General features: G+C 40.0%; 6 protein-coding genes across 30 annotated transcripts; 3 read left to right on the plus strand and 3 right to left on the minus strand.

The window, feature by feature from the left end:
• Positions 1–19,061: 19,061 nt before the first annotated feature.
• On the minus strand, positions 19,062–85,062 carry PARN (poly(A)-specific ribonuclease). Of its 9 annotated transcripts, none has more exons than XM_082311495.1 (24): positions 84,979–85,062; positions 84,508–84,585; positions 83,528–83,607; positions 81,695–81,762; positions 81,519–81,600; positions 80,723–80,783; positions 79,865–80,030; positions 79,587–79,652; positions 78,780–78,818; positions 76,821–76,863; positions 76,088–76,168; positions 73,925–73,981; positions 71,150–71,227; positions 69,928–69,971; positions 69,391–69,433; positions 67,584–67,659; positions 64,696–64,806; positions 64,542–64,611; positions 57,795–57,850; positions 53,019–53,105; positions 45,336–45,410; positions 29,504–29,693; positions 22,353–22,546; positions 19,062–19,892 (listed from the first exon to the last, which is right to left on the minus strand). In XM_082311495.1, exons 1-24 carry the CDS (start codon positions 84,995–84,997, stop codon positions 19,840–19,842), a joined length of 1,917 nt encoding a protein of 638 aa, XP_082167621.1. In that variant the 5' UTR covers positions 84,998–85,062; the 3' UTR covers positions 19,062–19,839. The 9 variants fall into 9 exon arrangements, 8 of the variants coding, with proteins under 8 accessions (XP_082167621.1, XP_082167628.1, XP_082167625.1 ...); XM_082311502.1 differs by having other exon boundaries at positions 84,992–85,042; XM_082311499.1 differs by having other exon boundaries at positions 84,508–84,610; positions 84,979–85,009.
• Positions 85,063–85,156: 94 nt separating this feature from the next.
• On the plus strand, positions 85,157–123,358 carry BFAR (bifunctional apoptosis regulator). Of its 12 annotated transcripts, none has more exons than XR_014228234.1 (16): positions 89,338–89,744; positions 90,834–91,164; positions 92,043–92,244; positions 92,607–92,776; positions 93,418–93,562; positions 93,815–93,985; positions 94,495–94,697; positions 105,860–106,044; positions 106,125–106,418; positions 108,097–108,299; positions 110,085–110,279; positions 114,469–114,557; positions 116,108–116,541; positions 116,893–117,028; positions 122,773–122,865; positions 123,019–123,358. XR_014228234.1 is itself a non-coding variant. In XM_082312389.1 (9 exons), the coding sequence occupies exons 3-9, from the start codon at positions 90,899–90,901 to the stop codon at positions 95,797–95,799; spliced, it is 1,350 nt and encodes a 449-aa protein (XP_082168515.1). In that variant the 5' UTR covers positions 89,229–89,309; positions 89,692–89,744; positions 90,834–90,898; the 3' UTR covers positions 95,800–96,798. The 12 variants fall into 12 exon arrangements, 8 of the variants coding, with proteins under 8 accessions (XP_082168517.1, XP_082168519.1, XP_082168515.1 ...); XR_014228235.1 differs by having other exon boundaries at positions 110,089–110,279; XR_014228236.1 differs by lacking the exons at positions 108,097–108,299; positions 110,085–110,279; positions 114,469–114,557; ... (2 more) ...; positions 122,773–122,865; positions 123,019–123,358 and adding an exon at positions 106,957–106,975.
• PLA2G10 (phospholipase A2 group X) lies at positions 97,922–109,696 on the minus strand (the record flags this gene model as incomplete). Its single annotated transcript, XM_082312395.1, has 4 exons — positions 97,922–98,067; positions 100,640–100,746; positions 103,495–103,660; positions 109,633–109,696. 4 exons carry the CDS (start codon positions 109,694–109,696, stop codon positions 97,922–97,924), a joined length of 483 nt encoding a protein of 160 aa, XP_082168521.1.
• A 7,396-nt stretch (positions 123,359–130,754) lies between the features above and the next one.
• Positions 130,755–161,545, plus strand: ZC3H7A (zinc finger CCCH-type containing 7A). Of its 2 annotated transcripts, XM_082313717.1 has the most exons (23): positions 130,755–131,086; positions 137,590–137,693; positions 138,867–138,906; positions 139,765–139,962; positions 140,521–140,679; positions 142,318–142,398; positions 142,485–142,526; positions 143,348–143,378; positions 143,905–144,185; positions 146,040–146,247; positions 147,538–147,602; positions 148,369–148,561; positions 150,285–150,446; positions 151,085–151,281; positions 151,511–151,608; positions 152,673–152,854; positions 154,889–154,965; positions 155,518–155,651; positions 156,042–156,147; positions 156,659–156,767; positions 157,630–157,763; positions 158,109–158,272; positions 159,612–161,545. In XM_082313717.1, exons 2-23 carry the CDS (start codon positions 137,626–137,628, stop codon positions 159,799–159,801), a joined length of 2,919 nt encoding a protein of 972 aa, XP_082169843.1. In that variant the 5' UTR covers positions 130,755–131,086; positions 137,590–137,625; the 3' UTR covers positions 159,802–161,545. The 2 variants fall into 2 exon arrangements, with proteins under 2 accessions (XP_082169843.1, XP_082169844.1); XM_082313718.1 differs by lacking the exons at positions 158,109–158,272; positions 159,612–161,545 and having other exon boundaries at positions 130,983–131,086; positions 157,614–157,759.
• Positions 161,546–162,037: 492 nt separating this feature from the next.
• On the plus strand, positions 162,038–196,997 carry TXNDC11 (thioredoxin domain containing 11). 2 transcript variants are annotated; one of them, XM_082313517.1, is made up of 12 exons: positions 162,038–162,210; positions 167,106–167,322; positions 168,048–168,145; positions 170,124–170,253; positions 177,862–177,955; positions 179,204–179,316; positions 180,522–180,722; positions 183,274–184,057; positions 186,512–186,657; positions 187,908–188,017; positions 190,007–190,087; positions 196,353–196,997. In XM_082313517.1, the coding sequence occupies exons 1-12, from the start codon at positions 162,065–162,067 to the stop codon at positions 196,978–196,980; spliced, it is 2,748 nt and encodes a 915-aa protein (XP_082169643.1). In that variant the 5' UTR covers positions 162,038–162,064; the 3' UTR covers positions 196,981–196,997. The 2 variants fall into 2 exon arrangements, with proteins under 2 accessions (XP_082169643.1, XP_082169644.1); XM_082313518.1 differs by lacking the exons at positions 162,038–162,210; positions 170,124–170,253 and having other exon boundaries at positions 167,196–167,322.
• An 18-nt stretch (positions 196,998–197,015) lies between these two features.
• SNN (stannin) lies at positions 197,016–207,930 on the minus strand. Of its 4 annotated transcripts, none has more exons than XM_082313519.1 (3): positions 207,865–207,930; positions 206,797–207,069; positions 197,017–199,876 (listed from the first exon to the last, which is right to left on the minus strand). In XM_082313519.1, the coding sequence occupies exon 3, from the start codon at positions 199,768–199,770 to the stop codon at positions 199,507–199,509; it is 264 nt and encodes an 87-aa protein (XP_082169645.1). In that variant the 5' UTR covers positions 199,771–199,876; positions 206,797–207,069; positions 207,865–207,930; the 3' UTR covers positions 197,017–199,506. The 4 variants fall into 4 exon arrangements, with proteins under 4 accessions (XP_082169648.1, XP_082169645.1, XP_082169646.1 ...); XM_082313520.1 differs by having other exon boundaries at positions 206,797–206,925; positions 207,865–207,919; XM_082313522.1 differs by lacking the exon at positions 206,797–207,069 and having other exon boundaries at positions 197,016–199,876; positions 207,865–207,911.
• Between the last annotated feature and the right edge of the window lie 62,322 nt (positions 207,931–270,252).

Here is a 270,252-nt window from a genome sequence, read left to right on the forward strand (position 1 = left end):
AGCTATAGCTAATGACAGCTCTCAAAATAGTTTTCATAGTGACTAATGTGATGACAACGTCTCTGTTGATCTCTGTGGAACCATGAGTGATTACTAAATGCTAATTTTTTTACAGAAAAACAGATAGTAAGAAAAAAAAAGAAAACCAGATAAATAAATAGACCATATATGTAATCTACCCGGTCATCTGTCAGTCCTATTCAAAAACCCGTTTTTATTTAATAAGATTCAAAGTAAGCATTAACCTAATAAACAGCCTTCAGTAGACTGGAGTTTTACAGCTTCAGCTCTTGTCTAGATTAAGAATATAGAAATTTAAAGATCATAAAAATGTAAAAGTAAAGCTGTAACATTTCAAATAAAAGATTTCCTGTATTTCCAGTGGACATATCTGTACGAAATGTGTTTGCTGTTGACAGGAGTTGATGAGAGCCAAATGGATTCAGCATTAATTTACAATTGTTTCAAACATACATAATACGAAATATTATGCCAAAAATCAGATGAGAACAGAAAAGCTCCTTAGAAAATACAGCTATGCTCAACAATTTCCATTAAGTTGTTTTTTGGCACCAGAAAGATTCCTATGACCCAATTTCCACCTGCTTATTGGCTTCATATACCATCCAAAGTAAAGTACCAAATGGGAAACTGCTGAGCAAAAGGTAACAAAACATGAATTTTTTTTTAACAGTTTGCTGTGTGTATGACATTACTTCTCCACTTAACTTATGAAAAAAATATTTATGGGTTAGGAAAGTGATGGAGACTGCGTACATTACAGTTCTTTAGGGAACTCAGAGTTATGAGACCAGCCGATTCTTGTTTTGACAATTTGTAACAACAAACAAACAATCACAAATATTTATTGTAGTTAGTATATAAAGCCCAAGACTTATATATCCCTACTTGTGGGTTTCACATAATTAGGAATACGGGAGTCAGCAATTCAGTAACTGGTAAGGTAGACACAGATATTAAATTCCAAGTGCTAGATCATTTTCAAACAGATGGCTTCCTAGTTTATTTAATTAATTGGTTTATCGAAATAAAATTTTGCTGAAGCTTGTCAGGGGAAGATTGTTTAACTGAAACCCCATTTAATAATTTCTAATTGTGCATGTGCAAAATAGTTCAAGCTAACGCACGGCAAGTTACTACATTTCATGCTGCAAATGTGTCACAATATTGGCAAGTGTAACAACGGCAAAGTTATAACATTTCAAACAGACAATTTCCCCAGGAGGTAAAACTGATGTCTTAAAATTCTGGGGAGACACACACTGGCGACTCGCCCTTGCGCACAGCCTTTCAAAAAGCTTTATCTCAGTCTCTTTCAGCCTCCTAGGGAATGTCAATAATCAAATCCATTCAAGCCACTTAAATTGCACCTGTTTGCACAAGGCTTGAACTCTAACTTGTTGTCTGAAGTTGATTCAGTTTCCAAATATCTCATTAAATGCTGTTACTTATTAACCCAGTCATTTTGAAGATCTATTGGTTTACATAGGCCTGTGCAAAAGTAAAATTAAGCTTAACCCTAAATACATTTGGTTTGGGTGTTTCGTGTATTACTTTTGTCTTTTTATTAAAATGCATTTAATAAAAAGCATTTATTTACTTAGTATATACAAAGTCCACAAAGATGCACTTTAGCATTTCTAAATGGAAGTCAAAGAAATTAAAGTATGCTATTAGGAAAGAAATATTAAAACCAGCATGTGCTTGCAGTAAAAAATCTCAGGAAGGTCAAACCAATGAATCTTTGGAAACCCTGGGCTTAATGTCCTCATTAGGTCATCCTGAAATAAAAAGTAACTTTTTACATCATTTGGCTCTTCTGCAAGGAGGAGGATATTTTCTTAATTCCTATTTATTGATTACATATTTTGATGCTTTAATAGTTGCTAAGAATCAGACTGTCAAGGAAAATTTGCTTTGTATTTAAAAATGATTTAAAATAGATGGTTTAAATACACTTTTCCCACCTGCTCCCTTAAATCAAAGGAAAGCTTGCTATTTAAAATCACTCTGATGTTTTAACTGCACTCACATTTTGATGTATACCTTTATCATAAGGGACGTCATGTCTAACATTCAGAATTCACAGTAGTGAGCTGTCGATCACAAGGTCCAACTCTGTTGCTTACGTCCACCCACAAAATCAGAATGATTTAGTGTTTGCATGGGTCAAAGGTTAGCGTGACGGTTTTTATTGTAATGGGAATAGCTGACCTAAGATGTAGCTATTCCTTTACAGATGAGCAATTCCTACAATACAGTCTGTAGCATCATCTTATTCCCTGATCTTGGAAAGAGTCTTGATCGTATTTATATGATCTACACTAAAGAAACTAACTAAAGATTACTTAAAAAAAAAAAAAAAAAAAGGTATTTCTATGTGTTGTTGCTTTATATTAACAAATCTCGTCTTTGTATATTTAAGGAGAGAGAACCTTGAACTAAAGCAAGCATGTTAGTTGGTGTTTCAGTGCTGCAATTCTATTAGTCTTGCTCAGTCACACTTGTCTTTTCCGTCTCCTGCAAGGCTTCACAAGGTGCTTCCCATCCGCACTCCACTTCCAGCAATGTCTTTTGTCCTGTTGTCACACCAGGGTCTAACAGCCCGGCACTAGGACAAGAAATATTTCTTTAGGAGTTCCTGTGATAGTAAAGTTACGTGCATCTCCATGTACTACTACTTCTGTCAGGTGTCAGTGGGTACGAAGAACAAAACCTGAAACTTGAAGCAACTGAGGCCCTCTGTTCACAGCAACAGTACCAATCATGCTCCTAGACACTCGAGAGTAATCTACGTCAATGCACAGCCTTCTTGCAGGAGCGTGAGCAGATATTGGGGTGGTTGAAGTCCCGCATGAGGACCTGCGCCTGGAAACTTGAGGCTGCTCTTACCTGTCTGCAGAGGGCCTGATCCGCTGGTTCTTCTGGGTCAGGTGGCCAACAGCAGACACCCACTACAATGTCACCTTTATCTGTCCTCTCTTTAATCCTAAACCATAAGCTCTCAGTTGGCTCCTCATCCATCCCCAGGAAGAGCTCCACGCACTCCAGTAGCGCTCTCACATAAAAAACAACTCCCCTGTCTCATCTTCCCATCCTGTCCTTCCTAAAGATCCCGCATCCCTCCACCGCAACACCCCGGTCATGGGAGCCAGCCCGCCATGTCTTTGTGATCCCAACAACATCACAGCCCTGCAACTACGTGCAGATCCCTAACTCATCCTGTTTATTCCCCACACCGTCTGCGGTAGTGTCAAGGCACTCCAGGAACTCAACTCCATCATGTTGAGCTCCCGGAGAGGGTTTGGGGGATTCCTCCGTAATGGTGCCTCGTAGGCACTTCCTTGCTGACCTGCAAGTGTAAGCATGCAAGAGAAGCTCTTCTTCCTCTTTCCAATGTTTTGTTATTCATTCTTTAGAATGAAACAATGACATCTAGAGAAGGCAAAGACGCTTCTTGAAAAATGTAGTATTAACGGTACATGGAAAAAGCAATGCGTAGTTGTCTGTCTTATTTTTCTACCATGTTTTTCTGTAGTTTCACTTATGTTTATGACATTCCTGACTTTCCAAAAGTCTTTCCTTAGCAGACAGGTGATTAAAGTGCCTCTTTGCTTTTATAATCTGTTACAAATTAACTTTCTTTGCATTAATAGTGATTTACAACTGGCTGCAAAATATAAAGGAGGAAGAATCAGCACTATTTACTTTGTTTCCTTATGTTATATTCTTCCCCTGCTACTAGCATAGAAGAGCATATACCATCTGGCTTCTCCCGTACTTTACCAAGAATCAATTGTTATTCAGGTTTTTCACAGTATCTCAGAAGGTACCAAACTTTCCAGACACCCATATGTCTCATTGACATACTATAGATGAAGCAGCACTGCTTCTGAGTCAAAAATTAGTTAATTAATTCAGAGACAGAATTAAAATCCTTGAATGCCACATGCCCCAGACTTGAGCTTTTTACCGCAGCTACCATTTGTGCTTAAGTCCCTTTTGGGCACTTTGGGTAAGATTCCTCTCCAATAAATTGTCATTTAAAGGTAAGATCAGTTTGCTTTGGCCATTGCTTTTGCTCTGCAGCTGACGGGAAAAGAGCTGGGCAGCCCCAAAAGACTATTCATTCTCATCAGCCAAAGCCAGTGCTAGCATGAGATGAACCATCCTCCAGAAGGGTTTGTTCCTATTGAAACTGATGGGTAGCTTCAACGAGATGAAGCTTTACTTAGGTGTTTCAGCAAAATTAATCCTTATCTTTGGAATATGAGTAATTCCGTCTTTTATTTAGGAGTAGATGTTTAAGCGTTTCTTATCCTTAGAAACAGCAGAGAAATGAATGCAGAAAGAAAATGTTCAGCAACTCATTTTGCCAATTTAGAATTTTGAGAGAAATACAAACTTTGCCCATCACAAGGTTTATCCATGCCTAACACCTACTGCAATGGCTCCTGGGGACCTGAGGGAGGGGTCGCAGATTTTGTAACCCCTCCCTCGTTGACATAAATAATAGATGTTGCTTCTGCCTTCAGGACAAGGGAAATGATGTGAAAACTAACAATTGTTCACCTTTAAACTGAGATGACTGTGTACACAAAGATTCTACAAGCTTTTAAACAGAAGCTTTAATTACGTTATTTCTGTCTATAGAGGTGATTTTCTGTTGCAGTAATCGAAGACTGCAATTTGGAAAGAAAAAGTCAGTTGAAAGTCAGGAAACTATAAATACTAAAGTTAGTCTGCACAAAAATCCCTCTCTTACCATACACATTCAATACTTATATCACAGCAAAATATTTTTAAAGTTTACACTGTAAATTAAAAAAAAAAAGTATAAGTGACTTACGTATGTTCAATTTGGCTAAATTAATTATTTTAAGTTCAAGTAATAACTTGCTTGAGGTGCTTCTATTACAGAGTCGAATACTGCACTTTGCAGCCAATGCCTATAATACATGAGGAATTATATCCTGAGTAAATTGAAATTGTTTTTTAGAGTTTGCTACCTTTCTTTCTGAGCCTCAGAGACTTTTTCTCTGGACTCAAAGAACTCTCTCTCTCTGCATAAATAATGTGTTTTATGAGTTTCTATACTGTGTATATATACTTATATATCTGGCTCACCGACAATATTCTTAGTTGGCAGAATGTACGTGACCTTTAAAAAAAAAAAACAAACTTTACTTTTTACTTAGAAGTCCTAATAAGGCCAAACAAAGCACAAGAGAAAACACCTTATTGGAATAAAACAGAACAAAGACTTTGTTGAAACTTTAAAAAAAAATTAATCTTGAAAGTGAAATTGATGTTGAAATTTTCATTAAAAACATAAAACTATATGCAAAGAGAGCCTAAATGGAAGTTGAAATGAAAAAAAATAAATTGAAGCATTGTTTCTTCTTTGGTATACTCTCTGTTCCACACAAACTCAAAAGAAAAAAAAAAAAAGGAGGACAAATTAGATTGTTGCAAGGAGATACTTCAGGAGAGTTCGAGGAAAAAACCAAAAAAACCCAAAAAACCCAACACCAACCCCTCCACCCCCCAAAAGAACCCCAACAAAAAACCAAATTCAACTTATCCCTATTTTTAATGTAATCAGGGCAATACAAATAAGTGGACTGGGCCTTAGGATCTTGGTCTATCCATTTTGGAAGACTGAATGCACTAGATATGAACGGAAAGAAATTAGTACGTCTAACAACACTGACCACATGAAACAGGATAAAGATTTCTCTTTGTGTTTACATGAGGCTTTAAACTGTATCAGGAAAATATTTGAAGAGAACTGTAGCAGATACTAAATGTCACGGGAAAGTATTTTTGCATATTTATTCAAGGAATAAAAAAGTAATGCCTTTTCCTACAAAAACCGAGATGAAAAGGTTATGTTGTCCTACAGACCTCCATTGCTACACAAATACGCACTTAGTATTAACCGAGAAAACCTGGACCACGATTTCAAAGAATAGCTATTCTAATTGTTCTTTTACTTCATTTCCCCGTCTCCTCCCAGCTGGATTACTCCTGCGCAGTATTCAAGTAGCATAGAAAAACAGCTTCTGTGTGGCAGTGTAACTACACAGGTTACATTTACAGTGAATATTTATCTACTTGAACTTAGACATGCTTTCATTGCTTACTCCAGCGAAGATGTTTCAAAAAGTAAGAATTTGTCTTTTTGCCTAAGGCAACTTCCCAGAATGAACTTCTATATCAAATCTCTTACACAGTAATTAACTTCCACATGCACAAGGACTTAGTTCGAACACTGTGTACTAACATTCTCAATGAATTAACAGACATTTCTAACTTCATGCTCTCTGTTGGGAGTTTACAATACCCAGAAAAGCTGCATTATAGGTCTTTTCAGGACAAGAAAAGGGCAGGGGGGAAATCATTCCATAAACTAAGACTCTCTAACATAACGCTATCCCTATACATTTAATTAGAGCAGAGAATAATACAGTTTAGTTGTAATACTGGGGAGACAGAGGGGAGGGAAAGGACCAAGACAGTACAACATGGTATTTCACAGTGAAGACAGATCCTGGAATGACTTCAGAAAGACAAATGAGGCAGAATATCTTTAAGTGTGTATGGTCATAGCTGTCAAATGAAACTGAAGAAAACTGTTGTACCTGATTTTGTCAAACACTTACTAATAGATGGAAAAACAGTTCATTCCCTGTGTATTGCTTTTATGGACAAAGTTCCCAACATCCTGAATAAATACTCATTAAATTCATATAAGTAATGATTCTTTTCGTATGTAATAATGCCTCACATAAAAATACAATATACTCCCGGATCTTAACCGAATTCAGTCTCAGAGTACCCATACCAGACACATGACTATTGCCTCCGTGTTACAGACGGAGAAGCTAGCGACACAGATGGGTTAAAGTGAGTTGCCCAATGTCACAGTAAAAACTGGTGACTAAGCGGACGGTGACAAAAATCAGATTATCCAGTGCTGTCCTACCAGGGAAAAAAAAGAAAAAAGATGTGTCTCATAAATAACAGAGAGCTCAGAAGTGTTTCTCCACTTTGCCAGCATTGTGGATAAATGTTGGCAGTGTAAATGTGTGGAATTTGGCATAGAGCCTCTTTCCTTACAATGTGTCATTCATCCTCATTTTTAGCATTTCAGTGGCTGTTCCTTCTAGGTGGCTATTAAAGGGAAGAAAAACAGAACAGAACAAAGCAATAGACTACACTTATATGACACTAATGAAACATAAAAGTTAAGCAGAGTGTCCTCTTCTAGCTTTGTAGCAGTAAAACAGCTCTACAGTATCAATCAGATTAAGTGCCGGAGTCAGTCCACCGCCAGGACCTATGAAAATCTTAAAACTTTTGTTTTTATTTTGTTGGGAAAACGTGAAGTTCTCTGTGATACGATTTCATGGTAAATGAAAGAAGTGCCAGTAAAATTGCCAGAGCAATTACTCTATATAGAGCTGGCAAAAATAGGAAATACTGTATTGATTCCCCTCATAATGCCATAAATCTTCACAGGTTTACTAAAGAACTATCCTCAACTAGAAACTAGCTAAATACAATTTTAAATTCACATTTACAAAACACTTGAAGCCTATGTAGGTTTGAGTGGCTGAGCTTCACTCTATGCACTGTCCCACCCGACATAAATCAATGCCCTGAGATATACCCCAGAAGTTGTATAAAGAATAAGTTAAAATCAGAAGAATTTTATCTGTCAGGAAGAAAGAACGTCAGAACTCTGTCTGAAATTCACAAAAATTAAGTCTAAACTAATTAGCTTAACTTAAATGAGCTTTGCCACAGCAGCGTGAGGATAAAAATGCAGACTTTTGAGGAGAGAGGTTTTATCCAGCTCATGGCAAAATATAGGTACCCCAGAAAAAATAATCTTGAATCTCTGAGATTGGACCAATTTTTTTAAAATACAAAATAAAACCTCACAACATTTTATCACCACTATGAAAAAAAAAAAATCTCTGTTTAAAGCCACCACTATCTGCACTGATTACACAATTTAGATCTTAATAAATATTATCTACAAGCTACATGCATTTTCAGAAGATATGTACTTTAATAAAGTCTCCCAGCCATAGCTATTTACATATAGTTCCAGTAATCAAAGAAGATTTCTGTCTTTTGAGAATGAGATTGCGTTGTAAGTATTAAAAGCACTGTGAAGGCAAGTGGGGAATCCCTTAAATTGTATCTTATTGCACACTAAGTTTGAAAATTCATTCGTGAACCGTTCAGGAGAAGTTGTATACTGCTGTAAAATCCTCCACAGCGCAGTGGAAATACAAATGAACTAAAGCAGAAGAAAAAGTCATTATTCATATCTGTTACAAAACCTGGTGTAAGTGCACATAAAAACACAGATCAAAATGTTTGCAGATTCCCACTAACCATGCGTTTCAGTGTTAAAATTCAGATAAATATCCCAGGGTGGAATACAGACAAATCACTCTGTGAAGAATTACTATAGTTTCAGATAAATGATTTCTAGCAGCTTTTCAGCTTCCAAGTTTAGGATTCCGTGGGATATAACATTCAGCAGCATGTATTGGATGAGGACCGGGCATTGTACGAGGGAACTTAGGCAGCTGCTTAAACTCTGAGGCTTGCATGTGTAGCTCCCCGCCAGCAGTGTGCTAAAAAAAAGTCTTTCAGAGCATGAAAGGTGCGAGACAGTTGCAGACACGTGAGAGCGAGCTGGATCCCAGAGAAGTGCATGAACTGGCATGTCTGAATGCGATTAAGTGCCAAGCAGTTTTACAGTGATTTAAACAGGGCTCAAACTTCAGGAAATGAAGGGGGAGTGGGAGACTGTGCTTTTGAATGTGGCATCATATTATTTAATCACTAAGCCATTACCTTCTTCTAAAGAAATACAAGTAAAGCACTCAAGATTTTCAACTATGTAAATTCTCCAGTTATTCTTCTGTTTGGATATTTGGAATTTTATAAGGGTTGTTAAGTTCCTGCTTTGGTTTTATTATTAAGCAGATACTGCGTATCTATGATTATGGATGCTTTAACTTATTTACATTACCCATTTTTTCCATTCCAGTTTCCAGTACTAATTTCAGTTACCTAAAAGCCAGCCAGAGCATGCTAAAATGGATCCACCCGCCCAGAGGGATCAGTGGCATAGTTCAGATTTTCTCTTAGGATCATTCACTCCAATTTCTATTCCAGAGAAAAAAGCCCGGAACATGGCAGCACTCTGTCAGCTTGTTATCTACTGTGATAACTCTGTGCTGCTTGCACTACAGGCTTTGAAAACTCAGTGTGATGATTTTTGTTTTATTTTGAATGTGGCTAGATCTTAGTAAGGCTCTTCTAATCTATGGAATAAACATCTATGTCTGTTAGGTTCAGAATATACAGAGCAAGAGCAGCAACGGAAAAAATGTAAAAGCTAATGCAAGAGTCCTGCTAATTTTTCTCATCTACTAAAAGTCCCTGTCTTTACATCTCACGACAGTAAACATTTTTACTTTTTGTTTTTTCTAGGTTAGACTGTATTAAGCTTGGAAAGCAATTCACTTCTCCTTAGACGAAACGTGAAAATCATCTGCCCATTTTGCCAGGCACAGCTCTAAATCTATCCGAAATGCAAATACATTTTAGCATAAAAAAAAAAAAAGACAAAAAACCCGTTTCCTGAACATGAGTTAGCTAGCACTTAAGTTACTCGGAACACTAGATGAGTGTCAGCTTCCTGCTGTTCCTTCCCAGAAATTTCTACAGTTGGACTGCTAGCAAATATAACTTCAGTCAGATTTATAAGCCAAAAAGATCATTTACTCTGTTCTGTTTGCCACAGTATTGAGATGCCAATGCTTGGCCTTTTTCTTCCTGTTCATATCATATACCCATTTGATCGCAGTCATCAAATACTTACATTTAGAGCTAGACAACACAGTTTTGTGTTTTATTTTTAGAATGTGCCTTGCAATACAATCACACCCCCCCATCAAAAAACAGAGCTGAATTGAATATTCTATTCAAAGACTGCTAAGACAAACATGCCTTCTTGTAGCGATGCCTCTCTGTCCAAAATCTGATAACACCCTCAGTAATTATCTTTAAACTGAAAAATGAAGCAGACAACTGAAAAACTTAAGAGTATACATAGAATCTTCCAGCTGTCTCAAAGAAACATACAGATAGTAAACCTAGCAGGAATGCTTGATAAGGAAATATTGCTCGCTTTTACAAATGGAAATTAAATGATTGAGTGAGGTGCCCAGTTTCTTATTAAGAATGTACAAAGAAGCAAGGAAAGGAATTTGTATAATACAAACCATTTGGTTCTTTCGTCTTCCAATGTCTATTTGACTAAATGTTTGCATATTGTTTGTTAGCATAAAAAAAAAAAATGTAGATACTTTGTAAAGATTTGCGATATAAATACCACAGTATTGGCATTTAACAGAAGAGCTATGGGAAATAAGTAGTAACCGTAGAGCTTCTTAGACTTCTACATGCATGTAAACAGTTGCAGATCACGAGTGACTGTGTATTAATTGCCCCCAACAAGGACAAGACACCTAAACAGAAGGTATGATTCTGCTCCTGTGTAGAACATCTGTATCCTGCGGTCCAGCTGAGTACTCGGCACTTACAGCCGGTATTAATATAGTTGCATGTTATACAACAAAACACGAAAACACTTTTATTCTTTGTTTTCTCAATCTAGCGTCACATTTAAATCTCCACTAGTCATTTCCTTGTCAAAGGGCATCACTGAACACTGCCGACATGAGGTCTTACTTGCACACGCCTGTTGAGTTCTATTTAAGAAATATTAAATGTGCAGATGTACTCAAAATTCTAACAACTAATTAACTTCTCATCTTTACTGATATCCTTTGTCTGTTTTCTTTTAGCATGTTTTAGGATTTTTTAATTTTTGGGTTAGCTCTTCAGCCTCCAAGGAAAAAACTCTTCCAGTTTCCTTTAGTTTTTATAATGTTTGACAACGTGCTGTTCTCAGGCTGTTCTGTGAGCAGCTTGCCAGTGCCTCCAGCTTGCAGGAATGGCTTTGCCTCGCTGGTAGCGTGGCTGAACAGCCACACATTGGTTCCACAATCCTTCGCAGTGTGTTAAAGAGTCACCATGCCAGATTATTAATTTTATGTTCCATTTCATGTAAATATTCTGCATGTGGAAGTGGAGTGCTCTATCCATTAATACACTGAGAATACACAGATTGCCTGAGTCATAAAACAGCCTGTGAGAGGTAAAAAGACTGCAATTTCAAAACACAGTGGTAATTTCAGTTCCTGCAGAGGGAAACAAGCTGAAATCTATTTGCCAAAATAAATAATGGAGATCTAAATACTGATTACAGTTCACAAATCTATCTTAGACTGTATGCCTACATTTGAAATTGTACTCTATGTTCAATTCACAGGAGTATTTTTATCCCGATAATTTATTCCTAAATATAAAGGAAATATACACACAAGTAAAACTATACGTAGTGTAAACACGAAACATTTTTCAGAGAGTTCTGAATACAATAGTACAGCTGTGTTTATCTGTGTGTTTGTTTTTCAGGAAAGTATTCAAGGAACAAGAAAGTGTTTGATTTAACATGGGTGAGCATTTTAGCAAATAGAAATAGATGAGAATGTGGTAGCCATAGTTAAATTTGGTGTGCATTGACTTAGACTGTTGAAGTATGCATGGGAAGGAAAGCAGGGAACTGCCTTTATTTAATTCAGAACATATCACAACTCTGTCTCGTCTGAACTCCTGTAGAAGTAAAACACAGAACTTTCCAAATTCCTTATTTAAACTGAGAAAACGTCTACACTAGACTGAAAAGCACCTACTGAGAGAAAATCCTCTGTTCCACTAAAATCCATTGGCCTGAGTGCGTGGTTTGGCAAGAGAGAGGCAGAAAGCCTGCTTTTTGAGATACTGGAACACGTGTATAAAAGCTTCTAGCTCTTGTTCATAACACACATACCCTAAGATTACCTATCATATACACAAAAAGAAACCAGACCAGTTCTTTTCTAAAAACACAGACCTGAGTTTGTGCATTCATCGAGTCTGAAAATTGTCAGGCTATAACTGGGAATCCTCTCGTAACACCGCATCCTTGAAAACTGCATGCCATGAAAAATAGGGCCCTTTCCTCAGGAAAGTGGTACTTGCTACTGTTACTTATTAGACTTATCTTACACATCGGAGCAGTAATTTTAGAAGCAGCTTTTTTACAGATGCCTTCCAAGGTGGAAAAATAGCTCTACCTTGCTAACCTTACAGTGGTACTAGTATGGAAATATATTAAATTGAGCATCATTCTATTTTTTAGTCTGTTTATAAATTCAAACAGTTTCTTAAAGTTTATATAGCTGCTATTGTAAGGTTTTTAAGACCTTAAGCTACATTAGATTTAGATTTTAGTATGAGCTAGTACTCATATTCAATCAGCATATTACTACTTTCATCACAAGTGTTTAAAAATGTCTTTCAGAGTAGTTGTAAGAAAAATAAGTATTTGAAACAGTATTTTAAACTGGCAGTTTTAGCGTATTTAGTTTATATTCAGCATAATTCTTCTAGCTCTTCCATCCAAAAAAAAGCAAGGTCTAAAAAGACTAATGGGTACTACACAAGTGATTCTGCCACAGAATCTCCATTTTATTTTAGGCACATCCTTTATCAGACTTATTATTCAACTAACAATTTGTAAATGCAATGTTCCGTTCTGTACATTTGGCTTTGGTTTTGAACAACTGGACTGTGTTTACACATAGATATAGTTTATAGATTAATAGATTTCTAAGCTGAAGGCCTTTGAATGGGAGCATGACAATAACATTTGGTGCTTTGTATCTGATGTATACACATACACCATATTAGCACAGGCTGGTGAGTTGGTTGGTTGGGGAGGTTTGCCCTATTGCCTGCAGGCAAGGGTCAAAAACCTCCTGGACAGAACTGTTTTGCTGACATGTGAGGAGATGATGCACAGGAAGAAATGGTTATTCTGTTATTCTGTTCAAACCTACTGAGCATTCACCACAAATTTCATGTTAGATACGTATTAGATGATCAATTAGATGTTAAATTCCTGTTCTTGGACGTAATTCAAACTGAAAGTGTGAGTCTCAAACATTCCTCTGTGCATAATTGCAAATATACATTAGAAATTATTATGAAGATGTGATAAGTGCTTTAGAACACCTTAGAGTTGTACCCTCTCAGAAACTGAATGATTTACTTCAGTTAAAAAAACTGATTAAAGTACTGAAAATACATTGATCTGTTTTAGAACAGAATATTAAACATTTCAAGAAACACCTCATTTACCTCCTAAAATTCACCAGTACAAACACTTCCCATTAACTTCTTCACAGACTAATCATTTCATACCACCACAACCATTCCTTAATCTGTTTTAGTAACAACAATTACTTAAAAAACCCAGGCCAGGATGGTACAATCTAGCAGAAAGGGTTATTAGTCTATATGCAAGGGACCCCAGTAACATTGAGGTGAAATTCTCTGGTAAATCATCTCTTTGTAACACTGCATTATTAGTTGAAAACAATATGCTCATCACAGGAGCAGACAATTGAACTATTGTTTCCGCTTTCAGCAGTTCTACACTATTGTAGTAAAAAATTTCTATTGATAACTGGCAGCTTCTCAACAGCACATTAAAAAAATACATAACTGAAATTAAATCCAGCATATGAGAGAATTAAAAGGGAAGGTTGAAGTGTAGACTTTTTCCAAACAAAATGGAGGGCCAATTTTAAATGATTGTGGAATTGTTAGCAAATATATATATGTTATTTATTGCGAATGCAGCAAGTAACTTCCCCTAACGCAAAAATTTTAAATGGCAGACTTACAGACGTGCTTACTGTACATGCTTGGAGCAGACTTATTTTTGAAGAGTAAGAAGCAGCCCACAAGGAAGTCATCTAACTTCTAATTTACAAAAAAAAAAAAAAAAACCAACAACCCACAAACAAACAAAAAAAAAACAAAACCAAAAAAACCATACCAAAAAAACCTGAATATATGCATGAACTAAACATGTTTGGTCTTCCTTGAACATGCTAAGTTTAAAATCACATTTGAAAAAGACAAAGATATTCATGGTAAAAGTTTATATATCTATATCTATATATATATGTATGAACACTTACACTCGTTACTGAGAGAAATTTATTCACCAAGTCTTTAGAATCAAACAAAATCACAGTTCTTACCACAGTGCAAAGTTTTTTAAGGCTTATATAAGAAATTGCTAACTTCAAAGGCTGAATTTGAAATAATCAGCTTTAACAAATGACTGAAAATACAATTGTGATGTGTTGTAAATGGATCATAGGTTAGGATGCAACTGGCTTGGCACAGCCACAACATCCAGATTTTCACGTTCAACTGCACACTAATACCAATCCCATCATATAGGGTCACTCCAGTAATAAACCGGGGAATTGTTTGCAAGAACTTGCCTGGGGGTGCTGGTTGACAGCCGCCTGAACATGAGCCAGCAGTGTGCCCAGGTGGCCAAGAGGGCCAATGGCATCCTGGCTTGTATCAGGAATAGTGTGGCCAGCAGGAGCAGGGAGGTGATGGTGCCCCTGTACTGGGCACTGGTGAGGCCGCACCTCGAATCCTGTGTTCAGTTTTGGGCCCCTCACTCCCAGAAGGACATCGAGGGGCTGGAGCGTGTCCAAAAAAGGGCAACAAAGTTGGTGAAGGGTCTGGAGCACAAGTCTTATGAGGAGCAGCTGAAGGAACTGGGGATGTTTAGTCTGGAGAAGAGGAGGCTAAAGGGAGCCCTCATCGCTCTCTACAACTGCCTGCAAGGAGGTTGTAGTGAGGTGGGGGTCGGTCTCTTCTCCCAAGTAACAAGGGATAGGACGAGAGGGAAAGGTCTCAAGCTGCGCCGGGGCAGGTTTGGGTTGGATATTAGGAAATACTTCTTCACCGAAAGGGCTGTCAGGCCCTGGCCCAGGCTGCCCAGGGAAGTGTTTGAGTTTCCATCCCTGGAGTTGTTTAAAAGAAGGGTAGACCTGGTGCTCGAGGACATGGTTTAGTGGTGGGCTTGGCAGTGATAGGTTAACGGTTGAACTCGATGATCTTAAGGGTCTTTTCCCACCTTAACGATTCTATGATTCTAAATACAAATCAGTCATTTTTAAGAAATAAATATAAGGGCAGGGAAATCTAACTTTTCAGTTTGGCTGAATGTTTTCTATATTGCATTTATGAATAAATGTGTTCCATATGAGTTCGTCTTGAGCTGGGATGGACCCATGATCCGCTATAGTGCTCATGTAAGCACACAGCTGCCAGTAACTATTCTGCTGGAAAAAAATATTTATTAAAGCAGCTTCATGCATACCTATTAAAGCAAAAAGAAAATCTTAATTATGAGTATATTGACCCTATAAATCCCAGCCTAACTCACCATCTATTGCTCCTCATCCAATGGAAGTGTGGCAGGATGTCTGTAAAGCACCCAGGGAATGTTAGTTTAGCATTAGTTTAAACCTACAACAGTACAATACAGACAAGAAAGTGTTTATTAATTTACTAAATGTACCGTGGAGTAACTTGAGGAATCTTCTTCAATGTACGCATCTGGTCAGCTGGCAATAGTCTAAACACTTCAGAAGCCAAGAACTCTTGGTTATCAGGAGTCTTCTTGCGTATGCTCTGAAGCTCAATCGCAGAGGACATTTTTGTCTGCATTACGTTTACCATGATTTAAAGACAGAGAACACATCCAGGGTAACCATACATTTTCTGGGCACCATGACAAACTCAAAGGTTTAAAGAAAGAGAGTTATAACATTCATTTTTTTCCCAGAATCACCAGAAGTTTTAATTTTCTACCTCTCTCTTGGTTTCTCCACTGGATGGATAATTAAATTTAGTCCTCCGTCTAAATCATCTGAAGCCTTTAGCTTTTGCTCCAAACCACAAGCTCAAAACTGAGACCAAGGACAGGCTGCTGCACTCCCAGCAATCTTAATTTTATGTGGGATAGCTCATTCTCCCTTAGTCTTCATTCTCTCTTACCTGACCCTGTTCAAATCCGTGCTACAGGGACACTCAGGGACTGCTCTTCCCTTTTTCTCTACACTACACAATTACCTTTTTCACCGTATTTCTTGTCTACCAGCAACCTCCCATGCCCGGCGCTGTCAGTCCTGTGCATTCTGACACAAGTTAACACTTCTCACTCATAAACGCTTCAGATGAATTTGAAAATTATTACTTCAAATACAGTTTTAACTTCCTTTCTGATGCAAACAATGAAGCGCTCAATCATGGTTGATAAATGATCATTGCCAAGTTTAAGTTTCAGTCAAAGAAACACATTCTTATTCCTCCGAAGAGGCAGGATTTCAGCCCACCTACCTCATTTGCCTCCTGACACAGACTTCCACCATGTTTCTCCACACCGTTTCTTCAGATCGCCTCACAGTCAGGTCTACACTCCCAAGTTCTCATCTTTTCTCCTCAGTAAAATTCCCTCATTTTCTCCAACCCCTAATTCCAGGACTTTTAGGCATTGTTGCTTCTAACAACCTCCGTAGCGTCCCCCCATCCCAACCCCCAGGCAGCTCCCACCTCCCGCCCCTCACAGCCAAGGGTGAGGAACAAGGCCACTTCCAACCTCACCACAAGCAAGGACAACCGGCCACAGGAAAGGCCCTGGCCATTTGCTGAAGAAAATCTTTCACTCCAGTACTACTAACAGCAAGGTAATGCCGACTGTTTTGTACAAGTGGAAGGCAGAAATAAGAACCCCTAAGGCGGCTGCTGCCCCTGGCCCCACAGCATTCACCTTGCCATGGCTCCTCCTGGCCTCCACCTCAGCCCAGCCCGGGAAGGGAGAGGAGGGGGAGGCCGCGCCGCCCCGGCCGCCCCCATCTGCCAACAAAAACCATCGCTGCTCCTCCAAATAGAGCGCAAAAATTGAACAGATCCATGGGTTCCCACCCTGGGAGAAAAAGGGAATGAAGGGTGGCGGGGGGGGGGGGAAGTAATTTGAAAAAGTAATTCAATCAAAGTATTACACAGATGCATCTGACTTTTTACTGGGCCAAAACCCAGCCTCTCAGCACCTTACCAGCTATCCCAGCTCCGTAACGAAGCAGGCGGACCAACGCCCCGCCATACCTCTGGCGTCGAGCAACAGAACATAAAACCCCCCGAGATCAAGACCCAGGAATCTCCGCAGCCACGAAAACTAGTGATGACAGCTTTGTTTTTTTCAGAAACAAATGCTGTAAAGATCTAAATTCTATGCACGTATTTTAAACATACGTTAGGAAACAAATGTGGATCTAATTTAAGAAGCTACATTCTTTCCCTTCTAGAAGTAATGATTTCATTTAAAAGGAAGGGAAGCGCAGCAAACCCCACAGAATAATGAGGTTTGATGCGGCATCAGGGGGGCCAGCGCCTTCTTAGGACACGACCTGTCACCGACCCCTGACGCTTCTCCACCCAAACTTGGTATTAGAAATATTACAGCCCTACATCCAGTAGGGCTACTACATCCCTACATTTTATTAGCTTACCCAGGTGCTAACTGGTAAAATCAAACACATATAAGGACTAGAAAATGGAAGAACACTATTTTCTTAAGAGGTATTAATTACAGGTACAGATAAAAAACATCCTGCTCCTCAAAATGACAAGTCGGGAGGGGAGGAGGGTAGAAATATTGGGAATATCTATTAACCTTTGTAGTTTAGAGAAGGATACACATGGCCTACTCTGAAGAAACAAGATTTTAAGGGATTGTATTGTAATGCAATTAAGACTTACATTCTCCCTGCAGGTGTGCAAGTGTTGCTGTTCCAGAGTAAGTCAGTAGCACCACAAAGATCCCGCTGGCCTCAGGGTACGGGCTCCAGGTGGATTCTCTGCAACAGCTCACGCCTCTACAGCTCTTGAGCAGAGACTTCCTTGCCTCTTAACCTATACTTCAGGCAATCTCTTTAAATGCTTTTGTATCTTTTTGACATCATGACTCTAAGCTCCCTCCCAACTTGTGTTATGCCCGTTCTTTAGGCTATACAGTTAATACCCCCCCCCCCCCCCCAACATTTGGAGAGAACACCATATAAGTTACCTGAGTCACCTCCGTAAGAGATGAATATTTTATACAATTTTTCTCTAAGAGTTGCATATATTCCGAGAACTAAATTTGCAGTTTCTTTGTAGGTTTGGATACTCAAGATAAAAGTGATTTAAGTATTTACTCCTAAGGTCTTGAGTCTCAGAGAAGAAAAGTCTCTGGATCCTTGAGGGCAGACAAGTTCAGTTACTAATTTCCCTTTGCATCACTAATATCGCTCTCTTCTTTCCCACACTTTAGTGTGCGAATGTGATGATATGGCTGCTATTAAAAAACCAACAACTTAATTATACTACTTCTGGTAGTATTCCAAGGTGAGAAATAAAACATTTCACATTTAACATCTTTAAATTATTTTCCTCTTTGCAATGCAAGTTCAAGATAGCTCTCACAATCATTTAAAAACCCACAAATTTTGGCATACCTTCAAACAGGTTATTGCATTGTTTAACTGACAGTGGTTCCCACTCTAATGTAAATATAATCTGATGAAGCCTTCTTAATATTCCACTCTTCCACAGCAATGGTTTTAAACTCAATGATTTGCAGAACTCTCTTCTTTCCACCCCCCCCAAAGGAAACACATAGCAATTTAAATCTTACGACAACAGGCTTGCTTTCCTTGCTTACATCTTGCAAATATCTTGAAAGTAGTGGGTGGACCAAAAAGGTCTGCTAATCACAGGCTGACAAAAAAATTGTTATATCATGAAGAAAAAAGAAGAGTTCACTAAAAACATTTCAGAAGCTAATAAATAAAACCAAACCAGTTCCTAAGAAAATGTCTTTAATTTTCATTTTATGGAAATACATCTTTTGGTTTTATTTCCATGATACAAAAATGTTAAATATCAAACATTTTCTGAAATCTACCAATGCAGATCCTTTCTTAAACAAATAAAGGGCTGGTGCAGTTAGCAGGTTTGTCACAAGTACCAAAAAACATTTTTACAAAAACCCCACAAGCTGGGGAAGAAGGAAGGAAGAAACAGATCAAGACTCAAGAGTGAAAACAGCAATAGATGTGAAAACAAAAAAAGCCTCTACCTCCCACCAGGAAATGAATGTTTGAGAACCTCACAATTTACAGTTTTTTGAAAGGACAAGGTATGTGTAAAGTTGGTATTTAGATGAATACTGGCTGCGCAGGGGGCGGGGGGTAGAGAATGGAAAACTAGAGAAGATTTCTAGATAAAGTAACTGGTAGAAAAGCAATACTTGAAACTGCAGTTCTACCTGTTTCAAGAATGCTGACAGCATACTGATAATGCCTGAAAAAATAGCTAAAGATTAGGAGATTTGTGGTAACTCCCCTCAAGCACAGGAAACAGCCTAGCATGAAATCACAGAGTGCCAGTTCTTTTTGAACATTTCATAGCCAGCATGCCAAAGTAGGTGACCAAAATAGATTTAGTCTTGCTTCTTAAATCTAACATCATTTATGACAGCAAGGATTTCACATGATCAACAACGAGTCATATACTAGTTAATATACACACAAGTAAAATTGACAGTGATTGTTCAATACACAGTTTAAAATAATTAAACTGATTTTCAGGACACATACTGCTTTGTTAACACCACTTTATTTAAATAAAGTATGGCTTCCAAGAGGTGTATTCTCCCAACTGCTTTTAATCAATTCCGCTTGTTAGGGCAGTTGTTTCCTACCATGTTTCAGGGACTTCAAAAATTCCAGTGGAACTAGTTGTGAGGCTTCCTAAAAGACAGAGTCACAGAACAATATATTAAAGTCTTCAATATACAAACACTGAAAGGAAGAAAAATTAGATCAAGAACCTTTTTATTCTTTCAGAGCATACAAGGACATATTTTCTCCTCTCTCAAGGCTCTAGATACATTACTGGCAAGTCAATATTTACAAAGGGAAACCAAGAGACTGTTTATGAGTAGGTACTTAAAAAAGAAGAAGAAAAAAAAAAAGGTTAACGTGAAGTTTTTTAGCCAAATGGTAAATTTTATATTTTGCAATTAATGAATATTTTTAATCCAAGTAACTTTGGTTTTGCAATAAGAGGGATGATAAAGTTAAATACTATTTCCCAAGTGTACTTGCAGTTAGTCCTGTTTAAGGCAGTTAAGACAGCGAAGAGTATTTCCAGCCCAAATTAACTGGAGAAGAAAGATGAATCACACTAATACCGATAATGTATATTTCCATAATGCCAAATACAGACCATGAATTTTATACTTGGAATTACAGTAGATAGTCTCTTCATTTTGCATATGCTTGCATTGCCCAATTGCCCTATTGAACTACAAGAAGAAAGCAATTTCCAAGCACAGCTTTTGAATCAGCTAAGAAAGATTTTACTCTGCCAAATCAGAAGCGATGCTTGAATACAATACCACTTTCCGGATAAAAGTGCCTACAGCAGATATTGAAATGAAGTTTTAACTATTAATATTTGAATCCACTTCAATACAGGCAGTGCTCCAGATGACCAATAATTAAGATGTGACTTAATTTTTTAATATAGTCTAATCCACTTCTGCAAGAAATTACTAACAAAAGTTGAAATAGAATCAACAATAAATAGATCAATAAAAATCAAATCTTTTGAGGGTTAACTTCATGTGACCTAAGGTTAGTTAATTACTTTTTTTTTGTGTACAGGCTGCAATAACTCACACAAGAGAGCAAAACTATCAGGTGAAACACTCATCTGACTGTCACCTGCCTGTGTTTAGTCAGACACACAGTTCAAAGTACTTTGGCTAAAAAATGTAGGTATTAAAGTTTGCAAAAACCCCCTTGCATCAACTCTAGGTGAAAAGTCTTCAACCAAACAAAGAACAATAAAGGCTGTGGTTACAAACACCACACAGAACATAGCATAGACTAACGTATACATCAAAACAGTTTTTAGAAGAAAGAAAAAGATTGTTTGGGTTTAGAATTTGTATTAGAAACACTATTGATTTTTCAAGCATTACATTGTGAGCTCTAAACCAGATAAAAAAGAAAATTTATAAAACACATAAAAGAAGAAAGAAAAAAACTTATCACTCGGGCAAATCTACAATTTGACACTTTTACAACAAAAAACTACTATTTCTTCAACTTTTCGAAATCTGCATCTCCTGAAAGTGAGATTCCTCAAGCTTCAACAACTAGCAGTCCATGAAATGTGAATGATCTGCTCACGGTCCCGTAAGCCTTTCAAATAAGCAAAGGCTTACTCAGAGCATGTGGTAGACTGCAAGAAGTGTTAAGGGTGACTATGATCCACCTATCTAAAATGTTTGGAAGGGATTTTAAACACACTCACTTTTCATCACCGTATTGCCAAGTGTTATCAGAAAAAAAAAAATCCACCGCTAAGTGATTCATAAACGCAAAGCACCCAGAAAGCTAAAGGGCCTGCGTAAGTTTAAGAGCCCAGCAGACCAGCACCCGTCCGGCAGCTTCCTCCTTCACGGACTTGTCTCAGAAAGGCAACACGTTCTCAGGAAACTTTGTAGAGAGGAAAGGGTTTCAGTAGAGTTGCAGCCTAGTTATTTATACCAGGGGATATAAACCAGCAGTCTGACGGGGTCAAACTGCAGGCAACCTAAAACAGAACTGTGGCAAGAGGTGTGCCAGAGGAGCGGTGAGGGGCAGGCAGGTAGGCTGTCAAAGTTTTGGCTTATTTGTAGAGGTAAACGATATTCTGACCAGATTGAGAAATTCCACTGTTTTCTCAACTTACAGAAATAGCTTCTCTCACAAATAACTGTAAATAAGCAATGTTAGTGCAATGTTATTAGGTTGATTAAAACTGGACTCATTTGCAAGCAACAGAGGTTGTCTAATGACACACATCTGGCAGGTCAAGCTACGTACAAGTAAGCAAGCAAGATATCAACTATAACCTGCTTCCTTTGGTTGGTCTCAGGTGGGCTTTTGTTGGTTCGTTTGTGGGGGTTTTTTGAGTTTGATTTTTTTGGTGTTTTTTTGTTGTTGTTTTTGTTTTGTTTTGTTTTTTACAATTTTTGTATGATGCAATCTTCAGTTTAAATAACTTATTGCAAAAATAACTTGTAACAGTGACTTATTGCATTACATTCATGGAAGTCCAGAAAAGTTAAGACAGTCAAGAAAACAACTTCAGTTCTGTTCAGGCCTAGGGTAGTTCCAAACGGAACACAAAACCATCTGCACAAACACTGCACTTACCTGCTGGAACTTGTTCTGTCTTGATCTTTTTGAACTTTTTGGCTCTCTTCTTACCATCTGGAAGGGACTCTGCACAGGAGTCTGTCTGATCATATTCTGGATCTTGGCCTTCTCCCTCTTCCATATCATCGGAACCACTTTCTTCCTGAATAGGACTCATGCGTCTCTTTTCCACTGTACTGGCACCTGTAAAACTGAAATGTAGAAGAAATATGGTTAGGAACAAGTCAAGAATAACTATTACATAGGTACTAGCTGTTGTACATCTAGTAAATGCTTATGAAGGTAGTAGAATAAACTGTGGGAAGTGATGTACCACGAAATCACATTATCTGGAAGATCTGACTATAAAATTCTGTAACTTGGCTACCTAACCCAATCTTATGTAGATTAAGGTATTCACTCTTTGTACTATAGACATCTCAGGCTTAGCTGCTATTCTGATGTGATCACTCAATTCAAATGTAATTATAGCTGTTCTCTATCCCTGCTTAATTTTAATTTTTATTCTCTTAGTTATGAAAGCTCTTGTAAAGCATTCTCAATAGACACTAAGTTATATACAACTGTTAAGCCTCAAACACACATCTTGATATTGAAGGATTCTACATGCTAACTTCATCCTCCTGGAACTATATGCGGTTTTAAAAGCATTTCTATTACATAAAGGTAGAAGAAACCATCAAGCTCCATATAATAAACTTTAAATCAGGCCTTAAAGTGAAGAGTCCTACCATCCGACAGGCTGGTAAAATAAAAAGCACAAAAAATTGCACACTCGTTTCATAGGCAGTGTTTGAATGAAGCCTGACTAATACAGTATGAAGATGAACCGAGAGCTCCATTTCATTCAGCATACATTGAAATAACACTGCATAGATTTTCATTCGACTGGAATGCTATTGTTAAGTTTCCTTGGAAGATAAATGACAATATTAAAATCAAATTAGCACGAGTATAAGAAAGAATACAGTAGCAAAGGGGCTAATTAAAAAATAGTTCCCATTACAAACTTCTAGATATGTGAATATCAGCTACTTAAATGTCTATTTTAACGCTCTTTTAGAAAAACCAATTTAAAAAAGTAGCTTTAGACTTACAAATCTTTAGTTTTTCATTAAGAATGACACAAAATGGCTGTATGCATCTAAGCTACGTTCTATTCTTTTATTTAAATAAAAATTAATACCAAGTTATTGAACAAAGCTTTACAAGCTATTTTATTTTTTCTTTCTCATCAATAATTAGGGAATTATGGTGTTCCAATAAGGTTTCAGCTAAAGGACTGTGAAATTTGGCTGTATAGTTTTGGCTTTGAGATGGAATTTTTTCAGCTGAACATTTTGCAATTTAAAACAGACTCTTTCTGGGATGTCCAAAGGCAATAAACAAACATGAAACATATGATTACGCCTCATGCTCTTACTTCCACTTTAGGAGCACAAACGCCATTTACTTTGATGAATAGCTGCCTTTTCCTCCAAACATTCACACACAGAAGGCCTTCTTGCATGATTTCTTACAAATCATCATTTTGAGTCACACCACAACTACCATCAATAAAAAGACGCAAGCCAAAAAGCTGGATAGAACTGTTTATCCTACATGCACGCTTCGATATTGTAAAACAGGCAAAAAGTAGGTTTAGAAAGATAAAAGGTCTAGTGAAGAAAGAGCATTTAGAAAATGAAAAAACACTATATATTTTTTTAAAAACATTGTTTAGAAAAGTTTCTAAGGATTCTAATTTTGGGAAAGATATTCTGAAAAATACATAAGGAAGAAAACCTCAGGAGCCATAAATTATGATCCCGGGATTTCTTAAGACATGCGATGAGCACTTGGCTCTTAGAAGGGAACTTGTACTCACTGTAGGAAGAAGCTCCTTTTTGAAAGGTCTTATGGCTGAATTTAATTTTTTTCAACTTAGACTCTTGACAAGTTATTGCAAATAAAGAGAAACAAGTTTTTGACCTTCAGTGCACATTTAGCTGTGTACCAAAGTACAAAATAGAAATTAATTTTAGGCCTTATGTTCTTCCTGCAGATACCTTAAGGGGAAAAAAAGCCCCACCAAAAACCAAGCAGCACAAAATCCAAAATATATATATTTTATAATCAAGGACTGTTAGCTTGCTTTCTCCCAAAATATTATTTTTACTCTACATTCATTCACTGATTGCACGGATTCTAGATGGCTACAGGTTGATTTTTTTCCGTCGTCGTCTTCTTGGAGGTAAAATAAGATTCAAGGACTACAGCAATATTATTTATTCGCTTAGCAATAGTAGCAAATCGGTATGGTTACATATACAAGTTAGAGCACAACTCACAGCAAAGTTCAGTTTTCTAATTATACCAGCTGTTTTGGAATATGTCCATATTTCTGTCTCAATTTCCTTACTCTGTTGAGAAACAACTAAACAAAGTGGAAGAACCAACCAAACTAATAACTATCAGTAATTGTCCAATTCAGATATGCTTGTTTAGGATCCTAAACTATTTGGATACCTGAAGCATTTAGAGACAGAGACTTACATCATCCATTAACAAATGTAGCACTAGCTTTCAAAACACACATGCACAAAAGTTATCCAGGCAATAATTTTTCTTCTTTTTTAAAGAATATCTATAAGAAGGTTCTGAAATTTCTTTTGTATATTGGAGATTGTTCTCATTTTTTAAATAAAATTACTAGCCAAGCGTTTTTTTTGGGGGGGAAAAAACCCCAAAACTAAAACCAAAGGAAAAGCCAATCATACATTGCCAGCTGGCAAATCTACTCAGTGAACACAATATAGCTTTCACATCAGTCAGCGATGATGGTAGGTGGGGTTCCAAGCGTCTTCAATGACCGCAGTTTCCATTAGTCCTTGCTCAACCTCTCCCTTCTGTTGACCTATTTGAATGCCAGCCCACAGGCAAACCTGACGAGGATGAATGCCACTGGAGGAAGGTGGTAGAAACAGAAAATCTGAATTCTACTCTCAATTTCTATTCCTATTAAGTACAATCCTAACCAACAAAGAATACAATATTTTTGTTAGATTCCAGCAGTATGACTAGCAACATTAGTACTAGATGAATCAACAGGATGTGAAGGACTTGGATATCACTCTACTGCCAAAAAGAGCACGGACTCCACCTGATTAAACTGTCCATGAACTTTGTAATGTCATTTCAGCTACTAAATAGAAGCAATCCAACTAGTATTATCGTAATGATTTTGAATGAATCAGCAAGTGGAGGCACGGGGCAAAAGGTGGGAAAACAATTATATTGATGTAGCATTAAACATTTTCTGTTTTGGAAAAGCATGTCCTGCTTTTAAAAGGACCACTTACTTCCATCACAAGAGAGCATCCTGAATTGGCCTGGATATATACACACCTCCAACTTCAAGTAAATTTCATTTAAATGAAAATATAAACCCTGTGTTTTCTTGCCACTTTGAAGAACACTGAGGGGGGGAAGTAATTACTGACCCATCATAAAAATCAGTCATTTCAGCTTAAGAAATCTGAAATAACACTAGAATACTGGAATACTATAATAATTTGCTTGCAATATTTATTATCCATATCTTTAATGACTCACTTTTCCCAGTTCTTAGCCTTTATTTGGTAATAAACCAGTATAAACAACCATTTCTGTAAAAAGCAAAAGAATCATCAGCAGAAATACATGAACATTTCAACAATGAGACAAACTATCTTCAGTAAAATAAAGACATCCAAGGAAGTGGTGCTACAAACAGCACCCTGACTTGACAGAAGATGCAGTGCTCCTGGTTTTAGCTAGAAAACTTGTAAGGCAAAATGATGTTATGACTTTCCTGTATTTGATACTAGTGTAAGTCTTTTGCCATTGGCCTTATTTTATTTTACTCCTTCCTAGATGATGATCAGGAAAATTAGAATAAGTAACTAAAAGTAGAGCAGGAGAGCTAGTTTTACATAGAGCATATCCTATTTGATTTTTCATGCTATGGTTTAACACTATTTTGCTAAGGAAGATCTTAAATCCATGCCTTTAACGGTCACGGCAGAGCTGGCAGGCAGTGATTTGCTCAGCACAACACAGCCGGTACCGTAAAACACACAAGAGGCCATGATCCATCCGTTTCCAAAGTGTGTTCTGAATAGTGAGCAGCTTCAGAGACGGGGATCTCATTAACTACTTGAAGTTTTGTCAAATGCATCTCTTTTTCATCTGCTTCTCCATCCGACATTAATAATCAGGCATATTTCTATTAAAATCAATTTTGACATCTAACAGTAGTACTAAGTTATATGCAAGGGGTATATGTTAATTATAAGTGATTTTACCTTGTGACTGCTATTAATACTACTACACTATATTTTCTGAAGAGTAGTTCCTCTATAATATGGGACTATATATATTTGAGTAAGACAGGAATTAAAGAACCTTTGTTACATACTTACCAATCTGTCAATTTAAGACAAAAGCTCCTTACAAGAAATACCCAACAACTTCATTGCTGAATGAAAAAGTAGCCAGGATATATTGTCATCATGGGGAGGAACAGCTATTCTGCAGCTGTGCTCCCTGGCAGAAACTGATGCAGTAAGCTTATTAAATAATAAATAAATAAAGGATGTAGTAACACGAAGCTATTCTAAGAGATCAGCTGCTAGATACATCACAGTATTGAGTGCTCAACTATATCTGATTCAAATTGATCTGGACAAATACACGCACATATATTTGTCCTGATTGCTTCATATATATATATATGAAGCAATATATATATATATTATATATATATACATATATATATACATATATATATGATGTTATATTTATTAATCTATTTATTAATTAATCTAATTTATTAATCTAATTAATTTATTAATATATCATATATATGATGTTATATTTATTAAAAATTCTATAAAAATTGTTATATAAAATATACAAATACAAATAAACATTTTTTAGATATCTTTGTCTGGACAAAAAAGGAAAATGTTCATCCTGAGTGAACCGAAAGACCACAAGGTTTGCAGTTCCATGTTGCACCTAACCACATTACACTTAAGAGGAAACATTTACAAAAGATTAGTTGACAGGAGAACATATTTTAACTAGTAACATAATTTAACTAGAACATAATTTAACTAGTAACAAATAAAAATAAAATTAAGAAAAACATGTCAAAAGACCTGCATGAAAGGGAATTTGGGACAGAACCCAATCACTTTATTTATGGAATAACAAGAGAACAAAAATTCATGTAACATCAATTACAAAAGAAGTTCTATCATCAAAATAAAGGCTGCTATCCAAGGCCATTGATCACCTAAAACCAAGGCTGCTTCTTGTGGAATTTTACAACACTAGGGGGAAAAAAAAAAAAAAAACCAAAAAAACAACAGATTACAAATTCTCAAGGAGATTAAGTGCTCCGGCATACAACTCATTGCAGCGTATCATAATTTTAAGGAAAGAATTCACTGAAAATTTTTTTCAGCAATTTTCCAAATAATACATTTGTAGTAGTCCTCAAACTTCTTTGCGAGATAACAACAGATCAGCTTTCTGCATTTACTGTGTTCCAAAGTATATGTTAAAAGAGTAAGTTGTCTATGGTTCAAACCATAAGCTGCCACTCTTACCATCTGTCTAGAATCTGTGAGATACCAAAAACCAACATTCATTGAGGAGAGATAATTCCTCTTGTAGAAATAAAACCAGGACTTAGTATTTCTTTGCGGTAGACTCAAGATGTGATAAGTATTTTTTGACTATTTAATACAGACTTAATTACAGTCCTAAACCTTAGTCACATGTAAACTAGTGCCGGGACAGTTTTTAGAGCTCCCCATCTCTTCACAGCATGCACTCCTAAGTTTTCCTAAGTACAATAGTTCAATTAAACTAACTTCATTTGATATGGATTTTATCACCAGGTTCCTCCATATGGTTTTTAGGGATCAAACATGTCGCTAATGCATTTAGAATTCCCACCATGACAAAAGCCGTGAAAATTTGACAGCTAGCCAAAATCCACGCCTGCATTTAATTTTGCAAAGTAGGCAAATCATAAGCTCATGTAAGTGAGAAGAACAGAACAAGTTCAGTAGATTTGTTACATGACAGATAACATTTACAGGAAGATATAAGGAGAGCTAGAACTTCTCACAGCATTCCCAAGAAAGATAAAGCAGAAAGACCTCAGTGTTGGTTTTATGACCATCTCCTTTGGTCTGTCTAACCAGGGAGGGGGAAATCCAAACCAAACCAAACCAAACCACACCCAACCAAAACCACCACCTTACATGTAACTTGTGCACTCCACTGAAACTTATTTTTATATAGAATTGACAGAATCTGGAGGCTGGCGGGAAGAATGGCAATAAATTGATAGGTTAATGATATGATTATATTAACACTAAAAGACTCGTCCCATTCACAGCTACACAGATGACATAGAAAGAAGTCTCCTGCTACCATTATATCCAAAACCTGTCATTAATATGACAAGGTAAAAATGGAACAAGAAATACACAGAGCAACATACTGTACCAGAATCAAACCCGGCATCTCCTGACTTAACTTTGTCCTTAAACAATGAACTAAAACCCTTTTCAGGTTTTACTCCAAAAACTTAAAGCCATGCAAGTATCATCATTTGCCTTCCTGTTTCTGAAGCATAAGGACGACTTCATCAGGACTGCTCAAGATGGTAATTTATACCCTTCTCTGTGGCAGTATTATCACCATGGAAAGTCATCCAAAGACCAAGACAGTCTTTACAAGGCTATAAGATGACAGCTGAGTTTCCAGATGACACAAGCCATTCAGAGGTGTCAAATGAATAAAGAAAATAATTCTTTTATTTTGGTTACTAGAAATGGTGCTGCTACATCAAGCTCAGAAGCTGCGATTTGACCTGCCCTCAAGATCCCAGTATTTTAAAAATTTGTCTCATCATGTTTGTGACCAAATTCCCTCTGCTCCTTTACCTATGATCTTGCGACAGCTGATGTACCACTACTGATTTATATGCAAAGAAATATGTACAGAAAAAAAAGTCACCTATTGGTTAAGAACTACCTGAAAATTGCTAGACTTCTAATAAAAATGCAATAAAAATACAAGAGTTGGCAACGCAGGAAAAGTCTTACCTGTTAACACAGTAGTGTCGACTCTGGGAAACATAAGGTGTGCTTTGAGTTTTTAACCGCTTTCTCTCCATCTCCTTCCAACTGTCTTCTGTACATTTTCTCTTTGCCTGTTTTTCTTCGTGTTTTTTCTCAACATATTCTGCATACGTCTGGATCCTGTAACTTTCAGCGTACCTGCTGGTGTTTACAGCTGTGGGGAAGAAGAGTGATGTTATATACATAACACTGTTAAATGACAGCATGCCCTCTCCTCAAATAACTTATTTTGAAAAGCAGAAGGCAGTGAGCTATTTGTTCTGTTCCTATAAACGACTTTTAGTTCCATTGTTAGTGATTAGGAAGGAAGAAAAAAAAAAAAAAGGCAAGCCATACTCTCCTAAATTCGCATGGTATGTTTGAATTAGATATTAAAAACTCTTCTCAGAGTCTGACTTCATACAAAAAGGGTTAAATCTACTTAAGACTTTTCTTTTAAATTAGAAACCATCAATTCTTCAGTCGTAACCCTCTTCCAGATTGCTTGTTGGCAAGAAAAGATTTCCTGGATTTTTTCCCTTTTAGTCTCATTACTTAACCCAGCAGGTTTATTTTGCAAGTCTGCCAGGAAAAGACGACATTTGCAAGGCCTTTGCCAAAACTCTGTTTCATTGCTGTGAAACATAAGCTTATTTGAGCTGCATTTTTGGTTGCACAAGATATCCGTGGAAGCAGCACTTAACTAATATCCAGCTGTTCCATCCTTGTATCTTTCTAATTTTTGGTCTCCATTTAACTAAAAAAGGCTGCAAGTTCAAGGTAGAAGGATTTCTGTCAATGCAAAATTAGAATCACTTCAAAAATAAAGAAAAAACTTTCACTGCCTTCACTCAGCAACAATTTACCAACATTCCTTCAAATCCCAGCATCTTCACAGCTCTCAGTCTTTAGTCTGCAAGCCAAGCTCTGGCCTGAAGCCATCGCTATAACAGATGAATCAGCAAATTAAACCGACTGTCAGCTGGTGTCCTCTGCTGTTTTCAGCCCAACTCACTGAAAGAAAGTATTGTAAACCAACCAGTCAACCAGTTTAAATATAAAAAAACCCAACCCAGATTGTTTTTCATATACCTGGGCTGCGCATTGTAAAATATCATAATTGTAGTGGAGACAAAATCCTGGTTATGTACTTCTCATCTTTTTGTAGACATTTCAGATGGGTATCCAACTTTCTGATTCTAGCTGAAGTGGTGTCATCTTGCAGGCAGGTATTCCGTCCTACCTCCAGCCCAAGCACTACAAATAGCAAGCTCCAACATCACAATTCAGAAAAGGTGAGGAAGATGGGTGGATTCGGTTTTTTTTCTCTTTCGGAATAGATCATCTGTTCTGCATATTGGCTATGCTACTGTGAAATGAATTACCTATAGTACCAATCACAGCACAGAGACGCTGCTGCTGCATCTTTCAAACGTACATAAAACTGGGCAATAGCTTTGTGTATTTAATTTTAATCCCAAGAATAGATACCAGCGATTATGATTAATAGCCTCATGAGATTGTTGCACTAACCAAAGAGATTTTATGCATACCTCCTTTCACACCCTTATATTTGTTTTGAACTGCGAAGTTACAGGATCTGTTTGTAAGAATTAGGAGTATATTTATTGCCCATGAAGTTATGGTGCAGGCATCATGAATGAATTAATAATGCTTACTGGAGTTACTGCATGCCAGCTGACATTCCTCAGGGTAAAATTTGTTTAGTTAAACTCAAGCATGTTTTTACTTGCTAAAATCAAGCACATAGTTACCATGGATCATCTGATAAATAGTGATTTGTTAAAACACAATAACCATTTCACATTATTTGTTTTGCTATAAACTAAGAGCCAAAAGTTATGGCTCTTCCATTTAATTCCCTGACAGACCTGGCCTGTATTTAAAAAAATCATCCTTATGCAGCCTAAAGACAATTTTAAAATAAATCGGTGTAAGAGTCAATATTTTTTAACAAAGACAACTCTGCTTTCCTGAAATAAGGCCTGTACTTTATAGCACCCCATTCATATTACACATACACACACAAATATATGCATATACATATATATGCATATATAGTTAATATAAAAGATTAGATGCTGAATATATTGCTTCATGCACTGAACAACTGAAATGAAGGCATATGGAGAATTCTACAGAGCCACACCGATAAATCAATCTTGCACGATCTTAAACTGAAGAGCAGCTCCCTGTAAAAGTTTAAAATACATTTTCTCTGATGCTTTTTTGATGAATGCTGTCCACATTGTCAAACAAAGCAAATACAGTGACATTGCTCTGCCTTACCGATAGAAGAAATGTATTGCTAGGATGCTTTGTGAATTCTAACAGACCAAAGAGAAATTTGGGTGTTTGTTTACTTATTTATTTAAATCGTAAGAGAGAAGACAAATCTTTCTGTGAGAAACCTGACCTAGTAACCAACACCACATGGCTGCATGTCATTACTATAGCTGCAGCCATAAAGTTAAGTTTCTGTCTTATAGTAGAATAATCGTAATTGCACATTATTTTAGGAAAAACATTTCTAGATGATGGCATCTTCCCTAGTTCTTAGGCAAGCTATTAAACAGGCTGACTGACGCCGAGCGATCCAAGAGGAACGTGTACAAAGATGCCCTTTCACCAAGTCCTTGCTCTTATGCAGAGCAAAATCCTGACAGATGGCCACTGACAAATTCCAGTCTCTTAATAAACAGACAAATATGTAAGTGACCTGTGTAGGCAAAAAACTCCACAATATATAAATAAAATACACAGAACTGCATAGATTAAGGCTGCAATACTAAACACTCAAGTTTATGATAAAGTAAAAATTCACCTCTGAAGCCTTAAAATGACCTCTGTATAGATACTGTGTTAATCTTATCTGATCATGTACTGCTTAAAACATGGGACCGCTGCCTCAGTCGGATCAACAGTGTTCAATTAGCGAGTAGCTAATTCAGTATTTTGGTTTATTCTCATTACTTATTGTATGGTTCCACAGCCTTATTTACTGACTTCTAGGGCTATTCATGCTCCATTTAAAAAATCAAAAGTTTGCATGTGTACTTGTTTCATCATGGCATTGTCCAGTGTTTCAAAGTAACGCTCCTATGTGCCTATTTTATAAACAGAAAGCAGAAGTAAGGACTCAACTTCCCAAATTAGAGGGTATTTTTAAAATTAACCTAAACGGAATTAAATTGTCCACAGAGCACACAGAGTATTCAGACAGGGTTGGGATCCTACACAGCAAATGTGTTAACATATTCCCAGAGAAGCTATAAATCAAAATTCTCCAAAAGAAACAGCATGTGATCACGTGGCCAGGGTCTTTATCAATGCATAAGCATAATTCACCCATATTATGTTAAATATTAGTGAAATTGGCATTGCAGTGTTAATGTTGGTGGTTTTTTTTTAGCCTATATGCAGTTTTCAGACCTTTAAGCATACCTGGACAATTCCTGCTGCAAGGCATCACACTGTTACACACACGACTAATTTGTTGGACCAGAAATTTTAAACGCACTTCTCCAGCCTCTCCCACTAGAATTATGAAAGTTCCTGATAGTCGCTAGTGTCAGCTCAATGAAAAAAGCACTGGGCACACTCTGTTGGCTTCTCTCAGAAAGAGATGCATGAACTTGAGAGCATTCTCCCTAATTAGCCAACATCTCTGCTGATTTCTGCTCTTACCCTACCCCCTCCAATTTGTCTTTTCTGGGTGTGACTTTATCTCATATTGGTCTTGCAATCTATCATAACCCTAAACATTCTTCAGCATTAAACTCGCTGTTTCCTATTTTCTCTGGCAAGGCAGTACTCCTACCTCCTGTTTTAAATCGTTTGTCTCTGCTACCATTAGGCGCCAGTTTTCCCAAACTTAACCAAGCTACATCCCATTACCCATTTTTGGTTCTTTATCCCAGTTCTTTTTCATGGAGGGTAGTCCTTGTCAAATGCATTTTTCTTTAGTGTCAAACCAGTTTATTTTATAAAAGTTTATTTTCAAACCTGGTCCAATCACAGCCTCTTTGCTCCATCTGAACATGTAAAGTAACTAGTTCCCAGCCTCACCCCCCTTCACGAGCTCCTTGGCCACCCCCTGCCTAAAGCAAGGAAGCAGAGCTGGCAACGGGGCTGGACCCATGCGCTGGTCTCTGTAGTATGACAAAAAAACCTTGGTGAAATAAAACCTCGGTCCACCTCCAGAAGGACCAGCACACCCCAAACAAGCAAACAAAACCATATGATAAAAATTACTCCGTTACCATTAATTTTTTCCTTAACATAGTCTGGTTTGAAAGCCAAAATAAAGAACACTGTAAAGAACAAGGACAGCACCGGGACAGCTTTCCCTCCCCCACCAGACTAAAGGAACAGTTTTTACAACTACGAGCAATCTTTAGGATTAGGAAGGAGGCAGACTATACCGGCTCCTACCGATAAATTACTGTATTTAGTTTTCTTTCTTAACGTTTCTTCACTTGGAGTAAGTCCATGTAGTGCCCCAGAGTTAATTATGAATGGCACTCATTCACATACAGAAATGTAGCGCAGATTCAATCTCACAATCGTCGTGCTCCCTTCTCTCCCAGCACGTACAGAGAATGAAGTTCTAAACTAGCCAGCTGCTTTCTTGTATTAGTCAGTGATTTTCAAAATTTCACAGGCATGTAGAAGAATCTCGAAGACTACAACACAAGTACGGTTCTTTAGCAGGAAAAAAGTGATTCTGGGAATAACTGCCCTATGTAGTATGTTACTCTTAGCCCTGACAAAAGAATAATTTCAAAAACCAACTAAATGTAGCGGATTAGACCATTTTCTCAAGTTTGGTTACAAAAAAAGTTAGGTAAACTGTGTTACTTTTGCGAGTTAGCAGGTCAGAAGGATTCAAAACTCATTTGTATTTCAACAGAAAAACCTGAATGTTTCCTTAAATCCTGCTTTGAAAGTGTCAAGGTTTTGTTTGTGGTTTTGGGGTTTTTTTGTGTGGTTTTGTGTTTGTTTGTGGGTTTTTGTTTTTTTAATTTTTTTCATCTGGAACGCTCACATCAACTCATCACCAATCAGCTGAAGAGCAGAGTGGAGTTTTAGGAGAATAAACCCATCTAACACCGTTACTGTCAAAACTGATCTAAGGCCTCATTAATTTACCAGGTAAGGCACCTACATGTGACAGACAGGGTTCTTTAAAGCCTTGGTCATCAGCCCACACCAGCAAGGCAGCTATTTTGCCGAGCTGGATGTATTCAGCATACCCTTTGCTAAAGCTTTTATTGAGATGAAAGCTTATCCTGAAAACAGTTTTTTCCACTTTCAACAGAAGTATCCTGCACAGGTCTACTTCTAACAGAGTCAAACAAATATTTCAATTGTGACTGAAGAGAATCAAAAATAACTGCTAATTCAGCTACAGAAAGCCTGCCTGCCTGCTTTCCATTTTCCATAATAGCTGTGCTGCTGCATCCAAACCCTTTTGCACATGCCAAGGTAACTACAGCAGACTTGCCCAGCATTGCTGAACGAAGTGACACTTCATCAGCCTGCTTCTCAAGATCCTTGTCCTCAAACAAGGTTAAAGAGAAGAAAAACCCTCACTGCAAGCAGTTTATTAAAAAAACCCCAACAAACAAGTAGAGAATTAAATAAAACAAAGTATCAAGATCTCATGAAAGATCCTCTAGGATTATCCTGCACTGAAGGATCATGAAGGGAAAGTCTTGGTTTGCTCTGAGGTCAGGAGGTAATTAAAATTCACTTACAATTTCTTTTACTGATAAAAAACCATGTGGAAATCAGTGTAATTTTGGATCCCAGCATCACTTAGAAAAATTCAAAACCCCTGAAGAAGTTAAAGTATTTACTTAGTCAACGTACTTCCAGAAATATAACTACAGCCGACTGTCTCAGAGATCAGCAGAATGATTTATTCCGTCTTTTATTCAGTGATAAGGAAAGCAGCCTCAAAGTAACTATTAGAAAGTCTCAAGTCTCTTAGTACCAGTTGTAGCATTCAATCATAAAATGCGTGCTTTGACAAGTTTTCAATTACCTAACACGCCTGTTTCCCCCACTTTCCCGAGGGAATTTATCAAACTTCTGTGTATGCATTGCTCCTCCTCAGTTGCCCCAACGTTAAACAGGCTGGAAGGTACTGTAAGAAGTGCCAAGTCTCAACATTTTGTTAGAGAACTTGAGTTTTTATCAATTTCACCAACACAGACCTCCTGTTCAAACTGCTCTAAGAAAATATAACTCTCTGAAGTCATCTGCATTGCATTTACTGAAATAAAGCAAACAATACTTGACTGATCATTTTCACATGCTTAGAAATTCAGATGTCTAAAACTTTTTGTTTAGGCAAGCAAAACAAAACAAAACAACGGAGGTAAAATACTACATTATTCTTTGGCACCCATGAAGAAAATCTTAACTTTGTAAAAACCACTTTTGTTCTGAGACACAGGTACAGAATTAAGTACAAAGCGTTCAAGGACAAATCACTATGCTAGGCCAACATTCTTCCAAGTTACAAAATATATCAACTTTGTTGGTTAACTCCATACCTAATTTCACAAGCTGCATACTGACTGCACAGAAACACAAATTCAGGTTGGTGAAGATGTATTTCTTTGCTCCCCGGAATCTGTGTACTAGAGTACGATAGAGAAAAGTAATTTAACAATTTGAAGGATCCATAGTCTCTGAATTATATTTGATAATAGCAACTATCTGCAGGCTATATCAAAGCTGAAAACTTCCATTTGCACACGGTGCTGACCGTCTCTTTCTGTTTTCCTCTCCTGTATTAGCCTAAGATAGCAGAAGGTGCTGATATGGATTCTAAAATAGACTTTTAAAAAAGACTGTTTCACAAAGATTGTCATCTCTTTTGACATCTGAATCCAGAGCAGGATCAATGTGGTGACAAAGCAGCTGTTCATCTTGCAAAGGAGGATGGCAAGTTAGTCGGAGAGCAAACCGAAATAAGTCTCTGACTCTCCATTTTGGAGAAAATGGGAAAATGAACAGGTGATCTGAAAGAAAATGGTTTTACAGAAGACAGAAAAAATGCCAAGTACAAAGCTACAAAGCAGAGAAAGAGGAAGGATCCCTGACAATGTTTTTAACTCAAAAAATTTCTCTCGACAAAGACCACAGATGATAGTATCGGCCACTGAGACATTTCACACTACGCACGTGTATGCAGATTGTTATAAAGGATTTTAACTTTCTTAAAGATGCAGTTTTTTAATTACTGAAAGAATTCAAGCTACTTAACATTTGCACCCCGTTTAAATACCTCAGTAATTGAAACAAAAGCTATGAAGTGTATTAACCCATTTCAGAAAATCCAAATCAAATTAAAAGGCAGTCAAAAGACTTCCGATATTATATTAAGAAAAAAACTACTATATTCAAACTTACAGGGCACAGGGGTTTTGTTTTGTTTTGTTTTGTTTCACTGATGAGGAAAAAATACGGCTGCAGGTACCTGAAGGCAAGGCTGTAATCGGTCTTCTTAATTCTGCATCGCTAATGCTGAAAGGTGTAAAATAGCCATCTATATTATGATTTGTACCACAGGTCCCACTGTAAAACCATGACTAGAATATATCAACCAGCAATTCGTTTTCTTGTTATAGTCAAGACTCCTGAACAACACATCATCTCATTTTCTGCATTTACTAGTACAGAAATGCTTTTAAATCAACACTGGGCAATTTTAATTTCCAGGAGTACTCGTAAAGTGTTCAGATCTGTTAATCTACAAATTAAAAGTGTAAAATGTACAGAACACTTCCTTTCTAATCAGATAGAAGGTCTCAATGTCTATTATCACTCAAAACACAGAGAGCTCAGATCTCTCTTTTTGGAAAGAGAAAGACTTTTCGGAAAGAAACGGAACCCACGGTCTGGCTAGGCAGCTCACTTCATCTAACAGCTTGTGACCAAATGGGAGAATCCCATTCCTTGCTCCGTAGCCCCTGCTCCAAGCCGCCTGGTCCCGTGCCCTCCTTCACAGTGTTTCTGGTGTTTGTTGACCTGCTGATGAGCCGGTTCACCTCACTGAACCAGCAGGAATTTTCCTTTATTATTTTTTCTGGACACAGAACCAGCAAAAGAAAAGCAGCGAGAGCCCACTGTTGGAGCGGGGAAAGAGCCATCCCCTTGATGTAACCACGGAGGATTAGGACTGGCACAAACCATTAGCTCTATTCTAATATCAGCAAATTAAACGTTTTGGCTAAGGCTGAGCAGGCGCAGGAAGCACACGCCTGCAAAATCTGATGACGTTTCTGACGCTTGTGAAGAGCTTCCGAACAAGAACCAGCGAGCTGAGCTTGGAGAACCCCTCACGGCAGTGCTGTCCAGAAGACTGTTCAAGATTAGCACAGGCGTTTTCAACCGAAGCGCCTGTTAATGCTCCACGTGTCGGGTGCTTCAAAAAGAGCTATCCGGATAACGAGTCCACCCATCAGATACAGTCTGCTACAGGAATGACTGCACCCCATTGCCAGAACTAACACACTCGCTATTGCATCAAACAAGTGCGTTGATACTGTCCCCATCTAAAAAGGGCACCCCAAATAAAAGTAAATCTTTAACTTTTCCATTTTGATAAGCATTATTACCCATGAGGGGTGCAAAACCTACAGGCTAACTGCTCGGGTCTTCCTACTGAAACTGTTTCATTCAAGTCCCTACGTAGTATACAGGCACGTATAACAAATCATTACGATCTTTTGAAAAACTATATGCCGTTTCGAGGTAACATGTTTTTAAAAAAATCCAACTTGTTTGAAAATAATGTAAAAGCACACATCTACAAGGTGATTATATTATTACAATTATTACAGCTATTAGTTTCTCATCTTAAATGCCATTTTGATGCAGCACAAGAATTCAAGCCACTCAAAAATTAACATGAGAAATACCAAGCCACTGATGCAAAATTTAAACCAAGCTTTCCTAAAACATCAAAACCTTGCAGATCTTAAGACTCCAAAATTTGATGGGGGGGAGAAGAGAAGAGAAACTGTTTGAGACTGCATATAATTTGAATAAAAAGTAAAACAACAGGAATGGCTGAGATTAGACAGACCGTAGTATGACTCCAGCTTCCTTGGTCTACATTAAGGAGGCTTCCTGCCTGGAGTACGTATCCGATATGAATTTCACATTATCTTATTGGTGAGAACACAGTCATGGGAAATATAATTTTTTCAAAGAATCTGGGTAATACAGTAGATACTACCTGCCTTTCTCCCAAATCCAGTGAAAAGAGACTGATATGCAGAGTCTCAAAATAACATGTGTCTATTTTTCAATTGTGGTGGTAAGCATTCATGCTAAGTAGAAGGTTCTATAGTCAACCTTATAAAACACTAATAAACCATAAAGTCCAGCCCTGCCTGAGAAACTCACAAGTTCAGAAAGATTAATGATTTAAACAAGAATAATTGACAGGCCATCACAATTTCAGCTGCTGCACCTGCTTTAGTCCATTGCTCCCCTGCTGTCTAAATACATTGGTCTACTCAATGCCTGGAGGAAGAAGATATCTTGCACACAGTAAATTCTATATGAGCTCATGTATCAGGGCACTAACACATGGAACGACTTAACATTATTTCAATGCTTGCCATTTATGACAAGCAGTTGCTTTTCACATGTATTTAAAATTTCAGGTTAAGTGTATCTATTGCATTTTAAAACAGAAAAAAAAAATTCTCAGGAAGATTCTCAAGTTAAAATTACTCTTAAGTCTTAAAATATTGTAGAAGTTACTCGTAATCAGAACACAGACGTTACTAAACTGCACCTAAGCCTGAGGTAAAGAGAACTAAGAGTGAGCATTAGCTGCCAAGGCAAAATAAACCAGGTATATTTTTGAAGTGCCACTGATAAGCTTGTCCATTATTTCCATTAACATAGAACTATGTCAAGTGTCTCAGAACAGAAACCCAATTTTACTTCCAAGCATTTTAAAAACCTAACGTAAGACTTTTTCCACGTTTTAGAAATTAACCCACTCTCAAGTATCAGCAATTTTAAAGAGCACCTTTTAGATGGCCTATAAAGGCTCCACAAGTACAAAGACATCTAAAGAAAGCTCCCTTTAAGAGTGCATCTGGGTTCTTTTTAGACCAGCGACCTAGATAGTCACTGAAAGCTGGCTGGCAACAAAAGTCAAGGAAATTATGAATAACAAGAGCTTATCATTGATACAAAGCATCAACTGAGGACTCACAAACTAGTTAACCGCCCAGAATGGTTGAGATACTGAAATGGCTGAAACACTGAAATACTTCAGGTTACATCAATTTATTAAAATAAAATATTTGGTTTACTTTAAAGTTAAGACAAACTGAAGTCTCTCCCATCTTCCCCGCTATTTCCAGACTATTTGTATGAAGTCTAGACCCCTGTAAGTCAAGAAGCATTGAAATAGTACTTATTTCATACTAACCTTTCCAGATGAAAAGCCAGCTTTATAAATATACGAAGCTGAACAGCATCCAAAAGCAAGCTTATCTAGCAAGCTGCAAGTCCCAAGAGCCAGAAGTTGTACACCAAAAGTTCATTCTGAAGTGTCTTGTATTTATCAACTAGAAGAGCGCACGCTGCTTTATCTTTTGTCACACAGTTAAAAAGCACGCGCCCCATGTTTGACCGAAATGCTGAGACCACATGAAGTACAATTTGGCAACAGTAAGTTCTGTCTCCCAGATGCCCAACTAAAGGAATATCAACCCTTTAACAAATTCTTATTAATCACCTGCCTTGAACAGCAAACCTCAACAGAAAATACTGTGTTTATTGTCCATTGTTGTTTTCAGGTGCTTGTAACTTGGAAATCAGTTTACAGCAGAGCATATTGCAAAAAGTGGTAAGTTAGAGCCATCTAAAGCACCGCTTTCACAAGCTCGTTATTGGCTTTAACGCAACAACATAGCGGTTCAACCGCGATAACTGACACAGAGGACACAAGAACAACCTTCCCCCACTAACCATGCAGGTACAACTTGCCTACATAGGCACACCAGGCACCTAACTCCGTGGTGATCACGAAACAGTTAACTAACGTTTGTCTTGACGCAGCTTCCACTTCAAGCTGAACTTCACGTTCTAATTCTAAAGAGAAATACAATTTTATACAAGAACAAGCCTTTTTTACTCATACTAAATTAGAGAGTCTGCCAACATGCGAGTCGCATGAATAACCAAATAAAGTGAAGACTCTTGGCCATTGTTATAAGCGGCAAAACGAGAAGGTTAAGGGATTTGCTTCTTGTTTCCTGAGGTTTCTGCTTTTGAAACTTAGGAGCAGCTCCAAAATTGCCTATAAAAATACTGCCCTTTCCCCTACTTATTTTTTCAGAGGGAAATAAGTGGAAGAAGGAACGAGTCTTTTTATACTATGCAAAGATTCAGAGGTCCTTCAGGGTAACACTTTAACAATTAAAAAATTAGACTGTGCACTCTTCCTGGCCACATACACACTACTGATTACCGTGTGAAATTTGAAGAGCTACTCATTAGTTTAAGTCAGCTTTATACTTTTTAAGCAGAAAAGCATATGGGCCAATGTTTTATCAATCAGTTTGTGACTAGGTATTACTGGTTACCATCCATGATATCGCATGGCTCAGGAACACTGTTTAAAAGAGCACTGGGGGCTGAACAGATACATTTTATTACCTACATATTCAAAATGGATTACTATGCATATTAACATGAGAAATCCAACATATTCCCAGGGTGTAGATGAACAAGTTTTTAGTCCATTTAAAATACCTGAAGCCAGGAGAGTTAGAAGCAACAGAAACAGCATAGAGCAGCTTATACGAAGTGTCACATTTTAAGACATCTGTCATTTGTTGAATGTAAAGGTTAAGCGTGAGCATGAAAATTAATAATTAATTATCTGAAATGTGAAAGACAACTTGAAGAAAAAAAAAATCCTCTCCTCCAACCTCCCTCCCCCCCTTTTTTTAAAATCAGGTAAAAATTAATCTTGAAAAGCAAAACTCTTCAAAGTTTTCAAAGCAGCACGGAAAAAACCCCATGTATTTAGGACACAAGACCGTCGCAATTTCGATACAACCCTTAGATACAGTTACACAAAACCAGTAATGCGGACAAATCACATGCTTCAAATTCTGTTTTAACACCTACAAGGCTGAACAAAATAAAAAGGCATTGGAGAAAAGTTTTCAAGAAACAAGCCAGATTCATCAACCAGTTACCCTGAGTATGTACATCACGGGATGACTGCAGATCAGTCTTTAAATGATCTGCTGTTCAATTCTGTAACTTTACATTAGTTCAACCAAATATTCAGTATTCGAATCGCTGCTGCAACTGAAAAATAAAGACACCTCCCGGATCTGAACCGACTTTAAAAAAAATTTGGTAGACCTAGAATCAGTTAACACTCCATCCAGATTATTACAAAACCGATCCTATTTTCATAGCTTTTCCCCACACCGTTCCCTCATTAAAAGCATGCAAAATAAGTCTGGATATTTTTACAGTGCTTAGACTCAGGTATGATGCAAATCTGACCGCCTCATCAATACAGGGAAACTTCCACACACCCTTCATGTTCTCAATCCATTTATTTTCCATAAATATTTTTGTTGCACATATGCGCTTTGTTAACTACACATACTAATACCAGCTCAAAGCCAGAAACATCTTTAAGAGGTAAGCATAAGCGTATGTCTGCAGCAATATCTTGCATTGTATCATATTGTTTGACAGTTCTCCAAGCCTTTTTATATAGTCCAGAAGATGCAGACATATTTATATAAACAGGTTAAAAAACAGGCCACATAATTAGATTTTCCTAGGTTCTTCACTTAAACACAGCTCACTAAATCACAAGTACAAATAGTGACTTTTATTGCCAAAGCAGTTCATTAAAGAATTTAACATCAGGAAATAGAATAACTGAATTGATTTTATGAAGTATTTATTACAGGGAAAAAAAAAAAAACCAAGAGGTTTAAGCGACTTTACAGTAAAAATTGCACAGCTTTTTGGTAATTGAGGTTGCTATAGTTTATCAGCTTGGTAGGCTGACTGCTTTCAGTAGATGAGATTTTACTAACCTGATTTCATAAAAATCTGTGGAAGACTATAATCACCTGAGCTTTCAAACAAATAACTTTTTTCCTAGTACACAGGCCACAGAACAAGCCTCCCTGTTTGTCAAAGCATAAAAAAAAGACACGCACAGAGAGCAGTGCCAGAAAGACTCAGTTTAAATATTCTGCAGACATTCAGTTCTTCCCACAATATGTAGTTGCTGTAACAAAAAATAAAAAATAAAAAAAAGTAGTGGTGGTGAATATGTATGCCAAGCATTCAGACAATAGGTAAGTGACTGAGGTGATAGTGGTGGGGAAGTTACCGTACCAGCATCTACGAAGGCTTTCAGCTTATGAAATGGCATAAAACACATGCTTTTTATTGAAAACAAATAGTCTTGCAAGTCCCACTCAGAGAAACAAGCAATCAGCTTGAAAAGAGGAGGGAAAAAAGGCTCAGATATATAAACTTACAATGACCTATAGATACTCTGTACATCAGGGCATATGAACTAAAAAAGCAGAAAACACAACTTTGTTGCATTTCACTACAAAGACAAATCCTCTTGGAAAGACAAAAAGGTGGAACAGTTCCAACCCTTTATTCAATTTTTTCTCAGCCTATACCTCACACATGGAGACCAAACTCTGAATAAGACTCATCAGGTCTGAAATAAAAAGCTTCAGACCCTTCAGGTAAGTTGCTACTTTACAAACATATCATTTGTGATTGCACAGCTCAGAGTACAGTTTTACTTAAGATAATTTAGATGAAGGCTTATTCCCTCCAATCTTGTAATGTACTCGTTGCTGCATGAACAGCATTTCCCTCAGAGCTTTGGCAGTGTGCTGGTGTCACCGCTAACTATAATACATAGGGTTGACAAATCATGAATGCTTCGGAGGTAAGAAACTAAGATGACACATGCACGAAGTTCTAGCAATGCTTTCCTAAGTTGCAGAGCTAGCTAAAATAGGGCCACATTTATTCTGATGTAATTCTTTATCTGGAACTTCTCACTAGAAGTTATATAGTCCTTATATCTATATATAGATGAAGAAACAATGGCTCTTGCTGCTATGGAGCATTTGCTGTACAGAGGCTGCTGGTAAACACTCAAAATCCTCTGCAGAGATATGTATGTATAAGGGAGTCTGAAACACTCACAGGATGCTAATAAGGAATTAGAGATGCACTGATTATGGATCCAGAACCTGAAAGCTTCTTTATTGGAGCTTCATAACATAGATGGTGGTCAACTCAGTAGGGTTTTCTAATTTTTTTTTTTGTTTGTTTGTTTTGTTTTTTTTCTTTTTAGAACTTAATTGTAGGAATTCTGGCAGGATAGCTCTTAAGTGCAACAAAATTTCAGCCACTTAATCAAAAGTGCTATGTATACTGCTGTTCTTACTGGCTCCACAGCATTGGAGTAAATAGGGATGACATTAGCATAACGTATCTCAAATAATCATTTATAATGGTCCACTTCCAGTCATTGTTCTCAGCAGTAAGTTTATGGGTCAGTCCTCAAATACATGCCCAAAACAACTACAGAAACCACTAAGAGCTTGTGGATCCAACTACAATATACCAAAAATCTTTTAAGAAAACCCCAAACCAACCAAACCAAAAAAATCCCACCCAAGACAACAACAAAACCCACAAAAACAAACCCAAACAAAAAACCAACCCAAAAAATGCACACCCCAAAAAGATTGGTTTTCCTCATAACTGGGAGCAATATTTTCAGTAAACTCAGAGATGCTAGTCTCTTCCTATGTTTTTTACTTAATTCTTGATGGTTTCTCAAGAGTGTTACTTATTCCATATTTTTCTTACAATACCTAGATAATATTTTGCTCTATGCTTTCAGTCAGCTTCTTATACTGGAAATGGTTCTTTCTAGAGTACCTTGTACAATTGTAAAGTATTGCTATCCGTCCTAATTATGTGAATTAGGAACGTGGGTTCACTAAGAATGTTTATGTAGTCATGCACAGATTTTTTTCTTTAAACTAATCCCTCTCCTAAAATCTAAACCAAGAAGCAATATATAAAAAAACCCCAAACGCCAAACCAATTAACTTTAAAGAAAAACGTTAAATGTATACTTCCATGAACTTTTTTCAAAGCTAATCTCAAAAGTTCAAAAGGAAATTACAAAATTAAGGTCTGGAGAGATTGCATATTATTATCATCACCCAAACTGTAGACACATTAGCAGCCCAGACTATCAGGAGAGTGTTATTTTGCATGTGTCCTATAAGACACCAAAAGGCTTTCCACTGCACTTGCTACTTGCAAATGTAAACCAAACCAAACATGTACATCAGTCCAAAGGATATTGGAAGGCAAAGACCACAGAAGTCTTTGATAGCTCTGCTTTGTGCAACGTAACAGTAAATAACCTCACTACATACTGCATTAAGTGAAGAAACTAGCATTACTCTACCTGCAGGTTCAGGTACTTAGAGGGTCATGGAATGAAACACAAAACTCTCTCAACCAAGTCCAGTTTGGGCTTCTTGCCTTTGCTGCAACACATGTGCTGGTGCTATAGGAGTTTAGTTTCTCCTACAGCATCTGAACCAAGTCAGTAGTTTTGCCGTTAGTATCAGGGACCCTGTTGGCTCAGAGCATTTTACAGGAGCCAGCTGAAGTCAACTCTTAATACTGAAGTAAATTCAGAAGCACTTACCTATTTGTACTTGTTCTGGCTGGCTCAATGACACAAATGCTGATGTATCATCAATCCACGAAACCTGAATGTTACCTAGAAAAGGCAAAAGAAATGATTATGACTATTTTTATCTTAGGCTTAGTCACAGATTTTATCTGATGTGCCATAACATAAAAGAAGATAGTCAACTAAGAGTCACTTCACCTTTGAAGTGCATTCGCTACGCACCTTTTGTCCACTGTAAAGGTGCGTAGCGCGTACACAGTTGTACACGACCCTGGAACTGTTCGGAAAGCAGTGACTGTTAGGGCTGCGTATGCATCCTGTATACCCTCAGACCCACTAGAGGAAGGGCCAAGAGGAAAAAGAGAAACATCTAACACCTTTTTCACTCCCCAAGTATTCTTCTGCTTCTTCATAGCTTTTTTTTTTTTTTTAATCTTGTAACAATTCCAGTAATCCTAGGGGGTTTTTTTCATCCTCCCTTCATGTGTTCTATATAATTCGACAACAATTTTGCAATTTTTTCTGGGAAATTTCAGCTCTGTACCAAAATAAAGAACAGCCCTTTGGGTTTTAAAACCTATCCATCCTTCAGAACTGCAGCATTTGCTAAAGACACAGCATGGACAAGCTCCAATTACCACTCACTGTTCCTTTACCAGTACAGACACCCAAGATAAGAAATTCCAGTAGAGCGGGGGGGGGGGCAGACGGGGAAGATTGTTCACACAAGTGACGAACTCCAGTTATTGCAACACTCTAAATCTTCAAACTCTGGTTTTTTTGGATCACACTCTACACCATTTCCTGGGATCTGCAACGAAACCTTAATTTGAGTAAATATGAGGACAAATGCACAAAATCAGGGACCTCATTTGGAAGCTGTGACAATGGAACAGTGACTGGAAATAAGTTCCTCCATTCATCAGGCAGTTAGTCCATTTTCTACGTGAACGGCTTAAAGTGTCACATTAGCGCTGAAAGAGGTCATCATCAAGCAAAAGTGGAGGAAAGGATTCCCGTTCCAGACACAAGGTCTTATTATAGTCCGAAATCCATTTACATCTCCTCATCTAAGTGCTCTACTGTTTGTACAATTCAGATATTGAAACTTGGTGCAATTTTTTCCAGGCAGACCAGGAAATCAAGTTACATATCATGTTACACCACCATTTAACCTTCAGACATTACAAGGTTAAAAACAATGATGCAAAATGGCTTAAAATGCATTTTATTTTCAGATGCTTAATCTATTTAAATCTAATTTAGCCTACAGGTTACAAGGTTATAGAAGTCTCTTCTGAAATCCAGCCAGATAATAAACAGATTTTCTAATTATAAAAAATAAAAGCCTAGTTAGATTTAGTTTGCATGCTATACATTTGAGTAGCCAGCTATTTAGGACTTTAAGTTATAATCATTTTGATCGTTGCCAAAACCATAATTAATTCAGTATGGTTTCTGACATTTCTCTGTACTAAAGGGCTAAGGCTGCTATTAAGATGAGCGTACACCGAGAAGTCAAACATTAGAATTTCTCTAAACACTTTGTAGGGCAAATAAATTCAATTGCTAATAATTCAGTCTTTGAAGAACACAGATCTTTGCTGCCTGTGGGTAAGGGTCTTTGCTGCATGCTCTTGGCAGGACCCTGAACGTTTCACAACACAGGAAAAGACCAAGTTGATTTATGATTGCAACTCAAAATTTAGCGCATTTGGTAGGACCCCGACACCAAGCTTCCTTTAAATGTTAGAAATTACTGCACAATTTAACACTGTTCCAAGCGCATTGACAAGTTATTGCTCTGAATTTCTGACTATTGAGTCCTCCTTTTTTTGCATTACTAATGATAACATTTTCTAAACAATCATTTCAGACATCTGAGACCATACTCTTTGTAATTCTTCAACATGGAAGTGCTGTCCAGATTCTGTCCCTTTCCTATACATAGAGTTAATTAATTCCATATCTACCCAGAACAGACAACAACAACAACAAAAAAAAAAGAAAAAAAAAAAAGAACAGAAAGAAAAGTTCTCCTGAACATCTTGCAATTGTGTCCTTAGAGTAAAATATCAAAGAGGACCAGTGATGGACTAAAGTCTCCTGAAGGAGTTCAGCTGCTACACAAATGGACTTCAGTGCCCATGTTTTCACTAAGTAGCAATTAAAAATAAATAAATAAAAATCCAACCTATTGATGGCACATCATTTCAGTATCAGATACTTACTCGTTGCTGCAGAAAGGCTGCTGTATTCTAAATGACTTTGGTATTTTAGATAAGTAAGGGTTTCAATACCTGCCAACATATGCTGCCTTTATACTCAGATTTATACATTTTAAATATATAATTTTAAGAACAAGTCAAACATTAAATAGTGGACACTGCGCTGCAATCTGAAGAGAGCTGCCAACAAATGCTCTTATGCAATTCTCCATGCTTAAAAGATACTTTTTTTCAGACTATGTCACATTTCATTATTATTAAGAAATAAGAATTCAAGAGAGACAAGATTAATAAATTAGATCATTCAGCAGTATTGCTAAGCACTCGGTAAATATTGTGCATTTCAAAAGTACGGTGAAAAGGCAATAAAGATCTGAAAAGCAAATGCATCTGCACTTCAAGTACAATATTTAGCAATCAACATAGCCGCATGCCAACTTACTGCACGGCTAATCCAAATAAGCCATATACAGCAATGCAATAGAATATCGGCTCTAAAGAAACAAACCAGAAGATTTCTCTCTCCACACTTCTAGAATAGATCAAAAGTCTTCAATACTCTGAAGAACACCACCGTTAGCCTATACGAGCCCTTGTCTATTTGCCACTACATGCACTGTCAAACAATGTCCCTTCCTAAAGAAAGGGTAAACGTCAGGTAAAGAATTATCAAGTGAAATAAAAGATCTTCACCCAAACAGGAGTAGATGAAAATCTGATCTGTTGCTTCTGAGACGAAGGCGCAAAGTAACATTTTTTTTCCTATAAATAAATTTGAAAATTCTCTCTCTATAAACACAAACATGCAAACAACATTAAAATCCACAGAACAAAATGATACTGATGGATTATGTCAGTCAAACAGATTTTCCTTCAGTTTTTATACCACAACGACCAAATGTATGGAAAGGCTTCTGCGTAAGAGACTCAGCAAGCGAGGACTCAGCCTTCAAAAGAAAATTCTTACAGAAGAATCATAAGAAAGATGCCTATACATGTCTATGGGGAAGACATGAGAACAGAAATTGTATGAAAGATGTACAGAGGAGTTTCACTATTTCGTTATAAAACAACTAAGGCACATGTAATAAAATATAAAGAAGTTTTAAAACCAGAAGAATTTTTCATATAATGCTTAACTGCAGTTAGGGAACTGCCATCAAGTGCTGCGGATGGCAAGAATATATATGGGATAAAGAATGATTTTTAGACCAACTTATGGAAAGCTGTGCAAGGCTAGAACTAGAAGATGCAAGTGTGACCTCTAGCTCGTGAGTCCCTCAGTTACAGATTGCTAGAAGGCAGGAAAGTTGTTTTACTTTGGCTCTGTTCCTATACATTTCCTAAGCATTTAATTGCTACTAACAGCTGTTTAAGATGGGTATTAGGACTATATGGACCTTTATTTAACCAAAAATGTTTATTAATATATTCTACTTTCTTACAATAAAAAAAAAAAAATTAAAAAAAAATCGACCACATTGACACCATAATAGAATTGCTAAGAGTTTCTGGACACTGACTGCATCAGACAACAGAAATAGTTGAAGCTTTTAGTCTACAAGCAAGGGTTGAAGCGTATATTAAACACAAACAACATTTTCCTGGTGAATAATTGAGAAGGGTTAACAGAGCTTTCACCTTTCTGGCAGGAAGACAGAGGACAAAGAAAGCAAGAACAGCTGAAGGAAACATTGGCATGAGAAGAAGGAGGAAAGGCCAGAAATGCACAGAGAAAAAATAGGATTAAAATTTAACACCCCCCCCCCCCCCAAAAACCAAAACAAACAACAAAAACCAAAGAACCCCACACCACAAAAAACACACCTAAGCCCCCCCCAACCTAAAAAAACCAACACTTGAAGCTCACATGTCTATATGAACACGAGCTCAGGAGAATACATATACTGTGTGCTAGAAGTTTTTTCTTAAACTAAATTGTTCACCTTTGAAGGGGACACTTTTCAAGCTCCACTTTTTTTTTTTTTTAAGAAAAGTTAAACAGTGAGTTTGCAGTACAGCGGTTAACAGGAACAGATGTCATAGCGTATGGAACTTGTAAATGAGTCTCAAAAATGTATTTGAGAGTCACTTAAAACTCACCTATATAGTAGCTTAGACTACGAGAACAACATTTAAACACAAAAAGGACTGATTACATTTTAAAAATAATATATGCACCTTCAAGATCACTATGACTCCATGAACTACATCAGCGTCCACCTCCCTCTTAGAGACGACTCTCACGCTCTCACAAAATACAATGCATCGGTTTGACTCCACTCACTTTGAAAATTTTTAGGTAGTAGTTTTTATAATACTTTATAGTATGTGCTTTAATTAAAGCCCAAAGACATTTATTTACGTAGAAGTGAAGGATATACACAAAAGCTGTATTCCAGCAAATATTATTTTAATACCTTCATATTTCACATCAGTGTGACCAAATAAGCTACCCAAATTTAAGAATTTAAAGAACATGGTTTAAGAGACTGCATAGTACTGCAAGTACTTGACAGTGAAAGTACATTCACCCATGAGACTATAAAACCATCGTGCACGAACAGGTGTACGCTTGGTATGCATGCAGTACTGAAAGACTTGAGAATCACGAACGCTCCTTCTAGAGCAGCAAACGTAAACCAATTCCAAGTCCGACACTGCAGCCCCGTCAGCTGTTCCACCGCCTTCATTAGAAGCTACGTGGAAGATTACAACTCTCCTTCAATTCACTCTAGGCTAAAACAAATTCAAAATCATTTTGCTGTAAAGTCAGATTAATGTTGCTATTCAGTTTAACAACTGACTTTTAACTCGGGTAAGAGCTTAATTTAAAAACACTTTTGTTTAACTGGTGTAGTAAATCGGGATATTTCATGTCTGTTAATGCCATATTTTTGGGGCTTTTGGCAAATCACATAACCTCACATTGCTCCACTCTGTCTCTCTGTCCAGCTACAACTGAAAAAGCATGGGCCCTCCTAGAATTCTGGAAGGAATCTGCAGGGTTTTTTGAGATACCATGGCAATAAGACCTAAAACAAAATATAGATTAAGTACTACCCAAATACCAGGAGTTTGTAAATCCAGGTATGAAAACATTCAGCTCTGAAATCTGGAGAAGTGAGAGAAATGGGAATTTCAAAATTGAATGGCATTTTGCGACGTGTGTATGACCCCTGGCGGCAGTGATCTGCGCTGGCGTTTCACACCAACACTGAAGGCGGGCAGTTGATAAAGTAAGAAAAATTATATGGCTGAGTCTTTAAAGCCTATGGAAACAACGTCCAAACTGCATTGTTCCTTACCCCTGTAACAGCAACTCCAGAAGAATCTCAGTAACCTTCTACGTTCTCACATTCTAGATTTCCCAATCGGGAGTATTAAATCCTATCCAGCATTATACCGGCATCATGCTGCAGTACAGATCAAAAAGTCAGAAGGAACTAAATGAATTTTATATAGATCAGAGACCCTGCACAGACTATCGGCTCACAATTCCAGGTGACGAGGAGAAGAACGGTACCATTCTGTAAACTAGCGTGGTGACCCACAGCAAGCACCGGAGTGACACGACTGAGTTCACCGAGGGACTTCCATCCTTGTACTGGTGATTAAACATCCGTATGGATACCACAGCGATTATTTCAATGGAGGTTAGGTTCAGGTTTGCCCTGAATCCGTTTGCCACACTACAAACTCTGACTTAAGTCATTAAGTGTGGTACATAACAACTGCTAGGATGAGAGGGAACGGCCTCAAGCTGCGCCAGGGCAGGTTTGGGTTGGATATTGGGAAAAATTTCTTCCCCCAAATGGCTGTCAGGCCCTGGCCCAGGCTGCCCAGGGAATGGGTTGAGTCCCCTGGAGGTATTTAAAAGCCGGGGAGATGTTGTGCTTAGGGACATGGTTTAGTGGTGGGCTTGGCAGTGCTGGATTAACGGTTGGACTCGATGATTTAAAGGTCTTTTCCAACCTAAATGATTCTATGATTCGATTCCTTTGAAACAACTGCAGTACATCGATCAAGTACTGGCTACACAGACATCTCTTAACTTGCTTGTATCCAAAAGGGGAAAGGTCCATTTCATGGTAGAGAGCCAGCTAGCCACTTACCTGCCTAAAAACACATGTACAAATAGGCACGGTTTTTACAGCGATTATACTCCAAGGGACAAAAATCGATAACTGGGACTTTAAGTAAAACTGGAGGCAGGAAAAAGGGGAAACTATAGTGCCAAGCAGAAAATTTTTTAGAAATAGGGAAATTACAAATTCAGTCATACATGCTCTGCTTAGAGCTGCCAAGACTAATGTAATATAAAGCAAAGATTTTATTTTTTTTAAGCAAGAAAGTGATTCTCCCCCAGTAAACACTTTGGTAAATAGATCCTTTTTTTTTTTTTTTTTTTAATCAATTTCCCATTAAAATCCTTATTACAGAATTTGAGGAAGACAAGATGTCTATTATACTTAACATTTAATAAGCTACTTTCAATAATGTAAGTATTACAAGCAAGTATTTCTGGAAAATCATGCAAAAACTATTTTAATAAGAGTGATAATTTTTTTTTTTACATTAAGTGTTTTAAGAAATGAAGTTACCTCTTTGCAAAACAAAACCAAAAAACACTCCCCTCCCCAAAAAACAACAAAACCCCCCCCACAAACACCCAGAAAAATAATACAAAATTATTTGCAAGCCCAAAAAATCTCTTTTGAAGCATTACCTTACCTAGCAATAACAAACTAGAAACCAGTCTGCAATAAAAATCTTAGAAACAACATCCCACAAAGGGCCGTATGAAAGATCATTCTTGTTCTGATTTAGGGACACAAAGCACTGTTTTCTGCTGCAAGAGTCAGGTATCAGGAGATCACTGTCAATTAATTAGCATCTCCATATCCTTACATTATAAACTAATACTTAGGAGAGGAGCAACAGGACTACTAGTCCTCAGTTACTAGATAGCTTTTTCGGTTGTCTCTTCTGACTTGGATGGTGTTCCCAACCTTGAAATCAAATTGGTTATTTTCAAGCTTGCTTGCTTGCCTAGCCTCACCTAAGTTAGTGCCTGGCTTTAAGCAGACTGCAGGATGAACCTTACTCTTAAAACCTTGATCTGCCTTTCACACCAATCCCCAGTCCCTTTACCCACCTATATAAACTCTTTCCTCCCCCCAGGAGAGGCTGTAAATAAAAGGACCAAAGGTCCACGATATTCAACAAGCACCACAAACAGATTTCCGAAGAGCAGTTCATCAGGGCAGACATTTTCAACACATCATTACAAAGAAAGTCCCCAGGACACCATTCAAAAATTACAAAAGGCGATTCATTGTTACATATACTAGGAGTAAGCCCGCATCCACAGATTAAAAATAACAAACGAAACCAGAGGCACTTGCTAATGACAAAGAGGGAGGAAAAAAAAAATTTATAAGGAAGGATAGACTCTATCACTCACCAAAGGCACTGAAAAGCTGGTAAAGGTCACTAGTCTTCCACTCTTTGGGAAAAGTAACATGAAGAACATGATCTCGTTTTGGCTGCACTGCAAAACAAAAAAAGCATTTATTAAAATAAGAGTCATTACCGGTATCTTCAGAATATCCTAAAAAAATTATCCAATACAGTCATGTAGCTTTTTTTTTTTTTTTTTTTTTAAAATAAGAAAACAGGCCAATATCTATGAAACTACATCAGGCACCAATGAAAATGTGCCTGCAATTATGCATGAAATAAACATACTAAATCCTACTAGCTCATCTGTATAAGAAACTGAAACAGCACTACATGCAGTGGGAAATACCCACAAATCCAGTCCTTCACAGCCCTTGTGCCAAGTTCAAGGACAAAAGAAAAAAAACCAACAGCCTCTTCATGCGCCAGCTCTAGCTTTAAAAAATTCTTAGCAATAATTCAATGTTGCCATTTTTCTGTCAATTAAAAAAAAAAAAAAAAACTTACTGTGAAACAATGTTCAATTCAGTTTTCGTATAACATTAGGTACAAGCTAGAAGACACATGCTGACAGACTTTTTTTTTTTATTACAAACTACACCAAGAAAAAAATAGCATATAAAGGCCAACATCTAAAGAAGTGCAGAAGTCGTCTTTGGTGTACACTGAAAGTTATTTGGAGCTTTGCGAATTTGAGAGAGAGAATCCTAGTCAAAGTGCTGGATGAGGTAAGACTACAGCAGAAATTACCACTATACAGCTGCCTGACTTTTCCACACTTCCCCCTACACACCTGGTTTTGGCTACTGAACAAGATGGACCTTTGATCTCGCCCAGTAAAGATCATTTGTACAGAAGAAATCACCGCAATGTACATGCGACTGAAGATCCTTTTGCTAGACACGTGAGCTTTTAGAGCACGTGGATTCCTATCATATTTTAAAAAGCAGCAAGTGGAATACTAGATATTGAAATATTTTCCATTTTCATATGGAACTACGTACCAGTCATTAATTGAGCCTCTCCACAGGTACCTGCAAAGATTTATGTTTTTATGCATGACACACTGCTAGATCTTCCCCTGTCATGTTACGTTTGATGTTAGACAGAGGCTGAACCATTAAAGTGGAGCGTTCCACTTTAAAATTTACTGCTCCAGTTTGGTAAAAGTAACTCAAGGGTTAACTACACAGAGCTTTATATTATCAGATTTTAACTTGACCACATGGAAACACTCCCAGGAAGAGCTTCTCTCTTCTTTGGGTATAGAGATATAGGGCCTGACTTTCACCTTAGTGAATTACCCTGCCCAGTTCTTTTGTGACACAAACTTTTCTAGTTTCTGATCTCCTTAGCTTTCAGCATTAAAATAGGAGAATTTTTCAAGGTGGATCTCATTCATGGAGCACACGTGTCCAAAACTGGACCATCAACCACTTGTTACTGCTATATCCGACTTTGATGTGTACTCGACCCCATTACACAAGGGCAAACCTGTTAGGGTTTTTTTGCCACATTTGGTTAAAATGCAACTTTGCACTGTTTACTGATGAAAGCCTTGTGGATTGTTAACTTCATAAATACAGCTACGCATTAGCAATTACTGCAATTTAGTTATGACTAGTAATTACAGTAAGTGGTAGTGTCCTCAGCCTGGTACGTACTTTATAGTAGAAAGTATGTACATTTCTAGGTGCAACTCTATTCCACAAGTAGGACTTCATTTTTGTATGAACTTGAGAACTGTAACTTTCAACAGCTGAATAGATAGAACAGATTTTTATGAGCTTTGGTTTTAAGCCTTCCCACCCCTGCCCAAAGGGTTAATGGAATTTTTATTCCCAAATCATTTTTTAACATCTTGCATAAATTCAACAGAACACAACAGTTAGAGGCCTCTAAAACTCAAGTTTCTAACCAAAACATGTCATGAAAATAGGACAGAGATTTCCAAATGCATCTGTCTTCTAAGGAAGAGATTGCACCATGAATTCGATTATAGTATTAAAATACTAAAAAAAACCCCCCCAGACTTCCCAAATGCATGTACCAACAGTTAAAATAATACAGTTGTAACTCAGCAGCTCATAACTGAAATACTGAATGCTTAATGAAGTCAAGGGAAAATAAGTTTCATAAGTTTTGTTTTGAGTAACTCCTTGTTTTGCTCCACATAAGTAAAGAACCTAGTTTTTCAGTTGCAAAAAAAAAATGCAAGACCAGAACATGACCCTGTGGTAAGTCGCAACATGGCATCTGATTAGTTGGTCAGCAGAACCCACGCAGCTTCGAAAAGGGTAAATTTTTCATCTGTCTGATCATATTGGCTGAAATAAAATTGATATCGGAGACAGGTATGCAGGAATATAGCCTCTTCCAGATGAAACAGTATTAACTGAAGATGTTATAGTTGCCAGCCTCCAGCCACTTGTTATTTGCTTGTAAGTGCTTTAATCTTTTTCGCTCAAAACAAGCCAGGTTAGCATGAGTTTATTAGAAACCCCCTGCTAACAAATGACAGGTTTGCATGAGCGCCTGAGCATCAGATTGGATGGAGACACAAGTAGCTGAAGACAGCAATCCCTTCATGAGCACAGGGGAAGTCTTGTTCTTTAATCTGCTACTTCAAAAACCAAAAAGGACACAACATTTTTTAAGCACCAGAATTCAATTTTTTTGGCACTACACAAGCCAAACACCAAAACCCCACCAGTTGTCTTAACAAGCCAATGAAGACCAATTCATTGCTGCCTAGCCTATTGGACAACTAGCAATTCAAAGGTTTAAGTATTTGCAATCCAGTAGCAGAGAATTGTAACAACTCCCGTTTCAGATGTTATAACCGCCTTTTTCTATTGATTAGAAACTACTCCTAACCCTCCAGTATCAGGTTATTCTTAAATTCACTCTGAATCCTCTGTTAAACCTCTATACATTCTACCTACACAGATGAGAAATATTTGATTCATATTCTGCTTTGCAGTCATTTTGTGCAGCAACCTTGTTCTTTTTAAAGGAGTTTTTAATACACGGTAGCAAAAGAAGGTGATGAAAGCCACTTTCACGTATTCAATACTATTTGACCCAGCATATGTTACCGAACTCCATTATTTCTGGAAAAATTGTACAAACTAGCTCTAACACTACAGGACAAACAAACTGACAAACACAACAAAACTTACAGCAGTCACCTAGTTAGCTGCGCCTCACCTTTTGTTTTGTTTGTTTTTTGTTTTTGTTTTGTTTTGTTTTTGTTTTTTTTAAATATACTCTCCTAGTATATCTAACACAGAAGTGTGGCCTTATTCTTTGCATGGCTTTACTTTTCTGCAAAAATGCCCCCTACAGACAACAACCAACCAGACAGCTTCCTCAACCTACAGTAGCATTTAAATCTCAGAATAGAAATAGAAGTTTCTAAAGCAGCCAGCCAAACATGCCTCCCTGGATGTACTTTCCGTTTTGAAGCTTAGAAAGTCTCCCTGGTTCAGATTCTACTGTAGCATCTGCATCAGTCCACTACAGGAGTGGCTTTCAGATGGAAGAGACAGACTTTCGGAGGCAGACTCATCTTTGGCAACTCTTCTTGGCAAAGTATCAGAACAATCCTGTAAGTTGGCTAGCAAGTGGAAGCAGCATCTTTACAGCTTAGTAACTTTGGCATTCTCTCAATGACCCAAAGTATTTACCCATTCTTCCACTCAATATCAAACAGTTGGGGGAAGAAGTATGCAACATAATTAGATAACCATTCCAACAGATCTGCAGAGCCAGAGCTCAGCGATCTGATCACCTAACTGCATTTAAAAATTAAATATATGCCCTTACAGCATATATCTGCCTCTCCAGCAGTTACTTCCATCTTTCTAGAACTGCATTCTGTTAGTATTTAACTAGCACCTAATAAAGGGTCATCCTCCAGTCAGAGCTTTCCGATGCATGGAGTGGAAAATGTCTTTACATCAATATTGCTTCCAGATGGGTATCATTTTTAAGACACTCGTGTATCTGACCTCACAGTATAAAATTAAGCTTTCGTCTAGTTGAGGACTAGACTGACCTCCAGGGCTTCACTTTTTCATAAATCAAGGCACCAGTGGTAACACCCACCCGAAGTCTCCTCCCTCACAGTGTACATCCCATAACAGTAAGGACCTTTATATTTGTAAAATCTGTTTTCATTTAAATGTATTAGCAACTTATCAGGTCCGTAACCTGAAATAACTCTAAATGTAAAAATATTTCAAATAATATTTTTCCATTTATGTAAGCATAATCTCATGTGGCAAAAGAATTCTGATGTTTTGATTGAAGTTAAGTAAAGGTACTGCTGCACACAAATTGTGAAGGAAAGCGGCCAGAATATTTTCAGAACCTTTTGCTATTCACTAGTTTGCATCCTGTTTTTACTGCTAGGGTGAGGGGAGAGGGGGGAAAGTGTTAAGACGCCACTTTATATGTTGCATGGTACGTAAGAATAGTGACCCAAAATAACCATAAAGCGGTTAACTTCAACCTCGGTTACATTTAGTTACAATAGTTTAATCTGTTCTAGTTAATCCCCTTTATAATGTAGATTCTCCAGTCAAAGTTGAAGAACTTTTTTTTACTATTTCATTCACAAAAAAAAAAAAAAGGGGGATCTTTCAGATTGTTTGATAAGTGGCTAATAACCTAAACACAGCTGATGTCCCGTGCTTTAGATATATGATAATTAAACTTCCTCCTCCAGGAAATTTGTCAGAACGGTAGTAAGTTTACAATGAAATAAGCTACTTACAGTCTGGTCCTTCCAAATTGAGATATGGTATGTCCATTACTCTCATAAGAAATAGCCTGAAGCAAAATGGAAAAGCACCATTAGCAAATTTCTGCCTAAAGACCTTTTAATGAGCTTTCCTTTTTCTATTCCTTTAAATGTTGCTTCTGAAGAAGCAGAATTAATCATCCCAACCATATCTTAAGCTATATTAAAACAAACAGACCCTCTAATTAATTCCAATCCATTACCTAACAATCCAGGTTCAAAAAGTTACTTGGCATCATGCTAGTAATTTTACTTATTCAACAAAACAAGAACAACGCAGCCCCACACTGTTACTGCAGAAAACAATTAAAACAAGTGGGGAAATGGACATTTAGAAAGTAGCAGCTCTGTGCAGTAAGAACCAGTTACAGGGCGGATAGTGCAAAAGCTGTCATTCTAAATACACATATATTTTCCCATTTTCTGAGCAATGCATCATGCTTTAGATAGAACGGATCTTAAAACCCCCAAACTGCAAAAGACATCAAGACACTTTAGTGGAGATAACCAGGACGAGTCTTTTGCTCTTTAACATGTAACTGAAGAGTTTCTCAAAACATTCAAGAAATGCTGTCAATAAAAGCCCATATTCAGTTCTGAAAACTATTTCCCTCCAAAATAAGATAAGTAGCCTAAAATCCTGTCATAGGTATAGATGCCACATTGCTGTTAGAAAACTGTTGCTGTGTAGTGTTCACTGGAGGGCTAAAATAAATAACTTTTCTATCATAACTTCAAAAAGCTTCTAAAACGCTTATCAGATTACAGTTAGAGTATTCAGCTAGGTAATAACTGATATAAACAGCTGATAAAAACATTTTAAGTGTGCAGACTGATCTGTAATTCCCTAGAGATTCTTTGTATCATACCACACTCACTATTAGTTAAGAGTTTGAATATTATGTCCTTATGGTCACTTGTATCACTGAAAAGTCTACTGGAATGCAGTTGATAACTTGTCTTTATTATAAATACTCAGGAGAAAGACCAAAAAAAAAAAAAAAACCACTGGGGAGAAAATGGACTATATGATAGGTTCACATGTGAGCCAGAGGATCTTCAGAGAACTGGCACCAGTTATGATACACACTGTCCCATCTAATTTCTCTTCCTGAGTCTCAGGGGAGATAGGGTATAATGTGCATTGTGTCCCCCTGAGCACTGCAGAACCTAAAAGGAATTTTATCAATAAAAATTAGAAACATCAGCATCAATTAACTTTAGAAACTTTAACAATTCCAGCATAGCACTGAGTAATGAAGATATTTTACAAAGGAGCCAGTTTCTTCTTATGTTTAGCCTTAGGTGCCATACTCCTATAGCCTTGGCTTCATTACAGCTATCTGTTTGAACAGGACAGAAGTGACATCTTGAGAACAAAGCTAGCTTCAGAAGACAGTTTTCACAAGGAAACAGAGAAAAACGTCCTTAACTCTGCCATCTCCTAGAGATCCAGGGTAATACTGACAGGACATGCAGTGCTATTGCTCAAAAAAGAAACAAAAAAAAGCCATCCACCCAGAAAACAACAGACAGGAGACACGGTGATCAGGCCATAAGGGTATCTTTTATGAGATTAAAGGGAGGGGGAATACAAAGAGGAAGCGTGGGGCTCATCTTCCAAGGAGGAATAGAAGGGAGGTGACTATATTCCATCTGTGGTGGAAGACATCAGGCAGGATCATACCACCACCACAAAGCACCTGGCTGGGCAGAAAACAACTCGCAGGACTGGGATCTGTGCTCTGCTAGTAAGCTGGGCTTCACTTCAGGCTGTTGGAAGATGCTCAGTTCCATTTATTACCTATGATTTGTGCTCATGTCATCATCTGAAATAATGTCAATGCCACCGTTAGTAGGAGCCACAGCCTTCTTCGGATTCCAGTGCAGGGCATAATCATAGCCTAAATATACAGTATTTCAGCTAGTCAGTAAAAGCAGTGTAGTCTTCACTGGATGAAGGCTGTCCATCCTCCATGCAGGATAGCAAAAGTTAAAACAAAACAACAAAAAAAAGGCAGATTTGGTTTATGTTGAGCTATCTGAAGAAAAAGCTTTCGCAGAATTCTTGGAACCAGCTACTTTTTAAAGCACTCAAATAACTAGTTTAGTTCCCTAAGTAGCTGTGAAAATAAAGATGAAGCTTACTAAAAATACAACAAAAACTTCTGGGGAGAATAGTAGTTAAGCTGCCCTCCCCCAGGTTTTATCATGTTGAGGAAAGCGATACAGTGGCCAACAGCAAGAACAGACTTATGCCAAAAAAATGCATAGACCTGAGATTGATTAAGATCAGCTTTCTGTCCTCTGAGACAAATCCTACATTTATTTGTTTGGTCAAAGAACTATGGCTCTAAACAGCACATACACACACTCCCTAAAGAGACAGTACAAATATCGATTTTAATATTAAGTGCACTTCAAGTACATTACAGCAGTAACTGCATCTTGTAGCACTAATTTACATCACATAGATTATGAACACTGAGTTTCAGCATAATCCATAATTAAATATCCATGATTATGGTTGTAAGATTCCTCATCTATCTGCAGAAAATTTAAACTAATAAGGTTGTTCTGTACGACAACATGAATCCTACTTTGTATTAAATTAGCTAGATTCATGAAGTTGTAGCTATGATGTTGCTTTTCACTACGTTAATTCACAATTATTTAAAAGCTCTACTGACCAAGCTAAAAAATGTTATTCCCTACACTGTTTAGAGGCTACAGCCAGATCACACAGTCAGAGGTCTACTTCTCAATATACAACAATATCCTAGGACCTCTGAGGTATTTTGAGACAGCCACTCAGCAGACAATTGCTTCTGTGCCAAGTCAAGTAAAATAAGGAGAGCAAGGCTATGATCGTGGCACTTCACAGCAATGCGTAAGCAGTCTCAAGTAGCCAACGTTCCTCCTCTGCCCTGAGCTAGGATAAAAGTTTTCACAGCTGAACTGTGTAGAGAAACTGATCCAGCTGAAAAAAGAAAAGGCATCTTTTAAAACCCAGATCAGTTTATCAATCCAGCTCAGTAACTAGTACAGCCACATGTGGCGGAAAGCGCAAGGACAGCAATTGTTTACTCCTATGCTGTGATTGAAAAGCTATTGGTCAAACTACAGAAAAGCACACAGATGTTCTTTTGCAATGATTTTGCAAAGAAAATTAAATTAATATAGAAAAGCAGAGGGAGAAACTAACTGATTTGCAATACACGCCAGAGTAGCTGACTCCCTGGTGAGACATTTTCCACAAATATAGCACAAAACCAAGCTATTTGCACGTACGTCAAATTTTGGTTTCTGATATCCCGTTGTATGAAAAAAATATGTCTAAGATAATTTATATTTCTACAGACCATCATGCTATTCAGCTCAATAAAACATGGTGCTGTCATTTCTCTACACCTCTTTCACCCCCTGCCTCCAGCTACATCAAAAGAAAAAAAGCAACATTCAAACAACTCAAGGAGATCCGAAATAAAGTTGTCATTAAAAGTTTGGGAGGGGCTTGCGGGTGGGGGCAGAGGGGTATGGAAGAAGAGAAGAGATGTTGCTCTAAACAAAACAGGTCAAAAAATTTCCAATCAGCTCCACAGCATATAACACAATATAGCATCCAAATTATACACATAAGAGTTTAGATAGTACAATATAAAAAGTCCCACCGTCTCAGCTCCTAGAGCGTTCATCAGGGACTACTCACAGCAGATTGTTCACATGAACATGATTTTTCAAAGACGTTGTATATACAATGAAGCATAAAAGACTACAGAAATGCATCTCTGGAATTCTTGGCTTATTGAGTTGTTTATCATGTAACTTACTGCTTTATGCCTAAAAGAGCCAAACAACCCTAAGGCAAAGTCTGTTTTTAATCAGTTCCACTCTTACAAGAAGTTGAAACTAAAGATTTTACCTATGTTCATCATCAACCTATATGAACATTAACCTATATTCTGGCCTCCACTCTTGAACGGCAAGCCAGGAAGTTCCGTAACTTTGCCGACATAACGGAAGAGGCCAAAATAACTACTGAAAACCGTATTACCTTTCTTTGAAGGCTAAGTTTGTAAAAATCAAAGCTTGATTTTTCAGTTTTAAATTTACTCCCACTATTCACATTAGTGACAAGTCTATTCAAACAGAAAACATTTCCAAAATGCTATCAGTCACACCAGTCATGTAGAAGTTTAATCTCTCAACTGTAGTTAAACACCTAGTATTCAGAGATCTTGAAATTAAGACTTTGTAAGCAACCCAAAGAATCCCAAAGTGGTCTGCTTTAAAGAACATTTTCAAGACTATCTTGATAATAGTTCAAACGGAGAACATTGTTTCTAAATAATCGCCTTATAATCAACTACTCTGTTCAGCTTCTTTCAGAAAAAACTTTTGTGACAGATAGTATAACTTTCATTTGTTTAGCTTACTGTTTGCATGTTGTAGTTTGTGTTTTGCTTGAAGAACATGACTACAGCACAAAGGAAAAGGTTTCCTTGTTCTGACTGCTGCCCACAGGATCAGGTAGAACTTCTGGAGGAAGGAGGAAGATAGTTTTTTTTCTCCCCGGGAGGAAGAGAGGATGCTCAGCTAGGGAAAGCTTCTAGACCACAAACTAGAGAAAACTAGGTGTAGCAGGAAGCTAGCTGGCAGCCCAGAGCATACCTGCAAAAAAGCCCCAGAAGCAACATACTTACGAGGGACCTGAAGTTAACCATGTAAACTGCACAAGCCCTGGATGCTACTTACAGGTGCTACACAGACCAGGCACTGGAAACAGCCATCTGGTCTGCAAGGACACACCGACAGAACAAAAGACTCGTTCGTTTAAATATCCAACAACTCCAACTTCTAACATGTACGTAAATCTTTTTTCTTTTTTAAAAAATAATTAAATATATGGAGTTGTCTTATTCTGGTTTGTTATTTTGCATTATAGGAGGAAAAAAAAAAAAGCTTTAAAAATACAAGCCTTGGCCTGCTCACTGTAAGGAAAAGGCGAGACAGTCTCATCTCCAAGCTCTGACTGAGGTGAGGTGGCAGATGTTAGTTAGAACATAGCAAAGCTTCTAAGATCATGTGAAAGTCAGACATGGCAAGTTTTCCAAGTTTTCATGATTTGAAAATAATGTATAACTTTTCTGAAACAAGAAGCTACAAGTTCTGAATAATGACAGAATGGATAAACTTTCTTTTTTTCTTGTAAACTGTAATTTTCAGTTCTTGCTTGGGGGGGGGGGGAAGAAAGAGTGAGAGCTGTTCTTCTCCCTATGATTTTTTGTTCACTTTCCCTTTCATTACAGTTAGGCAGTGTTAACTCTGAAGCCAGAAGAGACACGGCAGGCTTCCTCCAAAACTTCGAAATGACACTGTCAGAGGAATGTCATATTTGAACTACACAACTTAATTAACATGAAAAGTTTAAATTTAAGGTATTATTGCGACACTTTTAGAAGTTTCAGTTTGTACTTGGTGCAGATATGCATCTCTAGAAAGAACTGAAAGCATTTTGGTTCAGGATTGAAGAAATAACCCCCTCAATTGACATCTACTAGCTGGCATGTGTGTGTGCTAGTGTTACTAAAAACAGCCCTGGGATAAATCCTATCTTAAAATGAACTTATGCTGATCAGTTCTATCATCACCTTCACATTCAAATCAAGCGGTGACTGCGCGTCCATGTTCAATCTAAGGAACGTACACAGAATTTATAACGTCTGCTAGAATATATGGAGTTACTGCCTCAGATGTCTTGGTGTCAAGAGAATCACGTAACTGCTGTCACTACGGTCATTTGGTTTCCAGACCAATGAAAGCTGAAAGCCATTGATCGCGATTATTCCCTCATTTGTGTGGGCCATCTGAAGCTAAAATAATTACTTTTGCCAACTCCTATACGATAGGGCTTGAAAGAATGGAATTTCTCCTGAATTTAAATAAACAGACAGACTAAAGCACTATCAGCTTTTTAATTTCAACTCCTTTCCCTTTATGTGACACGTTACACTACCTTTAGAATCTTCATGAGGTAAAATCTACAGATTAAATATGCAAAGAATCAAATCTGTGCATAAAGACCTCTAGATTTCTCAAGTCTTACTTCAATTTGTTCAAGTAACTTGCGTGAAGATCCAATTCAAAAGCAAAATACTCATCATAGCATCACCCATAAACAACTAATCACATATGTTTATTATGCTTTCTTAAAAATGGGTTACCTGATAATGTTAATAAAATAGTTTTGTGTTATTTTGATTGATATTACAGTAGGGATATTCTAGTTTTTCCAGACTCTTTAGCGTACTCAGTTTTAACTATCACCAGTTTCTGACAGTGTCCTACAACACAAAGAACACCTGACCTGTTTTTCTTCAGTTCCGCTACTCCCAAAGTGTACTCCAGAAATAATTTTCTGAATTGTAAACATATTCGCAACACTGGCATGGACAAGGCCATTAAAGCAGTCCAGGTACTCTTCTAAGCGTCCTTTCACACGTTAGCAGAAAGTAAACCATTCTTTTCAAAAGAAAAGGTATTTACTTTACAAATTCTGGCTTCTCTGCAGCATTACTAGCGTGAGCCAGAAAGCCAATCAAAACCAAAGTGTAAAGAAAAATGCAGTTAGACATGGATTCTGAGCCTAGAGATACATATTCTAAGGCTAGTGTTATACTTCCGTGTTTTAGCAGGTCTTTCAATACAACAACTACTTACTTGTTAAAAAAAGGTTCAATGAGTTTTGATCTAGCAGAGACATGGTTTTTCGGAGGACTGAGGAATGAACCTGATGAATGAAGAAGAAATTCAGTATGTAATAAGCAGCTACAGACAGCACTAAGGAGAAGGCTGAAAAAGACTACGTAGATACCTAGGAAATTAGCCATGGAGATGAAGCACAGTCCAGTAATGTAAGCATCGTATCCTGCTTCGTGAAGTTGTTCGGAAGCTGTGTCATAACTTGGAAACCCTTCTGCACTTTCTGAGGAGAAAAAAAAAATTGTAAACACATTATTGCAGAAGTGAAAGGCAGCCCTGTATGCTTACCCCCCCACTTATTTTGTCAGAGCATAACCTCATTTGCGTAAGTTTATACGATTTTCAGCATTTCTGAAAATTCAGAAGTTCTGAAAAAAGCAGTTTTGTTTTGTATTTTTAAATAAGAATAGGCTCCTAGGATAGAAATTCCTTCCCATTAAAAAGCTATTAATCCACAGACCTACTTAGTCAAAATAGAGCATTAATTCTAACACAATGACAGCAGAATTCCCCATACAGCAGATTTTTTTCATGACTGTCCTGCATTTAAAAGAACAGACACTCAGGCTAATTGAAAGCTCTACTATTAACCTGTTTGCTAACCATCCCATCGACCCATAGTCAGATTTTTCAAGGTATTTAAATGATGAAGATGGAACTAACTGATTAAAGGATGTCTCTATTGACAACTTTATCAATAATCATGCTTGTTGTTTATGTGAAGACCTTGAGAAGTACCCCTTGAATCACCTCTGAAAGTGGGAACCTTAATAGGCACTTCTCTGAAGAGAAGTGTTCCAACTGCCCAAGTCTCTGTAACAGAGAAATATATGCACATCACACTATTTTCTTTATCATTTAAATTCTTCCCACTCCCAACAAAGTTATTTCACCTCTGTAGCTAGCTTCCTAACCTCTAGAAAGCTGGCTCATTTTCCTCTAGAAGTTATACGGAGAATAGGGCTGGAAGACCAAAATTAACTGTTCAAAAAGCCAGAATCATGACGCTTACATTAAGGTACAGACTGAAAAGTGAACTCTATAATTCCATTTAATTTGTTGCATTCAACCTAGCAAATGAAGCTAAAACAATGATGAAACATACCCAGGATTTAAAACAGTGATACAGAAATACTAGCTAACTTAAAGGAAATATGCAAGCATAAACAGTTGTTGTATTTTGTAAAAAGAAACTCGAATCCATATTTTCTATATAAAACTAGAGCAGCAAAACATCAGGCCTTTTTTCAGATGAGCCCTTGTAATATTGTTTTTAAAAATAAAGTTGTCTGAGATTCCAACAACATTAAGCTGTAATGGCTGAGCTGAAAAGGACATTTCTTAGTGCATAACCTATTTTTTTTTTTAATAAATACATATCCAAAAGAAAACATAAATGAACAGTTAACGAAAGTATTCCAATATTTTTAAACACGCTTTACTGCAGATGTTCTGAACAACATCAATCATTTCTGATTAAATATTAACACTCCTGAGTCTGTCAACCATTATGGTCATATTTTGCTCAAAAAAGAAGAAAAAAATTGGTAATATTATTATATTACATCAGCAAAAAAATAGTACCTGACAGCTGCCAAATTATGTTACATCCTGAGAGGAAGCTACAGACGACATGCCACTGTTGTGGTTTATACCCCAGTCAGCAACTAAGCACCACACAGCCGCTCGCTCACCCTCCCCCCCGCAGTGGGATGGGGGAGAGAAATCGGGGAAAAAAAAGTAAACCCCACAGGTTGAGATAAAGGCAGATTAACAGGACAGCAGAGGAAGAGAAAATAATAATAATAATGATAAAAGAATATACAAAGCAAGTGATGCACAATGCAATTGCTCACCACCCGTTGACCGATGCCCAGCCCGTCCCAGAGCAGTGATCGCTGCCCCCCCCAGCCAATTCCCCCCAGTTTCTATACTGGGCATGACGTCATATGGTACGCAATAGCCCTTGGGCCAGTCTGGGCCAGCCGGCCTGGCTGTGCCCCCTCCCAGCTCCCTGTGCACCGGGCAGGGCAGGGGAAGCTGAAAGGTCCTTGACCAGTATAAACACTACTTACCAACAACCAAAACATCAGTGTGTTATCAACATTATTCTCATGCTAACTCCAAACCACAGCACTACACCAGCTCCTAGGAAGAAAATTAACTCGATCCCAGCCGAAACCAGGACGGCCACTAAAGGTCTGCATGCAATTACGGTACACTCCATCTGCATGGCATTACTTAGGTCTAGGCACCAACAGCTCCTGCTCTTGTCCAAGACGACTGTAATTATCCATCTTATTATCTGTCCTGTTCCTACAGCTTAAGTGCATTTGCTCTGCACATTCAGCAATATAAAAAAGCATCAATCATCTTGTTTTTGATTAAGCATTGAGACTGTCCCTTCCAACATACGCTACTGTTCAGTATTGCCCTCCCTTTTCTGAATCAGCAGCTTAAGAAAAATTCCAGAACCTTGAGATAAGCTTGCCCTTTGATTAAATATCCTTTCGTTTACCTCAGAGCAAAGAAAGCTCTAAAGGAACTTTAATAATGTCTAGAACACACGTGACTAGACACTACTGTGTAAGTTTTCTTGGTTTTGTTTGTCCAAGTGCCTATTGGAGCGCTCTGGCTTTGATCTGAAGGACAATAATAACCAAGTGAAACAGTTTTAAACCAATTTCAAGTTACTCATCAAAAATCAAGCTAAAAAACAAAATGCCATCATTAGAAGATGATGAAACTGCTGTTCACTGAATACATCCATTCTTCTATTATCGGAAATAGAGTGGAAGGATTCCTACTGACTTCCACTGATAGTTGTAAATACAACTGCACTGTATGTATATTGCCCGTGTTTAAAGTCCCTTTCATCAAAACACTAAGTATTAATAGGGCAATCGCATTTCAGACCAAGAACAAAAATAATCAAAACTCTTTCTTTCCTCTGAAAGAAGAAAACATTTCAGAAATAAGACCATTTTGATATATCCTTACCAACTTTAGGAGGGCTGAATGGAACCTCTTTTAAACGCTTTTCCAGTTCTGCAAGGGATGTATTATTAATGATCTCCTGCAAGAAAAGACACCATTAACTGCCAATGTCAAGCACATTTTCCCTGGAAACTGAAATCAAATAGGATAAAAATGAGTATTTACTGCTGCCACCTTGTGTTCTCTAAGGATTTATACATAGCCTCATGTCAAACTAACACACCAGAGAAGTCTGTCAAGACAAGTTTTAAAAAGTTAACGTGCCTCACCTACAACATCGTATCTATCAGTCACAAGCATTTATTAATACTTTTCAGAATTCTTGATGATGAATTACGCCAAAGTAATATTTCTATTTGAATCTGGTTCCACGTGTGGTACATATGGCAGGGGAACAGGCAGCACAAACAGCAAGGCAAAATATCCTAAATATTGATCAGAATGGTTGAAGGTGTTCAAGGTGAGCACTGAAGGGTGCTTGCTGACTGGACATTCTTGAATAGTTTTACAAGAGTAAATACTGCTGATTTAAAGTAATATAAAGACAGGGAAAGAAGCCTGGCAATCAGGAAGCTGCTCCTACACTTCAGCTTAGCTGAGCTGCATTACTGAATCTATATATGCATATATGAAATGTCACAAAAAGATATATAAATTATTAATTTCTTCAAACCAAACTTCCTGAATAATCAAACATACTTTGTCAATCAGTACAGTGGAAAAAAACATGCAGAATCAATAGCAAGAGAAAAGAAAAAACCTCACACAATTTTTCTTAAAGTTGTCTGAAATTTTTGAGGACCAAATTTCCTTTGGTTTTAAATCAAGACAGCTGTTTACAGTTATCATCAAGTCTGCGGTCTGAAAAGCTATCAAGAACTCAGTACAATGAACAAGCTCAAATGATGCATTATATTGGCATCCCATAGCACCACTTGATAACAATAGCCTAAAACCCAAGCATCTACTGTAAAAATTACAAATATCAACATAACTGTACCGAACATAAAACCTGTGCAGGATTATTAGTTTTCAGAATACAAAAGCCTCTATTCTTACTACAGCAGTATGCAAGACAAACCTGAAAATACCTACTAAGTACATTTTAATGAGATTTTCTGTTATGCAATGCTCTAAAGTCAGAGAGGTATGCAGAAAGATAAGATGCTGCTTCATCAGCATGTTTTTAATTAATTCATTCCAAAGGCACATAGGAAAGCAAGAGAGTATGATCACTTATCTCAATGCTTCTTTGGAAGAATAAAACTCATGCTGCAAGAGGTTTTAAGAGAAACCTGTAATTTTTTTCTCCGGCTGACTACCCACTGAACAGCAGGCCACAATAGAATCTAATGATGATGTTCAACCATCTTTTTCTAGACAAATCTAAGTCAGCATTCACAATATTCTGAAGCTTTGAGTATACAAGCAGCTTCCAGCTCCTATTTGTTTGTGAATAACACTTTTTTTTTTTCTCCTGAGTAGACATGCAGTCCTGTGCTAATTTACAAGACAAAAAAATCTGCTAATCACATTTTAAGTAGCAAAAACTGTACATATTTTGGAATTCAAAGCTGCTAAGTTGCCTTAAAACTGCAGCAAACACAAAAGTCACCTGTACAAAAGTAAAATTTGTATTCTAAAAATTTTGTAAGTTTAGATAACGTGTTAAAAAAAAAATCATTCTTTTACAAAAAAGAAGCATCACAAAAAATAGTTATACATTTTCCTCAAAAAAAAAATTTGTTTCAACACACACTTAATGCAAACTTGTATCTTCAAATCATTCTATAATATTATATTAATTTACCTTAAAAGGTTGTGTACTTGCCATCAGTTTAGTATCCAATAGCCTAGAAACAAAGAAAGAGCTAAATAAGTAGAAATGGAAGAATGTCCATTTTGCCAAATCCTCAGAAATGTTTTGGTGTATTAGCTGGGAAACAGGAGTTTCACCCTAATGAAAAATTACTCTGAGTTCTTACAGCAGCCAAAACACTGCTTGGCTTTGTTCAGCCTGAAAAAGGACAGCAACTAAGCAATAGCAAGAGATGCAAACAATAAGTAGCAAATAAATCTTGTTCCAAATGTAGCGCAGATTCAAAACACCAAACATCATGCCAAAAACAAGGGGGTAGCGTAGCAAAGCTGCAACTTTTGCCAAGAAGTAGAACAATAGCACTGCTTTTCTGAAAAAGAGATGCTACGGAATACTTTAAAAACTATTATTTATCTAAACTGTTCCCAATTTTATTTCCAGTAACAGCTAGGTTACGGGGCTAGGACAAACAGTATCAGCTTGCTAAAACAATACTAAAACAGTTGAAAGTTTGAACTAAGAACTTACCGGGGAAAGACACATGATGTTACTTCCTTGAACTCACTTAGGTCCTAATTTAACATTAAACCAGAAGATAAAACCCAAATAAGTTAACTGTTTATCAGCCTCATGATGATATATAGCAATAGCTACAATTATCCAATCAGCTTCTAGAACTGAGATACAGTGACTGAATTCTGATCTCATAAGAGATGTATTTGTCAGCATTACTGTGAATACCACCTGCAATTACATAGAACTCCAGACTAATTATTTCTGATTTGTCTGTGATTCGTAAGAGAAATGTTCTATTACCTCCAATACCCTATCCTATAGATAGCCTAGACTGCCTCTAATTCCAGCTGTGTTAACAGTTTTACTTAAACATTCCCAGCGTTTAATGTGTCAATGGAATATAAGCAGTCACTCCAGGTGGACAGTTGATTGCCTACAGTTTGGATCTTCCAAGTGTCAAAAGTATAGGAACAACTGACAGCTGCTTATGTTCCAACACTGTCCAAACAGGTCCCAGACTTCTTTCTCCCATCTCATAATTCTTTCTTGTAACACCCACAAGCCCTTCAGGATTTTAAGTAATATAACCATCACACGGGCCACGCTTCCAATGAGACCTTTGGCTTCTTCAATGTCCTTGGTGCCAATACATTGTTTAGTTTAACTTAATCCTTAGACTATTGCAGGCATGAACTGTTAGACTGCCCTGCCGCAGTCATGGAAGTATGCTCCCTCCAATTATTCAGACATTCCACCTCTTCACCCCAATGAACATCATCCTGCTACAAGATTTCTTATCATCCTATTAATTGTACTGCATTGTATGAAAACATACATTCCCACTTTGTAGACTACAGGGGGAAACATGCCACACAATAAAGCTGAAGCTCCAGACCAGTATCTTAACAAGTCAGTTAAATTTACTTGCCATCATCCAAGCAGTTTCTGAAGGACTAACAGATATGAGCAGAAACCACAGTTTAATTCCAACATTTAATTTGAACATTTTAAAAATGTAAAGCAGAAGAATTCAATCCAACTAAGCTTTCTACACGAAGATTTAAGAAAATAAGGCAGTAGCCCAGAAGTAACAAGCGTTCTTTTTAAAATACTTTTCTATTGTTCTTAATAGACTGTCATATGCTTCCATTCACAAGAAGGTTTGGCGATAAGACTAAAGACAAATACATTAAGGCATTTATTTCATCATCTGAAGACTCAGAAGATTACTTACATCAGGTAGGGGACAATAGAACTGATGTATGGTATGCATAACATCCAGCAGCATATTGTGCCCAATAACAAGCTTGCCCTGTGAAAAGAGCATTAAATGTTAGTTACACTTCCAATCACGGTCATGGCAGGGGCAATTTGTGAAAAGCACCCATCCCCGGTGCTAGCCGAGGGCAGCTGGGAACACGTACAAATCAAACCTCCCACTTGCTCTCTGCCTGCCCCACAGACTCCTCCATTCTCCCAGAGCAGCCACTCCTTTTTCTTCCACTGCCAACCACTTATCACAGCCTTCAGCAGCAGCTTGAAATGTTGAGAAGATGCACTGGAACAGCTACTTACAACTTGGTTTACAAATGTAATCTATTTAAGATAGAAGTCAAGTGATTTCTGAAGTCCACTACCTTTTCATTTACAACTTGTACAACAACTCGCAATACATTCTTTACAGTTGTAATATACGATGGTTATTAGGGGCATGATCTGGCTTCTCACGGTGCAGAACCTTTCATGCCAGATGTTGTACAAGCAAGTTCCTTCTTGAAAGAGTACAAAAAATTTTTTAAATGTTAACTTTGATTCATTTGACATGACAACCTTTTCTGCTTCCCTGCATCCTCCATTTGCTAGAGAAAACAATATGCATACGTGTTTTTTTTTTCCTATACGGGGGGGGGGAAAGGGGGGGGGAAAAGGGGGGGAGGAAAAAAAAAAAGGTGGGGGGAAAAGAGGGGGGAGGAAAAAAAAAAGGTGGGGGGAAAAGAGGGGGGGAGGAAAAAAAAAGGTGGGGGGAGAGAGGAAAAAAAAAGGTGGGGGGAGAGAGGAAAAAAAAAGGTGGGGGGAGAGAGGAAAGAAAAAGGGGGGGGAGAGAGGAAAGAAAAAGGGGGGGGAGAGAGGAAAGAAAAAGGGGGGGGAGAGAGGAAAGAAAAAGGGGGGGGAGAGAGGAAAGAAAAAGGGGGGGGAGAGAGGAAAGAAAAAGGGGGGGGAGAGAGGAAAGAAAAAGGGGGGGGAGAGAGGAAAGAAAAAGGGGGGGGAGAGAGGAAAGAAAAAGGGGGGGGAGAGAGGAAAGAAAAAGGGGGGGGGAGAGAGGAAAGAAAAAGGGGGGGGGAGAGAGGAAAGAAAAAGGGGGGGGGAGAGAGGAAAGAAAAAGGGGGGGGGAGAGAGGAAAGAAAAGGGGGGGGGAGAGAGGAAAGAAAAAGGGGGGGGGAGAGAGGAAAGAAAAAGGGGGGGGGAGAGAGGAAAGAAAAAGGGGGGGGGAGAGAGGAAAGAAAAAGGGGGGGGGAGAGAGGAAAGAAAGAGGGGGGGGAGAGAGGAAAGAAAGAGGGGGGGGAGAGAGGAAAGAAAGAGGGGGGGGAGAGAGGAAAGAAAGAGGGGGGGGAGAGAGGAAAGAAAGAGGGGGGGGAGAGAGGAAAGAAAGAGGGGGGGGAGAGAAAAAAGAAAAAGGTGGGGGGAGAGAAAAAAGAAAAAGGTGGGGGGAGAGAGAAAAGAAAAAGGTGGGGGGAGAGAGAAAAGAAAAAGGTGGGGGGAGAGAGAAAAGAAAAAGGTGGGGGGAGAGAGAAAAGAAAAAGGTGGGGGGAGAGAGAAAAGAAAAAGGTGGGGGGGAGAGAGAAAAGAAAAAGGTGGGGGGGAGAGAGAAAAGAAAAAGGTGGGGGGGGAGAGAAAAAAGAAAAAGGTGGGGGGGAGAGAAAAAAGAAAAAGGTGGGGGGGAGAGAAAAAAGAAAAAGGTGGGGGGGAGAGAAAAAAGAAAAAGGTGGGGGGGAGAGAAAAAAGAAAAAGGTGGGGGGGAGAGAAAAAAGAAAAAGGTGGGGGGGAGAGAAAAAAGAAAAAGGTGGGGGGGAGAGAAAAAAGAAAAAGGGGGGGGGAGAGAAAAAAGAAAAAGGGGGGGGAGAGAAAAAAGAAAAAGGGGGGGGAGAGAAAAAAGAAAAAGGGGGGGGAGAGAAAAAAGAAAAAGGGGGGGAGAGAAAAAAGAAAAAGGGGGGGGAGAGAAAAAAGAAAAAGGGGGGGGAGAGAAAAAAGAAAAAGGGGGGGGAGAGAAAAAAGAAAAAGGGGGGGAGAGAAAAAAGAAAAAGGGGGGGAGAGAAAAAAGAAAAAGGGGGGGAGAGAAAAAAGAAAAAGGGGGGGAGAGAAAAAAGAAAAAGGGGGGGAGAGAAAAAAGAAAAAGGGGGGGGAGAGAAAAAAGAAAAAGGGGGGGGAGAGAAAAAAGAAAAAGGTGGGGGGGAGAGAAAAAAGAAAAAGGTGGGGGGGAGAGAAAAAAGAAAAAGGTGGGGGGGGAGAGAAAAAAGAAAAAGGTGGGGGGGAGAGAAAAAGAAAAAGGGGGGGGAGAGAAAAAAGAAAAAGGGGGGGGAGAGAAAAAAGAAAAAGGGGGGGGAGAGAAAAAAGAAAAAGGGGGGGGAGAGAAAAAAGAAAAAGGGGGGGGAGAGAAAAAAGAAAAAGGGGGGGGAGAGAAAAAAGAAAAAGGGGGGGGAGAGAAAAAAGAAAAGGGGGGGAGAGAAAAAAGAAAAAGGGGGGGAGAGAAAAAAGAAAAAGGGGGGGGAGAGAAAAAAGAAAAAGGGGGGGGAGAGAAAAAAGAAAAAGGGGGGGGGAGAGAAAAAAGAAAAAGGGGGGGGGAGAGAAAAAAGAAAAAGGGGGGGGGAGAGAAAAAAGAAAAAGGGGCGGGGAAACGCCACTTTAACTTGTATTTCATCTTCCAAAATGTAACAGGAAAAGAATTCTTTCTTTGAATTCATTAATTTTTTTTCTTACAACCAAAGGTACATTAAAAATCATGTTAACTTACAGAATTAGCAATGGCATGAACAACTCTGGAAAATCCTACCGCATCATTCAACTCCTCCTGTAAGCAAAGATTCTGACATTAGCAAAACATAAATACAAATATTGTCAAAACTGTACCTGCAAACTTCCAGACACACCAGTTTGGCTCAAACTGTTTCTCAGACATAACCAAGACCAGACCACAGAAGAAATGTCAATATCTGGAAGATACATGAGGTCAAAGCAGGATGCTGCTGACAGAATTGCAGTTTTATATGTAGCTCTAGTTCACTGTAAAGTAGGACAAGTCATAAGCTCTTGTGGTGGGTTGACCCTGGCCAGAAGCCAAACACCCACTCTTTTTGCAAAAAGAAAAAAAAAGAAAAAAAAAAAAAAGAAAGAGAAAAGAAATTAAAAGGAAAGTACAAAGACTCATGGATCAATATAATGACAAGTCTAGTAAGAAAACTAAAAGCTGCATGTACAAGCAAAGCAAAAAGGAATTCATTCACCACTTCCCGTCAGCAGGCAGATGTCCAGCCACTTCCTGGGAAGCAGGGCCTCAGCACGCTTAAAGATTGCTTGGGAAGAGAAACACCACAACCAGGAACATCCCCTCCCACCCCCTTGCCCCCCCCCAACAGCCTACTTGGTTTTTAGGGAGGGTGGAACAGAGAGAAAGCCTTGACACTGCGCAAGCGCTGTTCAGCAGTAGCCGAAACACTTGTATGGCATCAACACAACCGCAAACGCAAAGCACAGCAACGTATGGGCTGCTATGAAGAAAGGTAACTTCATCCCAGCCAGATCAATACCGCTGAGTCAGTTCACTGTCACTACAAGCTCTTCAATAGCGCTCAGCTATTCAATAACAGCTATTAGACTGCAACAGCTGAAGAAGATATTAAAATTAAGCTACGTATCTTCAGCCGTATTTTTTACATACATTGTTATAAGATGCAACGGGTTGAATCCTGATTGTTATTTCTATTAAATCAGATTGTATTTTTATGCTAACATTGAGATTGGGGAAGCAATATTCTTCACTATTTATATAAACAAAAATAAGAAATATTATACAACTACAATATTATACAAATACAATATCATATAACGTGAGTTACACATTCTAAACCGACTCAGACTGGTTTAGGGGGATCTGACTACAGCACCTATTTTAGTTTCACTTCAGGAATTTTTTTGTAACAGATTTTTCTTTTTCAGGTCTAGGGAAGTAATTTCTGCCTTGCATTATTTGACTTCGTTCAACCAGAAGTGAAATTCAATAAAAACATTCACTTGTTATTTTTGTTCAGCTCTGAATGCCACTAGTCAGAGTGAGTAATACACCTATAAAGATTGCTTCAGAAAAATCTGCTGCAGTAGTAAATTGTCCCTAATTTCCCTTTTGGAAAAAGAGATGTCACATTAGTTGAGGTCTCTTTCTCTCTTAAGCAGCATTCTGCATGCAAGTATTATTTGCTGCACCCAAGCTGACTTTATCTTGAAACACGTAAGCACAAATCACAAGAGCGCGATCAAGAATTCTCACAATTCAAGTGTTACAACTTCTTGAAACTCGTGTCAGACTCAGTAAGCAAAAAATATCAAATCCCATAAACAATGCTGAGAGTGCTTGAATATGCCAGACATGACCTTCCAGTCAGCTCGTTACTGGAGTAGTCGTGTGCAGCATGTTTCTATCAAGAAAAGTTGGGTGACATGAATTGCACAGGACATTTTAACTCAGACAACTAAGAGCAAGCAAGGACAAGATTGTGAATCCAAATAATGTGAAAACTCACTCAAGAATTTCTGCAAGACTTTTTGCAATTACTATTGTTATACAGCACTAATAAATGCAATAAACTGATGTTTCCCATTACTAGACCATGCTTCTCTGATACAGCAGATTCATCTGAGGAGGAATTCACTGCTCCAGAATATTGGTTCAGTATTCTACAATTACTCATTCTTGAAAATTTTTAGTGTCTTGCAACTCTTCTTGCTCCATTGCAAAGCCTAAGTTATCTGGTAGAATTTGGAGGATCAATTTCAGACAACAGCCACAGCCAAACAAAAGGGAAATACTACCAAACCCTATCACACAATTTTGCATAGCTGACTGAAGTCAGATTTTCCCTCTCCCTCTTTCATGTAAACTAATGAAAAGGAACTTATTTACCTGTTCTTTTGCTTGTTTCTGCTGTTCTCTTCTTTTTCGTTCTTCTTCATTTACCTTACTGATAACAATATATCTCTCCTTCTAAAATAAAAAATGTATAGCTTGAGGAATGACTCCAAGAAGTTCATATTTAAAACCACTGCAAATTTCTGTAAATTTACATTGTAAAGAAAATTAAGGCATACCTCAGAAGCAGTTACTTGGCAACACGACTGTTTCTATTGTAAGCACCACTTTATCACCTACGCCCAAAAGCCTACTTTAGAAAGCTGTATTAGATTCATCCACCAAACCTAACTTTTACTAAATTAACTTTTTACTTCTGAGGAAAGGTTATCAGCGTTTCCTTGTAAATAGTGGATTTCAAATATCTTTTGAAGCAGAGATTTGTGCTGGGAAGTGAGGATACAGCATGTTATGCCACTATTTTTCCTCCAAGACCAAGATCTACTTTTCACCAATAATGAACGTCAGATCCACTACATCTTAAAATACTCTTTAGTATCCTTTTTAAAAAAATATTAATATTAAGCCACACAAATACATGCTTACACTTCATATGCTGGTCAGATTTAATGTTTAGAAACTAGTTCATTGTATTCCATTTAAAATGTTTCGCATTTCGCGTAACAAAGCTCAAGCTAGATCTAAAAGTTAGGAGAGTTGGCAAAATTGAGAAACACAATTTCCTTTAAACAGAACAAATGTTACAGGCAGTAACATGCCTAGTTACCTTATCCGACTCCAGAGTTTCCACATGGATACCTTTTGGATACCTACAGCAACACAAATGAAAAGTAAATACAAGTAGCTATTAATTTGGCATTTAGCATATTGAAAATGCAACAGTGATTCCGTAATTTCATGTTTCATTATTACTATAATTCTTAAGTGCAAAAGAACTATTAAAAGTTCCTTTTTATTTAAAATAATGGAAAATTTGAAGTAATAGGCTAGTTAAATTGGCCTCCTTACGTTACCTACCAGTAACTAGCACTAAAATATATTTTCTTATGCAATTTCCCATCCTATTGCTGTGGACCTATAATTTTTATTTTAGTAATATTAAGTATCTAGATATCTCATCACAATCTAGAATCTCTGCTTTCAAGACATCCAAAACCAAAACACTGGTGAGAAAGCTCTCATTTACTTGCAGCCACAAGACAGCTTCTTCGGTGACTGCATGCCTTTAATATGTCACTTATTCTAGGATTTATAAGCAACCCTGAACTTCCTGCTAATGGTAAGCTCTGACAGGAAATATTAACACAAATGTCGTTACCTCTGCTACAGGGCTGCATCACTCCGCCACAATCATGTTTAATTACCAAAGCGCTACCAGACACAGAACCACAGAGCATCCAACCAATAGCAAGGTCAGAGCATATTGTCCTTCGCTGCTTAACAAGTAGAAATTACTCCGATCTTCCCATTATAATAAACTAACCACAATTATATAACCACCGCAGAACCAGCATGTTTCCTTTGTCCTCTGGCTGCTACTAAAACTCCAACTAGAGACCACATACTAGAGTACTATTGTGTTCTCTCCACCCTGACTTCTCAGACAATTTTGAACCTAGACCTCACTTTCAAGCTGCTTCACGTCACAAACCTTGGATGCATCAAAACACGGTTGCACAACAGAACACTTCGATAGAGAAAATGACCTGCGAAGAGTTCAGGACACAAGGGCAATCAATAACCTCACTGTTTTCTGCTTTAATTATCTCCATGCTAACTTCACCACTTCACTTTCTCTCACCAATATACACACACAGTGTACACAGCTGTATACACATAAAGCAACACAGCTGAATGTTAAAAAAAAATACAATTCATGAACACACTCTTCCATCCACTGAGAGAAGATGCAAGAATAAGTGGCAGACAAACGTAACACTATGGGCTACTGGAAGCTATAGATATTCTATCGATATATTAAAAAATCCACACAGAATAATTCCTGAAAACACCTCTTTCTCAGATTAGTTCTCAAACTCACATCTTGAGATTCCATTTTAGAGAAGCTTTATTTTATCCACTTCCAGTGTAAGTAACAGAGTGCCAGATACTGTTGCAACACTGAATTAACTAAATGTACAAAAGAAATTTCCACTGTATTGTCCACATTTTACTAGAGCAGTCAGAACAATGAAAAATCTCATCTCTGCAGCCTTACAGTTTCTCCTAAGGCCTTAAGGGATATATTTAGGCATAGATGAAGGATAAAGCCAAGAAAGCAAAAGAGAATTACTGATAGAATTAAGATTTTTAAGTCATCGAAAAAGCTTATACTTGGCATCTAACAGAAAACTATAAACATACCAGTACCTGCCATAGAACTAGTAGTTTTTCAAGTAAAGCCCACAATCTGTATAAGCACATGCACTTTCTGTTCACTAAAAACCTGTCGAGTTGCATTTGCTACATAATTCTAGGCTGTACTGTTCTATTCACAGATTTTAGATAGGAATGATAAAATAAATACTAAACTTTAAAATATTCAAATGAATCATCATAAACCAATTTAATGCAATTTATCTTCAGAACATTACAGAAGTCCTCTTAAAGGAAAAAAAAAAAGTCTAAATTAATCACCTCGGAGGTTAAGTAGATCATATCTTACCCAGATTTCTTATCAGAAATACTAAAAATATACAGTAAGGCAGTATTACCAGTAACTTACTTCCAGCTCAAGGTCTGATAAATTAATTTCCTCTGAAATCTAAAATCAAAAGACAATTGTGTTACTAAGACTCTACTTACAAAAGTGTTTCAAAGTAATAATGTTCAGTTAAAGCTGGCTCCATGTTCATTTGTAGAAAGATTTTTAAAGCACAAGTCACTGCTACCAGAACCTACAGGCTTGGAAGGGTTCTACTGAATTCTGATGTTCAGTTGCTAAGCTGTAAAGGCATTTACACCATGTTGTACAGTTATCCACGTATCTTCTCATAAGCAAATCTGCTGCAGTCATGATTACTGAATATAGATACAATGATGTTACCTTACGCCCAGCTTCACAATGTTCTAGTATTTCTAAATTCAATTTTTTTGTTTTTTAAATAACTGTACTCTCCAAACATCTGGACTCCACAGCTAAATAGACTTTGGGAAGGAGACCCACTAAAACCAGTTTCAATACACAGTGTCAACTATGAATAACTAATAGCTCAATAGATTTGAGAAATCTGTTTATAAAATGCATATCCAAGGCTTATGGAGCACTTCAGCAATAGCAAAAGGAGGCTCACGTACGCAAGACACTTCTTGGCTACACTTAAAATATGCTATCACTACACGCAGAAGTTATGGCTCATAAAGCAGAGTATGACATCCATGCAAGTTCCCATGTTTTCTCAACCTTCAGCGACAAGTCACCTGTAGATTTTGCTACAGTCAACCCAAGTAAAGATATTCTTCTTCCTTATCACTCTCTTAATTCTATATGGCCAAAATAAATAATTCTTAATAGGTAATTTCAGAAACTGACCCTGTACATGGCTCCAGTTCCAAACTTTCATTTTCTTCGTTCTTTAATAAGTCTTCTATCTGTTCCCTGGAAGAAATAGATTATTTGCTTCTATATCTACCGTTTTCTTTTTATGATGTTTACAGCTCTCCCAAAAAGACAAGAAAACACTTCATAACAAAAAGAGAACTGTTTTACAACTAGTGAACTAATAAAAATAGCTTTGACATATGAATGTGTGACTATTGTTTATGTTTTAGTTTCAACAACATCAGAGAATATTAAACAATTCCACTTACACTACTTTCTCAATGAATTTTTTCTGATCTTCGGGAATTGTTACAGGACACTTTGTGGCATTAGGAGAAATGTATGCCAGAGATCCTGCACCATTGGCCTGAGAACGTTTTTCATCATACTGTTCCCTCAGCTGTTTTTCTTCTTCCTGATTTAAATATGGAATTCCTAAAAAACAAACAAACAAGGCATTTAAAAGCTCATTATAATTAGAGACAAATTAGACTTATCACTAACCAAGCATTTGCCAGTGTTACACCCCTGAAGGCCCAAAACACATCCTTCCCTTTCAGTCACCTGTTCTAGACCCCATTCTTCATCTGTGCGTACACGGGCTTCCTTCTAGCACATGCCAGATGAGCTGGTACCGTTGGGCTCTTAAGAGCTATATGCCTCATCTGCACCAGGCACGAGCCTGAGGACTGCAGAGCTCTAGATCACAATCACAAAAATATTTAGCACTACTCTTCCTTGCTATCTGCATCGCTTTAATAATAGACTGCAGCAGCACCTATTACAATGCACTGATATTTTTTCTAAAATGTCACTACCGATCCATTGCACAGCTACATAACTTGTTAATCTGTTATTTATGTTTAGCCACCAAACAAAAACAGCCAACCAAGCACTTATCTAAATAGGAATTCTATTGTGGTGAATCTATACCATGAATTTTTGGAAAGGGAGTAACTATCAGTACAACTGTAGATCAGGTAAGAATAATTCTAAGAACTTCATTATGTGTTAAGAGAGTATCATGAATGGCTGCCTTTTTCTTTTTGCAGAAAATGATGAAAGATGTTATCATAAATTTTGCAGACATTGAAAGAAAGGAAAAGAAAACCACCAAAACAACTCACCATTGCGAAAAACTTTATTAAAATCAAATCCTTGGTTTGCTAAAAAATCTATACTTGAACTCTGCAACAAAAGAAAATAGCTTTACAATTGGCAAGAGTATCTGTAGGATAAAAAGATCAATTCAGTTATTTTTACACTTCTTAAGAAATTATACTATGTCCAAAGTTAAGAGCAGCCAGGTTTGTGACCCTAAAGAAGCCACAGAGAGTTTAGGCTATGCTACTTCTGTTACTTGTTTTCAACTTCCATGAAGTCCAAGAACAATAAATACACTAAAGAGACAAATATGAAAGAACGAGCTATGTGGAGAGAGGAAACTAAAGAAAGCAAAATGTGGCTCAGGAGAACAAATCTGAGACCAGAAAAATGCCGGCAATAGCCTGGGAAGCAGTGAAAGTGAGATAAGCAGATGGGAATAAAGGATCAAACAGAAAAAGCAAGGGAGCAGGAAGTCAGACAAGAAAGGAATAAAAAAAAAAAAAATAATCTTGCCAGGTTTCGAACATTATCTCCAATTCCAGAAACCACACAATGTAATGTGTAACAAGATTTAAAAACTGAAGTCAAAGATATTCCCTTAAAGCTCATTTTTATGGATTGCTCTTAACTGATGCTTATTTCTTCTACAAGAAAAAAACAAACCCCAGAAACTTATGTTTATCTGCCTGTTAAGCTGTGAAAAGAACCAACCACTTCTTCCTCTGCAATGATGTAGAGTTTTCCTGGAAATATTTTTTAGAAGTTTGCTGCAGGTATATCTTAACCAAACAAAATCAAACTTGTTTTTCTACTAACCTGACAGACAAACTTGACATCTGGTGAACTTCTGTTAAAGGGTTTTGGAAAAATATAGAAATTAAATGACTTCATTATATACCTGTGAAAAAGATGAGTTGCATGTCAATACAGCTTACCAGTATTATTTCATAAATTCCTCAATTAAGAAAACAAGGAATAAGAGAATAACATACTTTTCTTCTGTGTGATCATATTTAAAAGTGCAAAGGCCAAACTGAAAGAGCAAAAAATCCATGGAATGCTGGAAAGGAAAAGAAAACTTTGCATGAGAATAAAAATTGTACACATTTAAGGCTAACCGGGGTGCATCCACAATAAATATGATTTCTCTCCATTTCAAAATTAAGCAAATCTGAATCTTCTTAACCAATGTTTGTTCTGTTGGTAATTTTGAAGTAAATACACCAGAGTTTTTCAACTAGTTTTCATCCCCACTTAATCATCTCGCTATTGCCCAAAGATGACTTGTAGCACGCACTTCCATTCCCTAAACAGACAAGAACTGAGGGAAGTCCCATCTCTCTCCACCTGTCGCTCACACACAAGGGACGCTGCATCTAAAGCAGCTGTCAGTCCTCCTTCTCAACATTCATTTACATTCCCCATAGCGTGGGAGCAGGCTGTGAGGGACACTGGCTGTATGTGCATTTTCAAATACACATAATAATACATTTAATGTTCTTCTAATCCACATGGCTAACAGTGGATAACGTGACAGAAGTACTAGCATAGTCACTAGGCACTTTATCATCATGTCCTCTACTATTTCACAATTGTTGGACCAATATTGGAAAGGTTTTTAACACCACTGCAAATGTACAAGAAAATAAACAAGCATTGTGGTCTCACAGAAAGACTCATTCCTTCTGAGGGCCAAACACCCATTTTAAACACAAAGAAGACATAGGATTATTCAATTCTGTCATAGAGGAAAAAAAAAAAAAGGGTGGCAACAGGACATATAAAATTAGTTCTTTTATCTTTGAGTATAAAGATCAAAAATATCAATCAAGTTAATTTATTAGCTGGTAAAAGTTAAGTTTTAAGAAGGTGACAGCAAAGAATTTGGGGCTGGCTTCTGATACACCAGACCTCTTACAATGAGCAACAGAGGCTGACTGTGCCTGCAGAGCCTGAATCGTCAGCTACCCTGAAGCTCTGAAAGGCTTATATTCAGCCAGATGAACAGAATATGGCATCCTCTAGCTTCTTGGATGCTCTTCAGAGACTGGTCTCTGCTTCTGTCATCTCCTTTAGTGTTTGGGGGGTTTTTTAGCTATAGTCTCCTCCTCAGTTTTTGCCATTTGTTGTCCTAGTTTCTCAGTAGGAGCACTAACCAGTAATTGCCCCATCAATATTAGTAAACAGTGTTTATTGACTCCTTGGACACTTCAGGGAACCGCATATGCTGAGATGCTTCGCATTTCTCTCTTCTGATTCCTTTCTCTGATGGAAAAAAAAACAAACCAAACAACAAACCCCAAAACCAAATACCAAACCCACAACTTCACATTTTGACCTTTTGACCCTCACACACCACACGTCTCCTGTGGTCATTTAGTTATTTTTCATAACTTTCCATGTCCTCCAGCACCCTTTGGGGTTGGTTTTTTTTTTGTGCTGCAGAGAGGCAGAGGTTGTGGGGACAGCTGGCATTTAAGATTTGTTAGGGACAGTACAGGCTGTCAGGAGAGGTAGTTTGGGAAGGACCCTAGTCCTGATGTAGTTTCTCTGTCACTGAATTTCTCTTCCCCAGTTCCCCTTTGAACTGATAAATTTTAACACTCTCAACATCCTTTAACAAGTTCCACATATCTACTAACTCTTGTGTGAGGAATTATGTCTGCCTGTCTGTTCTGACCATGACTTATACAACTTTAATGCAACACTCCCCAATTCTTGTGTTAGTAGAGACAATGAAACAAGCAATCCCTGTCTGCTCTATGTAACTCAATTTTACAGACCTTTTTCCAGCATTTTGATTTTAGTCAAGGTAAACACTTTACCTTTTTAAGTTTCTGATACCTTTCTTCTGGAGTGTCAAAGCCATTGGTTAATGCACTAACAGAAGGCCCATCACTGATCCCTGAAAAAGTAGAACATATTTTGCTTTGGGTAAGCTTTTCAAAATTAGCCACAGCAAAGAAATCCAACAACTGGTAATTTAAGAAAAATGTTTTCACTTAAAGTACGTGTTTAATGATTATTTCAGTTGAGAAAGATTTTCTACTGCATAAAAGTATGCATCTTAGCATAAAAGCCACCCCGTTCAATGGTAGTGTTCCAGCAGTAAAGCTCTGCTGCAAAAGCTCTTCTGCTCTGGTTCCTGTTCTACACTATAGTAACATGAAAAGATCTACCAGTAACAAAATGTTGATAGGTCTTTACAACACAACGCAGGATCAAAGTCAAACTAAAAATGGGAAAAGTGCTGTCCATAGATTTATTGAACAGCAGAGTCACCTTAAGCAACACATAACAACCGTATTTCCATAAGCACCACATCTAACAAAACCTAATCTTGATCGCATTTATGTTTCACAGTTGACTGAACTCCGTATCCCAAAGGTAAAGCACTTAGTAAGGCATCTCTGCGATGTGCAGACCCTCCAAGGTTTACAAATGTAAAAGTTCTGATTGCTGTCTTTCCCTGTCCAAGCACTTGCAGGGTCTCCCTTATTTATCCCAATCTCTCGCCTTCGTGACACGTATAAAACCCTTTTTTCCTGAGTTGCAGCTGAAAATTAATTAATGTTAAAAGACTACTGTGGGGAGGGAGTAGAAGCAGCACAAGTACGACAGGTATCTTTCCTTGACCAAAACCTTGCTATCACACATATAATAAGTGGCTTAATCCTTTTGCGGTAGCCTTAGCTTTACTTTTTCAAGCCAACATTGAGATACAATACACGAGCAGACCCGGGCACCTGGGACCTCACATAGATATTGCCAACAGTTCACAATCACAAAACAAGCGCGGCTGTACCTGAAAACTCCCCATCAATGGCCAGGAAGTCCGACTCTTCAATGGCTTCATAAACTTTGTTTAGGTTATCCTTAAAATCTGCGGGTAAAGGGGTAAAAAACACCTGAGACTACTAACGACTTCCCGCCGCCCCTCAGGCGGGCGGAGGCGGCCCGCGCCTCCCAGCGAGCGGGGGGCCGGGGCCGGCGGGGCCTGCACTGCACCCCCGGGCCCACCGCCCCCTCAGCCCCGGGGCGCGGGCAGAGGCCCGCCCGCCGCATCTCCCCCCTCAGGGCGGTCCCTCACGGGCGCGGGGAGGAGCGGGGACCCCCTTCGCCCCTGACAGAGAGGCTGAGGCCGGACCCCGCCGCCAGCCTGAGGAAGGGAAGCCGGGACGCCGGGACACCGGGACGCCCTCTAACGCCGCCGGCTCGGGGCCTCCCGCCGCGGCCGCGACCCGAGGAGGGCGCGGAGGGGCGGCGGGTCACTCACTGCTTCTGATCACCTCCATCCCGCGCCCGCACCAGCCCGCCCGGGGCTCGGCCCGGCCCGGCACCACCCGCTACCGCCGCCGAGCGCTTCCGGAAGCCGCCCCTCCCGCCCCGCCCACGTGAGCGCCCTGAGGCGGCGGGCGGGGCGGCCGCCATTTTCTCCTGGGGCGGTGCCCGGCAGCGGGCGGGAGGTGACTCCTCGGTCTGCCGGTCCTTCGCTCCTGTGCACGGCCCCAGGCCTGCCCTGCCTGGGCGGGGCGGCTGAGGAACCGCTGCCGGAGGGACGGCCTGTCCGGTTACGTGTGAGGGGCGGCGGACCCGCCGCTGCTGCAGGGGAGCGTTAGGCCTGGGAAGCGTCCCTCAGCTCCCTGCCGCGTCGTGTAACGGCGGGGGAAGACAGGCCTGCCAGCCGCTGCGCAGCGGGAAAGGAGTCCTAAACCAGCTGCTTTTCTGTGCGGTGTTTTGAAATGTCACAGATGTTGGAAAACACGGGTTTTGCCTTTCAGATCAGAAAGGCAGAACTAGTACCAGCAAGAAAGAAGGGATGGGAATTTGCTGAGGAGATCTCAGGAGGATAGTGGAGAACTACTGGTGATTATACCTTAATGATGAAAAGTCCGGAGGAACTGGTAGGCTTGAAGTATTACTTGTTAAAATGATAAAACCAGCACTTTCACACGTCATTGTACAATAACTGTAAACAAAGCTCAGTGCCCAGCAAAATGTCCCTGCACCTGTGCTGTGGAAGGAAACAACTGCCCAAGACATAAGGTGTTGCACAAGAGCAGAAACCAGAAGTTGAGGGCAAGGACAGTGTGCAGAGTTTAGCGTACGTGCTGCAGGTCTAGAGCTCACACAGCAGGTGAAGAACCTTCCAGAATTCCAGCAGAATGAAAACAAATGGAGAATTCTCCATAAACTGGGACGTAATTTCTGCGTAGAGTAGAAGATAGAGAATTACGCAGGACTGAGCGGAGAGAGCTTTTGAAGATTCTTCAAGATTAAGTTTTGCCTTTTCAGTATAAGCAATTTATTCTACATGCACTCCCAGCAAATCATCTATATCGTTAAATGGTGCTCAGGAAGAGGTTAGTTAAAACAGTAGTAGAGATTTTTCTATTTTGCAGTAAATTGGCTGAAGCCTAAAATTTTCATCTTACTCCTCTATTTTTTAAGAAACGCTCTTGCAGTTTCTACTTAAAGTGCTTGATGGCTGTTTTACAACCTGACATTTTTCCCCAAGTAGCTGTCAAATCCAGGAACTCTATGTGTTACAGATAAGACATTTCCTACTTCAACATGTATGTGTTATTACATATTTAGAAGGAAAATTTGAAACACTTAAGTGAATCTTTTTGCGTTTCTGTTTTAGTTATTAAAAAAAGGTGATTTTTAACTTGGAAGGAGAAAAAGGATGACTTGAATAGCAGGACTAAACCAGTGCAATTATAGTTAGCATTGACTCTGGTGATAGTAGCTCGAAAAATATTTACGCGGTGCAATAATCTACGCTATGAGTTAATACAGTTTTACCTTGGATATAGTATTGTATGCTCTGTTTTTTTCTCATGCCATCATCTTGGAAATGTGCCCTGCCTATAGGATACAAAGTCATTTTTTACAATAACAGCAATCTGCTGAATTAGGACAATTACCCATCTCAACCCATTTCTGTCTAGTTAATAGTAGTCAGAACTACCATTTGATACTAGGCATCTTTTCTCTTTGAAGGTATAATGTCCAATTAATCCTCTCAGATTTGTGTTGGGTTTTGTTTTGTTTTAACTATTAGATGACTTCTGTTTGCATTTGCCACTATCATTACTAGTGTCCCAAACTGCACAACTAGAGCTTGAACACATGGGAGTACTTTGTGTGCCTTTTGCTTTCTGAGAAGATCTGGTTTGGAGAAAAATCTGATTTTTGATGGTGCAGTTGACAGCCCAGGTGCCTCATCCTCTGGCTTTGTTCCTCCTTAGGAATAGTCTCCTCTTTACTGTCGTCCTGTGTATAATATAGTGCAATAAAAAGGAAATGCTATTATGTGTTAAGAAGAATTTAGAACTCTCATAATATTTATTCAAGTTTTAATCCCCATTATTGGTGGGATTTTAAGTTTTAGTTTTAATTAGGGATTAATCCCTAATTTTTAGGGATTTAATTAATCCCTAATTTTAATTAGGGATTTTAATTTTTAGTTTAATCAGTTTTCTGCTTGCAATTGTACATGTGAAGAAATGTTTCAGAGGGCATACATCTTCACTTTAGTTTCAGAAGATAACATATTTGCCTAATTAATGAAGTACCTGCTTGGTTCTCTTCCATGTATATATTAAAGCAACTGCACTTATGAATATGTAGTTTGTAATCAGAGTTCTTCAAATCTCTCATGTTTTAAATGACACCAGAAAAGGTTGGCTGCTTTCCAAATTACCGGATACTTTTGGAGAGAGCAATACAAAGAGCTGGTTACAAGACTACATTGCTTTTTTATACATGAAAATTGTTATAAACTAGAACACAAAGGCTACATTTCCACGACATCACGTAAGTCTGCAGCGCAGACTGTGTGAAACGCTTTAGTATGTTCTGTTCCTTTACTGAACATCGAATGTGAAGCTAAGTGAAGACACACACCAAAAAAAAGTAGTAAAAAACCTATATTCTAGAACAAGGCCTAAATATTCTGGGCCACATTTTCACCTCGCATGTGCTAAGGTAGATCCAGGTGAACTTCCTCTCATCTGGAAGAGGTTTAATACTTCATGCTAGGGTCGTTTAAGGATTTGCTGATCGGGACTTAACTTCAAATAATTAATTAAATCTACAAATAAACATAAGTATGAGCTGGTTGGTAGATCTTTTCATAAAATAAGCCTCGGAAGCTAGCTTGTATGGACTTAACTGTTCGCACTCTGTGCTGTTAATGGAGTTTTAATTTGTATTTGACTGAAGTTGAAAACCGCTTTGGAATCCATAATCCTTCCTATGATCCCTGAACTGTTAGAGCTAGAATTTTGTGTTAAAAAAAACCCTGAAATGGCATGTACGCTTGAGCATAAATGCCTGTTTATTCCATGTCGATAGGAAATGTGTCTAGTGCCTTTAAAGTACTACTTTAAGGAAGGCCAGAATTGGATCTTGATTGTTTTCTCGCAAACCGATCCGAGCAATAATGCTGCAGTCTTGCTAGCAGAACCCCACCTGCCAGTAAAGAAGCAATAACTGTTAAGTAAAACAATTAAATATGGAAGTGTGATATACAAATATTGGATCATCCCTCAAACAGTTGACAAACTTTTCAGCTACGTGTTTTTCTGTCCCCTAAGAAATCTGATTAGGGTAGTTCAAAAGCAAACAGAACCAGAGCTATGCATGTGTCAGCCCGGTAACAGTTGTCCTGTGGAGAAATCCGGGTAATCTGGGAGAGGAAACAATGAAAGACTATTATTTTCTTTATTGAAATAGGCTGGAATAATTAAAAAGTTCATTATTTGGTTTTAGTAACTCCAGCGTCATTTGAACTGGACTTGTAGCTTGTGTCGAACTGGAACAAGAACAAAATCTTTGAGAAAATGTCGCTGTGTTGCACAGTGAAAAAATACATCTCGACAGTGCTTTAAAAAATCGCTCAATTTTCTTTGGGCTCTAGTCAAAAAGAAATGCAGTAAGGGAACAGAGACAGATATAAATAATTGTGACTGTGTGTATATATAGATATACTCTCATGCGGTAAAAATAGGCCCTGTGTGAACCAACCCGGTGCAGTGTGCGTTAGCGCTGCAGTCAAACTAGCATCTGAAAGTCCAATTCACTGCCGAGATTGGACCTCGAGATCTTAACTTGTAAAATAAACCTCCAACAAAGTTTCTGTGAGCGAAGATTACCCGGGTGTGGAGACATAGATTCAGCAAGCGTAGCTCAATTCTCACCAATAGGGGAGAGTATTAAGAAAAATATGAGTGTCGCAGTGTTCCTGTCCGGTGATTTTAAAGGCTTTGAAATGCAGCGCTTAAAGATAAAAAAGAGAGGGCTCTGCTTCTGTAGCCGTATCGATCAGCTTGCGGCGGCCGCTCAGCCCCCGGCGCTTACCGGTAGCGGTGCCCCGGCAGCGCACTCTGCCTCCCGCCGTCCCGGGGAGGGGGAGGCCGCCGAGGAGCCGAACCCTCCCCCGCCGAGGCGATGCTCGCCCGCCTTCCCCGTGGGCGGGCGCTGGGCAGAGCCGCGGCGCGGCGCGACCCTCCCAGCCCCGGCGGAGCCGCGGCGCGGCGCTAGGCCCGGGCGCGCCCCGCGGGGCGGCGGGGGAGGCGGCGGGGCCGGGGCGGCCGGCGGGTGAGTGGGGCGCGGCGGGGCCCGGGCTGCGGGCAGGCCGCGCTGCCGCGGAGCACGGCGGAGCCTCCGCCTGTGCTCGCTGCCGGGACGGCGGCGTCCCGCTGGGCTCCCCTCAGCCGCGGGGAGCGCGGGAAGGGGTGGGCTGGTGGCTCCTCCGAGATGGGCCCTGCCTTGCCCGGGGGGGAGGAAGCGGCCGTCGCGTCGCTGCAGGCCCCAACCCTCGGTGCCTCCGCTTTGGTAGCAGCGCAGAGGGGAGGAAGCGGGCTGAAGTTGGAGAGGAGCTAGTAAGCTTTCTCCTTCTGACCCTTCTCTCATTTGGTGCAGAGACTGAGCGGTGACATATTTCTGCACCCACAGAAACGCTGTTGCCTCTCTCTTCCAGGAAAACCAGAAGAATGTTCTTAGGTGCAAAACCTTGGTTTTATTTCTTCTCTTGTAAGTGATATTTCAGGTTTGTCTTTTAGAAAGCCAACAATCTTTGCTGGGAAATGACATGTTTGTAAGCAGTCTGAGGATCCTAGTTGCACTATTGGTTTGTATTTCTGTACTCCTTGTATTTTTTCTTTAATTTTTATTCTTTACCAGTGTGTATGCTTACCTCTTTGTGCTTGATCTGGACAGAAAGATGATAACTTAGTAGTAGGCAGGAGCCACGTGGTGGAGAGTGTAAGCATATTTTGGTTTGGTAGTGCCTGAGGAGAAAATTGCGTAGTTTTTGATACCTTCTAACATATCATGACTGCTAAATAAGTGATCTGGATCAGTGTTTTTTTTTTAAGAAACTAGATACGGCCATCTGAGAGAATATAGTAGGAACATCAAGCAAATAGGTTTATATTTTTGGTAAGCTTGGAACAATCTTCAACTCTTTTCGTTTGTGCATTTTCTGAAATGCTAGCAAAGAGTAATCACCAGTAAAGTTAATACAGAGTTCAGTCCTTCACTGAGATGGCAAGCTGATCAATCCAGATCAATCCCTTGTAATTCTGAAGCATATGACTTTGTGGATCGAGTTTTTCTTTTTACGTTGCCCAGCAATGTTTAGCATTGACCTTTGTTAGTAATGTTTTATTCCATATGCTTGGAAAGAATAGCGATGGAGTAAATTAGATCATTACGTTATACTGGTGTTTTATTTTTGTGTTCTCTGCTGGTATTTTCTAATGGTATTTCTTTTGATTGGTGTCTTTTACTAAAACCTTGATTAAAGATACTGTCAAAAGTCACCTGAATCATGGTGAGGTTTTTTGTTTCACTTTCAGGCGTTATGTAACGCAGGAAAAGAAAATGCAGGGGGCTTGAGCCTAGCTGTTTACATCTAGAATCTGGTTTTGATTTAGTTTGCAATGAACACGTTGCTAAAAAAGTAGAAGATCGTGTTTCATTCTGGGGAGAGCTAAGTTAGTTTAAAAGTTTAAAACGATCAGAGCGACAAAAGCATGACAATGATAAATCATACTGCTTGCAATTCTAAACTTTGACAGTAATTTTTTTCTTAATGAGGTTTATCTTGTTACTTTGCAGAAGTAATGCCTTACCTGGTTTGAAGATCTAAGAGAGCTTTCTGTTTGCATAAGGCGTAACAGAAAATGGAAGAAGATGAGACTTTACAAGGTGAAACGGAGATGGCAAAAGTTGAAACACGTGGTACTCCTGAGATCGGTCGGCAGATATCAGTTAGCGAGTTCCTTTGCCACTGCTGTTACGACATTCTGGTCAATCCCACCACCCTCAACTGCGGGCATAGTTTCTGTAGACATTGCCTAGCCTTGTGGTGGGTATCGTCCAAGAAGAATGAATGCCCCGAATGCAGAGAAAAATGGGAAGGATTCCCCAAAGTCAACATCCTCCTCAGGTGAGTGTGCTATGCCATTTTTGGATTTCTAGAACCACCAATATTAGTTGTCTGGTTTCTTGAGTTTGCTGCAGATTTTCATAGTTTATTGGTGATCTGAACTGTCGCAAGGACGTTTAAATCCTCAAGTCTTTCATGTTCTCCACTTGTACTGAACTGTTCAAGCACATTTTTCTGCATGGAACTAAGGGGTGGGTTGGTTGGCTTTGGTTTGGTGTTTGGTGGTGGTTTTTTTTTTTTTTTTTTTTTTTCTTTCCCCTCCCCCTTCTGAACTTTTTAGGGGATGGAGAGGAGGGATCCTTTTTCAGTATTGAGACACTTGCATCTTTTAGTACAGCTGGTTGTTCCTAATAATTCTAAGTTAGAATGATCTTTGATAATTGTGTAATTATTTCTGTAATAGGAATTATTTGTAGGAAGAAATGTGCTCTTATTGCAGAACAAAGCTAGAAATATCAGTTTGCTGTCTTGAATTACCCACAAGTTCTTGTGTTAGTAATACTTTATCTTAGGTTAATATTATTTTAATAAATAGATGGTATGAATGATGGTAGGCTTTTATGTTGTCTTTTGCTTAGCATTTTTGAAGAATCAAGGCTTGCCAGCAGCACACACAATTCTAGTTTTATATAAGAAATAAGGATTTTTTTTTTTTTTTTTAAATGTGATATTTTAAGTTTCTCTATCTTTAGAAGCTAAGGAAAATGTTGTTTGGAAGTAATTGATTTAAGTTTAACTTTATTAACAACTAATGTTTTCTTGCTTTCAAAGATGACAGTCTTTAGTAGAGGCTGGAAGCAAAAATCCCAAAATTAGTCCCTTTTCTGAATGTTAAGCCTCAATGATTATAGCACAATGACAAATATTTTTCCCATTAGGGATGTTATTGAAAAGCTTTTTTCCGATGCCATTGAACAAAGAAAAGAAGATATTCAACAAAACAGTGATGTAGCACGCAGCTTAGCAACCTTCCAGAAATATGGGAATGACCAGATCCCTACAGTCCCGAACACAGGAAGAATTAATCCTCGAGGAGGAGGTTTTTTCTCAGGCGTTCTGACAGCTTTAACTTGTGTAGCAGTAAGTTTCATCTAGTTGGTTTTCCATATTTACTTCATTAAGCATGCAATCAAATAAATTATATGCACACAAAAAAGATCGTCAGCACAGAAGAGACTTCAGCTGAGCAGAGTAAACAAGGTAGCATTCAGAGTTGTCTGTCAGGAACTACAATTGCAATATACAGCAAACAGAAGTTAGAGTAATTTGGTAAAACTTCAAGATAGTTTCTTATGACCTGAACATTCTAGGGTCCATAAAATGGAAGATTCTACGTGTCAAGCCCCTTAATCTGTGTTTATTTTGTTATCATTAATATATTTGCTTTGCAGGTAAAAGATCTCTTCCCCCCCCCCCCCCCCCCCCCCCCCATCTACCTGTAGGTAGTTCTACTTGGATATCACTGGAGTAGCAGAGAATTTGAAGAAGATCATCTTGTCCACAAGCCTGTTGCTAAATGGACTGCTGACGAAGTGATACTTTGGCTAGAGCAGCTGGGCCCATGGGCTTCACATTATAAAGAAAGATTTTTACTGGAGAAAGTGAATGGAAGGTGAGAGGCCTAACTGTCAGGAACAGCTATCATTTGATTGGACTACTGGACAGCTTTCATTAGGGCCGGAATATTGTGAAATGACCGTACTTAGTTCCATAGACTATGGGAATATTCTGTTGATGTATCAGAGTAAAATTCGGGGGAAGTTTTCACACTTGTAGTTGAAAACTATAGTAGTAGATACTAAGCAAGCTAACTGAAAGTTTTTAAAATGCTGACAATGCAGACTGAAATGATACTGAAAGTAAAATTCTACTCATGTATTATCTACCCCTCCCACTTTTTCTTTCTTGTGAAAATATGCATATGCTATATGCATTGTTGCGTTCCGCCCAAGAGCTCTAGGTTTGATTTCGGGAGAGCAGACTAGATCTGTGACGTACTGCAGAACGGTGTTCAATAATAGCCAACAAGCTGATAAATTTGCATGCTGAAAGCAGGCAAGAGAAAACTTGAAGGATATTTAAAACCCAGGCTCTGAGATGCAGTTGATTCAGAACACTTGATATGGAATGTAATCCAAAAGGTGATACCTGCTATCAGTAGCTTGTTGTTTCAGTATGTAATTGCTGATTTGTTAGTCGTATCTTTTTGGTGAAGAGGTACTGTTTACCTTCTGAATTCTTCTGCTTTTGTAGACTACTTCTGACACTGACAGAGGAGGATTTCACAAAAGAGCCTTACAGTATAGAGAACAGTAATCATAGAAAAGCTATTATGGCAGAACTGGAATGCGTGAAAACTTTAGGCGTTAAACCACCACAGAACCTTTGGGAATATAAGGTAAATTTTAGGTAAAGTCTGTCATGTATATTAAGTGTTTTTAAAATAATATCTTTAAAAGAAAATTCTCTTAAAGCCAGGAGGAGTGTTAAGGTAGTAGAATTATCCTTGTAAAAACTGCTCAATTTAATGAGCTGTTGTATTTGAAAAATGATCGTTTGAAAAATGATCGTCAGAAAAATCTAAGCACTGGCATGTCTCTTGCATTTTATTTTTTCATTGTTTGAAGCTTGATAATTTGATACTTTTCAGGCAGTAAATCCAGGAAAATCACTCTTTCTTCTGTATGCACTGAAGAGTTCTCCAAGACTCAGTATGTTATACCTATATTTGTTTGATTATGCAGAAGCTTTCCTACCTTTCATCCACACAATTTGCCCTACACAAGAAGACAAGTATGAAGATATTGTCACAAAACTACTAGTAAGTGTTCAAAACATTAAATATGCTATTTGCTTTAGTTATAAGCATTTTAAGACTAGCAGCATAAAACCACGATGTAATTATTCACTATTTCATCTCTTTACAATACAACTTTTAACACTTACAAAGTAAGCGGTTCCTGGATTTTATCGTACGTGATCACCAGTGTTGTGACCATTACCTTTAATAAGATGGATTTAAGGCTTTTAAGACTTGAAATCTGTGAAACTGATTTTTTTTGAGGTTCACGTGACTATAGAAAGGCTCTTCACTCAAAATATCTGTATTTTAACAAATGACATTATAAGGTCCTGCTGTCTGTGATGTTTTATTCTAATCTAATGGAAATTACTGGGTTATAGTATTACCTACCAGAAAGTATAGTAAAGATAAATTACTGCTTTTAATATATGAAAAAACAAATTTTCAACAAAAGAGTAGTGGAAATAAGCCAGTATGTATCTGTTCAATAGGAAATTGATTAACTGTATTTTTATCCTAATTTACAGGACCTTAAAGATCCTTCTTGGAAACAGTGGAGAGAATTCATTGTAAAGTATTTATTTTTGCCGTACCAGTTGATAGCTGAGTTTGCTTGGGATTGGCTGGATGTGCACTACTGGACATCAAGATTTATAATTGTAAATGCCATGTTGCTCTCCGTTCTGGAATTATTCTCCTTTTGGAGGCTCTGGTCAAGAAGAGAATTGAAGTAAGTCTTACTGAGGTTGTTGAAGAGGGTAGGAAGTACGTGGCCTTATAAGAAAGAAACAGTCTTACGATTTCACAGTTGCTCACTGAAGTGACAGTGTCTAACCACAACTCTGAGGTTAATAAGAACACGTGAATCTGAATCCGCACTTATACCAGTACTCACTCTTGAATATCTTTATTTCTGTGAATACTTGAAAAGGTTTCTTAATAGCTGGTTTTCCTGATCAGATGTAGCAAATGCCATAACGGTAATACGCATGTCCTTAACCATTGGGTAAATATGAACTCTTCCTTGAGAATTGCCTTTTATGGTAACTGGTGTTAGCTGGCAGCCGAGAACTAAATACGTAAGAATTTTGTCATGATACGCTTACAATATAGTTATTAAAGGATGAGTCCTTAGGATCATAAATAAATTTAGTTATACTGATATTCTTTCTGTCAGGTGATCAAAATTGCTGTTTTCAGTTACTGCTTTAGCCTTAATTCAAGCATATTAATATTACTTCATAATTGCTGTGATCTTTTATTTATAGTTTTTAGAACTTGCATAGGAGAAATAGTTGCTTTGGTTCAGTTGGTTTAGTTCAGTTTCTCTGCCAGCAGGTAGGGGGCAGAACGTGTTCAAAAGAGACAGGGTACATGGAAATAATCTATGACAAATCTGGAATTTGGCCACGTTAACTCACTGTGCTTTGTGGTCTGAATAAATTGACTTGATGTTTTCTCATATAAAATCTAGTATTACTGTATTTTAAGAAAGTTCTTCTGGAGTGCAAAATGACATTTTACAGGTACCTGAGTAAGTGCTAAATAATTTGAGGCTGCAGCACATATTAGCTTTTCTTAGAATGGGTAAAAGCAAAATGGAAAGTTCCTCTAAGCCTCTCCCTTTCCGTTTTCACAGGACTATTCCTCACAGAATGTGGAGACATTTCTGGAAAGTCTCAACCCAGGGTCTTTTTGTTGCCATCTTTTGGCCTTTTATTCCTCAGTTTGTCTGCAATTGTTTGTTTTACTGGGCCTTGTACTTTAACCCAATTATAAACATTGATCTTGTGGTTAAAGAAGTAAGGCGTCTGGAGACACAAGTGCAGTGACTGCCATTGGAACTTTTGAGCTGTTTAGCTTCTAAAAATGGACATTTGAAATGAGCTTTGCTTTTCTCCTTTATATACGTGGCAGTGAAAGTGGTGGATTATGTTAACTTAAACATACAAAAAAGCCTTAAGGTAAGTTACTCTTAAACCAGCCGATTCCAACTCTGAGGATAGGCTTTATTATCCAAAAGGAATTTTCTGTTGAAAAAAAAATGACATTCCTAATTTAGCCATGTAAAACTTACACAGTCACGTCACCCTATTTTTGATCACATCAAACTTCTCTATTCTGTCTTGAGCATCCTGGTTATTTTCAAGCCTGCCTTAAAATCAGTGTTTTCTGAACAGCTACAGTGATTTTTTTTTTTTATTATTATTTTATTTTTTTTAACTTAGCATTTCATACCAGCAACATGCTCCTCAACTTAAGTTTGCCAAAGGAAAGCTCTTGCTGGATAGGCTCAATATTGAAAGTACGTTGGTGTTTTCAGTCTGCTTTTACATGTAAAGTTGTGACTGTCAAATACACGGTCTCACAGTCGAGTTTGTTCTAAACTTTCCCCCTGTTGAAGGCAAAGACTGCTTTGAGTTTTCTTGTCTTTTGGAAAAAGTGATTGCCATTCAAAATTTTTAATTGAGATCAGTTAGACTTCACCAATAGCTTCTTTAATGCTCTCCTCTTGAAGTCTGTTGCTAATTCTGAAATTCAGGGTTATCCCTTAAAAGGATTATTTTGGAAAAATGACCTGGCACTGTAGTCACATCTTATTGCAATATAATGTGTGTATCTAAATCTGTGAGTGAATATTGACTGAAAAGATATTTTGTATAAACAGGATTGCCATTTCTTAATGTATCGGTTTTGACTGAAGCAAACGTTAGATTTTTCAAGAGCTTTGTCCCCTTGCATTCTACATTGTTTTGATTTTTTTCCATTTGTATCATTGAGATGAACTTTAAATTTGCCTATGAATATTTTTAAAGATTAAAGATCTCTTTTGAAATCTTCATCCTTCCTAAAGAAGTGTTGGTTTGGTTTTTTTTAAAATATTGAAGTACTTGTCACTAGCTTTGACTTGTGTAAATTTGTTCTGTAGCCCTGCAACTTTAAGTAAGTGAGGTAGGTGAAAGTAGACATTAAACACTCCTGGTTCTTAAACTGTTAACATGAGCAGTTATGAAGAAGTGTATTATTCAGCAATTCGCGTTACTGATTTCTCTTCCTGAAAGGTTTAAAAAAACTATAAAATGACCCTAGCTAAAACCATCTATACATCCTGATGAAGTATATACACTTCTGAACTTTGCAAACTGATGCTGTCCAAGATCAAACACTTAGGGGAAAGGCAGTTGGTCCTGGAAACTGCTACTTTTTTCATCTATCTGTCACGATGATGGTTTGCATTTGCACTTTTAAATCTGGCTCTGAAGTTTTAAGGGTAGAACTTCTCCCTGTGCCGACAGGAAACTCAAGGTGTACAGAGTAAGGAGCTTGAGCCATATCAAACGAACAACTTTGTAGAAAACTGTATTTAAAAAGTAAATACTAGGAAAAAAGAATTATATTAGGCAATTTTTAATACAGGTAGAACTACTTAAGGTGAATGAGATGCAAAAGTTAAATTAGGCTTCATAATAAGCGTTTAATACAGATGAGAGGGCTCTTTGTGCTGACACCATCACTTCATGCATTTCTTCCGGTCAGTTCAAAGTTAACAAATAAGTAAGCGTTAGTGGAAAAGTTTGATTTGTATCTTATAGCCAGTGGAGGGGGGATAAAAAGTTTACAGTGAATGATATTATGAATCTGAAAACTCCATGAATCTGAATATAAACAAAGCTAATTTTAAGTCAGTTACTCCTTAAGCTGATAAACTCAAATTCCTTTTTAGTCAATAAAAGCTTACACAGAACTAATGAACTTGCTTTTAGTCCATGCACTGTAGAAGGTAAACAAGAGGATAAATGGTTACTTTGGCCATTCTGGGGTGAAGAGGCTGAGGTGGCAGGAAGGAGGATCAAGGAGGAGGAAAATCACTTGTTGTCACTACTGTGACCAAAAAAAAAAGTCAGTTTAGGTTTAAATACATACGGAGTTTTCATAAAGACTGATGTTGTGTACCTAATATCTACACAAAGGCTGAATCTCACCACACATAAAGTCTGGCCACAAAAGGTATTTTGTGTGATAGGGAGCTTTAGAAAAACATTTGGCAGCTTCACGGTCACATTCACATGCCATTTTTTGACATTTGTCTTCTAGAGATTCTGAAAGAAAACACAGTAAGTTTGATGTTAGTCTGAAGTAATTAAAAATACCAAATGGGATACCAAGAATTGCTACCTCACGTTCCATATTTGCCATATAAACGGCTGTTAAATTTCAAGTGCAATAGGAACCGTACTGAGCTTTAGTAAGACTTACGAGTTCTTTCATGTTCTTCAGGCAGAGCTCCATGCTAGGACATCTCAGCAACAGAGGATATACAAGCATGGTTTGGTTTAGTGACAGTTGATCATCAGTGGAACTGTCTTGGCAGGTGAAAATATAATAATTGGATAAAGACTTAAATACTCTTCACCTTCTTTAATAAAGGAACGCTGACAACTGATTCCTCTTTAGAAAGTGGTGTGTGACCCTCCCTGCCCGCGCCTTTGCTCTAGTGAAACTTGAGTTTGGGAAGATGTTTTCCATTTCACATATGTTTTAATCTACTAAAGGATGCAGCATTCAAATTATGGATGTGAAATAAGGGATGGATACAAAGATGTTCCATGTTCAGCGTAAATCGCCCACCTTTTTTATTAAGGCATTCAGTAAGAAGTTAGGTAAAGTGTGTTTAAGGACAATAAAATGCATGTCTGGCCATACTTGTTTTATAATTGTAGTGTTGTAACTGAACAGATTTATTGGCATGAGCGTTTCTTCTTGGCATGAACATCATCTTCTACAGCAATATATTTTGGTTTTATTGTGCCAACCCAGAAATGTGTGCGTTTTCTCTCTGCAACTGTCAGTAAACTGAAAAAAGCTTGATTATATTTTGTCAGAGTATTTAACAATTTGAAAGCTTAGCTGAATCTCTGCTTGCGATTTGTCTAGGAGCAGAACAAGTGTTCAGTTTTGTGAATGAACTCAAATTCTGCTGTGAAATGGAAGTGTTCTTAATGTATATATGTTGATGCTGCAACTAGCTACCCTAAGAACTACTCAATAGCATAAACAACATCATAGGATTAAAAAAAAAACATTAACTGAGAAGAACTATTTCTTCTCTTATTGCTCCAAACTTGATCTTCTCCATGGTACGCCAGGGACTTTGTTTCAGCTTTGTTTCTTGATGACACACCTACTGTCTTGGCCAGTATTTTAAAATATTGTCAGCTTCTGGACTGGAACAGGAGCAGAACCTTTACAGCCAAATACAGGTGGACTGTAACTTGACAGTTTATCACGTAGTTTGAGAGAGAAGACGCTTGGTACTTCAGGAGCAGAGGAGGAAATTAGCAAGTCGAGATTCTGCATGAGGTAGACACTTGGGCAAAGTAAAGGTTGAATGAAAAGGAGGAAAGGAAATATTGTCAAACACTTTCATTTGATTTCGTCAGGCAAATTCTGAATTGAGTTATGAAATGAGAGGTTTTTGTGTCTTCTCTGAATGGCCTACTGTGTTGCTTTTAAACTATGGTAGTCAGAAACTCAGAGTAAAGTTTATATAAAGGTCTGCGTTTTTGTGGTGCAAGTAATAGCCAATTCTCAAGCTGATTTGCATTCTAGGTAGTAGCATAAAACTACATGCAAAGTAACTTCGACCTAGCACCTGATTTAAAAAAAAATAAAACAAAAGGAAAACCTAACAACAAGAAGAAAAAACCCTGCAAATTTTGTGGGCTTGTGAGAAGTTATAGTTTCAAAAAGTCTTTGAAGCGTATCAGAAAATATTTTGCTAAAACTTAGGGAGTTGTGAACAAATAATGTAAAAGAAATGCTGCTTTTTCCTGTTAAATATTTTTTTTTCTTTCTTTGATATCTTTGTCCTTCTCTTTTATACTGTAATATGGCAAGTATATTACAGTCATAGTTCGAAGCAATTGGACAAAATTTATCAGGATGCAGTCAGCCATCTGTTGCAACTGGTTCACTAATGATGTAAATGTTTTCAAATTAACATTTTATGGCTTGTGGACATGTTACTTCCGTAAGTAAACATGCTCATCAAATATTTTATTACCTCAGTGTTTGAAATTGTAAGTTGCAATTGTGAATTCATTCATAAATTGCAGCCATTAGCAGTGGGCTGTGCAACCGATCAATGGTAAGTATGGCAAACACTTGTCCATCATAAACTTATAAGTGGTGTGAAATATTTTCTGCTAAGCATAAAAAGGATCCTTCTTAAACAGCTGTAGTTTTCTTGCCTCCTGTTTGTAGTTGCTCTCCAGCTGGAGACCTGCAGGGAGTACCATAACATGGGTTCTTCAACGTATGGAAATGCCGAGGAAAAAGAGGGGGTTTTTGGTAGTGTTTTCTGAAAGGGTAGTGGAAGCGTGTAGATGAGAATTTTGTTTGCTTATGTGTGTCGGTAGGTGGGGATTAAGAAGAAGAAACTGCATTCAGTTGGTTGGCATAGCTGTGCTTCCTGGAGGCACAGCTTACCCTGGCAAAAAAGTCACACAAGGAAGGATGGTAAAATAAGAGTTTTACAGTTAATCAAGCAAATGTCTTTCTATGAAGGCAATGAGACAATCAGTAGAAGTAAAATAAAAAAAAAAAGGAAAAAAAGAAGAAAAAAACAACAAAAAAACCCCCACCAACCAAAAACTGGAACTGTTCACTCACCACACACAGCAGCGTTGTCTTCACATTCCCAGTGGTAACTTTCTATCTTGGGGTGACAGCCTGCTCGTTCTGCCTTACCATAGCAGCAGTCGTGCTTAAAGCAGCACCTGCGAGAAACAGAAATGGGCTTGCCTTAATTCGTACTGTGGTGATTTATGGTTACATAGTCTGGATGTTTTTATCAGCATGTTTCTACAGGCTGTGAAATAATAAGGCAGTCAGCATACGCGAATGTACAAACAGTTACATGCTCAGGAATCAAAACAAGGTATTGTTTAATAGATCACCTGGAAAAAATTACTACTCTCTCATGTAATCAACGATGAGGAAAATGTCTGATACACATTGATCTAGTTGCACTTCCTCATAGATGAAAATATAAGGAATCTTTAAAGCATTCTCAGTTTTGAACACAATAAACTTTTATGTGGGTATGCCTCCCTCCTAGCCCCTTCCAAGAAAAAGATTAAATGCCAGGATAGTCTGTCAGATAATGAAGGATGCATTTTTCTCACAGTTATTGATGCTGTTGTAACAGTTACTAATAGGGAAGGGACGAAAAGATTTGTTAGGCTGTAGCATACTATCATAAATGTCGTTTCGTAGCAAAGTCCTTAGATGGTGGCAGAAAAGCTGAGAGCAGCTGAAATGTTCAGGAATAAATAGGCATGGGTGCTGTTTAATGCCATAATAGAACTAAATCTGTTTACTCGGTATCATGAGAAAATTTGGAAAATTGCCCAAAATGATGATTTCATAATTGGGACAATGAATTCGTAGACTTTCTATCGCGTTGTGGCACTGAACAGTACAGGTAAGCATTAATAGCATGTTTTAATGCTTAAAAAAAAGAATTACTCTTCTAGTGTAGAGTCATTGCAAGGCCAGAATAGCAAGTGGGGGAGGTAACGAAGACGTGAAATTAGATAGCTTGTGAGTTTTTTCTTTTTTTTTCTTTTTTTTCTTTTTTTTCTTTTTTTTTTGACTCGGTGGAAGAACAGGATCTATCTGTGAGCTCTCTGCATTTACTCATTCAGTTTCCTCCTGGTAGCCTAAAACCATCGTGTTACAGTAGGCACATGATGTTTAGATGGTGTTTAGATTGCCTGAGGAATTTGTGTCTGCAATAGAAAAAGTTAACGCTGTGAGCTCTCACTTGCAATTACTGTTTTTTTTTCCTGTGCTTATTAAATAATTAGTTGGTAATTCCGGATGAATCTCCATTTAAAGATCCTGCAGTATGTAACAGTTGAACAGCACCTGCCTGTGAAGTAGCTCAATACATCCATCTTGTGTAGAAATAAAAAAAAATAAAAAAGATTTCTATTGAGTCTTTGTAGCAAAATAAACCAGGAAATACGGCTTCTTTTGCCATAGTGCAGTCTGTCTTCATGTGTTTACAAAAATTTTTTAGAATTACTTTAGTCCTTTTTTTAAGCATTTTAAATAAAAATAGATGCTTAAGGATTTTACATTTTATCTTACAAAAGCAATATATGATTGTCTCCATTTGAAAGTTTATTTTTATAAGAGGCAGGCAAGCATCTAAATTGCAATAACTATTACTTGACTAATTCCATTACAGACATTCTTACTTCAGATTAAGTATTCCTGTGTTTTCAGGCATAATTCTGAATGTAAATGGCCCACAACGTAGCTCAAAATGTTAAGAAATCAAACTCGGTAAGAACATTTGTTTCTTGATTCTGTTCAAACGCAGCAGAGTTAAGTACACTCACCTCCGGCTTGTTCGTAACATTCTGTAGCTATTAACACCCAGACCACAAATAGGTAACCATGTTTTGTGAAGAAGCAGCTTCTTGCCACTGTGGGACTTTTACAAAGTGACAAAATGGCCTACACCGAAAGACTGGCAAACTGCAGATTTTCCATCATTCCATAAGGTATACAGCTGACCGGAATTAATCAGTCCCTTCTTTCTGTATGTGTTGTAAAGTAGCAACTACAGTCTACAAAATTGTCTTTAAAATAACAGACTACACATACAAAAACTTGAAATATGTAGGCAAAGATTTTAAAAGTTTTAGGTCTAATCACGACTAGAATCTTTATGCAAAAAAAAAAAAAAAAAATCAGATTTGAACTTTCCATATATTCTACCCTAAATGTGAGTATCAGGCGTTTGTTTTCCTTTTAACTTACAATATATCTGTCTTGATACGTCAGAACTTGAGATGTCACAGACAGTGGGAAACATATCATTATAATGATAAACTTGAAAATATAAAACCTTTATTTAACTACTGTAACCAGAAAATCATCTTCCTGTCAGCTAATGTTCAATTATAAATCCCATTGATGGTAGTCAATATGCTGAGATTTAGTAATAAATACAAAGGTCTGGTTTTAGAATTATTTTAGTAACAATTCGTAATTCCTTTTATTCAATTCATTTTTCAACAGGCTGAATTTTGTATGATTTTCTATGTATTATTTTGAATACTAATAAAATGGGATGGCTGGCAGTAGAATCAAAAGATTTTTCAATTGTGATTTTTTTTTTTTTTAATTTTTATAGCTAGCTTGAATGTTTGAGCTTTAAAGATTCTCCAAGAAGACTTTAGTTCTTCAGCTCTTGGCCAAACAGCAAAGAAACACAGTTGTACTGTGAAGCCAGTATTAATGCAGTGAGAATTTGAGGTAAAGGCAAGTAAGACTCCTGCAGATCCACAGTAACACGAGTTTAATGCTTCAGAGTTTCTTAGCGGTCTGAGGTGTGTTTAAACTCGGTTCCCTCACTGATGTTAAATAGGCCTAACTCATATTTTAATCCTTTTACTCTGTCATCTGCATACATTCAGCACTTAATTACGCAGATAAATAGTTACTCTTACCAGTCTACTCTGTCCTTAGGCCATCCTCTTCCTCCCAGACCGCAGTAGCATCCATAACGTAGGTAGGCAAAAGGAGATCGTCCTGTAGTACATCTAATGGCTCCGGCTAATTCAAGAATTCCTCTTCGATTTCTAAAATGGGCTTCCCCAAAAGTGCCTTTAAAAACTGTGGAAGAAAAAGTCTTTGTTTTTTTATTGAATCAAACATGCAGATATAAAAGAGTTTTTATTTTTTTTAAACGTTGATAATGAATGTCAGTACTTGCAAATAGTACAGTTTTCTTTTTGCCACTTGAGGGCCCCAGTGCTTGACCCAGTCCCTTTTTACCCCAATCTATAGATACAATCCTGAACAACATTCTGCGTAGCCGCAGTGGTTTCCTCCCGTCGAGGCAGGATACAATGGCAGACTTCAGTCATTTCCAGCCTTAAAACCAGCAAGGGCTAGCACGTGTTCTGCGGTCTAGGGCCACGAATCTGCTAAGATTAGATGCCCTAAGCATTGCAGTATTTTCTCCTTATCATAACATGCAATTTTGCCCATGTTGTTATTCTGTAGAATATAATGCTTTACATATGAACAACATACGCTCTATGATGGGGTTCTGCATTTCCTCACGTTTAGACAAAGCCAAATAACTGGCGGGGGCGAGGGGTGTAGAGCAGGGAAACGGGAGGGTGCTTGGAGTCATTTCCAGGGAGATCAGAAGAAGGGTTGCTTATTTTCTTTTTCTGTTACATTTTGCTTGGGTTTTGTTGTTGTTGTTTAATGGATTCTCACCATTATTCCTCCAGAACAAGACCGTATTTAGGAACTTTATTTTAACTATCCCGTGTCAGTACTTAAGCAGTAGGTCCAGGGCAGCAGATAGATAACCTTGAGACACCAGATGCTTTTTTATTAGGGCTTCATGTCATCCTCCAGGTTGAGCTAATGCACCGAAGACCCTGAATGGCAAGAGGCAGCATTTGCTTGCAGTGCAGGCTCCACACTATTTGCAGCAATTTTTAAGAAGTCGGATGAGTACAAAACAAATTAGTGGAAGGCTGCTGATTAGAGTTGTCTTACTAATTAAACTAATGATTTCTTTTGGTATGAGAACAGTTTATAAACCTTAACTCCCAGTACTGGATACAGATTGGGAAAGACATTAAGCTTTAGTAACTGATAATATCTGTGAGACAGCAGAAAAAATATTTAGACTTTGTCACTGAAAGCTTTGATATTTATTTTCCTACAGAATAACTATATGATTATGCAGTTTGTATATAATCTGTGTAATCATATAATCTATTATAATAGACTAACTGATAGACTAATCTATTATAATAGATTATATGATTAACTATAATCAGTTAATAGAAGATCTGCCAGAAAAACATCGTTCCCAGCACAGCTGAGTAACCTGAAATGCACAAGATGCTGGTGACCTCCAGCACTCTTATTTCATGAAACAGAGGGATTTAAACACCTCATGAAATCACCTCACTAAGAAATACAATTGCTTTGTATGTGAGAATGATAAAAAAAGCTTTAGAAAGAATGCTTGTAGCTAATCCTTACTCACAAAAATAGCTAGGCTTCCTCAGGCAATATTTAGCACTTTTCTGACTGGCGACTACTCCCAGATCTCGTTCCCTCCTGCTCTGTGGGCACGCGATCGAGGGAGAGGAGAGGATGTTGAAACGAGAGTGCTTAAACTTGCATATGCATCTTTGGCCGCTGATGAAAAGCAGTTGTATCTTGAGGAGTTTTAAAAAAAAGCTTCCTCAGCTATGTAGTCGCTTTCAGTTTCATTTAAAAACTCTTTAATTGGCACTAAAACTTCCTTGCTAAGACAGTGAATAGTATCTATTGTGTCACGGCTCCCATTCCAGGATATTGTCTGCTGTTTAGTTATACAGGTTTTCTGGTAAAAAGATCCTCTCCCGCTTTCCCAAAGGGCCCGTAAGGTGTACCGGGTGGACTCTTTGGAACCTGTCGTTCTAGGTGTCAAAATAACCGACACATGATCATCTCCCGTTCCGCTGCAGCTCTGAAGAGATGTTTCAGCTCTGGGTAGCAGAAGCATCCGTTTGTGTATAACCAGATTCTTATCTTTATGAAGTGTTCAAACTGTCATCTTCGCTGTCAGTACAGGTTCAGTAAATTCCCAGCTGAAAAAAAACCTGCAGTAAGGCTGCAGCATTACAAATGATAACTGCTTATATTCTTAAATGTTTAGTAAGATTTGGCTAGACTCTTGTAGCTAGCCAGTAATGTCTGAAGGAACCATGTTAGCGGTTGATGGCAAAGCTGGGTTTGCTCTGCATGGCGTTAGTGATTCTGAAGAAATTCCTGAAGGGTTTTTACGTTGTGTCTCAGGTCCTGGCAACTGGGGAAGGATGGTGTAGGAGAGCTACGAGACAGGCAGAGGAAACTCAGAATATCCAAGTCATATTCCTGGCTGCATCAGCGAATTGTTTGCTAACTTTGGACAAACCCCAGTCCCTTGATTTACATCCATGTAAAGTAGAAGTTATGAACCATCTGCTCCTGGAGGAGCTCAGGTATAAATCTTGAAAATGTGCCATGTAAGTTAAAGAAAAGGACATGAACTTTTTATCCTTGCAATTTGTTTGTGTTACAGCATCTGGACACCCAGGTATAAACCAAGGCTGTACTGTACTGTAGATACTCTGAACATGACCGAAGGAAGAGCCTCTGTCCCAACAGCTTTGTAACCCAAGTTTAATAAAAGCGACGAAAGACCATCCTCAAACGCACAGAACTATGGAACCAATAAGAGTATCAGTATGACGATGGTAGCGTTAGTCTATTAGCAACACAATAAAATTTCCGAAGTATTTCATCAGAACTTCTGTGGAATACAGTCAGAGTGTGATGAGACATTCTGCCTATTCCCAAATGTTTCATGATTAAGGTATGTTTTTAAGATCTTTGTGGTTTTGTTTGTTTTTATGAAGACTTTGCTTTTAAGGACAAGAGTATTCCTGTAGGTTTGATGATGCATTCCTGAAAGAGTAGTGTCGTCCCTCTACGTCTAGTCTGGTTTTTGGTTTTGTCATGCAGATTGTGTGCAGCTCTATCAAACACAATATTGTGGCTGGGGAAAAAGGGAGGGAACCAAATTGCATTTATTTTCATTTCATTGCTTTACAATGTGTATGAAAAAATCAAACCCATGTTGTTTTGATATCTAGAGGTCACAAGAAATAGGTACAACTAAGAATATGAAATAATTTACAGTTAGACAATTTGAGTCTAGTCGTCTTGTGGCTTTTAATATTCTTGTAATATTTAGTTCCAGTGTTTATTGCATAATAGGAATTGGAACTTTAATAAAGTTTCAACTGTTCTCATTCTTGAAAGAAAACTTTAAAGATGTATTTGGGGGAGGAAAAAAACCTTACAAGAGGTTAGTCCATCAGCAAACTCAGATTTAACTGGATGTGATGTAGCTGCTTTAAAGGTTGAAGGGAAACCAAAACGACGCCAATCCTAACGCTACCGTAGGCACCACAAAATAGCAAGCGGGGAAAGAGAAAACCCCAAACAAATCTATGCAGTTGTCTTTGTGATTGTAATGAATAAGTTGGAGAGCTCAAAAGCCATGAGGTGACTTTCTGAAGACTGAAATGAAGTAAACACTAAAGACAACCTGAGAGAAGGTAACAGTAAGTACTTGCATTATATTTGTCTTGTGCTTGATTTTAAAACTGTAATTCCTGTTGCCCAAACTGGAGCCCTGCCATGTTTGGAGAGTTTGAACTTCATCCTACTGTCTTGGTTTGTTGCCTGTATAAGCTCTTGGGAGTTCAGATTGCGCTAAATGCTGTACGTTATTATGTCTTTGCAAGGTGTTTTCCACTATACCTTCCTACTCTCCTTTTTTCCTAGTTTTCTGAATAGCTTACAATAATATTTAAAAATCCAGTCCCTTAAATTTCCATATGGATAGGGGGGAAAAAAAACACTGTAGAAACACAAGATTTTTTTGTGAAAGGTCGTATTTCCCATAATATTTTACTCTTTGCAATGGGCACAGTGCAAGCATAATAATTATTTTTGCAGATATATAATTATATTTTTCTTGAGATGCACAGCTTTGCATAATTATGATAACATTAATCATTAGCATCTAATACAGACTGTGATGTTTTGTGGGTTTTAAAAGAAATTTTAAGCCATTCTTTCAAAGACCGAGGCTACAGAAATATTTTTTGATGTTAAATATGTGTAAGGTTTCCTATAGTGATATTCCCTTGGCACAGTCACAGTGCTCCAGTAGTTCAGAACTTGAAACTTGGGAATTAGCAAGACTTTCTGATGCATCTCCAAGATCTTGCCAGAAGTGGAAACCTTTGAACTGTATGCATTATAGAAACTTTTTTCTCCCCACTTCCATTTTTCTCCTCTTGTTTCATAAGCTATCAGGAATGGCCTTTTTTGCCTCATCTTGTTGCCCAGACTACTGGTGTGCTACTTCCACAAACTGTGGTCACACGTAAATTTTTTTGAAAGGATAAATTTGCCTCTTTTCGGTACTGTGGCCCAAGCATTGCAAACCAGGTAAACTGCATTTCCCTTCCTCCTCACAGCCTACGGAACGGGTGACTGTGATGCCTGACTCAGAGCTAAAAGGACCGAAGCCAGCTCTCGGTAATGGTCGCTCTAGGCCGGCAGCAGCAGCGAAACAGCCACTCATTGCTTTCCTTCATGTTCTTGCCGCGGTTTGTGCCATGCAAAGGATGAAGTCTGGAGGAGGATCAAAATGCCGAAGGAATAACAGGGCCATGCTGAGGTCAGAAGTAGAATTGGGGCAGTGAGCTTGGTGGGACCTTAATTTGGCCCCATTATGCAAGCACCTTACCTTACGGTCTTTAATCCCGCAATTGCCTTTTTGCCCACCCCCAGACCCTGCTGCATTCTGTGCACAGAATCTGTTATCGGAGTGAATTGAGGCTCTTCTCCTTAGGATCCTTCTATTTGCAAGATTTGGTTTGGTGAATTTGCAAGCTGTGTAGGAATGTATTAAAAAAGTGCAAGAAGACAAAAGAGAATCTCTTAATTAAGGCAGCTGAATGCTATTCTGGAAAATTGGATTTTATCCTTACAGCTGCCGCAAAGGTTCAGCATGAGGTTAGTTTAATCACTTTAAACAATGCCTATCGATGTTTACTAACAGTATGCTCCCAGCCTGCTGAGCAGCCCGGGGTTGGAGTACCAAACTACTCCAATACTCAGGTACTCTCAAATCAGGTTCTAGTATGTCACCACAGGAACCTAAAATTAGTGGATGCTTTTTTGGTGTCAGCCCACTTACCTATCTGAAAGAGAGGGATGATGATATATTTTCACAGAAGTGTGAAAGAAAGAAGTACATTCAGATACTATACTGATGAATACCTCAGAAAACCTATGAGGAAATGGACTGTAAATTATTGCAACTGGTCTTTAATACTGTTTATTAAATAGGACATAGGAGACAAAAAAATAATTAAATACTTGCAAAGTGAGTAGTCGGCTATGCTCAGGTATGAGGCAGGGGTCCTTTAATTACATTCTCACATCATAACTTATTCACAAGGACTGACTCATGCTTTCAGAATAACCCAGTTAGGGGTTTGTAGGCAATCTCCGTTCGGCAGCTCCTCGCTTTTGAACGGCTCTGTCACTTCACTGCTCTGAGCTAGCGCTAATACCCCCAGGAAGAAGGTGGGTAAATGCCTTTGTAGACGGGTTATTATTACACTTGCAATCTGCAGGCTGATGTTACGTACGGAGCTTTTTCACACACTTGCACGTTACTGGTGAGCTTTAAAGCGTACAGCCTCCGGCGGGCAGCCGGCACCTCGCTATGTTCTCCTATTAACCCAAGTTACGCCCAAGCCTTTCAAAGCCCTTCTTTTCCAAGTGTGCAGGTATTCTCTTGCCGCCGTCACTTCTGCCAGCGCTTCTTCCTCTCCCTCCTCCTCCTCCTCCTCCTCCTCTCCCCCATCCCTCGGGTGCGGAGCGCCCGGGGCAGGGCGGGCGCTGCCAGCGCAGGCGGCCGGACGGGGGCTCGTCCCTGCCGGGAGGGCTCGGCTCCCCGGTGCCCCTGCCCCAGGCTGAGCCCCGGCACCGGCTCTACTCACCGGCCAGCAGCAGCAGCAGCAGCAGGGGGGCCCGCAGGGGCAGCGGCGGGCGGCGGGGTCCCATGGGCGGCGCGGCGGAGCGGGGATGCGGGGTCCCGGGGCAGGCGGGGATGCGGGGTCCCGGCGGGGATGCGGGGTCCCGGGGCAGGCGGGGATGCGGCTCCCGGCGGGGATGCGGGGTCCGGCGGGGATGCGGGGTCCCGGGGCAGGCGGGGATGCGGCTCCCGGCGGGGATGCGGGGTCCCGGGGCAGGCGGGGATGCGGCTCCCGGCGGGGATGCGGGGTCCCGGGGCAGGCGGGGATGCGGCTCCCGGCGGGGATGCGGGGTCCCGGGGCAGGCGGGGATGCGGCTCCCGGCGGGGATGATGAGCGCCCTGCTCCGGCAGCCGAGTGTGTAGGTGTGAGCCAGGGCAGCTGCGTGCCGGCTATAAAAGGCTGCTTTCTGCCCCGAGCCAGGTCCCCCGGAGCCGAAGACCACGCTCCGCTGTCCATCTGGCCAGAAGGGAGGAGCTGCCGCTGGAAGAGCTGGGACCGGTCACTCGGCCGCCGAGCGCCCCGCAGGCACCGAGGGAGCCCTGCAGTCAGGTCGTCTGCTGGCCTCTGGGGAGGGGGCCTCCGCTCCGCTCCCCCAGGACCCTCCTGCTCCGGTAGCTATAATTTCTCTTTGAATCACAGCGTTTCCTAGCTAATTTAATCTAGATCTGAAGAGTTACGATGGCAGCGAAGGGTGTTGTAAGTTACTCTAGTGGTTAACTATAACCAGTGCTGAATACGTGCACCGTACCTGTACTCTGAATTTGCCAACTTTGTCTCCCGATTGCTACTTTTCTTGGAGGACTAAAGAGCAACCAACTCCTAAACTGGTTATGGACATTTGTAGCTTGATCAAAATAACTTGTTAACCTTCCCCCAACCAAAACAGAGGCTTACACTGAGTATTTTTTTGTACCTTGTATAATCTTTGCATATTTTTTCCATTCCCTTTCCAACTCTTGTATTATTTTGTAAAACCTACAACTAGATACCATATAGCAAGCACAATTTCATTGCCCCTCTCAACACACAGAAAATACCACTTGCTTTTATGTGATTTTTTTTTTTTTCCTTGCTTGTACGCTCAAAGTATTTAATCAGACCTTTTATTATTGCACTGAGACCAGGGCGTTTCCTGTCAGTTGTTCAAGCAATCAGGACCCCTGAAATTTTGGATATTGATTTTTTACTGTGTGTTTTGTTTTGTTTTCTTTTGGGGGGGGGGGCATTATTATATTCTGGGATATGACCCCCACTGGATCCCAGTGAGGCCCACACTACCAGGATAAGGAAGGAGAGAGAAAAACAAAGTTTTTTTACAGAACTTAGAAATAACTTGTTCTTGGTCATGTCATCTTACTATTGGAGAGCAGCTGGTAGGTTTTTTTGTAGTGAATGGTATTTTCACCGAAGAAATAAAATTTTTTTTCATATGCATACTGAAGGATAATTCTACTTTTGCATTAAAATGCTCTGATTTCTGCATTATATCATTCTTCTTCAGTCAGAAGAGAAGCAGAAAATCGTATGTGGTCTGATTCCAAAAGACAAAAAGCATGCACAGACAGATCAGATTTGTTTTTCTCACGCTCTCATTAATCCACGCTCTATGAAATGTTTGTGTTGGCACTGACATTAGGGTAGTGTGGGATACGTGTGGAAGCACATCAGTTTAAGGTAGGATATTGATAGGCCTTCGTGCACCTGATGCGCCTTCGTGCAACTGCACGCAGAAGAGCAGAAACGGTACGTTAGCCCAGTCAGACCTGTGCACGGTGTTTGAACAAGCAGAAGGGGTCACGGTGTGAAGTTGACAAACCAGAAGAAAGCAGGGTTTCCAGCTCGAGAGCTTGTAGTCTGCAAGGGGACGAAAGTTCCTGGAGACCTGCTGTGTGCCCGTGACGTCCTGCTGATCGATACCAAGCAGCTTCTGACACAGCCTGCTGCGATACGCTGCCAGCCGGGCTTTCTGTCCCCAGCTTTTGGGTGTTACGAACATAGTGGAACACGGCTACCGCTGTGCTTCCCAACGGAGACGGACTAGAATACTAGCGAAATAGGATCGGTGGCAACCAGGCAACCATAAGTGTTGTCGATGACCCTGAGAAGTCTTGGTAATGTACAAGTCATAATAGAAAACCCATCTATTTGGGATAGATTTTTTGATTTTTTTTTTTTAAGATTCGGTTGCTACTGTCATCAACTGGGTCAAAGCAATTTTCCTGTTACTCATGGAGTCATACTGCTAATTACTGTTACTCTATTTTCATACTGTCACTTATACTGCATTTGTTTACCGACTCTTCCGGTCAATAAGTCACACCTATTAGAACGTTTTAATAGTGTTCAACAGCAGTTTAGCAAAACTTCCAGTTGAACAGTATCCCATCCAGCATACCATTGGATATGACAATGAAAACACTATCCAGGGGAGCAACATGAATTACATTTCATGTTTGTTCTTCAGGAGACTGACTGATGCAATGTCTTACTGCACTTGATGTTGGATTAGTGCAGTCGATCCGTTTTGCTCCAAAGGAAGGACAGTAATCCTAAAACCATTGAAAAATCAAGTGAGACTGAAATGTTCAGACTACAGCTGCTTCTATTAGAAAGTAGACAAAAGTGACAAAAACTATATGAAGGGATGAAGTAAGAAATGCAAGTCAGGAGTTCTATTTCCTACAAGTTGTAGTAAAAGTTCAAAGGAGAACATCTAGTGAAATCAGGGCAGGGGGCAGAGAAATCTGATAGAAGGAAATACTTCTATTGAGGGGGAGTTAGGTTGTCCAGTTAATCAGTTAATTGCCACAGCATATGGCTAAGAAAATATACTAGTAACAGATTGGAAGTTAATATCGATTACAATGATACAGTCTTTTTTTTTTTTTTTTTAACAAGATTTAAAACTCCCTTTAAATTTCTAAATGAAAACTTATGTGGCAGTGTAAACCTGTCGTATTTGCTTTTTGTAGTGTTCCTTTTCTTTTGTCTGAAGCATTTGGTAACTGGTAGAGTTGTATGTGACAAATGGCATTTTCCTTCTTACTGATGAATTGTTTGTCAACTGGAGCTGCGCAGGGGTGGGGAGAAGCATTTGCTTTTCAAATACACTTTCTCAAACAAGGTTGCATGTGCTCAATGGTTGTTTTAATTAAGTTGTTTTTAAATCTGAGGAATAGATTAATATAATTTGAGACACACAGTTGTACTGAGGAACATTCTCACAGCACAACAATATTATGGGCAAACTTGTTAAGTTAGTTGTAAAAGCCTGGTTTCTCAGTGTCCGTGATTCTGTACATGCAGGAAGATGACAGAGTATATTAATCCAAAATTTTAAAATGTTGATGGAAAGTGCTAGAATGGTCTAAAATATGGTTAACATAAGTGCAAGTTATCCACTGCCCTGGGAGCAGGTGAAGGTAGTGATTTTGAGAGCAGTGTATATTTACGCTGACTAAACAGCTGCAAAGCTGTATTTTTCCAGTAATGGAAGAAATTGGTTCCATTGATGCTTTTTATTTAGTAGGAGCAGTTATTTTGACTGAGAAATGAAAAAGCACTGACCACCTGCCTTGGTCAAATTCATATATACTCCTCATTTAGCTGTTAGGAAGATCTGTAGTAATGATGATGAGTACAGAAGTACTAGGGTCTGTAGGTATCTAAGCGAAGTCCTACAAAATTAGGATCCTTCTGCATTAAGCATGTGACAATTAAGCTATATGATCTATTTGCTGCCCCGCTGAATTAATGAACTAATAAAGAATGATGGCTGTAGCAGAGCTGGGAAACTGCACCTTGGTTTTCTGCATCCCAGCCTAAGTCCCAAGTTGGCTTCTTCTGCGGCATTGAATCCTGGAGGAAAATAAGGAAAGAAAACACGTGCCTCATTGTGAAGGTATCAGAATAATTTGAACTGAAGAGCTGCTTCCCAGCAGTAAGTCAACTGTATTTACTTGATTGCTCTGCTTGGCAAATGTCCCTAAGGTACCCCACACTTTCTTAAACATTGGATTGGGACACAGGCTGGGCCTGGAATACATCCCTTACAAGTGTATGTTCCTTCAGATACTGAATGTCTAAGTAGTACACAATCAACTCATTTATCATCATTGTCTTCATTAAAAAAAAAACAGCCTTACTTATTCAAGTACATGTTTGGAAACATTCAGTGCCTCTGTTCCCATTTTGAGAGGTTTGGCTGGCTTTCTTCTCTTTCATGTCTTTCCATCTTCTCTCAGTTCCTTTTCACAACCAACGCTTCCTGTTTACCAACGTTTTCTTCAGCTCGCGTTGTTGGGGACGTTGTTCCAAAAGCGACGAGAGTTATCAAGCACAGTTTGGAGAGACAAGCTCCACGTGGAAGATGAGAAAACGTTATGCAAAGCCATTTTATAGTATTTTCCAATGTACTTGGTATTATCTCAGATCTATTTCTAGCATACAGAACAAAATCCAACTTTGATTTAAGACTAGACCAGCCTGTAGTATAACTTGTAATGTCTTGGGTAATTGTAAGCCTATGAGTAGCGTATGTTCTGAGGGAATTTTGGGAACCATGTTTGTAGCATTGTCCTGTATATGCCCTTCGGGAGCAATGTTACTCTGTCCATTCTGCAGAGATACTGTGCTAGTGCGTAGCTGCCCATAACAGACACTTGTGCGCTGGAAAGGTTGTTATTACGTAAATGCTCTTGAAACTGGTTTACAGTTATAATGTATGCAGAGCAGCTAAATTACTCCTACAGTTCTCTTTTTTCATCGGTCTTTTCTTGGTTTGGTTTTGTTTTGTTCCAGATTCTACCCTCTGCTCCTTAAGTATAACGGCTCCTAGTGCAACGTCCATCCTGTGCATACAATTACCCAGGCAAATAACAAGATTGCAAGTATGTTCTTGGAGTGTCTTGTATATACTGATGCAACTCTGTCCATGTTTATGACATGGAAATACATTGTCTGTCTTTGAGCAAAGCCACAGACTGGAAGATTCTGGGGAAGGACTCTATAATTTCTGGCTTGCTTAGCTCTTAAGTTTCGACAGTCATCTCTGCCTTCCAGAAGATTTCTTACACACTGTTAGTCAAGTTCTACATTTCAGCATTTGCACCCAAAAAAAGACCCAGGGCCTGCTTCTTGTGGAACCTAGGGCTACTTTTTATATCTAGAGAAGAAGAGACTTAGCAATGCAACTCTTGCATTTTTGTAAAACAAAATTTGAAGGCTGTAGCATATCTCTGGAAGCGTGTTTGACTTGCTTTCTGTTACATCAATGTGGATTCTTGAAATGGCTGATGTAATGACCAGGATGATGGGACAGAGTGACCTCTCAGCAAGTTTGTGGGTGATACCAAATTGGGAGGAGTGGCTGATATGCTGGAGGGCAGGGCTGCTACTCAGATGGACCTAGTCAGACTGGAAAAATGAGCTGTTAGGGACCTCATGAAGTTTAGCAAAGGCAAACGTGTCCAGCTGTGTACTGGGCTGAGTATAACTGGTAGGTTTGGAGGGAAGTGATTCTTCCCCTCTATTTGACACTTGTGAGACTACATCTGGAGTTCTGCGTCTCGTTTTAAGAAAGGCGTTGACATACTAAAGCGAGGCTAGTGAAGGCCACCAGACTGCTCAGGGGGCTGCAGCTCATGACATACAAAAAGTACAACTGCGCGAGCTGGATTCGCTCAGGTTTAAAGAAGATGATGGTGAGGGGCGTTCATACTGCTGTCTGCTGCTTCCTAATGGAAGGGTGTAGAAAAGATGGAGCCAGATTCTTCCCAGAGGTGCACTAGAGGCAATGAGCACAAGTTACAACATGGGAAATTCAATATAGGAACAATTCTTTTTTTTTTTTTTTAACAAAGGATGGTCAAATACTGGAACAGCTTGCCCAGAGAGGCTATGGAAACTCCATCCTTAGAGATATTCCTAACTCAACTGGACATGGCCCAAAGCAACCTGCTTTAATGGGACCTACCTTGAGCAGAAAAGTTGGACTGCAGACTTACAGAAGCCCCTTACCACCTACGTGATTCTATGATTTTGTGATGTGATAGCAGATAGCTTCAAACCGGCAGTTCCACCCTGCCAGGGAAAGAGACTCCAATACCACTTTTCCTTTTGCCTAAAGGTTTTCATGAAACTATGCCCTGCAGGCAGGGAAGGCAGTAGGCTTGTTCTACTGCACTAACAAATTCATTGATAATTATTTTTTCCACGTATCGCCAACTAAGCTATGCAAATGCACAGGGGAAATAATCTGTACTGAATTCAAAGAGAGTTGAGACTTTGTTTGCCTGCTTTTATTATCTAGACAGCTTTGTCATAAACAGCAGCAGTGCCCTGTTCACAAAGAACTACCTTCCTACCATTTTAACTCACGGTTCTGAAATTCCATTTCTGTGCCTTTGTCCTTGTTGACCATTTTTGAATCTTCTTCCAGTTCTATTTCTACTGAGATGGGGAGGAAGCTGCAGAATTGTATGCAGTATTGAAGGTGAAGATAGACCATGGATGTATAGAGACTGTGCGGACTACGTTCCACTAAGAGGGAAGAGACAGACATGCACATATTATGATTTTGTGTAACTTTTCCTTTTAGTATGTCTACTGCCTCTTTGTTGTCTCTAAGTGTTTAAAATAGCTTAAAAATAAAACACAGATTTTTCTTACCTGTTTATCTGTTCATCTCTTACTGTTTTGTTCTTCATCCTGTCAATGGTGCAACACCCTGTTGGTCTGGTCTGCTTGTGTTACAGCTTTCTTTCATGACCTTTCTGTTCGTGATGTCTCCTTCCTCAGCTGTGAAGAGTTTTATGGCAGTTGGACACTTGGCAGAGGATAAACCCCCTAAGTTAAGCGTCTGTCAAAGGAAAGGTGAGTAGAACGTAGCCCTTGGCCGTTCCAGGCTAATCAGCACAAGGGCTATCTATCTTTAAACAGCTTAAATGCCATCCAGACTGCTTTGGGAACTGGGAAGTTACTGAATGTACTGTTGAGAGACATAAAAACCCTGCAAGTACCGAGGGACGGGGAACATTGGGATTAGCTAGAGAACTTACGAGTAGGAAAGAAGTGAATACCAGAAATCTGGTATCTTAGGACACGTGGGATCAAAAAGAGGCTTGATAGTGCTGAAGAACTGAGTCTGTGTCACTTGTCAAGCAGGCTCCGGATATCTCTCTCTGCTGTTGGATTGTCTCCCATCTTTACTCTTTGCTTTTGCAGCGTGGTTGGGACGAAGAGTAATCAAACCAGAGAACAGTCAGCACTAACATCATGATTTGCTATACCTGAAGTAAACCAGATACTTCCAAATCAGCCAAAAGATGTAGTAGTCATTTGCTGGGAGTAAGCACAGAGTGTAAGTGCACAACATGTGGGTCAATGTTCAGTAAAATGTTTGCTTCGCTGCTATTGTTTTGCCACTAGCTGCTGTTTTGATTTCCAGTGAGAAGTGAGGACTCTCATCTCAACAGAAGGCAAGAGCTGAAATGCATTCTGAAATCTGGGCCGTCATGACAAACATATTATTAAGTTTTCTATGTAGGTCTATTTTCCACTGCATTTGGAAGGCAACAGATGCCATGGGTACTATATAATATAAACAATTTAGAACAATTTATATATCCTGTAATTATAGAGACTTAAGCTTATGCTTCTTTGCAGTATTAATTACTGTCTTAAGAATACTTTTTCCTAAAACTAAGAAGGAGTTTCTGATTCTATAGGCTTTATATTCCCTTAAAAGTGATCAGTTATGGACAAGAGAAGACATGTTCAGGACGCTTAGGAGCAGAAGACTTGTAGACTTGTCAGAAAAAGCAAAGAAAACAGTTGAGTCTGAGGGCAGCTGCTGAAGTCCCAGTACCTTGTAAATAAGACAGTGCTCAGGGAAGATGATGATACTTAACTCTTACAGAGTTCACTGAATTTTCAAAGACCTATAGAAATGTTGCATAATGTCCATTGTCCAAATTGGAAACTAGGACACCAGTGGATTTGGCAGCCTTAAGCCTTGGTCATTCTTTTTGGTTTTATTTTCATACAAGGAAGATGACCTGATCCAAATACATAAATTGCTTCCTTGGTTTAAAATAAAACAAATTCCTAATGGTGATACTGTGTTTACTGAATTTTGTAGAAAGCCATCTAGAAAAACTCTCGTCTACAGGTCCTGTAACTATTAAAGTTCATACCATCCTAAACACACGGAGGGGCTGTATGCTTTAAAATAACATGTATGAAGAATCTTGTTCCGATGTATAACGGAGAAAAAGTTTTAACTGCATATGAGATGCCATCATAAAATCAATACATAAATGCCATAAACTACCCCATTTGTATTAGCAGTGATGCAACTGTCATTCTCTTTGCATTTATTGCACAGAACAAGGGAATTTGCTATACCGTGTGTAACAGGCCTTGCTAACTGGCATCAGGATGGGGAAGATAGCAAGAAAAAACAGGGGAGCAAGGAATCAGTCATAGGAAAGCTTTAAAAAGAATCGTTTTCTCTTCAACTGTTAGAGGTGTGAATCTTGCTAAATGGATTGAAATTCTTTAAAGCACTTATCCTAAAATACATATAGCATCAAGTCATAGGTGATCTCAGGGACCAGCAGTCAAAGCTGACTAGTAACAAAGTACTTCATTTCCTCGGCAGCTTTCTTTGGTAACTTCCTAGTTTCAAATTTATGGTGTAGCTTTCAGTGTTTCAGCCTTTCAAAGTTTGCAGAAATGAACAGACATAGTCCCAAACAAACAGCCATTTTACAGTGATCATCAAACTCTTTCAGATGGCAAGTACCAAATATATTTTTACCTTTTTATGGTGTAAAACTTAGCACATTCTAATTGTGTCTCAGTTACTTAAGTATTTTCATTTAAATTACGTTGAATGGTAGAAATTTTGTCTAGCTTTGTTTTGTGACTATGGCACCCCAAAAAATAGGAATAATATGGTGCTGCATACAAAATTTTACGCCGACCATATTCAGATTATCTTTTAAAATAAACAGCTTGTGCATACTTGACATATTTACTTCACAGAGCAAAACAGCATACACGGAGTACTCTGAATTTTATGTGTGGTCTGCAGATAAGATCTGCATACTTAAACTTCATGGTGATTTGATATTCCTGTGAGAATCCTAACCTTTTACTTTCCTAATTCTGTTTTGAATTCTTGAGTGCCACATTAATGTTTTAATGTTGCTCTAGTTATTGCCTCTCTCAGAAAGAAGAAAAGATAAACCCTTATTAGTTTATGCACCACATAATCCCTAGGAAGGATTTGCCAGGAACAGATAATCTTTCTTTGTTTCCAAGTATTTAGAATGGAGAGTCAAGAGGAGGCATACCCAAATGGAGCTACGTAAGCAATTCTAATTAATATTTATTCTGTGAAATACTATACTGAATTTTTGTTTAGATTTGTTCTGATAGCCACCAAAGAAAATACCTCTATAGTATTTATTTTAAAAACCAAAAGTCAATACTGTACATCACTCTTTCAGATGTTCAGGGATAATTGTGTGTTGAGATGCTGCTGAAGGTTCATTTTCTTCACTTCCGATCAAGTAGTATTTCTCATTTATTAATTTTTGTTGGAGCAACAAATAGTTTGCCTATGGATGTGTGCAAATGTGTTTTGCATATGCATGCACTGAAGTAGAATTAGAACGTAAAGCAAAGCAGTTAATTCTCTGTAATGACTTCATCCCTGATCCTAGGGAAGGGAATTCATTTTCCTTTGGACAGCAAGGAAGCACTAAATAATGTAAGCACTAAACGATCATGTTCTTTCGTATAAAGAAAGCCATATTTTGTACCATAGCACGTATATTGCATCCCCCCCTTCAGTTTTCTGTAATCTGCATAATTAGCTGATTACCCCACAACTGGAAGGACTGGAATTAGGTGGGTCCTTTTACGATCATTATGACTGTGAGTTGAAGGAAGAGGAGGAGCTGCAGCAGTCCTAATGTTACTCAAAATGCTGGACTTAGGAACCCATGTGAGAGCCCTGAGCTGCACAGTCCCTTAGAGAAGGGTTGCCGTTGAAACAAGTGTAACTGCTTACTGCTTTGTTTTTCATCACTTTGGCCTCTGCCCATCATATTTTCTTCTTTGGCTTCTTAAGTCACTTGTCATTTATTCAAAGAGCTGAAGGTCAGATCATCTCATCTGACTTGTATGCCATAGGCCCTGAAATTTCTGGTACCAGCCCAAGTAATTTCTCTTTGAGCAAGACATATTTTTTATCTGCTTACAGCATATAATTAAATTTGGAGTCACACAATTTTAGAAGATAAGGAACTTCCTGTTCTGTTAACAGAAGAACATCTTGTAAGGGGCCTGTGGCTGGAAAAAAGTTGAATCAAGAGTAGGCACCAGAAGTAGAGATGGGACAGCGTAGTTAGGAGAGAGTATATTTAAAACTGATTGACTTACAGTAAGTGGGACTATGCACATTTGAAGTGGGTCATATTTTAACAGTAAAAGTAAAATTTAATTAAGACAACCTTTTTTTCTCAGCAAGAAAAAGGTGGCTTATTCATGAAAATATTTGTTAGAGGTAACAACTTGCGAGAGCCTTTGAGAAAAGGAAGGAATGGCAGTAAGTTCAATACTAAAATGTTTCAACTGACAACCAGAGAAACTTTAGTCTTGAAAAAATATAAAGAAAGTGTGAACAATATTTACTACAGGTTAGGTTGCGTCCTCAGTTAAACCAGTGCATTCCTACCACCTCTAAAAGGTAACAAAAACATATAAAACGATCTTATACCTGAGATTCAGCAGCTTACAGAAGAAAGTACATTTTTATGTAAACAAGTAATCACTGCAACAGCTGCATAGGTTTACAAACTGAAAGCTCAAATTTACACATTTAAATCATGAGACCCAGAATACCTGAAGCTCTATACAAAATCAGTGGAAGGTAGAGAGAGAAACTTGGAAGAGCCTAGCTGCTTGTCTTATTTTCTGTGCTTTAAAGGGTGCTAGTGCTGCTTACTCGATCAAGAATAATAATGCTGTAGTTCTAAAGAGAGGCTGCCATGCCCAAACTATATATATATATATATAGCAAAACCTCAGAAGGCAGGCAACATTTCCTTTTAAAATAGTTTCTAACAATGACTTAGCATAATTATACATGCTCCAGACTGAGGTTTGGAAGAATGTTAACTCTCCTGTCAATTAAAACCTCTTTTTGTATACAGCCAATGGGTGGGGTGCCACATTTTAGAGTACAGCATTCAAGTTAAAAACCCAACCATCTAAGGTTTGGTTTGCGTCTTACAGCATACGAGCTCAAAACTCAAATTTTCTGGAAGCACAAGTGGTTAGAAACACAAAAATGCCTTTATAAAACCCATTAAAAGAGCATGAAATAAATGAAAAGTTGATTAGCGCAAAGGTATGAGAAACAGCAGGACTCTGCCTGTTGCAGCAACCGCTGTGTTGCAATTGCAATTGCTTCCTAAAAACATGCCTCCATTACTTCGTGTATCCTATATCCCGCCTTGTAATACCCATGTGGGCTGAGACTGTTGTGAAAGGCCTTGCTGCTCCATCAGCGCCGTTATTTGTAATGGCCACTGTAAACTGCCTATTCGTCTGGGTCCTCTTCCATACATCACAATTGGAACTCTGTGAAACTACGTAGATTGTGTTAGTCCGCTGTCACGGAACTCTCCATCGCTTCTGAAATTGAATATAGGAGTAATTCGTATGTACCTCGATGCTTACAATACAGCTCACCGCAGAAGTTATGTCAGCACTACTAAATCAGGCGGCGGTAGCACAGGAGTTTACAGTTGCTTCCCAAAATTCTTGAGCAGCGCATACTGGGAAATATGGACTCTTTCAGATAAGAAGAAAATGCACTAACCGTATTTTTCCAGTTATTAATTTCTTCGGAATATTTCCCTGTAGAATCACTAACTTCCAATGATTGTGTTGTTTATATAGCAAAACTTTAGTGGTGAATCAATTGGATCCTTGAGATTTTGTAATTTTTGAGTTATAGCAGCTTGAATACCAAGATGCTGGACGAAGGGATGCAATGTATGATTCTTTAAAGAAAATACTTTCTTAGGGTGTCTGTGGCAGCATTCATAGAATCATAGACTGGTTTGGGTTGGAAGGGACCTTGAAGATGCCATGGGCAGGGACACCTTCCACGAGATCAGGTTGCTCCAAGCCCCATCCAAAGCATTCTCGTGCTTTTCTGCTCCACTTCTACGATTCCCTTAAAATGCTAATCTTTCTAGTTTGACAAACAACGATTAAAATACTGTTTTAAAATACTTGTGTTTTGATAGAATCTCAGTTAAGAAGTGTTCTGGATTTTTTTCTAATTTGAAGCAAAGAATCTGCTTCTCCATAGAAGAGAGAGGTCAAACGAAAATGTGCAAGTTGCTAATACCTGGTTTTGACACATTTTTAAAGCTTCAGTTGCTGGCTAGATCACTCGGTGAAATGACTGTTGATGATGACTGATCTACACATAGCCAAAATATTCCTGTATCCCTTTATAATTCTTAATACACAGCAGCATTACTTATCAGTAATTTCTGCAGTTTAAAAAAAAAAAAAAAATTGCTCTATTTATTTATCCTTTTTGTATTTTAAGACAGTTTGTTGCTCAAGAAAAGTCAAGAATTGAAATGAAGATTGCCAGGGAGGAAAAAGAGGTGAATTCTACAAGCAAATTTTATCTGGAAAAGTAAGGGGTGGGGGGGAAAGACTCTTCTCCCCCTTGCCCTCTGAAAAAGTTGTATTTTGAATCCTGTATTTCAGTATTGATTGTAAAGAAAGCGGAAAAACCTCTCATCAGTTTGATGCTCAGCAATATAAAACCAGGAATAAGCAGAAATAAGCCAGATCGAATGCATCAGCTAACTTCATTCTCCTTTGTTTTTCTGTCAACAGTTTTCTTCAAAAGAACCTCGTCAAGTCTGGCTACTCCTCATCTAAAGTTTTATTTAAATTCAGTCAGAGTTTTTCAGTGTATATGTAAAATTGTTAGTTTTCTAATGTGGCTTTTGTTTCACTACGTTTTAGGAGACAGATTATTAAAACAATTTTGTTTTTCAGTATGTTCTCCAACATGAAGTAGAATGATATAAAGCAAAAAGTAAACACTACTGTGAAGGACCTGAAACTCCAGTTCCTTGGAATGTGTCACAGGTAAACCTGAAGAATTCCTTAAGTATGTTTTTACACTCAGCTTGAAACTTTGCCATTTTTACTAGTGCTTATAAACTGGAGTTTTGGATGACTGCTTGACCTTTTGGAACAAGTTAAGATCAGCTGATGAATCACTGCTTATACTGCTTGCAGGAATGAAGGTACTGGTCTGTAACTGAGCATTGTGATGGCTGGTTCTCTACGTGAAGGACCTGAGCTTCCTCCATAGTATATGGAAAGAGTTAAGAATTCAGAAGAGCCCATATGATGATTGGGGACCTTCTGTTTTCGCCACGTGGAGATGATGAAGCAAGGCAGAGAGGTGTAACATCTAGCCATTTTGACCTAAGGCTGCAGGGAAGCAGACACAGTGCCAATGTGTTAACAGCTTTCAGGATATGAGAGATCCAGTTTAGAGGCTTTGAAGACATTTAACCTACTTAGCTCACCTACGAAAAAGATAATCTGATTACCAGCTTAAAGAGGTTTGTAAGCAACTACTGCCTCTATTTGTTGAAATTGTGAAAAGAATTAGTGTCTCTTATTTAGTGACAGAGAAAGAAACGTACACCAGCAACACTCCAGCTTGTGATTAGGATACCTGACTGCAAAAAGAGAAAATCTGGCGTGATCCCTGCTTGTTTATGCAAAGGTCCTTTGCAAAACTTTCTTCAGAGAGATCACTCCTGCTGAGAGTAATCTAACTGGCAAAGCGTGCGTCTGTTAGCATTTTAGTTTGGCTCAGAAATGAGCCAAATTGATTGCCCCGATGTACTGTGCTTTGGTTCATTTCATAGCGTCGTCTCAGAGCGTGGGACCTGGATTCCTTTGGGGTAAAATGGGACAGGAAGGTGTGCTCCAACCACTACAGCCAACCCGTGTGGTCAGACTAAAGCCATTCAGAAGTAAAACCCCTGAGGTGTGCATTGGTGCTGAGCATTTGACATCCACACAACTTTTGCTCTACAAATGGGCTTCTTTTGGACTACTCTACTTGCTAACGTAGACACAGTGAGTATGTGCAAAGACAGCAGAGTCAGCGTACACCTTGCTCAGTAACTTCCGTGGCCTCTCTTGGACAATGCTTACTAAACGTGCGCTCCTAGAATTCACATTAATTTGGCTTTTACGTTATTAAGAGATGGAGACCTTCTAGATCTTGGCAAAACTAAACAAAAAAAAAGGTGGTTTTTGCTATTCTGGCAGGGAACCCTCCTTGGGTAGAGAGGTATTCTTCAGTTGTGCCTGTATTATTTGCTAAAACACCATTCTTTAACTGAGTTAGATTATAAACCACTGTTTTCCCCTCCCCCATTTTCTTTATGGGCAGACTTAAACCTCATATATAACCTGTGATAGAGAAGAGATGAATTCACTTTACCCATATTCCATCTTTTCAGTTACATTAGAATTCTCTAGCGTTAATCATCGGTTGTAGTTAACCTCTAAATATAAAGCCAAGCAAATAAGGACAGGACTACTGAGGTGAAAAATCAAGATATTGAAGCTAACAAGAATGTGTAGCTCTAAAGTACAGCTACAATAAGCATTATACGTTGAATAAAACACTTCCTGAGGTTCATGCTAACAGTGGATGCAGTGACATTCTCTGTCTTCCAAAGGAAGTAATCAGACACACCTTACATTGTTAAATTAATCAGCACAGCCATAGATACAGAAAAGGATAAAATTAAGACCTGATGTAAGCAGCTGAAGCTCATGATAATGAGTTAGCTAGTTACAACAGTCATGTAAATATTATATTAGCAAATAGGTGTAATTTTGCTCAGCTTAATCTCCTGTGCCTGTTTATAACGTACAAATGAGTACGACAAGAGTATAGAGAAAATTGAATAGAATAAAATAATCCAATAAATTAAGCGGGCATAGATTGCTGCATTTCAACCTTCTTAACCACAATAAGAAAAATATTATTTCTAAAGGGTAGGAAAAGTTCTGATATTCTTTTCTTTAGGGAAACTGTAAAGACTCCCATAACGTTAACAAAATGAAAATTAAAAGCTTCTCAGAAAGAAGAGAGTTGACAAATTAATACTTTCATGATTCCTTGAATCCCTGAAGTATCTTGATATATATAAATCAGTATCTCATTTTTCAAGATACGTTCTGCACTCTCAGAAAGCATCCTTAGCTCACTGGACATGAAGAGAGGTGCCGTGAGAACTGCCCACAGAACTGTCTGAACTTCCGACTGCTCATCACCCTGGCCAAAATTACCTGTAATCAGCTGGAATAGATCTGATACCATTAAATCAAGAACTGAAGCAATGTAGATGTGATTCCTATTGAAATACAGCCTTTATGTCCAGACAGATGCATTTGTCTGATCGTAAGGAATTTTGCAAATGTGTGACTCCCTTGAGAAAATGGTAAAGCACCTTAAAAGATTTACAGATCTTAAGGGTATGCAGTGTCAAGGCTCACTAAGCTGGCAAACTGAAGTTAATCTACTGAGAGCTTACAGAGCAGAACGTTTATTTGTATCAGTCTCTCAAATGTATTTACTCTGTAGTATTTCTTTTCTGAATTAATACAAAATGCCCTACATCTTCCATTTCATTTTTAAATCACATTTTCAGAGCTCTCTGTGTGGCTCTGCAAATGAATATTGAGTTTTCTAGTCCAGCAACAAGTTTTATTTGCATAATTTTACATACTTTGGACAACTGACACTTAGGAAGGATATCTTAGCTAGGCACCTTGACTGTAACGATTAAAAATTTAACTACTGCATTTTTGGGACAGTGTGCTGTTTGGGTAGCTGCTGTAGAGGCACTTCCAGGTATGGCTTCATGTGGTTCCAGTTTTGCCACTTGTCCTGTTTAAATGTGTGTGACGACATCAGGAGATAGTCTGAACTTTAGTACCACTGGTAGCCTAACCAGCATCTCTCTTTTTTTTCTTCTTCTTCCCCCTGCCAAAGCAAAGCAGCGCATTTTGATTTGTTTCCAAACATACTAAGAGAGGTCAGAGTAACTTAGATACCTTAGGGAGTAAAGCTAGCTGGGGGGGGGGGGGAAACCCCTAGATCCATCTCCCACCTACTCATTACAACCCTTACTACTCTTAAGAGAAGGTTAAAAGCAGAGACTGGCACTTCCTCCCCCCCTCTGGTTTTTTCTGGCTAACAGAAGATCTCTAACATCAGCCCTTTTGAAAAATGGTTATCTTTTCTGTTCACATCCTCACTAGACCAGTCAGCCATAACTTCATCACACTGCAACGTATTTTACTCATGATTATCCTCGGAGGCTATTCAGAGGCCTGAAGCTAATGCTCAGGATGGTGGCTGGCATTAACAAATTTCAACTAGCCCCGCTTAATACATTTGTTTCCTGTGTGCTAAAATACTGCACTGAAATTGCTTGACGTTTTTTTAATTCAAGTCCTTTCCAATTTTGAACCTTTCAACCTAAACGAGTCGTTACCTTTCTAGTTTTTGTTGGCTTCAGGTCAGACATAAACTTCCAGCTGCTCCCTAGGATTCAGCTCCTACAAACCGTGGGGCTGGCCACCGCCCCAGAAGCGCAGGAGTGGGGCCTGTGCCCTCTGCTGGTCTGTTGGACCGTGACTCTGCCGCTGCGGAAGGCAAAAAGTGCATCTTCCATTTAGGAAAAGAATCCAGAAGTTACGGTGAAGCAGTACGGAATGACGGTTTACTAGCTTTTAATTTTTGCTGCGGATTACGATTGAGACATTGAAATAAAAACCAAGATACTCTCTATTGTATACTAATACTTAATTTTTATGTAGAGGATATGACTGATGGATTTCTACACTAACTCCTACGCAAAAACCCATAGGTGTTTCACTGGCTTAAACAATTTCCAACAATGTTTTAACGAGCAAGAAATCTTAAATTCATTTTAAAAATGCTAAATAGTTTCCTAAGGAAATAAAAAATGTTCCCAGCTAACATCAGGCTCCTATCATAAAAGTTACAGTTTAACTTGCCTTGTAGCTGTTCTCCAAATACTCTGCTGCCCTTCCACCACCATCAATTTCTTAGTGACAGCAGAAATCACTTCTCTGCTAGGGCACCGCCACTGTGCGCAAAAAGTAAGTGAACTATATCTGAAACGTGGTTGTTAGAGATACGGAATCAGAAACACAACTTTGCAACGTGCCATTTGTGTAGGAAGGTATTGTTATGCTGTTTAGCTCAAGTCTAAGGGTAATTAAGTAATAATATAGAGACATTTAAGAAACAGTAAACAAAAAAGTAAAAAAAAAACCCTACCCGAAACCTTTTTATTTCTACAGAGATAAGTGTTGTCTAGTATAGGACACTGTTCTGGCATGGCTTTTAAAAAAGACTCTAGACTGATGTAGTTGCTGTTTAAAAAAAAGAAGTTCATCTTATTCTCAAGGGTCAAGCCCATAATTTGACCAGTAACTGCTGGCAATGGCAATGTACAATTTCATCAGCAGCTGTAAAGGAAAAGCTGTTGCTGTTGCAGTAATGCAGTGAGGTAGGGTTTTCAGCAGCATGGTATGCGGATGACAGAACAGATAAAATACCACAGAGAGCATAACTCGCATGCAATACTCAATGTTTTATCAGGGAGATATTAAGAATCTATCACTACCAACAAAAAAGCAGAAACAAAACCTAAGGCTGGCAATACCTTTAGTGGGAGTCCGCCTTCATACGCCGGCCAGCTACAAAAACGGGCAATAGGTGTTCCTAGTTTGGTCAGAGCAACGCTCGCTCATCTCTGGGCATCCTAAGCAAAAAGAAGGGTGTCAAATAGTGTCAGAAATAGAAAAATAATCGTGTGGGCACCCCAGAAAAACAAGCAAAAACCCCACCGACTGCAGACTGACTTTTAGAATGGATTACATGAAACTATATTTAATCTACACACGATTATTTAAAATAAAGGGCATTATTTTGGTCAAGTCACTTGCCTTTGGAAGAGAATTGTTCATAATCTGATTTAGTTGAGTTTAATTCTGCAGGTTTCTCTTCTCATAAAGATATAATATGGGTTAACTGTTTCAATCTGGTTAATTCAGGTCAATACTCCTGAGCGTGGCTTCATCGAAGCAGTTCTGCATTTCACACTGTTGTTTTGTATACAGCTCTATCTTGGTGAAGTATTTATAGAACTTATGTATACATTCTTTGTCATTGAATATTTCCTTTGGTAGTAGCTAAAACATATATTCATGTCTGACCAAGACTGACTGTTTTTACAGATGTTAAAAAAAAATCTTTTTTGAAATTTCCTTTTTTAATGATTCAGGAAGATATATTTTTCCCTTCCCAAAATACACGTGGAGTTGGAATAACCATATATTCCATATGTAGTTATATTCCATAAACACTGTTTAAGGAGAGAGAGCAATATCATCATCCATATGTGTATATATATATACGTACGATAGAACTCTGGGTCTGGGAAAGACTCAAGGACTCTCTCAAAACAGCAAAACAAAAACAGTTTTGAAGGGAATACATTCCTGGAATTATCTCTACACATAACTTATTTACGCCAGAAATTCCAGTGAACTGCAATACTAATGTCAGAAAGTGTTGCATGATAAGGACTTCAGATGCTGCAGATAAAGGAATGCACTGAAAAAATTCTCGTCTGCCACTCCTCTGAAACTATCGTTCACAGCTATGTAACCCTCCTGATCAGTGAGCACAAAATACATGTGGGTTCCAAAGCAATTGACTTTACACCATTTGAATGATAAAAATCAGACTGCTTTGGTTTTGTTTCCTCTCCAAAAATTTTTTTAGAGTTCAAGAGAGGCCCCTTTGCTTGTTTTGTTTTATAAGCTTATTGTGGAAAAAGAAATGCTTAAAAAGCTGGCCATGTTTTTGAAAAAGGCAGCTGCATAAATGCCTTAATTTCCATTTTCTGTAAGTGCCAACTCTTCCTTAGCTCAAAATATCACTTTACTTAAACAAGGGAATTCACAAGGGATTTTCTAAAATTAACTACTCAATCATTTATCATAAGATTAACAAGGAACACATCTACTTGTAAAGCAGTGGAAATGAGAGAATATGCATTTTCTTCTGTCTTAACAACTACTATTTAAAAAAAAAAAATCTACGACTGCATGTTTTTCAGGCTGTAGCTTGGCCGAACCCGAAAACAGGCACAAACGTCATGAGCCTGGAAGATAGGATGAACCAGCGGCAGAGCAAGAAGGGCACGTTTCAGTGACTGAACCTTGGAGTGCAGTTTGGGTGGGTTTGAAATGCAGGACTCCGTTCTTCAGCTTAAACGCTTCCTTGAAGCATGGGACAATGTTTAATACAGGTAGGCTTCACCACCTTCCATCAGCGTAACTTCACCTGATAAACTGCTAATTGGTTGTATTCTGTTCAGTCTCAATTAATGGTAATATAATTTGTATATTTGATAAAACCTGGAAAGCTTTTCTTTGTACAGTTCTTCCATACATGCCACATCAGTGTCTCAGATGTTTTTTATCACGTTACTTGTGGGGACATCCGTACAGGACTGGTCAGCTGCGCTACTGACCCTCATCACTAACGCTACTGGGAAAAGGGAAATTGTATTATTAGAACATCAATTATAGAATCACAGAATCGTTAAGGTTGGAAAAGACCCTTGAGATCATCAAGTCCAATAGTTAACCCAGCACTGCCAAGGCCATCCATGTCCCTAAGCACCACGTCTTCCCTTCTTTTAAATCCCCCCAGGGATGGGGACTCAGCCCCTGCCCTGGGCAGCCTGGGCCAGGCCCTGACAGCCCTTTGGGGGAAGAAGTTTTTCCCAATACCCAACCCAACCCTGCCCTGGCGCAGCTTGAGGCCGTTCCCTCTCGTCCCATCGCTTGTTCCTGGGGAGCAGAGACCGACCCCCCCGGCTCCAGCCTCCTTTCAGGCCGTTGCAGAGAGCGATGAGGGCTCCCCTCAGCCTCCTCTTCTCCAGGCTGAGCCCCCCCAGCCGCTCCTCCCCAGCCGCCCCTCCCCAGCCTTGTGCTCCAGCCCCTGCCCCAGCCTCGCTGCCCTGCTCTGGCCACGCTCCAGCCCCTCCATGGCCGCCTTGGGGTGCGGGGCCCAGTGCTGAGCACAGCATTCGAGGGGCGGCCTCACCAGTGCCCAGCACAGGGGCACCATCACCTCCCTGCTCCTGCTGGCCACACCATGCCTGATACAAGCCAGGATGCCATTGGCCCTCTTGGCCACCTGGGCACCCTGCTGGCTCATGTTCAGCGGCTGTCAGGGCCCAGGCCCTTCCCGCCGGGTTGCTGTGCCCCAAGCGCAGGCCCCGGCGCTTACGTCTGCTGTAAGAGAGGGGACAGAACTGAAGCTCCGACACGTGGGAGAGCACTGGAGGCACCGCGGCTCAGCGGGGCCCCGGCGGGGGCGCTGCGCCAGAGGCGGTGTGTGCTGCCTGTCGCAAGGGCGCTCCCGCCGCCCCCTGCCGCTGGTGACACCAGCCACTGCGCTGCTGAGAAAGGAACGACAAAACAACGCCCCTTACGCCTCCTGCTTACTCCTGTTTTATTGGTTGGCGGAAGAGGTTTCATAAACGTATTTTGTTTAAAGAGTCAGACGATACAACAAGTTCCCGGGTCCATCAATGCTCATCCCAGGCGCCTGCGCACCGGACCGGCGGGAGCATGCGCAATAACCCCTGCGCCGGAGCGGAAGGAGCGGGGTGACGTCACTAAGAGCGAGGCTGCCTACGTCAGGCTACTTCCGGGAGAACCAACGGGAGACTGAAAGGTCCGCAGCGCCGGGCTGCCCGGAGCGGCGTCTCCCGGTGACGGCAGCTGACGGGGCTCATTCGTGGCGCTGACGTTGTCTGTTCAAGCAGTTTACGCAGGGTGACGGAGAGGCCGAGGGGCGGGCGCCGCCCTGCGGCCGGCTGAGAGGAAAAAGGAGCGGGGGCGGGGTCTACGGAGCCAGCCAATCAGCAGCAAAGGGTGTCACAGCCGCCACCAATCAGAAGCGCCGGTTTCCAAAACAAGAGTGACGAGCCAATGGGAAAGCCCGCAACGCTTGCGCTCCGGCCAATCGAGTCAGGCCGTGCCCGCGGCCTCCCAGCAGCAGGGGGCGCGCTGGGCGGCGCTGCCCAGGGCGGAGTGGGGGGGGGCGGCGCCCTTGTTGTCGTCGTTGTCGCCGTCGTTGTCGCCGCCGCTGTCGCGCGCCCGGCCGGCTGGCTCCGCCTTCCGCGGCGCTGCGCTCCCCGGGCCTGAGGAGCAGGTAGGGGCTGCGCGGGGCGGGGGGGAACCGCGCTCCGCGTCCCCCGCCCGCGGCGGGGCCTCTCCGCCTGAGGAGGGGGCTCCCGGCCGCGGGCGGCGCCGCCTGGCTTGGCCCGCTCCGCTCCCTTGCCGCCCCGTTCGGCGGGGCGAGCCGCTCCCGCCCCTCCCCGCGCCGCGGGTGCCGGCCGCTCCTCGGCCGAGGGTGGGGCCGCGCCGCCGCGGGGGCCGGCGCCTCGCCCCGCCCGGGGGAGCGGAGCGGAGCGGCGCGGCGCGGCCCTCCCGCCGCGTGTGCCTGCCCGGCGCCCTTACGGCCCTTGCCGGTTCCGCTGGGGAAGTTGGCCGGGCCGGGCGCCCCCGGGGAGGGCTTTCCGTCGGGGGCCGGTCGGCGCGAACAAAGGCGGCGGCGGCGGGCGCGGGGCCGGCTCAGCCCCGGCCTGGCCCGGGCCCGGCGGGTTCGCTCCGCGGGGCGGGCGGGTTCTGCCGCCGCCGCTCTCCAGGAAAACCGGCGTTTCCAGAGCTCTCCTGTTGCTTCGTGACTGGAACAAAACCCCGGCGTTTGAGGGGAAGAGCGGAGAGCGAAGCGCTGACAGCGGCCGGGCCGGTGCCTCCCGGGCCGCCCCGTTTGGCGCCTGAGGAGTTTTTCGGGCGTTCGGCGCCGAGAAGCGCGGGCTGTAACTTGTGCTCCCCTTCATCCGACCAAAGCGAAAAACAACGCCCGCTTTCTGTTTGATTTGTCGAGACGCTCCTCTCGGTTAGGCAGCACGGGTGTTGTTTGTTACAGAAAGTCATAACTGTATTACAGGAAGCGTAAACAGCAAAAATCCCCAAAGACTGTCAATTGCAGCCATCAAAATCGATTACTAAAGCTTCTCTTGGTGAAAGTTCTCTTGATAAATCTGGATTTATTGATAAGATGCTCCTCTTTGCATCTGTTCTTTACTGAAACGTCTAAGGGAACCGTAAACCAAAGGCTTCCAGCCCCGCTCCTTAATTTCCTAGGGAAATGAAACAACTTTACAAAGGGTCTTTGTTCTCTCCTGTTTCTTTCACGGATTTAAAAAAAGGCAGGAAAGCTATGAAAATAGAAAACAAACCTTGAGCAGTATCTTATTACTTTGTGGGTAGGGAACGAGTGGGAGGAGATGCAAGTAAATACTTAAGGTAAATAAAGAATGTGGAACGTATAGGTGTTACACTGTTGCTGTATATTCCGTTTCATTTGTTTTATTTAGATATTTCATTTTGACAACAGTCAAGTTTGTTTATCTTTACAGAAATAAAAACTGAAACTGAGTTATGTCTGTGTTAAGTGGCTTTTTCAGCTGACATAACAGAATTGTGGGATTGTGACCCGAAGTGTTAGATGAAGCAGAGGAGTTAACTCAAAACTATCGAAATGCGTGTAACGTACCGTTTTCCCTGTTTACCCCCCCAGTATGTTACATGTTTGAAATGTCTTATGTAGTGGCCCAGTGATGCGCGAGCGTGAATATTAAATCTTTTGTGCCTTTGCTATCTGAGGAGGATCTTTCTGAAAAGGTTTTGTATTAAGATTTCTGTTTTCCCTTCCTCATCTTGATGCCAGTGCAAGTCTGTTGAGCAGTTTACAATCTCTAAGGCGTGTTTTAATTTGTACTGTAAGTTTATTACCTGCAATTATTCATTTAAGCTGTTAGATGGTTAGGATGCGCAGTAAAGTTGCTTTGAGAAGCCTGCTTTGGGTCAGGCTTATTCTATGCTGGGCAGGTGCCTGGTGTCCAGTTTAATCCTTGGCTGGGTTGGAACTGGGGGTAATGGGGATGTTTTTGTCGGTGACCTCTCTCTAGGACGCGGGTAGGTATGGCTGCATGCGTGCTGCTTCCTTTTCTCACTTGTCGCTGCTGAGGTAGGGGCCTGCTTTCTCGTGCCCCTGAGGTGGGAATTATACGTATATATAGCTGCTGGGATCCGGGGGCCTGAACACTTTACGCTTGTTGCTGCTGTTAGTGGGGTAGGAGGTAGCAGCAGAGATGGGCTTTTGCTTCTTCTAGGTGAAAGGGGTTTGTACTGCCTGCCTTTTAGTTGTATGTTCACTCTTCTGTTTCAGTCTTCCCCGTTCTCTTTGCAGTATTCCCTTTATTCTAGGACCCAGGGTGTAACTTCTCTCTTCTGGAGTAGGGTTTTCCTATATGGAAACGCTGGTGAACTGTTCACATTTTCATTGTATACACAGGCTTCTGGTTTCACAACTTCTGACTGCCGATCAAAGTTTTGACATATGATGGTGTAGATGATGGGTTAATTTTTGACTGAGTTGATTTAATATTTTGAGTTTGTTACCTTCTCTCCTGCCTGTGTCATAAAGACGGGGAGAAGGCCGATGCTAAAGGGGCTCTCTTTGCTCGGTGCGATTTTCACTAGACTTGCGCCCCAGTCAAGGTTCATAATTCAGCCGAACCAGTGAGGCTGGTAGAGATCTATCAGCAGCAATCACAATAAAATTTTCAATGTGCTTTGTACCATACAAAGATCTAATTTGAGATTCCTGTAACCCAGTAATTGCATTAATAGTGAACTCAGTGATGCGTGGTAAGAGGATATGCTTCGGTATCTTAAAAGAACACGTCTATACGCTGCACTAAGTTTTTAAGTTTTAGCTCTGTGGAGAAGGAAGCGCAGTGAGGACCACTGACTTTCAGTTGTTTTCAGCATTGTAAATGCTGAAAAATTGTAAAACCTGAAGGTACAGGCAATGCTTATTTGAAGTATTTATAATAGCTGGAACCATTAATGTCAATAATGAACAGTAACAGAATTAGTTGGTCAGTTGAAGGTCATTAATTCCCAGTGGTAGTAGTTCTGGTCCCCAAATAATGTTATGCATTTTTCCTCTGTTCTCCATTAATCTCTAAATAAACCGTCTGCACAACTGTATGCAGCAGGAGAAGGGATTAGTCCTGCCCAGTTCCCCGTCCCTCGGGACTGAATTTTCAACTGGGGGAACTTGTGTGCATGGCAAACTGCAGATACTTGCTCCCTGGATTTGCAGTTTAGAAACGGAAAGGCTAGACTGTCCCAAGTTTTAAGCAGCATGACCTTCCTTTTCAGAATAACCAAGGCCTGTATTTCTTCTAGAGAAGAACTTGATTTTCTGCATTCTGTATGAATTTATTGACTTACATTCCAAAGATCAATTTTGCTTTGCAAGATGGTCTAGCAATCATTGTGTTCAAAGCCCTTGTGCCTGAAGAATTATCCTAATATCTTAAATATTGTGAATGTCTTTTAAAACTTACCTTGAATGCCTCAGAAGTGCCAAAATGTTGAAAACAAGAAAATTATCTTGCCCTGTGCTGGAAGGAAAGCAAATTAAGTGGCTTCGTATAAGAGAAAAGTGTAGGTAGGTATTCCTGTCTGCCAGAGCTGGCACAAACTTGTTTTCCTCCGTATCTCCTTTTTGTATAACTGGACCGGCATGTATCAGAAAAGGTGACACTGGCTACTGGCAGCGTACTTTCTGTCACTTGGCTTTAGCTTTTGTGAAATGTGATGAGTTGAAGCCTGTGATAAAGATAAAACAGTATAAATTGCTCTTTAACTTGTTTGGGTTTAGGCAGCTTTTTTTGCTTTACTAGATCTGGTAAATTGAGCTTGTATTGGTCATGTAGCAGCAGTTGTAGAAATAAAAGAGTCAGGTCTGCCAATGACCTTAATTACCGATACGTTAGTCTGCCTTTTTTTTTTCCAGATCCCGTACTATTTTTTTTCCTTTCCTTTAGCTTGTCTCTTTTGGTGAATTGTACAAAGAGTAAAGCAACAGTATAGGCTTTGCTTTTTTAGCAATAGTTAAAAGCAACATTTAAACTTTTTTATTGTATGTACATATGTATATTTGTTTTAAATTCTGTCCCTGCAGATGGAGGAGAAAAGCTGTTGCTAAATAGGTGGGTGTTTTTAAACTTTGGAAGTGGATGGATGACATGAAAAGCCAAGATGTGATTTTTATTTGCCTTGTGTGAGTCTTACGTGTTTCTGTTGTTCACGAGGATCTAAGAATAATTTGGATGGGAGAGATGCTGTTAGAGGTGCTATCTGAAACCATTTTAAATCCTCTGCAAAATCATTAAATATTGGGGCAACGTGACTGTCAAAGTATGTTAAGGAAAGATAATTTTTGCCTGAACATCTTATGGATGCAGATGAGTAAGGAGGAAAAAAATAGAAAACTGCTTTGAATAATAGATTACACCACTCACATATGTTCATCGCTTGCTAGCTATTCTTCTCTCTGTGATGCCAGTTTGTAACATCTCCATTAACTTTATTGCTATGGAGAAATTGGATCTGCACATCCTCAAGTTTCCATCTATCATTTATTCTTTAATATTTATGCTAGAGGTGATAAATGCAGTTGTTACTGTGTTCGACTTTTTTCATCTCTTTGCAAGTTGTTGGTGTGGAGTATTGGGGTTGATTAAAATTAGTAAAGCTGATCTTAATACTTGCCCGGATCTTGACAGATGCAAGACTCTTGTGTTGGCAAGGCATTATTTTGTCAGTTGTTAATTCAGGGGACTGAAATATGTTTTACATAGCTTACTTTTTTTTGTGGGAAAGCATATGCTGATATTGCTGCTGCCTTTTGTTCCTGTGAGAATTTCTTACTCTTACTAGCCTTCGTTTGAATTCTAAAACCTAAACCATGCATGAGTAAATAAAAAGTATCCGGATTCCCAATAAATTTCCTCTTGGCATTTATATTTAGATTTCTCCATAGATATCCTATTGTTATTCATTAAAACATTTCTCTTATAATAAAAGCCTTTCATATATATACGCCAGAAGCACAGCATGTATTACTGACTTGTGGAAGAAAAGATGATGCGTAAAATAACATGAAAAACAGTTACAAAAGGTGTTTGTGGTTATTTCCTCTCTGGAGAGTAGATTACTGAGTGCTATTTATATACCTAAACAAGCAATATCCGAACAATTCATGCCAGTGAACTATTGTAGCTGTCCATGATATTTATCTACAGACTGATTCTTATTTTTATTTTTTTTTTAAAGCTTGCTAATATTAGAGGTCACGGTAGGAAGTGAGGTGAAATGGAGACCTTGGAGTGCTTCCATCACTTTGCTTAGTGACCTTAAGAAAATTACTCAGTTTCTTAGGCTCGTTCTAGGAATGCGCTACAACAGGGCTAACTCTTAATGATTTGAAATAGCGTAGACTTCATATGTTTAAGATGCTTTGGAAAGGTTTGTAAACATTATTAGAGCTGAAAGCTCTTCAGATTGTTTCATTATTCCAAATCATTTGGAGAAAGTAGGATATCTTCTCCAGCCGGTTTCTATTCTCAGTTGGGGTTTTGTTGAGTTTGCTGGTGGTTATTTTGTTTTTTATTTTACTTTGTTTTCGTTCTTCCATCATTGATGTGAAATGGTAAGCTGGCACAAAATACTGGCTTTTTTTAGCTTAGTTTCAAGACTAACAAACAGAAATGTACTGCATGCAGTTCCTTTTTTTTTTTTTAACTATAAATTCCTACAAAAAGTACTTTTCTTCATAAAAATATATATTTCCTCAAGCTAAAAGCCTTTTCCTGAATTTCAGTATTTTCAGAATGAAACTTTGTTCTATTGATCTGTTTTTGTAAAAATAAGTTGTGTTCTTGTATTGCAGTTAGTCACAACCGCAGGCAGCTGTGAAACTGTAGTTTAAATAACCTTATCTTGAGGGTTATACAGATCGTTTTATCCTATTTAACTTGAATATTTGTAAATCCAGTAAATGAAAGACATGAGTTAAAAAAAAAATAATCACTGATTCAGGCTACTTAAATTGGATTTAAATGTCAAGTTGATGATGTGGAATGACATTAAAGTAATTCAGTTTTACAAATTAAGTAGGTAGTCTTTGCTACTGGTAAAGTTTCCAAGATTCTCACCTTGGTCAACTGGTAGATGTTATTAAAGCAGTAGTATTTTGCTTCTAGTTAATCCTTAGTGGTTGGGTGGTGATGAGAGACTCTAGAATTAGACTTAACGGTAGTTTTCTAATCAGTTTGGGTTTTATTAATAAATATACCAGAATTTATTTCTACTTCAACAAAGAAAGAAAAGAAGTATAAAGCTGTCCAAGGGGGACAGTGTGGGACCTCAGCTTGGCTTAGCAGTAACGCATGCAAGCTGCGCTGGCAGTTTGGTTTAGTTTCGCTAAGATGACTCTGCATGATCTGGAGTAAGTAAGTGGAAAACCAAAGATGAAGTAGAAATGGGAAGAAAGGTTTCCTGTAGAAGCGTTGTGTGACTGGGCACTGACGGGGGGGTGCTGGTGCTGACCCTCTATCGCTGTCGGCGCTGCCGTGTTTGTCTGGTTTCTGCAGAGCGTGTTCGCTGAAGCTGTGGTGCGGTGTCATCTTTGTACGATGGGCGTAGTGTTGATGCGAGATCGGATCCTTCTGGTCCAAATGCAAACTGGATATCTATATTAACAGCCATTTATCTTTCTTCCTTTTTGAGGAGTGGCATATCCGAAAAGTGGATGTTCAGGATAACATGTCCAATGTGTCGGAAGAGAGAAGCACTAGACAACAGGACATTAAGAAAGGACTCCAGTTTATAGAGTATGATTTTGTGGTTTTATTCTTGTATGCTTATACACGTGTATATATGAGATGGATAGCTCTGGGAAAGTCCTTTTAATATAGCACCAGCGGAGGAAGGAGGAGGACCTGGGTTTCTTCTCAGAATATTTGCTAACATGAACATGGAAATGTAGAGCAGTCTTAAAGACAAGACAGAACCCTTCTTTGTTCCCAAACAGAGCAGATTGAAGGTGGGAGGGTATTCCTCTTCTGCCTCTGAGAAAAATCAGCATTGAATTTTTTTGGTGCGTGGAAAATGTTGATAGCCTGAATATCCTCCTTATACTTACGGACAGCTATACCTAAGACTAGGTTGCTACTGAAAGGGATAGGTTTGCTCACTGCTACCTAAGTGTTTCAACTCTCGGGAGCTAAAGTTTAACCTAATGAATAATCATCTTAGTAGTTAATTTTCATTTGGATCAATGCCAAATTCTTCTATAGAAGATCCTAGCTAGCTTAAAATCATTGTGAAGTTTCACACTAGTTCATTGCTCGCATAAGGCATTCTTTAAAAAAAAAAAAGAAAAGGAGAAATCTGCCCTTTTAAAAATGATTTAGAAACAGATTCTCGGATAAGCTATATGGGAAGTGAAAGGGTTCCTATATTTCTTCTTGAAAAGTCAGATTTAAATATCTCTGCTCTGTGCTAGAGAAAAATCTCTGCTGTGTGTCATACAAAAGAACTCTTAAAATTCCTGTAGTGTCATTGGTATGACTTAATTAAAATTGATGTTTTCTTTTGACAGATAATTTGTCATTTTCTAATACTTACAAGAAGATTGCAGTTCTCCTCATGTATAATCTGTTTCTGCACTGCGGAGGAGAGGAAGGAAATTGTTTTTAAACAAACAATGTTGAGGTTTTAAACTCAAAAGCATTCAAAACCTTAATACATTTTGAACAGCAGAGTTAAGACTGGCTATGTAACTTTAAATGAAAATGAGTCATTAGTAATAAGAAAACACACAGCTGTTTAATCAAAACTAATCTGCAGCACTCCCGCCTTGCTCAGTGCAGGCAATAGACAATATTTAGAGATTTACCTGTTGCAGCAAGTGAGACTGCTTTTGGTAAGAACCAGTATTCTCCAATGTGATTGTCTTTTAAGCAATATTTATAACAAGTAAATTTTGTAATTTCTTTTTCTAGATCTACTTTGCCCTATCCAGGGACGCAAGAACAGTATGAGGTAATGAAATTACTTTTGCATTTCCAGAAGGGTTTTTAACATGGGCCTGTCTTATTATATTTATTCTTGGTTTTACTCATCATTTAAGTAATGGTATAGTATGAATGGCAATTTACAATGTCTCAGTATTGGAACTGGAGGACTGCTTACATTGGGATACAGGTATTCAGACAGTTGGATGCTCGGAATTCACTCATACAGCAGTTCAGATTAACTCTTTCTCTACTGGTGCTGGGGATGAATTTGGGGCATTCATCGGATAAAACAACGTGCTATTTTGAGTAAAGTTTAGAGTAGCCCAGCAAAAGTGCTATGTATGTGACCTCAGTCACATAAATCTTTGTAACGTATTTTGTTTCTGTATGTGTTATTATTTTGCATAATTTTTGACTTATATTTTCAGACTCTTTACAATTTTTAACCAATGGTAGGTGGTTTCATTGAATTTGAGAACATATTAGATAAAAATGCAATCGTTCACATTTTAGATGAAAAAAAATCTTCTGCTCTGCAAAAGCAGCCTTTGTGTACTGCTGGTTTGCCAGTTGCTATGGCTGCTGCTTGCTAAAAGAATGTAGGGAACATATATATATATATATGTCTGTCTTTTTTAACTTATACAAAGTAATTCTTTTATCAGTGGTTCAGCCTCTCATATTTACATGTCTTGTGGTGTTGAATATTAGATTGTATTGGAGAAATGACAGAAGAAAAATACTAATATAGACAAAAGTTTTGCATTGCATTTTGATTCTGTGAAGTTACAAGTATAAACTTTCTATTTAAAAATGTATTTGGAAAGATGGAAGATAAACAACAAATACTACTGTTGAGGAGTGTTTCTTTTCTTTGTTCCAGTTATTTATACGAGAGCTTGTTAGAAATCTTTTTAATGAAGGGAATGATGTATATCGAGAAGGTGATTGGAGAGGATCACTGAGTCACTATACAGAAGCTATAAATATAGCTGATTATGCGAATTCTGAAGAAATCCATGTTTCTGATGATATTTTAGAGAAGCTGCACGTGAACAGGATAGCATGTTTTTCAAATATGGTAAGCTTCTGCTTAAACAGTATGATTTCTCAAGAACAATGCGCTAACAGAGTATGAAGACATGGAAAGTTTCCTAGTGAGTGAAAAGCTCTTGGTGGTGGTTTGAGAGTTGGCATGTTTCAAATCATCATCATTTTGGCATATTCTTTAATCTCTTCTTTTTACAAGTGTAATCCTCAAGATATTTTTAGTTACTAATACTAGAATATTAACATAAAAGAGTCACGCTAGGCTTGGAAGTTGATGGAACAGTATTTTTATCCATTTATACTGCTGATTGCACCTGAGTCTGCTGCTTCTCTGTGGAATAAGATGGCTCTTGTGAAAGACTTAAATGGTCTTCATAACTATTACTGGATTTTACATGAATGATGGCCCTGCTTCTTTTTAGTTGCATAGGGTGGCGGTGACTTAGCAAAACTCGTACATGCAGTGTGCAGTGGCCTTGGTGAATGTTTTATAGTGTTTCAATACCTTCATTTAATACAGTTTAAATTTGGTATTTCGATGATAATAGTTTTGATTAGTGCCTTTTTAATTTTTTTTTTCTCCTTGTAGGGATTGCATGAAAAAGTTTTGGAAGACTGTGAGGTAGCATTAAGACTGAATGAAAACAATTTCAGAGCTCTCTATCGGAAAGCAAAAGCTTTGAATGAACTAGGAAGGTATAAGAAGGCATATGATGCGGTAGCAAAATGTTCTCTTGCTGTGCCACAGGTAGGTAAATTATATATTGATGATTATTTTTAAAGATTTAATACAGCAAGTATGTATTTATACCAAGACCACAGAAGTATTTTTGTGTTTTTTTAATGCAGTAAAATATTTTTTATTCCTCTAAGAATGATCTTTTGCTGTGAAAGTGAAGACTGATGGCAGAGATTACAGTCCCCAAGCTCGGTTTGTCGTGTTAACTTTCAGCAAAAGAAATAGTCAGTTTGCAGTGGGGATCAAGTGCCATAAACATTTGCAATAAACACTGGAACCACTGAATTAATTGTTTAAAATTCTCTACAGTCAGAAGTGTACTCACAACATAAAGAGAAAAAGCACCCATAACTATAGCATACAATATTGATTCTTTTGATAACTGTATTTTAGCCTTCCAAGCGTTTAGTAAGATTCTTACGTGTGCATTGTCTTCCAACTGAATCACTTACGATGCACCTCTAATCTTAGGCTACATTAGCAAGCAGTGTGTGGTCTAATAGGAGAGGATCTGTAGACTGAAATGCTGGTCCTGAGGATCTGATTTCCATGGTTGGTTGTGGTTTTTTGTTTTGTATTTTTAAAAAGAGTTGGAGTGCATCAAGTGCCCTCCTGGAGCGCTTTGAGTTTCATCCAGAATGGATCTAATTTGGCTGAGAGACTTCGTAATGCAAAGTAAAATGCAGTGAGAGGATGATTAAGAGATTCCCTTCAGAAATGCAGTCCTGAGTTGAACTAAAATGCTGATGGAAACTTTACATGCTTTGCTCAAAATAGACTGATGACAGGACAGAATACCAAGTTGCATTTTTTTCACCTTTCTACATGAAAACTACAGTGAAATGGCTGGACAAGCTGTTGAGCATAGGTTTACCTCTTGATACAGAGAAGGCTTCAGCTGTCTTTCCAAAGACACAGCAGTTTATCCGAATGTGTAACTTTGGACTTTGGATCCTCACTTTGCACCTCCAGATCAGAATGTTTTCGCTTAAGGTTTATATGCCTTTATATAAATTCTATAAATAGCTTTTCCTAGCTGTAGGACACGTTCTGAAAAATAAATCTTAAAATAATTTAAATGGATAGTTATTACAACTATAGGACAGAGGGAAATACGACCAGATTTTTAACTCAACTTTTCTAGTTGTATGATGCAATTACCGCCCAAATATGGAGTTCTCATTAAATATTCAGCAGTGTTATGTAATAGCTGACATGGTAATCAGAAATGGGGCCCTTAATTTGTGTAAAAACGAAACAACAAAAAACCCTCATACCTGCAAAAACCAAATACACTCCCCAAATAAACAAACAAAAGATACCCACCCACAAACCCCCCCACTTCTCTGAACTTCTCTGGTTTTGGAAAGATCTTTACATTATTTCAAATTCAAATAAATGGCAGAGAAGGATACTGTCTATTTTCTGGCTTTTTTAAAAATTCCAAATATTGAAGTAATTTTGCTTGAGGGTAGCTGTATGGTTTTTTGAGCGTTAGCTTGCAGTCCCATATGTTTGTGAAAGAATAAAGATGCATTATGAGATGTTCTGCATAAAGGGATCTTGCAGAATATAGACTGAGATGTAAACAGATGTCTTGACTAGATGACAATGCCTGTAAATGATGAAATTTTATTTGTCTTTTAGGATGAAAGTGTGATTAAGCTTACCCAAGAACTAGCTCAAAAACTAGGGTTAAAAATAAGGAAAGCATATGTAAGAGCAAAGGTAAGAATTTATTTTAACATTTTACATTGAGGTTTCCTTCTCTTGATATCAATTTTGTATTTAACGAAGGTATCTTTTCATTGCAGCCTCCCTCCTCAAATTCAGTTTCTAGTGATGTATCAACTCAGGTAAGGTTTTACATGTTCCAAGTGCAAGCTGACTTTAAACTACAGGGAGTAATTGTTTCATAATTTCATGACAATGAAGTGAAAATGATGCAGTTGACATTTTATAGAAGATGCTGTTACTTGGGACTTTAGAGTTCTGTTGATGTTTGTGTTCAGTTTTGCTATATATTTATGGCAGACTAGGACATAAGATTATCATTCAAGTTATCTTTGTAGAATAAATGTTAGCTAAAACGCTAAATCCAGTGCAGTGAATATATTTACTTTCAATGTCTTGAGGCAAGGGCATAGTTAATGTGCTTATTTATTTATTTTATTTTGTTGAAAATTATCAAAGTGAAGGGTGCTGGGATAAAACCCCTTTTAATTTATGCGTTTGTCCAAATTCGACCTTCACTAGCAGCTGAACTTGCATTTATCTTGCTATTTGTAATGTGTCTGAATAGCAGTAATGAAGAGGAGTTCATCTTTATCTTACAGTTTTTTTACAGGAATATAGACAGTTTAGCTGTAAATAAATGAGGAAATGTAGGAACAGCTCATTTAAAATACTGTTTAGACTCTTTTGTTCCCTGAAGTATCACTCTCACTTTTGTTGGTTGGTTGCAGGTTTTTAGCGATACCGGGAGTGGATTTCAGTCTGCAAAAGGATGCTTTACCTAAAAAATTATTTGACCTTTAAATTCCAGTAGACTTCATAAATTTCAAATTTCATAAAACCTGAATTTGAGGACTTACATTCTTAGTCTGTAAATATGTATTTGAAAATTTTTAATGGCTCGTGTGCAAAGTGCTGAGAGGTATTTTTTTCTCACTTACAGAATTCTTCTTCTGTAGAAGATATTGAGTTAGGTAAGTCTTGTTGTGTTACAATATTAATGCTAGGAAGCCAGATGTGCCATGCATATCTAGTTGTATTGGTTATGAAATTTCTTAAGAAAATTCATCTTGCCATTTGAAAGATCTACGGTAAAAAGTCTGATCTGTTTATCTCCACAACTACATATTTAAGCGGCTGAGCAAATTTCCTTTCAGTCTCCTCAACTTGCTATGATTGTAACTGCTGCTACAGGGATTGTCTCATACCGTTCTCTTTAACTTGGAAAAATAGGGAGGGGAGAATATGCCAAAGACTTGGTAAAGGATCAGGTCTGTAACTTTTCCTGTCTTTTTTAGTTTGAGTAATATATAAACACTGAGGTATAAGTACGCATGAATTGGAAGTTAGTGGAAGCTGAAAACATTTAATGTGGTTTTACTTAAACATTCTTCGTGTTTCTCCACTCCCTCACGCCCCACGTTGTCAGGGTAAACATTACGCAAGATATTTTTACATCTTTGAACAAAAGTTCCACTCATTCCCCTCTTACTGTTTCAGATTTATCTGACCAGAAGCAAGAGATGGTTTCTGCTGCTTCTTCATCAAACTTTGTTTCTGAAGTGTCTAAAGTGTCATCAGTACCTGTACCTTCTTTGTCTTCTGTTATGCCTCTTCAAGTGGAAAAGGTTTCTTTGCCTTCTGCAGTGTTGGCAAATGGAGGGAATGTTTCTTTCTCTATGCCAGAAGCGTGTTTAGATTGTGGAGATGGAGATATAATTATTGGGGAAGAACTTGATGAATTACTTGATTCTGTGCCTGATCCAGATGAAAGTGTAATGGTAAGACTTTTTTGTTTGTTTTCTTTCTCAAAAGACTGTTCTTATGAGTGGGATCTTGTATTTTTATCAAGCGGGCTAGTAGTGAAATGTGAGTTAACTTTCCTAGTTACACTGAGCTGTATTTGTGCGTGGTCAGGTTGATTTTCTCAGGTGCAGATTCTTGCAAATGTGGCTGTAAAGACACCAGGACCCAGCAAATCTCCAAGGTCAATTATATTGGTTTTGTGTGTTGGAAAACCTGAGTGAGGTTGCTGGGGGAGAGATGCTACTTCAGAAATACTGCTGTACTACTACCAGTACTGCCACAGTGGGAGGGATGCTACTTGCAGGAAGCACTATGAGTAGTGAAGTAGACATTTGAAGTCTGGGCTGGTGTGTAGGTTGGGTTTTTTTGGTTTTTTTTTTCCTTTTTTGGTGCAAATAAACCCTCTCAGAACCTGAGAGCGTGTTGGAGTGCCCACCCTGTAGCTGTAGAAATTATAGCTCAACTTATACTAATAGCTTTGCAGGACAGTAGTACTTGCGCTGTGGTCTTCTAGAGCATTTGCTAGCATCTCTGCAGTCAGAGCTTTGTCCAGATTCTCCTCCTAGATAACCAGAAATATGGACCATCATGAGTCTTAACTTTTTATATTTTTTAGAAGAGATTATTAGAGAAATTTAGGCACATGAAGAGTTGTTCTTAATTACACCGTCATTCCAGAGCTAGAACAGACTGTGAAGCATACAGAGTTCCTCAACTGTTAATCAAAATGAGAGCTCCGATTTGTGAGCAGAGATGTCTGAACTTATTAGCACGGTTACTGACTCTCTGCTGTGGCCCTGCCGGTCATTTGGAGCTCTTAGCACTGCAAGGTTAAATGAGACCGTGGCACATTTAATTCTTCAATTATTTGCGATTTTAGTTCCTCATTCAGCTGTGGATGCCGTTGTAAATCTTGAAATGAAAAAATGCTTGGGCTTCGCATTTTCTGGTTTATGCACTTTGTTTTGTAGGGTGTATTTTGGAAATGCAGAAAGTTTAATTATTTTTTAAGAGATCCTAGGAAGTTCCCTGAATTGGTCAGGCAGTTGGAGCAGATGATCACTGTAGGTCCCTTCCAACTCTAATGAAAGCCAGGAGGAAACACAGTCTTCCAAGATAGACTGCAGTCTCGTGTAGTGCAGAATCTTGAGCTGTGGGCTGACAACTTGGGGAACAGAGGGAGTTTCACGTTGGCCAAACTCTGTGCAGACCAATTTGGTCAGCCTCCAGACAAGGGGGGAGCTTCTTGGGGCGACCGGGAGGAGGGAGGGAAACTCCCCCACTTGGTAATGTCCTTACCAAAGGTGTGCAGAAGGATAGGTTATTTGCCATGAGGGAAAAAAAGGTGATCTGGCCTTTGCAGAATGTGATATCATTTCATTGTACTTGAGGATTTATTTCAAAGCTAACTCTTAACTCTTTACTGTACTGCAATTTGAACGATGTTCTCTTTATTTAGAAAAAATCATGTAGATTGCTGGCTGTTCCTGCTTTTCCCTATTGTCTTATGTTTTTAACATAATTTGGAAATTGAGCTGTGATCTGATTAATAAAAACATCCAAGTCTGTGAATAAGTTAATAAATTTCAGCTAACTGACCCTTTAAAGTGGTGGATTCATGGATAATTCCTTGCATTAGGGCATTGTTTAGGGTTTGATTACTGTAGTTCTCGAAGTGTGCTGTAGTGTACCTTTTATTGTTGTTTTTCAGTAGGTCTATAAAACCTTTGCAAAAACTTTACTGGAAGAAATACTCTTGCACATTGTGTTCTTGAGAGCTTTTTTTGCTGTGTGTGAGCATTCTTTTGAAATGTCTTTTTTTTTTCCAGCAAACGACAGGAGCCAGAGGACCTATTCCTGCAGGAAGTGTAGCTCCTAGTGTACCTTTCTCTGCCTCTTTGTTGGGGACGCTGCCAGTTAGTGCAGGATTTGTTCCTTCACCTTCTCTTTCAGAAATCTTTTCACAGCCTTTGGCTTCTTCACTGGAAAACTTTTGTTCACCATTAAGCACCTTTTCAATCAGTGACCCAAAAAGAGGTAAGAAATGAGTCTTAATATTTAACCTTTTATGAGGAGAGTTGTGCGTGAGCCAACTGGCTTCTCTTTTTAACAAATGAGTTTTCACAACTATTCAGTAATATTTAACAGTAACATAACATTTGATCTGTGCTCACAGTTCTTGAGAGTATTGATAATCGGTGTTGGTTGTACACAAGAATTTATAAATAAAGCTTTTGTTTACTTGGGGCCCGCATAAGCATGCTCCAAGCTCCCTCTGTTCAGTTTTTCTGCATTTATTGTGCAAGTTATTTGTTTCAGGTGAGTAAGTATAAAGAAGGAAGCATGTTCCTTCAACTTTTTTTTTAAAACAAAGGTGTTCTTACAGCTTAAACAGTTTCTGATGGTTTGGCAATAAACAAGAATTCTAAGAGGCTAATATAACTTAAGGCTAATATAACTTAAAGGGCAGCTACAAAGAAGATGGAGACTCCCTGTTTACAAGGAGTCCCATGGTGAGGACAAGGGGTAGCGGGTACAAGTTACTCCCAGGGAGATTCCGATTGGACGCGAGAGGTAGATTTTTCACCATGAGAACAGTCAATCATTGGAATAATCTCCCCAGGGAAGGGGTTGACTCTGCTACGCTGAACACGTTTAAGACTCAGCTGGAGAGGGTGCTGGGCCATCTCGTCTAGATTGTGCTAGAAAGGTTGGAGCAGATGATCCCTTCCAACCTGGTATTCTGTGATTCTATGATAACTGTGTACTCTGAAAAGATACCAGTATTACATGTTTGGAGTCAAACTCTAGGGACTATAATTATGTAGTGAAATCAGGTATGTGAAATGACAAGATATAAATAGCCAGTGAACTAGAAAAGATTAAAGTTTTGTCTCTAATTACCGGTGTTACAGGAGCATGCTCTCTTTAGAGCGAAGCCAAATTTACAAAATAAAATTAAAAATAGAAGAATTCTCTAACCCTTTTTCATCTCCTCGCTTTTGATAGTCAGATATTGCTTATCTAGCGACTCTTTCTGTGCTGCACAAGTTGCTTCATGTTGCTTCAGCATATGCCTGTGAAGCTACTGCTGACGCTAATCAGATGGTTATATTGAAGATGATTACCCAGTAATTTTTCAGCCCAGATGTTTACAAGGGACTTTTAGATAATTGAAAAAAACAACCATAGCAAACAAAAAAAACCTTTGGTGTTTGTCAAATAACCAAACCTTTGATACTTCTAGTTCTCAGGGTTGATAAATATTTTTTTGCATAGGGTATTTTGGGGAACTGAAATAGTTAAAACTTCTTTTTATTCCTTTAGACCTCTCAAGTTCAGCTTCTAGGGATGGAACACCAACACTTAGCAGCAATAATTCCCCATTGTTTGTAAGTATTTTTCATGTTTTCTTTCGTATCAGTTCAAATATTAATGCCTTGAAGGCTTAACATAGATCTTAATTTTTTAGAGTAGAAGCTTCTACTTTTAAAAAATGGCGCTTTTACCATTAAAATATGATTCTGGCTTGGAAAACACTTGTACAGTCGCTCACAGCAACAGTAACTGAACACGAGAAAAGATTTACAAATGTTGTTTTATATATGCAAACTTTGACTGCTGTCATAGCCACTTCTCCAGCCTGAGGAACTTGCTGTAAAATACTGTGGAAGTGTAAAATAACCAACCGAAAAGAGAAAATCTCTTGTAATCTGAGTGCCAAATGTTAGGAATCCTGGAGAGCTGTCATAGTACAGGAACAGAGCAGAGATGGCCTTGTGTCTGACAATCCGTCTGGTCTCTGTGTTCTGCTCACGCCGCGTATTTTCAATCATGCCGCTGGCCACTGATTACGCGGGGCAGGGTGGCATGAAGGATTGCACCCTCATGAGCCAGGACGGGGTAATACTGAGCCTGGCAAGTGCTGCTGTTCTCCCTGTACCGGGTTGGGTCTTGTTATATGCTTAGTCTGTGCTGGGTATACGGCTTTTGTAAAACCGCTGTCTCCCCTTCTTGGACATGTGGTTAAGTTTGTATTATGAATTTTTTGTGTGAAGCCTTTCTTATATTCTTTGAAGAATAAATTCGGTAGTTTAAATTTTAATTGTAGATAAATTCAATTATATGGATCGAATAAAACATGCTTTCTTCCAACAGATAAATGGCCCTAGTAGTTTGTTTGGGTCTGAAAATTACATGGGAATTACAGGCCAAACTAGAAATGACTTTCCAAATGTTTTTAGCAGTGCAACTGCTAATATACCTGTATCTTCAGCACTTGCGGGAAGAAATCCATTAGAAGGCACACATGAGCTAAGACAGGCCTGCCAGTTATGTTTTGTCAAAAAAGGTAAGGGGCTTTTGGGCTCGATTGGGTTGATTTTTAAAAAATTAAGAAGCATACATTTAAAATTGTAGTGTTCATAAGTTAAAATACTGTTGGCTTCTAAACAGTGTTAATCCTGACTTGTTCTTTGCAGATGTGGTATGGTCTTATGATTAAGGAACTGGTAAAATGTTCCAAGAACTATTTTATTTTCTTTCTTCTTGTCTCTATTTCTCGTCCTAATAGATTCTTGATGCCTAAAACCACCACAAATCACCCCACGCTTTCCCCAGCCTGTAGGTTTACGATGTAAGGTCGTTCACATTCTGTATTCGCTTTCCTCCCAACCCCCAGGGTACTGTGAAGAATGACACCTTTGCTCAAGACTAAAAAAAACTCGCAGTACTCTCTCTGATTGGCCATGGGGAATTGAACCGCAGTTCAAAGTACCTGGTAACCTTCACATCCCATCTGTTTTATTGTTCTTTCAAACTAATTCTAAATCGTAATCCTGAGGCTTCCAAACCTTAGTAATAATTAACTCCACTGTGTTGACTCAAAGGATCTTAACCAGTATTGGGCTTTAATATAACTAATCTTTTAGGCCTGAGCTGTTGCTGTTAAACAGAGCCGCATTCTAGAGGCAATAGCTGTTATTAAGACTAATCTTAAAAATAAGCGCTGTCTTTCAAGTCGTAGGTGTCATTGATATTGATATACTAATAAAGTGCAGTGTAGTAACGGATCTTAGGAAGAATTGTATCAAGACATTTAGGGGATGACTACTGTAGTTTTAAGAACTTTTATGTTAGTTTAAAATTATTTTTACAAGAAAAATCCATGATGCGATGTTTGAAAAAGCATAGAACACGTTCTGTTAAAGGCAGGAGCTATAAAATGTTGGTGGAAGTACTTAGCACGTTCCTATATTGACTTTTTGTATCAAAGGATCTATTTCTTCTGTTTCTTCGCATCTTGTCAAAGCCTTTAGGTGTCTCCTGTTTTTACTGCCTACTTTTGAAATTGTACTGTTCCATCAGCTTCTTGTCTAGGGAAACTGGGTCACGCTCTTGTTTTTGTAGTCCCTTAAATAACAAAATTGACTGAGCATTGCTCATCTTCAGACTCTCTGCCTGATTTCTTTATGTTAGTGGTAATGTAATACTCACTTTAGTATCATCCTAAAGGCTAGGCTGTTTTTGTCTCCAAAATCACAAAGTTCTGGGATTGGCATTTTTATTTTTGGCACGTGTGTGCTTCTTACCCAGCGTGTTTGTCTCTGAGCGTAGTAACTGTTCTAATACAATGAAAGTTGAAGGTTAAGAGAGCCATTTACTGATCCGTGGAAGTCATCTGCGTTGACTTATTATAAATAAGCAATTTAAGTTTTAAATTAGTGTTATGGAAATGTATGCTTTGGAATTTGAAAAAAAGAAGCAATTTGTTGCTGTCCCAAAGCAGTCTTAAGGCTGTAACACAGCATCCCTCCCCAGATAACTTATGGGTTTTTTTTTTTCTTGCCGACACCGGTCTTTTTGTAAGTATTCAGTTTTTTCTTCTATTCTGCTCGACGTGGCTGTTAATGACTTTTGCTTCTTCAGAGTTGCTGGTGCAAGTAGGAATTGTATACAGTGTGTTCGTGTACTTTGCGTTTGGGCTTATGTGCCAGTCTATGTATGGAAATGTTAAAAGTATGCTGCAATTTATGCAGATGTAAGCAATTTTCTGTGATTTTTTTTTTCTTCAGGTCCTAAATTATTGGACTACGCTTACCATCCCAGTTTAGAACATAAATGTAAGAAGGATATTCTAATTGGCAGAATAAAAAACTCTGAAGATAAATCATGGAAAAAAATACGTCCAAGACCAACGAAGACACAGTATGTGGGACCATATTATATATGTAAAGGTACGTGTTATAGAAACAAAATGTTAATGCCTACACTCAAGGTAATATAGTTTAGCCTTTCCACAGGGAAGTATCGAATGAGTTTTTATTCTTGAGGTGGAGAAGGAAGTTCACAGGGTTGTTTATATTTCAAAGGCTGTAAGGAAAGACGTATTTTGACCATTAATGTGATTATTTAGAGAACATGCACTGTACTTCTGTACTGTTCTTCATCATGAATAACTTTGCTTCCGAGTGCTGGGCTATTACTATTCAAAACAACAACAACAAAGCATTCTTGTTAGAGTTTTGCAGTATGAACCTCTGCTTACAATGCAAGCAAGATGACTTGTGGATTAATTACCAGCTATATCTGACTGTATTTAAGCAAAGGGTATTCTGGGTTCTCAGCGTTGTTGCCTTAGACTAGAAAGGGATAGTTGATGGAGGTGTGCGTCAGCCTTTCTGAAGAGTGTTACATTTTCAGCAAGTCATTCAGCATAAGGTTTTGCTTCTGTCTGCTAGACTCAAGTGACCCATTTACAACAGATGTAGCTTCTTTATTAAAAACATTTGAAATGGAGATAGTGGAAGTTTTAAGATGAATTTCCAATAAAAGTTGTGTAAAAGCAATGTCAAATTCAATGTTGTCATTTTAGATGTTGCTGCTGAAGAGGAATGCAGATATCCAGGTCATTGCACGTTTGCGTACTGCCAAGAGGAGATAGATGTGTGGACGCTGGAGCGCAAAGGAGCCTTTAGTCGAGAAGCTCTTTTTGGAGGAAATGGAAAGATCAACTTGACTGTGTCCCGACTTCTTCAAGAACATCATGGATTATTTATGTTTCTTTGTGAGGTGCTGCTTTATTTCTAATGACACAGTAAAAATGATAATAAAATTACCTGGAAAGAAATCCTTTGGTTCATGCTTGACTATTTTGTAAATGTTGAAGTGCATGTTCAGTAGTAATCTGGCTAGCTTTAGATTAGAGACTAGCTGAAGTCTCTGTTAAAATCTTTGAGGTAGGGTATGTTTTTAAACGTATAAAATACATACTCTATAATTACCTATTTTTGTATTCCAGAAATGTTTTGATCACAAACCCAGAATAATAAGCAAAAGGAACAAGGATAACTCATCTTCTTGTTCTCACCCTGCTATGCATGACTTTGAAGATAACAAGTATGTCTGAAATACCACCTCTTTGAGTTTCAAATTACAAGCAAAGGTTTCGGGGCATTTTTTAATACTGACTTTCATTTCTTACCTGTTGATTAACTTCTCTTCCTTGCTAACTGACTGTTACGCTTTGGCGGTATTGGTAAGACAAACTTAGTGAACAAGGATTGTCTCATGTAACTAAATTGAAAGTGAACTCTTTCTCGATCAATGCATTCAAAATTCGTGGTATCCACCCTCATGTTTGAATCTGGCTGGTTTTGGTGTCAGTTTGTTAATAGCTTATCTACCTGGTGAGCTGCCTTGATGTAAATAGATGTGTGATGTTAAATTGGTATAGGAATTCATAAGTTTGCTCTTTCTTTGGTCTGTTTTGCTTATTTTGCTGTAGTTTTAACACAGTCAGCGAAGGACAGGTTTACCTTAATTACAGTGTCTGAAATAGACCATAGTCCTTATTAATTCAGTGGGTAAAAAATAGCGTGAGGAAAGTGTCTTTATTCCTTGAAAGTTAACAAAGACTTCAGAGAGGTAATAATGTTAAATAAGTTTAGGAGAATTATTAGACTTACATTTTTATATGATGGAAACGTAAGTGGGAGCATTTTAATTGCCTTGTTTGTACTCCACTTCCATATATTGAGGAAACACTACAGCTATAGGAGCCAGGCTGTTACTGTGATGCATCAACTCTTTCTTTAATGGCGCTCTACAAAATAAGTACTTGTGTTTGTAATTAGATCAGGATACATACTTGAAAGTGGACATGATATGCTTTCCCTCATGGAAATCAGTGATCCAGCTGGATTGAATGCAGTAATGCTTTGCAGAAGAGGAACCTCTGGATTTCACAAGAGTACTGTTCCGTGATGTTGGTTTACTCAGCCTAGAAATGATCATTAGATGCTATTTCCTTCTGGAAACCTTTTTAGCTTTCTGATTTCAAGTAAAAAGGGTTAAAAAGTCATTTGAATAAGCTGTGATGAGGAATGGTTATTTTACTTGTTTTTCCACACATGAACAAAGTCATTTTAAGGAATATCTAAAACTGACTGTTTTCAAAACAGGTGCCTTGTCCACATTTTGCGAGAAACTATGGTGAAGTATTCCAAAATCCGCCCGTTTCAAGTTCGATGTCAGCTTGACCTGTGCAGACATGAGGTGCATTATGGCTGCTTACGAGAGGATAAATGCTTTTATGCTCACAGTCTGGTAGAGCTTAAAGTCTGGATAATGCAAAAGGAAACAGGTATGTTTGGTAAAATGCTCGCTTTACTCTTTGTTGTAATGACACTGCTTCCTTGTCTCAACTCCCTTCTGAAATTAGTGAGTTGGGATCAGTGCATTCACTTACAATTTGCTGCCATCTTTCATACAGCATATTCAATAAACAGTGATGTAACTATGATAAAAAGCGTTGAGTAGGCTACTAGCCCTTCGAAATTGGCGAGTTTTTGATAATAAAAACTGTCAAAACCGCTCATTATGATCAGATTTTTTTTTTTTCCTGGAAATAAAGCTACAAGTCTTGAGCAGATGCTAAATCCAAGTCAAACTAGATTTGTTTTTATTTTTAAACCTTCAAAGTTTGGAAGACCCTGATCAAATTTCTTTTTCACAGAGCACTGAAAGAAAAGCTTGAAATATTTATGCCATTGTTTCCCTCCATCCCCCCGTACAAGAATCAAGATTTTCCACAGTTAAACCTTTCTTTTAGCTTACTGCCATTCTGATATTCTTAAATACTGAGCCAGAAAAGAAATCTTTCCAGTTCGCTGCTGTCATTAGTGTATATGTTGATAAAACTTAACTATTTTTTCTGTTCTTGCTTACACAGGGCATTTTGTCTGCTTTTCATTGATCTGGCTTGGTTTTGTTGGCTTCTTTGAGGACAACAAATTTTACTACTTCATTTCTAGCTAGTTTTTGAACGACACGTCTCTGCCCGTTCCTTGGTCATGAGTTCCAAACTCTCCAGGACATTTTTTTTTTTTTTTTAAACAAACACAAAAAAAAGCAGTTGAACTGTTAGCAGTAAATAATTTGTACCCCGTAACAGTTGCTCATTCTTCCTACCTTGCTCTGTATGACAGCGGTCCTTTACATATTAAGTAACCGCGTGGGATCGTTGCGGTGCATGGAGGAAAAAGGGAAATGTGGCAATCCCAGTGTGTTACAGTTTCTGGCACTTTTGCCCCTTTATGTCTGTGATTTATCCTTGCTTCAGCTTTAGATACAGGCATACAGACATAAGATGTCATACTGACCGGAAAATTTTGGAGGAAGAAAAGTCAAACAGAGGGAGACTTCTTTGCTGATTTCCTGTTCTCTCTCCTGGGCTGAGCCTTTAGAAGTTTCTGTGTGAAAGTAAAACAGTTATTTTCTTACTAGCTGCCCCTACAAAGTCAAGGATAGCAAATACTTACTCTATAATTTCTATTTTGATGTAAGGGTTGGGTTCTCCAAGAAACTTAATTCGCCACAGAAGGCATATTTTTTATTTTATGATGTGTTCGTGCTGCCCTCACGCCTTGCCAAAGTCAGCTAAAGCTCGGTCTCCGCTCTTTGAATGCGGTTCCTCTCCTGAATGTAAGGTGTGGGAAGTAAAGGAATGCTGCCTCCGGATGGACACACTTTGCCAACCCTGAAATCCAAACACAGATGACAGTCTGTATTTGTGTGGAATTGGAGCAGTAAATGTTACAGTATGTGTGAACACTGCATAGCTCCCATAGGAATCTTAGCCAAAGTATTTATAAGAATGTTTGTGTTTGGTTTTTTTTTTTTCTGAAACAACACCTAATTAACAGGGCTTGTTTAAAATCTTTGTAATCAAGTGTCTGTCAGCTTACATTTTGGATATTTTTTGATAGTTTTGGTCCACAGACCACAAAAGTACAATGTAGCTTTTCTAATTAGATTGTCATTAGAGGTTTAGTACCTTATGTTTAAATAAATACTCAAAGATGCACCTTAACTTATTTGAGCAATCTGTAATTTAAAAAACTTTTATGTTTGCTTTTCAATGTGATGATATATACGAAATTTCCGTTTTGGAGGCCCTCATGAGATTCTTAAGTATATATAAATATATATATATATGTGTGTGTGTATGGGTGTGAATGTGTATCCACATCCAGACATGTGTGTGTGTATATGTATACAATATATTAAAAGAAAAACAGATAAAAGTTTTGGGGCTTCAGTAGCATTCCAGTTTGAGCATGTCTGTAATTCTACAACAGTCATAAGCGCTCAAGAACTTTTTTCCCTTCCTTTACAGGTATTTCGCATGACACTATTGTTCAAGAATCAAAGAAATACTGGCAGAACATGGAAGCTAGTGCACATGGATCACAGGTATCTTCGTTTTTCCATTAAACTGATTCTGCGGTGACTTTGGTGGGAATTCTTCTTCTATGTTTGTGTATAACGTAGCTTATTTTAGAAATTACTTTTTTAATGCTCTCTTCAAATAATCTCTTTTGCTATAGGCTTTCTTCGGCTTGCTGCACTTACACTAAAACGCCTGCTTTGCTTCTGTGCAGTTCCTTTTTTGCTTTGCTTATTCTGACACAGGCGGAACATAAAACCTAAATATCATTTTGAAGTCGGCTGCCATAGGGCAATTAATTATCTTTTCAATATGTAGGACTTCTATATATATTGTATATATTACCACAACTTCTGGGTACATGTACCTAAATCAGAAATAAGTTAAATAAAAATGCATTTGTTAAGAAATGTCTAGTTTGAAATTACACGCTGAACTGTCACAAGGCATGCAGTGCAACATCTGCATCCGGACGTGTGTTGTAAACTTTTACCGTAGGGGGTAATTCATAATTATGTATGGATTTCTTTGCAGATACAAAATACCTTTCACTGTTGTTGTTATTTTTTTGGCTTAAGATCCTTGGGAACCAAATGAAATACGGATCACTTAATTTGAAGATGAAGTTTGTTTGTGGTCAGTGCTGGAGAAATGGTCAAGTTAATGAGCCAGACAGAAACAAAAAATACTGTAGTGCAAAGGCAAGACACCCGTAAGTAAGACCAAACAGTGAAAACTTTACCGTTTTGTCAGCCATTTAAAACCTCTTTTGGGAAACTTTTGTTACTGCTTAGGAAGGTGTCATACAAGGAATTAAAAGAAACATACTGAAGCAGAACACAGTCATCTCTTTGTAGTATGTTAATAATTGGTAATGAGAAACACTTTGGTGGCTGTTGGGTTTCGCTTTTTTTAGTTATGGTAAAGTTTTAGTGGAATTTAGTTAAATCTCAAATATACGGTGAAAGCTTTATAAAGAACCTGCCTGGGCTTTCCTGGTTCTGCTTCTGTGTACACTTGTTTTAATAATATTTTAACTTTTAATAGTATTAACACACTTGTTTTACTAGTGTTTTCTTTCATGGGATGCATGTTTTTTTAGATGGACCAAAGATCGCCGTGTGGTGCTAGTAATGTCTAATGAACGTAAGAAGTGGATGACCATTCGTCCTCTTCCCGCAAAGAAACAAGTGCCTCTGCAATTTGATGTATGTTAACCTAAAACTAACGTTTTAGTTAAGAAAACGGAGTAACTGGAAAATAGTAGTAATTGGGCTGGTTTTATCAGTTCTGCAGAAATTCCCATGGGAGTTGGTGGGAATATGGTTTTAGTGTTTCCACAGAGTTCAGCCTTGGAAAAGCACTGATCTCGCATGTTATTACTGCAGCCTTTTCTCATCAGTGGAAGTTGGTAACTTTTTCATTGATTTAACTAAGTTCTTAGTATTTCCAGTAAATACTTCAGAAATGGTTTAAACGTATCTGTGGTCTGGTAATCTGGTAGGAGGCAAAAAGCAGTCATAGCACTTGCTTCCAGCAGTTTGCTTTTTCTAACTACAATATATGAGTTTTTTATAAAATAAACATAATTTTATTTTTCATGTGATATAAACATCTGATTGGGAGGGGAAACACTAGCCAAGACTGGAAAAAAAAATAATCTACTATCATCCATTTTACTTCATATTCACAAGGATATTTTTAAAATTCTTGTTCCAGTTGTGCAATCATATTGCTTCAGGCAAGAAATGTCAGTATGATGGAAACTGCTCATTTGCTCACAGTCCTGAGGAAAGAGAGATGTGGACCTATATGAAGGAGAACAGCAGTAAGTAGCAGAGTAAATCTGACATGTTGTAAATCTAAATGTTCTGCTTTTCATTCTTGTTGCTCAATTACTTTTTAATCCACTTTCTTTCACTGTCTTTTGTAGTAAACCTTGCAGTTGCCTTTTTTTAAAATTTGAATAAGCCTAGTATTCAAAACCAGGATTAAATAAAAGTAGCTATATTATATGTTTGTTGCTTGATGTGTTTTTTAACAATGAAGTAGTTCGAATCAGTTTTTTTAGATGGCTTAGAAATAGTGTATTGATCCATGCAGCAATATTGTTTAGTGTTTATACTCTGTATTGCCATGTGCACACACTGGGATTCTATTGATAACATATGGGGGCAAGTTATTTGTGGAAGAATATCCCCCCCTGCCGTGTATTTACTGGGAATTACTATCCGCTTGCTGTTGTTGACTTGTAATCCCGTTATGAGTGTTACTGGGGAGAAATAATCGAAAATTGGAAGTATAAATGACATAAATGATAATATCATGGTCTGCAAGAAAGCGGACTAAATTTACCAAAAACTGTAGCACACTTTATGTCAGTACTTCGAAATTCAGATATTGATACACAGCGGCACATTTGTTATCTGTACTTTGGGTGCCTGTTCAGAAACGTGTAACATCTTACTTCCCCCTGGACTGGCAGAAATGGGTCTTGGTAAGTAGCCAGAGACTCGTATTCCTCTGGGCTCTCATCTCTAAACTGTGGAACTGCCTACATTGTGTTCGTCCTTTTTTCTTCTTACGATAGGTGGGGACTGAATTATGCTTGCAAACTCAGTCATTTATCTAGTATTCTCAAACTCTTGCCTTAATTGCTAATTACTTATTTTAGCTTCTGCTCTCATTAGTTCAAGACTTGGAGCAGTTGTATGACATATGGCTAAAAAGTCAAAAACCAGAAAAAGGAGATGATACGGCTGCTCAGGCAAACAAAGAAAATGGGAAGCAAATTCACATGCCGACTGACTATGCTGAAGTTACAGTAAGTAATCATAGGCATAATTCAAAATTCAAACATGTGGGGTTTTGTTGCTTTGGGTTCCCCCTGCCCCCCAGTCAGTAACATACGTCGTCGTCCTTATTTTCTTGGGGCTTCCTTAAATTGTAGCGAGCTACGCTAAATGCAAACTTTAACTGACACTGTAAAGCAGTTCTTCTGAATCCTGTAAAGAGCATAAACTTCAGGTGATTGTTTAAGTAACTGTATCTGTTGAGGTAAACAATTTACAGGCCAACATAAAGAAAACATTCCGAATGTATTAGGAGGAGTTCTGTGCTTACAGTATTGAATTCTCCATGTTTTGTTTTCAAATTCCCTGTAAAACAGGTGGATTTTCACTGTTGGATGTGTGGGAAGAACTGTAATAGTGAGAAGCAATGGCAGGGTCACATTTCTTCTGAAAAGCATAAAGAGAAGGTTTTCCACACTGAGGACGATCAAAACTGCTGGCAGTATCGCTTTCCAACCGGATATTTTAGCATTTGTGATAGGTATGTGGTTTTTAAGATGTCAAAAATGCTGAAAAATGACAGTTCATAGTGTAAAGAATTAAGGCGGTTATTAGTTTTGACAGACGATGTTTCTAGTATTTCTTGCTTTGCATACATGTTTCAGCAAGAAAGTAAGTAATGAACAGTATCTTGACACGTACTGTTAGAACTCGGGGAGCGACAAGGTGCCTAATTGTGGAACCAAATTAATTGCTTACGTGATGTTAATATAAAGGGTTGCAAGTTCATTGCAGCTGTGTGAAATCCTGTTGGTATTACTACAAGTTTACTTAGGCATCTGCGTATTAATTACCTGTGGAACACGAGAACAGTACCTAGCTGGACAGTGATACTGGAGCTTTAAGGCAAGTAGAAATGTCGTTAGCGTCAAAATGAATTTGTTAAAATTGAGTATTTGTTACTGGAAGTCGTGTGTGAACCTGTGGAAGAGAACTTCCAAGACTTCTTGGTTTCCCCAGCATTGGTTGTGTGTTTTGCTGCTCCCTTTAGTTCTTAAATGCAGCCTGTTGACCTGACTGCAGGAGATTTTGTTGTAAACCTGTGGGAAGTTCTTTCCACTGTTGGAATCTTTTTGGAAGGCTAAAAACTTTGGAATCTGCATTCTGGAGTTAAAAGATTCAGTTTGCTGGTACGGATGCCTTTGTTACTCCATTTCAAGTGGAAGATTTTGAGTGCCTTCGAGATCTTGAGAAATTGCACAGCATATAAAGCAAGTTATGTTTCGTTTGCAGACTTTGCGTGGAAGCTTATGTGCCCCCTTTACTGAATTTTTAAGTAACATCCTAAATGTCATTGATGTTTTGAACACTAACAGACCTCGGATATGCAATATAAAGTGAATACAAACTGGCACGCTTAAACTTAATACAAAAATACTAGGATAAAAGATTCTTAAGTCATAGCGAGTACTTAAAACCCACATTTAGTTAACAGAGGGTAATTAAGTAGTTGGATTTTTTAACAGTAGTAGTTCTTCAGCTTAGTGAGTTAAATGATAAGGTATTCATCCACCTGATAATTTGGCCTGATGAAATGAAAGGTTTCAAGCATTAAATGACTCAGTAAAGTAGGAGCATGAAGAACAAAGAAAAGAGCCACCTCTTGTCCTCTATGAATACTTGACAGCTGGGAAAGAAAAATATAACCAAATGCTAAACAGAGTTAGTATTGTCTTACTTAAAACGTAAATACTCTCCCAATTATTTTTTCGTCCTTAATATTTTAGTGTATTTGAAAAACATGACCAGAAGAAAAGACCTAGATACAATAGCAATCGTGATAATGCTGTGAAAACACTATTTGAAATCTGTCTTAACAGATATATGGCTGGTACTTGCACTGAAGGAAACAACTGTAAATTTGCCCATGGAAATGCTGAACTCCATGAGTGGGAAGAACGAAGACAAGTTTTAAGAATGAAGCTCAGCAAAGCAAGAAAAGACCACTTGATTGCTCCCAGTGATAATGACTTTGGAAAATATAGTTTTTTGTTTAAAGATTTAAACTAATACGGAGATGACACATACATGTTACCAGCTGGAAGCATAAACCAGAAAAATTGACAATAATCAAAAGCATGTGACAGAAAAGCTGCAGGTTTTCTGCTTTTATTGGCATATATTGTTCCTCCTGAACAGCAAAATATAGTAGATTTAGGGGGATTGAGCAGACCTGTCTATGCTCTCATGACACAGAGTGGTGATTAAAAAAAATCTGAAGTATTACGTGCTTACTCACCTTCTGTTGGACAGAAAGTTAGGAAATAGAAGGGGGGGGGAAGAGAGGTTATAATATCTAGGAAGCCCCCTAGTATCAGTCCTTCAGTTGAAAAACTTTAAGGTATCAAGGTATTACAAAACAGAGTGTTACGGGCTAAGAAGAAAATGATGGATGAAAATTCTTCAGATCTTTTAATGGAGAGGATTTGTTTAAAACAAAGTTTGCTACTTATCTATATGTAGGTTGCTAAAAAGGATTTTCTTATTAAAGATTTTAAACAAAATAACCATTTAACTACAATATATGTTGAATGGGTATTTTTTCTCTATTTGTATGTTTCAATATAATTTACTGAAAAAGGATCTTGGGAGGAAAAAAGTATTAATTTTTGAAAATGAAGTAGTTAAAATTCTGTTTCTTGGTCTTTGCTGTTTAAATGATGATTTTGAAAGATTACACTTGTATGTCAGTATTGTGTATTATTGTATGGACTAATGTTGCCTGTAATAAAGAGAACTTTACACAAAGCTGTTTTCTGCATGTAGCCTCTCAGGATTGAGATTTTGTAAAAACAAACAAACAATGATTTGCCTATTAGCAAAAGCTTGAGCACCTGTAGCTAAAAATGTAATAAGTTGGTATTTGTGTCTCCAGCCGCTTGTTTGCAGTTTTCTGTATTGTCATTAGCTCATCGCATCACAGAAATAACAAAAACGGCCAACTCGGTCGCGAAGCAGACGAGCGTTTTGGAGCTGCGCGGCGCCGGGACGTGTCGTCAGCCTTCTGCGGCGGGGAGGCGGCTGGTTCCTGCGGACCACAGGAGATGCAAAACCGCTCGTGGGCCGAGGTGGCTTGGCACCGAGGAGCCTTTTGGTGGCTTTACAGTCGCTGGAGCTTCTGTTTTGGCTTCCCTGCAGATTGTGCTTTCAGCTTTTTTGTGTGTTCAGTTAATTCCCTTTTTTTTTTTTTTTTTTTTTTTTAAACTAAAGCTTCTTTCAGCCATTCATTCAAAATAGCTAAAGCTGGGTTTCTTTTTTTTTGTCCCTATGACTGGCTTCTCCCTCCTCTCGAGTATTTTTCTCTGTTATTGGCTGACCATATATAATTAGAAGAGCTTTAAGAATGACTTCAGTAGTTTGAATGTAGTCATTGGCCGTATCTCGTGTCTGTGAAAAGTGTTGAACCAAAGTCCAGCGCCGCCCTTACCCAGGGCCAGCCTGGAGGCCGTGTCCCTTTCACTTCACAAAATAAAAGCACAACGAGTATTAAAACACCACCTTAGGCTTCAGACGCAGCGAGGGGAAGGCGCCAAGTCACGGTTCCTCAGCGGCTGGGCTGAAGCACGTGCCGATATCGTGTACAGTACGCATACAAAACTGGCTTGGTGCTTAAAATACCACCTGCTGCAGTGCTGATTTTTTACACCGTTTGTAATAAACTAAGCTTGAAATAGAGTACGACGGACACTGTTTATTTCTGTGACAAAACCTGATTGTATCGTGTGCCTTTCTGGATTGTTTTCTCAATTTTATGCTTTCATTGTTTAATGTAAGTGCTCTGTAAATTATTGGAAGTAATTCTAGACGAAACTAAACATGAACTCCTTGTTCCGTAAGGACGGTGTCAAATCTTTCATGGCCGCCGGGGGGGGGCTCGGCCCGCGTAGCAGCGGCGGAGCTGCTGGAGTTGCTCCCTGACCCCGGCGACGGGGCCGTTACCGGTGCCCTCCGCAGCCAGCGGGAGCGAACCAAGAACGCGTTTTCCCTGAGGCCGGGGAGCGAGGCCAGGGCCGCCGCGGCCTCTCCCGCCGCCGGGCCCGGCTCTGCCCTCGCCTCCCCGCGGGCTCCCGCCGGGGAACCGCGCCCCGGCTCCCCCCTGCCCCGGCCGGGCCTCTGCGCCTGCTCGGGACGGCGCGACGTGGCGGCGGCGGGTTCGCCGGCGGAGGGGGCCGCCCCGCCCGCCCCGGCGCGGCTGACAGGCGGGCGGTAGGGAGACGTGTGCGAGCGGGAGCGGCCCGGGGGCCCGCACCCCTCCCCGCCGCGGCCGGGGGTGATGTCGTTATGCGGCGGCTCCGGCCCCGCGGCTGCCCCTCGGCTGCGGCCCCGCGCCGCCCAGATGGCGCGGCGGCCCGAGCTGCTGTGCGGCGCTGCCATCGTGCTGGGCTGCGCCTTCCTCGTCGCCCTCAAAGTCACCTGCAGGTAATGGCGGGGGGGAAGCGGGCCCGGGGCGCGCAGGGCCCGGCCGAGGGAAGCGGCCGCCCGCCGCTCTGCCCGCGGGCGGTGCGTGCCCGCCGGGGGCCCGGGGCAGAGCCGCCTGCGGGGGTCCGGCTCCGGGGCCTGCGGGGCGGGCGGGCCGGGCCGGGGCTCCTCCCGGGGCGCGACCCCTTGTGCCCGCTCCGGCCCTGCGCTGTGTGGTCGGGCTGTCGGCTCAGGAATGGCCGTTCCGGGGTAGGTGACAGACATCTTCCTGCCGGGCCCGACGACAGGCGATCCCCATGGCAACGACGGCCCTTCTCCTGTCGTGGGGGGGCACCGTCGCCAGCTCGGCGGCGGGGGGGACGCGGGGCCCGGGCCGGGGCTGGCGGGGCAGCGACGGCATTTTCAGACACATAGGCCTTCATCGGGAGGCGTCGGGGTGTGGCGGTTGGTACGCGGATGCACAGGCACCTGAGGGACAGGCGCTTGGTCAAAAAAGCTGTTTTTCCTCATCTGCAGAGAGTAACTCGTACCTCGCGTTGCCACGGAAGGACCGAGGGGCATCAGGGCTGAAACCCTTCCCTCAGCGCGCTCAGCCACCCGCGTTAGAGCGGGGGGCAACAGGTCTCTTCTGGCTCGTGCCTTAGTGTCAACCCCCCCATTAATGGCACCCTGGCCTGTATCAGGCACGGTGTGGCCAGCAGGAGCAGGGAGGTGATGGTGCCCCTGCGCTGGGCACTGGTGAGGCCGCCCCTCGAATGCTGTGCTCAGCGCTGGGCCCCGCACCCCAAGGCGGCCATGGAGGGGCTGGAGCGTGGCCAGAGCAGGGCAGCGAGGCTGGGGCAGGGGCTGGAGCACAAGGCTGGGGAGGAGCGGCTGGGGGAGCTGGGGGGGCTCAGCCTGGAGAAGAGGAGGCTGAGGGGAGCCCTCCTCGCTCTCTGCAACGGCCTGAAAGGAGGCTGGAGCCGGGGGGGTCGGTCTCTGCTCCCCAGGAACAAGCGATGGGACGAGAGGGAACGGCCTCAAGCTGCGCCAGGGCAGGGTTGGGTTGGGTATGGGGAAAAACTTCTTCCCCCAAAGGGCTGTCAGGCCCTGGCCCAGGCTGCCCAGGGCAGGGGCTGAGTCCCCATCTCTGGGGGATTTAAAGAACGGATAGATACGGTGCTTGAAGACATGGTATAGTGGTGGGCTTGGCAGTGCTGGGTTAACGGTTGGACTCAATGATCTTAAGGGTCTTTTCCAGCCTTGATGATTCTATGATTCTGTGATTACCTGTACCTGCTTCGGACAGAAAGACGTTTAGTGATGTTTTTCCCCCCCCAATCTGATGGTGCTCCTCTTGGGAGCGGGAACTTTCTTCGTTGCAAAAGTCTCTTTGGTCCCTGTTTGCCGAGAGCCTGGCGTACGGGAGTGCGTGGAACCAGATGGTGTCGGAGTTGGGTAACGCGCAGCAGGCACGAAAATGGGCTGCAGCCGGGCAGCTCCGTTCCGGAGCCTGCGCTGGGATCCGCATGTTCGGGATGGGTTTGAGGTCAAGGTGACTGTTACGTGCTTCAAGTCATCCTATATGAATTTAAGAACATCTGCTGCATTTGGGGATTAATTTTGGGAGTGGGAGAAGGCTACAAGGATCTGATTGCTTCCCTGTTCTGCAGAATCTGATAGATTTTTATTCCAAGAAATACTTGATTCCCTGGTAATGCTTCTGAAGAGTGCGAAGGCTGCCTTTTCTCACCTGTCCACAGAGGATGTGTGATTTGAATCAGAGTGAATTTTAAGTCTCTGAATGAGTTGCTCTGTGAGCAGCAGCGCCGCTGTTCCCGTAGTCTGTACCTCACAGTGACCCCATGATTTAGATGAAAGCGTAAAGCTCTTGCCCTATTACAGAATGTATGGTGAAGCATTTCTGAGCCTAATCACCCCCCTGTTTTACTGTCCATCGCTAAAAAATTAACTTTTTTTTTTTTTTTAACGCTTACAATGATGCTTCTGTTTTCTTCCTGCTCTCCTTTATTTAAAACCTGCGTGTTCCTTCCATTTTACTGCTGGCTGCGTTGGAAAGCTCACAAACGGAATGTGCTTGGAACGTGCTTCTCGCCACCCTGTACGGGAAGCTTGATTAAAGGGGTTTGCCTTTTCAGATTGTAGTTAAATAGGCAAACTAATACCAGAAAATTACTCCCTGTTCTGCTGCTGTCAGAAACATAGAAAATTCAAGGGTAAAAATTCCACGTGCAGTTTGGAGGATGATTAATTGCATGTGTTAACTATGACTCCAGTACCTAGTTTCTCACCACACATCAGTACGGTTTGCAAGCAAGTCTCAGCACCAGAGTACAGTTACTACCGCTACGCTTATAACACACAGCTTTCGAGACCAATGGATAAAAAGTATGGAAAGGGAAAATTCCTTTCCTCCAAGGCAATCCGTTAGTGGGGTTTGAGGTATCGCGGGTTTCTAGTGGCTCAAGGAATAGCCAAATGAAGCCTGACCTAACGTGTACTATGGAAAGCCTGTGGTTTAGAACCTGAATTATTTTTGGCGCTATGCAAATGTCTTTCAAGACAACCCCCCTCCAAGGACCTTGCAGCAAAGGGGCTGATCCTACCGGCACTTGCACGTGCTTTCCTTTATTACCAGGTTGTTCTGTTGAAATGAGTTTAAGTTTTTATAGGCTCTGTGCAGCAGGTAAATAACACAGTCAGTGTTTTAATAAGCAGGATGTGATTATTATGTTTGTATAATCATTTATTATGTAATCCTCAGTTTATACTTGTATAATTTTTAGGGGTTCAGAGCATGATTCCCTTTGTAAACTTGGGAATTTTGTCAAAGCACCGTGTTACGTGTTTGGTATCGCAGAGGGAGACACTACTGAGCAAAGCAGCTGCAGAAGCTGGTAGCTATTGATTTATTGTGTTTTGTTTTTTAATAATTACTGGAGCTTTTTCATATTTGAAGGTAGCCATGTAATTCCTGACTCATTCACGTCATGGGACTTCTGTTGATCTGTTTTACGCTTTCTTGCAATTTGGAGCCAATTTCGTACCTCATTTTTAAGGCTTACGCTGCAACTCTTGAACCAATTGTCCGCTTTTGGTTTAATTTAGTAGAGGAAGCAGAAGTTTTAAACGTATTTAGGTTGTCCATTTTCATTAAGCTAGTCAAAGAGGAGAAATTCTAGGTAACGTCTGTGAAGAAGGACGTGTTGGTGCGAGATCAACGCTTCGCTGCCGCGTTTTGCTTTCGGCAGCTGATTGGCGCCTGTGTGCTGGCCTGTGAGTTAGAGCCGTCGCGCAGCAGCGCCGTGTCCCGTCCGGCTGGCAGCTGGAAATCACGGGAGGGGGCTAGGAGCTGGGAGATGGGTTCAGGAATGGGAGGGAACCAGAGGGGTTGGTTGCGAGGTGACATGAGAACCGAAGGGTTGGGGGAAGGAGGTGCTGGGTTACTGATTGAGGGAGAAGGGAAGGAACAAAGGTGGAAGTCCATAGAAGAAACCAGATTTTTGGCCATCTGTGTGAAAACATAATTTTGTGAGTAGTGGAATTAATGAACTGTAAACACGAGGAACCAGTTAATATTTCCAAAATTCTGGCTTTTGAAGCAAATATTGTCTCTTACATATGAATTAAGAATTTCCATAACTTTTAAAAAATATATTGGGAGTCGTTCTTAAATGTTGAGCTTTTAAGTGTAGGCTTAGTAACCTGGAAATGAGAGAAGAGCTGTGGGTCCGTATTGTAAAAACAAAGGTGCTTCTTACAGACCAGAACGATTGCAACGTTTGAAAATGTGGCAGCGTTGTTAGGAGGTTGCTTAACGTGTGAGTTTGACAGTGTTTGGGGCTCAATAACTTTATCACAATTACTAAAATTGTAACCCGAGAAGGATCAAATATCAGGTAAAAAGATGTTTTCTGTTCTCTTTTTATTGTGATACAAGGTAAAGGAATGCACAGTCTTTCCTAAAACTTCCTGTCACATAAGGAACCACAGCAAAATTGAGCATTACACTGGTGCGGTCCAGTTTTTAATCTGACTTGCTCTAGTGTAAACATAGCTAGTGGAAAATTTTGGAATTAAGAGAACATAAAAAAGAGAATATGATCATTCACTTGCATTTAAGGCAGTTTATACCATAACAACTTCTGAACGTCTTGGAAATGCCAAGTTCTGGATTGTTTGATTGCTGCTTTAATAGAAAACAGTTTCCTGAGTATTTGGTTTATGTTTTTGGTATTACTGGTCAAACTAATTTCTCTTAAGAAACTTACTCTGTCATAATCTCTTTGAATTGAGACTGTTTGTTGATATTGCCCTTACATTGAAGAGGAAATGTGGCCTGAACAGTTTTCAGTCCCTGCTGTAATCAGTAAAATAAGCTAACGCACATTTACATACTTTTTCCTAATACAATATAGAAGAATAGAAGCGTAGAATACTTTAAAGCAAAGCGTAAGGCAGGGTAATAGTCTCTGTTTATATAAACATCACATCACAAAACTTTATGACCAGTGTCTCTTCTCTTATCAGGGTGCTGTTACCTAAAGTACAAGTGTTAAAAGAGGATGAGGCCAGGGAAGAAATCCAAAGAAATCACTCTTCCTGGTAATTTTATGCTCTATAGCAACCAGCAATAAGAGCGTGAGCTAACATACCCATAAACATAGTGCATGGTATCACAGCGTGACTTTCTAAAGCTCGTGAAGGGTGATCTTCAGATTTTTATGGTATTCCATGAAACTAACTCAGATAATGTAAGTTGCAGTCGTTTGCATCAGTTTCTAAAGTTTTGGCACTGCATGACCTTTGCTAAGATTAAAAATCAGGGCTTTGGGCACACTTTTTTAACTACTGCTGTACAGTCTCCATAACCACTCTTAATTTCCTTCCTGCAGCCGAGCGAAAGACGTAACAATGCCAGCGAAGCTTCCAGTGAATTTTTTCTCCACAAGATCTCCAGTCATTGATCTTTTTCGGGGACAATTAGACTATGCAGATCACCTTCGTCAGGATTCAGAAATTGCGCTGTATTTCTTCTATGCGCCGTGGTGTGGCCAGTCCATTGCAGCAAGAGAAGAAATCGAGCATGTGGCCAGCAGATTGTCAGACCAGGTAACTCCAGAGAAGATAGGAATCTTAAACATGATAGCTTTTTAATCTCCAGGCCGATGCTAATTTCTGTCATCCCATGGGAACCATTAGGACTTGAATGCTGACATTTTAGGGTATCTCAGCCAGTCGTCTTAATTTTAATTTAGCATACAGAGTGTTAGGATAAATGGAGAAAACCTGTGATTCCTGCTGAGTTGTCTGTTATTTCTGCTCCTGAGTGGGGAACTCTACAAGTTTCTTCTTGTGAAGTGTTCTCAGATTTATTCCCCTGCCTTCAGACAGAAGTTACAGGGAGTTTGCTTCCCATTCCAGGATCCTCAGAGGCACTGGTAATCATGTAAGATTGCAGCCCTAGTGCTGCTTTCTAGCAGTTGGTTACCTGTGAACACTTCACCGGTACCGCTGTCCTAAACCTCCGCCCGTTGAGCTCCACTCTGCCGAAGAAGTAATTAATAGGGATTATGACTAAGTTAGTAAGTTTGAAAGATTTAGATTAAGAAGCTTAAAAACTAGAAATAAAAGTGACCAAAAGGATTGCTGTGGCAAAATGACAAAAAAAAAAAAAAAAGTCTTGTGTGATAGAATTAAGAGGAGCAGATGTGGAATGCTGAGTTGAAAAGACACTGAAAATAGCAGATGGAATGGATTGGAAAAAAAATACGTGTTAGATAAAGAAGGTCACAGTAACATACTTTGTTGGCTGTGAATTTTTACCTGCTTTGCAGGTGCTGTTTGTGGCTGTAAATTGCTGGTGGAACCAGGGGAAATGCAGGAAGCAGAAGCATTTCTTTTATTTTCCTGTGATACACTTATACCATCGGAGGTAAGATTTCATACGTACAGTCTGGGTTTCTTCTTGTTGTTTTGGGAAACAGAGATATGGCAGGAAATGTTGCATTTTGAAAATGTTATATTTATGGCTATAGTGAATAGGTGTAGAGGAGGAGATTCTGGGTGAAGCTCATCCTGTACGCTGCTTAGGTGTCAAGAAGGGCTGTAAATGTCAGTTAAATGACATGCTGCACAATGCTTCATCCTTAAGGAAATTTTCTTTTGCCTGTGCATCTCCTGGAAGTTCTGCCTCCAATGAAAAGTAAAGAATTCAGATTTATATATTAATTTCAGTTGTCTGCTTGCTCTGTAGACGGATTTTATCAACTGGTCCCAATTTGTGACGGCAATAAAGTATGTCCTTAAGGGCTATTGAAGTTAGTGGAATTTAAGTGCATATTTAAATGGCACTTTGTACTGAAGACTTCCTTCTAAATTTGAACTTTACACTTACTTTTTTATGCTCCAAATGTTGAGATATCATTGTATAAAACTTTATATAATCTCACTTTTATTTTTTAGTATTTGTATGTCTTACCCTTTATTTTTTTCTCTTTGTGTGGAGCAGAAGGTAAGGAAACACACTTTCTAATGCTAGGTACAATAGAGCTGGATGCTGTGTAGTTCATTACTTGCGTTTACTTGTGTGCTCTAGTCTTGAACTGCAGCTCTCTTCCATTACAGAGGCTGATTTTGGTTTTTTGGAGGGATTTATGTATTGAGGAGGAACAGTCCTGATCTTTATCAGCTGAACTTGGAATAGACACAGACGGCACTGGCATAATTCAAACTGTAGTAAAAAAAACCCCAGCAATCCCACTTGGATGTACATTGACTTAAACTTATTTCATCTTGAAATTACAACACAATAGATAGATACACTTGGGTATTATCAGTAACCTTAAACAGAGTTGCAAAAAGATGAGCTGTAAATTCATACTGATGCTTCATAAAACCCCAAAGGGCAATGCACCCTTCATGCCTGAGGTGTTAAACCTCAAATGTCGCGTACTGGGCATGTGACACGTTGAAGCAGTGCGTGGTGCTGTTAAGACAAAGGTTTGTAATAAACCAGTGTAGGACGCAGAATAATCTAGTGGGCTCCTGAAGACCATTTCAAAGCATCTGAATGTAGGTATCTCAGTGCGAGTTTGATATACATACAGACACTCTGAAAAATAAACTATATTAAGAAATGCATCACATGAAATTCTTCAGTGGGAATGGACTAATTCCTCATGCTTTTTGCGTTTGATTTCAGTTTGGACTGTGATGCTTTGTCCGACCTAATGTTAATAAATCAGATGCAGGATTTCAAGGGGATGACAGAGAAGCTCTGGAAATCATAGCCACAAGGCCTAGCCCGCCTTCCGTTGTAGCACTGCCTAACGTGGTGTGAGCTGTTTTATCAGATGGCTGGGGGAGAAACTGTAGACTCGCCGAGTCTGTTCATCAGCAGCGCGACTGGATTTGTCCCTGCTTTATTGAGTGCTACTTGTAAAAGTCTATGTAAAAATATTCCACCTTTTCAGGTTGATACTGTTTGAACTTTTTAAAGATTTTAAAAAATCAAGTGAAAATAGTGACATTTTTCAGATCTGTATGTTTAAGTCACGTGTATTTACTTCGGACAAAGCAGGAAGATACGTATACGATCATATAATTCATACCTGCCTTTTACCAGCTCCTTTAATGGGACTCAGAGGTGGTCTCCATCCCTTCGTCCCCCACCACCACACTGCACCTACCTACAGACACTGCATTAGAGTCGCTGCGATTGCTGCGCTGTACTTCAGTCTGGTAACACAACTCCTCTGTCGGTTACAGAAGCCACTGTTAATTAACACAGAGAGCAATTCCCTAGAGGCTGAGCGTGCTGTCTATGTAACTCCTATCTCTGCCACCCCCAGGAGGGACTCTCTCTATTGTTAACTTAAGTCTTAATGTTTTATTATTTTTTTTGGTACTAGTTTTGGACCAATTGAATACAAAGGCCCTATGAGTGCTGTTTATATTGAAAAGTTTGTTCGCCGGGTGATGACACCACTACTCTACATCTCGTCTCGATCAAAATTACTAGATTTCCTCTCAAATTATGAGGTACTTGTCTCTCTTCTCTAGCTTTACCACTGTGGTTCAGAAAGAGTTTGACTTGTTTCACGATTAAATTTGATCTGCTCCGAAGTACTAGTTTATTTCCAGGATCCTGAAATCAGTGCCCTGTAAATTTGTTAAAATAATAAAAATATGAAATGACAAATTCATCATGTTGGTTCCCTGTATAGTGACTCTTACGATTCAGTGATGCTCTTAATTTACAGTACTTCAGTATGTAGAGACAATAATCAAAGTTGTTACCTCACCAAAAAGTTAAATATGAACAAGAAAGAAGGGAGAAATCTTTTCGCCAAAATCTTGCAGTCTGAGTTGGGAAAGCATTTGAGAAATATATAGTAATTGCTTTAATTTTTAAAGGAATATGAAACCTTTCTAATAAGATAAGTCTGTTAAGTAAAAATAAATGTGAAATCAGTTGAAATAACAGCTCTTAACGACTTTGTATGCTGTAACTTCATGATTTTAATCCACTGGTACATTGTGTTTTATTAATTTTCGGTCTGTTGTGTTCAGAGGTGCCAAGATTGGTAGCAATACTAGTGGATTAATAACTTCCAATTAGACGAAATGCGCTTACAACAGAACCATTTATAATCCCTTTATAACTGTTCATTTCTGTAGTGCACAACGGAGAAATACCATCATCTTTCTAAAACCCAAGCTATTAGAGGAGAACGGAAAACCTCATCAACAAATTGATGCTGTAGTAGCGGCCAAAACACGGGAGGGGCTTTCCAGTGGTTGAGAACGAAGCAGGGTCCCTCTTTGAATTAGCGCGTCTTCTAACGCGTGGTTCTGCCGCAGGATGGAGCACGACCTGTGGTGCCAAATGAGAGCTGCCACAGCGTAAGGGACCGCAGGCTGGTAGCTACCATGGGTAGGTGCTGTGCTCTTCACGCTTCAGTTTATCCCTCAGGAGCGAGTCGTGGGTTTAGTTTTCCAGTGTTTTAAGCGGGGACTGTGGGTCAGGAGTAGCGAGTTGTGTGTCTGTCTCTGATGTGATACTTTCTGGGATCACAAGCAACCCTGTTGTCCTTTCACTGCTTCAGTTTTACCATTCTAAAACGCTGTTATTTTTTTGCCTCCTATAGAGATTTGTAAACAGCCATGCTTGGTTTTTGGTCTGTGTTATGTGAATTATTGGTAGTCTGCAAAAGGTAACTAATAAGCATAGTGTCATTAAGCTTAAATTTGCTTTACAGTAGGAGGTGCACTTCCATTGGAAAAAGACTTAAGATGAAAGACAAATCTGTTGGGGCACCAGAAAATATTTTTTTTAAATACTGCTTAGCAGTTGAACAGATATTTTTATTTTGATGTTCAAACTTCCCCCCTTCCTGTGCTTCGAATTCCGTGCCTCCAAATGCCCAATCTCTGTTTATGTTCAGCCTTTGTTGGTTCTTTTTTCTGAAACGGACTAAGAATAGAGTCTGATCTGTCGTGCTGCCCCGCAGTTGTTTAAGGCTGGGGTTATTTCCCAGACCGTGGCACTACATGCTCAATGTCTAGCCTTCTGTAAAGTTAAGCAAGGAGCGGAGGAGGGGATACAGAAATAACAGCCAATTCATGCAGTTAGATCGATTCAGGGAACAGGGCACCGGCCAGTGCCAGTCCAGGTGAGTGCGATAAGAAAAGCAAATGCTGAGGGATCCAAATGATGAGGAGCTGGGATACAGAGAAGACCTACGAAACGGAGAACTGTATATGAAGGTGGATAGAGAGGGAAACGTAGTCAGGCACAAAGAAAAGGTTCGTTTTAAACCAGAAATGAACACGTTTCATCATTGTAAACAGTTAGAAATGTGAACGTTTTCTAATGTTTTCCCTGGAAGCCGAGGAACCTTTTGTAGGACAAGATACAATCCAGGAGGTGGCTCCTGTGTTTAAGAAGTGAGAAAGTTTGAGGAGTAGGTTACAGAAAGTGCATGTATGGCACAAGCTAATTGCTATTTTGAGAGCCTTGGCTAGTGTCTTCCTTTGATTTTTGATCTTTTGTATATTAAAAATGTTCATGTTTAGCAGAAGGGAGAGAAGACTGTAAAGGATAGGTCATTGGGCATTTTGACCACTGTCTGCTGCTTGATCAGGTTTTTCCGATTTCTTCATCGAAAAGCTAATGAATTTGAAGCTCAGAATATTTTCTGAAAGATTTCTCATCATCAATATCTAATTTTCAGTCTTGTGTTCTGCTGGGGAATGGGTCGTGCAAACTTAGGTTCGGGGTATTTACTTTTGACTTGAAATTTTTGGTTGAAAAGAACCTCTTTGTGGCTGATCCCCAGGCTGCACTTAGGCAGGGCCCATTCTGTTCCTTGGCCGTTTCATTCTCCTTTGGTATTAAGGTCTCCCATAGTAAGGAAGCATTAGGTCGCAGAGCAGTTGCCTGTCACTCGCTTTCGGTCCTCATTGTTTTCTGTCTCTGTCCAGGGATAGCACTATGTATAATCTGTATGTATAACATGTATAATCTGTAATAATGGAGTATGCAATAGGTTGCTAAGCTATTAGCAGATGAATGATTCGTTTGCAGGGCATCGTGTTGAGCTGAAGTTCTGTTCAGCATGCGTTTTCACACTTAAAAGAGCTACTGCACCTTTCTTTTCTTGTTTCAAGGGCATTTTGTTGTTGCCTGTCAATTTACTGATAGCCAGGACTTTTCCATCTAGTCTGTGAAGCTTTTGGTGCTTGAATCTTGTGTTGAAATTCCAGTAGCCAGCTTTTGACAAAAAAAAACATCTAGCAAAGAAAACCAGGAGCTCTACCCACACTCAATTGAATATTGAAATCCATTAAACGTGTTACTATGCCTGAACTAACAAGTACTGTAAAGGTACCAAGGTAAACGTTCAAAGCATTTTTTTGTAAGTTGAACCACACCAAGAGATACTGCAATCTAGCAATATTTTATCTTGCATTCAAATGTTAATTAGCATGTTTTTATTTTTAAGAAGTACTGATGAGCAGAATCCAGCTAAATGTAAGAGCAAGTGGTGTTAGTTACGTGGTGTTAGGTCCGTTCCTCAACCAAATCATGACTATCGTGAGATGCTGTATTGATCTCACGAGAGGGCGCTCAAACCCCGTGAAAAAAATTCCAGTCGACGACTCGAAAGTTAAGATTCTGCATTTCCTAATACTATTCAAGGTTTTTTTGTGATTGTGGAATGATACTAGTGCAAAACTAGACCTGGATAAGAATTAGAATTTAATTTTTGAGAGCAAGGGAAAAAATCCCGTTCGGGAAGCAGTTAAAATCTTGGAATGTATAGGAAGATCTAAGTTACATCAGGAGAAAGACGGGCAGTTCCTACCGTAACTCCAGGTACCTGTAAGTACCTATAATCGGACTTCTTTTATTTTCTTAACTACAGAGGTGTAACAGTTTCATTTTAATCCAAATTGGCATGTCTCATTCTTCATCTGACTAACCCGGCTACTAGAAATGGCCTCATCCTTCTGAGGCACAGAGGAAGAAAACGTGCAGCCTCTGTGGACAGACAAAAAGCTTCATTCACGTATGAAAATCCAGTGTGCCCAGGGAGCTCATCATTTTTGGGCTTTGGGGGAGGAGTTGGTCCCTCTGGGAGGTAGCTGGCATGTGTCTTAACATGGTGTCAGCTTGCTGCTTTGCTCTATTTGTGTCGAAATGCTCCCCGAGCATTAACCAGCTGTGTAAGATCTGACTCAGAAGTGGCTTTGACTTAATAGCTTGCTCTTGCGTGGGGTACTGTGGTGCCTGTGTTAAATGACGATGTGAGAATTTGCTTTCGGTTCTGGATACACAATGTTTTTAACATTGTTAGAAAAGGAACAGACTTTTACTTGTAAACTTAATTAATCTAATATCAATCAACAGTTTCTTCTTTGCATTTCTACAGCACAGAATTAGTGGTATGTAATATTGCTGCCTCTGTTCCCCAGAGGTAACACATTCCTTTCCTCTTGCTGTTTTCTTTCCTGTCCTCACAGATAAAATGAGGCAGGAGTTGCCTGCTTGCACAAGTCTGAGATTCTGGAAAAAAATCATCTCCCTTGCCTCAGTGCAATATAGCCCAAACATAAAAATAAAGAAATACAAATTGGGATAGAAATAACTGAATTGAATAGTAAAAAAAAAAAAAAAAAATTATCTAATTGTAAAAGCTGATCAGTAGCCATGGGTTTTTCTGTTCTCTGTTCCCATTACTTCGCATTGATTGGCCTTTAAATTTCAGAGCTCTTTCATTGCGTAGTCATTTAATACTGTCTTTCTGCAGCTCTTCTGAGTCAGCTGTAGTTTCCGTGATTCCCAATAACCCTTGCAAAGTTTGTTCCTCACCCTTCTCTAAAGCGTTTATAGAAATGTTGAGCTATATGAGCATCTGTACACATCCTGGCTGGCTGTCTTTGACTGTGGAAAAACAATAACTTCTACCTGTAGTTTTCTTTCTTTTCTGCTACTCTAGGAAAGGACCTTTGGTGTTATTCCTTATCACCGTAGTTTCTTCCAATGCGTTTGGTAACTTCTTGTAAGCTCTTGGGGAATTACCGTATGCTGCATTGAGTAGATCCGTCATCTTCATGCTTGCTCATTCCTTCAAAGAACGGTGATAGACTTCAGGCATGGTTCAGTAGTGAAACCATGCTGGCTGTTCTCCAATAAAAATTACTCACCTGAAGATCTCTGTTAATTCTTAAAGTTTCTAGGAACTTGCTGTTCTGTAATTGCTGAGATTTCTTGTCAAGTCTGTTATTTGTTTGATTTAATTGGCATCACACATCGCTTTCCGTTTCTCTGGTGTAGAAACCAAGCAAGAAATAGGCTATGCTACGATTAATGATTTTGTATTTCCATATATGAGTTTCATTAGGAGATGAAACTAATGACTCTTCATTATTGACGTCCTCAGGTTTGTTCCAAAACCTTTCCTACAGACACTCACTTTGAGACAGGTGCTGAAGATGGTTTCATGGAAAGAAAAGCTCCAGTAAGCTCCACTCGAGCAACGCCAACGCTCCGAAAGCGGTGTCTTTAAACTATCCCTATGTCGCAGTCCAATGTTTTATCCTCCAACTTTATAGAGCAGCAAGTCATATCCTGTTCAGCTGATTGTTCCTAACTGCCTGCATGAAGAGAGTTAACCGTAACTCCACAGGATGATTGCTCGGAAGCAGCTGATCATCGGTAACAGCTTGTATGTAGATTACTGACCACATAAACTGTACGCAGGTAGCTGTAGCTACACCAGTTACTGGTTGTTTTGGAGGTTCTTACATGAAAGGAAGGGGGAGTTGCTGCCGTCAAAGCTCCTCTTGGCCTACTTGGATTCAAAACTAGCAACCTCTTATTTAAATTGAGGTATTTCTTCTGTAAGACTTGAATCTCACTTGTACAGAGCAAGATTCCTTGTTAGTTGCTAGCGCCTGGAAGTGTTCGGTTTTGTTAAAATGAGCAGTAGTTGGTATTAGCAAGTGGATCTCTTCATTCTGACAAAAGAACAGGAAAATTTGCGTGGTACTTGAGAAGAAATACAGCATTTTAGACACTTTCCTCATATGTATAATTGCAGCTTGTAACAGGGAGGAAAATTTAACTATTCGGACATTATCATTAAAAGGACATTAATTAACCAGATTACCGATCAGGCATATAGCATTAGTATATATTCTCCCACTACAATTTTTTCTTATTGAAAAAACACTTTCCAAAATGTCTCATGAAACATCTTAATTCTTCACAATCTAGAAGTCTTAAGCTGCTGTTAGTGCAGAACAGAACTGGCAGTCGGAATCAGAACATCACCTTTTTTAATAACTTGATAAATATTTCTAGATCTGACTTTTGGCTTCTTGTCACATTTTGCTGTCACTTTTGACTCTTCTTCCATTCACTGGTGCCACAAGTTCGCTTCGTACAGTAATGGTATTCAAAAATGGTCCTAGGGAATGGGAAACTAAAATTTTGATCCTCTTATCTGTCTCTTTATTTTGGTTCCCTTGAATGCTTTAAAAATTTTTTATAAGGGATTGTTTCTTTTTACTGTCTTAATTTGGTACGAGGAGAAAAAGATGAACACTAATTACTAACCTGTTTGTTACTTAAAAAAGAGGAATGAGTGTTATTATTTTGCTGTATTTTTTTCATTTTTATTTATATTTTTATTTCCTTCTTGACAATTGTTATTGTAGAAATTTCCCTAATGGCTTGTATCTCATTTTTATTATTGATAATTTTCTTGGGGTACCTCATAAGGAATCTTTATGAACAAGGGTCTTGTGTTTAGCATTCATTCATGAAAGATAATTCCTGCCTAAAAAGAGTAGGTCATTAGTTGGAATGGGCGAACATCCTGAGATCGCTAATTCATACTGAATTAGCTCAATTCATTTGGCTGGTATGAATAACTGAATTCATACCACTAATGGCAGGAACAGGTAAAATATATTGTTCATGTTTTAAAAAGACATTAAAAATTTTATATGTAAAACTCAACAAAAAAATGAAGTGGCCTCCAAAATACCAAATGAAAGTACTTACGTGGGAATACATTTGCCAGAGATGGGTGATCGGCGAGTCTGGAATCTTTTGTTCTGCAGCAATCCCTACAGTGCCCTTGCTTTGTGTATCAAATGCTCTTTCTGTATGCCCTGGTGGAACAAATAACACAAAATAACCAAATTCCATCACTTACTCTGTCCTGAAAGTTTAAGCCAATTTGAGTGATGTGTTACAAAACATAATTCATTTTTAATGGATTATATTTTGCAAAATTTAAAACCAAAACTTAATTGAAATTTTGGAACAAGAGAAGTCTACAGACCATGCACCTCTCTGTTCCAAGTCAGCTTCTCCCAGATTCTCTTCCTGAATTTAATATGAAGCCATTCAGGCTTCACACCTGGCCAAGTCAATAGGCCTATTTAGAGAGGAGTCTCTTAAAATTTGAATTGTCTGTTTGGCAATTCGAAGAACTTTATGGATACGCCGGTGGGATATGGGGCGTGCTCATTATTTTTGTGCAGCTGGTCTCTCACTGACTCCTGCAGGATCTACTGAAAGAATTTACAATGACTAGTAGCTTAACGATGGGATGATAAGTTGACTTAGCAGTTCAAGTATTCACCCACAAAATGTGTGAATTCGTACATAGTTGCTAATTATGCGCAACATAGCGAACAATTAAAGTGCTACTGTTTAAGTTGTTTATACTCTGAAAAATCACATTTGATATTCCAGTGCTAAAAGAAGTATTTATGATGCTTATGGTTCTTATGTTGGTGCTGGTACTAACTCAAAAATAGTTGCAAAGCAAATATTAATTGTTTTTAGTAAACTTTAGTAGCTAACATGGGAAATACGCGGTTTGAAACTTAAGCATCTACAGCCATAAAAACCCTCTCTCGTACATAGCTTTTGAAAGACAACTTTAGAACTGATTTCCATTCAGTCTTTTAATATTAATTTTTTTCTTGCAGCATAAAGCGACTGTTCTTCAGTAAATGTTGTTGTCTTTGAAAATTTGTTGTGTTTTACTGTAGGCAAATAATTGCTGTGCCCCATATATTTATACTTGAAAATAGCGTAACTAACTCTAATTCTTACTATTTCAGCCTGGAGTTCTAGGATATTTTGAGTTCAATGCTTCACCTCAACCGCCTGGTTATTTAACATTCTTCACGTCAGCATTGCATTCATTAAAGAAAGGTAAAAGCTTCATTTTCGTAATTCAAGGCATCTGGGAATGAGTTATGTATATGGGCTTCAGTAGTTTTTTTGCAGTCTTTTGTAACTTGGGAATTGATCCCTTTTGAGTGTTTCTTGATGTTGATCTAATTATGAGACGGTCTTTTATTACAGTGCAAGGATTGCTTACACAAAAGGCTTATTTAATGTGATCGGCCATCACGGAATAAAGTATATGACAGGCTGCTAGTCAAGGATACGTTAAGATACATTTTCCTCAAAAACCTAAATGTGTAGCTGCCACCCATATGGAGCCAGAATCAGACTAGCACTTGTTTAAGTTGAATCCAAAAGTGTTTCTCTTGTGCAACATTTGAAATGTCAGGTTCAGAGGCATTAGGATGAACTTGGCTTTGTCAATACTTAACAACAAAGTGCTTTCCTGGATGGAGTTACAGAGCTGGTACAAGGCAGCATGATGAGGAGGGCTTTCTCCCCCTGTTGTTTTGCATTAATAATCTAAAATACAAAACCTCTTGTGTTTAAATATGTAAACTTTGTATATGATTAATACCTTTTTTGGGGGGGAGTCATAAATTGTGGATAGAACTTCCTTGAAGTTAAGATTCACACTTTCTAGGGATATCTCCTCCTGTCAGCAAATGAAGGAAATTGATACCATTATTCTGATTTTTACTGTGCCACTGACTTGGTGTGCGATATAGAGCCTGTTCTCCTAGATTTTGTTCTGTAATTTCCCCATTTATATGTTGGGATAGTTCTTTGCAACGTAAAGATGAGAAGCAGTCTATCCTTGTGTGTACATATTTATAAATATAGAAATACCATAATATGTATTTAAATAATCTATATTTACTGTAAATGTACATCATCTGAACAGTCAATGTTCATACATTTTCCTTATCTGTATATCTCATCTTGGCTTTTGAGATGCCATAACACGTAGCAAGATGCATCTGTGGTACCAGATTCTATATTTAATAAGCAAATCAAGAAATTGGACAATTCAGGTTAACATTCTCCATACCTTGAGTGCAGAAGAGGAACACGTTTTTTTTCTTGTTGCCTGCCCTTGTCAAATTTCTTCTACCTCACTTAATCACCAACATTGGCAGTTGCTGTTCAGTAAGGTTTCTGTGCCTTTACCCAGCAACGTTCTGTGTTTTGGTTTGAAGGTGTTCTGAGGCCTTCAGGAGAGAAGTTCGGTGTGTATAATTGTATTTAAAAACTGAAAATTTGCCCTTTCAGATTACCTTGGAACAATACGCTTTGGAGTGATCACTGATAAACGTGTTGCAGAGGAGATCTCATTGGTGCAGTCAGGCAGCGTGTATTTGCACAGACATGTCAACACATCTCTTGTGAGTATCGTATTTATGTTGTAGTGACTCCGAGACAGTACATGGAGATAGAAGCTCTGTCGTAGTAGACCATGAATAAGTGTTTCACGGAGCTTTAGGATACAAGATGTTTAAGAACGATTTTTTTGTACAGTAATATACGTTTTCATTCTACCAGTCAGCAGCTGTTCGAAACAGTAGCTAAGACCCAAGTTGATCGTCTCTATCAAAACAAAACCCCCAAAACCCAAGCACCTCAGAAATGACTACGCAAAGACTTCTTAAAGTTTCTACCTCTTTCAGTGGGGCAGAATTAGGCGGCTACTTGAATAAGGATATGGACACAGAGATTCTGTGGAGAGATAGTAGGAATAGTGAAAACTTGCATTTTGGTTTAAAGGTATGACATTAGACTGATTAGAGAAATCATGCAAATTAATTTAATTGAAAATTTATAGTAACTCTTAATCCATGTGCCTCATTTTGGAAAGACTAAGACTGAAAATACTAACACTTAGATTTGCTGTTTGGCATAGAGACCTTATCTATCCACATTGCTACCATGAGTGGAAACTCTGCGAAGATAAGTATTGTAGAGTGTATTTTATTCAGTTGAGACTAGGGAAAACATGGATTTTTCAGGTTAAATTGCTGGTAAATGCATAAAACTGCTTTTGTCTGTGCAAGTCATTTAAGATAAACTTTCCTTAATTTATTAAAATGACCCTAAAAGCTGTGAGTGCTTTTTATTATGCATTTCTTTTCCTGCATTCAGTAATAATTAAATGCAGTCTTGATGTTGGGGTCTTAAAAGACTAATTTAAAATGAGTTAATATGATGAATGAGTAGTGGGAAAAAGTTTTCTAATATGCCGTAAATCAAGATACGTGGTGATACCAACTTAGAGCCTGAGCTCTTTCACTTACAAAGAAAATTTATACTAGTGAGAAAAGTAAAGATTATAAAGATGTAGTTAAACGAAAGAGGAGCTTCCCTGGTAGAATACTTTTTGCCTGAAAGATTGTGCGTGTTACTATGATGTGATGAGTATTTGGGAAGATTTCCCAAAGGGAAGGGCTATATGAAACGCTGAAGCTCGCTGTATAGTGTCATTAAATTTAGAAAGAGAGTTTTAGGCCTTACAGTAACGAAGCATGCCATGTTTGAGAACTGCGTTCAGTGCTAAACCAAGTGAGGACAAATAATTTTTTTTTCCCCCTTGAAGATCTATCCAAATGACATCATGAACTATACTGCTGAGAACATATGCAAGTGGGCTCTGGAAAATCGAGAGATGCTCATACGCTGGCTGAGACCACATGGTGGAAAAAGCCTTCTTCTAAACAATGAGCTGAAGAAAGGACCAGCACTTCTCATATTTATACCGTACAATCCCCTAGCCGAAATTCATCCTCTTTTAGATGAAGTAAGTGAAATAATTATTTTTTTACTTCAAAAATACTAGAACTTGAAAACTCCAGTCAGGGTTCTGAGCTTAATTGTGACAGACACCTCATTTTATTTCACTGTTCCAAGTATTCAGTTTTGTTTAAAAACATGTTTTCTCAAGCCCTATTATCACAACTCCCTTACGGTGGTTTGCATCCCACACAACATGCCTTTGTCTCATGTCAACGGTTGTTTAGAACAAGCACCTAACTCTTTTCCTTGACTTCTTTTTGTGGTGAGTGCTGTGTGAGAGATTCAGATCTCTGGTCTTCTGTGCCAGCTGCCATAGCTCAAACAAACGAGCAAGAATGTATTGAGTATTGCAGGACTCGTGTTTTGTCCACCCCATTCTATTTCTCCTCTCCTTCCATCTTTCCAGAGGTGGTTACGCAAGGAAGAATGGACCTTTTATTAAACCAGGCAGTGTTATTTGAAATATAGCCCAAATGAAAAGCTACTCAGAACGAATCTGATTTTTGTATACTGTGCGTTCCTTAGTCACCTTCCAGTTTTCTCTTCCTCTGCCGTTATTTCCATTTCTGAACTGCCTAGGACAGGAGTTTGTGTAGCTGTGCAGTAAATGAGATAGGGAAACTAACTTGGCTGAAAAAGAATTTTTTTCCCTGGGCTATTTTTCAGCTGGAAGCCATTATTGCATTTAGTATATCACACAGCTGCACACCACAGCGGTGATCACAGAGCACCGAGGGCAGTGTGGAACACGAACCAAGCAACTGGAAGATGAAAAGCAGGCTAAGTTTTGGTGGCCATGCTGACTTACATACATGGCGCCTGTGTCCTGGAATGTGTGGTTTCCATGAGGAGGCCTAATTAATATTGCAGTGTCTGAAGCAATGAGGAAAAAGATGAAGATAACTTACAATACCATATTTAGCCAAACTAGAAATAGACACAGTAAAAGCTAGGCTGCTACAAGATAGGGTTGGGGAAATCTTTGTGGAAAGACTGGAAAAGAACTGCCATTATTCTTGTACTGACCTGTCTTATTTTTGGCAGACTTAATTCAGTGATGCTTGTCACAGATTAAACATTCTAGTAACGGGTACCGCTTATTTAGATCAAATCACTGCAACATAAGATGTTCCGTTTCAGATTTCATCCTGCTAAATAACAATATTTACCTATATCAAAATGTGAAATGAGATACAGAATATTCCACTTGATCCTGTACAGCTTCACTTTGATAGAGAGATATTATGCAACTTGTTTACCATAGGAGGAGATGTTTGCTGCAGCCGTCCTGTGGGTTTCATCAAGCAATGAAACCACTTGACTGTAAGGCAGTTGCAAAGAACAAGGCTGTCAAGTTGTATGTTGAAAGCTCTCGGAGCAGAATTTTTTTTTCTGATAATAGCTCACTGAAATGAGATTTCTTGTTGCAGATCTGTTTTTCTGTTCGTAATTTCTTCTCACGTTTCTCTATGTAGGTAGTAAAAATCTTCAGGCTAGATGATAGTATGAGGGGTCAAGTTTCTTTGAAGTATTTAATTGAGCATTTTCAGGATGAAAACATCTAACAATGGATTCTCAAAGGCTGTAACAAACTGTTGCTATAGACCACATCTTAATACTGATGGTCCTGTGACACAGCACCCCTCCTAGATGTGACACTTCAACATCCCTTTGATAATTATAATGATTCCCATCAAGTTCTTGTGTAAGCGTTGTGTGTATGTTCTGTATTTTGATGATGCTTAACGTGGTGGATGAGGATGAAGGGGAACTAACTCTTTGGTTTTTCTTTCTTGTATCTTATGCTATTTATCTCCTAGAAAGGGAATTCCTTCTGTGGTCCATACCCATGCCTTTTTCACTGCTTGTTTCCCCTTGGTTATGAAAAACAAAATGGTGATGCAGCACGGGAATGTTTGCGCTGAGAGGCAGGCTTTTGTGGTTTTTCCCTTTTTTCTTTCTTCTCCCAATAAGTCACACGTTACGATATGCACAGGACACCTGCAGTGTTACAACTATATGCCCATGGCTGGGAGAATACTAACATTGCTTCAACACTGTTAGTGATTGTTACAGAATTTGTGCACCACTTATACCGGGAAAAATCTCTATTCCCTTTTCATATGAGAATGCTTTTATTTATTTTCTCCTCATATTGGAAAATAAGGGAAATTCGGGAACCTGTACTGATTAATGCCTCATGTAGTGGGATTTAACCTTAAAGTGTAGTGTTATTGCACTGTGGTAAGTATGACGCAAAGAGGACCTTGAGATCAGTGTGGTGGACTGAAAAATTTTGAAGTGGCTTTTTGTCGTTCTGTACGTTTAATTCTCACATGCTGAAATATCTGAAAATTTAACTTTGTTACCAAGTCAGAGCCTCCTATAATTTTTTGTAAGAACGAAGGAGTAGTCAACTTCATGTTTCTGAAATTCCATCTCTAATTGCATATACGTTGTTAAGCCTGCAACAGATAACTGCATTTGAGTGAACTATGTACAGTTAATCTTGCCTTTTTTTTTTTTTTTTTTTTCCTTCCCTTTTTCCCCTATAGATTACCAAAGTGGCCTTGGAATACCACAGCTGTAATAAAAGCCAGGCAGCTGAGCCAGATCTTCAACACTTAGGAGACACTGATTCACCAGCTTTTGATTCCTCTGTACCAGATGCACATATGAAATTATCAGAAACGTTTTCAATAACCAAGTACCCATGCTGTAACACAGTGGTGCTTCCTCAGTGGCATTCAATATCTAGAACTCACAATGTCTGTGAGCTTTGCGTTAACCAGACACTTGGTGTCAAACCAAATAAAGTCCATGTGCCACACTGTAACTTTTTAGAGATAGAAGCAGCTTTGGACTCTTTCTACCTCCAGGAACATACCTTTTTCCAAGTTATATCAAATACCATAGAATGCAGCAATTTCTTAAGTTTCTATAGTCCTTTTAGCTATTACACTGCATGTTGCAGGACAGTAAACAGGCATTTTTTAAGTTTCATTAGTTCTGAGAAGACCATCTTTCAGACCCCCAAAGTAGCATTTTCTTCCCATGGGAAGAAAGATAACGCCCAACATTCTATTCCTCACATTGAGGATAGGAATTGGTTTATTCCTGACCTTCATATAAATGGCACTAACATTACTGGTCTGAGCTGCAGGACCAACAAAACCTTGAATCTCTATCTACTGGATTCGAATCTTTTTTGGATTTACGCAGAGAGACTAGGAGCGTCAAGATCTACTCATCTTAAGGAATTTGCTGCCATTGTTGACCTGAAAGAAGAAGTGCACTATGTCCTGGATCAGAATCAATCACTTGTTGGATCTACCTTGGGTATGGTATCCACTATACAAATGCTTGAAATAAGAAAATTAAGTTTGCAAGTAAGCTTATGAGTGGAAAACTTAATGCCGTTTTGAAAAGTGAGACTATAGTCAACATTGTGAATCATAATTTATTCTATTCTAATTTATTTAGTAACCAAGCAGTAGAATTGTGTTCTAGATGACGTAAGAACTAAGTTTCATAGACCAAAAGTCATTTGCTTTAAAATAAGTGATCCTCAAAATGTGTGATTCTTGGCTGCATTGAAGGAATTGGTAAAATCTAAACTAATTTGCTTGTGGAAAAAAAAATTACTATGCATCTAAGACATTTGATGTTACAGAAGACGTTTGTATATTAATGGTGGTGGTGGTGTTTGCTCAGCTGTTCTGTGTACTATAATATCCCAGAATTTTGTGAGATGCTGCCCACTTATCAGCAGAGACTAGCCCTTCCTCTTGTCCTCTGAAACCAACTTATAAATTGTTTTAAATTTATTTTGAAAAGCATGTGTGTTTTCAAGTTAGAGCTCTGAAGCGGTTTTAGCCAAACCTGTCAATACTCAATTCCTGGCTGAATTGGAGGGGAAAAAAACCAAAACAAAAACCAAAACCCCAGCGAACCCAGTGATGGCAGTTCTGATTTGTGTGCAAGTTATGGAATAAGACACAGCATGCCTAACCGCATGCATTTACCTATCGTGATGATGTGCAAAACTGAGTCCACCTTCAGAAAATGCAGGGGTTTTTTAACGTTAGCAGTGTAAGCAAACATGGAAGTAAATTCAGGTGAACATAGTATTAGAATAAATTGTTCAAGAAGGTGTATCAGTGTCATTCTTAACAGCATTAATTACGTTTCCATTTTGCCGTAAATCTGTAAATACAAAAGTACGCACCACATGGAACAAATAGCCATGCTCTTACTAAGGATCCCATCCAGCCCTGTATCCTGTCTCCATCCCAGCCCCCCCGAAAAAACATTCTGGAAAAACAGCCAACCCCCCCAGTGACCATAAAAGGATGCTTAGGAAAAATTAAAGTCAGAGGGAGGAGATAGAAATTTCCTTCCCCTTTCTGCTCCCAGTACTTTCTGTCTCAAACTTGTTGAGGTCACAGGATTTCCTGAGCATGCTGAGGGTTTCTCCGCTGAGTAACACGGCGCATTTCTATTCCAAGTCACTCCAACGTACGGAAAATTTTTGCTTCTACATATTTTGTCAAGGAGTCACTGTGATTTATGTTTGCGTTTTGTGGGTTTTTTAAAAATTTTATTTTACTTCCTTAAGCCTCTTAACTTTTGATATTTCAAAATAACAAAAGAGATTTGTGTTTAATACCTTTAACAGGTTTCAGTTTTTATGGGTGGTTTCTGAAAATTCAGGAGTTTGTCTTTTAATTAGCCCCCTCCTTTCAGTTATTCCTTAATCATCCGCAGGTATTCCAAATCTGGAGATCTAGAAAGAAAAAAAAAACTGTTTTCGTCTGGTGTAAGAATTTAATGAAATGCTGAATAGTGAATATAAAGTTAAATGTACTGCTGTTTGCATTTCAGAGAGAAACCTGATGATCTGGTATTTTGTATGTATGTACAAAAGCGCCAGTTTTACTTGGGCCTAGTTTTTGGACTGGAAATACCAGCACAAGATGTTTCTATTTGATCAAGTAACTATTTTCAGTGTGTTTGATATTATATCTTTTGTCTTGATTATTGAATACCCTTATTTTATAATGCATATTTCTCCATCTAAATTGAAAAGAAGGACACAGTCGATATCTTGCAGCAATTTAGAGAACGTGGTCCAGGCTCAGAGCAGTGTAGCTGAAGGTAGTTGAGGGCTTTGGAGCTTGTTTAAACTTTTACCGCTGGCCAGCTGCTCGTGCAGTATCTTAAAACTAAGGAGAAAGTTGAATGAAGAGGAAGGTGTCACTGGTAAACCAACGGCGGCTGGGCAAATTGGCGTGGGAATAGCACAGGTTATAAAGGTCTAAAGCAAAAGGAGAATTACAGGGAGAGTAATTAAAAATGAACAGAGAAATGGAAATAAATGTGGAATTAAGTGGAGCCTTCACGCTAAGGGCCGAATACTTCAGTGCTATGTAGAAAGTGAAAAATGGTGAGAGGATACTATTTAGGCCTTAGCAGGTGTGAGGTTAGATTAGGAGGGCAGAGAATTATTATTATGGTACGTTGAATAGGAGTAGAAGCAAGATTCGAGAATAGTGTGGCAAGTGAAAAGAAGACTTTAATGACCAAAACAAAGAAACAGTGAAATTTTATCTTGTTTTCACATCAGTGGTGGTTACTCGAGAGTTGATACCAAACAGTCAAAAATTAAGGACATGAAACCAGGTTTGAATTTGTATTTTCTCTGTAAGTTCTTCTGAATTCCCAAGTAAAAACTGCCAAAAGCACCTATTTGTGAAACTGAAATAGCTGTGTTATGTATCAATTTCGTTGCAGAGAACTTCATCAAAAATTTCAGTATTCTCTACAGTCCCTTGAAAAGGCACCTTGTCGATGACCCTTCAGTCCGTTTTCACGAGCAGCGCGTAATCACCGAAGTGACTACTAACACCTTTCACGACGCCGTCTTTCTGAGTGAAAAGGTACGCCTCGTTACTGAGAGCTGCTTGCAAATCATTGCTCAGATTTTTGAGGAGGGGGTCTTCTACGTTTTTACAGTGATGTGTTTTGCTTATTGTAACATGAAATCTATTATTTTGTAACAATTTAAAAGTTTTTTTTTTTTAAAAAAAGGCAATTTGGAATAATGTGATCTTAAGTAAATCTGCAAAAGATCTTCTGGTGTTAAAATAATCAAAAAGTCAGTGCAACTGATGCCCTGACAGGTTTCTCCCACAGTTCAAGGTTTGTTGGGTTTTTGGGGGTTGTTTTGTTTTTTTTGGGGGGGAGGTGGTGTGGTTTTTTCCCTGTGTGTTTGAAATACAGATTTTAATTAAAAAAAAAAAAAAGTGTCCATGACTTGATTTTTTTCCTTTTCCTTTCTTCCACTGTAGCAGGATCACATGCGAAATACCTCAAACCCTATGCAACATTGAGGAATATTGTGATTTCTGTGTTTCATACCTCAAAGGAAATAAATATACCACAATTTTTTTCCTATATATTACATTTTTTTTAAAAAAATTACTTTAAAAAAAGTTTACAATGATTGCAAAGTAGACATAATAAAAAAAAAGAAGAAGGTTTTAAACCTAAGGCATTATTTGAAAGCACACAGCAAAAAACCCCACAACTCTCACAGGTAGAAGCTTTCCAATTGCATGCCACAAAATTGCTTTACATAAGATGTCATCCAGAACAATAGTTAAATTACTTTGATTTCTTAAAGATGCGATAGTAAGGATGAATATCCATTGTCTTTCAGGTCTGCAGGGAACGTATACATCTCCAGTAATTGGTTTCCAGCAGCCCGAACTCCTGCTTTGCTAGTTAGAGGCAAAAAGCAGAAGCGTAGACATCGCCTTCCCCCCGCCCCCCCGGAGTACGCAGTCACTGTTAGATACAGAGGAATTTAAGATTGCAAAAGAATCTTGGGAACTGTAGTAAAGTTTGGTGCATTTTCACTTAAAGGGAATGATCCCAAACTAAATAATCTAAATAATCCTCTTCATTTTGTCTTTATGGAAAGAGAATTCCCCGAGAGTTTTTTGTGTGTTAACTCAGTAGACAGAGGGCATCAGTAAATAGCTTATCATAAAGTTTATTGACATTAGGATATCGTCTCCTTTCACATTTTAAGGGTTCCAAGTTTTAGATGTTGTGAAGACTAGTCCTCCTTTACGGCAGGTTAACTACAACAGGTAATCACGCTCTTCTCTGTTTCGTTTTCCAGAATGTCTTGCTGCTCTATTACGCGCAGTGGTGTGGATTCTGTGCTTCTCTTAATCACATCTTTATTCAACTTGCTCGGCTTTTGCCTCCGGATGATTTCACTGTGGCAAGGTAAAAAAAGATGCTCGTTTCATCTCTCTAGAGTAACGCAAGTTCCTTGAGGCCATCGGCCTAGAAAAGAATTACTTTTTTTCTCTCTCCAGTCCTGCAATAGTAGATGTGAGTGTCATCGGCTTCATTTCTCTTTGAATGCATTATTTTGTTTTCCTCTATAAATTTGGTGGTTTTCAATTGCACTGTAGTAGTTATGTAGTTTAATTAAAATTAATTTTTAAACAGTGCAATTAATCTTGAAGCTTCCTAATTTCAGGAAGTGAATCAATAAAACAGCAGCAGAAAATAATTTTTACCCCTCTCTCTCTGATAATTATCTCCTGTAGTACTGTATTCGAGAAGTTGTTTGAGATGGGCAAGATAAATGTTGTTGTGGGTGAACCCTGATGGGCGGCTGAGCACCACGCAGCCGCTCGCTCACTTCCCCCCTCCATCCCCAGAGGGGTGGGGAAGAGGAAAGGAAGCATAAACCCAAGAAAACTTGGAGGTTAAGATAAAATACAACAAACCAAAATTGTTTAATAATTGAAGGATAAGTGGAAGGAGAGAGAAGAAAGCAAAAGAAGCGATGCAAAGGCAGTCGCTCACCGCCTCCTGTGGGTAGACCGATGCCCTGATGGTTCCCAAGCGGAGGATGGCTGACCCCCCGAAACCCCCCCTTCCCTGTTATTGCTGAGCCTGCCGTTGCCTGGTGTGGACTAGCCGTGGCTAGCTCAGCTCGTCGCCCGCTTGTGTCCCCCCCGCAGCGTGTCCCCGGCGGGCAGAGCGAGGCCGTGGTGCTGTGGGAGCGCCCTTCAGCGATACCCAGAGCATTCCTGTCTCATCCACGCTCTCTTCATCACAAATCTAAACCAGAGCACCATACAAGCTACTACGAAGAAAATTAACTCTATCCCAGCCAAAACCAGTTTATAGACATATATATATATTTTATATATATATGCATGTGTATAATATATATTCTTATATATAAATATAAATTCTTATATATAAATATAAAATATTTTTTATCTATATAAGACAGACATGTTTTTGTTTGGCGTTTCCAGGGTTTTTAATGTTTCAGTGCAACCCAAACGTTCTTGTTCGTGTATCTGGTAATACATCAATAGTTACAACATCTGCTCGGATTGCATCCGTGTTTCGTTCTGACTGAACGTACTGCAGGAGGCAGCATGAGATGTACAGGGAAAAAATTCAATTAAAAATCTGGAGTTATCGCCTGTTTGTAGTTGTGGCTTTATTCCCACAGATGTAATGCTGCTCTCAAATCTACACCCATTCTCTTTCCTGACTTTGAAGTTCTCTCGTTTGCTCCATTATTGTTATTGCAGTATTACTGATGTGATCGTCTATGTTTTTTCTATAATAAAATTGTTGTAATTAATAAGAATTGTATTTGTAATCAAAGAAAGAAAATCTAAAAATGCAGAGAAAAACATAACAAGCAATTGAACAAGTGCTTCGTTCATAAAATCTTATGTTCCTTCCTATGTAGAGCTTTAGGAAAAATTGTGCCCTTAAGAATGTGCTTGTCCTTGGAAGAAGCAAAGTAATTTATTCCCAAAACTACTTGAGGGGAAAATATTCATGGAGTTGACCTTGAGGAACAAATTAATGAATAGAAAAAACTTCAGTCTCGCATTGAAGCTGTTAGGCAAGTTTGTTTCGGAGAAGGAAGATGCGTACGTAAGGAGTGACTGTGCGATGTAATTGCTGAGTGAGAGCGGTTGGAATGCTGTACGCGCATTTCTAGCACCACCCCCTTGATATTTGTTAAAGTGAGATTCAGCCTCTTGAATATTGGTAATGAATTCTGCTGACTCATATGCACAACATATTTTTGACTTATTTTCACAGATTATTTAGACTTATTTTCACAGATACTTGCGTTTCCTTCTTCCCAATCCCTAAAATGGCGTTTTACAAGAAAATACAGATTGTTCATCTGCCTGTTCTCTTCATCAGCGTGTCTTTTCTTAACAGAATTGATATCACTCGAAATGACCTTCCGTGGGAATTTATGACAGACCATCTCCCAACCATTTTATTTTTTCCTCATCAGAGGTAATGTAATTCTTTTCCCTGTGGGTTTTTAACTTTCATTTTACTAAGTTATAATAATTTTCTGGTTACATGTCTTAGTAGAGAAAAAAGCCAAGCAGTAATTCATTTCCATATATGCATGCTTACGTTATGCGTATTCTAATTAAAGCAACCCAACAGCAACAAAACAACAAAACCCCCCAGCAGACGTGGGTAGCTGATGGTACGCAGGTAGTGGCTGGTCTCTCCAAAGGTCATTACTTAATTGCTTGTAAGTCTTTATTTATGAACAGCAGCATTACTAACCTTATTCTTCAGTTAATTTTCCTTATTATTTCATTGTATTTAAAATTATTATTTTGGCATGGTCCAAATAAATTAATGAGTGACTACAGGAGGGGGGAAAAGGGGGAGAAACGGTGTAGACGGTGGTGCGACGTAGATCTAGTGCAACTTGTATCTAATCGCTTCTAATTGGATAAACTAAGAGAGATCTCAAAGACTAGTACAGCGGATTCTTGCAGTAGAATGCAAGGATTTCCTTGCGATGTTTTTAATGAAGAAAAATAAAAAATAAGCACAGATGGAGAGTAAGTAATCCAGCCCAAGCCTAGTCTCGTTTAAGAGAACAAAACCTAACAATCCTGACATTACAGAGGGAGAGGAGATCGATTGTTATGTGTTTTTAAAGTAAAAAATTGTCTTTAAAAAAAAAATAAGTAGAGAATCTGAGTACTAAAGGAGGCCTTATGCATCCTTTGGAAATATTACAGTGGTCCTAATCCGTGGATTTTTGTTTCTCCCTCACTCCTCCGTGGTAGAATGAACGTAACGTAACCAGAGGGGCTTTGGGGTGTCCGTTGCTCAAACTGAAGTTCTTTCGGGTTGCGTTAATCTCGTTGTTGTGATGTTTGGCTGTTGGGGGGAAGGCGTGTGGGGCTGGCTGTACCTGTGTGTTGGATCTCGGATTCTTTGGCAATCTCCATAAACCCTGGAAGCGTTCCATCAGCTAAGAGCTAGTCTACCAGCGGCAGAGAGAATGACTTGAAATACTTCTGGCCTTTATAAGCTCTCTAAAGGAGCCGCTAATATCTAAAGCAAAATCTCTGATTTTACCCAGGATAGGAATGGTATTATATAGAGAGCTAGCTCATCTCTTGTCCTGATTTAATAAAAATAAGGGTTAAACTTTCCTCTGTTTTATATTCCATTTATATGTCAGCTGTGTTCCCTTTTGTATTGAAAGAAGTTTCATATTAAACGAAATTTCAATGTATAAAATGCACATTAAATAAGAGGTGTTTTCATTCCTGATAAAATCAGAATATAGAATTTTCTGGTTTTTCCTGCTTTTGTGATATCATTAGTCTGGTTTGGTGACATCATTGTGTTGCCATAAAAGAAGATGAAGCAAAAAAACCCCAAACAGCTGTTACGAATGTTATGATCAAGTAGAAAAAGAATATGGGATGGAGTGAGAAAAGGTAGCTGAAGAAGCAGAAGTATGACACCGTAAGAAAATGTACTTAAAGTGAAAACATTCTCAAAATTGTTTGGAAATTGTATAAAAGTTATTGGCAGATTGTCACGTTGCATGGCTAGAAAAACTGGAAAACCTGTTGCAAATACTGTGGGGGTTTTATTGAGCTGTTCTCCTGCGGTGTTTCTTAAACATACGATTTTTTTTTTTTTTTACCTTTTTTTTTTTTAAAACTATGAATATTTCAACGGGTGCGATACAGTCTTCAAGTGAAAGCCGTGCTTGAAAGGAAAGTTATTTGATGTAAGAACTTCGTGTGTAAAGTAACACTGTGGTTACTGAAATATCGTTTTTCTTTCTTCAAACAACACTTGTTACTTCACGATTTCACCTGGGCATAAATACTTCTTTTTCCAAGTCCTCAAAATTTTTTTGTTGAAATACTGCAGATACTTAAATTGTCATTAGCGTCCTTAACACTATTGACTAAACGTTTTTTGCAGTATTTAAAAAAAAAATAAAAAAATTATACAGCATTGCTTTTACAGATCCTGTAGAATTACATCACGGGGATTTGTGTTAATCGCCAAAGGGTTTGGGTTTTCCTTCTGCCTCAGTCCCAAGCGCTGGACTTTTCACAGGAGAAAAGTAGCGGCAGATGTGTGGGCATTCGAGAAGCCTTGCGTTGGTTCTTTAAAACAGAAAACAAATGAAGCTTCAGGAGCAGTTGAACACCTCCAGAGGAAAATAGCCAAAGGAGATTAGCAGTAAAACAAAAAGCGTACATGCTGTTGAAGTGTCTATATAGAGCAAGCAAGACCTCAGAGAAAGAGCGGAGAAATGGGAGTGCAGGACAGGGAAGGGTAGTTCCGAGGAGACAACTAGGATCGAGAATAATTTCTGGGATGATGAAAGAAAGCCGGGTTGGAGAAAGGGAATCGATTCATGAGTGGGTGAAGGAAAAAAAGGCAGGACAGAGGAGGGTGGGGTAGGGAAAGGCACAAGGCGGGGGTCAGGAGGAAAAGGAACTCTCAAGTTAGGGATGTGAAGGCAGGAGAGTACATTTAGGACCGGGATGGGACCTGGAATGGCATACGAGGGTCCTGAATCCTACTCTTCCAGTAGAATCCAGTGTCAAACCCGTGTGTCGTTTCTGCTTTGTACCATACACGCGGTGCGGGTGCATCCAGCCTCTCCGAGGCTGAGGAACAAGAAACGTTAGGTGCAAGCAAGCCACAAGCTTTCGAAAGTGCTCAATTTATTGTTTCAGATATGGTTTTGGTGTTACGTGTATGCCCTATGCATTAGACTTGATTGACCTTGGGCTTTGTTTTTCTTTTTTTAAAAGATTAATACTCAGTCTTACACAATTACAGTTCTTATAGAAAGGAAATACAAACAAGCGCTATAAGAAATACCTGCCTCTTTGCAATGTAAAATCAAAATGTTGATTTCCACCCTTCTCCCTCAAGGACTCTATCGTCAGCAAATGGTAATTCAGACTATTGGTACTGTGCAGTGCTACCTACCACAAAATCTTTAAACCTGTGCCTTAAGTTTTGCAATTCTAAATTCATGTTTTAATTCAGTACAGAAATAGTTGCATTTATATCAGTTCTGAGTCACCTCAACTTCCAACTCCTCGTCTCCCCTGCTTTGTGCAGAGAGCCTTGCAAACCAGCCCCGGATCAGGCTGCCGCACTCCCCCAGCTCAGTTCCAGTCCTTCCCCGTTCCCTAGGTTGAGTGAGCAGGAACGCGGCTGGAGTCGTTCCAGGGTGCGTACCTGTCCGCATAAAGGCAGCGTTGCTTCATCCGCTGCTTAGCAAAAGCTGCAGTCTTCAGTGCCACCACCCCAGTCCAGTTGCCTGCCGAGGTCTGCAGGTTCCGCTGGGTCTCGATGTTGCACGTTTGCCAGCATTCAGACTCTTCCTCTCTCGTTTGCAGAGTCCGTTAGGGCTGCCTGGCTTGAGCGGCTACAAGCAGAGGACCTGCTGGTTTAAAGATGAGTAGTCTCAGTTTTAGCTGAGGTGAGCCCCGTGTGTTTCACTGAGACAAGTCCTAGTAGTAGCAGTATGCTGTTGTCTTCTTCTCCGTTAGGTCAAGTGGCATAAGGTGAAGATCTACTAGATCTAACCGTATTAACAACCATGGAAATACTAATGTGATTAATTTGGGGGCTGGAAAAAGTTAGAAACTGATTTCCAAATATTGTTGTGGCTACAGTTTTAAGACCACTGTTGTAGTTAATGAGCCTGTTTGGAAACCTGAGTCAAGTGACTTTCCCTCCCGCTTTTGAACAAAGTTCGCAGGACCGTGCCTTCCAGGGGCAGAGCGAACGTCACGTATAACATGACAAAAAGGTTTTTTTTGAATTATTTTAAAGCATAACTCAGGCAGGTTTTAGAGCAGTAAAACAATTTATGGTAAGTGAAGCTTCCTCTAATGCTTAGCACCTTCCCGGTGTTACTACAAAGGCCGGTGTTCCCGATTTCTTTTCATAGATACTCATTTTGCCTTGGTCTGTTTTATAACGCGGCTCTAGACTGTCTCTGGAGCGACAGACAATAGTTTTAGTGAGATGGTTTTGGTTACGTTCCAGTTGGTTTCATAAAGGTACCTCACCTCTAGTCATTGTTTCCTCTCTTGCTTCTCTTCAGTGTGTTTTATATTTTGCTGCATCTAAGTAATCAAGAAAATTAGGTTTTGCTAGTATTTGTAGCATCAGTAGCACTACTAGAGTAGTCATACATTAATTTTGGATATAAAGGTGCCTCGTATTCAGGCTTTCTGTGCAGCTCCTTATGCATTTGCCTTACGAGACAATTTCTGCAAATTAGCTCTGTTCTCAATTTCTTTCCACCGCATGCTGTTCGTATTTTGTTTTGCTTTTTGTTTTAAATAGCCTTTTAGCTTTTCTGATACATACTGTGTCTTTGATCAATAAGAATGGATGATGATGTAGTAAAATATTACCACTGTATCATGAGTCAGTTTTGTCTTAGCGTAGACTATTTTTTACCTAAATCACGTTATGATCCATGAGACTTGGATGTGAGCTGGTTGTCAGCCGAGAAACTGCCGATGGCGATAACAAGAGTAACTCGGTTGATCACCTGAAGTCTGCAGGGGAAGAAAAATCATGTTGCTTACGCTTCCAGAAATAGCTTAATTTTGAAGAACGGGAGCCTCATCTGGCTGAAGTTCTTGAATTATTGATAAAATATGGTATCTATCTGTCTTCTACCTGGAACACAGTAAGCAGTTCTCCGTAAATGAAATAGCCTGTGTTTATATGCCATGCGCTCACGAGTTGGATTTCACAGAAAGCTTTTTTGCGGCAACTGTGACTGCGTAACTCCCCGTTCCCCATGCACAGCGTAAGCAGTTCAGAAACGTAACGTCACACAGGCGGGGACGCAGGCGTTGGCCGTGGCGTGTGTTGGGCAGGAGCAGCAGTGGTGAACTTCCAGGCATTGGGCATTATACTTTAATCTGGCTTTCTTGCTTTGGAATAAGTTTTCTTTGGGTTTATCCTATGTCCTTTTTCTGACTTGGGTAATTAACCCCTGTCTGAATCTACGCTACGTACCATTCATCTGGTTATGAATTTAGCAACCAAAGGGAAGTAAACTAAGCTTTTCTTCTGTTTTGATGGTTCCCTAATGAAAGAGAGAATATGCTTCTGACCGGCAAAGGCTAAAGATGATCCAAAGCGATAAAACTATTAGCTAGCTTCCCAGTTAAACATACCGAGGTATAAGCAGCTCTACTGCAATCGTCGGGAGGCAGCAAACTCACGCTGGAGCGTGCCGAGTAAAGGTTGAAGACGTAAGTGGTTCAGAAAGAGAAGGCTAAGGGTTAGTTCCTGTCTAGTCCCCAGTTTAGCCTCCTGTGTTTTGCAATGGAAGTATGCACGTGGTCCAAAAAGGGCAATGATTCTAACATTTGACACAGCTGGAGGTTGTGGCTGTCTTTTGGTGGTTGGTAGGCTTGAAGAAATTTGGTACTTGTTGGTCTTCAAGCAGCTTGGACTCTTTGTCAGGTGAAGAGTAACAGCTGATGCTGTAGCAGAAAGCAGTGGGCCTCCCGCTTCATATGCTGGGCTTAGTATTCGCAGCCATACAATGAGCTTCAGGAAAAAAACCAACATAAACTTCTGGTTTGCTTCCTTGATCACCTCAGTGGCATAAAGACAAAAGCGTAAGAGGAACAAGTAAAAACATTGGGGTTTTTTGACAGCAAAAGGGCCTTGCTTCTCACTAGAGCAATTGCTTACTGTTCAAAAGCAAACTGTACTTTTCTGCTCCTTGCAGTACCCTTCTGATGTTGGAAGACATTAAGCTAATTCTTCCAGGATAAACATATATAGGCTCAAAATAGTCATTTCCCATCAGATTGTATGCATCTGGACTTAACTTCTAACAACGTCTGTAGAATCAGCAACACTTAAATGCTCTCCTTCAGCTTACTAACATGTTGCTATTGGTATGCTCCGATCGCACCTGCCCAACAGCGTAAAATTTGTTTCCTGCAATTTGACAGAGAATTTTGCTCTCGGACAAATAAATACCAATCCAGCGCAGAGACGCTTACAGCACCCAGACTAGAATACGGGTAAAAGGGGGCATCAAAAGAAAATACTGTGCGCTCTGTCTTTAATACATGAGTTCAGATTTCTCTTAGCTGCTATATTAACCGTTCTTGATAAAACCACGATACCAAGTTGGCGTTGAACAGCAGATGCTTAGATAAAATGATGATTGCTTACCTGAGTGTTTTAATATGAACTTATTATGTCTTTCTAGGAAGGAACAAAGCGTGAAGTTCCCTGAAGACTTTTCAGTTAACCTTCCTAATCTCCTTAAATTCATTTTACATCACTCAAGTCTTTCTTCGTCAGAGCCCTGTACCAAAGAATGCCTACACAAAGAGACAGTTCTGCAGCAAGGACACATCTCCCACTTAGAGAGAGAAATTCAGACGTTAAGATCGGAGATCAGTGCCCTTCATCAGGCCCACGACCAGCTTGAAGCACAGCTCTCCGAAGCTCGGAGAGAGGAACAGAGGCTACAGCAGCAAAAACACAGACTGGAAAAGCAGCACAAGACTCTGCAGCTCCACAGTGAGCAGTTACAGGCCACATATAACCAGAAGAATCAAGAATTATTAGAAATGGCTGAAAAGCTTCAAGAATTAGCTGATGCATCAGAAAATCTCCTTAAAGAGAATACTTTACTGAGAATCCTGGTGGCATCGAGGGAAGGAAAGCTACAGAGCAAAGATGAAATTAAAGAATCCCTGCGGTCAGAGCAAACACTTTCTGAAGATCACGATGTATCAGTTTCAACAGCTGCTGCCACATCAGAGGAGAAAAGGATTGATAATACTGATAGCATAGAGACAGAGCACAGTAGTGGAAACAGGACAGAATGATTGCTTACACAAAGTCAAATGATGCAGTATTGGGTAGGTATTTATGCAAATTTTATTGAAATTCATTGTAAATAAAGACTTCTTCCCCCACATGATCTAGAAAAAGAAAAATCAAATGGAATATTTTTGTATACTTGAACAACTTATTAGATACCCACATCTAAAGAGAAGAGGAGAATGGAAAACACTTTCTGCACTTTACTATTGCACTAACTTGCAAACACCTATCCATTTAAATTAAAATGCTGATTTTTAGGGGCAGCAGTGTGAAGCACCTCTGACCAAGGACCAGTTATTTTTCACTGGCTTTCTCTTACAGCTGCTAGAAGAGAAATTAGACCTTTGATTTATACTTTTCCGTAATTTCTGAAGTTTGCCCTTTACACTGCGTTCTCTTTGCTGAATTAAAATAGAGATACTTCATCTGTGTAATCAGTAAACTTGAATGGACAAAGTCATCTCGCTACAACTATTCTGTTCTAGAACTTCAGCACTTTGTATCACTTTTGTATACCGGTTCTCTGTCTTGAAACCTGCAAGAGCCACGTGTGAACTGTTCTCTACTGGAAACTAAAGAAAGTCTTATCGAATTAATCCTTTTCTTTTTGATTTGTAAGGGGTCTAGGAGACAGCAGTTTAACTGTATGGGTCTTGCTATACATGCAAGTCTCATGGACTAGTATCTTAAAAAAAAAAAAAAAAAAGCACGTGCCAGGGTGAGAACAGCCCTGTCGGCTGTACCCCATACTGTACTCCAGAGGCAACAGCAGGAGCTTTTTGCTGCTGACAGCATTAATTTTGCTTCAAATTATAGCCTTCAATTAAAAAAAAAAAAAAAAAGGCAAATGTAGCACTAAAACTGCAAGTCAACGTCTTACTGTAGAAGAAAGGGACGAGCCTTTTTGGCTAGGCCGTTATCGTCTTGCGCGCAGTTACAGTTCTCAAGCTTGCTCGGCCTACGTTACTCAGTTATTCCACGTGGCCAGGTACAAGAAGCAAGGCTAATGCTTCCTACGGAGCTGAAGAACTTGGACTTCATTATTTGTAACTTATCTCAGGGAACAGATTTACAGTAGCTTTTCTTCTCCTAGGCAAGTGAGTGTTTAAAAATGTCAGTAGGCAAAGGAAGCTATGTATAAAGTCATAGAAAACAGGTCAGTGGCCTCAAAGCACGCGTGCCTGCCCTAAGAGTTTTAGAATATGTAAGCTGCCTCTGGTGGCTCAGTGTTGTTCCTTCTCCTCCCCGCAAACTTTGAGGTCCAGAACTCCCCATTTAACACGTCTTTTTACAGTTCCTAGAGCTGAACGGTAGCACAGAGCGGAGGGAAGGGATGTCCTTATTGGGAAGGACTTCACCATTGCCAGCTAAAAACTTGTACGAACTGACAAGCAATCTGTCTCCCTTCCCCCACCAACATTTGTTTTTGTAGGAAAGACTGAAACTTATCTTGTAGTAGTACAGTTAAATCAAGAGACTTATCTACAAGATACATTAACTGAATTCTATAGTTGACTGGTTGTCTGCAGACTAAAATGCCTTTTTACAACAGGCTGTTAACATATACCCTAACTGCTAAGGACACAAACAGGGGTTCTAGGAAAAATTCATACTAGTTGCACTTACGCCAGTTTTAATAAGTAACCACTTCTGCAGCTTCAGCATGCAGACCTACAGAAGGGAAAAGCCTGCTCTACTGCCATTTCAAACTCCTGGAAACCTTCTGGACCATCCCTGGGGGTTCAATATCCATCATTAGTTCCCAGGCTGGAATCCCTCAAAACGGCAGTTTCCTTGCAGTAGCTACATAGTTGGAGAACTCGGTTCTAGCAGCCAAAAGCTGAACCCACCTAGCTGCAACTAAAGGAAATCACTTCCTTCCTTGTAGCTCCTGTGTTTCCTCCCTCAACATTTTACTGAAGGCTTATACCTTCTTTTCAAAGGAAGCATTCTGCATTAGTCCAATAAACTGTTAAGAGTAGGAGTTCTGACTTTATGGCTGTGCACTCAAGCTAGTAGCAGAAGCAAGCTTTAACTGCAGATCTGGTTTTGAAGGTCTGGAGTCCCATCTACAGTTGTGGTTCAGGAGTCCCCGTGTGCGTTATGTACAGGTGCATCATATTCCCATATGCTGTGGAACACGAGGCAAAAAGCTTCCGGCAGCCTATTTACAGTTCACAGTTGTAAAGTAGTTCACATTACAGTAGTAGCTCCATCAAAATAGGCTCAGCTAAACATTCAAGTAACAAAAACCGCTAGTAGTCTCTTCACACCAGAATATCCCGGTGTCCATTGCCGGCAATGGACGTTACGCCAGGTGAGTCAGCTCCCGTCAGAGGGGAATTAGGATACGCAGTTGATGCAAAGTGCAACTTCTCAGTGCATGCAGTTGCAAACAAAGCTTATTTAATCCTCATCAGGGTGTTTTCTGATGAGTAGTGTGCATGTGACCAGGTTCTTCACAGTACAGAGATTCTTCTGCTGGTTACGCGCATCACAAGCATCGTCCATACACGTGTTGCTCCACGTTAGCTATGCACTTCTGTGCCATTTGGAGTCAGCTTCGCTTTCCTCTCTACACAAGGTCCTTTAGCAGAGTACTGCACCAGAAGAAAGGGCTCTTTGGTTTCTCCTTCACCCACGATGCTTTCCTCATCTTCAGACTGGCTGATCCTCTGCAGACGCAGGTAACACCAGCAGCCCAGTATCAAGGCACCAAGAGCCGCAATAGCAATCAAAATAACAATAACAGTCACCACTCCGGTGGTGGGGCTATGATCCATAATAGACATGGTCAATATTTCGGATTGGCCGACTTCTTTCAGGAGATTCTTCTGGCCGACCTCTTTCAGGAGATTCTTCTGGCCTCACTATCAGGCTTGCTGCATCTTCCAACTCCTGCAGTGGAAAAAAATAGACCATGAAGTTGTGTAGTTTCACCGTATTCAGCAACGTTACATTCATGGTTGGTGTCCTTCACAATGGCACGTGACCCTCTTGCATTCAGTGCTTTGAGCTTCTCACGTTCCTATAGTTCTTACTCATTTTAAGCTATTTCTTCAAACTGCCTTTGAAGATGCAGGTTTCTACATCAAACTAAAGCAAATGAAGGCTAAGCTTACTTCACCCCTTGACGTGCTTGTCAAGATAGCCCGTGGTCAGCCTGCTAAGCGGTAACAATTTTTACTAGGCAACAGAAGATGAGACAAGACACTGACACAGAATAGACTGTATGGAAGTTATACAATGTAGCATAGAGAGATTTAAAACTATTTAATACAAATGCTAAATCATGGGTGAGCTCTCAAATCCATGACAAGGTAGCAATTCCTTTAGTTTTTGTAAAGGAATCCTACAGAAACAGTACATTTGAGAGTCAGAAGTCTGGCCATTTTTTAAATTTAATTTACAGACAGCCGCCTTCCATACTAACAGTTCCAGGCTTGGTAAGCTAATTGCAAAGGTAATTGCAGTGCTAATGCATTACTAGAAGCCTGTCTGTTTAGAAGGGCTGACTACATGGTAATTAATTGGTTGTTCATTGAGCTGATAAAAACAACAGATGTAGCTTTATGTGCATTTTTCGTAAGAAGCAGGTAGAGCTACATTTATTGAAGACTAACAAAACACAAGGGGAAGATCATTATTTTAAGATTCCACTCCTCTTAGTGGCTTTCAAACCACAAGAGCAAGGTAGTGTGTTAGGACTGCAGCTGAGATTGGAGCAGAGGCAGCAGGCAGGAAAGCGGGAGAGAGGAGGAGACTTCCTTAGTCTGCCGCAGAGTTTTGGCAGGACAAGAATGTAAAGGAACTGTCTTTTGCTGCTTCCACTTCCGAATTCACAACACTCTGTAAGGGGTCATGTGAGCCTTGCCTTAAGTGTAAAAGTTACTGTTTACAAAGTTGGTAGCTTTACATTCCTCTACTTCAACTGGGACATAAGATGAAGTCATTCCTTACCTTTTCTTTTCTACTACCCTAGCTCTTTAACAAGACAGAAACTCATGGAAGGCTTTAGTAGAGACCAGAGCCAGTCCTACCCAGGAACATCTCTTACCCCTGTATGGCTGTAGGAATCGGGTTAGGGCTCAGTAGTACAAGTTCAGGTACAACAGGGGGAGTCCCTAGTGGATCTAAGGTCAGCTGCAAGTGCAGAACAATGACGTCTGCATTTCATCTGATGTGTAGCCGCTGACTAGTGGTGGAGTAACAGGAGGATCTTCTGACTGCCCTAAGTGCCAGCCCATTGACGGCCACACACCTTTCCAGGAAAGGCTCTTCCTCACCACCGTTGTTGCAGTCTCCCAGCTGGAACACCAGCCCGGAGCGCGAGCATCTCCATACGAACCCCTCAGGAGGGGTCACTTTTAACCAGCCCTGAGCCAGAACCATTGGTTACTGTGAGCGTTACCCGCTGCACTTCAGTTCTCACCAGCATTTCACCCTGCAAGAGTCAAGGCAATTACAGCGCAGTGTCCTTACCAACAAGAGCTCCAGCTAGAGACCAAGCGTATTCCCTGACGTCTCATGGAATGGCCGACCCGTGCACGCTGCCACACAGCCATTTCAGCAAGGACACATCCACTAAAGAGAAGTTCAGCACGAGTGTCACTGGGGTCCAGTGTCGCATAACCAACTTGCACACGCCCTGGCTACATTTCCAGCCCTAGAAACTACAGCAACCAATAGCTTGTAGCATACCGCTTGTAGCGTACCCGATACAACCAACCAAGTCCTGCAGGCCTGATTTTGCCCAAGCAAGAAAAACAGAACCAAACCAACCACGCCACACCCCCTCAGCAGAGCTACGTGCTCACTGCAGCTGGAGAGGTGTATGATTTTTGTCATCGTCATCTTGGTTCTGCAGTGTTTATTCACCACAGGGCGATCAGCTGAGGGTGATTAAGAGTGACTTTCATGTAGTTTGTTTTCCTCAGGGCATGTCTGAACTGCAGCACTGGGTGATCTAGCCACAGCAGTACAGCATCAGCATAAACGATGGTTTGCCTTGCTTCTCATGCAGCACCTGCATGTCCACATTAAGCCCTCTTCTGCAGCTTGCACAATCGCCAGCAGCAATGACAACCTACTAGCACTGTTTCTCTGCAGCAGTTTGGTGCAGCACATAACCTCACATGAGAACTAAACGGTTACTGTCACCTAAAAAATAGCTTTTAACACTGGAAACTAGCATTGAAAATGCTACCACTCTGCCAGACTTCGAGTAGACAGCATCAGCTACATCCTCAGCTATGCACCAGCTGTATCGCCATCCTCTCTGTCTCCAGGATCTCTCAGCAAGCTGTTTTTAGACCTCAGCATAATAGCTAGCAAGGCACAGACCTCCGCAAGCAGTCTTGAGAAACACATTTGAAAGCAAGAGCGAGGCGTTGGGTCTGGGTAACAGAGGACCTACATCTATCTGGACTGTAAGAGAATATATTTCTCCCTCCTCCTTTCGAACAGCTGCAGACCGCAATGGTCTCGGTTTGACCTGGAAGACACAAGCAGGTCTGAGAGTTCCTATTTGAGGGAGAAACAGGGCTCTTCAAGGGCGCAGACCTCTGTCTTGAGACAAGGCTTTCTCTTACCAGGTTACACACTGGGCTCTTGCCGTTCCCCTTTCTTTTGGCACCCTGAGGCGTACAGCTGGACTGTAACAGTCCACTGTTGGGAAGGTGCTTTTTCTGATCAAAGCATGCACAGGAGCAATTCGGAGGAGTTGTGAGCGGTAGGCATTTATCGCTGTCCTTGTGTGAAGGGCTGCACAGTACTTTCTTAATTCTTGTTTACTGTTCTTGGACACTCCTGTTTAACACCACAGTTACTGCTTAATAACACTGCTACCGCTTGCTTGAAGCTGCGAGGCGATTTAACCCCTGCTTCCACCTTTTGGAAAAATCCTGATGCTCAACTACACAGAGATCAGACCCAAGCCTCCCTCAGTCTTGTTTCTCAGCAGGCACTGGGAAGAACCTTGCAGGCCCACGTGCACTCCAGGAGTGGGTGACTTCAGTCACTGGCAACTCCCACACAGCTGATGCTTCTAGAATATAGGAGGTTCTGCAGCAGATGCCAGTCAGGAGCATAAGCAGAGAGTCTCAAGGTGCAGAGCTGGCCAGGAGGAACATGCTGATGACTTTGGGTACGACAGCTTTGTTTGCTTATCCTCTGCTCTAGCAAGTCAACCCAGCTTATTTGTGACAGCTCCTTCTAAAATAAATACACATGAATCCTTTACAAAAGGACAGATTTAACAACTGGGAGATCATCTTCTCTTGTAGAAGTCTTGCTCCTAACTTTATACACAATGAAGAATATTATCAGACTCATCCTTCCATCTAAGGGTCATTTGTATTTATTATTACCAACTAGAAGAGCTCTTTAAGACAACTGAGATGTTAACAGTAGTAGATATAAAGAGAAGAGAAAGTTGCAGGACCTCTCCTTGAGGCAGGATGTTCTACAGGAATGCTCACTCTGTTTACACTAGAAAGTTACTTCTAGCTGGGTTAGGCTCTCCTGTGTCTCAAGTGATTTTGCTTTGACAAGGCAAGGTAGAAAGTGGTAGAGATGAAGAACCAGGACCTCCAGGATGCACGAGGCTGATTTACCCTTATTAAACAATTTCCAGTCCAAATTTGAATGCAACACAGCAACTTAGAGATTCCTCTTAAAGATCTTGCTTGGCCAATTACCTTTAAAATTCTGAATGCTTTTTCTATTTCATTAAAAGTTCAAAGGATCTGCATCAGTTTGAACTCTGGGACAGAAAAGAGCACAACTTCCTCTGGATGTACTGCCCAGTAAATTCCCCTTCTCTAGGCAGAGAGGTGAGTGTGATCTCACATCAATACCGTCAAGACAATCAGGTTGCATCGAGAAGCCCTTCCTAGCTTCTATTATTTGGAAAGCTCCTCACATCTTTGCACCATACCATAGTTAATGCTAAGAGTTGTAGGGGAAAAAAGCCTACGTGTCTTTGGAAAGATTATTCCATGGACATTCACCTTCTAGGGAAAGGACAACTAGATAAAATTTCACTTTCTCAAAGCACTTCAACTCCACTTCTCAATGAGATAAAGGTGAAGTGTAGAAGTCGTTCCTTCTGCAGGCATGGCCTCTTCTTCCCACTCAGGGAGCCTGGAGCCAGCACCCTCCATCAAGTCAGGTCTTAAGCATCGTACACATTTACAATGGCTCAAACAGATACTTAATGGTGCGTGATAGTAACTGGGATGGTAGCACTGTTAGTATTAGCTTTGAATAGTGGTTGGTGTCGTTCCCCCCCCCCCCAAATGCCTGCAGTGTTCTGGCACTGAAAGCTACAGCGTTGCTGCTAGCTCATGCTGCTATTTTTCTGGCTTTTGGTCACTGTACACCTAGAGCTAAAGCTCTCCCGCAGCCTTAATTCTATCCTTAACACCGTACATCTGCATGTTGTAGCAATACTAGTAAGAACTACCAGAGAGGCCTTTGCTTTCTGTGTTGTTTTCTAGATGCAGAACTCCAACCTCACTACTCTTTCCACCAGCAACGGACTGAAATCAAGATTAAGCGGTCTTCAGAGTCCACTTCTTGATGGGAGAAATACTGCGTTCCGTAGATCCCCTTAAATTGATCCAAAGGAGATTACCATGAGCTTTCAGACTCACTTTTCCCTTAAAGCATACCTGAGCTAAAAAAAAAACCCCATGAGCATACCAGGAGCAGCACTGACTTCATTTATCACTTTTACTGTAAGATATTAAAAGCTGTAAATTCCTGATCTTAAAGTGATGGCTAACACCATCCATATATACTTGGTGGCGCTTCTAGTGCTCTATCCCTTCCCACCACACTCGCTACCAAAGCGAGCATCTCGGCATATTTACTCATTAGCAAGATTAGTCAGATTCACTGGTGGGAACTGCAAATAGCCTCTCTCAGTTCTTACAGCAATCAAGCAGTGAAAACATCAGCTATAAACAATTTTTCCATAAATAACTGCTTCTTTTCTTTTTTGCCTAATACCAGCTTCTACTCAGAACTTCATTTGTGAAGTTTTATTATCCAATTCAGAAGCTGTAAGTAAAGGACAAACAGAAAGGCAGTTTAAATTGCAGAAGGCTGCTAGGGGACAAATTCAATGCAAGGCTGGCATTAGTTTCTAAACCAAGTTCTTCCACGATTATAGGCATTCTGCTGCTAAGTTTGCTATCGTTAATGCCTGCGGGCATATTTCTGAAGAGAAATACTGCTACCACAGAAGCCAAAGCTATAGGAAGAGGCTTCTAAAGCAAATCTCCTATAGTTTGCCCAAATATACCAAAGTCCTCAAGCAGTTATGTTTAAGGTCCAAGGCTTTGGGTTTTTGGGGGAAGGTGGGAAGTATACTTTCTATTACAGCATTTCACCTGAATAAGTTGAATGGGGCAAGGCAAAGGAAATGATAATAAAACTACCAGAGTGACCTTCAGCTTAAAAAATTTAAAAAAAATTTAGTAATGACTGCTTACTTAAGAAGCCTTCATGTTAAGACCTTTAAGAGACAACGTAACAGCAGCTTGCACTATATGCTACTAATTGTGAAAAATGCTTTTTCCTGTATCTCCCAGTAAAATTACTTTTGAGGAACGCTGCATACTCATCACAAGAGCATCCTTATTGCCAATGGAAAATGAGGGGAAAACCCTCTGGGGAAATCAGAGCTGCAGTTCTGCCGTTGGCACACAAGTGCGTACAGCACCCACGCTACCCAGCCATAGAGAGTGGGGCCCTTACAATACAGGAGGGCTCAGGCTTCACCACTTCAAAAAAAAAAAGTGGGACCACCGTTATTCTTAATTAACTCCAGTTAATGCCACCTCTTTCTGATAAAACCAAGTTACCTTGCACAATCTGGGGCTTGCCCAGAGGCTATTTTAGAAGCAGGGAGATGTTTAGTAGAAGCCTTCAATGCAAATCTCTTCCTCCCAACCCTTATTATGCTTGTGATGAGGAATAAAAGAGCAGGGAAGGCAGCTAAAAAAGCCTTTTCTGTAGGGAATTAGCTAGGGACCATCTTCCAACAACTTAGCATTCAAGCAACTGTTGGAAACACTAGAACAAAACCCGATACCTAACAGCGTTGACTGGAACAGCAGTTAGTTTCCGCATGAGGTGTAGTAGTACCTTACCCTTAATCAAGAATCATTTTTAAAGCTTTACACAGAAAGCTAAACCACACAGAAGTTAATATTTTACAGAAGACCCTAAGATGAAGAGAGGGGAGAGCTGCTGCTCTAGGAAGTTTCCGAGACACAGTGACACAATTTCAAGAGCGGGCAGACCTCGGCAGCAGAGCAAGCGGACTAGGCTTACACTGTAACTGCCTGTCAGGCAGGTCAGCCAGTTTACGCAGAACTAGAAGCGGGTTTCTAGTGTTAAGACCGTGTTTGCTTCAGAGGCAATGGCATGGCTGGCAAAGCATCTGTCACACTCTAGATTTATATTTGTCAGCGTCACATCCACACGGGGCTCTAATGAGAGGTCTGTCCAGATAACAGGGTCACTTCTGACAGTCCGTTATCAGAAGTAACATGCTGTGTATATCCTGTGGCATAGCTTAAATCTTGATATATTAGAAAAATTGCTGAGATGGAAACATTAAGTTTGCTGGTAAAAAACCTTTTTCTATTTACACATTCAAGGTAGTTATCCAAATGTGTGGTTTGGGGTTTTTTAATGGCTTTGTTTAAGAGCAGCTAGATAGCACCCATACATTTCTGATATTCAAGCAGTTTTTACACTCAGCTCAAATCCTCAGACTGCAAGCACCCCGAAAGTCTACCACATACCTGTACTGAGCAGCTCAAGAGCTCAGGCTAGGAGTCCTCTACTCAGAGTTTCAGAATCACCTTATTAGAAAAGCGAAGGTCACACTAGTTTTGGATCTTGTCTGGCAGGCCTTCCTCCTCGCTCCTCCCCTGTGGAGAGGAATCACATTGGTCTCTAGATGCTCCGCATCCCCAGTCCCTTTTGCTCTTGGCTTTCCGGAGTTACGTAACGAGGTCTCACCATCGGCTTCTGGTACGGGCGGTCAGGGAAAGATCCGATCCCATTTCACCTACCTGCTCATCAAGGCAAGAGTCTTACAAGTTGTTCCGAGTTCTTTAGGTCTATTCAAAAGCAACACCTACTGACAGATGCCTACACCTGCATTGGGGTCAGGAAGAGAGGGAGACAGCACGGTAGACTGCGGATGCTCGGAGGAAGGAACAAGGTGCGTTTTGAACCACTCCCGTTACGGCGAGCTCCCAGGACTGTCAACATAATGGTCGCTTTGGACTCATTCTGCAGCACGTACCCAGCTCCTCGCACTGGGCTTCGCGGCGCTGAGCCTCTCCGGCCGGGAGGAGCCCGGCTGCCGCCGAGGAGCCGTGAGGCATCGCCTTGTGACTGCAGCACGGCGGCGGCAACGGCGCCGGGAGAAGGGGGCCGAGCCCCCGGGCGGGCAGCGGGGCGGCACGGGCCGCTCGGGAGGACGGAGCGGAGCCGCCGCCCGGGCCGGGCCCCGCCGGGGGAGCCCCGGGCCACCCCTCGGGGCCTGCGGGGCGCCCCAGCCCGGCTCGGGAGCGAGGCAGGGCCGGAGCGGAGCCCGCCGCCGCCCGGGCGCGGACCCCTCCCGCCGGGCCGCCTCAGACACAAAGAGCGGCTCCGCCGCGGCGGCGCCCGGGAAGGGGCGGCCCGGGCCCGGGCTGCGGGGGGAAGCGCAGGCGGCCCCTCACGCTGCTCCCGACCCCCGCCCCGGCTCACGGCATGGCGGGCCCGCCCCCCCCGAGCCCTCGGGCCCCGCACGGAGCCTCACCTCCCCCCGCCCTGCTGCCGGGACGGACCCCACCGCGCCCCCCGCCCCAGGCGCTCACCGTCTGCCGCGGCCCCGCCGCACGGCGCCCCCGCCGCACCCACCGACGCCACCGCGGGCGCGACAGCTCCTTCCCCGCCCGCGCCGCCTTATATCGGGGGCCGGGCGGCGCCGAGCGGCGGCCAATCGGGGCCCGGCGCGCAGGGCCCGGCCAGCAACAGCTGACGGGCGGGGCGGCGGCGGCTCGGCCCGCCCCTTCCCTTCCCTGCCCCGGCAGCGGCGGTGGGCGGCCGCCCCGCCCCGGGAGGGTCGGCGGGTGTCGGGGAGCGGGGCCGCGGGCCCCGAGGAAGGCGAAGCTGAGGTAAAGGGCTGCCCTGAGGGGGCGCGCCCCTTCCCGCCGCCGCGCCCTTCCCGCCGCCGCCGCCGCCGCCCTCCGTCGCCTCAGCCCCGCGCGGCGGCGAGGCGAGGGCGTGAGGGAGCCGCGGGCGGGCGGGCGGGAAGACGCCGCTGGCGCTGGGCAGCCCCGCGAAGGGACGGAGGGTGCCGGGCGCCTCTGCCCCGGCCCCGGCGCTCCTCTCGCCAGCCTCTGCGGGGGTGAAACCCCTCAGCCACCGCCCTGAGCCCGCAAGAGGCCCTTTGGCGGCTCCCCGTGCAGCACCACACCGCCAGGGCCGCCCCCGAGCCGCCGCGGTGCTCGGTGAGCACCGGCCGCCAGCGGCGGGCCCAGGCCGGGCCCTCCCGCCGGGGCTCGATGCAGGCAGCGCGCCAGGCTTCCCCGCCTCTCCCCGGGGTCGTCTAGCATGACCTCATTCGCAGTACGTCCATTATATTCAGTAATTCATCCCGTGGTGGTGCAGTAACTATGTAAACGCATTAGGAAATTGCCCAGTACAGGGTTTCGTCACCCTCCCACTGAAGCTGGTCCTTACTGATGCCAGAGAGCGAAAAGGTGACGGAGTATTGCAACTCCTTTGACGTGGTACAGTTGCTGGTAAGACGGACACCAACTTGTTTGAGGTTCGCCTAAAGTCTTAAGAGGTTTCTGGCAAAAGGAGTTTTGAGGGAATAGACTCTGACAGAAGATCAAGTTCAGAAGTTACCATGACTTCTATAAACACCTGCTTTACAATACAGATGCTGGTTTATATCGTTGTGGTTTAACCCCAGCCAGTAACTAAGCCCCACCCAGCCGCTCACTCACTCCCCTCAGCAGGATGGGTTTGAGAATCAGAGAATCAGAAGAGTAAAAGTGAGAAAACTCCTGGGTTGAGATAAAGACAGTTTAACGGGTAAAGCAAAAGCCACGCACAAGCAAAGCAAACCAAGGAATTCATTCACTGCTTCCCATCGGCAGGCAGGTGTTCAGCCATCTCCAGGAAAGCAGGGCTCCATCACGCGTAAGGGTTACCTGGGCAGACAAACGCCATCACTCCGAACGTCCCCCCCTTCCTCTTCTTCCCCCAGCGTTATACGCTGAGCATGACGCCATACGGTGTGGGATGTCCCTTTGGGCAGTTGGGGTCAGCTGTCCCAGCCGTGTCCCCTCCCAGCTTCTTGTGCACCCCCAGCCTCCTCGCTGGTGGGGTGGGGTGAGAGGCAGAAAAGGCCTTGACTCTGTGTAAGCACTGCTCAGCAATAACAAAAACATCCCTGTGTTATCAACACTGTGTCCAGCACAAATCCAAACCATGGCCCCACAGCAGCTACTCTGAAGAAAATTAACTCTATCCCAGCCAAAACCAGCGCGATCACGCACAACTTTCTAGGGAGTAAGTTTTCCTTGCGTTAACGCAGTGTCCACCATGAGCATGTGACAATCCTAAGCGCGTTGTCCCTTTCCATTCTCATGCAGTGAGAAGCTAAATACGGCCCAGTACCCAGATGGATGCCTCACCTCCCCTGCTCGCTCTCCGAGCTGTCCAGACATGAGCCATCTTTTGCCTGGAAGCCGTACAGCCCCGCTCACACGTTTTGGTGTCTCAGGAGGCCTTCGTAAGATGACAGGTAGCTCTGGGCTGCTCCCGAATCCTATCCAGCCAGTTTGCAGCATTACCGGAGAAGCTGTCTCATAGTACAGACTGCCCTAAGCAGTCCATCTTGTAGTTTTGTTTAATCAAAAATGCGTGGTGACATGGAATACCTGATATACCACAGCCAATTAAGAACATTTTAGAAAAGTCATTGCTTAATGTAAAATTAATGTTTTATTTAAGCTTTGGATCTAGCAAGTGTAGCACAGCACCAGTTTCTCTTGTCTTTACGTATCAGCCACCATAGAAGAGATGATAAAGTACTACTAAACACATCCCTAAAAGTTCAGAATCCTTTTTGAAAGGAAGTGGAAGACGAAGCACCGACACTGGGCCACTTTCACTATTAGTAACTAATGGCCTGGATTGTCTGGCAAAGCAATATTGGCCATGGCAGTAACTTATCTTTCTGTCAGGTGAGCAGATGCAGAGGTAGCCTTTGGGCCAGTACTTTAATAAGATGTCTAAATCCCATTTAGATATTTGAATCTCAATGGAGATGCCTGTTTTACTTACGTAACCATGGATGTAGACTCCACTGTATATGAGTGTGCTAATCCACTTCAGTGAGAAGGGTCATGCCCTTTTGTACAAAAAGCATGAATGCAATTACGACAGAGCTGACTGGTGAAAGCCATCCAGCACAGCCTTAAGAGAAGACCAGCAAACTCTTTTGGCATAATTTGAAAACTTTTTTGCCTTTGAGAAACTTTTTATAGTGATTTTGTAACTCATATTTAGTAAATTGCACAGAGAACAAAGCGGGTTCATTCACATCAGTTTCTTATCTTTGCAAATGGGCTGCTTGATCTGTGCAGGCTTATAGCACAGGAAATTTCCAGTCTGCCGTGGAGAAAGTACAGGGCTGTTAATCCTTCAGAATTGCTTAAAAGCTCCTCTAGTTTGCCACCTTCACCTGTCCCCCATTAATGCTTAAGGCTTATGGCAGGGGCAAGGCTTTAGTGACCTCTGAGCCTCACAGCTGGGGAGCAGAAAGAACCTGCTTTATACTTCACCAGGAGGCCGTGAAGCACACTGGCAGATGCAGTTACAGCAATCAGGTAACATGCTCTTCAGCTGTGCAAGGGATGTAAAGCGTAGAGTTTCCTCTCATGTATTTACTATTGCTCCTTAGCTACGCACAAGTAACGTACAACTGTGAACATGTAACGTGCTAGTATAGGAGACAGTTTTCTCCTCCCAGAAAAAAAATTATAAGTTTATAAATAAGATTTCCCCCCCAATATTCATAACTTATATAAAAAGATGTAACAATTTTCTGAACTGTATACCATCATTTAAAGCATACCCTCTTGCTTTGATGTTTTCATATCACAGCACTCAACAGTTTAAACCATTGCATATGCTTATTGACTTCACTGGGAATTATCTGCAGAAGAATTCTGGGGTCAGTTGTAATCAGTGTCACAGTCATCCCGATCTCTGCTGGAGCTACTCTGACCCCTAGCATAGTTTCCAGCAATGTTGATTTTAAGCGTTACTAATTATAGAGATTCTTTGGTTTCTCTTCAGGGACTATACCAGTGTCAGAGAAATTCATGATCAGACTAAGATTTGCCTGTATTTTATTTTGTTAGAGAGAAATTGTTTCCATTGTTGCAAATTCACATCACACTCTCCTTGTCTTTCAACAGCTTTCAGATAGCTAATGTGGCTATCATCTTAAGTGTACCTCTTTTTGGAGTTTCCTTCTGTCAGTTACACTGTGTCTTCTAAGTGTATTCTTTGTGTATCCATTAACTTTAAATTTTGAATGGTTACTGTCAATATTTGTTCCTTTAATTAGGGGCATCCATTGTGTTACTTCTGAAATGGTAACTAGTAAAATAAAACACATGCTTCCTCCATTCCCACTTGGAAAGACAAGACAAATATGCAACAGAGATATATTGCACCTATAATACCTGTTCGATTTTCTGTTGTTTCGTGGCACTGCTTGCTGCAAAATGTGTTCAGTAATCATCTTTGCACCCTCGAAAGTGTAGCGGGGAAACAGTCTGGTCCACACAGAACATTTTATTATGTGTGTTTTAACTGTTCCTTAGAAATAGCTGTTTGGCAAGTCTGTAGAGGGACTGTTAAAGAGAGATTGTAGCGGGATTGTTAGAGATTGTTTCACTGTATTCAAGGAGGCGTAAGTGACAACTTGCACCTTTACTTACAGGTCCACTGGAGAGCACACATCACAGAGCAGAGGGGACCAAGCTGAACCTCTCCAGCAGCTTGGGCAGGTGAGTTTTATCTTTTCTTATTTCACCCGAAAGAAGGGAATGAGAAATTATGAATCCAGCTCTGCGCATGAAGAGGAATGAAAGTATATGAAGAGTCTGTCCGGATCAAAGTTTAATTTTTAAAAGTTTTATAAAAGCCACAGGGTAATGCTAAAGCAAGACTTGCTTCCTCTACCAGGGCGTGCTGCACATGCCCCAGGAGCTTTCCTTGCATTCTTCTGCCGCGTAACCCTGCCAGTTTCCCATAGCCTTGTGCTTAAGAAAGCATCTGTTGCTTTTTGTATTCAGTCATGGATGAAGCTGAGATCTCCACAGCTCCAACTGTTGGCTGAAAGTTTGAGGGTGTTTTTTACTTTTCAGCTGTTTGGCACACAACGTATCGGCTGACCTCTTTAGTATACTAGAGAGTAGTCTGCTTATGGTTGCTTGCTGCATCATGTCCACCAAACTTGGGCCATTCTGTTCATGCCTGCAAAGCTAAAGCTACTGAGTGACATAATGTCATCACAGCTTTAGTGCATTAGACAGCAAGTGGATAAACTCTGAGCCCCAAGGCTGAGTATTTGTCCATAGTGAAGGAAACTAATTTCAGGTTCTCTAGGAAAGAAAGAAGGATAATGAAATTATCAGACAGGTTCCACTAATACCACTATTTTAATTTTCCGTCGCATTCAGAAAATGTGGTGTGTTTGCTCTTCAGTGATAAGAGAACGAAGGCAATTGATACTCCTGAGAATAGGGGAATGAGCATCTTATTTTATTTTGAAGTGTTTGGCAGTCACTACAAAGTAACATCACTGGTTATCCTGTGCGGTTCTGAATATCCATTTGTAGTTACACGTGTATATTCCTGTGTCCACGCTGCACCTTACTCTCATTTTGCTATGACTCACAAAGTGTAAAAGCACTTTTAAGATTAATGTGAGAATAGACTCACTGTATATCTGAGTAGTAAAATCCGTTCACTTCAGCATTGTTTCCACCTTCAGGAATACCCACCTTATCTATTTAAAAGAAAACCCTCAAAAGATATTTCTTATGTGACAGCAGTAGTGGCAATGATGAAGTCTGTTATTCTGATTGGTGCTGTAGGTGGTACTTCATGACGACAGACTGTGGATCCAGGCCAGGAAAAAAGGATTGTTTAAAACCCATTTGAGCATAAACTTAGCTTCAGGCTTCCAAAGGCTGAAGCCCTTTTTGGCATGGAACCTAACCTGGGACGAGAGGTGTTTCTGTTTGCATGCCTTGCCTTCTGTCTTGAAAGAGCAGCTTTTATATGTAATTACACAGATGACAATCAGAAAGGTGAAAACAGTGCTATACAGCATATTGACACAGAAAAAGTCTCGTCTTTATTTTGCTGCAACACAGCTATCTCCTGTTCACTTCTACTGCTTCAAAATACGCAAAAAGAGAAATGTCTTGTCTTTTGCTGTGGTGAAACATCTTTGTCCCATGCTTTGGAAGCTGGTTTTGTGTCTGAAGGCTGATGAGCAAGGTACAAGGCATTTCCTTTCTGCAGCAGTTATTTATAAAGCTTCATGCTAGAGTTCTGAAGCCTAGTGAGAAAAGACGTCTGATGATAGTGCCACCATCTCAGGCTCACTCCGTGTACCTGGGTGTATACAGACAGTTTCCCGTCCTTCCAGGTTATTACTTTGAATCCAACAGTTATTTTAAAACCTGTTGTTTTAAACATGACACCATACAGGTTTTAGCGAAATCAAATGTTGCTTTCTAATTAGGCTGCAGGAATTGTCTGTAGCAGACATGAGAGGTGACGGTTTCCTAGTTGAAGATCTGGCAGCGTAACAAACTTCACTTTGCAGGGACGATGTTTGCTTGGCACTATAGGCAACTGTGGTATGCTGAAAAATAGATGCCTTGATATGCATTTGGGAACCACATTTGGTAGAGTTCAGCATTTCCTTCAATTTAACAAAGACTTATGCAACAAAGCTATTCCCTGTTCCAAGACTGGAGGGAGAGCCAAAAAGTTTTTATTTCAGTTCTTTCTCTCATCCATGGAAAAAAGACCACATATTTTATCTTCCTGTATGTAGCAGCCTTTTCCCCTTCTTGATGAACCTAGCACACTCCTATTTCCTTCTGTCATCGGTAGTGTGGCCCAGAATATGCTTTTACTTTGGCCAAGCAATCTCTTTTTTTTGTAGGGCAATCAGCCTGCAATCAGCTCCTGACTAGTTTCTTAGCACGAAACTGAAGGACTGTAAACATGGGTATGATTGGATCAGCAAGAGCTTAGCCTCCTTCATAGCCTGCAGATACTCCAGAGGAGCAGGGACCAAAAGTGAAAAATTGTGTTAAAAAATGACATTGCTAACCATTAGGTGTGTGGCTGGGGTTTTGTTTTCATTTTTTTATGAAGAAACATTTCCTGATAAATGAGGGGATTGAGCTACCTTCTGGAAGGGCTGACCGCATGGACTACTATAGAATAGTATGGGAATATGTAAAGAAAAAGGACTTTACCCTCTTTTGACTAGATAATAGTAACATCATGGTGGATGTATCCGGATTATAAAATCAGCAAATGTGAACCCCCCTCCCCCAAGAAATCAAAATACATTTTTTTCTGGTTTTGCTTTTCAGTCATTTGGGCCTAACTTTAATCTATTAATTCCTTTCTCTTTAAAGCTTGCAGAGGCTTATAGCACTTCTGACCTTCAGGCTTTCTGTTCCTCCTTTTCTCTATAGAGATTTCCCAAGGAATCTTCTTGAAGGACTTCCTTGTTGTGTTCTTCCTGTCCCCACCCTTTCCAGAAGAGACGCAGGTGTATAGGTTTAAAGAAGTATTCATTTGTTCAAATCAAATAATTACAGTATTAACACAACCAAAATGGTTTGGCTGTAAATCTCTCCCATTTCCTTCTCTCTGCTTCATTTTCATTTATTGATTTATTTCTGATGTTACACCTCTTCCAGTTCTCCAGACCACCATAGACTCCCCTAGGAAAATTTAAGTAATACCAGAATGTCTTATACAAAAAAAAAAAAACTGAGGAAAATTACCTGTATGTTTTTTTAAAAAAAACAAACCCAAGCTGCAGTCACATTTTTCCACCTTTTCACTTACACATTATAAAGACGGCTCCGAGTTTTCTTTTCTTTTTATGAGTGAAACGAGGAAGGAGAAAGGGAACAACAGATTCACATTCATAAGCGAATCCAGAAGAGGGGGGCAGCACAGGGAGAGCAGTGCTGAGGAGACGTTTGTCCCTAAGAGTCCAAGGCCTCTCGACTACGGACCCCTGAATTTTACTGAGTATCTTCTTCTTTCTGCCAGGTATTAAAAAATCCAATTGTAAAGCAGTCCTAGTGTATGTGTATGGCTCTTGTTAATAAGAAGTCCTTGGTCAGTTTTGGAGGTATGGACGGGTAAATACCCCATCCTTTACACTGGAATTGAAGCTTGTCTCTCTCAAGTTTGCCACTATAAGTGCATTTGATCAAATAAACAAAAGGTGGTTTTGAACATCTACCAGGTTTTTAGCCCTCTCCTTGTTTACTGCTTCCCCTGCTTGGGCCATGTTTCTTGTCTGGTCTTCAAGACACACATTGAATGTGTTAGCTGGGGAAACCCAAAGAAAGTCTGTTTAGATTGCTAATTTGAATGTTTAAAACACATTTTTTACCTTTTCAGCATACAGAGTAGAATAAGCTGTTTGGTCCATATGTTTCACGGTGTACTTGAGCTACATTCACATAGAGCTAGAAATGCAGATTGGAGTGATATTGTTTTGAGGCTGCGTAGTCAAATGTTTAGTAACTTCTTGACAGTCTTACTAGATTTTATCACCATAGTTCTGCTTTTTACAGCAAGCGCTTCCCAAAACAGTGTAGTGCACTAATGCAAATCGTAGCTTACACCAGTGTATTGCATTTATTGTGACAGATTGCCTTGCAGTGGAACATCTCTCCAGATGAAGCCTAGTTTGAACCTTCCCTGCTGTAGTCAAGAGAAAAAGAAATCTCTTGTTATCTCAACATTTATGCCAACTTGCCTTATTTTGCTTTGAATTTTAGAAGCACTCCTGAAACCAAATCACAGTAAACAGTTCAAACTGGAAGTGTCAGCCATTACAGAAACCCAGAAAACACTGTACGGCTGATACCTACAAAGAATAGAAATCTGATGAAAACATTTGCTACTGCACGTAATGATTACAACCGCCGGATGTTAGTAGAGAAGCTAGAGGTGATTTAGCGACAAAATGGTTTTTGAGTGATGTAAACAGGGAAGGTGGAAGTGATCTGGAAACCTAAACCCAAGCTGACGAATCCATTGAGACAGCTCCATCTAGTCTCTTGATAGCTCTGGACACCAATTTTTTCTGCAAGTTTCCTGGTAGGTTTTGACATTGTTGTTTGCTCCTCTGGGATCCTGGGAGGCAGCCCACAACCTATGAAACCCAGGACAGGAATATTGCATCAGAACAATCAGAACATTTAACATAGGCAATATTTAATACATGAAGTAGCTATTTTATCTATTAGTAGGAAAGACTATTACATATAGTAGCCTGATTATGAGTAATTATTTGAGTTGCAGTTAAGATCTTCAGGTTAATTTCCTGAATACCAGCAATTACTCACTGTAGTAGAAGCTGAGCCGTAAGCTGTTCTGATATTGTTTGTGCAACGGCCTTCATTCTCCTTCACATTCCTGCAACTTAATCTATCTGTAACTCTTCCCTCCTTCGGGGAGAGGGGGTTTGAAGACAAAGGAATTCAAGGTGTTAACCCTGCATGGTGAACGGTGCACAAGAAGTGTACATTTGTGCTTGACCGTTTTGCAAGTGAAATTTTACATCCTTGTTTCATCAGCTAAAAGATGCTTGTTTGAGCAGTGCCAACTCCCTCCAAAGTTCAGGGAGGGCAGAGCTGTGAGTGCCTGTGATCCAGGCCTATAATCCGTGGGCAAGGAGCGAACAGCCTTTTCTCTAGTGACCTAGCTGTCTTGTTGACTCAGCTTTTAGAGAATTCTGTTTCTATAAATCTTTCTTTTGCGAAATGCAGGTTAAGTTGTATATGTTAAAAGTTCAGTGTAAATTTGATTTTTATGATGTTTTTGTTTGGAATAGCCCTAGTTTAGAAAATCCTTTATTGCAGCAGAATTAATGCACGGGTAAAGCTGCTCCCTACAAAACAGTTTACAGTAGCTGTCAGCATCAGATGTTTTCTAGGCACTACATTCGCCGCCTAGCAACCATGCTAGGGTAATCTTGCTGCAAGTCATCCATGTGTGCAGTCCCGTCAGATAAAGGGGCTGTGCTGCAGGATTACCCACCAGTCATTAGTCATTAATGACAAGATATCTTTCTCACAGTACAAAGTGCCCTGCGGATTCCCCAGGGTGAATGCACAAGACTTCGAAACAGCATTGCATTTTTCTGAAAAAGAAAATCTATACGGTATTCCTTACGGTGAGGTCTCCAGTCGGCAGTTATTCCCTGGAAGGCAACTTTTGTAGGAAATATTTGAACTTTTTTCTTCCACTGCATTTCAGAATTCCAAAGCTGGAAGTGCATAATCTTTCAGGCTGATATTAATTGCTGTAAGAAATCAGATCACTTTAGTACACTGAAAAGTCTGTTATCCTTTAAATACAATGAAGACATTCCTCTTCTTCCTGTCTATGCCCTGGATGCTCTTATACCCTGACTGAATACCTGCTCTCCATTTTGGAGACCTCTGTGTCTCTTGAAGAGTCTCATCTCTGCTAAATTTTCCTGTGAAGTTTCTCTGCTGTTATTTGCTCTTGCAGGTACACTAATAATGGATAGTCTGGGTAGCCTAGACCTCTCCAGAGTTAGACACCGTAGTTGTTCCCACGCTAGCAGCTGGCCTATGGCACTGGCTGAGCACTAGCAAAGACAACACACTGTACTGGGGCTTGTCGGATATTGCAAACTGAATAACAGAACATACGGTGAATGGTGCTGCTGGAAAGAGCAGTTATTTATGGATACAGGGCAATTCCCTTAATTCCTTTAGGTCTGTGAAGAGTCAAGGACTCTATGGTGGGAATATTAGCAGGAAAACAGAACAGGCAAACTGAAGGACAAGAAAAATGCTTAAAAAGCTAAAGGAGAATACAGAGCACTGGGAGACAGTGACAGTACCGCCCCAGCAACTCATGCAGAGTATCCCAAACATGACAGCCCCTTTCCATTTTACTTGTTGTTGGGGCATCGTAACTATGGAAAGCCTCTGAATGTAGCTTCAGGTGGGAGATCGGATATCAGATAAGAAGTGATTCTGGAAACGGTCTTCTGGCATTAGGTACACAATTTTTTAAGAGAAAAATCAACACACTTTGTAGGTATTCAAACATGAAAGGTGTTAATAAGGTGCAATTTACATCTGTGAACAGTTATAACTGCCAATAGTTTTGCTTTATATAGTGTATGGTTTCCCTTGGAGCTTATTTCTATCAGATGTCTGGGTAGGGCTGTGACCAGTGTGATTATTTGTATCTTACATTTCCATTTGAAGTAATAACAGGTTACTGCTGTTTGCTGGAGTGTCGATGTGTAGCCAGATAAACTGCATCTCCACATATATGGCTTAGATTGCATTAACAGCCTAAATTGCTTTTCAGTGTTTTATTCAGATTACTAGTCATTACTCAAGCCCGTAGAGTAGTGCAGCGCACCTTCAGCCCATTGGTGTTCATGGATATATTTCAAAGATGCATTTAGCCTGGGTATGAATCTTGGATAATAGAGGAAAAATTTAAATTAACAGCTTTGATGGAGTTGGTATTCCAGCCTGTTATGATGCAGACAGGCCTGAAATGCTCTTTTTGTGGTTCCTCTGGTATATGACCAAGTCATGGATTTTCTGATTGTTTAGCGGGACGTTATTTACTAAATACAGATCGACAGCTGTAGCTGAGAGATCTACAATGTGCTCAGATAGGAATGAAATGTAGATAGTGGGTCAAAACACTAGAGAATAGGAGTGTGATCTCCAGACTAGCAGGCGGTACAGTTCAGAGGGTTGAAAAGCTTAAAAGAAACTGTTGGGGAAATCTGTTATACAGCTCTTCAGCCATTCAAATGCTATTTAGGTTTATTTAAAACAAACAAAACCAAGAATTGTTTGGAATAGAAATCAGTGTACTACCTAGAGACAAGGGAATCCAGTGGTTTTGCCTTTAGCTTGTGGCAGAGCAGACTCCGACAGCCAGTTCTAAAAAGAATCAAATTGGAAGTGACACACAAGATTATCACAGACCCAACACAGCGCTCAGACCAGGCGTCCAGCTAATTTCAAGACACTTGGACAGCCTCCTAGACACAACTGATATCCTTCTTTTTACAATGCTGGGCAGAGATGTAAACAGATCATTCTAGAGAGACCTGTTTCTTACTGCTGAGTTAATACAAAAAAGCCTTGTAAATGGAAATCTGACATCCAGAGTCACCTATAGACATCTATAGTCTAGATGTGCCAAGAATAGGAAGGCATTTATTCTGTGATAGGAAGAAGCCAGACAAGGCAGTTAGTGAGATGTCCCAGACACCTCTGTCTTCTGAATCTCCATTTTCTATTCTCAGACTCCTCATGGTTCCTTGTCTTCTGTAGTTAACTACATCATCTCATCTGTCGTGCTTATGGGGGGGTTTGGGAGGGAAGCAGTACCAGCCCTAGTCCTGTTAGGTACGGTCAGGCCATATCAGGTGCTTCCAAGCACTGCCTCTTGCAGTTAGAATCAGCTTGTCAAGGTGAGGGTGCTCAGGAAAATGTGCAAACTTAATGGGCATTGATTTGTTTCAGCTCAGTCTTGGGTCAAAGGTATATCCTTAGCTAAAACTCACACCTTGTCAAAATCAGAGCCTGTGCAACAGTCACGCAATTTAACTACCTCAAAGGTTTAAGTAGAGCATGTCTGTTCCTCTCTGTCCTGTGAAGCCAGGGATCAACTAGAGGAAAAGAGGGAACAGAGTGGCAAGTGAGGGAGAAGAAGGGCCAACCTTCCAGAGTGCCTGACTTGCGGAGGAAGAATGATTCAGTTGCACTGTCAGGAAAATTAAGTTCTCTGACCTTATCATATTTTCTCAGAGCTACAATGTTCACTTAACAGCCTTTTCCTGCTTTAAGTTCCTAACCCTGATGAGTGCTCCTTAACCTTGCAGAAAAATGACGCTCATTGCTCTTGAGCAGGGACTACTGCTCAGTATATATTGACACATATGCATCGCAACCTCTTCTGCATCTCGTGTCACATTCAGCCATCTTCTTGTATTGCTTAAAATCCAAGGAGCTTACGTTACATGTCACATAAGCACGTGGTCTGAAGTAATGTTATAGTAAAAATTCCTAAGTCACCACCAGTCCCCACACTTTTCTCCGTGTCTTTCAACACATTTTCCACCATAAATTGATGAAATCAAAGTCTTCCAATATGTTACTGTAGACCTTAGTAACATTAGCATGCACGTCAGTCTTCTGGACATCTTGTTTCTTTTGCATGCTGAATGCAAATATCTGAATAAGATGTTCATTTGTTACAGTGTTTTCCACTCAGCTGCGTGTTTATTTACCTTAGCTAGTTTGGTTTTAGTTGATGTTCCTGTAAACTATATGAACATACAAAACCTCAGCTTCTTTATGCATTACTTTCCTGGCAGTTACAGTTTCCTGTACCGATTTGCTTTAAAAATCCATTTATAAAAGTATGGTTAAATATATTACCGAGGCATATGTGCAGAGTGCATTTGGCAGTTACTTGGTTTTAAATTGCTTTATCACATTACAGATAGCTGCTGTCTATGTTGGTATATCAACACTGTATTTCTATAGAACTATTCAAGGCTATCAATGCTTGTAATCATCAATAGTTAGTCTTCTGCTACCAGCGTTAAATAGATCAATATTGTTCTCTCTGTCTTGGGTAAGGCAAAGTTGCTACAGGTGATAAAAACCAGGGTATGAGCCCACAGTTTTGAAGTTCCACCGATTGTGGGCCCAACTTGATGTGTAGGACTGCATGCCAGAGATGCTGAATGCAACAGCAGAAACGTATAGAAGTTGTGGGTATTCAGTGCTTCTGGAAAAAAGTATATGGTACTAAGGGGTTTGATTCTAGAAGCCAGGCCTACTGTAGATTTCCAGCTCCTCAGGCAACATTTGAATATTTTTATATAAGCAAATTGTCCTAGGACACGTAGGTAATCTGTGCCAGATCTAGCAACAGAACCCAAATCTCCTGATTCCCATTTTCCCATAAATACGCAGAATAGTCTTTCTCCTTTATTATTTGAACTGCAATTATGAGCCTTATATGCTTTAGAACTGTGTATGCTACTGAAATGCTGAGTTGTAGGAGATGAACAACATAAGAAGTATAAATATGGTAAGGCTAGCAAATTGTTGGTGAAGAAAATATGCTCAAAATCTTTTATTATAAATGTTCTTAGCCTAGCTAAGGTATTCCTGTAAGAGCAGCAGGCCTGAGCAAGCTTTTTGATTGACACGACAAAGAATTCAGCTTCAGCATTTGCCCCATCTTAATTCCTCAGTCTCAGGTAAAGATTTGTAGTATCCCATTGAGCGCTAAAAAAATGATGACTTAGTTTAGAAAAAGCTATAAATACCTTGGAAGCGTTTTTTTCCTTCTTTTTGGTTAAGTGCCTTCTCCACCAGCTTTATCTACCCACTTTCTTATTGAGGAAATGAGGGCTGAAATGCTCCCGGCGATGCTGTTCTCAATGGCTTTCAGTTCTTCCCATCGTTTTGGAAACATCTGGGAAATTTAGTCTCACACTCTGAATTAGTAAGCATTTTAGGTCTTGTAATAATGCAACCAGTCTTATAAACTCTGGTACCTCTGGTATGAGTAGTACTAAGCAGAACAAAGGTTACAGAATAAACTGCAGAGAGAACTATTTGAGTCTTACTTTTCTTGGTGGTGCCTGTCTGTCCCTTACATTTACTGTCTATCAGATCTCCTTGGCACCTTTGATCGATAGACAGAAACCCATGGTGAAACAAAACCAAGCAACCAAACAAGAAGAACGCCTGGCTGCTCAGCGTTGTAAGACACGGCCTTCCTGCGCTGCAGGCTCTGCTGAGAGGCCCGCAGTGACGCTTGCAGGGTGGAAGAAGCTGGAATCACAAAGTCAAGATGAGTCAAGATTTTATAAACTATTAGATTCAAAGAAAAGCCTGTACATAACTGTTTTGGCTGATAACCTGCAGCATGTAACAGTTAAAGTGGTTTGTTCAGAACCTCTGACTTTTCCTTCCATTACTACTATGTGTATCTAGGGCCCTCACTCTGATTTTTTCCTCTAGTTTCCTTTGTAGAAAGCTAATGATTTGCTTGACCAGTACTGTTCCAAATAGCTTCAACAGTTGCCAGGAACTAGACAATCCATCTCCAGCTTTCTTGTATGTATTCCCACAGGAGTATATTTCAGTCCATACTGCTAAGCTCAAAAACCCGTGAGTCATTATGTTCTTGCTAAATGCTCCTAGAAAGGGGACTAAAATGCCAGAATATTGGGTTATTTCCTTCCATTTAAAGAGTTAGCTTGAATAAATTTTCAAAATTTCCTTTGTAACCAGGAAGATTGGAATAGTACATTGAAAATAATGAAAACTGAGATTCTTGTCTTTCCAAGGCTTGGACTTAAAGAAAAGACTCTATATCAGAAAGCTTGAGACAGTAGCAAGAGATCACAATTCTAAATCGAGCTGCTAAACTAAATTTTCCCAAAGATCCTAGTCTCCAATCAAATGTGACTAAGTTGTTCTCAATTTCAGTATCAGGCATTGGTATCTAACTACTACAAGGAATTTCAAGGCTCAGTGAATTTCTGTTCAAGATAATATTTTATTAAGTATACTCTTGCATAGGGAATTCAGAAAACTTTTTCTAGCAGTGCCTAAAAACCCTTGAGTTAAGCCTCAGTCAACTTTAAGATTTTCCTCCTTAGAGAACAAGCCTGTATTACGAGTTATTCTGTTGAAAACGGAGTTGAGGCAACAGCAGAAGAGCAAATCAGACTCATACTTAAGCCTTCCTCTTAACTGGGTCTGGCAGCAGGATTTACAGGCTGCTCATTCTGTGAAATGAGGTTAATAGTTAACGTCAGGCAGATTTGGGCGTAGACCATAGTTGGAGGATAACCCTTCTGAAGAAAAAAAAGAATTGCAACAAATCAATAGGTTGTGCTTTGCCCTTTTTGTTGACAGGGAGTGAATAGGCTCGTGTGGTGATACAGGCCTTGGTCTTTGATGGTATTTGACCCAAGTGTAGAGTGAATGACTGCAGATGAGGTAGCAGCTCTGTGCCACTACTAGGCTAATAAGGGATGAAATTGCTTCCATGGCTAATTTGTTTCATAGAATCATAGAATCATAGAATCGTTAAGGTTGGAAAAGACCCTTAAGATCATCAAGTCCAAACGTTAACCCACCACTGCCAAGTCCACCACTAAACCATGTCCTCGAGCACCACATCTATCCGTCCTTTAAATCCCTCCAGGGATGGGGACTCAACCCCTTCCCTGGGCAGCCTGGGCCAGGGCCTGACAGCCCTTTGGGGGAAGAAGTTTTTCCTAATATCCAAACTAAACCTCCCCTGGCGCAGCTTGAGGCCGTTCCCTCTCGTCCCATCGCTTGTTACTGGGGGGAAGAGACCGACTCCCACCTCGCTACAGCCTCCTTTCAGGCAGTTGTAGAGTGATCAAAAGTCTCACCCAAGTCTATGTAGGGACCTGTTGGCATGGTCTGGTAACTCTGAGAAAGGCAATTCATTTGTTCCTTAGGCTGTTTCTTTCCTTTGCATTAGTTCCCATCTATGCAGATCTGTATGTTCCTGGCAGAAACACTTCTGTTCCAGTGCAAGCTGGTTGTGTTCCCTGGAATAAGTTGACTTTTTTCCTTGCAAACAATTTTGCGTGTGTCAGAAGGGTGAGAGAAGTGGAATCCTTGCCTGCACTGTTTTTAAATAAAACAGTGATTGTCACACTTTCGGAAGATTAGCAGCAAGATTGCGAAAACTCTTCCCATGTTCTGGTAGCTGTGAAGATTAAACTTGCTAGTCTGTGTTTTAAAATGTGAGAATACAGATGGATTTATAGTGGAAATAGCACCTCCTGCTTGACATTAGCTGTGTACAGCAGGGCTTGGTGCAGTTCCTGCGTTTGTGCCTGGCAGCCACAGAGTGTTACGTTGCTGCCACAAAACATTAACAGTTCACACTCACACTCAGGCTGTGTCAAAACCAAACACTTGAACTCACTTTTCGAAGCTAGCAGTGCGGTGGACTGTGGTGAGCCAGGCACATCCTGCGTTCACGCTGAAAACTGGCAGAGCAGTGAGTTTTGGCACCAGCTGGACAATACTTGGACTTCGCGTTCAAGCTCCCTTCTCCGCATGCATCAGCATGCAGTTCTACCATCAGTCAACCCTAGAATTAGACGGAATCCTGTTTTTGCAGCCGAATTGATGGATTCAAACCCAGGGATGGGATTTTTTTAGAATCCCCTTTCCTATTGTATTTGATGACTATCGAGCATGTATGTAGTTTTAGGGATTTGAATTTTTTCTTCTCCTTCAAACCTATCCTTTCACTTAAGCAAGAACAAATCCACATTTCTATTCCGATTACATAATACAAGGCCTAGTAAAAATAAACACCACCACCTGGCTCCGTCTACAGAGCAGCAGCCAGTGACAGAAACTGTGGCCCACACTCTTCTGTTGGCTAATTTACTGTACTGAAAAGGCAAATCGGTAAGTGGAAGTCATGTGAGGGTCTTCCAGTAAAGACCACATTTAAAGTTAGCTAGTATAAACCTGTTTTTTCTTTCTTTTTTTTTTCCTTTTTCTTTTTCCCTTTCCTTAGCCAGACCCTTTGCTATGACTCTATGAGGCTACGGTGATGGTGCCCATGCAAACAGTAGAAAGGATTCAAAGCTTGTTTAACTGAGGAGCAGTGGGTTTTTTACTCGCTCAGTTTTGCATCTTCCAGGTCACTGCTTGTAGCACGGTTTTGCTCAGGTAAAGATACTGTGACATGATGCTTCTTCAGATGGCATGTGCAGTGCTCTACAAATCCAAACCTCAAACCGAAAGCTTGGAGCTATGTTTAAGTAAAGGTACAGCAAAGAGATTCCTTAGCAACACGGAAGAGTCAACTTTAAACACTTACCTCCCCCTGCTATGCAGCAAGCCGTCCTACCCTGCTGTATAGAGAAACTTTTGAGCAATTCACCTGTTTAAGCCTTTCAGGACATGAGAAGTAAAGATGGCAGGAGACACGGTTATGGTGTTAAGCAGAGACAGTCACATATTAAATTTACCTATGTTCTGAGCTTGTGAAGCGTGGCAGACTTCTGGTCGGGAAATCATTTATGCACGCTAACAGAGGCACGCTGTCAGGCCAGCACGGTCAGAGCTGGCTGGGAGCCCTGGAGCGTGAGAAGAGCTGGTGTACCATTGCTCGCACCTGGCTGCGGAGCAATGCCCGGGGCAGATGGGGACCTGGAGGAATGCTTGGTGGGGGCACAAGTGTTTTGTGAGGCTGTTGTACTTGAGATAATGTGTAGTTTCACCACGCATTGTATGCTCCCCTAAGTGCTGGCACTTCTGTTCCATAGTGGGAGGCAGGAGGGAAACAAAGCGAGGATCATAGATTGTATGATTATATACTATTATAGCTTGCAAAGCCATAAAATAGACGCTACACAGTTCCAATGATAATTATCACTTATTTATATTTCTTTATAGCACATTTATCAAATGGTGCAATTGAGCTCTTTTTGGTACAATTGAGCTCTTTTTTAGGAGAAGTCTTGATCCTGCTCTGTTCCACTCTTTTCAGGGCAGACTAAACATATTGCTGCGCTAAATGTTTTTTTTTCCTTTTTTCATTTCCCAGTAAGTTCTGAAGTGACTTAATCATGCCAAGGAACCTAAGCAGTTTTCATTCTTCATAGAAACTACATTTCCCCCTCCTCCCAGTGTTTGCTTCGCCTTTCCCATTTAATAAGCAGAGAAGAGCCTATAAAAAAAGAGAAAGAGCTGCAATTAGGACACCAAATTACTAGATACACTTAACAGCAGAATCAGAGATCAAGAACTTGGCACCTTAAGTCCATCTTGGCTCAGCTTTTTTGGTTGTTGCTGAATCAGCTTAGGGCACAGTTCTAAAACTGAGTGAGCAGCCGCCTTATTGTAAATGGGAACTTTCATTAGGCTCTTCAATTGAGGGTCCCCCACAAAGACCCCATCTCTTCTGGAAAATACCTTATGTGATACCTCCATTTTCTTCTGTTGATGTGTTCCTTATGAACAGTTTAGTGTGTGAGCTAAAGGAATGAACCATACCAACGCAGAGATTACTACACATAGGCAATGAGTGAATCAAGGGCAAAAAATGAGTGCAAAGAGAGACTACAAAGAGGTAACAACATAATGTCAAATAGTGCAAGTGTAGAAACACTGCTGCAGCATTACGTTATTTGAAGTAGCTTCCATAGTTCGCTGACAAGTCTGGTATCTGCTGTCTCAGGGGAAGGATCTGTGCATTCCCTGCCGTATGGACTGGCTGCCAGAGCAAGATTTCATGGAGAGAGCTCGTAAGCTCTAATCCTGCCGAGATCTTGCCCTGTTATCCAGGAGGTGATAGATAGAGAGAAGAAAATATCTAGCCCTCAGCCACATTATGTATATACCTGCAGCTGCAGATGATTAACTATCTGACAAATTAATTGGCCTAGAAGACCAAAATATTTAAGTACTATTGGAAATGCTATTATGTAGAATGAATAAAAATAGCTTATCCTTCTTTGAATGGCAAAGTCAAGGAATGCTTGCTAGGCTAGATTAGGAACTTCCCAGTTTTTGCACAAGATGATTCCATTCTTTTGAACGAATATTAGAACTGATGCATTGACAGAAATTCTATCAGCAGTCCACTACCTATTTTTGGAAAACGTTTATAGTCTAAACTATACTTAGCATTTGAAGAGTTTTGCGGGCATTGCTTTGGAAAGTTGTGGTTGCAGCCATTGGTATGGTTCATGTGGTTCCTTTAGCTCACGGACTAAACTGCTCATGAGGACACATCAGCTGTTTCAGTGCCATTCACGTTGAATGCGATCTTCGGAAGAAGAGAAATTTGCCAGCTGAGACCGCATTCATTTCTTGCATTCCACCTGCAGTTTCTGACATCAGGACAAACTGCACAGAGGATTTTTGTAGCAGTCCAAATTACTCAATAAAACACACACACACAGAAGTGTGAGCTTCCCCAAGCATATCCTTTTAGTGGTATTTTCAAGGCAGACCAGAGAACATGGGTCTGGAAATGGGGCATATTTCAGAGGCTTTCTCAAAGTTAAATTACTAGTAATATTACCAAGGCTTCTAAATGGGATCTACTGCCTGCAGTAAGAAATAGCTGTGAGGAAGGTTAATATGACCAGAGAGACATTTTTGGACTGAACAGACCCTGCAGAAAACAGCAATAAAACCTTTTTAGCGAAATAATGGAATTTTTTACACAGTGCTATTTTTTGAACTCGTCACTTTTATGCTAGCTAATGAGGCAATATTACCTATATAGCTTTAAAATTTTCTTCTGTTTCCTACACTTCGCGTTCAGTGTTTGCAAACTGTCTGATCTGTACTGAAAAGACACAGATGTTCCTGCATGCCTAATTATAGGGGTTTTTTCTGCCCTATTTCTTCACTCCTCTCCATAGCACAACCCTTTACAGGCCAAATCAATTTGCAGTTATGGTAAACATCTCTTCATCTTGTGTGGATATTGTGTAAATGAAGATAAATGAAACTCTTTTCAATCTATGAAATTGTAACTATAAGAGTAATCATCTGTTCCTTTATTCATTCTCTTCAGATTTTGTTCAGGGATGGGTTTTCTGCCGTTATTAGGAAAATTCACATTTATATTAATTAACCTTTTTTCTATGAGACGTTCATAATGTTTAACAGATCAGGTAAAGTGCTGTCTCCCTAATACACTGCAAAAAAGCTTCTTGAAGATACCTGTAGCCAAATAATACTTGACCAGATGTGTATTGTGATTATGGATATTTTTCCAGCCTTTGAGTTCGAATGAGATGTCTTTCTCTGCTGCTGCATTTCTTTTTGTGTATAAAGTCTTAATAAAATACACAGTTCTTCTGGGAGAGCTTATATTTTAATGCCAGATGAATTATTTATGCACCAGCACTTACAGAAATGGAATTGCCATATGTTAATATACTGAAGAGGAATGAAGCCTGGCTTTTAAACTTACACAGAGAGGGATGCAGAAAAACAACAAATAGTGCATTAGAAGCCTGTAAATGTTACTCTGTCTGAGGTTAGGCATTTAATATATTTTTGTAGCTTCTGTTAAAACAGTTCAGCTGCTGTGTGATTCACTTTAGTTCTTGAAGCAGAAACACAGAATTTACTAGGAAATACAAGTTAATTTAATGTTTTAATTTGCCCAGCTGAAAGACTAATACAATGAATCAGCTATATATCTGTAAAGATGCTTTTCCTTTAAGTGTGACTAGAAGCAAAACTGTGAGAAGGAGTTTTAGAAGAAAACGTTCCATTTTGCCTGTAGGAAAAAACCTACGTGCATACACAAGCCTTTGAAGTAGGCAGAGAACTGGTCATGGTATAATACAATTCTATAATGCCACTGAAGTTGGAGTAAGAGTCCTGAAATATATGGACACAGTGCAGGCAAGTATTACGTCAGATTGTGTTCAGCTACAGATATGGACGGAGCCTGCAGTTTCCTTCCTGCAGTAGGGTCACAGTCCCTACTTGGATTTACCGAGTGACAGGTTTTCATATCTGAAAGTCCCATTTTATAGATTGTTCCATTTGTCATTCAGAAAGGTTGAGGGGGGGATAAATTACGCTTATGAACGGAAGATCTGTGTATGTTACATGACAAAAGACATGTCCTGAAGTACCATTTCAAATGATTGTAATAATCTTTACTATCAATGAGTCTTTTACAAAGAGGACTTCACGGGAAGATGAACCTGTAGAAACACAGAGTATGCCATGAACTTCAGAAACTGGGGTCAGGGCATGGACACTCATTTCCCCGTTCTGCCTCAGTGTGACCTTGCTCACAGTCACTGAAGTATTTCATTACCCCAAAGAGGTTTAGGTGCCTAACTGCCCCTGAGTCCCATGGGGACTTAGTTTCTGTGCCTTAGTCAGAAAAATGAAACTAACGGTTCTCCTGTCAGCATGAAAGACTGTGTACGATGTGACCCGTGCAAATATAGATGATGACTGGGTTTTTTACATAATATAGCTTAACACTAGATTCCCAACTGCCACCTCCTGTAACAGCAAGCTTGCCTCTACTTTGTGTCGAGTGTTAGAGGTGTCCAGGCTTTTCTGTGGGAAGCTTTAGCTCTGTGCTGCTACAGGAGCTTGAAATAACTCAGCTATTTCCAGCTACCTCTGCATTTCCCCAGTGTTTGGAGTGGTGACACATCCAGGAATGAAGAGGTTCAAGAGGAGAACCTATCGTACACAGGACTAAGTGTAGTGGAGTTGCCTTTGGGATCCACCAGTACCATGGTCTGGGAACTGTAAGAGTTACATCGCTCATCATCCGATGTGCGATACATTTGCTGGTTTTGCAAATCTGTTTTCAAAACAAACCACCTCATGTCTGCAACAGTGACAAGCTCGTGGTCATAATCATTGGGTGGAATTAAGCTACAGGATATGTGAGCAGTCTTTATGGCCCTTCACATACACTGGGAAACTAGGAATTTGTTGCTGTCCTTATCTATGGCTTAAATTCTTTTTTGGCGTCCTTTCCAGCCCTTCACTCCGACTGTTGCCCACACTTGCTTGGAGGTGGCCATTTGCTTGTATCCCTCTTTTGGAAAACAAACATGGGAAAAAGCTGAGGCTGGGAATGGCTTACAGGTAGCAGGAGATTCAAACTCCAGTGAAAGGGACAATTAAGTAAAGCCAGGTAAAGGATTTGCTCTGCAGGCAATTTTGTTACTCATTTGGCAAGACTGGATCTAGAGAGGAATCTTACCTCCATTTTTGCTATTCAAGTGCATTTAACAGTTCATTTTTGTGCGTGTCACCAGAAAAATACCTGGATTTATATGTGCTGCATACATGGTTTAGGAATGTATTTGGATTTATATCAAAATCAGTTAAGACTCCATTTGGATGTAAAAAGAGACAGCTATACCAATTCCTTGCTGATTGTTGTCACTCTTACAACATTTAGCATATCTTTAAAACCCAGATAATAAATGCAAAGCAAATTGTTGGATGTCATGTTTTTCAAAGAAAGATTGAAAGGAAGACAGGAATTCTGTTCGTACACATAGATTAATAAAAAAGTTAAATGGATTATAACTTTTAAAATTCCATCATTTTGCATTTAAAAGCCCACGATTTTTGAACTTTTGTGGTCAGTCAGCAATCCTGAGTCTCCTTCTATAATCTGTTATAGTGTCTGTAACAGCATGCGCTTTGTTTTGACTTTAAGGAGAGAAGCCTGCAATTTCCATGTTAAAGGTTCCGGGCTGATTCCTGCTGACCTCTCTGTAGGCAAGGTTCATTATATATGGAAATGATTCACAGCCTTTCTGCTTTATTGAGTGTTCTAGGTCTTAAATTTCTGCCTAAAAATAAGTTGCAGCAGCACAATCCGTGGCGGCACTTATAATCACTTGTAGACACAGATTACCATAACACTTTCCCTTTTTTTTTTTTTTTTTTTTTTTTAACGTGCTAAACTTAAAGTAGTTTAGCTAATTGGCAACTTGGCTTTTTAACAAGAGATTGAGAAACTATCAAACTGTCTTGTTCTAGTGAATTGTGAATCTCTCTAGCTTACACAGCAGAGATAATTACTACAGGATCTCTAAACTGATTTTTCTGGGAAATGGGGCTGTAACTCCATGATATTCTTTGCTATAGGATGTGTGTAAATGCATAATGAATATCTCTTTATATTTATATAGCATGTGCTAGTTTGTCCAGACTTTCATTTTGCTAAATTAAGCAAATAAGCTAATGACTGCTATATGTGACTAAACGTGGAGAGGTTCAACAGCAGTAGCTTAAATCATGAGAAATATGTGCATTTTTTGTGTTTGGTATATGAACGAGACTGATGCCATGGCTGTCTGATGTATGAAGGGTGAATTATAACTATGTGGGAAGGAAGTCAGACTTTTCTAGTTATAAATTAGACTTGCCAAACGCAGAAATAATTCTTTGTATGCATATTATTAATGAATAGATAAACACTATTTTCTAGTGCTTCTGTTAGGTATGTCACATGCCAGCTAGGTTTCTGTTTACTGACTCCATAAAAAAAATAACATTCTAACAGAGACTTCAAACATAGATTTACTAACTCAGGACTCGGATTCAGGTGGTAGTGTACAGCACTCAGTACAGTATGACTGCACACATTCATATGAACGAAATGGCTTGCTGGTACGATCCTACAGAACCCAACCCGCTTGATTTTTGGAGTTGCTGGGCTTTCTCAGCTCCCCAGGCAGCCACCAAGATCTCCGTGTGCTCAGATCTTCTAGAAATCCACCCCGCTGCAATATAACTAAGCCACAACGCATCCCTGTTCTGCATGACATCGGACACAGATTCCAGTTACTTGACCTCAATTAGAAAAATACGCATAAAATCATCCCAGCCATTGCCACTTTTTACCTCTTGCAAGCAAGTTGTGTTTCTTCTCTGTTTCTAACACAGAGCATAAAAATAACACTGAACCCTCTCGCATGCTGCTAAAAAGACTAAAAGAGAATGATTAAATTTATGGAAAGTAATTGGCTCCATAGGCAATGTATGCCTTGATTTCTGCAACATGACAGGCCTGAACGCTTGCAGAATTAGGAAAGCAAATGCTAACATAAACAGGAAAGAAATTCAAAATTAAGATCAGTCTTTTGTGGAGGGGAGGGAAATACAACTTATTATTTTATTTTCACCACAGTTGTTCAAAAAAAAAAAAAAAAAGGAAACACAAAGAAGCTGTGAAATTTGTATACTTCTAAAAGGTGCAGTAGGATTCAAAATGAATAGTGTCAGATTACCATCAGGGGGAATGAACTGGTGTGCTGCTGTGCCGAACAGATAGGGCAGACTGCTGACATCAAAAGAAGAAACACAGTAAAAACGTAGCACTTATGTGCTGGATGAAAAATGATTAATTTACGACTCTGCAGCTTTGAACTTCCTGACTCTCTTTGAACTGTCAGTTTTCAAAATGCTTTCCAGAGCGCTGCTTTTATGTAGACTATCCTCTCTGCGCTGAACACTTGAGTGCAGAAGTGCTTTGACTTTTCTCTGAAACATGCCTCTGATGGGAGATGCGGGGACAAAAGAGACGTAGGACTGTTCTGAAGGGCCTGGACCAGCTAGGGAAATGCCAAGAGGCCACTTCAGAGAGTTCTGCAACCTTTTCATCCTGACAAGCCCAAGAAGAAAAGCCAATTCAGGAACCTTAAATTCAAACGTTTCTGTCTATCCTTCTCTTCATGTGAATAATTGTTTCTTTTCACTGCTCCCCACTAGTCTGCAGTTGCCTGCACAGCCAGTCCAAATTAAATGTATATTTCTTCAGCACCTTCTTTTCTCAGATTTAGCCACTTTGTAGTATATAAATCCTTTGGAGCAGGGACTATACTTACAGCGTTACTCACACAGTGCTTAGCACGCTGCAGCACTGATCTGCTCAATGTCACTTCACGTTAACTTCTTACACACACTATACCTAATACTTGAGATATCAAATTTTACTCCCTTATAATCCCAAGGGGTTTTTTTTTACTTAAATAACTAAAATTATTTGTTGAAATTGAAACTTCTAAAACATTTCACTTAAAATCTGAACGTAATTTCTATAAAAACCAATGGATTTCCCTGTATTTTGCATTCTCCTCTCAGTGCTTTTGTAAAATATATGTTTGTAGCTTACAAACCGTTCATTTGTGACTGACTTTACCACTTTTAATTTATATTATTTTTAGGGGAAACCTAGGACTGTCTAAGTTTGGGCTAATACTCTGTTTGGCTCCAGATACATACACCCAATTAACTTCACTAGCAGTAACTCCCCTGAGTAGCTGTGCTGAATTTCGTAGTTAATATGCACAATCAAGGGCATGCGTATTCTTTAAATGTTATTTATGTTGTATGTTGGAAATAATTAGATGTTATTTTTTTGGAAAAAGTTGGTGCTTATATTTTTTCCATCTACAACTTGTGTGGAAATTTCACAGAAAAGGTATAAAGTTCTCAGAATTTATGCTTCCTACAAGAAAGGTACCATGTGATTTCTTCTTTTGGTGCCTGCTAGGAAGTAAATGTTTAAAATTTAACATAAGTTACCATGTCCCCAAATTTACATGCAGTTCCCCTGGGAAAGTCTGACTAAGCCCCCGGTACATTTTGCATATGCAGTGAATTTGCTTTTCCTCCCCGTTGATGCACACTGAAAAGACTATTTACAGAGAGTCACATACTGATACCTCACATAGATCTACCGGACAGTATCACAGCCAAATGGGGATCCGCTTTCAGTATGACACTCTTGAAGAGAGAGGTTATAACAGGGATATTTCAGACCGTGACATTCATTTACACTTCAGTTTCCTTTTATAAAAGCCCTCATTTTGATTTATAACCATGTTTCTTTCCAAACTCCTGTAGCAAAATCTAGGAAGTTTCTCTCTGCTGCTCTCCTGAAGGAAGTAAAAGAAATAGAGCTACGCTGATAGTGTAACAATCACTTCAAAAAGAGAAAAAGCTAGCTGGTGCTAGTGCTGTAGCTGTCTATTGAATTGTACCTATGGCCACACAGTTCTGCTGTATTTAATAAAATCATAATGAGAAACAGTGCCAACCGGCTTTGCTCATTTGGAGTTTCCTGCCATCATTTTGCTGTCTCCTCCCCAGAAAACGGGATTAAATGGCGAACAAAGGCTCTTGATAAACATAACACACTTGAATCTAATCTCTTGAAACAGAAATATTAATTACTAACGCATTTCATGCTCACATGCAGGTGGTACTATAAATATACTATTTCGTTTCAGACAATAAGCTAATGTGTGGCTTGCCTGATCACCATGCCCCAAGTGTAAACATTTTGAAAATAAAGTGACAACCATTAAGCTTATACAAACTTCAGTCTGTACGCTGGGCTTGATGGCATGCTTTAAAAGCCTCCTAAGAGCTGAAGTATAGAGGGACCATACATTCGGTTAAATAACAGTTAAGTGTTGGTTGAACCACATCAACACTGATTAGGTTGTTAATGATATTTTTAAACATGCTTGGCCATGGATATGAGATCTTTTCGAGTTTTGAATCAGAGAAGGAAGTTTGGGGTAGCAGTTGGTGGTTCCTGGGCTTCCAAAGCGTACTGGTTAGATTAGCCAGTTGGATGAACTGGAATTCCTTCTTCTCCACATCAGCATTGAGGAGAGGCTTTCTAGAAGTGTTGGTATCACTCTGAACAGTCTCCTGAGGTAGAGATGTAACTTGTTTGCTTTCCCTTCAGGTTATATATATATAAAACTAATATAGTTTCAACTGACAGAAGGAAAAAAAAAAAAAAAAAGAAAAAAAAATGGGCAAAGGCTGGCAATCCTGCTTGGTAACTTTCTAGATTTACTGAGTCGTGAAGGTTAGGAGGATACAGAACTATCAAGGATATGTATTTAAACAAGTTGTGTGTTCTGTGTATACTGATAATCTGTGTACGGAACTTGTTGGAAAAGAAATTGCTGCTGAAATCATCTTGCTTCATGGACACGCTGCAAAATGCTAAACTCTGTGAAATAATTCTCTCTAAGGGCTACAGTTGAAGATGATTGCAGCAAGTTAAAAACCAAAACCATCCAAATGTAGTTTTCCATTCATTCTTTTGTCAGGCAGAGGAGTTTGTTCCTTATCCCCTGCTCCGAATGATACTCACCTCAGCCTGGCTCTCAGGGTGCAGTGGCACTGGCTGAAGACGAAGGGAATCATACGGTGAGGGAACTGCTCATTCACGTCTGTTCTCGTGCTCAAGGGAACAATACATGTTGTCCTAAAGCAGAAAGCAGCAGATCATCCTCAAAGCACTTTTTTATGGATTCATGTTTGTTAGATAGATGTTTGTAGATTATTTTTAATGCCAGTGGGGCCACATCACCATCTAATCTGTCATCTTTTCTAGCACAGCCTTAGACAACCCAGTACCCCAAAGCACCCCCAATAAGCTCAGGATCTCTTCATGTCTAGACCTACGGAGTTCTACTTAAAATTGTTTTCCTTGACAACTCAAGTGTGAAATATTTATCATCCTTATCTATAGTATGTCTCTACCCTTATCATGCCTTTTACATAATGAGGACTTTTCCAGTGTGAGCTATTGACTAATTTGTCAGATTCCCGTTGACTGAAAAACGGTTTGAAAGGAGGGAAGGAAATTCTTCAAAGGCTTGCAGAGATTTCGCTTTCATTCATTACACAAGAAAGGAACTGGGAGCAGGGACTAAGGTTTGCTCTTAACATCAGTAGGTGGTAGCATTTGAGGGGGTGAAGGGGCTGAAATAAAAGGCATTCCTTATTTAACATAGAGATCTATTCCTTGTCAACATGCACACTCACCTTTCCAAGCTTCTAGGAGAAACAAAAAGCAAGTTGGTGGCAGTTTTTCTCATTGACTCTCCTTCATTTTTTGCTTTTTGAAAGACCCATACAATTCTTGCCTAAATAGGCAGTGTGAGGCTTTTCACGTTGTTTTGCAATCTGAGGCCTCCTTTTCAGGACAACGTTTTTGAATAACCTAGTCCAGATTGTGGAGCGATGCAGAGAGACTATCTTCCATGCGGTGACAAGCAAAATGATTTTTTTCTCACCGTTCGATGCCTGCTACAGAACAAAAGGACAGATTTTAGAAAATTTGTAATGTTTGGACTTGGTTTAGATTGAATGTATTTTCAGATGAAAGCAGTAGAACAGTAGGGCAGCTTCTAATGTCGGTTAAAATACTCACTATTTATTTCCAGTTTCCCAGGCAATGAAGCAAGAGGGACAGCACTGCTTAGTCTGCGTAACCAAGGGACTGTAGCTTGCAGATTGCTGAGTCAGCTGGCTTGCGAGACGGCACAGGGAGCCAGCAGGCAGGCTGCGTCGTGGGGATATCCCAGAGCCCCAGACCTCAAGAAGAATACATGTTCCTGGCATCATAGCAGACTAATTGAAAGTCCAAAGAACAGTTTATGTTAATTTTGGTGACAGATCAGAGAGAGATATTGTCGTTTTCATGCTACTGTAAACCTCATTCATTTACAGATTTGGTGCTTCAAGTACAGAAATTTCTGCCTGTTTGGTTTCAGGGTAAAAATCACTGTAACAAGTATTTTAAACCTTGTACTATAAATGTAGAGAAAGGAACGCTGGGTGAGAAGTTTGAAATGGGAACTATGAAGTGAGGCTTTCATTTTAGCAGCATCTGTCTTAATGATCTCGTAACATCCCGTTTTAACAGTGTTTTCCTTTAGCTAGAAAAAAAGATTTACAGGTTTTCTGAATAAAACCTGTTCTTTGCCATGTTTTAAGATGCCGTTAAAGGAGATAATAATTGTCCTTTTATGTGGGAGAAAATAATATTCTTGAGAGGGACTGCTTTTCTGGAGATGAAACGTATATGAAAAGCAGAGCAAAGACTGAAAACATAGTTTGTTTCTGCTGTGTTTATAAGGGTTAGGTTTTTTATATTTTAAGCTTGCACTCTGACTGCTGCACGGTTTTACCTGGCTAAGCTAGACTATGAAAAGTAAGAACAGAGCGAGAGGAAAATGGCACGTTGGAGTTGGACAGAATGGGGATACAAATTCTGCATTCCAGATGATGTTTGGAGTATAGCCAAAGCTGATAGAGGGGAAAATTTTATATGGACCCTCCTAAAAAAAAAAAAAAGCTGTCTAGATTAAATTGGCAAGGATCTGTGTCATGGAGGACACCAATGTCCAGAAACAGTGGGGAAGAATCTGTGTTGATACATTTTGCTCCTTTTAATACATTCATTCCCAGAAAGTGTACAGTCCCCTGTAGCGGCATGAAATTATGCTTTTTCTTCTTAATAGCTCAGCAAAAAACCCCAGTGGTTGGAACAGTACTTTCTTTTCTTATTTTATTCTCACTTCAGGTGTGGCTTCCAGATTTTTTTGAGTCTTGATGCTAGGCCTGGACTTCTCTTTCTTGCTTTATGAGATCTCAACAAAGTTCTTTGGAGGTAGCAGTAGATTTTGTTGTTGTTGTTGTCTTATTTCCTTAAGACATCTCAACTCTGACTGATGCTGTAGGAAACTTCTTATAAGGAGCCAGATTGGCAACTTAATGTACAGGCAGCTACACAGAACTACAAACTCACAGGGTTTCTCAGTACCAGGCAAGTGCATCTGGAAGCCTCAAGCACCCTCATTTAGTCAAGTGTCCATAATTTGTGGATTTTGCAAGGTCTTTACTTCTTTTTTAGACCACTCGTAAAGCAAGTTGATGCACAGACTTTTCTCTACATCATTTCAGGTTCCATAAAATGATTTGTTATTATTAGGGCACCCTCAGTCACCTGTAAATGTAACAGACAATCTGTGGGTTTAAATCTTTGCCAGATAGAAAGCTGAAGTTTGACGACTAATTGCCCTTCAGGCAGCAGAATGCAATGTTGGCTCTTTCGGGAAAGCCTCCTTCACCTGCAGGTTGCCCTGAGCTCTGTGTACCCTTCCTTTCATGCATGGCGAGGGCTTAGGAACCAGCCACTTCGCCAATACAACGCTGAATGTCTCACACGGTTCCTAACACACAGAAACTCCTCTCTCTCTTCTACCTCGGGGAATAATGATCTGTTGCATGGGGATACTGGGGGGACTGGTTAATTGTTGGAAAAAAACCCACTTTTGAAGATGTAGAGAACAACATTTCATTTACTAGCTTTTTCCTCTCTACTTATTTTTTACGTCTGTTCCATCCTAATTTGATATTACTTTCTTTTTCATTCCTCTTTTCCATGCTTGTTTTTCCCTCGCTATACAACTGATACTATTTCAATGCCATCTTAAAGACTTCTGCTTTTGTAACTCACGTGTGAACCAAGGTGGAATTGGGTTAAAATAAAATTTGTGCTGTATTCATAAGTAATACCAAGAAAAGGAGACTGTACTTCCTGAGTCTGAAGTATATTTTTATAGGTAGGTGAGTTATAAAACCTCTAAAATAGGAGGCTATTAGAATAGAAATACTGACATAAATGTTACTGGAATGACCTGACTGGAAGGAACTGAACTTAAAGTTCTCTGAAAATAACGAGGAGTTTAAGTATTGCTACAATAACACAATACTGGTATTTTCATTTTAAGTGTTAGAAGTTGAGCACCTGGATTTACTTGATTTTCTTTAGGCTGTTCTGTACTCCGCTCTGCTAAGTCTTTTAACCCTGGACTGCCTGCAGTGACCCATGGCTGCCCTGGAGAACTGCGTACCTAAATGGGCACTGGGGAACGACTCCATCGTGTTAAATTCAGCACACGAGCTGCTGCTTCTTAAATTAAAGGAGGAAGTTCTACTGTCTATCAAATGAAGAAATTCACATGCAAGAACAGAAAAATTGCTATCTGCCAGCTTCTCTAAAGAGAGCGGGCACCCACCAACCCATCCCTGCATATCTCTGCAGCTGGCACCTTTTGAGGATGGCATGGCAGCCCTAACCATTCATCTCTGTATTTTGGCACTAATCAAACTAACTGGTATCACTTTTTATCCCAAGGTTGTGCGGAAGCTGGTTGTATAGGTTCATAAATCCAAATTATAATTACATTTAAATAGGCTATTTATTTTAAGGAAATACCAAGGCCCTCATCTTATAGTCTTATTACCTGCATTGGTAACTACACAGAGTAGTGGATGTAACTAGGTTAAAAATAGTAGTTGTCTTATGATGTTTCCAGAAACCTTTAAGGTGTCTGTTCTCTGTTGGATCAACAGTGTGCCGTGAGCCAGACGATCTCACGCCCCTGTGACTGTAGTCCAACGTCTGATTCTGCGCTTGCAAGAAGCTGCTGAAGTAGGCATTCAGTTAATGTCAAAGAAATTGATAACAGTGTGAGGATTTTATACTCAGAGCACCCTTTTGAGAAGGGCCTAAAATATTGCCGCTGGCAGAAAGAGAGATACACTGACAGTTCCTAAGGAAGGATTAACATTCCCTTTCCCGTGTCTGTGAGTCAGCTTTAGGGGACTCACCCTTTTATTCTTTAGTATTTGCTTTGGCATTTTCATTGCTGTTGAGCCCTCAGTGGGCAGAGACAGCGATTGAATTCTTTCCGGGGATCCAAAGTGGGATATGGCAGTTGAAGGATGATAATTCAGTGAACGGCTGCGCAATCCAACCAGACGAGGGGCTATGCGGATGTACTGTGGCAGTGTTGTATGGCACCCTACAATATCACCGCTCTCCACAATGAACAGAGCTGGTTTTTTCAGTCCTTTATTGGTGATGCAGGTATCCTGGTGCTTTTGATGGCTGTCAGATCTTATTTCCTATTCACAGAGAAATTAACTACACCAAAACGATTAAGCTCACTAAGGTAACGTAAGCTGCAAGAGTTTCAAATGACTAGGCTGACAATGGAAGGGACTGTTCAAGGAGAGGCATTTTCATCCTTTATATGTTGTAATAAGTTGTCAAGGCTGAAACCTTTTTTCCTTTTTTTTAAAACAGCTAGATGTTAAGAAAAACGTGTACTTGCTAGCACAGGATGTGAAAGTTAACCATTTTGAAAAGTGAAAAACAAGCCTCTTCATTGTTAAATTCAACAGACAGACAGCGACTCTGCTTATTAGCTAGGATGATGGCATATGTTTTTCACTGTGGGCTGCTGACAAGCAATCCCGCTGACTCCCCCAGTCAGGTTATACTTGCTTTGCGGGATGCTAGCAGCAATCATTGCTCATCGCACTGCTGCCTTCCTTTTTGGCCAATACAAGCTTTGGAATCTCACCACTATTTCTAGCGATGGATAAACGTCCTGTCTCCCAGGAGCTGATTTCTAGTGCCCTCTGCCCTGCGGGAGCTTTCCACGGGCAGCAGTGTGCCGGGGTGCCAGCCTAAGGAGAGCTTTGTGAGGGGAAATCTTGGTGGTTTTGTGTTTTGTGATGGAATTCTGAATAATGTGACAGCACTTTGTACAGATGGGTAAGAATGGGGCATTTCAGCTCCTGCTTCTTCAGTGCAAAGGGAATGGTTGAAAAACGGAACGTGTGTCTGTAAGGAAATAGTTGGGTGTGCTGGGTTGACCGTGGCTGGACGCTGGTGCCACCAAGCCGCTCTATGACTCCCCTCCTCAGCAGGATGGCAGGGCGGGAGAAAATGAGATTAAAAAAACCCTCATGGGTCAAGATAGAGGCAGTTTAATAAAAGCAAAAGCAAAGGCTGCGCATGGAAGCAAAAGGAAAACAAAGATTTTATTCTCTACTTCCCATCAGCAGGTGATGTCCAGCCACTTCCCGGGAAGCAGGGCTTCAGTTGGTTGCTCCAGAAGAAAAGCGTCGTAAATAACGAATGCCCCCCGCTTCCTCCTCCTTCCTCTTAGCTTTTATTGCTGAGCGGACATCATATGGTACGGAATATCCCTTTGGTCAGGTTGGGTCAGCTGTCCTGGCTATGTCCCTCCCAAGATCTTGCCCACCCGCAGCCTGCTGGTGAGGCAGGGGAAAGGTTGGAGAAACAGCCTTGATGCTGTGCGAGCAGTGCTCGTAGAATCATAGAATCGTTAAGGTTGGAAAGGACGTCTGAGATCATTGAGCCCAACCGTTAACCTAACTGCCAGGTCCACCTCTAAACCCTGTCCCTAAGCACCACATCCACATGTTTTTTGAATACTTCCAGGGACTGTGATTGCACCCCTGCCCTGGGCAGCCTGGGCCAGTGCCCACCTGGGGGTGTTGGTTGACAGCTGCCTGAACATGAGCCAGCAGTGTGCCCAGGTGGCCAAGAGGGCCAGTGGCATCCTGGCTTGTATCAGGCACGGTGTGGCCAGCAGGAGCAGGGAGGTGATGGTGCCCCTGCGCTGGGCACTGGTGAGGCCGCCCCTCGAATGCTGTGCTCAGCGCTGGGCCCCGCACCCCAAGGCGGCCATGGAGGGGCTGGAGCGTGGCCAGAGCAGGGCAGCGAGGCTGGGGCAGGGGCTGGAGCACAAGGCTGGGGAGGAGCGGCTGGGGGAGCTGGGGGGGCTCAGCCTGGAGAAGAGGAGGCTGAGGGGAGCCCTCCTCGCTCTCTGCAACGGCCTGAAAGGAGGCTGGAGCCGGGGGGGTCGGTCTCTGCTCCCCAGGAACAAGCGATGGGACGAGAGGGAACGGCCTCAAGCTGCGCCAGGGCAGGTTTGGGTTGGATATTAGGAAAAATTTCTTCACGCAGAGAGTGGTTAGGCATGCTCAGCAGCAGCCAAAACACTATCAACACCTTTCTAGCTACCAATACAAAGCACAGCACTATGAGGGCTGCTATGGGGAAAATTAACTCCATCTCAGCCAGGCCCAGTACATTGGGATAAAGCTGTGCAGTGGTCACTATTTTCAAGTGGTAAATGGGGACAACGATGTCACGTCTGTAGGTCAAGAAGGCGCTTTTCTCATTCTTTCTTCTCACTCCTGCTCTCCTTTGGCCAAAGCCTTCTGACAGGCCAGCCTTCCACGTCTTCCTCCTTTAATCTCTAATAGCCCCCTAGTAACCTGCTCACGAGAAGAATTCTTTGCATTCTTGTTTCCCTGCTGCATAAACATCTGCAATTCCCACCTTCTAATCATTTGGCGGTACTAGGGCGTTCTGTGTATGAAAGGCAAGAAAGATTTTCTTGAAAATCACTGGCTGATCTATACGATTGAGACATTTCCATGGTTACTGTGCTATGGCCCTAGTTTAGCTACCATCTTCCACTGCCCAGGTGTAAATGGTCACCCAGACCCTTGCAATGTCAAGTGTTTAATTTTGCAAAAGAAGAAAATAAAAAATAATGTCATAAAAGACTTGAGAAGGGAGAGAAATTTATTAGCAAGAACTGCCTCCTCTCTAAGCCCAGCAAGGGGAAAGTGGCGTCATTCACTTGGGGCACCGTGCACTTAGTGACATTTTCAGAACGGCTATTGAGAGCGCAAGGTGTGAGGAGTTTTCACGCAGCTCCATTCAGAGTCACACAGTTTATTTTGAACTGGTGTAAAGGAAAACGCTGCAGGATTGGCTTCAAGTTGAAATAAAATGAAAAATGAAATTAGCGCCTTCTGGCCAGGGGTGTCAGCAGCTACGGAACGGGCTGCCCATACAGCAGCCTGTTACTGTGAAGGGTGCAAGTCCTTCAGGAGGGTATTGAAGGTAACTAAATTATCGTCAGAAAAGAAGCACTGCATTACAGTGGGCATTAATTCCCATACTTGTCAATAACATCAGCCAAGAAGGTATAGAGTAAATAGACAAAGAGACCAAATTGTACTCCTGAGGCTGGTCTCACTGGAGACGTTGAGAAAGTCCTTGTGCAAATGCCGGGTTTGTAATACTTGTGTGCTTGTTCAGTGTGTGGACAGCCCCTAGGACTGCCAATATATATTCACCTTTCTTGTGAGAACCTTCTCTCTGTTGTTCCGGTAAACTGAATTTAGCTTCTGTTCACTTGTGTAAATGGTAGAAATCAAGACATCTGTCACAGCAGTTTAAAAACTTTGCTTATAAACACGTGCAAATGGGAAGCATCTAAGAGGCAACAGAACTGCAGAAGAGGAAGGTGGGTCTATAGTCTGTCACTGGTTGAGTGAATAGACGATAAGAAGTGATTATAAAGACAAATTTCATTCTAGCGCATATAAGAGAGTACCATAAATCGAACAGGGGAGGTGGTTCCGTTACTCAATAACAGACATACCACCAGAACCACTCAGGTTGTAAGGCAGCTTGGAAGGCCTCTAGTCCAACCCACCTCTGAGAGCAGGGCTTACTGCAAGATTAGAGCAGATTGCTCAAGGCCTTCTCCAGTGGAGTTTTGAATATCTTCCAGGCTGGAGTTTGCACAGCCTCAGATAGATAGCAATACGTTCCAGTGTTTCACCCTCACTGTGAGGAATTGTTTTTAATGATTTAACAGAAATTTTCCTTGCTGCAACTTGCGACTGTTGATTCTTGTGCATCTGTTGGTTTTGGCCGCTCTCACAGGTGCATGAAGGGCTTTAACTCAGTAGCATGAAGTGCTTTACCTCGGTAGCATGTCAGAGCTCCATACCTAACTCTGTGCAAGCAAGCGGACTGTCTCCAGTTGGTATATCCACTGCAAACCCTTCAGTTTTGATTAATCATCTTACTTATGATGATCCTTTAGAAGAATGCAGAACAGCAAGGAATAATGGACTCAATAGGTTTCCAGAAGTCTGCTAATTCAGTCCAAAGCGTGGGTATTGCAGTTATTATTTTGACAGATGTTTCCTTGTTTTGTCCCAGACTAACCATCTGATTGCTGATTTTAAAAGATTCTCAAGTTAATAGCGTGCTGACAACCTCGAGGGAGGAAGCGAGAATGGTGCTTTCTTTTCCTTTGTACAGGAAATAAGTCAGGGCTGAAATACTGGCAGTTCAGTACGGCACATGTTCTGTCTGTAAATATTGCTCCTTATTACTCTGCCTCCTTGCATGCACGTGTAAAAGGCCCCAGCAAGCCATATGTATACAAACACTAATGTTATCAATAACTCTGCATTTATTATGAAGCATTTAACTGATTTGGCTCCCTCTTTGGAACTGAAATATACATTTATGTGCATAATTTGCAGGTTTGAACAAGCGTTCAAACACCATGAACTGTTTTTAGACTTAGTCATAAAGGCAGAAGGAGAAACTGGTTTGAGATTCTGTTCAAAATCAGGTCTTGTTTAATCTAATATTAATTTCTTCTGTACCAAGAGGTAATAACGGGGTTATTCTGTCCCGCTAAACAGTGTATCAAAAGTTGCACACACAGCTTTTTTCATTATACTCTTTCCCCATACTCTGAGGTTTACTAATTTTCTTAGCTTAGAGAAAGATCTTATGAATGGGAAAAATAATGAGAAAACAGTCATAGTGTTATGAAGGCTGCAAAAGCTTTAAGTGGCGTGAGATAGATTTTTTGGGTTTGTTTGCACTTGACAAGTACTTCTGCTGGTCTTATTACAGCACAATCTTTTGTTTCATAATTATCTCTATATTATGTACTAAAGGCTTTAACTACATACAGGATTACTGGAACTGGTTGGATTGTTTCTGCAAAGATGTTGAGCAAAAATATTGGGTTTTAAAAAAATATTGGGTTTTTTTTAAAAAAAAGGCAGATTTTGTTTAGATGGAAAAAAAGATTATTTTTAAAAACAGATAATGTGTCTTAGGAAACTGTTTCTGAAAATGGACAAGTCTTCGTTTTGGGGAGAACGAGAATATGACTGTTCTCAGCTGGTACACGCTCACCAACCAATGGTACCAGTGCTTGTGGTTTACTGGTTTTCTGGTGGCTTCAGAAGGTTCAGACACGAATCCTGGCTGCTGTACAGACAAACTCATGGCTCCCCCAACTTCTTGAAGGCAGGAGACAGCAGAGGATGACCAGGAAAGAAGGATCAACCTAATAGGCAGTGATCTGAATGCAACAGCAGCAACTATATAGATCGATCGGCTGTTTTTTAAAGACACACAGTAGAATTTTAAGTAAATGTTTGACGATATTCCATTGCAGAATTTTGTGTGAATCCTTCCTGTTCATGATGAACAAAAGCAAGGAAAACATCAGGCTGCAGAGGTGACCAGTGAAGCTTGCTGAACAACTGAATATGAGCATCGGCAGATCAGAGGTAGGAGCAGCTAATTTGAGAATATGAGTTGAAAATAAGGTAGGGGTAGATTAGGAAAGGTTTTGGAGAATGAAGATCCAATGCAGGTAGGAGAACCAGAAAAGGATCTTTGAAGCAGTTTTTGACTGAATAGGTTAAAAACTACCAGAGTAAAAGTGTTGTTGAAGCAAGTCAGTAGTATGAAGAGGCTGAAATAGCAATTTTAATTATACCCCCGATACATTAAGGGAAAAACAGAAGTAAAGAAAAACTCAGTAAACAAAGCAGGAAAAGTCCAGAATGTAATAAGACCACTGTGCATGGGAGGTTTTTATAGTGCTTGTGTGCAATGGGCCAGGCAAAGAAAGCAGGAGAAATGAAAACATTTGGACTGAGGTGATTTCAATGTCATGGGCTTAACAGGAGAAGCTGAATAGATAGTCAGACGAACTGCACATCAGTATAGCTCAGAGAGACTCTGGAAGCTCCTATAGCAACAAAATAACTGCTAGAAGCAATTTAAAATGAAATTGATTGCACAGAAAAAAAATCAATGTGCACAAGTCAGTCCAGAGAAGGGGTGAGCTGTTAAAGGGAAAAGTCTACACATTCTTCTAGATCTCATTAATCAGTTTCATTCTTTTATCGATACACATAAAATATTACGCAGCTTCCTCTGGGGCAGTAACAGTGCTTGCTGAAGGGAATGAAGGCAGCATCTGGGCTTGAATGTCCAAGCAGTAGTGGTGGTGTAGAGGGAGTATTGAGGAAAACGTGTTTACCACCATTTCATCTCCCTTTCCATTACCTTTTTTTCCCCAGGAGGTAAGTCAACTTAAGCTTGACCTTTCTTCTCAGTGGTTAGTGCCAGCCAGTCCACAAGTGCCTTGATAATTTTCTGCTGGATAATAGTCAGCGATCTGATTGATTTACCATGTATCCAAATTAGTTACTTTTAACAAAAAAGAAAGAGTGACCAATACTAAAGCATTCACTGCCAACAACTATAATATTCTCTTTAAAGCCAGAAGAGTTTCCTCTGGATTTGATATTCATTAATGCCTTCTTTCTTTTTGCTGAGTCAACTGGATTCAGTTTGTCATGATCAAAGCTCTCCGGTGTAAAAGAGAATGAAAAATGAACATAGAAAAGCAAACAAACACTTTTTCTTTCCACAAAACTGCTCTATGTATCTTTTTTGTTTAATGTATCCTTCAAAAATGCTTATATGCTTTTTTCATTCCCCTATGTAGACTTTTTATACTGAAGGATTTTTCTGTCCTTATTAAAATAACAGCAAAAGTTATAAAAAAAAGGGGAAGTCTTCAGATGGAGCTGATTTGCCTTCAGAAAAGCAGCTGCTTTGCAATGTGTACACCATCATCAGAAAGGCAGAAATTTATAGAAGTATGAAATTATGAGCAGGAAAGTCTTGGCTCGAAAAATACACGAGGTCTCAAAGTATCTGGGTGTTATTTCTGGTCTGAGTCTTCTAAGAACTTAGGATTTCTCTGGACAATTGTCCTACACCAAAGTATGGTAATGAGAGGTTTAATGCTGCATTATCTTCATTAATTCTCTTCCCAAAATTCCACAAAAACAAAATATTACCAAGAAGATGTGAGGCTGGATTAACTAGATTAGATACTATGTAAATCCACTTGAAAAACTGCTGCTAAGCACAAGTACTCTGAAAGTTCAAAAGTTTTAGTTAACGCTACCTAACTTTAGTCCTCTGTTTTTACAGTGGCATCTATGTAACAGTTAAGAAAAAATAAAGGTGGCAAGACAGATAATTTCCCTGTTTATTTGATGAAGAAAATCTTACGACTCTTGTAAAGTGTCTGTTTTTACCAAAGCAAACAGGAGATACAGAGTTTTGTCATAACGCAAACCTTCGTACCGTGTGCGTGAGCTGGTATTAATTACAGACAGTTTTCTTCAACACTTGTTAGTAATACGCTTTTCAGTTCAGCTAAACTGTAACCCCTATCGTGGCTTTAGCAAAGCCGGTGGAATAACGCCAAGGGTGAATCTGGCTTCACTTAAGAAGCCTTCAAAGAACAAAGTGTCTGGATCTGCTAAGGCAACCGGTCTTGAATGAATCTTAATCAGCTGATGGCTGAGTCTTTATGAACATACTTTAACTGACATAATCAGCTACGAGTAGGTACGAGTAGATAGGAGGAGATAGGACAGGAGATAAAAGAAATAATATGTTCTTTATTTATGTACCAGGAGCTGATGATTAGGCATCGCTCTGTTCTGAACTGCGCAGAGGGAGTCTGAGTCTTAGCAGTACGGTAATGGCCAGGCAGTCCTCTGACACGCAGTTAGGACAAATAGTTAAGTATGCTGGTGAGAGAGAAGGGAGATGATTTGGAGAGCAGTAGATTTCCTCAGGAATTAAAAAGTACGAGGCAACAAAAGTTTGCTTCTGGGATTTAAGCCATGACCTTTGAAATCATTCAATTCAACTAAAAAATGCAGGACTGTATTAGCAAGGGAGAAAGATAGCTGCTCATAGCGTATTGTTGCTAGAACATTGTAATCCTTCCTTGGGGCCTGAAATAAAAGTGAAAGTAGGTCACTTCTCTTCACTTGGATGGGTACTAGTTTGCACGTTATCCAATCAAATTATTCTCTTATTAAATATTTCCAGAAAGCATGACCTAAATGGGGCTTGTTCACAAATAACTGTCAAAAAAAAAAAAAAGACTTTTGATGCATCCACGAGATGTTTTAACTTGACTCTCTTAGAGGTGTGGCAAATGGCAAGGAAACCCAGTTCTCTTCTGTCAGAGGCATAGCTCTTGGCTCTTGGCTAACAGCTAGGCAGAAGAGGTTTTCTGATTCTGTCCCTAACACGATCTGCATGTCACCATCCATAGGTCTAGTTTAAATCAGGTTGCCCATCAGTGTTCCCCTTTCCTGGACTTATCATGAGGTGTTAATAAACCAGTGTGTTTACTTACATAGCAATTAGAAATGTGCAAAGTGCTCTATTAAAAATATACTAGCATGTTTATTTTCAAACTTTCAGATGAAAAGTAAAACGGATAGGTTTACTGGTTTTGTCTTGTCCATCCACCACCGTAACAGAAGCATGAAATGTGAAAGGTGTGTTCCTACTGCTTTATCAGTAATTTCCATAAACATGTGCCTGATGTTTCTTCTGTATGTTAAGAATGTCTTGAAACTGAAATGCTGACTTCGTAGGCATCGTAAGGAGACATGCTTTTATGACCAGGTAATGTACGATGTGAATAATCTAAATTATTCTGAGCTCCAAAACACTCTTATTTCTTAATGATGAGCAGATTTGAATAAATGCATTATATTGATCAGCTCTTTGTTATTATAATCCTGCCCGCAGGAATTAAAACCCAGGGTGATTAGAGGAAAAATATCATCCAAATAGCCATGAAGATAGTAGTTCAGTCCTCAGTGGAGTGGATTTATATTTGTAAAATATTCTCCTGTAGAATGCATAATTTTGTTTGTTTTTAAGCAAATTAAATTTCAGTTTTGTTAGACTACCTGGTGCAAGAACTGGATTGGACTCGGAATCCGATATTTATTGAGCTGTGTTGTTCTAATGTGCTTTTTGGTTGTATTCCATCTACTCTATTCAGAGATGGTAGGTCAAACTGCATTGGCTCTACCAATATAGATATTGTGTTACATAGGGCTTCATGCACTCAGGCAGCGGAGAGGTTTTTAATTAAAACACTCTATAATGATTCACTGGTCTCTGGAAGTTTGTATATAATCCAAGATAAACTAGTAAAACAAAGTGCAAATTTCAAACATAGTTCTATAGTTCTGCTAGGTTTTTTTGTCAGAATGTCTTTTAATTCCATCTTTTAGATGATATACTAACGATTTTGGCTTTTTGACCAACTTATCTCAAAGATTAGCTATTTTCCCCTTTCCTCTCTTTTCCATATAATGTTTAATTCCAAATGTAGATATTGTATTGACAAGTCCAGACCAATAAGAACTTGCATGAGATCTAAAATTCTGTAATTTCCAGAAAGGAACTACTTGGTTCCTAATGCTTAGATTTACCTCTGCTGTCATATTATCCTTCGGTTGTAAAGACTTATTTTGCCTGGACCAGTTCCAAACTAAACTTTCATTTTGCAGTCTCAACAGATGCTGATATTTTCAAATAAAAATGATTCATTTGCATTTTTAGGGAGCATCTATACCTAGGTTTAATATGTAAGTTTATACATTTGGAAGGAAGACTCTCTCTTGATCATAAGTATCTAAAATACTGTACTCAAGCTGACAAATTATTTGCAAGTATAGCTCTCAACCATTCAGGTCAGATCAGAACTGTAAATACAATCTGCATTAATATGGGGAAAGAGCAGATCTGAAATGTCATTAATCAGCCTGCGACTGAAGACAGTCATCACTACCTTTAAACTCGCTGGAGGAGAGAGGAGGGTGGGAGAAAGGAGGGGGAAGGAACAACATGGAGTCGACTGCAGCCGTGTCCATGTGACACAGGAAAAAGTCTGCCTTTTCCCTGAGATTCCTGGAAAAGCCCCCGGACTGATGTGAATTTGGACTCTGCCAGTGTAAAAGAATTAGCTTTCCTGTGAAATGCATTGCTTGCCAGACTAACCTTAAAATATGCAGTGAAAACAACAACAAAACAACAAACCCCACCACCTAAAATACAGGTGTGGAAGAACAAAAGATTTAATTTTCTTAATTTATCAACAGAACATTTTTAAGCCTGCTCTATGTCACTTTAGCCTTTCAAGGGCTATGATAATAAAGCTATTTTTATTCTCTTCCCTCTCCTCACCCACTGCTTAAAATATCCCAGCCGGCAGAACGGATTTGCATTTTCTGCTCCATAGAACTTGCTAAGAAAGCGTTCAGTCTGCGGAAGGTGCCCAGAACTTGCCTGGCCCTGCTTTGTACAGGAACGAGAAGTTTAGCACCAGAGGGGATTAGACAGCAGAATCAATATATTTGTTCTATCTTTGCCATGCTACAAAGAAGTCTAGAGTCTTTTAAACCAAGGAGAAAGTTTGAAATACAGTTTTGCTACTATCACTGTGTAGTTTCCTTTCTGTGGAAAATAACATCAGCCCTGCACTTTGCTTTCCAGTCAGTGCCTAAAGGGACAATGTCTTCATCTGTTCCTTTCTATTTATGGCATGATCGAGGATAATTAACGCTTTTAAACAACTTGCCAATTTGTTTCTAAAGGTCACAAAAGATCTGCTCAGCTTGTTGAAGCTTCATTTATGAGGTCTAATTTTTCCAGATGTGGAAGGAAAATTAAAAATTAAGTAAGTCCACCGTATTATATCTACAGCAGAAGCAATTTTTTGTAGATTTTCAACATTATTGCTTTTAAAAAGTTAACTTCACAGAACACGGCACCTGTGATGGTGCTTCTAGTGCAAATGCTCCCCAAATGCACTTTGGGATTTGCCAAGGGAGGTGCGGAACGGGCCTCTGCTTTGAATGCCTGTGGAAAACTGGATGAAAGATTTGGAGGCTGTTGCGGGATGTGGGGCAAGCAGTGTGCCTGGAGTACAGATAAATGCACACTGAGTTTGAAGAGCCTTGATCTCCAGCCGAACTGTCCAAGATCAGCGTGAAGCCATGCCGAACTTTAGATTTCAGACAAAAATTTTATAAAGGATGAGTAGATATCAAAATTGCTGGTGCACTATGGTATCAACTTGTTTGACATGAGCAAGATTTTTGCATCCAAACTGTCATAGCCAGGTATTGTTCATAAGGTATAAATACGAATCATCTTGAAACAGATGCATTGATATAAACTTACTCCTCAGCTAATGTGAAGAACCACAGCTCGTTTAATACAAGAGAGAAAAAGTAATTGATAGCTCTTTATGGCTCCCAAGTGGCAGCTAATTTCAGCTGATGTAAAGCAGATAGTGGTATCGCACAAAGGATGGGATATGACAGTATGCTTCCCCCTTTGAACAGGATAACATTCACACTCACAGCTTAAAATAACCAACATTTTGGCATTGCTTTACTTCAGTGGATAAACCTTTGTAGGAATGTAGCGGATCAAATCATGTTGAAAGACTCTATATTAGACATTTTCCACTACTACATTGAATGTGTAATTACTAGTAATGGCTCTGCTGCTGAGCATTTCAATCTTCTGCATACAAAGTGCATGAGCACACATTCTCGTGGGATAATTACATACAACATTGTAAATGCCCAGTTGCTCGAAGGATATTCTTCACTTTTCTGGGTCTGTCCTCCATCTCCACCAAAAGCTAAGCTAAACTTTGGTACAACCATGTTATTCAGCATCCGTACACAGCCAGTGCCACTTTGGCCACCTTGTACTGTGGAGGAGAACATATTTCACTTGTTTCTTTTAATCCGCTATTCCATGGAGAAAAGTGTAAAGCCAGCAGAAAAATTATCTAGCATTTGCCTTTGAATAAAATTCTTATGCTTCCTTTGTGTTTTGAAACATGCATTTCAGTCTGGGTAAAACAATTGTCTTAGTTTCTCTCTAAATCTCTTGAACTGATTGCAATAATTTTTAATTTAAACTGTAATTGCTTTTCCTCATCCTTTTTTAATGTCCTTGTGCCACTTGCAGAGAGAGATTTTCTGTACTCAATGAGTCCTTGAACAACTATTGCCAAAATCTGATTCTTGAAGATAAATAGCAAATGGCACAGGGACTAGCTCAAGTCTGCAGCACCCTGTAAGCCCAGGCTGGCGTGCACGCACTGCGGTCTTACTGACTGCCTAAGGCAGGAGGAGGATTGTCTATTTGACCAGAAGACTGATTATTTTTTTATTCTCTGTCCTGCATATTTTTGCTGTCTGGCACTTGCACCAATGCCACGAGCAGCATATCATCACCATGTCCAAAATCAAAACAGTGAAGTTCTGATGTCGGTTCTTAGCCCTTTTAAGAAATTCTGCCCTCTGGCTTTGTTGCTTCTTCCTATATTTGCATAAATATTCTGGAGTTACTGCAAAGATTTTAGGGCCCACAGATACCTGCCTTCTTTACACAGGACGAAAAAGAAAAAAAAATAGTGTCATGGTTTAACCCCCGCCAGCAACGAAGCCCCACCCAGCCGCTCACTCACTCCCCTCCAGTGGGATGGGGGAGAGAATCGGAAGAGTAAAAGTGAGAAAACTCCTGGGTTGAGATAAAGACAGTTTAACGGGTAAAGCAAAAGCCGCGCACAAGCAAAGCAAACCAAGGAATTCATTCACTACTGCCCGTGGGCAGGCAGGTGTTCAGCCATCACCAGGAAAGCAGGGCTCCATCACGGGTAACGGTTAATTGGGAAGACAAACGCCATCACTCCAAACGTCCCCCCCTTCCTCTTCTTCCCCCAGCGTTATACGCTGAGCATGACGCCATACGGTGTGGGACGTCCCTTTGGGCAGTTGGGGTCAGCTGTCCCAGCCGTGACCCCTCCCAGCTTCTTGTGCCCCCCAGCCTCCTCGCTGGTGGGGTGGGGTGAGAGGCAGAAAAGCCTTGGCTCTGTGTAAGCACTGCTCAGCAATAACGAAAACATCCCTGTGTTATCAACACTGTGTCCAGCACAAATCCAAACCATGGCCCCACAGCAGCTACTCTGAAGAAAATTAACTCTATCCCAGCCAAAACCAGTGCAAACAGTCAAAACTATCTTCTACCAGGAAGCCAGTGACAGAAAGGGTTATTTTTAGAATCACAGAATCATAGAACCGTTTAGGTTGGAAAAGACCCTTAAGGTCATCGAGTCCAACCGTTAACCTATCACTGCCAAGGCCACCACTAAACCCTGTCCCTCAGCACCACATCTCCCCGGCTTTTAAATCCCCCCAGGGATGGGGACTCAGCCCCTGCCCTGGGCAGCCTGGGCCAGGCCCTGACAGCCCTTTCAGCCTTCGTATCAGTGCCTTAGGGAGAAATGTTTTGGAGTATGTATGAAATACAGAAGAATGTACTGTGAATATCAAATACTGTGAAAAGTCTTAACTAGAAATAAAAATCCTGATTTTCAAAAAAGTTAAAAGTTCCTTTGCAGAAGGATACGCTTTCAGAGATAGTATCTGAAACCTCAGGAAGACATACTATTCTACCCAGGGCCAAGCTATACTTTTCTCCAGTGTTGACTACACCTCTATCAGTCTCAATTACCCAGTCATCCTCAGGAATGTAATGTGAATCATAACAGATGGCAGTTTGTGGTTTCATCGAGTCAATAATGTAGACAGTGAATCGCACAATACTGACGATTTTTTTAAGGAAAAAAACATGCTGCAAATAGTCTAAGTATGGCCTCGATTTACATGCAGCAATCTCATAAGTGGGATGGTATAACATATCTAGCATTTTCTAAATTTTTTATTCCGTTTCCTATCTTGTCCCTCATTAATATAATGTACGTAAGCATCTAAAAGAAAGATTTTACAGATTAAAATATACTTAGCTTCCAGCCATGTAAGCAATGATTAGATGGCAAAGATAAAAAGCAGTGTTACGAGGGCTTGTGCTTTGCAGACGTTAAAATGGGGAATGAGTGGTTTCTGGGTTTCTGAGCTTACCGTCACCTCTCAGACCTCTGGGCTCTGGTTGCCTCACCTGCCCACGAGGATGGTACTCAGTGGCTTTGCTCTGTGCTACAGCAGGTAAACCTCCGCTGTTAGAATAGAGAGGGTCAAGGTTTTTACTGCTACAACTGTAGTTTTTTTCACTGTAGCGATTTCTTATTCAGCAGAAAAATCTGGTTCAGAAAATGCAGAATGGATGGAATAATTGCAAGGGTATAAGCAGCCTAATAGCCCTCCAGGCACACTATAGGTATAGGTATAGGTATATATAGGTATATTGGCACTGCACAGTGCATAAATTACTCAGAATAATATTAGAGGTCTTTAATATAGAAGTGTGAAGTGAGTGCCTTGAGACCAGTGTTGCGTTCTCTTTTAAATGTCCACAGTAAATAGATCATCTGAAAATAATTTACTGCTTTCTCATCTTGCCTTCAAAAGCTGTTAGGAAAGAGCAGCTGCTAGTGCTTTTCTGGAGCAGGATCAAGCATGGTTTCAGAAGAAAAAATATCTTCTTGTAATCCAGATAAGCTTTGTGGCTGTGGTGCTTTCTTAATGCAAGGGGGGAGGGATAGAAATCAAAGTGACTGTGTATGATTTGAATTGCTCAGTTACCCACTTCTCTCTTCGGCGTGAAGCACCTCCACAGCAGCAGCGAGAACCGTGCACCTCGGAGCCAGCGCTCCGGGCTGCTGCGATAAAGCTGAAGTCTGAAGCAGGGATGGCAGGGATGGCAAAAACCCAACGGTGCTATAGGATTGAAATTAGACTCCTTATTCTCACTATTCAACTGAAGGAGATTAGCTTCTAGATTTTTTTCGTTTGACTGAAGCAAAACTGAGTTATGGCAGATGGAGGGAAATCCTGGGAGGAACTCGCTGTATGTTAAAGGCTTCTAAGGGGTTCAGCTAAACACTCCTAGTCTGTAAGGTCTTTTGCCTAAAAACCTATTAATTTTACTCCTCAGTTTGTCTTCTCTGGCTTGAAAATTGAACTGGAGTACTGCACATGGAGGCTGTGGCATTCACCTGAAGAAGATGCAGTATTATAATAAGAAAATCTAGTGGTCTCATTCCTGTTACACTGACTAATGATAGCTGATTTTTTTTCCTATTAATCTTAAACCAACCTGTAATCATGAATGGCTTAATATAGTGCAGCACGCACTGGTCTGCTGTTCAAAGGAAGATGAATAACATGTAATTGGAATAATTTAGCAAGATTGAAATTTTTACCCCATAAGAGAGAATTTTGATTGCAGAACCTTTTCTCCCTGGAGGTACATTTACATGACTAATCTCAGAGGAAAAACTTTTTATGTAATTTTGAAAGGATATTAAAAAATTATTGTGCACTTTCTATTCTTACTTTTATGTTAACTTTGCTTATATCAAACCAAGTTGGAAATCGTATAATTAAGATTTAGGAATAAACAACGTTTTCCCACGTACCGTAAGGGGGCACAGGAGTAATTGAGGCGGCAGATTAAGCCCTTGTGATACGAACTACTGGCAGCTCTGTGATAAATGCTAAATCTCACTTAGCTCTGATATCTGCCCGGAATTACGGTTTCTTAATGGAGACCAGGCATCGACTGACTGATGGAACTGAATTATAAAATAAAGTTATATTCTGCAGCTGTCATGTCTAGAAGGAATAAAAAGTAATTTGATTTAAGTTAATGTATGTAAGAACACATAAAATTGTCCCTATGTTTGTTTCCAGTTAGGTATTCTGAAAAGAGAGAATTTGTACCACTTGCCCTTAGTTTAGGCTTTAGGATTCTGAGTTACGCTCCGAGTTTCTCCAGGTTGGCTTGCTACTTATTATTGGGAGTATCTTGCAGCTGTGTTGGTTTAATCCATGGATCTTTTGGCTGAAGGAGGACAAAACCGACCAGGCTTAGCCCTGAGCGATGGCGACGTTGCTCCTGGCTCCCCAACCGCTGCCTCCCAGGGACCCTGCCGTCCCCGCAGCCTCAGTGCCTGCTGGTGCATCGCTCACCCCTCCGTGGCTCCGGCCCTTCATGTCGGTATAGTTGATTTGAACAGGCCTGGCCTAACCTAATTCCAACAGAAGCAGATTTCTTTTTTTTTTCAATGCATACAAGTGATGACATTATTTATACCCTGTGCATAACTTCCAGGTAACTGCTGTTTCACATGGCCACATTGAATGTCATTGAATGAGAGACTACTTCTATCTTGCGCTCTTTCAAAAGAGTATCTGAGTTCTTTCCAGCTCTTGCTAGCAATTTATAAATGGTCTTAGAAGCAGAATTGTAACTGGAAAGTTTTATAACCATAGACCATGACAGCATTGTTACTTAAGAGTTATTGTCTATCAGTACTGAAAGCTCAAGGTGAATAGCTGCATTTTGTAACAAATCAGTCTGAATACCTGCTGCCGATCTTTATGTAGGCCGCTGTACTCATATACACCTAAATCCCAACTCTGTTTAGATCATCTAATAATGGAAACGGTAGCTAAAGGCATTTATGTCTGTAAATCTTGGATGACAACAGATTGTCAGGGACAAGGAGAAAACGGCTCACTTTTAGGCTTGCCTGTGAACGCTGACTGTCTTTTCTGACACAATACTACTTCACTGAAGCTTTCCTGGAGCAAGTAGCTTGTTTGTGCAGTCTCTTAGTATTATCAGAATTTGAAATGGAATCTTATACTCTGTCTCACTCTTGGAGAAATTTTCTTAAAGGAGATAAACGTCCTTCTTTTGCACTTCTTCAGCGGTGGGCAATTTTTTCCTTTTTTTTTAAAATAGCAGTACAGATCTGTATTAACAGAGTTTGACTCCTTGGGATGTACTTTGAGATTATGGTAGAGCAGCCAGGAGCAGAAGTCAGCTTGCTGGATCCAGGTAATGAAAAAAAGAATAGCAGAAGAGATTAGAGTCTGATTTACGCCATTGATCTAGCAAAGCGTTTTTCATGATAGGTTAGTGATAAACAACTGGAAATGTCACTGACTTTGTGAAAGAGGAAAATTGAACAATGAAATAAATGAAACACATCTTATAAATGCATTTGCTTTAAGATTTTTACAGTGTAGTTAAATTAGCCATGTATGGTTTGGCTACAGCCCTCTACGCATTTTGTGAAGTTAGAGATGGGACTTCCATAAAAAATGTATCCGTGACTTTCAGCAGTTTGTTACTCAAGAAAAACCAAGCCTTTGCTTTTTTTCAGCTATCATTTCTTGATACTTGATTTTCTGCCCCGTTCAAATTAAATTGGATAGCATTTAACAATGGGTGAAATCTGGTATTTTCACTTACTTGATACTTAGAAATTGCTTAGTTGCTTGTGTTTATTTTTAGAGGAATTCACCTTCAGGCAGCCTCAGGCTTTGGTAATGTCAGCCTGAATGCTCTAAGTATTGAAAAAGGAATTTATAAGGGGAGTGCATGTAAAAATGTTAAAATAATGATTATTTCTACCTCTGCTGGTTATGCTATTTTGTGTTTAAATATTTTTGATATTTTCACCGATCTGTGGAAAACTGTAATCATATTAAACAAGGTCAGGCAAAAGTGGACGAAGCTTTTTAGATGCAGTTTATGCGTTATCTGACTACTTTTAAAGACTTTGAAATTAAAGGGAAGGTATATGTCCTCATAACTGTCAAACAGGGAAGGGCTTTAGCGTAATGTAGTCCTACTGCTAGATTAAGAGCAACATTAAATAAAGCAAGAGGTGGATCTGGCAATGACTGAGACCTCTAAAATATGACATTCATTTATATGGCAATTAATGTAAACTAAGATCAGCTGTGAATGGAGAATGTTTACTCCTGTATTTAAAGAAAACCGTAATGTGCATGACGAAAGAAAAGAACAGAACAGACGGAGAAGTTGCTAAAGATACGCAAAAACAACTAGGCATTATTTCATATATAATACTTATTCCTAAACCCCTAATTATTTCTTCAGTAGCCATCCATCATGGGTAAATTTGGCAAAGCAACAGCCAGTGATTAGCAAACATGATATAAAAGAAACAGTTTGAATTCCTTTAGCAAATGAACTAAAAGCTGTTGTATCCACCTAGGTGTAGTGACTTCAAAAGTAGCATCTTAACACAGCACTGCAGCAAGTTGCACCTTACCGGGAAGCTTAGCAACAAAACAGCGCACGTGGGGGTAGCAAATATTCTCTGTCTTAACAAATATTGGTTGGAAATCAGATTGCAAGCTAAAACGGCTTCCAAAGGTGTCAGTCCTCAGACAAACCCAAATCTGATGTTGTGCCAGCGTTAGATTACTGAGAGGTTGCTGTTACCAAATGAACACCACCAGGATACCAATCAGATTTTCCTTCTAGTTTGAATTTACCCCAGGCCTCACTTACACCTGAATAAACAGTGCCCAAATATGATTGCTGGTGATCGGCAATTGCTGTGCTCTTTGTATGAAATTGATATCATATGCTCCAGCAGCAGAAAAAAAGTGGTTTGGCTCAATTGCCAGTCGTGCCAGTGAACAGTAAATCCCCATGCGGACATGCATTTCATAAGAAGGAGTGGAGCCAACCCGTCCCCCTCACAGTCACCGTAACTTTTGGAGCAGAAAATACAGATGTTCAAAAATTTCTAGTTGCTCGGGTACAAATTTCCAGAGTCCCACATTAAAAGAGAGCCTCTTCTTTGAAACTTTGGTGGTAACTTTGAGATAACCTCCAAAAATATTACTCTCACTTCTGTAGCACTGCTGTGCCATTTCCACTTACTGATCCTCATTAAATCCTGATGGGCCCTCATCTTGCCCAAGATTTATTGCTAGCATGTTGCCTAATGGCAGGATATTAGCAGTGAATAGAGCATGCAAACACGTCTTCATTCCTGCTGTTGCTTCATCTTTTGTGGTCTAAAGGCCGTCAGGATTCCTGCAAATATCCTTGTTCGTTCTCTCACATGAAAGCAAACATCTCAGGCGGCCGCCTCAGCAAAGTTAGCGCCTGCTGTGTTGGAATTACGTGCGAGGTAAATCTTACTGCAAGTTAACAACGCACGTGCCTTACTCTCAGGTATTAACATACCTTGAAAGAAGCCCTTAACCATTATCCCCCAAGTGGTAAGAAGCACCAAAAGAAAAACCAGTTTCTGACCCAATAGCAGAGAATAAAAGATTCGAAGGCCTATTTCCTTCGTGTTATTGCAGGCAGCGATCATTTGCTATTGTAACACCCCCCCCCCACACACACTTTATCAGAAAAAACGGTTGCGCAGCGCGGTCATCTCACATGCAGAGATCAAAGATGTGGTTTCCCTGAATAAAGCTATGACTAATACTTCATGTCACGAGGATTCCTGTGATCTGTTTTGGCTCGGATAACTTGACAGAATAAAAATGAAGTAACAATAGTAATATTTAGTGCTGGAGCTCCGCATTATTTAAGGGACTTCTTGACTTAATGTTGTACTTGTTGACTAATAGATTCTGTATTTATCTTTAAAATGTGATACAAACATGTTACATATTTTGTTACATATTTTAGCAGTTGGGTTTTTTATATAAGAATCCATGTGTTGCCAATGTATTTGGAGATAGTGGGGCCAGGGAGCCCAAAGTAATATTTGCAGTATGAGCACTCCAAGCCTCAATCAAATGTCATTTCTCTATCAAGTAGGTAGTGGAAACTAAGCAGCTGTAGTGGAAACTGCGCGTCCTTAATACTTGCACATTAACAGAGCCTATTTTGCTGCTTTAACTACAGACCTAAGCCCATCTGTGGGCACAGAGTATTAGAACTTCGGGGGGGGGGGGGGTTATTGTTTGTTTTTTTTTTTAAAACAAAGCAACTTCTGACACTTGTAGCTATGGAGTTGACAGAGATTTTGCATTGTAGAGTGAACTACAGCGTGTTTGGCCTGAGTTGTAGTGTGTACTGTGATCTTGTGCTTTGAGACCCGTGTCCCAAGTAAGCCCTGACTGTCAGCCACTCGGTGTCCTCCTATCTTCAGTGTCCACACATCAGAGCCGAGCAAAGAGAGAAATGTCTTTTATTTCACATCTGGGTTTCTTATAGAGGGACCTAGGACTGGAAATAGGAGTGAACTAACAGGTAACTGGGATATCTGTGCCCTGACAGTATAGCTGCCCCTTGGTTTTGTTATGTTACCGTACGTACGTGCTATGTTAGCATAACAAAATCAAGGGGCAGCTACGCTGTCTATATGTCTATGCAGATAAACGTATACATATATAGAAACATGACAGATTAGTGGCTGGTGCTTCCTAGAACACTAGTGTCAATTATGTTTGCTTCATTTCTCCCCAGAAGAGGGCCTAATGAAGAATTTCTGGGGGTCCCACACGTATGAAGAAAACCCTTCTGTTTTTGCTTTCCTTCCACCTGAGTTACGATGGGTTTATGGTTTGACTGGAGGAGAGAGTTTAGACTGAGAGATGTTTACATATTCCACGGCCCATCTAAGCTTCTTCATTTGGAGGCGATGATCTTAAGGGTCTTTTTCAACCTAAATGATTCCATGATTTGTGAATGTCTCTGGCCTGTGTCCAGTAGTGTCTGTGTGCATCTGTGATGGCAAAGGAGTGGTCAATAGTTGTTGTCATGTGGAATATTAGTGTAGAGAAACGTTTTGATATGGTGATTTTGGGTCCATGTCAAGAGATTTTGTGCCAATATGGCAATATTGTATAAGCCATAGGGCCATACACAGAAAACGCCCACAAGATACTATTCACCTCCCAGGAAAGCAAGCACTGGCTACAAACAGAGTGAATATATGCCATTTATGTGCTGTTATAGCTCATTCCTAAAGCACAGAGCCCAAGCGGGAGACGAGGACATGGTTTAGTGGTGGCCTTGGCAGTGCTGGGTTAACGGTTGGACTCGATGATCTTCGGGGTCTTTTCCAACCTTAACGATTCTGTGATTCTATGATTCTATACAGCAAGACAAACCTCCTTGGTCATGTTCTGGATTTTGAGTTCAGCCTCTTGGCTGCAGCCTTTATGGAGGAAACGCGAGGAAATGCACCCAGCTCATCTTCAGACTACAGAGCGCATTAAGCTTGCACTGGAAATGAGGTTTTTGTCACCCCAGAGGAAAGAAGCTTTTCTGAATACTCAATGAATTTAATGCCATCTGTGTTGCGATCAGACAGCTGTAGGCAAAATAAAGGCACAAGAGTAAATGAAAAATAAACAGCATACAGTAGAAATGCGCTGTGCTGCTGAAATCTCTGCAGATGCTTAAGGGAAATGGTTTAGTGATAGCTGGATGGATAGACCAAAATTTTATTTTCATTACAAGCGAGCATAAGAATGTCTCTGCTCATTCTGGTTACTGTGAAAGCAGACACTGTATGAGTGGGTGTGGGAAGGGACAGAAGGCAGAAAGATTGGCCAAGTGTTCATTAGTCTATCAAAAATTGTCTTGACAGGCGGGGCGTGGGGGAACAGCAGGGCTGCACAGTCAGCGTTTTCAAACCGAGAGTGCTGTGTGGCACATGGATGGTGGTACTGAACTAGGACTCTTCTCTTTTTGGTACCTTCAGCCAGTGGTAGGGCAGAGGGAGGTGGAAATCCAAACCAGAGAGTTTTCAGAGGTTTCTGTGCCATGTGGTTTTGGCAGGGTTTGACTTGACTGAGCTCGTAGCTGTGATTTCCCCTATCTGCTTCCCTAACTGAAGCTGAACTATTGTTAAGGTAAAGGTCTGTGCACGCCAGAAGCCAAGAAGAGATATTCCTCTTGAATTCATGCTACCCGGCCAACAGCTTTGCTCTACGAGCTCTTCAGCAGGTGCCCATCTCCCACTTTCACATGCGAATGGTTAATGCAGCGTGGCCAAACGCGCATGAGAAGTGCCTGAAGTTAGGGAGATCCACCCCCAGAACTTCTAGCAGAATGTCAGCTATACTTTTTTCTGCCTTCCCGTATCAGTATGCCGCATTACTGCTTTGTAAGAAAATGGCATAAGTCCAAAGAGGACTTAATTTGTCTTTCTTTCTTTTTCCTTTTAATCTTTTTTTTTCCTTTTTTTTTCTTCCTTAAACTTTTAAGGTCCTATGTGTGGCAGTTTAACTTTGACTCTGCAAATGATGAAGCTGCTTGCTACGCTTTTGTGTTTTCTTTGAAAAACATCCTTAAGTGATCACCTTCTTTGACTTTCATGATAAAGGGAAATGGAGCTAAGGGAATGGATTCACCTCAGACTGTAAAGGCAGATGAAAACAGTGGTCTTGCACTGGATCGCTCCCTGTCACCTCTTGTCTGTCTACATACTTCAGGGCTTTGCAGAAAATTCTTCTGTAATAACTCCTGCTCAGAATTTTTAGATTTTATAGCATGAACTTACTGAAGTGAAAGATGGTGTCAGCTCTACATAACTAGTGGCATGGCAGAGGACCTTATGCAATGGACTCAAAGAATTTTTTTTAAATGCTCCCACTTTTATGGTTTTGTGTGGTCGTGGGATCTTAAAGATTCTTATCTCTCACCCTCCAGTTTTAACTTTATCCAATATTTTCCTGTCTGACACCAGTTTCTCTATACCACACATTAAAATGGAGTTCTTATGCCAATGATCTGAGAGTTTTTCACAGTGTACTTCTAATCAACCTCTAAATGAATTAATTGTATTTCCTCTTCCTTTAACTTTGTTTAAATAAATGGTGGTCATTCAAAAATGCAGTAAACTGTACCTGAGGAACAGCAGTAGCCCTCCCTTGACTCCAGGTTATAATTTGCAGCCACTGTGGTGGGACCTGGGGAAAAATCAGTTCAGGTGGCACTGTCACCTTGGACCCATCCCCATGCACTGCGTAGGTCTTCCCTAATGTCTGTGCTCACAAGATTTTGTGAGTGGTTTTCGGTGTGTGAGGACTTTTCTCCTGACAGGCACTGAAAGTACTTTGTCAGAATAAAACGGAATTAAAGGAGAGAGAGAGGAAGCTCTGTCAACTTCACCCATACTTAGTAAGAGGCTTCTAAAACTTCTTGCATGGCAAGAAATTAAAAAAAAAAAACCCTCCACAAACGTAAGGATAGGATGATATCTAAGTCAAACAGCAAAGTGCAGGGAATATGAGTTCTTCAGTAATTTTTTCAAAGCATTTTGAAGACATTCTGAGGCAGGCTGTCTCTAATTCCATCTCTTTGCTAATACTCTTGCCGTTATAGCATCACGCTGAAGACCTGAGCAGTCACGCAGGAGCTCATACAGGGGTGGTTAGCCAGGAGCTGCAAGACCCCGTTTCCTAGCCTCTCTCTTCAACAGGTAGCAAAGACTGAGGGCCTATTTTAGTGCACATTGTCATTGAAATAAATGGCTGGTTTAGTATCGATTTCAGTGGAGCAAAACAAGGCCCTTGCAGTTCTAACTGCAGCTCTAATATGTGGAAACTGAATAGATACAGCTGAGGGCAAAATTAATTCCAGTATTTGGAGAGGGAGGGAGTGGTACATTTGCAATTATGAGGAACAAACACTATTTTGATTTAGTCACAGGACATTCGATGTCTTAATAGCAAAATTTAAGGCTCTGGCATAAATAAACTCTAATTTGTTCAGAACTTTGTATGCGAGACAGAAGTAAATAGGCTGAGCGAGCAGTCCTGTAGAAATCTTAGCATTCTCACTGATTTCAAAGGATTGATCATGTACAATTATGTGTTTGTGATAAGCTGCTATTGAAGGCTGAATCGGAAAAATAAGGTAGAAGTTATTTCATTGCTGACACAGGCCTAATTTTATATCCAAAGCCTGAACATAGATTTTCTGTAAGTGCATCAAGTATCACCAGGATTAGTAAGGAAGGCATAGATAAGTTTGGTATTTTGAGCAAACCCTTAGCAGCATTCCATGACTAATTTCTGCTTTTGTCATACATTTGCAAGCACAAGGGGTAAGAAATACTTCTGAATTCAAATGCACCCTTATCAGAAGAGAGAAGTGCTTGTTCTATTCATCATGCGATTCTTGTGTAAGGAGAAAACTCGTGCCACAGTTTTGCAGAGTTACAAATGCAAAGATTTGAGAAAACTATTCCCAATTTAGCGACTTTTTGCACAGAATTAATGTTTATCTATTTACTTTTATGAATTTGTATATATCCAAAATTTCTGCAATCTTGAAATAGCTCCAAGTTATTTCTCCAATTTTTCAATCACAATCTCTCCATTTAGGCACTGGTGCTTAATTGAGAATCTTGGGGTGGTCCTTCAGGGATTTAAATGATCACACACAGATTGTCAGCATGCTGCAATTGCTTTGAAATTCACTTTCCGTAAATGTTTTTGCTAGTATATAGAGTTCTCGGTCTTGCATCAGTATTCAAAGGGTGTCCAGTCTCCCTATAGCCTGTGATATAGAGCAGCTGAACAGTCACAGAATGATTTAAAAATAATTATTTAAGCAGTCTATTGTATGATGGGGCACAAAGTAGGATCAGATCAAGAACAGAATGTGCCGTCCCCCAGTGTCCTGAAAGCCCTTACTAACAGCAATTAGAAACTCTGTCAGAAGCAAATTGCAAATGTGATTAACAGTAAATGGAAACAATTTTATTAAACTGAAGATCTGCTCAGCAACTGAACTGCACACTGCAGATTTTCCAGCAGGAGTTACAATACTACCACAGCCTATAATTTAATGCTGATACGAGTTAATTAATTTCTCTGTGTAAATGATGTGGTATAGAAAGCTTTTTATAAACCAGAGATGCCCATCTTCAAAATAAGTCCTAGAGGATTTATTGTTGCTGGCGTGTCGGCTCTGTCGGAAATGACTTACGGAACGTTAGGAAAGAAGGAAGACGGCAGCTCATTCACACGGATGGGCATCTCTTGTTTTAGTAACTTCTAGGGTAGGTAGAGCAATAAATATTGCTGCCTCCCTTCCATCCTCTGTGGTGATATTACAAAACGTCCACAGTTTCTTTCCAGTATCTTTCCTTCCAAATTGCCTAGGAGAGTTAAAGAAGTGAGACAGTCCCTGTTTGAAAGCTGTAAGAAATTGTGAGAACATGTGCAAAACTATTCCATAAATTCCTTGCTTGTTTGTTTTTAAGCTTTTTGTACATTCGGAACTATCCAGCTACGGTGTGATAAACTGAGGGAGACAGAATATCTTAGCCGATGCCTAGTACAGTCATTGCTTTTATCTGTTTGGTCTCTATATTGGGCTTCTCCAAAGAAGATGACATGCATACAACTCATGACATACCTGGAATCAAGCTCTTATGTAAGAATCCCCACGGATCTAAAACCACCATGCTCGGTTTTATGGAAGCAGTGAATGTAAGCATGGCTCTTGGACGCGGGAAGGCCATGGTCTCGCCTATTGAAGAGTCCATGCATAAAAAAGGGTGAGACAAGAGACCTCCTTCATTTGTAATTTCTAGGGATGTTATTCCTCAACTCTTCTTTCTCTATTTTATACAGCTGAAGGAGAGCTCTACAAAGAAGAGATTTTACTATAAAAGTGACAGATCCTAACTTTTCCTGTAGCATTTGGCCAGTTTTCTGCGGAGTTTAGGCAACACAGCATGCCAGTCTCTATCTATGTACGCATGTGTGTGGAAACGAAGCCCTGTAGTCCTGTTTACCATTTTATATAGGATTTTATGTAGGAAGTTAAATGTTTCTGCAATCCATCAACAAATAAAAGGTATGTCTGTCGCTTTTGATACTTCAGGGCTTGTTATCAGCAGTGCGGTGATGTAGGCTTTGACATACACTAAACTTTTCTTGTAGGGACCCCAGTTTTTGTTTTGCGTCTGGGTGAAAGTAGTTCATTTCGTCAAGAGGAATGAATGGAGTATTGTGCATTTGGTGCAGGGACGTCTAATCCTCACTTGTGAGTTTTCTGTCATTATAACTGCCTCTTTTGTGAAGGAAACAACGTTCCTTTTCCGCTGCCTTCTGAATTCCCTGGCCAGTGCTGCAGTTCATGCAGTCCTGCCACTGCTGCGTCGTCTCTGCTGCCCCGCCACTCCCCAGCATTTTTGAGGGGAAAGGAATCTCATTCCTCCTTCAGAAAGCTGGGAGTGCAGCTCATTCGGGTCTTGGCAGCATGAATGAAGCTTGTCATTTAACTGCAGATTTCATTACGGCCCAACAGAAGATATAATTTGTCAGATAGGGAACAAAATTAGTACACTATATATTTAGTCACCTTTTTTCCCAATTTTAGTATGCTTTTTGGATAGAGAGTAGAAGAGTTTAAAGCTCTCACTGAAGTGTTTTTGAAAGTGATCCCATTTCTTCTAGATGTCCAACTTTACTGTGCTGCCCTCTTTCTCCGTGCCGTCTTTCTGCCAGAGAATCTAAAGGTGCTTAAAGAAATTAAGTGCAACGGATATGATGCGAGAGTTGATGAATGGCAACTCCCTTAACAGGGGAAATAACTTACATTTATCTATTTCCCTTCAATTCCCAAAGTGTCTCCAGGTGCTCTGGAGACCGCATAAAGGATTCCACCCTTCCTGCCAATTCTGGGATGAAATTCTTTGAGGCTTAAGGAACATGCACAATCCAGACTAATACCGGAGAAAGGCACAATGTGCTCACTTCCCAGTTTATGATGCTGTTTAGTATGTTACTGTTGAGTTCCTTTGATCTTGAATTATTCCACGTCACAGTTTTAGGGCTGTTTCACACCTCTGCGTGACGTCAGACCTACTCTGTTACGCCCACTCCTTTGGTCGCACCTGCTGCTGGGCTGCTGCTTTCTTGCCGTCCTGTGCAGAGCACAAATCCTCTGTATATATACTGCAGTTGGGGAAAATGCTTTGTTGGCTCCTACGTAGTACTTTTTTTTGACGAATGCTGCTGAAGAAGACTGCAGTTGGGTAAGTTATTTAACCCTTTGCTGGTGGCAGAAGATGCTTATGATACAAGCGTGCATTTCCTCCCTTCAGCAGTGCTGACCTCCGGGACGCTCTGGCCCTCATTCTCTAACGATTCCTGGCTGTGGTGCGGGACAGGCGGCCGCTGTCCTGCGTGAGCCCTGCCAGGCCGACGACACGAGGAAGGGAAACAGAGGCAGGTCTTTTTTGGTATTTGGTCTTGAAAGCCTTGGGCACAACTCGGGTAGTTTTCTACTTCCAGAGAGAGACCCACCTTTGTAAACAATTCAGTTGGACATAGGTATGAGCCCTACGTAAGCATCAAAAGTAGATTTGGGCTCCACTTCTGTAAGGCAAATGTGCAAACAGGAACAATTTAGAAGACTAACGCATTCTGAGTTTCTTACAATAGGCAATACACTATGTACCTAAAACTTTTTTGTCTTTTGTTAAAGTCTAGATATGTGTTGAAAGGCACTGGTATAAGGAAGGACATACTCGCTACTCCTTTTAGCCTCTGTTGGATCCAGTACATTGAGTTTGAAAGTAATAAAAAGAAAAGAAATCAGAACCAAATAAGAACCAAGAAACATGGTGAAAACTACCAAGATGAAGTGATATTACTGAGAAAGAGGGAAGCAGAAAAAAATTGCAGGAAGAGTGGAATCTACCGGAATGAGAAGGAGAGGTGGCTGGCTGTACAACACTGCTGCTGCAGTGGCTGCAGCCCCGAGGCTTTGTAAAGTTTTCACACAGAAGCCTTTGGGAGTTCGCTTCTTCAGAAGAAAAAATCTGTGTGGGCTGGAGGTCTGATGCTTTGCATTCCTCTGTGGCAGAAGCAGGATAGATAAGAAGCTTTATCCCCACTCTTCAAGCTGCAGATACCTCTCTGTGATCTATATGTAGATTTTAATTTCATGTTAACTGCATCCATTTCTGTGATATTTTATCACATTCTCCTATTTTAACAGGGATTCTTCTGACAATTATGTTGTCCATAGGTCTCTGTACTCGTGTCATCCATACTTACAGGTGCAACTTTCACAGTGAATGGAAATACTGAATGTCTGTAAGCCAAGTGACACAGCCTCACTAGATTTGTATAAGCCAGTGTTGTCAGAAAGACTGGAAGATCTTTTAATGAAAAAGCAGCAGTAACAATTTTGGTTATTATCAGGAACAAGCCGTTTACACTTTTTCGGCTTGTAATTTTTGAGCATTTAGAGTACAAGAAGGTATATGGACGTCTATAGCTTAGAATAAACAGAATTTTCAAACGGCCCAAATCACACTACAATTCACTTTTAAAAGAGTCTGAAGCAGCTCTTAATGTTTAACCGTGAGTGTCTGTAATAGCTGAGCTGCAATGAGACAATCTGTAGTAATGAAATTAGTATCCTTGAAGTGATTTCTACTGATCTAACTAGATTGAATATGACTCATTTTATTTTTATTTAAACTGCAGTTTAAACTCTGTAACTTTTTTGTGTAAGCAAGGCCTCAGAATTAAGCCTACACCAGAATGCAGCCTAACTCACCCCAGCGCACTCAACATCACTTGTTTTCAAATTGCATCTTTTTTTCTAACAGGATGAGGAGGTGCTCGCTAAGTGCCGAGTCGCAACACAAGCCCTGCGGTTAAGTCAGCTCTACAGTCTGGCAGCAGCGACACTGGCAGTATGATTCTAGCGGGTGAATCAATGCAAAAGTCGCCTGCTGCCTTTTGTTTCTTGGCCGACACATGCTGATTTTTCCCAGAAGTTTCCTAGAAGTGAAGCAGATTGTGGTCTGAGCGTAAGGTGTGGGTGGGCTCTCTTTGGGGCTCTTTGCACCTCTATTTTGTTGGAGTACAGACGTCAAGTGCTTTCCAAACACGCCAGTTTCAGTGATGCAGTAAGTTCTAACTGCAAATGCTAGAACTGCCCTAGAAAAGAATAGCTTCCATCCTCTATTAAACAAAACATCTAAGTACAGAGAGAGTTTGTTAAAAGAAATCATAAATTACAAAGCCGAGCACTTGCTAAAGAATGCTTGGGTTAAGCTTGTCTTTGGGCAGCTCTTTTGTGGAATGCAGGTGACTGCATGAACACTTCAGATGCCTTAGATGCCTGAAATTGGGTGGGATGACTACAGGTCTAAACCAGGTTAAGCTAATTGCCTGATTTGCTATAGCTTCTGCAGCTAATAGTGCTTAAAAATAACTGTAGCAAAGATAAAGCCTGCAACCAACTAAACACACAAAGATACCCATGTTTGAGGCTTATGCCGAAGAGTCACGACTCTTTTCAGCGCCTGCTGGCTCCTGGCCTGAGGTACAAGCGCCGGTGCTGCGTGAGCGGTGCAGCAAGTTCCGTGCTGTCAGTGCCAACCTCCACGGGAGGAGAAGGGAATAGTTAGTCCTGAGTGAGCAGGTACTTGAACCGACTGAGGAGGTGCAGCAGAGACGTGCCGTTACCATTAGATTTTTGTTAGTCGATAAATAACTATTAGTACTTTATACAAGGGCCTGTACTTATACCAGAACTGTATATGGTGCTGTTTGTTGTAACTTAGCAATGGGGAATGACACCGGCAAGGCTTCAGCCTGGTTTATGAAAAGCTTGAGTAATTTCCCAAATCTAAAAAATGCACTCAGCCCATAATGTGACTTTGTGATTTTATCATATGCCATACTGCCTAGCTGTTTTGGGCAGAACAAAAAATGGTTTCAGGCCATAACTAAGAAGTGTACTTGTACAAATAACCTGATTTTTTTTTTTTTTATAATTCCTGTGAGACTTAAAGTGATTTCTCTTATCTATGGTCCAGGCTGTAGTGCTATCTTCTGGTTTTGTTAGGGGCATCACTGAAAAAGCCATGCTATTAATTTCCTACAGTCACCAGGCATTGAGAGTGGATAATAGGGAGAGGTTATTTTAGCTACTTAGGCTTGGGTACTGGGTTTGGAAGTGTAGCTCTTCCTTTTGTCTTCAAATGTTTTGTTGGACTGTTTCATGGAGTATTATTATTCACTAACTCTTATAGTCAGAAACTGCATATGAAAACTTTCATTTCATGATTAAAAATCTGGAAAGGGTATGAAGTATTTACCTGTATGCAGTCAGTCTAGTTGTACGGAACGTAATGGAGAGGTAGGTGACTTGTATCTGTAGTGTTTTGGTTTTATATTTGAAAGTGTCAGCGGAATGCTATGGATATGAGAAGAGACAATTCTTCAGGGCTTTGAAGCTCTTTTAAGTAATTTTGTCAAGTTTTCCTAATACCAAGCAATCCTCTGTACCAGATGTTGCTTTTCTGGTCTAATTTTTAGCCAGTGTACGTTTTTCCCGCTACTGATGACAACAGGGGTTCCTCATGCTGTGTTGCTGTCAGTGAGGTAGGTGAGAAGGAGAGGACAGAAGAGCTCTGCTGTAGGGTTGATGCGGCTGCGCGCCTGGATAGCGCTGCCCTGGGACTTGCTAGCACAGCTCCTTCAATCCAGAGTTTTCTCCTGCAGGAGGAATCATAGAATCACAGAATCGTCAAGGTTGGAAAAGACCCTTAAGATCATCGAGTCCAACCGTTAACCCAGCACTGCCAAGTCCATCACTATACCATGTCCCTGAGCACCACGTCTACCCATCTTTTAAATCCCCCCAGGGACGGAGACTCAGCCCCTGCCCTGGGCAGCCTGTGCCAATGCTTGACCACCCTTTCGGGGAAGAAGTTTTTCCTAATACCCAACCTAAACCTGCCCTGGCGCAGCTTGAGGCCGTTAAAGCAACAGAGGGCCTGAAACGTAAGGTACCTACTGTAAGGTATTTGGAAGAATGATCTTTGCAAT

Source organism: Platalea leucorodia, assembly GCF_965183815.1.
Source record: "Platalea leucorodia genome assembly, chromosome: 5".
NCBI lineage: Eukaryota > Metazoa > Chordata > Aves > Pelecaniformes > Threskiornithidae > Platalea > Platalea leucorodia.

Coding starts and splice junctions, on each gene's coding strand:
- PARN (XM_082311495.1), bottom strand. Junction 71,228..73,924: donor TTCATGCCATTGCTAATTCT/GTAAGTTAACAT, acceptor CTCTTTTCACAG/GGCAAGCTTGTTATTGGGCA. Junction 57,851..64,541: donor ATTGAACCTTTTTTTAACAA/GTAAGTAGTTGT, acceptor ATTTTGCTTCAG/GCTATTTCTTATGAGAGTAA.
- BFAR (XM_082312391.1), top strand. CDS start 90,899: ATGGAAGAAGATGAGACTTTACAAGGTGAAACGGAGATGGCAAAAGTT. Junction 92,777..93,417: donor CTGGAGAAAGTGAATGGAAG/GTGAGAGGCCTA, acceptor CTGCTTTTGTAG/ACTACTTCTGACACTGACAG. Junction 94,698..95,606: donor TGGTCAAGAAGAGAATTGAA/GTAAGTCTTACT, acceptor CCGTTTTCACAG/GACTATTCCTCACAGAATGT.
- SNN (XM_082313522.1), bottom strand. CDS start 199,770: ATGTCTATTATGGATCATAGCCCCACCACCGGAGTGGTGACTGTTATT.
- TXNDC11 (XM_082313517.1), top strand. CDS start 162,065: ATGTCGTTATGCGGCGGCTCCGGCCCCGCGGCTGCCCCTCGGCTGCGG. Junction 179,317..180,521: donor GACATGTCAACACATCTCTT/GTGAGTATCGTA, acceptor TCCCCCTTGAAG/ATCTATCCAAATGACATCAT. Junction 186,658..187,907: donor CCGTCTTTCTGAGTGAAAAG/GTACGCCTCGTT, acceptor TTCGTTTTCCAG/AATGTCTTGCTGCTCTATTA.
- ZC3H7A (XM_082313717.1), top strand. CDS start 137,626: ATGTCCAATGTGTCGGAAGAGAGAAGCACTAGACAACAGGACATTAAG. Junction 143,379..143,904: donor TGTAGAAGATATTGAGTTAG/GTAAGTCTTGTT, acceptor TTACTGTTTCAG/ATTTATCTGACCAGAAGCAA. Junction 146,248..147,537: donor AATCAGTGACCCAAAAAGAG/GTAAGAAATGAG, acceptor TTATTCCTTTAG/ACCTCTCAAGTTCAGCTTCT.